Consider the following 257,810-nt stretch of genomic DNA (forward strand, 5'->3'; position numbering starts at 1 on the left):
AGCAGAGCAGTCAGCCACTAAAGTTCTTACCTCTCCGAATGCTCAGACTGGATAGGCAGATCCTGTCTCTATGAATCCTCAGATTGAATGCCCTGAGCTCCTGTCTCCAGCCACCTAATAGTCCTCTCTCAGTCCAGCCATATCCCTTCCTGTCTCCACTTTCCTAGTGCTGGAATTAAAGCCGTGTGATCCCAAGTGCTAGCATTACCTTTGTGTGGGCTCTGTTTCTCTTTTAGACATATTCAGCCTCATGTAGCCCAGGGTGGTCTTGAACTCTAAGAGATCCATCTGCCTCTGTCTTCCGAGTGCTGGGATTAAAAGTGTGTGTCACCACGGCCTGGCCTCTGTGGCTAGCTAGTATGGCTAGTTCCACACTCTGGTCTTAAACAAGCTTTATTTGTTACATACAGTGCAAACAAAATCTCCCCACAGGAAAGCCACCTGGGAAAGCATGAAGGATTCTAGCCAAGCTCAGGCTCTGGGTTGCACTGCCTGCTGGCAATCGCTAGCAAAACTTCAGAGCAGTTTGCAAAGCGAGCTGCTATAATAAACCCTATGATTTTTCTGCTAACCTTTTCTTACAGCCTTTCATTTTGTGCAGTTTTGTGACTCTTACATCTCCGCCGTGGCATATTTTTGACTACAAAGATGAGCAGAGAGACCTCTGAATGATCTGCTCTGCCGTAAGAGCACAAACAGATAAAGCATCTCATATTTGAAATGTGCAGGCCTGCAGCGTTTCCGAGTTCAGAAGTCTTCAGATTTGGGGATACCGGCATCTAGGTAATGAGACATCTTGGGGCTCCGTCCCAAGGGTAACTACTAGATACACTGGCGTTTCATGCATGCACTAACATAGCATCCAGAGAGCCTTAAAGAGTATTTTGCATAATTTTGTGCATGAAACAATGTTACGTGGGGTGGGATTTTCTATCTGTGGCATATTTCGGCATGCAAAAAGTTAGGATTTGAGGCAGTCAAGATTTCAGATTTGGGAATTATGGATCTATACATAAATTATCCCAGGTGTCCAGTCAGGGTTCTAACGTCTCAGTCTTGGTTAACAGCACGAACAGGACACTCAGCAGCAGTCTGAGAGATGAGGTCTTCAAGGTGGGAAGGGAACTGTGGGAGTTCATGACGGAGCCACTATTCTGTCTACTCAACATTGGGTACAGTGCCAAGTCACCTGAGGCAACACATCCTCTCTGCTGGCATTCACCTTGGGGAAAGGCCACAGGTGACAGGCATACCTCACAGCAGCATCCTGGGAGAACAGGGAAAGGACAATCCAGGAGACACTCCAGCACACCCCCCTCCACACACACACACACACACACACACACACACACACACACACACTTGCCCAGGGCTATTCTGGCTGCTCCAGAGCTGACTTGCTCCAACTCTGGTTTTGGAGAACATTCACCGGGAACTTCATAGGAGCCCGGGGTCCCGCACCCTGTAACCCTACGGCCCCTTCCCAACCAGAGCGTCCTGGCAGCTTTTCACATCATTGCCATGGCTTAGTGAAGCCTGGGCAAGGAGAGCATTCCGACAGCCTTGCCAGCTGGAGTCCCGAGCATGCGTCACTGCTGGCCACAGCTCGGGCCGGGCGAACCCTGCTTTCTGCAGAGGTGAAACAAAAGATGCTGTTCTGGGTAAACGTTTGGTGTTCTGCAGCAAATGGAAAGTCGTTGTGGTTCTAATTCAGACATGCTGAACCCTGGAACATGTTTGTGACTAAGGTCTTAAAACCCAAAAACATATGGCACTCTATCCCACACTAAGCGATTCCCATTTGGACACAAAGAGAATGACTTGAAGGGACAGGCGGTGTCACATTAGCTGAGAAGCTGTGGGTGTCAGGAAAGAAAACCAGACCAGCCATAGAAAAGGCCACTCTCCTCCGGCCAGCTCTGTGGCCTCAGACAGGTCCCTTTCCTTCTCCAGCGTATCTTACTGTTCATACACATATATACAATGTCTGATACACTAGTGCCAAGACATTTTATAGCCATGCCTCCCATGCTTTATTAACATGTTAGTAATGATTTTAGATAGCTTGTGTTTCGCATATTTTTAACATATATGCAGACGAGCCCAGAGAGGTATCTGTGCATAAAGGATACAGCCATAGTGAGTAGGGGTGACAGGCAGTCAATGGGGCTTCTAATCTGCATTGGGGGGCCTTTGTTACGGCCTCCTGACTGCCATGATGAAAGCCAGAGGAAGGAGCGCGCTGGTCCTCACTGCAGCTCCAGCAGACCTCCTGCTTTTAGAAATAAAAAGGGCAAACCCAGTAGGCACACACGTTCTTGTCCTGTGCCTGCCACAGAGGCTCCCAGCCCCGTGGGCTTCTCCTCTTCTCGGTGATACCCAAGAAATGTCCATTTCAAGAGAACCATGTTTAAAATATATTCTGGTCTAAAGAAACCAATTTTTTAAGTAACGATTTATAGAAGGCATATGTAGCATGGGTGGGATGGCTCCGTGGGTGAAGCCCTCGCTGTGGGAGGCAAGCATGAGGACCGAGCTCAGATTCCGAGCTCCCATACAGCCAGGTGGGCACTGTTGCCCATCTTACCTCCAGCAGTTAGAGGTGAAGAAAGGGAATCTCCGGCATGAACCTGTGCCCTCTTCCTCCCCAGTCTTGGAGAGCATCCTCACATTTTTCCTGCACCCAAATGATTGAAAGGACTTTATGGACCAGAAGGAGCAGAGTTCCATCCTGCTTGAACTCTCAAGCAAGAGCCTGACCTTAGGTCTATAGCGCTATCCGATGCTCCTTGACTCCAAACCCCGCAGGACCCCTAAACCCATCTGTGTGTCATCTGGCTTTGTACTGGGGTAGAGGCTGGAAACTGCCCCTGGTGGTAGCTACAGAAAGAACCCAATTGTTTCCCAGTAACAGTTCTCTATTAGGTTCTGAGACCAGATATGCCTCCTAAGTATGAAAATCATAGCTGGAAAAAAAGAGGGAAAATGGGGCCAGCAAGATGTCTCAGTGAGATAAAGACACCTGGCACACAACCCTGACAGCAGGAGTTCAGTCCCCGCACCCGCATAAAAGTGGAAAGAGAGCCAAGTCCACAAGGCTGCCCTCTGTTCCCTGTATGAGCATCACGGCCAGGGTGGTTTGAAAATGTCCCCCATAGTCTCAGGCATTTGAAAATTTGGTCCACGCTTGGTAGCACTGTCTTGGCAGTTTAGGAGGTGTGGCCCTGCTGGAGAAAGTTTGTCACTGGGGGGAGGTCTTTAAGTTTTGATGTTTGCATTCTCTGCTTTTATGCTTGCAATTGGAGATATGATCTGTCAGTTCTTGAATTCCGTCCCAGGCAACAAGTCTGCCACCTGTTGCCATGCTGTCCCCACCACAATGAACCCTAACTTTCTGGGTCCATAACCCCAAACAGACCCCTCCTTCTATATGCTGCTTGGGTCCTGATGCTTTATCACAGCAATGGAAAAGTAATTAATACAGTATCATTCACCCATTCACACACACATAGACAATAATAATAACAATAAATAATAAAAGGGGAAAGGGAGTAAAATGAGCAAAGGGGCTAGACGTGTCCAGAGCATAGGGCTGATGCAGCTAGCCAGTGCACATGCTGAGATCCTATGGCAGCAAAGGCAGGGATAGAGATATAGTCGCCTTAGCGTTGCAGCCCAGACAGAACTTTAGGGTTGGTAGAGCCCAGAGACTGGCTATGGCGAGAGTCTACATGTCTGTTGGGACAGTGAGACACTTTAGTATGGTTCTTTCATTAAACAAGCAGCCTACGGAAACCTCTAGGTGATTCAACAGACAATGAACACACAGCATGTGTGTAGAGACATGACATTAATTCATGTCAGAAAACCCAAGTATGTGTCCAGGATACCCAAGGGTGAGCTCAAAGCTCATCTTAACCACAAGAGACCAAAGGGGAGAGGCCCAGTCTTCCCATGAGCCCACGGAGACTTCCTCCAGGCACCATCCATCCCTGCCGTTGCCTGCCTCCTCCTCACACTGTCTAATGCGTTCAAACAACTCCTTGATAGGGGGACACAAAGACCTTAGGCTTGTATCATTCCCTGGATAGTGGAAAATGCTCAGGCAAAAGAGAACACAAAACATGTGTCAACTGAGAGGTCCAGGCTACTAGCTTCTAGTACTGCCCAAGCATGCGCAAGACGTCACATGCTGTGGGTACCCTGTATATGCCTGACCATCATAATATAACAAGTCGTTAAGATGACATGCTAACTCCACTCCCTACAGGCTTCCATTAAAGTGAAATCCAAACCCACATCACATGGTTGCACCTGTGCTTCCCCCCTCCCTCCACCAAGCAGTAGTTGTTAAATTTTTAAATTATAGTTATTGTATGTCACCGTGATGAAATACCCTGAGACAAGCAACTTACGGGAGAAATGTTTTGGTTAGAGCTGATCACACAGCAGGAGCCTGAGGAAGCTGTTGGCATCACACTCACAGTCGTGAGACGGAAAGCGATGATTGCTCCTGCTCAGTTCTCTTTCTCCACTTACACAGTCCCAGATCCAAGTCCAGAGAACTGTCCACTCACAGTGATCCGATCTTCTCACCTCTACTAACCCAATCAAGATACTGCCCATGAGCAAGCCTGTATCTCAGGTAATGCTAAATCTCACCTAGTTAGCAACTGAGATTCACCACACATGCACGCACGCATGCATGCACACACATGCACACACATGAGATGCAGCAGTTCCACTCCTGCGTGTATAGCCAAAAGAAGTGAAATAAGTCTCTCAGAGAAATATGTACCTATATTCACAGCAGTGTGATTCACAAGACCTATGGACAGAGAAATGTCTGAACCTACAAAGGGATATTGCTAGTCGGCACTTAACAGGTAGGGAATTCTGACACCTGCCATTACATGGGAGGTGGGGAGTCACGGAGAGGGGAGGGGCCTTAAGGACATTATGCCAAATGAAATAATGTAGCCATGAAAAGGCAAATGCTATATAATTCTAGTTACGTGAGTGAAATGCTGAGACTGGCCAGATTTGTGAAGGCGCAAATAAGAATGGTCTCTTCGTGAGCTGCTGGCTGGGAGCACAGAGCCGCTTGATAGGCACGCAGGACTGCCTGGCAGTGTGAGATCTGGATACGGGAGGCACATGGTTATACACCATGAATGTGCTGAATACCAGTTCACTGAATCCTAAAGTAAGATGGGAAACTTTATCTTATAAGTATTTTGCCACATTTTTTTTAAAGTGGCTAAATGGAGAAATGGTAAATAACCAGGAAAACAAGCAAGACTGAAACATCAGGAGTGTTTTAAGATGCTGATGACAGACAAGAAGGGCGGAGGGCAGGGAAAAGGGCCAAAGAGGGACACTAAGAGCAAGGCCACTTGTTTGAAATGTAGGCGGTCTCCGTAGGAAGGCACAATCCATCTCTGTCTAAAGACTCCGGGTGCTTATCACAAAGGGCTTTGTTTTTTTGGTGTTGTTGTTTTGTTTTGTTTTGGTTTGGTTTGGTTTTTCGAGACAGGGTTTCTCTGTGGTTTTGGAGCCTGTCCTGGAACTAGCTCTTGTAGATCAGGCTGGTCTCGAACTCACAGAGATCCGCCTGCCTCTGCCTCCCAAGTGCTGGGATTAAAGGCGTGCGCCACCACCGCCCGGCCACAAAGGGCTTTGTATCTCCTCCATTGGGACGTAAAGCAAATAGTCTCCCAAACGGCCACAGGACATTCGATACATCACACCTTTCTTGAGGAGAGACTGTGGCCATTCAATGCTTGGCATCTCTGCCAATAAATACTTTTATTTTCAACCATTTGGAAAACAGCAAATCATTTCGAAGCAAGCCATGAGGAGACCTTTTCAAAGGGAACAAAAGAAGATCCTCCTCATTCCCAAACTAAGAAGGCGATTTATGCTAACATCTCTTCCAGTAGGCTTGATTTTTGCATTTTCACAGCACACAGGTCAACCCAGGAAGGCCAGCTTCAGAGAAAGCATGGGGCTGGGCTCTCTAAGAATCAGAGAGGAGCTTGGTGAAGGCAGATTTCCACACCTGAACCCCAAAACTACAGCTTTACTTCCCACTTATCCCATAGAGGGTACTTTGGGGTCCTTCCATTTTAGGACAACAAGGCAAGGATTCAAAAACATAATGGTAGAAATTCAAATAAAAATCACAGTAACATCTTTTAGAACTGCTACCCAAAAACAGTGAAGTGCTGGTAAGAATGTGGAGATTAGGAGGGAAACAAAATGATTGTAGAAGAACGATGCTGGCACCCCAAAAACTATAAATTGAATTGTTAGTAACTGGCCACAGTACTTCTGTGAACATACCCGAAAGAATTCAAAGCAGAGCATCAAAGACACACTGAAGCCTACAGTAGTATTCATCGCAATGATCACAGCATGGAAGCAACCCCAACATCAGTGGCAGGTAGTCAATAAAGAAAACACGCTTTCTGTCCACTTAGAGTGGAATCATCCAGATTTTGAAACCAAAGAAATTCTGCCATTCAAAACATGAATGGGAATGGAGGAGACTACATAGGCAAATGGAGTCAGGGCAAATGCTTGCCTTGCAACCATGAAGCCCTGTGTTTGATCTTCAGCATCACAACAGGGAAAAGACAAACATGGTGTCTGTGTTTAGATGGTTTCACCCACCTAAGGTATCCAAACTACATGGAGACGGACAGCAGGATGGTGTTGTCAGGCCTGAAAAAGGCGGAAGCGGGGCCCTGATGCTCAGTGAGGATGGAGCTGCAGCTCTGCCAGATGGAAAGGCTCCAAAGACTGGCCACACAGGGTGGGCACACTTGCTAAGTCACTCATTTAAAGTGGCCAATTTTATTTTTGCATAGCTTTTTGAGCTACATCTTATTTGCGTGTGAATATGTGCACAGGGGAGTGCCATGTCTATGCATGTACACAGAGACGAGAAGAGGGCACAGATCCCTAGAGCGATAGTTACAGTCATTTACAAGACGACTGGCTTGTTACATAGGCACTGAGGTGTAGCATAAATTCTAATTGGTCTTAACAATAAAAACTAAGAGTCAGGGGGGCTGGAGAGATGGCTCAGAGGTTAAGAGCATTGCCTGTTCTTCCAAAGGTCCTGAGTTCAATTCCCAGCAACCACATGGTGGCTCACAACCATCTGTAATGGGGTCTGGTGTCCTCTTCTGACCTGCAGACATACATACAGACATAATATTGTATACATAATAAATAAATATTAAAAAAAAACTAAGAGTCAGCAATCAGGGTGAAAGCTGAAGGATCAGAGAAACAGAACGACAGCCACTAGAGAGTTCTTACCTCTACCAATGCTCAGACCAAAGGGGCGATTCTGTCCTCAGACTGCTTCTCAGACTGACTGCACTGAGCTCCCTTCTCCTCCTGCCTTATATTCCTCTCTCCCCCAGCCATATCCCTTCCCGTCTCCACCTCCTTAGTGCTGGGATTAAAGTCATATGACTCCCAAACACTGGGATTAAAGATGTGAGCCTCTACCTCTTAACTGTTTCTCTTTTAGACTGGATCAATTCTGTGTAACCCAGGGTGGTTTTGAACTAACAGGGATCTGTCTGCTTCTGTCTCCCAGGTGCTGGTATTAAAAGTATATGCCACTACTGCCTGGCCTCTATGACTAACTAGTGTGGCTCACTCTGCACTCTGATCTTCAGGCAAGCTTCATTTGTTAGATCACAAACAAAATATCAACACGCTTAGATGTGAACTCTAATCCTCAAGGTTGTATACCAAGCACTCTTAACCACTAAGCCATCTCTCCAGCTCCTGTTTATGTAAATCTTAATCACAAACACCACACATGCTCATACCTATCTGCCACACATGTAATAATTCCATAGAGAAGTGTTCCTTCTCATTGTCTGTCACCACAGGCCATCCATAGCTGCTCACACTTTATACAAGAGCATGACCAATAGCAATTTTTCTGCCTTGGACCCAGGTTCTGCAAACTCTTGAACTCTAAAAAATCAGGGAATTGCAAAGGCTTTCATGAAAACATCCCAGCTCCAGCAGAAAGAGGAAAGGGGGCCAGCACTGACCCAATTCTTCACCATTATGTATGTCTAAAGGCTTTGGGATGATAGCTAACTCTCTAGACAAGATTCAGAACCTGGTGAGCCCTTCAAATCCACACTGGTGGCTGAGGACGCAACTCAGTCAAAAGTGAATGTTTGTGGTACAAGCATCAGGAATTGAGTTCCAGTCCCAGGATCCAAGTGGGACACACAGCAGCAAAGGCTTGTGGTCCCACTACCCCTGAGGTAGGCACGAGAAAATCATCAGGGATCCCTGGCCGGATTACACAGCTCCATCAGTGTGCTCCAGACCAGTGAGAGGCCCTACCTCAAAGGAGATAAGTGGAATTTCTGAGGATGACACCTGAGATTGTACTCTGGTGTTCACATGCATGTGCACGTATGTGTGTGCATTTATACACATGCATGCACCTGTGCACCTATTAACAGGCACTGATATATGCACAGGCATACACAAATATACAGTCCAGACAGGGATGCTCGAGGGGGTTCAGAGTCATTGTCATCCTTGAAAGACATGACCATAGATATCCTGCTAGAAAGAAGAGCACCCGCCCTCCCTCCCACCACCTCCACCTTCAGGAGATTGGAAGTCCCGAGGCATTTTCAGAGTTCAGTTCCTGCCACTGGGATGTTTTCATTTGCAGCACAGCAAGATTAACCAGAAAAATATGTTAAGATTAAAATCATACTCAAAATAGCTTTTAATTCCCTGCATGTTTATTCATTTTCTGTAGCTAGTGTCCAAGCACACAGAAGGAAGAACCCGCTTGCTTTAAGGCTTGCACTATTCACTTCCCTTCTCCTGGGAACTAGAACCCCAGTCTTATTTTAGGTAGATGTGCGGTCTTTCCCAGGACTCCATAGCAGCAACTTGCAGCTCCATGACTAAACTCTGGTCAATCAGACAGAGGCAAGAGCGTTATGAGGAAACCTGCAGAATGTCTCTGGGGAAGACGGGAGAAGCTTTTCTTCAGCCTTCCCTCCATTGAGCTCAGGCCGCCATCCTACTCTGAAAGGATTTGCTAAAAGTGATAGACAGCAAGAGAGAAGGAAGCACAGCCCTGTGCCCCAAGCAACTCCAGCCTCGTCCTGGAGCAAAGCTACAGACTGACCATTTGATATCACAGGAAAGGGAACCCTGCCTCAAATTTTTGGGGAAGGAATATCTAAAGGGAAATTAAATTCTACATAATGACTGTTAAATTCTTTTAAAGACCATCGAGGAGAGAATTCTACAAAAATGGAAGCAGTGGTAACAACATATTTTTTCTGATTGCTCCAAAACATGGGGCTGGAGATATACTCAGGTGGTAAGTGCTTGCTGTACAAATGTGAGTTTGAATTCACAGAACCCCTTAAAGGCTGGGTTCAATAGCACACATCGTTAACCCCAGAGCTCTTGGGGCAAGACAGAGAAACAGGAAAAGGAGACTATCTAGAATCTAGAAACCTTCTGTCCAGCTAGCCTGGTAAAATGCAGCAGCAAACCAAGTAGAGACCCTGCCGCAAACAAGGTGGAAATGAGTACTGACACTCCCAAAGTCGTTCTCCGACCTCCACACATATGCAGTGGCACACATGTGAACACACACACACACACACACACACACACACACACACACTGAACAGGACCCTGTTTAAAACAGCAACACCAGCACCCACCAAGCTGACAGGCAACAGGCAGGAGGACCTCGGGACTGCTTCCTACAACCACCTCATGTGAGTCTAAAATAGTTTTTAAATTGCCAAAATCCACTTTTAACAAAGTAACCAGGCAGCAAAACAAATGCTCTGTCAAAAACATCTAAAGGAAAATAACAAACGTGAAAATACAGTGGGTGAGAACCCACTCCACACACACTGAAATTTAAGTGGGTGAGGACAAACCACCAATGGCCATAAGATACACATGAATTATCATCTGTCCAGTGAGATTGAAGGGAAGCAAGGAGGCATCTGGTCGACCTGAGACCACCATAACCCAAAATAGGCCAACTGGGGAACCACAGCTGAAACTGAGAAGGGGCACTGACCAACCATTAACCAGCTAGCCCTAGGCTCATGGATCAGACTGGAGGCTCCGGACAGTCTCACCTCCCCACGGCTTACTTTTAGAACAGAAAAAACTGCTGGGAGTTGAGAAAGGTAAGAACGATAACATGAGTGAGGGAAGGACAGGCAAGAATCTGAGAAGGCAGTCAGCCATGTGTCTGAACTTGTGTTTAGTGACAAGGATGGGCAAACAGCTCAACGAGAAACTAGGAACTCTGAGCTAAGCATTCTTTTTTTTTTTTAAGATTTTATTTATTAAGTATACAGTGTTCTACCAGAAGAGGCACCAGATCCCATTATAGATGGTTGTGAACCACCATGTGGTTGCTGGGAATTGAACTCAGGACCTCTGGAAGAGCAGCCAGTGCTCTTAACCTCTGAGCCATCTCTCCAGCTCCTGAGCTAAGCATTCTTCTGAAAGGTCAGGGGAATCCACTTTGTGTAAAAATGAGCAACACAGGCCAAGTATGAGGAACACGCCTATAGTCCCAGCACTGCAGAAGCTGAGGCAGGAGGATTGCTTTGAGTTGGGGACCAGCTTGGATACATAGTAAGTTCAAGGCTAAACTAGGCTATGGAATAGGACCTTGTCTCCTCCTCACACTTACCCCAAAAGAGTGCAACATAAAAGTTTTAAGGACAAATCACAAGCAGAGTCCTCACTGTAGGGAAAGGGAGAGTAACGAGGTAAGTAGTACAGACCCCACAGTCGATAAACGCACACTCAGAAGGCACATCTAAGTCAGCAGTCTGTTCCTAGTGTGATAAGTATGAGAGGAGCTTACCCGAAAAAGCAACATAAGTTAGAATTGGAAAAACAGATACATTAAATCATGGACAATTTGAATACAAAATAAAATAAATGATGAAATGAGAAGGAACACACAAGTGCATGAACAGATGACACTTTAAAGATACAGAAAGCCAAAGGCGGAGCTTCACCAGGTCAAATACAGTTAACAGTGCCAGGGGCCAGAGAAGATCAGGGGAGATGGAGGAGAAAACTGGGCAGGGGACAGATAAGAACAAAGCATAATGACATATCTGTATGAAAAGGGCCACAGTGACACCCACAACTTCAAAAGCTGACTAAAGAACCTCAATTTGGAAGGAAGGAAGAAAGGAAAGAAGGAGGGAGGGAGGGAGGGAGGGAAGGAAAAATGTGAGGAAGGGAGGGGTGATGGAAGGGAAGGAGGGAGGAAAGAAAGAAGAGAGGGAGGGAGGAAGAAAGGAAGGAACGAATGAATGAATGAATGAATGAACAAAGGAATGAAGGAACGAAGGAAGAAATGAAGGACGGGAAGGAAGGAGGTAAGGAGGGAGGGAGGAAGGAAGGAAGGAAGGAAGGAAATAAATGACAAAGCTGCCTTTCCCACTGAGCCATATGGCCAGCCCCACAAACTGCCCTTTGAATTAGCATGGCAGGGCGCTTGTTGCTCAGAGATGACCAAGGTCAAATCAAGGTAAGCACATGAGAGTCACAGTGCATACTGCAGAAGCGAGACTAGCCTGGGGAGAGAGTTCTGTGCTGGAAGACATCCACATAAAATACTGAGTGCAATTAACTCAAATGCATAAGGTATATTTAGACTCCTAAATTCACAATGAAATAAAAAAAATTAACTCAAAAATAATGGGGAAGAAAAAAATCAAGCCTTTATTATACTTAAGTTTTTTCACCATATAATTAACAAAAGCCCTACCTCTGAAGTACTTGTGTGCATGTGCATGCGTGCGTGTGTGTGTGCGTGCGTGTGCTCGTGTGTGTGTGTGTGATTGACATCTTCTAAAGCCATCCATCTTGTTCTGTTGTCACTGTTTGAGACAGGGTCTCTCACTGGCCTGGAACTCACCAAGCACGCTAGGCTGGGTGACCAATGAAGCCCCAGGGATCACCTCCTCTACCTCTCCAGTGCTGGGATTATAAGTGATGCAACTCACTAGGTGCTTTTAAGTGGTTCTAAGGATTGAGCTTGGGTCCTCATGCTTATATGGCAAGCACCTTTCTGGCAGAGTTTTCTCTCCAGCCCTAGATAACATCTCTTTATCAATTCATTCTAAGTCATCAGTTTTAAAACAGGTTAGGTTACCTTTTCAGCTTTCCTAACACTAATGTATCTATGGCTCATGTTATGTGGGGGACAGCAGAATCTGCAGATATTAGGTAACTGCAAGGGGGAAAAAAAACAGCGCTTGTGAAGCCTACCCAAGAAGGAACTGAGGGCTCTGAGGGCTCATCAAGTCTCCAGAATCAGTGGCCAATTTGGAAAAAAAAAAAAAAAAAAAAAAAAAGGACCTTCTGCAGGAAGAATGTTCCCAGATTCCAGATTCCTCAAAAGATACAGGAAGAGTATTATTGTTGTTGCTTTTTTTTTTTTACTTAAGGAAGGAGGCCTGATGAACAAGATTTAATTTTAAAGTTTCTTGTTTTATTTTTAATTTTCAGACTAGCTAATAAGATGGATCAGTGGATAAAGGACCTAAGTTTGAGCCTCAGGATTCACACAATAGAAAGACAGAGTCAATTTGTCCTCTGTGATGAATGCAGAGAGAGAGAGAGACAGAGAGACTTGTGTACACATACACACAAAAACATAATGGGGATTTTCTCGTTAAGAAATCATGCACATCCTTTGCACTCATTTCTCCTTCCCATTCTGATCCTCCCCTACTTGCCCCCATAGCTCTCTCCTGCTCCCTCCCTGCCAGCATCTGCCTGGATGCACAACCACCGTTCGCAGTACCATGAGTATCCCCACACTCATCCCCAACTCTCCCCTCCCAAAAGCCTCCTATACATCTTACCCAGCGACATGCCTTTTCCATATTCAACACGCCCAAAACTGAACTCAGCCAGCTCCCTTAAGTTGGCTGCCTGACCAGACCCTCAGCTTCTCAAAGATTTATAGTTAGTCCGTACCATGCTGGTTGAAAACCCTGAGGTTTCCTCTGCCTGGCTTTCTTCCTGTGCCAGCATAAATACTCTATAGAAAACTATCTTAGCTGCCTCCAGGCATCCATTCAGTTTGTGGAGCCTCTGAATCATCAGTCCACTACCATTGGATGGATTCGAGAGGACATGGCTCGAGGAATTCACTGCGTTATCACTGGGAACACCCTGCGATTATGTGTGTGTGTGTGTGTGTGTGTGTGTGTGTGTGTGTGTGTGTGTGTATAGCTGCCCCTTCCTAAACAGACCAACTTCAGAAACCAGCGACAGCAGGCAGCAGGCAGCAGGCAGCCAGGCCAGAGACAGGTGGCAGACTCTTGTGACTTGGTCCTTTCAGACTTTTTGTCTTCAAAGCAATGTCTTAAAAGAATTTGTTTCAAAATAACAAAATTAGTTTAATTGCAAATTCAAATCACTTTTCAATGTGAATTCTCATATATACACAGAGTGTGTTATTCTGGAAAACATCAAGTTATGTAAATAAAAATATTAAAAGACAGAACTGGCTTCCATTATCTCGTGGATCCCTTTTTTATGAACACCCCATGCAGAGGTTAGTAATATAAATCAGCTAGTAGAGTGTTTGCTTGGCATAAACCAAGTCCTGGGTGGGATACACAGAGGCTTCTAAGTCTGGTGTGCCTATACTCTCCGGACTTGGAATGTGGAAGCAGGAAGAGCAGAAGCCCAAGGTCATCTATGGCTACTGAATTACAGGTCAACCTGGGAAATAGGAGAGTCTATCCAATTTTTTATAATTCCAGCCTTTGACCTCTTGTCTCAGCTGACCACTCTCTAGGAAAGGCCATTAAGTTATGTTTCTATAAGAACACTTACCCTAGCCCATGGCAGATAAAGAAGGGCTATTGGATATGTGTATTTGTTCTTCTGTGTTCAGGTCTCTTTAAATTAAAGTGTGAGCTTGGTTGGCTGCAGAATTCAGCCTCCACGTGCTTCTGTGAGGCATATCTGTATCCTGTCATTGCTGACTCTGCTTCTCAGACCCCACAGAAGCCCAGACTCAGACTGCCACACACACTCCGTGGGCCCAGATGAGGCTCAGGAAGTTTGACGTCCACAGAGATGGTACACTGAGACCATGGAAACTTTAAAAGAGGCCTCCATCTTTCAGAAGTACACTATAAGAAAGGCCTATTTTTATGTGATCTTGAACTTGATTTGCAAGTGTTTTAATGAAAAATTTTGTGACCATGTTCATGAGAAATTTGTCTATAATAATTTTTTATTGCTGTATCTTTACCTGGCTTGGGCACGAGGGTAATGCTGGCTATGTAAAGGGAGTTTGGAAGCACCCTTTTCTGTTTTAAGGACGGTTTGTAAGGTATTAGTATCCGTTCTTCTTTGGAGAATTCTGCACTGAGCCCGCCCAGCCCTGGGCTGCTGTTGGGAATTTGTTTTACTGTTTCAATCTCATTGCTTGTCACAGGTGCATTCAGATCATTGGTGTCCTCTCAGTTAAATTTTGGCCCGTCATATGCATCTCGAAATTGATCCATTTCTTCTAGACTTTTCCAATTTAGTGAGACAGAGGTTTTAATGTATGCCTGTATGATTTGCCTGGCGTTCTGAGACCTTTATAATGTTTTCTTTTCAGCTCTGATCATATCAGTTTGGACCTTCTCTTCCTTTTGATTAATTTAGCGAAGGGATTGTCGTCTCCTTTTATCTTTCCAAAGGAACAGCTCTCTACCTCATAGATTCTTTGCATTTTCTTTGTTCCTATTCCATTAATGTATGCCCTACTCAAACAGCATGGCCATTCCTGAAAGACTAAAACTTTTAAAAGGCAATCCACAAATTCAGAAGAAAGACAGACCAACTTTAACAAGATTGGAGTGGGCTCTCAAAAAGCTATACTTCGAGAAATGTTCTGCATTTATATAATGATTTAACATTCAGCGCCTGCCTCCCCCACCCCCCAAAAAAGAATAAATCTACCTCATACATTCTAAGAAGATTCCCTCTCAAACACAAGAAATATTTGGTACAAAAGTCAGTGGTTTCCCTGGGCAACTCAGCTATCAGAAAACTTGTTGCTAATGATCGATGACCTGTGACTGATGGCTTACTCAAACATCTGGTCACAGTGTCTTCCTTCTTCTTAGTAAGGTCTTGTGATTGATATTCGTATATTTAATACACTGTCTTGGTTCGTCTTAACACCATGGAGCACTTTCTAGCATATCAAGGAGCAAGGAGTCTGGCTGTGGATGGCTAATCATGGATACTAAGACAACTCCTGCTTCCTCCCATCAAAGCCCCTCCTACCACATACCCTCCTATGCAGCTAGGCCATACCCCTGGCCTCCTACTTCTTTCTTTGGCTCCTTTTCATCCAATTCATCCCCAAAATACTCTTCCTTAAGTGATACTCCTATCAGACACTTCCCTCCTCGGACTCAACGGCCCCTTCTTCTCCATTTGGCACTGGGAGAATGTCATTGTCTGGTTATAACCGCTACACACAAAGACTTTCATAAGCAGCCTTCATTTAGGTACCTCTGTATTTTTGGGTTTTTTTTTGGGGGGGGGAGGTTATTTGTTTCACTTTTTTGAGAAAGGGTCTCACCATGTAGGGTTAGTTTTGAACCCACAATCCTCCTGCCTCATGTCCAAAATGCTGGGGTCACAAATGCATACTATTATATGTGACTTACACTGATATTTTATTTGTACTTAACAGAGAGCCTGTAAAGCAGAGAGTATCCTTCTCAGCCGACGGCAAGGAAATCCCAAATCTTCTGCATTCTGTTGGATTTCTTCCTCATGAACCCCACCCCGCTGCAGTGACCCCCTCCCATCTTGGTCCTGCTCATTTGTCGGGTTTATCTGGTTGTGTTCACACCTTCTCTTTCCTCCAGGTGCTCCCTTAGCCCTTTCGTGCTACGTTCATAAATTCAATTTCCTCAAGTTGCTTACCACCCAAGTTCCTTTCCAGCACGTTTTTCTAGTTCCCAGGCTTTGGGTACAAATGGAGTCACTCTGGACCTCATATAGAGGACCAAAACCTAGATTTCTCTGAAGTTTGGGACTTTAATATCAACGCTGGAATAGACTCCTTTGATGGCATTTAAAGTTAAACCTTCCAGCTCCAGTCAAAATGCTCATTTTCTTAAGTCACTTGAGAGTCAGGTCTCTTTCTTTGCTGTCTGTATTCTTTGACAGGTAAAGCACTCATCACCCAGCTGGAGTGCCAGGACTGAAGGTCTCCCTGCAGCGTCTCAGCTGAGAAGGTCTGCCATGACACTCAGTGCTGCTGTGAAGATGACAGTTTCTGAGCTCACCTCTGCGCGCTCCTGCAGACAGCTGGAGAGGGGATTCTCCACCACAGCGTCAAAGGACATTCAGCAGCATCTGGAGGCATCCACACTGGGCACTGTTCCTGGTATCCAGTGGGTGGGGGGCAGATGCTGTAGACACCCTGCAAGGCACAGACCAGGCTTCACGACAAAGCCTGGTCCTGTTGTCACGTGGTCTGTGGTGCCAATACGGAAAAACGCTGAAATACCAGGGGTGAAAAAACAAAAACAGAGAGGTACCCAAAGCTGTGGCCCCTAAGCCTGTGATGGAGGGGCTGTGAGGTGCTCAATGGTGCTCATGTCAGACAAACATGATCATCTGAGTTTGGTCCCTAGACCCCATATAAAGCCGGACACTCTAGCATGCATCTACAATCCCAGTGGTCCTCGTGTGGCAAGATGGAAGAAGGACACGAGAACGCTCCTGGAGCACAGGCTAGTCAGTCTGGCATATGCAGCAGTAAACAGGAAGAAACCCTTGGAAGGGAACAGATAACCGAGTCTCTGACCTCCACACTCACATCCTGTATGTATGTGCCCACACTTATACATGAACACGTGTGTGTGTGTGTGTGTGTGTGTGTGTGTGTGTGTGTGTGTGTGTGACACACAGAGAGACAATGGGGAAGAGGAGAAAAAAGTGATGGAAACATTACAACACCCATCACCAGTTCCAAACCCATCACAAATGGTTTCAATACTACATTCAATTATTTAACTCTGAAGTTAAGAGGCACAGCCTTCCACCCCACAGCCGTCCCAGACGCATGTGGCAGGCATGGCAGACGTTGCAGAATGACACATCACAAGCTTGGCTGCAGCATCTCTGCCTACTAATTTTAATCTCTTCCTCAAAGGTCATGAATATTTTCAGACCTCTTAGCCCAAGCACATTGTGGGCAGACTTGGGACATGTCGCTTCCAGTTGGCCAAAGTACTTCATCCACCAGTGCTCCACACCGACTTACAGGCTTAATGTTGTCCATGTCACTTTCCAGGAGACGTTTTGAATCCATTATCCTAATTGGCAAATGATATGTAAGCACCAGAAGGCTGTGTGTCAGCAATTATATTTATAATGAAAGCTTAATCTCCACAGGAAAACAGTAATTCATTAAAACCGCCCTTCCCATCTGCCATCGCGGGAGCCAGAAGGAAAAGAATCTGCTGGATGCCGAGGCATGAATCAGCTGTGAGCAGAAACCCAGACAAGCACAGAAAGTGCCATGAAAGGAGACACGGGCGCCCTGCCTGCTCTGCCCTCACACCACCTTGCTGGGTCCCTGTGGGACTAATAAGTAAAGAAAACAACAATGTAAGGGTCAGAGCCAGCCTTTCCTCCTTCTACATGGGGAGTCTACTCGTGGAGGCTAGTTTGAGTAGACAATGTTCACCTTTGGCCATTACATCTTATCAGCGTTTCGGGGAAACCTGAGAAGATTTCAGGAAGAAAGGGAAGAAAGATGACTCCTTCTGTGTTCTCGTGTTTCAGCTTGGCTCTCGCTCTAATCGCAAACTCTGCTGCTCCGTATTATTCGTGCGGATATATTAAAAGCTGTCGTGTGCTGAAGATTGTGCCAAGGAGCCAATAATAACTGCTGCGTACCCGGTGTTTATTGAACATCAGGTGCCATTGTAACTACCTGATAAGGATTCGTTCCTTCAACCCCTGTGATGGTCGATAGTATCAATTTGACAAGTTCTAGACCCATTGAGAAGACAAACCTCTGGGCATTTCAGTCAGGAGTTCCTTGATTGAGTTAAATAAGATGGGAAGACTCATGCCACCTCACCCCCAAGTTCCCAGTTTTTGCCCGGCAATCTTGTCTACTACCCATATCCCGGCGGATAACTATATGTTTTTCTTTGGGTTCACCTTCTTATTTAGCTTCTCTAGGATCAAAAATTATAAGCTCAATGTCCTTTATTTATGGCTAGAAACCAATTATGAGTGAGTACATCCCATGTTCATCTTTTTGGGTCTGGGATACCTCACTCAGGATAGTGTTTTCTATTTCCATCCGTTTGCAAGCAAAATTCACGAAGTCATTGTTTTTACTGCTGAGTAGTACTCTAAAACGTATATATTCCACACTTTCTTCATCCATTCTTCCATTGAAGGGCATCTAGGTTGTTTCCAGGTTCTGGCTATTACAAATAATGCTGTTATGAACATAGTTGAACAAATGCTTTTGTCATATGATAAGGCATCTCTTGGGTATATTCCCAAGAGTGGTATTACTGGATCTTGGGGTAGGTTGATCCTGAATTTCCTGAGAAATCGCCACACGGATTTCAAAAGTGGTTGCACAAGTCTGCATTCCCACCAGCAATGGATGAGCGTGCTCCTTACTCCACAACCTCTCCAGCAAAGGCTATCATTGGTGTTTTTGATTTTAGCCATTCTGACAGGAAATGGGGTGAGAAACGTGAGAAGGGGAGGATGGGGGGAGCTTGGGGAAATGGGATGGTTGGGATAAAGGAAGGGTGGATACAGAAGCAGAGAAATATATATGCTAATTAAGGGAGCCATCTTAGGGTTGGCAAGAGACTTGACCCTAGAGGGGCTCACAGGTGTCCAGGGAGATGTCCCCAGCTAGCACCTTGGGCAAATGAGGAGAGGGAACCTGAAATGACCCTATCCTATAGCCATACTCATGAATATCTTGCATATCACCTTAGAACCTTCATCTGGCGATGGATCAAGATAGAGACAGAGACCCAAATTGGAGCACTGGACTGAGCTCAAGATCCAAATGAGGAGCAAAAGGAGGGAAAACATGAGCAAGGAAGTCAGGACCACGAGGGGTGCACCCACTCACTGTGACAGTGGAACTGATCTATTGGGAGCTCACCAAGGCCAGCAGGACTGGGACTGAATAACCTTGGGATGAAACCGGACTTTCTGAACATGACGGACAATGAAAGCTGATGAGAAGCCAAGGATAATGGCACTAGGTTTCAATCCTAATACATGAACTGGCTTTGTGGGAGCCTAGCCTGTTTGGATTCTCACCTTCCTGGACCTGGATAGAAGTGGGAGGACCTTGGACTTCCCGCAGGGCAGGGAATATGGACTGCTCTTCATTCTCGAGAGGGAGGGGGAATGGGGTGAGGGGGAGGGAGAGAGGGGGAAGGGAATAGGGGGAGGGGGCAATGTGTGGGAGGAGGGGGAGGGAAATGAAAAACGGGGAGGAGGCAGAAATTTTTTTTTCTTTTCAACAACTAAAAAAAAAATTAAAAAATTAAAAAAAAAAAAAGATGGGAAGACTCAACCTAAATCAGAATGGCATCCTTCCATGGGTTGGGATCTTAGATAAATAAAGAGGAAAAAGCTAGTTGAGTACCAGCACTCATCCCCTTATGCTTCCTGGATGAGAACACTTCTACCTCCATGCACTCCCCACCATAAGGGACTCTACCTTCAGACTGCAATGCCAAATAAGTCAGTCCATCCTTACATAGCTTTTATCAGATATTTAGTCATAACAGTGAAAAATAAATGCTGAAACACCCCCCCCCCGACAACCCTGATTATATCATTTTATAGGCAAGGAAGCAGAGGCAGAGAGAAGTAGCTTGCTCAAGGCCACATAGCCTGAGTAACAGATCCAAGATAGAAACCAGACAGAACATCTCCAATCCTCCAGAGTTCACCCTTCTGTAAAGGGGGCCAGTGCCATAGGCAGGACAGCTAAAACGCCTATGCAATGAGCCCACACACACACACACACACACACACACGTATGCACACACACATACACGCAGCACACACACACAGACCTATGACAAGATTGCATGTGCCATCTCACCGGGGAAGAGATGACAAGTGAGGCCTGAAAGCCTGAGTCAATGAAGCAGACATCACACATACAAACCCACAGATCCATGTGGCCTATGAGACACAACAGGGGGTGAAGGGACAAGCAAGCGCCCTCATGTCCTTCGAGCTTCAGAACATATCCTTTAAGGCACACGGAACAACTCATCACCCACTTTGCAAAGGAGCTGCTGGAGGAGATACATTGACCTGCTGAAAAGTAAAAACCAGGGCGTAATGTAGTTGTGTCTGGTTGCAAAGCTCTGGCTTCCAAAGACCTTTTCTGAGATGTCACCCACTGTAGCTGAGGACTTTCAACCAGCCTAGTCTCTGAGACCTAAGCCTGTCTGCTATTGTCCACAGCATCCCCTATAGGATGCTCCTGAAACTGTGAAAGATGTTTCTATGGACAAGGATGACCTGATATGGACAGGGGTCACACATGGATTTTTAGGTACCCACAGGCACCCTTAAAGATGTAGGAACCCTGGCATTTGTCTAGAAATAGGCAAACTGTACCTAGTCCGTGACTGTTACCCAAAGTGAGAACACTTTGGATTCAAGTCTTGGGTAGCCCTGCTGTCTTTCCTCATGGTGCATCTCACCCTCAGGATATGATGGGTCTGCACCTGCTGGCCACAAGCACCCCTCCAGGTGACACCAGCATCCTATGAAACGTGTTCTTATGCTCAAGGGAGGACACACAACAGAACTATGTTGAGTACAATGTGAGTTCCCAACTCTCTGACCTTCAGCTCCTAACTTCCCATCACATACCTCCTGGTTAGTATTCATGGTCTATTTCTGGGTGAAGGGCAAAGAAGCCAAGGCAGTGTCCTGACCAGACAAATGGACTCCTTCTCTTCCCAAGATGGTTCCATTTGTGAGTTACCCATTGCGGATTCACATATTATTGTCCCCCAAAGTTTCTCATACATTTTTTTGGCCTGTCTTACTTTGTGGTTTCTCCAGGTCCCAGAGTTGGACAATAAACTAACTCATACTTCCCTCTCCAGATGTGGGCAATCCAGCAGCACACCATGGTGTGCGATCAATGTAAAATGTCCCTCTGTCGGCTCATGTGTTTGGACACTTGGTTCCCAGCTGGTGGCACTGTTTTAAAAGGTTGGGTCTGTCTGGGAAAAAAAAATGATTCACCAGGGCATAAGCCTCACGGTGTGGGAGGTCCTTCTGTTTGTGTGTTGCTTTTATTGGTTAATGAATAAAGAAACTATAGGAGAACAGAGCTAGTAGGCAGGGAAAACTAAGCTGAATGCTGGGAGAAAAGAAGGGCTAGCAGTTTGATGTCCCTGGTGCAGCAGCTGTGAACCACCCTGACTGACTCCACCCTCTCTGGTCACAAGCCAGAACAACCCTTCTCTCAATGCACTCTTTTCAGAAATTTTATCACAGCGACAGCGCTAACACAGTGTGATATGCACAGGCAGCTGCCAGCCGTCCAGGCAGGAAGCAGTCTGCTTGGCCTCTGAGATCAGCCGCAGGATCAGGTAGGACGCTCTTCTCAAGCAGGCTAGCTGCAACAGGCTTGTCTACAACAGTCTCTCTCCCATAGCTTGTTACTGCAGGAGCTTTCCTTACATCATTCAAAAAGCATTTGCTGGAAAAAAAAAATCGAGGTAAAGAATAGGTTTGCAAGACTAAGTTGCGCTTCCAGGTGGGAGCAGAAAGGGTACAAGCACACACTGTCTTCTCCAGAACAGCAAATGCCAAGCTGGTGTTGGACTATGCACACGGATGATATCACATTTTATTTAAAACTCACTCCCTCTCTCTGACCTTGAATATTCTGGCCTTGAAAAGAACAAAACTCAGGGTACCTCCAGTTTTAGCTCAACTAGATGAAGCAATACCTCTTCAATCAGAGTCACTGAGAGGGGAGGGGACCAGGAACAGCTGACTGCCCTGTTCACACACACACACAGAAAGAGAGAGAGAGAGAGAGAGAGAGAGAGAGAGAGAGAGAGAGAATGCTCATCCTTCCTTCCATCTGACAGGCCAGGCAGCCTCAGCCCCCCTGGAGCACAGCTGGTACTAAAATACCACATTCCCAAGTCCTATACCAGTCTGCCTGTGCCAGAGAAGCTCTGCATGGAGCCCTGGCAGCACAGGCAACACTGCTCTTCTTCCTCACGAGATCTGAACCACATGGGAAACCAGAGAGGCAGGTGGGGTCTTGCTTGAATTTCACTGAGAGGGCTTGCAAGAAGCATCGCTGGCTCCCCCACCGGAGCAGGTCACCAGCCCGTGGCAAAGCAGACTTTGAGCATCCTTGGAGTAGGACAGTCACTAAAGAAGTGCCCCTGCCTTCTCGCATGTTCACCGTCTTACATTAGGCAGGAGTAAAGAGAGAGGGTGCAGAGAGGCTCTTCCTAATGTCCTGAGAAGCTGGGGGAAGATCCTACTCTTGTCTTCACACAAGGACAGAGCTTATGATTCCAAAGAGAGGAGCCCACAGCAAAAGACAATGAAAGCCTATGCCACATCATCTATGGAGAGAGCGCATGTCTAAAACGCAGAACTCCGGGAAGGCACGGCAATCATGGTCGTACTCGCTGGGCATTTAATGGCTGTGCAATTATCCTGTCAGAAATGTAGGAACAGTAGCACAAATGATAATGATGGTTTGGGCTCCATACGGGAATGGAACTCAAGATTCTGTTAATGAAAATCCTTAGGGACTCAGAGAGGCCAGAGCTCTTCACCTGGTTCTTACACAGCCTTCCCTCTTGACTCCTCAGTCCCCAGTTTCTGGGGAAACTGCTACACTCCACATCTAGCCACAAGATGATGCTGGCTTGACAATCAGATCCTATTGCTCTCTCAATTACCCTCTCACCTTAGCTACAACATCCCTCCAGGGCACCTGACACCATCCACTACTGTCTGTCCCCAAGAAACAAGCAGCCCTTTGTTGTCATGATTGGCTGAGTCCTGGATCCTACACCATTTCTCCTAAAAAATAAAAATATGGATGGGAAGATGGCACAGTATGTGTCTGCCACTCAGGTATGAGAACCTGAATTAATCCCAGAACCCATACAGAGCCAGATGCGGTAGTCCTAGTGCTCTCACAAATGTGTGTTTGTGTCTGCTGCATATATATATATATATGTGTGTGTGTGTGTGTGTGTGTGTGTGTGTGTGTGTGTGTGTGTTCATGCATATGTGTACATCTATGGGTGTGTTTGGTGGATGTGTGTGTGTGTGTACAATAGCATGCATCTATAATCCCAGTGCTGTCAAGTGTGTGCAGATGTGTGGGGTGTGTATTTATGTATGTATGTGGGTACATTAGCAGGCATCTATAATCTCAGTACTTTCAAGTGTGTACAGATGTGTGTGTATATGTGGACACAGTAGCATGCATCTATAATCTTAGTACACTCACAGAAAAAGGGGAGGCAGAAACGAGGAATCTTAAGAGGCTTGCCATTCGAGACCAGCCTGGTCTACAGAGCTAGTTCCAGGACAGGCTCCAAAGCCACAGAGAAACCCTGTCTCGAAAAACAAAAAACAAAACAAAAAAAAAAGACAAAAAAAAAACAAAAAAAACAACCCTACAAACATATGGGAAGGTGAGGGCCAATACCCAAGATGTTCTCTAATATCCAAACAGGAGTCATAACAAGCCTGTATGCACACCCACCACACACAGAGAGAGAGACAGAGAGAGACAGAGAGAGAGACAGAGAGAGAGAGAGAGAGAGAGAGAGAGAGGCAGATATACACAGATGCACAAACGCACACACATATGCACACAGACACATACACATGTGCACATATGTGCATACACAAACACACACATACACATGAACATATACAAATTAAAAAGAAGAAAAAATACGTGGTTGCACATGCTTGTCATCTCAGTTATTCATGAGGCTAAGCAGGAGAATTCTAAGCCTAAACTATGGAGTGAGTTCAAGGCCAGCCTGGACAACTTAATGGGGTCTGTCTCAAAAAGTATAAAGAGGGGCTGGAGAGATGGCTCAGTGGTTAAGAGCACTCACTGCTCTTCCAGAGGTCCTGAGTTCAATTCCCAGCAACTACATGGTAACTCACAACCATCTGTAATGAGATCTGATGCCCTCTTCTGGCATGCGGGCATACATGGAGACAGAATGTTGTATACATAATAAATAAATAAATTTTTAAAAAAAAGTATAAAGAAGAATGAGGTTATAGTTCAAGATTGAGTACTTGCCTACCATGTGAGAGGCCCTGGTTTTGTCCTCAGCACAACCAATAAAAGTGAAAGAAAAATAAGAGGGAGGGAGGAAGGGAGGGAAGAAAGGAAGAATAAAAAAGTAGGAAGGAGAAAGGATGGAAGAAAAAAAGCCAAAGGAGGATTTTTAAAAAAAAACTAGCATGTTTTATTTTTGTCCATTGTATTAATTTTTTAGTTACCACTTCAATAATGAGTTTCACCGTGACACTTCACACATATTAATGCATATTTTTAAATTTTATTTTTATTTTTGGTTTTGACTATGGACATGTGTGTGGGTATGTGCATATGAGGTGCCCTCAGAGGCTAGGGGCATCAGATCTGAAGTTACAGGTGGCTGTGAGCCACCCGGAGTGAATGCTGGGTTCCTCTGCAAAGCAGCACCTATCTTACCCCTGAGCCAACACCTCAGCGCTCAAGTGCTCATTTGTCCACCACTGCCTCCCTTCACCACCTTTGCTGCTGATCCCCTCTCCCAAAAACAGATGCCTCTTCTGCTTCCACGCCAAGTGGCTCTCTGTATCCCCCCTCTTCTCTCTCTCTCTAGACCTCTTCAAAAACTGTTTTAAGTATTTAATATTGGATTGTGGAACAACTTCACCTGGGGTGGCATCAAAAGCACTTCCCCACAAGGCCTGTCTCAGGGTCTCTTGCCTGGCTTACTAACGTGCTGATCTGGAGACCCTCTGTTCCCTACCCATCCTATGCCAGACACCACAGCCTGAAGCTCCTACGAGTCCTGACAAGGGCCGGGCCTCAGTCAGGCCTTGAAAAGACTGACTTCCAAATCTTGGAGTTGAGCCAAGGAGAGGAAGAGCCACACCTACCACCGCAGCTCAGGCTGCACTCAGTACCAGTCCCAGGCTGGTGTACCTGGCAGCGTGGCCTGCAGAAGCCTGGTGTGAACAGCCGTGGGCATGCTCAGGCCATCTCATCTGACAAACCAGCCATGATTCCCTGTCTTCAAAATTCCTCTGATATACACAGCACACGTGTGCTGGACACACACACACACACACACACACACACACACACAAACACACAAACAAATAAACAAACAAAAAACAACCTTGAAATTCCTCAATAGGAAAGCTCCATGGAGCTTCTTTTCCAAGTCCCTAATGGTCTGGCTTCTTGATGAAGTACAAAGCACCACATGGCCCTTTCTGCTGCTTCTGAGCAGCGTCTGAGCCCAAGGTTCAGCAAGAGAAGTGCCCACCCAGCTCATCCCCCACAACCCTGCACCCACACCATACCTAGGGTACCAGGCTACTCTACTTTGTGCAAACGTAAGTTTTCAATTGGCCTTTATCAACCCATAGTCAAGGGAAGTTGATGAAGAAGAGAGAGTGTGAAGATGACCTCTACCACAGCAATGGGAAACACAGTGGCATGCCCCAGCTTTCCATTTCCTATCATCCTGAAGAGGGAGATGGGGTCCCTCAAGCATTAGAGGCTAGCCAAGCATCTCGTGAACACTGGTTCTGCCTCTGGGAAGAGACAAGATCCTCAGGCCGAGAGAGCAGCTGCACCACTGCCATTTGACCTTGCTCTAGCAATTGGTTGGTGGGTTTTGAGAATGTGTAGCTCAGGCTGCCCTTTAGCTTGCTATGTAGACCAGACTGCCCTCGAACTCATGGCACATCCTCCCGTCTGTCTCCCGGGTGCTAGCATTACAGGCATGGGCCATTACATTTTTCCAACAATGTGTAAAGCCACAGACCACAAGACTGCTTTGTGAGGCTGATGACACCGGCCGCACGTGCCCAGCACTTGGTGTATGACAGAAAGCAGTGCTTAGAGTGTATACACACTCTCTATGGTTGCAGCAGGAAGTGCCAGGTCCCTTGGTCCTTACTGCTAAGGATAAGCAGGTAGATCTGCCTGGGGTGAGAGAAACACACAGAGGCCTGGCACCTAAACTCTGCTCTGTCTCTTCTGACCACTCTCTGAACCTACAAATCAGTATTCAAGGTGAGCACTTTCATGGTTCTGTTGTCCATTAAATATTTATCGAATCCTCACAATTCTGAAACGAAATATCATTCCCTTTGACAAGCAAGGTCACCTGTCCATGGTCATGCAGTTTCTCAGGGGCAAGTCTGATATCAGAGCTGTACTCTCCCATCCTCCCAGAGCTGGGCCAGTCAAGGCTCAGAGGCCGGAAGCACGGATAGCTCTGGTCAAGGACGTGAGGAAGCAAGGCACAGAGGCCAATACAGCAGCACCATGCAGTCAGCAGACCTGGGCCCAGCTCTGCCTGAGAGGCCTTGGCTGAGTACCAGGACCAGTGAATGCCTAACTTCCTCAACCACTAAGTGGTAACTGTAATTCCTGTATTACATGAGGTGATATTTGCTGGGTGTGTTTTGCTCAGTGCCCATCAGGAAGCAGAAGCGTTAAGTGCTTGGTGGAAATTTATCGTTCTACTTCTGAGAAAAAGACAACCTGTTAAAAAGTAGTTTGCCTCTACCAAAACCAGGCTTTTCCCGTCAGCAGCTAGACAGACAGATGTGGACTTGAAAAAATATCCTCTGTCTCACTCGGGGTCCCTAAGTGCAACCGAACCTCCTTGAGTCCCTCTCCTTCCGCAAAGCGAAGATAATGTGTTAGAATAATAGAATAAACCTATACATAGCCCCTGCCCAATGATAGTAGCTCTGTATTGATTTTGATCTTGAGAAATGCCCTGGTCTTGGCCTCCCCAGAAAGTAGGGTATCAGGGCTCACCAAGATGCTAACTCTACTTTGATACAAGAACCTCAGACCTGTCTCCATGTTCATTCACATCATTTTCCCATGTGACATCACAGTACATAACCGATCTTCCCATGTGAAATCACAGGACAGACTTGATCTTCCTGCATAACACATGGGACAGAGTTGATCTTCGCATGTGACATCACAGGTCAGACTTGATCTTCCCACGTGACATCACAGGTCAGACTTGATCTTCCCATGTGACATCACAGGTCAGACTTGATTTTCCCACGTGACATCATAGAATAGACTTGATCTTCCCACGTGACATCACAGGACAGACTTGCCCACTCAGGGGGGAGTTCGAGTTCGAACTTTCACCCACTCATCCATATGTGATATCTCGGGCCACACAGCACACTGAGGCAGATGGAAGCTTGTCAAAGAACCCACAGGAACAAGAGAGTGAAAGGAGTCTCCAAAGGCACCCATTCCAGAACACATGGGTCACCTGCAGCGCTCGTCCACAAGGCCCTGGGTCAGCATTCCTACCACAATCTCTCTACTACAGCTAGGGAGAATGGAGAAATCCACAGACGAGCCTCAAGGGAACACGGGCCTGCCTTTTCACTTCATTTATAAGCACAAACTATAATTTATTTATAGGTCCTTCTCTAATTACAGTAATATGACAATTGATAAACACTTCACACTTCCTCCCTGGTTCTCCTATCACTGGGACTGTAGTTCTTGAACTTGAGATGACGGATAACAAATGTCCCAATGTTAATTGTCTTTTTCCACCCTTACATTAAATCCTGAATCAGTTCCCTGTTATACCTAGCTTTATCTGATTTTTCCTTGGTGGGGCAGTTAAACTACTTTCCATTAACTATTTCCAATCCATGAAAATGGGCACTCTGCTCCCACAATCTTGCAAAAACCCCTTTTCCTGAGTCTATGACCAAGACACGAATAATACACAAATAATCCTGAGAAGGTTACCTTGAAAAGCAAGGCACAGTGAAACACCCACCCACCCCTTCCCGCTTCTGTATTCCCACATCCTCTGAATATCAAATATCTCGAAAGGGAAAAAGCACTCTATTTCCCAACACCGACTCTGATTGTCCATGACAGAAATGACTCCATCCCTTCATGGAAACAGTCATGGGCACAGAAAGCTGGTGCCCAGAGCTTGCCCTGCACTGCGCAGTAGACAGACATGTGATGGGAAAAGTTCTAAGGCAACAGGAATCACTCCAGAGCACAGTGCTAACCTGATCAAGGGTTGCTTCCTGGGCATCACTGAAGGTTTTGTTGGCTGGCAGTGTTCTGCAGTCTAACTGCTAGCCCATGATATATACTATGAGCCAACCCCTTGTAATTCTAGACACAGGTATCCCTACCAAATTACTCAAGTCAGTTTTGTTTTGTTTTTTTTGTTTTGTTTTGTTTTGTTTTGTTTTTTGTTTGTTTGTTTTTTACCAAATTATATGTTCCTTTTTAAGTGGCTAAGTTAGACGCAGTCTCTCGACCGGGACAAAGCAAGTAAACTGGTAATGATTCCAACGTGAAGCTCCATCTCCAATATCCATCATCTTAAGATCTTTAGTAATAAGATGAAACTAAGTCCTAGGGATGTGGTAGATAGTTTAAGTAAATAGAGGAGCTGAGCACAACTTGGAACAAAACTGCCTAAGAGACCTTAATTCATGTGTGTTCACATCTGTATTTCCTTCCCTGGGGCCTCAAACCCCACAGCTGACACAACTATCCTGGAAGGGTCTCTGGCTCCATCCCTCACGTGCCTTTTGTCTTAATTGCACCCTGTATTCTGCAGAGGAGAGAGCCAAGCTTCAAGTGAATTCCTGAACTGCTGTTTTTATTTTTGTTGAGAACTCACTCATGATCTACCCATCACACAACATCGTCATCCGTGGATAGATGGGCAATAGCCTGGTCTGAGCCTGGCGGCAGGTGTGGATCACAGTCTCCCTGGGTCTCTTCACTCTTCCCTTTGGGAGAAGCTGGAATTATGGGTAACTGGGCAGATCTAGCCATCACAGCCTGACTCAGACACCTTAGAGAGGTGGCGACACTGCAGAGTGGGGAGACAGTGAGCCCCCTGAGAAACCCCTCCCCCACGTGGACATTCTGTGGGATCTGCCACCTAGGACCCGTGACAGACTGACAGAAAACAGATGGTGTGAGATACTTATCTGATTAACCCACAGAGAGCTTGTTTTAACATAGAAAGCAGAACCGCAGGCAAAACTAGGTCACAGGCTTGAAGGGGAATAAGAGGGAGGAGATTTCAAACAAGTCACTTACTGCAGTGGTGACTCTGGATTCCAAACCCGGCCCCCACTTTGTGCTGAAGCTGTGACTAGCAGGCAGATAAACATGGATGGGGAAATCAAAGGCTGAAGGATCCGAGTTTTCGGGGTAGCCTGGAATCCTGGCACCAAGCAGAAAGAGGGAATGTAGTCCTGTGTACCTAGAGATGCACACGGCTGGTCACTGTTGTATCCAGGAAGGAAGCTAGAAGGAGATGCCCTTCCAAGCCCCGGAGTTCAGTGCACAAGTGCCTCTGTGTGCAGGCAGAATATGGTTAGCTGCAAGTCGAAGGCCCAGACAGAGAAACCAATGGCAGTCAGAGAGTCAAAATGACCAAATGGCTCAGGGCATGGTGGACCTACTGGCCTGGGAACAGCCGGCTTGACCTTTCTCAGTCACATGTCAAGGACCAGCAGCACTTGCATGGGTTTGCTAGTACCCAAGGTGCCAGATGGCCGAGCTAACTTGCCCAGGCCTGGTATCTTGGCGCTCATGGCTGTACCTCATCCTCCTTAAGGAACACAGAAATGTCACTAAGGAGTTGGTTTTTCTGTTTCCTAATGAAAACCCCTAATCTGAAGGGAATTTCAAACCACACACAGAGTCAAGGCGTCCAGGTCACCTGTTTCAACTAACGTTCCAAAGCCCAGTGTCCCTGTCACCCACCAGAGGCAGTACTGGGAAAGGAAGCTGGGAGGGGAGCTGTCCCACAGGGCTAGTGGGGCTCTGTTGACAATCAGCAGGGAGTGCAGAGGGAAAGGTGGGAGAGGTGAGGGAGCTGTGCCAGCCTACTTAGAAAAACAGAGCAACTTAAGAAATGCTAACAGAGCTGCACAATGGGGGTCACACCTTTCCTCCCAGCACGCGGGGAGGCGGAGTTAAACGGAACTTGAGGCCAGCTTGGTCTATAAAGTGAACAGCCGGGGCTATCCAGAGAAATGCTGTCTCAAAACAAAACAAAAAAAAAGATTTAAGGTGAGCATCCGGTCCTTGGACTTCCCACAGGGCAGGGAACCCTGACTGCTCTTTGGGCTGACGAGGGAGGGGGACTTAATTGGGGGAGGGGGAGGAAAATGGGAGGTGGTGGTGGGGAAGAAACAGAAATCTTTAATAAATAAATAAATTTTAAAAAAAAAAGATTTAGCCGGGCGGTGGTGGCACACGCCTTTAATCCCAGCACTTGGGAGGCAGAGGCAGGCGGATCTCTGTGAGTTCGAGACCAGCCTGATCTACAAGAGCTAGTTCCAGGACAGGCTCCAAAACCACAGAGAAACCCTGTCTCGAAAAACCAAAATAAAAAAAAAAAAGAAAAAGAAAAAAGAAAAAAAATATTTAAATTTTAAAAAAAGATAGAAAAGAAAGGTGACCATGATTGTGAGCTAAGGCTGCAGACAGAGGGCCTAGTGGTCAAGCCTTACAGCTCTGCCCCACCCTCTAAGTCCAGGAACCCAAGGTCCTGTATATCACAGCTGTTCCGGAGGTTTCAGTACTGGACAAAGCCTGTGCCTTGCCTGAGTCCTGCTGCCACTCTGCATTGCACACTCAGGCCTCCTTTCAGCAATGGTCGCTAGTGCTGGTCTAGGCATTGAGAGTGCCTGGGGGCTGCGGGATAGCTCTACTCCTAAAGTGCTTGCCTTGTAAACGTGAGACCATGACTTAGATGCCCAAAACCCCTTTGTTAATATTTACTTGTGTGTGTGAGCGTTTTGTCTAGGTGTAGGCATGTATAACACAGAGACTAGAAGAGGGTGCTAGATCCCCTGGAACTGGAGTTACAGATGGTTGTGAATTGTCATGTCAGTGTTGGGAGTCAAACCCTGGTCATCTGTAAGAGCAACAAGTGCTGTTAACCACTAGGCCACCTCTCCAGCCCCCCAAAACTCATTTTGCAGAAGTGCTAGACCTGGTAGCACACACTTACTATCTTAACTCTGGGAGAGGCAGGCCCCTGGGGCTCACCAGCCAGCCAGCCTAATCCAGTGGGTAAATTCCAGGTCAGTGGAAACACACCCATCTCAAACCAAAGTAAAGAATAGCAGATGACACTTGAGGAACACAGAAGAGTGTTCTCTGATCTGTACACACACCTAAATAGACACAGACACATTCACACGTGCATGCACATACACACATCCCTTCAGCTCACTACTGCACACAGCTGCACGGCTCAGCCTGAAAAAGGAAATTCTTTGCACTCTATACACAGCCTCAACTGCAGGACACCAACTGCTTCTCTCCACCCGTGGGTGGAACGTTCTTCTCCTGAGTTCTTTTCTTTAAACGCTTTCTCTGATGTAGGATTTCCCCTCTGTATGCTCTGTATGCTGTGAATATGTTTTTATTGCCATTGGTTAATAAAGAAGCTGCTTTTGGCCAATGGCTTATCAGAATAAAGCCAGGTAGAAAATTCAGAGATGTAGAGAGAGAATAGGTGGAGTCGAAGAGACGCCATGTAGCTGCCAGAGGAGACAGATGCCCTGGAACCTTTACCAGTAGGCCACAGCCTCGTGGTGATTCACAGATGAATAGAAATGGGTTAATTTAAGGTGTAAGAGTTACCTAGTTAGTAATATGCATAAGCTATTGGCCAAATACTATTGTAATTAATACAGTTTCTGTGTGATCATTCACATCCGGGAGTCCGGGAAGCGAATGAGCAGTCTCTGCCTACATTTCCCTATGCCTCTGACGTGGCCTTCTGAGCAGTGTGACAAACCTCATGCAGATACTGCTTACTTCAGCCAGCTTGCCAGCTTCTATCCACCTCTCCATCTCCACGCCCTCACCTCACTGTCACAAAAACTGGGAACACGGCACTGATGACCTGGTGCCAAGCTGCTCTTCTGCAGCTATCAGCCCCGACAGTCTTTAGCGTCTTCAGTTTAATGCCACCCTTTTAATTCAGTGCTGGACACTTGTAAGCACGGGACTTCTGGCCACCCCAGGACTGATCAACTGGACTGACTTCTCTTAAAGGAAAGACAAGACAAGCTTCAGAAGAGTGAGAGAGAAAAAAAAAAAAGACTTAAAGCCAAGCGAAAAATGGCAGCTATTAGAAAACCCAGTCACGTCAACTTCAGGGTCTGTATCAGTTGTTGTTGTCAATGCTGTGACCAAATAAGAGGCAACTTAAAAGGAAAGTTTACTCGGCTCGTGGTTTGACAGAAATCAGTCCATCATGGCGTGGCTACAGGTAGCTCTGCCAATGCCGAATGGAGCAGCTGCTGGTTCACAGCTCAGTGGGGTAGGGAGCAGGAAGGGGAATCCTGGCACTCAGCTGACTTCTCACTCTGCTTTTATTCCACCCCTCCAAAGGGCCATGGGATGGTAGCACCCAGGTTTAAGGCAGCCTTTCCTCTTTAGTTAATGTTCTCTGGAAACATTTTTACAGACATGCTGGGTACATCTTCTAGGAGATTCTAAATTCAGCCACATTGGTGAATAAGATCGACCATCACAGGATCTCACAATTTCCACATGGTTTCTTGTTGGTTTTTTGAGAAATGGTCTTACTATGTAGCTATGGATGCCCTGGAATTCACTATGTTGACCAGGCTGGCCTTGAACTCACAGAGATCTACCAGCCTCTGCCTCTGCCTTCCAAGTGCTGGAATTAAAGGCATATACCATTGTGGCCAGCCACACTTTTTTCTCTTCCATCCTGGACTCCATCCTGACCCTGCACTTCCTTGGCTTCTTTCTGTTCCTCCTGTGGCTCTTCCATCAGAGCCAGTCCCTTGGAATACTTTTCTGGACTTGAAATAGGATCCTTGGCAGAATCAATTTTTTTTTCTGCTAACTTCATAAAATGCATACTTCTGCTGATCAGAGATTTCTTTTTTTAATTTAGATCTATAGTTTCACGCCTAAGATGGAAACAATGTTTTTATCTCTTTAGGGACCAAAGCTGAATTAAAACGGCAATATATGCATTGTTTTCTGTAATACATTATTACATCAGGCATTCATACTAAAAATATACAAAAGAAAAGTCATAGCAAGGAGGAGCATAAAGGTACAAAAGCCTGGGGCTTCTCTATACCAAATTCTTATTCCAGCTTCCTGCCAAACATGTCGCAACTCCTACGCTATCACGCAGACCTGTCTCAGAGATTAGCTAGGACCATCAAAGCAGAGCCCCTGTGTGGCCTTTGGTTCTTGTCAGGGTTGCAGAGTTGCTAACCTTAAAGGCTGTGCTCCACACTTATTCTTGTGGGTACAGGCTTCCAAAGTTAGTGCTGGACAATTCCAAACCCTTGTCACCTCTAATTCATCAGTGCTCACCCTGGACTGGAAGCGTTCCCCCACTCCAGACAAGCGGGAGTAAAGGGGAAGTGGGGTGAGGTGAGGAAAGCACTGGCTTGCTGGTATTGTAGACCCACGGGACAAAAGCTGATCGTGGGTCCTTTCCGTACGACCATGGGTGCAAAGCAAGGTTTTCAGGGTGCTTTCAGGGGGCTGCGTATCATGTTGAGCCTCTGGCGGCAGCTGCAGCCAGCACCTTCAGAGATGAGTCTGTTTCTCACATAAACATGAGTAGAAATGATCTTGAGAAGAAACCAGGACTTCACTGATATGAAAGGGTTTGCACCCTTGTCTTGTTTTCCTTTGTCATTTCAACTGGAGGCTGCTCCAGCTTTTGTTCATTGTTTTGCTTTGTTTCATGTTGTGCTGTCTTGTTACAACAAAGAAATGGCATGAAATGTAGCCCCTTGGAAAGGGGAAGATTATGTCCCAATGGGAAGGACACTTCAAGAGGAGATGTGTTCATTCCACTTTCCATACAAAACCAAACAGTATCACTCAAATGGTGTCTCGATTAAACTACTGCAGATCTCACAGAAGGAAGAAATGGACCCAACAGGACGGTTTTCAAGGCAGAGAAAACCTATTGTCTCGGCCATCAGTTTATCCATCCAAACCCTCTGGACCTGTAGCTACTGATGACGGAGACTAACGAAAAGAGAGAATCCGTTCAAAGCTGTGCCTGTGCACCTCGAGACCTTGTCTTCGTGTGCACTCTAGGGGTTGAGTACCATTTCTTACCTTTGCAGAGACACAGACATAGGTGTTCCACAAACTAGAATTTCCCATGAGTCTCCTGGCATGAAACATTCTGGCAGCATGGTCTATGGCTGCCCAATTCAGTTCCCTTGAAGTGAAGTAAGAGTTGAAACCATTTCTGAATACTGGAATCCAACTAAATGTTTCCAGCGTCCTTCACCTTTCATAGACAGCCGTGCTCACACTTGACTTAAATATTTTTGTAATGACTAATTTTGATTCTTTTCCAAAACAGTCAGTGAATTTTTAAAGCCATGACTTTTTATATCCACAATCAGTTGATCAAACATTTAGGTACTATTTCATCAAATTAGATGCTTGCAATAACCAGGGCAAATTGGCATAAGGAAGGTTGAGAGCACACACACACACACACACATCAGTAACTGATTAACCCCTCCAGGCATTATAGTGGAGATGTCCTAGTCACACCGCATGGGTTGAACTGGCTACTGGGGGTCAACATACTGTGGAGCAAAGCATGTGATCTCCATCAATTATAGAAGACCGAACAAGAAGTAGCCAACAACACAAAGGATGTTTAGAAAAGTTTTGTGGTTAAAATATTTCAGTATTTATATTGGTTTGGTTGTATTTATATTTGGTATAATTTGTATTGCATGATATGTTATGCCATTTGGTATAGTATTTATATGGCAGATGGGTGTATTGGTTTGTTTATAGGCAAAATCTTGTGTATCCCATACTGGCCTTGGACTTTCTAAGCTTCCAAAAACAACACTGAACTTCTGATGCCCCTGCCTCCACCTCCCAAGTGCTGGGAATAAAGGTGAGTATCACCCTATTTAGTTTAGATGTTGGTGGAGAGCAAACCAAAGGCCCTTTGGGTGCTAGACAGGCACATGACCAGTTGAGATGTATCCCTTGCCCACAAACACATTTTCTAAAAAGGATTTAGCACCTTCAAATTCGGAGCCAGACCACTGCAATAAAAGTCAACTTTCCATTGCCTTCCTGTCCCCAGGAAAGTCCATCCACACTTATGTCCCAAGTCTCTGGGAGTGGGGGAGGTGTCGGCTACTTTTCCATGTTGGGCTTCAGTGTTATTTCACACCTGGAATGTGCTTAAGCTTGTTCTTGATTTGGGGTAAAAGCTGGGAGAAATGTGTACAAAGTGATGGGTCAGAGGATTTTTCTTTAGACACACTTCATGCATGTAAAACAACTGATTGATGTAATAGAGTTAGTATTCATGTGTATGCCATACTCTCTTACAGCAGTTGCAGATGGTCAGTGATGCACATCCCACAGACCTTTCCAGGTTTCCAGAAACATTACAACCCACTCTACAATGGCCTTCAGCCCATCATTTCTGCTTTGGAGCAATACAAAGGTTGACACTTGCCACCACTCCTAGAATTTCACACCAAAGTAAAATGACATAAATTCCCCTTAGTGTCCATCTGCCCTCTCATCCATCAGGGATGAGAAGGGACCAGAAAGTGTTCCTTCCTTTCCATCCATGAATCCTTTATTTCTGGTACAGGCCAACATCAGTAGCATAACTGACATTCCCCTGATTGAAGGAAGCCTGAAGACCACAACAAACATCAAATAAAAGCAAACTTAAGCACATATGAGATCGTTAATGCATACAGTAAACTTTGTTTTCTTTCTTTTTATGATTTTAAATTCTTGCTTCCCCTGGTTTACTACTAGAAGGAATCTACCATTCCTGTGAGGTCATCCTCTTGGCATATAAAATCCATTTCTTCCTAGTGAACCCATGGCTGCAGTGGGAAAACCAGCGAGTGCAGGAATGACCCAGTGGTCCTCCAATGACCACAGGAAAGCCCTGTGGAACCACAAGTACCTTGCTTACTTAGTTCTGTGACAGCTAATCTTCACTCTCAAATTGACTAGTGAAATGTAAATCTGGGTATGTGTGCTCATGAAGCTGTTCCCAGAAAGACTTAAGGGGGAAGACCACCCTGCATGTGAGTGACACCATCCTGAAGGCTGGGGTCCAGGACTCAACACAAAGGAGAAAGCCAGTGGGTACCAGCACTCATCCCTCTGCATCCTGACTGCAAGCGCAGTGTGACAGCTGCCTCACACTCTTGCTCTTATGCTTTCCCTGCCATAAAGAACTATAGTCCCTCAAACTGTAAGCCAAAAACAAAAGCCTTTGCACCCGGAAGTTGCTTCCTGCCGGGTATTTGATTACAGCAGCATGAGAAGTAACTGATGCACCATGGCACTCTGCACCCCTACTCTCCAATGACCCAAGATTTCCTTCCAGTCACCTGACCACACCTGGAGTCTCAGGCTCCATTTCCCCAAATGCAACCTTCAAGGAGCCATATGAAGGATTGCTTCAGCTGGGTAGAGGTTCTCACTGGTGACAAACCAGGAAGAACCTCATGACTTCTAGAATGATCTCCATCAGTGACCTCAAGCTGTCCTCATATCCAGTCATAATCAAAAGAGCAAAGGAAGCCAGGAATAAACCGGGCTTCAAAACTGATTGCTAGAAGTAGCTTTTCCAAAATTCCAGAAACCCATGAGGGCTAGCCCAAGCAGATAACATGACAATTACGGTTTCTGTGTCATTTCCCATCACACATGATCATTGAGAGCAGACAGCATACATGCCTGCCACAGACGCCACTCACCAATGCAGGCGTGGACCCTCACAGATAGCTGTGTCCTCAGAATAATGCTGTTCTTCTTGCCCCGCCTAAGAGAGACAGGAAAGAAAACACAGGTGTCAGCAGAGGCAGCAGCACCCAACAACCTGAACACTGAGCATTGCCAGCACACCCTCCTAAAACAGATGCCCAGTGAGCAGGGACCTACTCTACACAGAATGTGACCTGAAATAACACATCACCAAAAAATGAGAACTTTGGCTTCTCTAGATTCATATACGTGTTTTATCACCAAGCCCAATTCCCCAGAGTCTATGGCGCCTGCTTGACCATGTTGGGAAGATTTTTAAATCTGAGCATATGAACTGAAATCCCTGGAATATAACAACACAATCTGCTCACCCAATACCATGGCTATTTTAACTTGTGTTTTGCAGATATAGGAAAGGGGAAAATATCCTACCATCTGGAATAGCGTGTCAATTCAAGGCTGTCATGGCTTCTCCCTGGGATTCTTACAAGAAGATGGAGTCCACCACAGATACTTGCAGGCTACTTATTATTGGCCCTGGCAACATGCACACTTGCTACTTCATCTCAAATCTTCCTCTCCTTAGTCTCTAGGAGGAAGAAATGGCCTGGGCCTCCCCAGCTCCACTCCTACCAGGCCTGTCCTAGGTAGGCCCTTGTATGCAGAGATAGAACAGCACTGATTTGGCATAAAATGTACAGTGTGAGAGATCACCGATCCTGGCTGCATGGAGGTAACAAGGGCCTTGAGACTAGGGAACTCTAGGAAGCCTGCCATTGAAGGTAAGCTGAGAGAGCAAACGGTCCAGAAACAGGAAGCATGGCAGGTCTTTCTGTGCTGAATCTCTTCCCATCCTCATCCCTTCTCTTGGAGCCTCACCTATAACAGAATCCAGCCATGCCTTCAGCATCCCAGTCTTAGGGTTGTGTGGGATGGAGACACAGAGCCTAAGTAGTGACTGCATCAATTATATATTTTATTTTTGATCCCAGAATAGAAGGGTATGCATGCTTTAAATTTATTATTAGAAAGGAAAGGGGGAAACCAGCCGCGTGGTCTTGGGAAGCTATGTGGTAGCTTCAGTCGCCTGTGCATGGCATAGTGTCATTTTTCTTCGCAGCAGAATTGAATTTCTTTCTCTAGCTTTTTGCTGCTAGACACCTAGGCTGGCTCCATTTCTTACTCATTATGAATCATGCAGCAATAAACAGATATACATGCATCTCCCTCATGTACTCAGAATCAAAAGTCTATTTAAAGGGTAATGTCATCACCTGCAGCTTGTTTCCGTGTTCACCTGGATCTTTACCTGACCATGTATACAAGGCCCTACAATGGCGGGCCCTGTATGCGTTGGGGAGGCACAGGCTGGAAGCATGTTGAGGGCGTGTTGAGGTGACTTGAGCTGCCATGGGGGTGCTAAGGACCAAGCCTGTGTCCTCAGTCAAAGTATTAAGTTCTCTTAACTCTGATTCATCCACCCAGACCTTCTTTTCTTTAACTTTACGACTACAGCTTTCGGAAGAAAGTAAATCCTAGTATCTTTCCCCAAGAAATGGGTAGTGTATCAGTCTGGGTTCAGAAGACAGCAGTTACAGGCCAGCAAGACGGTACAGTGAGCAAAGGCACTTGACGCCAAGTCTGAAGGCCAGAGTTTGATACCCAGGTCCACCCCACGTGCTATAATCAAATACCACAAGTTGTTCTTGACCTCCACATCCATATTGTGACATGTGCATGTGTACATGCGTACACACACCACACACACACACACACATACAAACTAGATAAATGTAAGTTTCAAACACACACAAAAAACGTCCCAGTAGTTCTTAATGTGCGTGAGACACATAGACTGTATGTTCTGAATGAAGCCCTGAGTACTTTACACAGGTTTTGTCTTCTAGTACTGTGCATTTTATAGATAAGTTGGATGCATCGCTGAAGTCTCCCAGGTAAGATAACTGAGCTTGGCCCCAACCTAACCAACGTGACCTGCACCTGTCCCCTCCCTCCAGCTGCCTCACAGGCAGGTGTCCCCTCTTTCTTTCTCTTACTGCAGAGCTGGTAACACAGTCTGACTAGAGCACGCACCACTGCCTGCTGCACTAAGGGAGCAACGTGGAATTCCCACGGGCAGCCACAAGCAGCTGGCCTGGTCTGCCGCCTTTCCACTCAATTCTCCAGTGGCAGCTCTCACCTGATCGGCCAGCCCTCTGACCCACCCACCAGTCTGAGTCCTGTCACAATGTCTTACAAAACAAGCCTCTCCGCTGGCAAGAGTGCAAGCAAGGGAAGCCTCACTGAGTGCTGGTGGAAATTTGAGTGCAGCCACTGTAAAAGCTCGGAAAGCCACAGTACAATGCCCATGTATCCAGCAGCGGCACTTCCGGGAATGTGCCCCAAAGAATCCAAGTCAGCTATCACAGAGAGACCTACACACCCATGTTCGTAGCTGTACTGTTCGCAGCAGCTAAGATACCAAAGAAGAGACCATGAACCTGCAGGCTGGGGATGTGGAGTGGGGAGGAAGAGGGGCTAAACACAAAGTGCAGTGAATGCGTCTGTGGAGATATGAAGAAGTACCAACTCTATACTATCTACAAATGCAAATAAAGCTAGCAGGGAGTAGCAAGTAGCTGATAAATGAGAAATAGGAGAGAGGTGAGATTCATTAGTTGTGCTTCTCTGAAGCACCTTAGTGCAAACTTCAGCATGTAACCTTACAGGCCTTCCATATTCCAAGATTCAAATCAACGGAAGGTTGGCACAGTCCCCCAGGAGCTCATGATGGTTCCTTGCTCCCTGCCACCCACATGTTGGAACACTGCCCAGCTGCCACACCTGTGGAACACTGCCCAGATGCTGAGTCAGATGGGCACGAACAAGTATGAGAACCTGGGACCCGGGGGGCAAAGACAGAGTGTGAGGCCTGTGGCTCCAGAAGCAATGGGCTTCCTCTCTTATCAGTGCGGCCTATGCCAAGGACCATCACCAGCTTCCGAATCCCAGTGTTCCCATCTGCAGGCCACACCCAAGGCCATCCCTTTCCAAGTGACAACAGGGAACCATCCGGAATAGACACGGGAATCAAAAAGACTCTATCAATGCCAGGGATGTGAAGATCAGAGCCCTAAGCTTCCAGCAAGTTCCTGGCCTCTCAGAAAACACTTGTAATACTTATCCCTTGGGGAAAGAACTCTCATTTGGGTCATTGAAACTCTCAAAAACCTGTGTTTACATTCCCAGCTCTCAAGAGAACAACTTCACAAGAAAAAAAAAAAAAACCAGAAAGGCCTTGTCATGGCTTACCAAGTCCCGCTTAATCAGGGACTTCCTTACTTCCTTTGCCTAACTATGAAAGGCCGGAGCCAGCCTTCAATAGTTTTCAGCCAACAGTAGAAACGACACCCACATTGGCCTCCAGGCATTTAAGAAAATATAAGCTATTATTTCAGTCGAGAGTCGAAGGAGGTGTGTAAACATTCTATAGAAGCAGGAGCAGGCCCCTCTGGAGGTCCTCAGGGAGAACAGCCCCAAACAAGCTTCCAACACTGTAAGACCCACTGGGCACCCTGGCTCAGAGACCGAAGGGGAATTTGAATGAGTTGTCTGCTGGCCATAGGATAAAGCTACCTAAGTCTGAGTTGTTCAGAAGCTCAAAGCTCAAGTCAGAGGTCCAACCATCACTGTGTTCACATCCAGACAGTCACTGTGTCCCCTAGGAGAGTGGGAAGCTAGAAGGATGCTAAACCTGGCTGGGTGAGCTACAAGGTGAGGTGCCTTAACCTCCCTGAGCCCAGCGTCCTCGTATGGAAAATGGGCCACTAACAAGTCAATTTTTTGCTGAGGGTGTGAAGATTGTTGGTGATGGTTGGATCTCAGGTCCTGTACAGAGGTCATTCCTGGCATATGACAAAGGCTTGCTGATGGGAGGTAGCATCCTTGTCATCAACAGTCACAGTATTCGTCTTTCCTCTTCCTCTTCTGCTCTAACGCCTGCCTGTCCCCTCCGTGTAGTCTGTTCCGTTCTCCTCTGCCATTCCTCATTCCTCCCACATCACGTCTTTCCTCTCTTCCTCTCTTCCATCTCCCACGTTACTGACTTCCCAAGAATCCACCATGACAGTGTGTCACTGACACACTCTTGGATTCAATTAAAGTTCAAAGGATTTAACACGGACAGTGATATGTACACCTGCTGTGTGCGGCCCTGAGTGTCCTGGGCTCTGACAATGGATGGGTCACCCACTTTACTGCATGGCATGAGGAGTCCCCAGATATAAAGACTTATCGGTAGATGCTCCATAGTACATGTCTGTGACCAAAACACCAAGCCTATGTGCTCGAGCAGAAGAGACCACCACCTTCAGAACCCTGGACACTGCTCAGGGAAACCCCAAGCAGCCCCTGCACCTCTCTTCACTACCCTCTTATTGCAATAGCTGTGCCCTCTCCCTGTACCCAGTGACCAGTGCAGTGTTTCTTCTATGATCCTGCATTAACATATTTTTAAGCTTTAATGAAGTACTTTTCAGGAATCATAAAATCTACCTGTTGCAAGCACATAATTCAAAAACATGGTGTCTGAATATACGGGGGTCTCCTCACCACCACAGCCTAACTTTTTAACTGTCACTGTTCCCCACATACCTCAAGAGAAACCTCATGCCTATCTGTGGCCATTCCTCACTCCCATGTCCAATTCCAGGAACTGCAAATGAACCCCCTTTGTGCCTACTAATTTACTGTCAACTTGACATAAGCTGGAGTTATCTGAAAGGAGGGAACCTCAATTGAGAAAATGCCTCCCTAAGATCCAGCTGTGAGAGCACTTCTTTTTAATGGAGACAAGGTTTCTTTTTAAGAATATTTTAATGCAATCTTTTATCTTTTTACATAGCTATCCCTGTTCCCACTCCCTTCCCACCCTTCCCTCCACCCCACTCCCCATCCCCTCCTCTGATGTGTATAAAGAAGCTGCTTTGGGCCTATTGCAGTGCAGAATAGGGCAAGGTGGGTTCGAAACAGAGAGAAAGAGTAGGTGAAGTTGAGGGGAAGCCATGTAGTGGCTGCAGGAGACAGACGCCAGACACTGGATGCTGGACAGAACCTTACCGGTAGGCCACAACCAAGCAGCAATACACAGATTAATAGAAATAGATATAAGAGCTAGCTAGCAACACACTTAAGCTATTGGCCAAAGAATACTGCAAATAATATAGTTTCTATGTGATTACTTCGGGTCTGGGAGGCCAGGAACAAATGAGCAGCCTCTGCCTATACTCCTCAGAAAGGGTAAGACTTCCATGGGGAATCAACAAAGTCAAACTTCACTTCAAGGCAAAACCAAGGCCCTCCCCACCTATATCTAGTCTGCCCAAGGTATCCCTCCAAAGAGAATGTGCTCCAAGACACCAGTTCAAGCAGCAGGGATAAATCCTGGTCCCACTGTCAGTGACCCCATAGACTGCCCAATCTCACAACTGTCCCCCACATTCAGAAGGCCTAGTTTGGTCCTATACAGGTTCACCCATTATCAGTTCAGAGTCAGTGAGCTTTCACTAGCTCAGGTCAGCTGCTTCTGTGGGTGTCCCCATCATGGTCTTGACCCCTTTGCTCATATTATTGCTTCTGCCTCTCTTGGACCAGTCTCCGGTAGCTCAGCCCAGTGCTTAGCTGTGGATCTCTGCATCTGCTTCCATTAGTTGCTGGATGAAGGCTCTTCAATGACAGTTAAGGTAGTCATCAATCTGATTAAAGGGGAAGGCCAATTTAAGCGTCCTCTCTACTGTTGCTTAGAGTCTTAGCTGGGGCCATCATTGTGGGTTCCTGGGAATTTCCCTAGTGCCATGTTTCTCACTAGCCCTTTAATGTCTCCCTCCATCAAGTTATCTCTTTCCTTTCTCTCCTTCTCTGTTCTTCCCCCTTCTTGAGCATCCCATTTCCTCATATTCTTCTTGTCCCTCCTTCTCCCCTCCCCTTCCACCCTCCCTTTTCCCCGCCATACTCCCAATATTTTCAGATCTTATCTGTTTTCCCTTCCCAGGGGGACCCATGTCTCTTAGGGTTATCTTATGTCTGTCATAGGGTTCTCCTTGTTACCTAGCTTCTCTGAGATTGTAAACTATAGGTTGGTTATCCTTTGCTTTACATCTAATATTCACTTATGAGTGAGTACATACATACCATGTTTGTTTATCTGGGTCTGGGTTACCTCACTTAGGATTTTTTTTTCTTGTTCCATTTATTTGCATGCAAATTTCAAGGTGTCATTGTTTTGGTTTTTTTTACCACTGAGTAGTACTCCATTGTATAAATGTACCACATTTTCTTTATCCATTCTTCGGTTGAGGGACACCTAGGTTGTTTCCAGGTTCTGGGTATTACAAATAGTGCTGCTATGAGTAAATGTCCTTGTGGTATGAGTGTTCATCCTTTGGGTATATGCTCAAGAGTGGTATTTCTAAGGTAGATTGATTCCCAATTTTCTGAGGAACAGCCATAGTGATTTCTTAAGTGGTTGTACAAGTTTGCACTCCTACCAGCAATGGAGAAGTAGTCTCCTTACTCTGCATCCTCTCTAGCATAAGATACCTTAGGTGTTTTATAAACCATTCTGACTGGTGTAAGTAGTATCTCAGAGTCATTTTGATTTGCATTTCCCTGATGGCTAAGATGTCGAGCAATTTCTTAAGTGTCTTTTGGCCATTTGCAATTCTTCTGTTGAAAATTCTCTGTTTAGATCTGTACCCCACTTTTTATTAGATTATTTGGTAATTTGATGTCTAGTTTCTTAAGTTCTTTATACATTTTTTGTGAAGTCTGTCCTGGAACTCACGCTGTAGACCAGGCTGGCCTTGAACTCACACAGATCCACCTGCCTCTGCCACCTGAGTGCTGAGATTAAAGGCATTCACCACCACCACGCGGCTTTGTAGAGCACTTTCTTAATTAATGATTGATGTGGAAGGGCCCAGCCCATTATGTGGGCCATCCGTGGCCCTGGGTTCTATAGGAAAGCAGGCTGAGCAAGCCTGTAATAAGCACCCTTCCATGGCCTCTGCATCAGCTCCTGCCTCTAGGTTCCTGTCCTGCTTGAGTTCCTGTCCTGCTTCCTTCAATGATAGACTACAAATGTGGAAGTATAAACCAAATAAACCCTCTCCTCCCCAATGCTTTTGACCATGGTGTTTCATCACAGCAACAGAAACTCTAACAAAGACCCTCTCTCTATAGACCTGCATTTCTGACATTTCATATAGATGGAACTGTGTAGTATGTCACCTGTGCATCTAATTTCTTTCACTCAGTCACATGTTCTTGATGCTTATCTAGAATGAGACATGTAGTGTTACTTTCTTCATTGCTGTGACCAAATGCCTGGCAAGACTTAGAACAAGGACCACCCCTAGCAATTTGCAGCAGGACAAACGTACTTGTGCCCATGACTTGATGAGACATAAGCAAGGTGGTGGGGGCAGCTGGTGACAGTGGCAGCAGGAATGGGAAGCTCTGCCAGGTCACAGCTTTATATACCAGGAAACAGAGAAGGAAGACTGGGGGATAAGTCCACAAGAATCCATTCCCCATCTAGGCAACCTCCAAAGGCTCCATGGCTGCCAAAAACAGAGCTACCAACTGGAGAGCCAGTGTTCACACACAGGAGCCTGTGGGGGACATTGCACACCCACAGACATCCAACCTCTTTCTTCTCATGCTGGCGTTGTCCCACCACACGCACAGACCACTTGCTTTGCAAATTCTTCAGCTAATGTGCATCGGGATCCTTCTACTTTGGGGCTATTATATATAAGAGCTCAGAAAGCATCTGTGTACAGACCTTTGCATGGACAAATGCTTCATCTCTCGGGGATATATCTAGAAGTAGAATTGCTGAGCTGTGTGGTCACTTATGTTTAACATTTTAAGAAACCATCAGGCTGTTGCTCAAAGAGTCTGCACCACTTTACATTCCCACAGCAGTGCACTGGGTGTCCAGTTTCACCACGTCCCCCTCAGTACATGCCACCATCTGTTACTATGATTTTAGTCATGCAGTAGGTGTACAGTAGGACCTCAGTGTACTTTGGGCTTGAATTTCCCTAGTGACTTAAAATGTTGAGCAGCTTTTTACATGCTTCTTGGCCATTTGTGCATCTTCTTAGCCATTTATGTATCTTTTTTTTTTTTTTTTGATTTTTTCGAGACAGGGTTTCTCCGTAGCTTTTGGTTCCTGTCCTGGAACTAGCTCTTGTAGACCAGGCTGGCCTCAAACTCCCAGAAATCCGCCTGCCTCTGCCTCCCGAGTGCTGGGATTAAAGGCATGCGCCACCACCGCCCGGCCCATTTATGTATCTTATTGGCCATTTATGTATCTTGTTGGAACAAATTCCTATTCGAACTTTTTCCCCTTTTATAATTAACACTTTGTTATTGAGTTGCAAGAGAGCTCTTTACATATTCTGATATATGACTTACAGATATATGATTTACAAATTTTCTTATTCCATGCCATCTATTAAATTTATTTTTAATGGAGAAATTGTTTTTAATTTAGATAAATCCAATTTGTTTTGTCACTTGTCTTCAATCATCTCTCACAGACGTTGGTTACCTCACAGGGGTCTCTGAGACTGTTGGTTACCTCACAGGGGTCATGGAGACTGTTGGTTACCTCACAGGGGTCTCTGAGACTGTTGGTTACCTCACAGGAGTCACAGAAACTGTTGGTCCCTCTCAGGGCTCTCTGTGGCTTCACTCATCTCATCTGTCTCCAGGCCCGTCCATCTCAGCCTTGCCTCCTCTTGTCTCACCTCACAGACTACCATGGGCACGCACTTCTCCCTCTGTCAAGTCACCCATACACCACAATTTCACCCCTTCTCGGCATAGCCACCCTCTTGGTACACTGCCCCCCTACTGTCACAGGTCAGCTGCATAATTCTGTTCACCTCTATGTAACATGAGTCTATCCATGGATGAGTCATGGCTTCCCACTCTTCTTCCACTGGTCCAGGCCCCGGTCCTCTGTTACCAGGTTTGGGTCGCTCATTCTCATCTCCATGGTGAGTTTCATCTCACTGGCATCTACTCCATATTCCTCCCAGGGCCTGCCTTGCCTTCCATCCACCCCAACCCCAAGCCTTCATAATCAGGCTTCTGAGAAGGCTCCTTCCACATAGGTCATTTGTTGGGATAGCTGAGCCTATCACACAGTCTACACCAGTGGTTCTCAGCATGTGGGTCACAACCCCTCACATGGGAAGCCTGAAACCATCAGAAAACACAGACATTTATATTATGATTCATAACAGTAGCAAAACTACAATTATAAAGTAGCAACGAAAATAATTTTTCAGTTGAAGGTCACCACAATATGAGAAACTGTATTAAAGGGTTGTAGTGTTAGGAAGGTTGAAAACCACTGATCTACACTACAGTTCGCCCAACTGGGGCTGCACATTGAACTCAGTTAAAGATAAAAATCACACTGCCTGGGCCCAGGCCTGAGGTGGGATATGCAAAGAGTACTGTTAAGGCACTGCAGGTGGTGACATCATCTCTGAGAGACTGAGAGCCTAGCCAGAGGGTCCCTAACCAAACATCCAATCACTGGAACAGCTCCTTCCAAAAACATGATTCCAGACTGTCCTGCAGAGCTCTGAGGCTGGGATGAGAACATGTGTGAGAAGCTCCCAGAGCTGGTGAGCAGGACTCTGGGCCACCCCACTTAGCCCTTACTAAACTGAGCAGGACTCTGGGCCACCCCACTTAGCCCTTACTAAACTGAGCAGGACTCTGGGCCACCCCACTTAGCCCTTACTAAACTGAGCAGGACTCTGGGCCACCCCACTTAGCCCTTACTAAACTGAGCAGGACTCTGGGCCACCCCACTTAGCCCTTACTAAACTCACCCCAGCCGTCCTTTTATTTGTGAGGCCACTTTCTCCCCTGTGCAGGCAGGCAGGTGACGATGGTCCACACAATTCTGCAGTCGTCATATAATCCTAGCATTGTTAAAGATGCACTGAGGTGCAGCACAGGCGAGCAATGCCAGAAACATCTTGAACTCATGGTCCATTTTGATTTTCAATCAATTTCATCACATTTAGAAATGTTTGCTGCTACCAAAATTTTCAAGACCTCCACATGCCATATATGTCCATATGGGATCACAGCCCACAGTTTAGGAGCTGTTCTGAGCGTTCCTACATGGCCATATCAGTGTGCCATGGCTCCAAATTCTGGCTATAGTTGCCCACAACTGTGAGTTCTAGGCATGGATAGGGAGAAACAGGCTAGCTCACTGTGTTATATACAACATCATATTTCACCTAGAAACAATACAAGGCCATATACTATCAATCTTTATAAAGTTCATAAGAGGTTCAGAGAGGTAAAGTTACATACCATGATTACACGGCAATGACATTAACCATAAAGTCACCTGTAAGAGGAGATTGTGCTTACGTTCCCAGCTGCCCCGACCCGAATAATCACACGGAAACTGTATTAACTACAACACTGTTTAGCAAATAGCTTAGGCATATTCCTAGCTAGCTCTTAAAACTTTAATTAACCCATTTCTAATAATCTGTGTATCAACACGAGGCTGCAGCCTACCAGTAAGGTTCCAGTGTCTGTCTTCTTTGGCAGCTACATAGCATCTCTCTAACTCCACATTCTCTCTCCTCTTTCTCTCTCTCTCTCTCTCTCTCTCTCTCTCTCTTTCTCTCTCTCTCTCTCCATATATATATGTTCAGATTTCCTGCCAGGCTTTATTCTGCCCTGCCACAGGCCAAAGCAGCGTCTTTATTAAGCAATGGTAATAAAACATATTCACCACATACAGAGGGGCATCCTTCAGCAGTCGTTACTATACAGAATGACTGAGATGGCCCTCACCGCCCAGCCAGATAACCTGAGACCCATGCCTGGGAGGCACATGGTGAGATACAAGAATTAACACCCTAACCACTTGTCTTAGTCTGCTCAGTCTGTTAACTCAGGAAGGAAAGGGTTTAGTTTAACTTACTCTTCCAGGTAACATCAAGGGAAGTCAGCGCAGGAACTGAAGTGGACCCCACGGAGAAGCACTGATTCCTGGGTTGCTTCTTCCAGGTTGCTCAGCTGCTTCTCCACATAGCCCAGCCCCACCTGCCAGGGAATGACACCACCCACCATGGGCTGGGCCCTCCTGTATCAATTAACAATTTAGAAAATGCCCTCACAGACCAATCTGATGGAGCCAGTTCCTCAACTGAGGGTCCCTCTTCCCAGATGACTGTAATTTGTGTCTAACTGAAAAGAACCAACCAACACAGCCACTACCCAATGCTGTTTTTCTGGGATTACATAAAACCCAGCAGAGTGCCTGGTAATCAAGGAGGAAAGTAGTATCAAATATCTTTACTCTGTAAGTACATTTTATAAATATCTTCATTTTGTGAACCTTTATCAGAAGAATGTTTGCCCAAGGTCACCCAATAGCAGAGTCAGGAACAATCTAGAGGCTCCCTGCCTGTTTCCACTGCACTGTGCCATGCTTGCTGATTTCCCTGGCCTTGGGAGGCCTGCTCGCTTTTGTTCATATAATAATTGCTTTGTCCTTCTGCTGTTGAAGGTCTTTCTCCTCTTCTCTGGTTAGCTAGGGTCAAGTGGTAATTCCCAACAAGTGAGTTAATTTTTAGTCTGGTGTAAAGGACCAAAAGCAATGAACAGGAACAAAGAAATGATTCCTCTAGCAAAGGAGCTCGCTCCAAACACACCACAGAAAACTGCCACAATTTCATACACTTTAATTTTTAGACCATCTTCCTATAACTTAGGCAAAAATAGTACTTCTGTGGCCATGGTCACACCTTGAAAGGTCAGGTCTTAACTAGGAAGCGTTAAATTGTAGCTCTTGATCATGGGACATAGGAGTCTCCAGTCACATAAACTTTGCCAGATGCCCGGAGAACCCGGGAGAGACTTGAGTGCAGGTGACAGGACGAAAGGACACAGGTACCTGCTACCTGCATAAGGGAGCATCTCTGCCAGAATCTGCCTGCTGCTCAGCAACTAGGGATTGGCCAGCACCTCAAGGCTCAGTGATAGCAATTATCCTGTTGGGGGAACAGTGTGGCCCAGACGTTCCAGGTCAGTATTCTGCTGGGCCTTCTGCTGCCCAGTCTCAGGACAAACAAGCCTCCCCCTAAGAGATCAGATGTGTTGTTCTTTTTAACACTCCATCTTGGGCATATTACAAAAGACAAGGGACAGACTGTTTCAAAGACATCCCAAGCCTATGGGGTGAATCTGGGACACATCTGTCAAGTGTGTTCCCACCCCCATCACCTTTGGGGCTATCTGCTTCAGTCTGAAGTTTCCGTGTCTTGAGCTCCTTTCTTGTTTCACTATCACCCATTCTCCCAGCATCCCTTGCTGTAAGGAAACAGAAATGGGATCCCATTTTATGTTGGTCAGAAGTCATCACTGTGACACCTGAGAAAACGTAATTAAGAGAAGAAGATGTGTACTGGCCCATGATTGCAGGGTTTCTATTCCATCGTGGTAGAGAGAACATGGCCAAGCAAAGCAGCTCTGATCATGGAGGACAAGCAGAGAGACATAATGTCTGTGCTAGCAGTATTTCTCTTCCTTCCCCTTTTATTTCATCTGACTCCCAGCCTGCACCCATGAGGGTCTTCGCCTTTAGTCAATTCTCTCTGTAAATTCACTCACAGACACAGCAAGATGTATGCCTTACTAATCTCCTAGGCAGCCCTCAGTCCAAGCAGCTTAATACATTAGCACTTTTTTTCTTGCACTGTAAAATCATTAAGGACATGATCTTTAAGCATCACTCTGGTACCAAGATGCAGTGTGGCTGAGCTCTTCCCACTGAGGGAGGTGGTGTAGACCAGTACCAGTATCACTGCATGAACCAACTTCATGTCAGCACAGCTGCAGATGCCATGCTGTGTAGGACCTGACGTGCCTTTGCCATAAGATCCTGGGGTAGCAGAGAAGTTCTGACTCTGAACTTAGTCCCACCGTGTGTATACCTGGCACACCACCTCCTCCTGGCTCTACTGCCTGGAACGTGTGACCTTCAGTTGTCTCTGATGAAAAATGGAGACAACCAAATCCCAACAACTACTAGATCCTCCAACTAGATTCAGAAGATCCTGTGAACAGGAGCCTCCATGTGTTCTTTTCCCCTGACCTTTATTTTATTTTTTTTTCGTTTTGTTTTGTTTTGTTTTTCGAGACAGGGTTTCCCTGTGTAACAGTCCTAGCTGTCCTGGAACTAGCTCTTGTAGACCAGGCTGGCCTCAGACTCACAGGGATCCACCTGCCTCTGCCTCCCGAGTGCTGGGATTTAAGGCGTGCGCCACCACCACCCAGCGGTTCCCCTCACTTTTATTCTAATATTGTCACCTAATACGTTAGCACTTTTTTTTTCTTGCACTGCTAAATCATTCTAGTTTTTGTTTAAAAAAAAAAAAAGTCAGGCAGGACATGGACTTTAAGCATTACTCCACTAGAGACATTTTTCAAGTCAACAATGATCTACTCATAACACTGCTGGGGTCTGTTTGATCAATGAGCCATGAAGGCATGCGATGAGACTGTCGTTCTAGCCAGTATTCTGAGGTCTACAATGGGATGTCACGGTCAGAAATAGGCAAAAATTATTTCAATGGAATTTTCCCTAAATATACTGGTCCCATAATCCTTTAATATCCATTTCTGAAATACAGGTGAAGGCTGGCAATGTGGCTCAGTTGGTGGAATGCTTGTCTGATATGCACAAAGCCCTAGGTTCAGTCTCCAGTGCTTGAGAGGTGAAGGCAGGAGCATGGAAGTTCAAGGTCATTCTCTGTTATACTGCAGGTTGGAGGTCCAGCCTGGGCTACAGGGAAGCCAATGAGTAGTTGTGTTGCTGGAGTGTAATGTGAGGCGCCTGGAGAGTTTGCTCATATGCTATTTGTGTGGCCCATCTGTGACTCTGATGACAACAGGATATCTTCAGAGAAGTTTGCTTGATCCTACAGAGTACATTGACCTTCAGGTATGTCGCATAGGAATTCATTCTGAGACTCTGCCATTCACCATCCTCCAGTGTTTAAACATGGCTACGGAGTACTGAGAAATGTCAGGTGCCAGGCATTTATTTAGACAGGCGAGTTCTGAAGTCATGGAGTTTAACCAGAAGCAAAGAGGGACAAGCAGAGGAATATTTATCTTTAACTATGAAGGCTACAAACGTGGCAGAAGCCCAGGAAGTCATCAGGGCACACCGGAGCCTGGGACCTATCTGAAAGTCACGCAAGAAAGGTTCCAATGTGTCCCCACTATTCACACTCTGCTTGAAAAATCAATACTCTCAGCCAGTATTCCCCTGGCTACATTCTTAGCTTGGCTAAGAGAGCATCAGATAGCTTTGGGGGGTCTCTGAACACCGGATCACATCAGCTGAGAAAAGCCTGGGAAGCATCAGAAACGCTGTGAAGGTCAAGAGGAGGAAGGTGATACAAACAGAGCTGTGTGGTGTGGGGCCATGGTTCAAGGTGGATAAGGAACAGGAAGAGACGCAGCCCCGTCAGATGGCTCTATCAGTGTCTCAGTGGACACAGGAAGGATGGCTATCTGCATGTGTAGTCCAACAGAGGCTTCACTTTCTATATATATCTCCTATTTCTCATGACTATTACCCTATCTTTCAGTATAGCAATCCTAAGTACTGTGCAATCCACATGTAGGCTAAGAAATAACTTATGCTAATTAACCTAATTAATAATTATTTTGCCCGCTGTAATGGGTAGAAAAAATTATATACCATAAAACTACCAGGATGCCTGCCAAAAAAATTAGATCATCAACTAAATTATTGGAAATAGTATTTAAAACAGCTGTTGATCCACCAAACATCTAGAGAATATTGATTTGTTTAACTTTGGTTAAAAATCCCTTGAAAGAGAATGTTGTGTGCTCTATTAACTCATCCCAGAAACTTCTTTTAAGCCGAGCTGACCCGCAAGTAGCCAAGTCCCTCAAGATAGACAAAGATCTACAGTCACCAATGAGGACTTGCAGGACGTTAAGTGGAGGTCAAGGTGATTTCTCTAAAGCATTTTAAGAGTTTAGTGTACCAGCCGGGCGGTGGTGGAGCACGCCTTTAATCCCAGCACTCGGGAGGCAGAGGCAGGCGAATCTCTGTGAGTTCGAGACCAGCCTGGTCTACAAGAGCTAGTTCCAGGACAGGCTCCAAATCCACAGAGAAACCCTGTCTCGAAAAACCAAAAAAAAAAAAAAAAAAAAAAGAGTTTAGTGTACCAATGCGGACAGTAAGGGGGACCAGCGTGCAGGGATAATGGTTGTGCTTACCCTGTGTCATCCTGGAAGCCTTCCAACTCATCGCGCTGTTCCGCCAGCGTGGCCTCCAGATCCAGGTAGGCACCATTGTGGGACAGCTGCAAGGTGCAGTCGTCGAGCTAGGAGAGAAGGAAGGGGTTAGTCCCAGTCATCTCCTCAGGTGGGGACCAGGTACCATCGAGGCACCTTAAGATGCCCTCAGGGGCTTTGTACAAACCAAGCGTGACTCTGAACTGTGATGCCTAGCTGAAGGAGGGCTGAGTGGAAGTGTAGTGGAAGCATGCTGGAGCGGAGCTGGTGCAAGTACACAGATGCATCCGTCACGGCTGGCAGTGGTCCACGTTGTTAAGATTTTGAAGTGGCAATTACCAGCATTTTGTTATATTTAGAATGATTACCTACACTTAAAAATTATTTTGACAAAGATTCAGACTAATATTGTGAGAAAACCAAGTATACCATGTCATGTTTGACTCCTTGAGTGGTCGGGATGGCTCTTACGGTTCATCGAGTTGGCGAGTCAAGACTCTAACTGAAAACATGCAGGCAAGCATGGCGGCTCCTGGCTGAAATCACAGTACAGTGGGGCGGAGAGGCAGGAGAAGAGGGAGGAGAAGTGAACTAACGGTCACAACTGTAGTCCAGGCCACTGGGACTCATCAGCTCCATTTGGAATGTCCAGCTTTATTCCCAGGAGTCTCAGTGAACACTGAACCTTCTTTCGTGGTCATCAAGGCCTTCCAGGGATCTGCCTCAACGTGCTCTGTGTCAAGCCCCAAATAACAACAGGAAACCCCACAGTTTTCCCAGCCTATGGCAACAGATCCTCAGCCCTCAGCCTAACTGCCTGACCCCGCCACCCCCCTCCTCGCATTCCAGCCACCACTAACTGCCACCATTTCAAAAATACCATCTTAACAAAATTATATATCTGCCACAGGCAGGGCACCAAGGAACACAGAACAGCTTCCTTCCCTCAGAGATACGGTGTCATTGAATGAGTGAGACGACAAACAGACTGTGGACGAGAGTAAGACACAGATAGACCAACTGCCAGGCAGTGGATGCTCTTCCTTAGCTTATTCTCCAGCAACTGCTTCAGCAGAGATGCCAAAACCCTCCACAATATTGCCCAAGTCCCCACCCAGAAGAAGACTATCATTGTTTCCTAGCCAAATGTCACCAACTTGATCCCCTAACTAAAGGGTAAACAAGCCCCTATGCATTTGTGCCAGTGAATCTCTCAACTGAAAAAGAAGAGGTGAGCATAGGCCTTTAGTCCTCTAAGAGGAACATGTGGGCATGTGCAGAACAACCAGGGGATGAGAAGCAAACTGGGATACTGACTATCCTGGGACAGATTGCCTTGGGGGCGTGGTGTGTGTAGCAGCTAAGATGCCAAGGGAGCCAACATACTGCCAAAGCGATGCAGCCTCCCCATTACACCCAAGACGCAAGATTAATATTTAAACTATCATCATGTGAGCCAAGGAGCATGAATAAAATGCACTGGGGCTCTAATGACGTAGATTTCTCCTAGACAGTTCAGAGATCGGAGGTCAGCTTTGGGTCTCGCTTTCACAAACTGGTAGAAGCCTGTATAAGTTACTTTGCTCACTGCTGTGACAAAAATACTCCAGGAAAGGTTTGTTTGGTCTGGTGGTTTATGAGGGAACACACTCCATTAGGTCCGGGGAGGTGTGGACACAGGAACAAGAAGCAGCCAATCACTGCGTTCAGCGAGGAAGCAGAGAGGTGAATGTACCAGCTCAATACACTTCCTCCTCCTTTTCGTTTGGTCCCAAGCCCCAGGGAAGGGACTATGCCCATTCAAGATGGGGCTCCCTTCCTCGGGTAAACCTTCCTGGAAACATCCTAGAGAACAAACGCAGAGGTGTGTCTCCCTGGTGATTCTAAATCAAGTTGCCCACAAAGATTAGCCATTTCAACCTCGGCAACGACTACAAAGTCACAGTTACAAAATTGTAAAGCAAACACCCAAAGCCAAGGTGTAGAGGCAACAGGGAAAGAAAGGCAAATTTCAAACTGGTTGTTCTAAATATGCCGGCAGAATATCCAAGCTTTCCTTACGGAAAGACTCAGACATTTCCCTGCCAGACCAAGTCCCTAGCCTCCATTACGGCTTAAGGGGAGCAACCTGATCTCTTGCCTTGGCCTCTCATGTCAAATGTCCTCCCGGATGACTTAAGGGTCCTGGAATTTCCTGACTCTGACAATTTTCATGTCAACCCTGATCCCCTGGCAGCATGTCCCCTGCACTCCTTCCTTGGCTGAAAGTTTGGTGGCCAGGACACTGTCGGGCACTTCAGGACATAAGACAAAGCAGGGAGCCATGTGGGAAGATAGCGTTACAGGGCTATTATTGAAGGGTGGCGATTAGGGAATTTAGGGGCAGTGACAGTGGCGTGGCTGAGAGACTTCAGATCAGGTTGCCTGCTGTCAACCTGTGGCCAGGGTTCTGGCAGGGATCAAGCTGCTCAGAGGGAGTCGATCCCAGACCCACAATAAAGGCCCTTCGATGACATCTCCTGAATGTGCCACTCCCCCCTGCTGCCCCAGTCAAAACACGCCATTTAAACAAGCAGCCTGGTGACATAGAAAACTCCCTCTGTTCCTTTTTACGGATGCCTCGCCAAGTGACTCTGGGGTTCTTTGGACTGTTCCTAACAAAGACAGTGCACTCCGAAAGGGCAAGCTCACCATTCCGGAAAAACCTCAACCATCTGAAGGAAGGCTGATGTCACGTCTCGATTTATATATTCGTTCCCTCTCCCCAAGCCGACAAAGTGGTGTGTTGCTGGGGTGGTTTAATGATTATCTGGCTTCTGGCAGCAAATCTTGAGTCTAGTCTAGGCAATAAAATTCCTGTGTAACCCTGAAATAGATCTGAACAGAACCCTCCTATAAATATGCACAAGGCTACCATTTACACCAATTCTGTAGCTGCATAGAAATGAGAAAATATGTAAGTTAACAATAGACTTCACCATTTAAAGAAAATCTCAAGTGCGAGACCCTCTCGTGCTCACATCCCCACTTTCCCCGCGTGATCTGGACAGCAACCTGGAACCCAGGCTGGCCTGTGTCTTGCTTCTCATGAGTGACATCTGATGTAGCCTAGCTGACAACTGCAGGCACTCACTCCTAGGAGCTGGCCTCCCTTCTGGTTATTGGAACCCCGCCACTGAGCGAGGCCAATCTAGATTGTCAAGCTCCAGATGATCCAACAGCTGATGACAGACACATGAGACAGCCCTACAGAAACAGGGAAACAACCTAAGCCAGCACTTCCCGGTAGATCATTGGGCTTCAGGGTAACTTCGTGGTTGTCAGTCTCCTATCTCCCTGATCTGTGAACACAGACCACCCGCAGCTGACAGGTAGGGCAAATCTGACCATCAGAGTTCCCAGAGTCTGGATAGGGGGTGGCGACGGGGGAGCACGCTAAATGTACTGTGGTATGACAAGCTCAAACAGGCCATCCTGAGATGGTACACAGAGCACACAAATCTAACTTTGGCCCTCCCTGTGCTAAAACTCCTGCTGGGGACAAAGGACAGCAGCAGGTACTGAGTACAAGGGACCTGGAGCACTAAGGAATTAGGGAGCAGTGATTCCTAAGCCCCTCCCCCCCAGAGAAGTGAGAGAAAGAAGGCATGCCAAGTCCCTGGGCCCCAGAGCTCACTCTACTGTTTCGCCTTACTCCTCTTGCAAACTTCAGAGTAAAAGATGACAATATTGTGGTTTGAATGCGAATCTTTAACAGGCTGTCATGACTAAACACTTGGTCTCCAGCTGGTAGCATTTTTGGGGGGGGGGTTGTGGATCCCTTAAGAGGTGGGGCATACAACACCAGGTATGAGAAGCCCTCTTTTTAGTTACTGATCGTGGTTTTCAAGAGACTCCTAGAACACACAGGCTGTGGCTATCACCCTTGGTTGCCACCCCCACCCCTAGAGATGGAAGTCAAGGCCCTATTGTTGAAATACTGTGCACTTCAGACACAGGGCTGGGAGACCCCTGAGCTGGAACTGACCTGAATGTCTCCTCCCTGAGCACTCGTTTTCATGGTACCCAGAGGGCACAATGCAAGCTTCCAGAGCACGGAAACAACCAAGAGTCCTACCTGCCTCTGAAGCTTATGAACCACAATAATGATCAGTAGGGCGTAATAGCACAAGAGGCACAGTAGTGGCATGCACACCTGAGTGGTAACCAACAAGTCTATAATTGGACTTAAGACCCACGGAGCAGGGGGAAATCACGCCTGGTTCAGGAAACCCAGCCAGCCACCAGGGCTAGTGAAGTCACGGCTCTTGGAGGAGAACCTACAACCACCACTTTACTAAACCAGCATAATCCCTAAGTACATTCTAAATATTTGTCCTTACACCCACAGATAAGTGTAGTCCTGACCCCACATCAAGGAAACTTCTCTTTGCAACATGCAGAGACTATTATGGAAAACCACAACCAATCAGAATGCAGGGTTATGAAGCCCAGTCCCAGTAAATACATCTACAAAGTAGTCTGGCACCTAGGAGAACACTGTAGAAGAGGGGTGGAAAGATTATGTTATGAATGTACTTTCTTTGAATATGGCTTGATTTTTCCTTCCTCAGAAGCCTAGGTAAGCTGGTGATCACTAAGCCGAGGACGCGTGCCCTGTCCTGAAGCTGACTCAAAGAGCTTCCAAATCAAGTCCTAGACTTACAGTTAAACTAAGATGAGCACACGACCCACCCACCAATAGCAAGAACCTCGACCAGATTCCTTGAGAAGACAAAGGAGCAAGTTTAGGGGAATGGTAACACATAGACAGGAAAGTAAATGACACTTTATCTTTAAATAGCTGGAAGTATTGTAGTAAGGAGGTCACTTGTTTGTTCCCGGCTGTTTAGCACCCCCAAAAAATCACACAGAATCCATATTATTTAAATCACTGCTTGACTCATTAGCTCTAGCTTCTTATTGGCTAACTCTTACATCTTAATTTAGCCCATTTCTATTAATCTGTGCACCACCACATGGCTGTGGCTTACCACCAAGGTTCAGCATCTGTCTCTGGCAGTGGCTCCATGGCTTCTCTCCCACTCCTCCTTCCCTCTCCCAGCATTCAATTTAGTTTTCCCCACCTAGCTCTACTCTGCCCTATCACACAGGCCAACCCAGCTTCTTTACTCATTAGCCAATAAAAGCAACACATAGACAGAAGGACCTGCCACACCAAAGTATGTTAGACTTTTTCGTTCAGAAAGCTAGAATACATTGGCTTACATAAATATGATGTCCTGTGGTCTACATTATTTTATTTAAATTGAAAAACAATTCTATCACTACTTCAGGAGAAAAGGGGAAGGAGGGCAACAATATGAGGGTTAAGGTAGGGAGGTGAGGGAGACTGAGTGACTGTTCCAATATGGAAGCATGATGTGGGAAGGTCATTTGTCTATCTGTTGCTTTCATTGGTTAATTAATAAAGAAACTGCTTGGCCTGATAGGTCAGAACATAGGTGGGTAGAGTAAACAGAACAGAATGCTGGGAAGAAGGGAAGTTAGGCAATCGCCATGCCTCTCCTCTCTGGGACAGACACCATGGATCCAGCCACCAGGTCAGACATGTTGAATCTTTCCTGTAAACCACCACCTCGTAGTGCTACACAGATTATTAGAAATGGGTTAATCAAGATGTGAGAATTACCCAGTAAGAGGCTAAAACTAATGGGCCAGGCAGTGTTTAAATGAATACAATTTGTGTGTTGTTATTTCTGGGGCTAAGCTAGGTGGCCAGGAGCTGGGCGGCAGGAACACAGCCCGCAGCTCTATCACTACAAATGGTGTCCAACATGGGGCTCGAACCCACGACCCTGAGATTAAGAGTCTCATGCTCTACCGACTGAGCTAGCCGGGCGAGAACACAGCCCACTGCTCCCACTACAGAAGTGTCCAACACAGAAGCAAAATCTTGAATTTCTTGCCCGAGCAAACTAATAAGTAGACATACTCACCAGCATGAAAAACACCAACTAAACAGTGTGTGGGACTGGGGTAGAGCTGGGATTTCTCTTTCTGACCTATTTTATCTATTATGTCCAAACAAATGGAGGCATTTGGGGTTATTTAAGAGAGACAAACATAAATTTTATTCATCTTTTCAAAGAACCAAATTTTAATTACACTATTTTTCTCTGTTGTAACTCACTTTGTGTGTGTGTGCACGAGTGTGCACATGTGGTATCTGAGGGAATTGTTTTTAAGATTTATTTATTTCTATTTTATGTGTATGTTTACCTGCATATGTTTATACATACCACATGTCTGCAGTGCCCACAGAGTCCAGATGAGGACATCAGAACCCCTAGAACTATAGTTTCAGATGGCTGTAAGCCACTATGTGGGTGCTTAAGTCAGCACACCCCATCTTTCCTTTCTCATTTACATCCCCCGCAAGCAGCTTCATGGTGGCATGCTGATGGCCCTGATATAGGACCTGTTTCACACTGATGCCTTTCCCAACTGACATGATGAAGAACAGGACTAGGAAAGGTTGTCACCAAGCACTGTCCCCTGTAATCTCTGCCTAGGCTGCATAATAAAGATCCCATGAGAAAAGGAAATGGAGGTAGAAAAGCAATGAGAGACTTAAATGCATCTGATAAAGGACTTGTATTAGAGCATTTAAGAGACTGTTACAAACCTAACAGCAAAAGAGCAAGTAACCCCATTTAAAAGTAGGCAAAGGATTTGAACAGTCATGGACTACCATTTACACAGCCTGTGGACTCTAGGCTGTGAGCCAGGGATAGCCAGCTGCAGAGGAGTTCCTCTGATCCCCTCACATGCCCTCATAATAAGGTTTGTAGAATATAGCCCAGAACCCCAAGACTCTTTAACATGGGGTGTCTACCATCCATTGTCAGTGGTTCTCAAACTCTAGTGCATTCAATAGCCTGCTGGAACACTGGATCACATTTGAACATTCAAATTATGTGGGTCAAGGCAGCTGGATCCTAGGGATCTATATAATTCAGTTCCCACCATTACTTGGTGAATAGATCCAGGAACCTAGGGCTCCACTCTGAGAAAACAGATGAGATAATACTGTTAGATTACTTGAGGAAAGAAGTAAGCCAAGAGGAAATGTTGAAGCCCTAATTGCTTTGGAACTTGTTCCTCTTCTCCCAGTCTTTGGCTCTCCTTCCACTGCCACCACGTAGCCTCACGGGTTCTTTCTAATGAGCAAGTACATCCCCGGGGTCCATCTGTGGGTATGGGGCTAACACCCAGAAAAGATGCACAGGGATCCTTGGAAACAGGCCAAGCCTCCAGCTCCACCTGGTACCCATGACCAGGCCCAGGAGCAGAAGCCACACCTCACGGAAAGTCCAGCTGGCTGCCCCTGTAAACTTCTAGGAAATGTTTTCAATAATTCTAGAGGGTGAGCTGTCTGTTAGCCAGGAAACCTGAACACACGAGCTTGTCAGAGCATCCCCAGAAGAAAAGGAAACCAGTCCAGTACTCATTACCATAGCTGTAAAACAACAGAGATGGGCAGAAGTCACAATGCTGGTGTGGCCACCTTGACCTTTTACAATAGGTATGGTTAGTTGCCAAAAGGTAAGAGTAAAGAGAATATACTCTGAACTCCAGGTTCGGCATACCCTGGAAGAACAGAGCAATGGAGAGCCCCTCAGATTCCTCACCACCACACTTCCTTTGGGGCGCACACTATCCGAGTCTCCAGGCCACCTGCCCACCGGGCCCGGGTGTGCCGTAAGTCTGGACCATGACTCAAGAGATGCAATAACTCCCTATCCTCAGACCCTGACTGCATGTCAAGTCTCTTTACTTCTTTTGAGCTGTCTGTGACACCATATGCTATGTACACTCAGCCCCACACCTTCTCAAAAAAATGAGCAAGTTCCAAATCAGCAGCAAGAAGTCAACCACGTCCTTACTCTATTCCTGTGGTAACTCATTAACTATATGACCAGACAGCCCAGCTCAGTGATGAGTGAAAATCCCGACAAAACAGCTCTGCAGAGCTCTGCAGAGGTTCCTGCATGTGTGCTGTCATGAGATACTCAAGAGCCCCAGTGCTTACGTCAGCATGAACCTCCTGCCCTCTCTCATCGACATCTCCACAGCCAGCAGCTTCACGGCAGCAGGCTGATCACGCTGTTTACAGGACTCTGCCTTCCACAGCAGATATCATGAAGTAAAGGACTAGGGATGGTTTTCCCCAAACCCTGCCCCCTGTAATCTCTGCCATAACTTTTTCAATACTCTTGAAACACCTATAGGCATCGTGTACCTATAAATGGCAAACCGTACATGTTTAACTGGGAGACAATAAAGGAAAGGGGAAGAGAAGGAAAAGAGAGTGAAAAGGGGAGGGGAGGGGATAGGAGGGGACGGGATGGGAGGAAGGAAGAGGCAGGAAGAGAGCAAACACTGCCTGCTTAAGAACAGAATGTCCATCTCTGAGAAAGAATTCTCCTCCAGCCCTCCATCCAAACAGGTACACAGAGGGGACAGCTAAAGTCCTCACAAAGCCTCTCCGCTCAATGCCATAACGCTCCCAAGTTAGTTACCTAATAAAAGAAAAGAAATACCCAAACACATAGTCATCTCTAAGCAGTGTCTCAGACAGGCTGGGGAGAAAATGTGGGCTCTCCTGGTGGGAGATTCGTGCTGTGTGGCAGCCGTGAGCAGGGTTATGCCCACAGCCACACTCACTAACCACTGGTGAAAGCTATTGGTCCATAACTCTAGACATGTTCCGAGTAAGAGCACTGCTGTCTGAGGAGTCTCACCACTGACATAAAATAAAACAATTGGACCTAAGATTGCTAAGAATTAAGTCTTGAGAATTTATGAAATTTTGTGACTTTTATGTAAGTATATGGCATGGGCAGGAAGCCTGTGACGGTCAGAGCACGGCTATGTGGAGGCTGTTCTCTCTTTCCACCTTTACGTGGCTCCATGAATGAACCCAGGTAGGCAGGTTTTTGGTTTATACGGTGTTTTCCTTTACCCACTGAACCATCTCGCCCACCGATAATCGAAGTTTTAAGCACAGTATATGTTTTCCTGTGAAATGTGAACTTGTAGATTATCCTCTGTGAGATTTAGAGTCTCAGTCATCGTATTACCACCCAGAGACACTTGACAGCTCAAACACATGCTACAGTGTCGGCTGGCTGCCTGCCTGGCTGCCTGGTGAGTTGGGTGTCATGTTTTTTTTGGTTTTGGTTTTTGTGTTTTATGAGACAGCTAGCTATGTAGACCAGGCTGGCCTGGAAATTACAGAAATCTTCCTCCCTCTGCCTTCCAGTCCTGACTTCTGAAAAGCCAGAGTCAAGGCTGAGAGTGGAGCTCAGGATTTCAGCCCTTGCCCTGCACAGGTGGGGCTCATGGTCGGACACCATTGCCCCCGCCCAGCACTGTTAAATCATTTTCTTTTAATAATAGTAAAGGAGCTGAGAGAAGAGATTTCAAAACCAGAAACCTTTTTCTCTCCGCAAGGGTGGTGGCTCACGCCTGCACACTCAGCCTTCAGGAGGCTCAGGCAGAGGACTTGGGGATTTGAGGCCAGCCTGGGCTAGATGGTGAGGCTTAGTGACTTGTTGCTGTGACAGAGCATCTACAAAACAACTTAAGGAAGGAAGGACTCGGCTTTGGCTCACCAGTTAGAGACATATTATGATAGTGGGGAGGTGGTAGCAGGAACGCAGGGCAGCTGGTCACACTGCAGTCGCACTCAGGAAGCAGAGGGAGTGACTGCTGGTGCTCAGCTGACTTTCTCCTTTTCATGCAGTGGGAAGCCCCGACCCAGGGAATGGTGCTGCCCACGGAGAGGGTAAGAGTCAGTGGACCAGTCTAGATACCCCCTCAAAGGCACATCCACAGGTGCTGTCTAGGTGACTCTAGACCTTGCCAAGTTGACAATATCAACTATCACAAACCTCATCTATGCAAATTGTTCAAAGCCTAAATCAGAATGTTCCTGAGGTCCCTCCCAGAAGCAGTTCAAATGGCTTTAGTCTCAGTCAGTGGGAGATTTGTGACAAGACAGAACTTGGTCCCTTTCTGATTCAAAACGAAGACAAAGGAAGTTGGCTGTGGAAAGCCCTTCAGACCTACGGTCTCCAAGGAAGAACATCTCCAGGGAGGGCCATCTCCAGGGAGGGCCACACACAAGCCAGCTGCCTGCTTGTCGCCCTCCTTCACCCAAGTGCGTTTCTTAAAGCTGCCCTACCACTGTGTTTTAGGCAGAGTATAATCATTCCCAGATGTAAAAGAAAAATGCTCTGACCAAGCAGGCATTGCAGCTCCGGATGTATGTGGTTGGTGGACATGTCCTGTGTCCTGTAAGGTTGCCACAATACTCAGGCTGTGCTTCCAGAGAGAAGCCTGAAGCAGCACAGTTTGATCACTCCACCCTCAGACAAAGCACCCACTAGGTCCCCATTCTGCCTAAAGCCATCCTGATGTAGTAACCCCAGGCTGCCAGAAACACAGACACACCCGAGGCCCTACAGCCCTGAAACTGGGAGCAGTGAGGTGATGACAAGATCCAGACGAGGTAAAGCTGGGCAGGTCTCTCCAAGGAGCTGCTCCTGCCTCTTACCGATGGGGAAACCCTCTAGCTGTGATATGCTGGACAGGTGTGAAACTCCAGCTTATGATGCCCCAAGATCAAAGCTGTTTCCACCAGGCGAGTTCCATGAGAATTGAGAGCCAGGTTTGGACCTTGCAGGATCAGGAAATATGAGGATAAGCCTCAGGGAAACCTTTGGAAAGCCAGATGCAGGGAGCCAGGGTGCTGGGCTGAAGGTGGCCATGGAAGACTTCAGAATGCCTTGCGTGTGCTGCTGGGCACAATGGCCAGCACCAGAAGCCTGTTCACTGTTCACTTATGGCTCAGACGCTGCTGCCTCTGCTCAACTCGGAAACTTTTCTTTCCAGGGCTCTTCTACACACACAGTCCAGTGTTGGAGGAGGCCACTAGTTAGCTCCCAGTGGCTTAGCCAAAAAAAAAAAAAAATCACACAGAAACTGTATTACTTAAATCATTGCTTGATCCATTAGCTCTAATTTCTTATTGGCTAACTCTTACATCTTAATTTAACCCATCTCCATTAATCTGTGCATTGCCACAAGGTCGTGGCCTACCAGCAAAGTTTCAGCTCGTCTGTCTCCCGCGACGGCTCCATAGCTTTTCCCTCACTCCATCTCCTTTCTCCCAGCATTCAGTTTAGTTTTCCTTGCCTGTATCTGTTCCCCTATAGCTCTGCTATAGGCCCAAAGCAGTTTCTTTATTAACCAGTGGTATTCATAGCATACAGAGGGGAATCCCACATCAGTCCAGTGAATAAATATTACTAAAAATGCGGTGGGGAGCAGGAAAGAGGGCTTGGTGAGGAAAGGTGGTTACCACCCAATCCTGGCAACCTGAGTTCAATGGCCAGAACCCATATGAACGTGAAACCAGCTTCACAAAGTTGTCTTCTGAATTCAGAGAGAGAGAGAGAGAGAATGTGCACACGTGCATGCATGTATCCATAAACATATATAAACATTTTAAACAACCAATTTTAATAAAAACAGAGAGGTTTGACCTTTACAGGGGGCAGGAATTACATTCAGATCCTGTGCAATGTTCACTCTGATCCAGCAGCAGGACAGGGTCAACACATTGGATTTGGGGAGTGTTGTTATCATAATCATCATTATTATTATTAATGTTTTGGTTATTATACTTTTGAGGTAGAGTTTTGCTGTGCAGCCTTGCCTGGTCTAGAACTTACTAAGTAGCTCAGGCTTTCTGCACCAGCCGCCTCCTCCCTAGCATAGCCATACCCCAACATGAGTCCCACAGGTATACCTTACACAGACTCTGGAATTCACTTCTGATTTGTCCAATGATCACAGACCAACCAACCTAGCAAGCTTTTCTGTCATGTGGAGCACTCAAGTACATCACCTTCTGGAACAAGGTCTGGGCTCTGTCCAGCCCCAGAAACCTTGGGTTCCCTCAACCCTAGGGAACCATAATGCATTTTCTTTGATCCCACCTGGGTTCTATCAGGTACAATCTCTCTATAGACATCAAGGTGACGAGGAAGTCGGGGCCTTGTACAATGAAGAAAATCACACTGTTAGCGTACTTTATGGCAATTGAACCACAAACCATGAATAAAGGCTCAAATCCTGCTCTGGAATATGCTGGGCTGGTTTTTATTTATATTTGTGAGAAAGGACCTCACTCTATAGCCCATGCTGGGCCTGGGAATTAATGTGTAGACCAGACTGACTTCAGATTTATCATCCTCCTGCTTCAGCCTGATGAGCACTAGGTGCAAGGCAAATCGCGCTGTGTCCCCTTTGAAGTTCCCCAACCATTTTTAATAGTTGCCAACAATGACTATTTCATCATATCTGCCTCTATAAAATACCAACATGGAAAATTATACATTATTTTTATAATGACTTACTTATTCTCTGAAAATAAAGGGGAATGTTTGGATGCCTATCTCGAGGAGGAACTTAGAAGCAAAAGAGATTAGCACACAGAGGAGCTGATGTCGGATATAACAGGGGATAACTTAGAATGGGAAGTGGAATGTGTGCTCTTAAACACAGGGCCAGCCAGCTCCAGAGGGGGTGCTCAGTTTCCAGCCTGCAGGGGCCCAGGCTGCTCAGCCCACATCGCCTCCCTCACTCATTTTCTAGCTGGGCCCTGAGCATCCAGGAGATAGACAGACAGCAAGCAAAAGAGATACTCACTCTGACGCTTTCTCATCAAGACCTTCCTGACCTTGATACAGTCCCAAGAGCCTGACGGGAGGGATATGGGCCATAAGGGCTCAACAGGCAATCATTTCCCTTCACGGTGGGCTGGCCTTCCCACATGAAGTCAATCCACATAGAAGCCTATACAGGAGGCAACAGCCAATCTGTCGGAGGTTGGACTCCTGTTGGACAAACAATAGATGCTCCACAGAGCAGGCCATATCGCCTCCCTCCAGCCAGGCCCTCCTACAAGGACTCATCTGGTTCAGTCAAAGGCATGTCAGAGTTTCCCATAGTGCTCCAGCTTAACTGCAGGGAAAACAATATGGCCAATGTGTTCTGTAACTGTGAGCCTATGCTTGGGTTGGTTTTCCTCAAGGAAAGCACAGAAATAAGTCCTTACAGTTCAACAGCACTCAAAATACCTTTACAAATACCGTTCCCTTGACAGGGGAAAGTTCTTGCTACTTTTGAAATTTTATTCCTCTCTGATATTTTATTCTGACTTCTCTAGAAGCTTCCTTTACATGTGATATGAAACATGAAAATGACATTACCAGGCATCACCTCCAAAAAACCTAAGAAAAAAATTGTGAAGCCGGGCGGTGGTGGCGCACGCCTTTAATCCCAGCACTCGGGAGGCAGAGGCAGGCAGATCTCTGTGAGTTCGAGGCCAGCCTGGTCTACAAGAGCTAGTTCCAGGGCAGGAACCAAAAGCTACAGAGAAACCCTGTCTTGAAAAATCCAAAAAAAAAAAATGTGATTTTTGTTTTATTCCATTTTTCAAAAACTAATCAATTATGGCTAGTCTGCAGTCCAGTTGATTAATTTCAAGCCAACTCTAACTTGGTAGGTATGTGGTTCATTCACATGGCCTAATTCCCTGTTGGGATGTGAGGGACACCAAGCTCTCCTGGACCTGGCAGGGACAGCTCTCAGACAGCTGGAAACACCCTACTAGACAAAAAATGAAGCCAGCGCCATACATTCTCTGGTTGACAGGACTAATCAATCCCCTTTCTTTCTCCCTGGAACGTAGGCATTATCAGTTGATCTGACTTGGCATGGGCAAGTGAAGCCTATGATTCCTTCCTACCTCCCAAGCTGAGAGAGGTGGCAGAGCGGGATCTCTTTCCAGGTGTGCATTGGCAGAGGCTTCAGAGATCTTCCCTGGGATTCTCTGCTGTGGGGGGGGGGGTGGTTCTTAGGGGTACACAAAATCTCCCAAGACATCCAGAGCACTACTGGGGACCTGCTCTCCTCTAGGCAGCGCCACAGTGCTGGCTTCCTCCCTTCCTCCATGCAGATAGCTCCACACATTCATTTCCTTTTTCTGCATCCTCCAAAGTCTCTCCATCATGTATTACCTCCCATGGGAGCGTGTTTCAAATGCTTACTCACCAGATAGTGTTACCATTTTAGGAGGTGGGGTTTCTGGGCAGGAGTAGGTTACTAGCGGTAAGACCCTGAAAGTCATAGAACAGCCCCTGGTTCAGCTCCACCTCTGCTTCCCGATCCACCATTGGGAAACTATTCTGCTGAGGTGGCCTAAAATCCCCTGAAACATGGGTGAAAATAAACATTTTGTTCTGGGTTCCATTCTCACTGCGATAAAAACACTCTGACAAAAAGCAGCTTAGGGGAGGGAAGGGTTGAGCTGGCTCACACTTCCAGGTGGCAGTCCAGCACTGAGAGAATTCAGAGCCGAAACTCCAAGAACTTAAAGTAGAAACCATGGAGGAACACTGTTGGCTAGTTTTCATGTTCACCAGGCTTATGCTAAGCTAGCTTTCTTAGACAGCCCAGGGCTATCTGCCTGGGGAATTGTGTCATCTACATCAGTTAATAAGACACACACATACATACACACACACACACACACACACACACACACCACCGCACACAAATACAACACACACCACAGGGGGGAGGGAGGGAGAAAGGGAGGGAGGGAGAGAAAGGGAAAGGGAGGGAGGGAGGGAGGGAGGGAGGAAGGGAAGGAGGGAGGGAGAGAGAGAAGAGGAAGGGAGGAAGGGAGGGAGAGAGGGAAGGAGGGAGGGAGGGAGGGAGGGAGGGAGGGAGGGAAAGAGAGAAAGAGAGACTTGCCTACAGACCGATCTGATCCCTCAACTGAGACTCTTCCCTTAGGTGACTATAGGCTGGGTCAGGTTGATAGTTAGAGCGAGGATGCCTCTCCTCCCTCCGACTGTTTCCTGTCAAGTGTTCTGTTCACAGTAATGCAAATCCACTAATATAACAACCCAACCAACACAGCAGCCACCACTCAGTGAGGGCCACAGCAGAACTTCAATTATGCAACTGACATTTTAGCATGAGGGAAAGTTCTAGATAGAGAGTAAGCCCTGCAGTGATTGTACAGCTCCAACCACTATGAACCAAGTCAACCCATCTATCAGACCATTCCTGCCATGGCGTACCCTACAAACCATCAGCCAATATAAACTCTTCCTCCTTTAGCTACATTGACAAGAAAAGTGACTCTTACCAATATGGAAAGCATGTAGCTCTGACTTTTTAGATATTTAAAAACTCGGGACTTCTCTGCCAGCACCTTACTCTCAAGGCTCTGGTTTCTCACCTCACTCACATTCAAATTTCTCTTCCCAGCAGCCTGAGATCCTTCCATGCGCTTCTCTCTTGCCTGAAATTCTCTTCACCCGGACAGATAAGGGTTTGCTCCTTCCTTCCCTCCAATTTAGAGTCCTTCTTGCACATCCCCCATGTAAAATAGCCCCACCCCTTTCCATCCATCCCCTTTCCCTATGCTTCTTACTCCTCACCATGACCTGACGTATGCCTGCTTGTCTCCCACCAGCATACCAGCTCCATGAAATCAAGAAGTTCATTCTAGCCATGACACTGCACCCAGGACCCAGCACACGAGTGGAATTTGGCTCTGATGGTGACTTCTCAGAGAGAGCAGAAAGCTTCCAAGAAGGTAGTGGGGCTTTGAGCCCAGAGAGGGTGGAGTCTGGCAAGAGAAGAAGGCAGCACAGACTAATGCAGGAACTAATGCAGCAGCAAACGCAGACTGAGAGCCAAAGCTCTATAAATAAAGTTTTATTGGCACATAAATGCACAATTATTTATGCATTGTCTATGGAGCTTTCAAATCACAACAGCAGAGTGAATAAGTCATTGCCACAGAGACTGTTTGGTCTACAAGGGCTAATAAATTTCCATCTACCCTTTACAGGAAATGTTTGTCAACTTGCGATGGAAGATAAATTTTTCTCAAATTGTAAACTCATAGACCAAACCCTCATTTCTGCCACCATGATGTCCACAGACTTTCCAGGAAGCAAGGACCCCAATTTGAGAAAGCACTATGGAAATAAGAAAAGGAGCAGGGAGAAGGGGGAGGAGAAAGAGGAGGTGGTGGTGGTGGTGGTACATAGTTTCAATCCTTAGCTCTGCCACACAGAAGCAGTGTGACCTTACACAAATCACTCAGCTTCTAAGACTTTTTCCTCATGGGGAAATGAGACTATGACCCACCACATGGCACCATTGCTGTGAGGAGCGCAATCTGGAAGGCAAAAAATCTTGCCGTGACTAGTTCACACTCTACCTACCAAACAAACCTTTTCTGTGTTTTTGAGAATTCATGGAGCTTCAAATGATTCTTTCAAAGAAAATTTGAAATTATCAAGTGTAAGTGTGTCCATCCAGTGGCCCTCAAACCTCATGCAACAAAGGACAGCTATGAACAGTCACATTGTCGCTTCTGTTTGGCTATGATAAGATACCACAACCAAAGGCAACTGAGAGGAGATGGGCTTATTTTAGCTCACAGTTCCAGGTGGTGCACAGCCCACCACAGTGAGGAAAGCACGTCAGCAGGGGCATGAGGCCAGCCTGGCAATCAGGAAGCAGAGAGACCACATTTGATCCTCACACAGGAAGCAGAGAGACCACATTTGATCCTCACACAGGAAGCAGAGAGACCACATTTGATCCTCACACAGCAAGCAGAGAGACCACATTTGATCCTCACACAGGAAGCAGAGAGACCACATTTGATCCTCACACAGGAAGCAGAGACCACATTTGATCCTGTCACAGAAAGCAGAGACTACATTTGATCCTCACACAGGAAGCAGCGAGACCACATTTGATTGTCACACAGGAAGCAGAGAGAAAGAACAGGAAGAATGGTCAGGATATACTACCTCAAAACCCACTCCCAATGATGTATTTCCTCCTGATAGGTGTCCCCTTGTAAAGGGTCCATAATCTTCCCAAAAGTGCCACCAACTGGGCCTTTGGTGCAGGTTTCACATTCAGATCACCACAGCAGCCCAACACAAAATATATAAACTTACCAAAAAATGTTAGAATATTAATAACTCATGCAGTTCTCCCTTAGTGAACTTTGTAGATGACAAGGACATGTCACAAGATCAAATAACTGAACACGCCTGGGGGCTACTAACACACTACTCATCCAATCGTCAAAGAAGCGCTACTGCTCGAGGGCTGTGCCAGCACTCAGTGCCTTTGATAAATACGATTTGTTAATCAAAATACATGGAATAAAGTTGATAATCTCCACACTACTAGGGGAAAGACTGACTCCGGGGGAGACAGAGCAGTATCACAGCTACTTGGAGCCTCCCGCACTGCTCTCCAACTTGGCAGAAAGCATTCCCAAGTCAGACAGACCTTGTGACACACTCTGAACTGATAACATGCAAAGGACTGATTCTGTGCCTATTTTTGGCTGGTTGGAAGATAAATGGCTCCTCCAAGGGCAAAACCCTGAATCTCCTAGTGATGCAGGAGTCGTCGTCCAGAAACTGGGCCTGCACAAGCAAGGCTCCCTTGGGTCTCTAGTTTCTCAGCTGTATGAGTTCTGAGGATCTCCAAGAACCAAGCCGATCAATCAACGAAGACACATAGCATCCAAAGTACTTTATTAACGAGAAAGAAGTGGGGGAATCAGCGTGTGGTCTGTTAAATCAACGACTAGAATACTCACCTCGTCTTTATGCACGAGCAGCAGCAGTTCTTAGGAACTAAGAGCAAACTCTTGAACTACCTACCGATGAAGTTTTTCACCCTGGGCGTGGGAGATCAACCCTGTAATTCCAACACTTGGGAAGCTAAGGCCAGAGGTCTGTATGAGTTCAATACCAGTTCAAGGGTTACATATCTATCCATTGTCTCAAAAAAAAAGTGTTATAAGCAAATGTTTAAACTTACCTACATAGAAAAATAGTTTATTCATGCCATTGGCAGACATCTCTGAGCTTTTCTCTTCCTATACAATCAAACACTTCTCACTTTCCTTGACTTTCCTACTACCAAAAGAGAGAATATCTACCACCTGCAATAGGCATTTGGGTTTTTGTTTATTTGCTTTATTTTGTTGTTTTGTTGAGTCAGGGTCTGATGATATGGCCCAGGCTGACCTGAAATTTCCTATATCACTAAGGCTGAACATAAACTCCTTACCTCCTACCGCTGTCTCCCAAGTGCTGGGATTACAGGTGTGCACCACCACACTTGAGCCAAAAGACATCTGTTACTTTGGCCTGATATCCATACTCACAAAAGATAAGACTGCTGAGCCATCCCAGTCAATACTGCTATACAGATGAACCCCTCCAGGAACGGCTTATCATGAAATAATCATGCGGTGAAACCTTTATTTTTGCATCAGGTTATTATTTTTTAATTTCCATGTGTGTGGAGGCACATATGTGTGCAGGTACACGCGTGTGTGTGTGTGTGTGTGTGTGTGTGTGTGTGTGCGCGCGTGCGCGCAGAAGAGCTCATTGAAATCAGAGGTTGATGTCAGGAGCCATCCTCGTTCAATCTTCCACCTAATTCATTGAGACAGGCTCTCTCAATCAAATCCAGATCTCGTCAATCTGGGGATCCCTTCTCTGCTTTCTCAGCCTTGAATTACAGGCAGGCTGCCCCACCCACTTGGCATTTACATGGATTCTGAGGGATCCAAACTCTAGTCCTGCTGGTTGCATGGCAAGCACTTAACCACTGAGCCATCTGTCCAACCCCTGAATCAAGTTACTGAAACATCTTTCATTCAGCCTCGGAAAGAGTGGACTTCGTCCCTGCCAACGCCGCCTTCTGCGCTGCCCACTGTGTCTGGGTTCTCCCGCTCAGCAAGAGGCTCTGTCCATAAAATGCTAATTTGTATCTGTCCTTTCAAAAGAGGCATTTTTCTTTTTTTGCTCTGTGGGTGTAGGCTCCTTCGCAAGAATTCTGACCCTTTGCAGCAGGGTAGAAAAGCTGAGTGGAGAGTGGGAGAGGGGAACAGAATCGTTGCTTTCGTTCCTTGAGGCTGTGGTGCTCTGCACACCACCAGGACCTTCTCTTGGGGCTGAGGTTCTTCCTGAGGACACAACAGAAATAGTTCTCTCATGACTTCCTGATCTACTGCCATCTGAGATGAGGACAAATCAGTCACTATGTAATTCGGAAGTACCTGAAAAGCCTCTTGAATTTCGTCGCCATCTTCTTCTTTCTTACATTTCTGGTTCCCAGCTGGGAAAATACAAGAGGCCCCATGCCAACAACACCCATCTCCTGTACTTTTAATACATAAGCACAACACAAAAGTGCCGGTAAATGGGTTTTTCAATGAACACATCCATGTCACCAGCGTTCAGACAAAAGAATAGAAAAAGGGGCTGGAGAGATGGCTCAGCAGTTAAGAGCACTGACTGCTCTTCCAAAGGGCTCATGTTTGATCCAAGTACCCACATGGTAGCTCACAATTGTCTGTAACCCCAGTTCCAGGGGATCCTACACCCTCATGCAGAGAAATATGCAGATAAAAGCCAACCCACAAAAATAATAATAATAAAAATGATGATGATAATAATAATGATGATGGTGAAGAATAGAAAAAGTCACTTGTGGTCCAGAGATCTTCACCAGCCCCTACTCACTAACACTCCCTCCTCCCACAGATAGAGCTCCAAGACTCTGAACCAGAGCTCCTGCCTTAAACTTGATATAAATAGATAACTTCCTACACTTGATCATATGTCTGAGATTTGTCTGTTGTATTACACGAATGTAATAGTACCTCCATTTTCAGCACTATACGTTTTTGTGTGAATACATATGATTAATCACTGTTGATGAAAACTGTTACTAGCATGAACACTTTTATGTCTTTGGGGCATATATGCTGCATACATGTCGCTTAAGTCTACAGCAGTCATAGAATCACGAGGTAAGTCCTAGGACATGCATCTGTGTCTGTTTCAAAACTGTCGAGAATTTTGAAAATTCAACATATGACTCTCCCCTTTGTTCCCTTTGGCCAAGCCTTGGTATTAGCACACTTTTTGACTTTAACTACTCTGGCGGTGCATGGTAGTCACGCTATAGTTGTGGCTTGCCTTTCTATGGCAACAGTCTGGCCCTGTATAAAAAAAGTTGGCTAACCTCTGCTCAAGAATAAGCAAGAGCAATGTGTGACACACAGCTATGAATCCAAGTGTTCTTATAAAGAGTTGGTACAGCCACTTGAAACAATGTGATCCCGTGCCCTTGCACCTCCCTTCTCTGTGGATACAGCTTTAGAGAACAGACTGGGTGGGATGTAACATCCGAGCATCAGCTTCCCTGTTTACTGTCTGGAATGATGTGGGATTCCCCTCTATATGCTGTGAATACCATTAGCTAATAAAGAAACTTGCTTGGCCTGATAGTGTAGAACAGAGCTAGGTATTGGGGGAGGGGGGCGGAAGACTAAACTGAATGCTGGGAGAAAGGAGGCAGAGTCAGGGAAAAGCCATGGAGCCTTCACCAGAGACAGACGTGCTGAAACTTTGCTGGTAGGCCACAACATTGTGGTGATGCACAGATTAATGGAGATGGGTTAAATTAAAATCTAAGAGTCAGCCAATAAGAAGCTAGAGCTGATGGGCCAAGCAGTGATTTAATTAATACAGTTTCTGTGTGGTTATTTTGGGAGTCTGGGCAGCCGGGAACAAACAAGAGGCCTCCAACTACACTGGAGAAATGTGGACTTAAAGCAAAGACATTGGAGAGGGATATTTGGTTGGGGGGGAGGGGGGCGCTCAGCATTTGGGGAAGAGACAGTAAAGAAGCCTGGAAGATCAGGCAGAACAATATGAAGAACAATGCTTAAGGTGGACCTGACTTTCAAAGAATTAGTATTTGGGACACTTTCTAAGCATATACCAGAAACTCAGAACCAAGATGAAAAACTCTGGGCTGGGATTTCATATTTTTTGTTACAGCAGCACCAGACAGACCAGGAGTCAGAGCAAAGCTCTACTATCCTTCACGCCTGACCTCAGGACCTTGGCACCTGCTCACAATCTCCCCTCCATCAAATCCCCATCGCCACTCTAGAAGACCCCTCCTCTACCACAATAGCCTAATGCCCAGGCTGTCAGTAACATAGGGAGCTGGAGGAACCTACACACACTGGGTTCCATCCACAAAACACGAACTCACATACAGAAAGCTAACAAACTCATTCTCAAATGCCATCAAGAGACAGTGTTCTGGGGGCAAGTGGCTCTGCCACTGGCTTTGTTGTCATCTCCTGGGCGCTCTAGTAGCGGGGAGTGGTGAGAGCTCACACATGCCCTACCCTATGGATGCACATCCAGCCAGTGGCAGAGTCCACGATAGGTAAGACACAGCCCCTCTCCTCTGTGCTTGGATAGCTGCCCCTCATACCCAAACCCTGGCTCTCTGGTTGCTGCGTCCCTCTAGACTAGAAGCTCCCTAAGGTCAGGATCCCTGTCTATTCTGTTCACTGCTGTTTCTGCAGAGCTCTGACAAGTTAGGAGCATGGCACGTGGTCCATGGGAGCTACACCACCAGCCACCAATCTCCAAAGAAACCAGGACACAGCCTAAAAAACAAAGCACAAACCCTAAAAGAAACAGGTCCATGGAATGACAAGATCCCAAGGTGGACTGCTCGGCTTGGTCTTGTTGGTTTCAACTCCAAGTCACTAATTATTCTGAGCTCTAATCAGAGACTCCAAACACTAAAGACACATGTGACCAACCACGCTTCCGGATGTATGCATACAACTTCATGACCCCTGTGCCGTCAGAGGGACTTTTGACGTTAGTGACTCAGTCGCAAAGGAGCCTCAGTTGTACCTTCTACCCTGGACCCATTCTGGAGTTCAACTGTGGCTCTCAGCACCTTGTGAGTCCAGTCAGAACCCCTCAGGTCCTCCAGCTTTGGCAAACTCTGGTCCCCAGATAAACACTGTGCTGAATAATGAATTTAAACTGTTCAGACTTTACAGAGCTGTATCTGTTCACTTAATGAGACCAGCACACTCTTCTGCAGGGACCAGGCAGGCTGAGGAAGTTGGTTTGTTGTTTTGTTTTGTTTATTTAATGAGAGAAATGACCCTCTGAGAGTGTGAAGGAACCAAATAGGCTTAAAGTCACCAGAGCCCTGAGACACAAAGAAACCTAAGGCTTGGGGTCAGCCCCTCCCTCCCCTTTGTAATAAGCCTGCAGGATTAGCTGAGGCCTTACTCTGGCTGGCTGGGCCTATAGGATGCATGCAGAAGCAGCAATGGTGGGAAAACAGCTGCCACTTCAGGGCTCCCATCACTTACAGGAGGAGGATGGAGCAGGAGGTTCCCAAGGTGATGCAGGAACACTCACCAAGCCCAGTTTCTAAAGTCTGGGCTATCATGGTGTGACTTAAGTTATCCAGATTGAGCAGAAAGCATTCCTGGGACCTGCTGGGACACAAATGTGGGGAAGGAGCAGGGATTTGCACATGCTCCCAGGCCACCAGAAGGACGCATGAGACGGGCTGGGCATTTGAGCAGAGAGGTTCTGGGTTTTATCTAAGTCCTCCCCCGTGGCTGCTGTGAGAAGTGTGCGGTCTTTAACTAAAGGGCTGCACACAAACTCTAATGATCCAAGCAAGGTTCAGGCAAGCTAGGATTCACTGTCTCCCCAAATCTCCTCTGCTAAAGTCCCTCGCTTCCACCCATAAAGAAAACGTGCTCGTGCCTACACACTGTACAAACAAGACAGCCAACAGGCTTAGGACGAGGGTGACCCGGGACGGTAAAGTCTGGTCCCGAATGGCAGACTCAGAACTCTTAGGTGGCCAAGGAAGGAGGCCAAGAGCCACATGCAGCAAGGCACACGCCCCCATTAACTTCTCATTTCATCTTGGTGCACAATCTAATAATCTCCAGCGTTCTGGATGCTTTAGTTAATGCCAGCTCCGTCCCTTGGTGTCTGTGGCGGCTGGCTCCAGGATCCCCACCACAGACACCAGAGTCTCTGCCATAGGCAGCATAGCGTTTGCATACAAGTCACGTAAGCATCCTTTCGTCCACTGGAAGCCATCTCTGTCATGCATACACTGCCTCGTACACAAATAGTCATTCTGCTGCACCGATGAGGGGATGACCACAAATCGTCTGCTCAGTAGAGCACAGAGGTGAGTCTTTTTCTAATGTTCTGGATCCACACTTGGTTGAACCCTCACGTACGACACCTGCAATACAGAGGGCTGACTGTATTTTGATGAGTGATGAAATTCTGGGGGCCTCTATGTACTCTGGGATTTGAGAAATGGTACTCGTCAAAGCACAGTCGTGACTATCATCCCTCTGGAGAGCTACAGGGTGAGTAGACACAGCAAGGGCTGGGTAACACAGACACCAGAACCTTATCTCATGATTCATCCACACGGGGGCCTCAGAAGATTTAATGAAAAGAAGACTCAAGCAGCTATGAGCAATGATTTCTAGGCAGAGTTTCAAAAGGTCCGTAAGACACTGAAGTCCAAAGACACAGTTGACAATTTCTCCTAACGGTATCTGCTAACAAAAAGAAAAAAAAAGAAAAAAAAACAGGCAATGCCAAAGCATAGGAAAACAATAAAAACTTGTGTTCACACAAATATTCTTCAATGAGCAAATTGATAAACAGACTATGGTAGGCCCATACATGGACTTGGTGATAAAAGGAATGGATTATTAATGCATCCAACAACTGACAAGGATCTTAAGTACATTATAGAGAGTAAAGACATCATTTTCAAAAGATCACATACAGAATGACTCTACGCACATGGAGTTCTGAGAAACCTCTCAGGAGAGATCCGTGCCCACCAGGGATATGGTGGTAAGAAGAAGAGCTCATGACCACAAATGAACACACCTTCTGGAAATGTCTCATATCTTGTCCGTTACAGAGGCCTCTGGTATGTACAGAGCTATATACCAAAACACAACTGAACTTCACAGTGTTTACATGGTTTCAATTGACTTCAGCATCCTTCCTGTGAAGCAGTGATGTCCTGTCCTCTGTCCCAGAGTGAGAGTCAGCCTTAGGGATGTACATCTAAGGAGTGGTACCGAGAAAAAGGCGGCGCAGACTTCTGGCACTCCTCTGGCTCTGGCGGCCTTTGAAACCTCAAACTGCTGTAGAAGTCCAGCCCCAGAAGCGAGAGAGACTCAGTAGAGAGACCATGGAGTCAGGGACTGTCAACTATTCACATCTTCTCAGGCACGGCCTCGGGGCAATGGATAAGACACCCTCTGAGAGGAACCCAGGCCAGGTACCACCTGGAAGCAAACCCCTGAGAGACCCTGAGTCAGAGCACCAGTGAGCCCCTCCCAGATCCCTAACCCAAGGAAAGAGTGTGAGAAAACAGAAACAGTTGTCTGGAGGGAGGTTTTTCCACTGATTTGTATCCACAGCAGAACAAGCATAGGTGCCCATATGGTTTGAGCCATCCCCTATGATTTAATCTTTCTTGAGAAAATTTGAATAGTATTTCATCCCTAGTCACCTAATAAACACTGAGCTCTTTCTCCACAGGCACAACCCCACATAGAATGGAGAGAAGGGTCCCAAGACACAGCGGGAGCAGCAGAGCGTGAGGACAGGTAGAGGCGGAACCAGAGAGAGACTCTTGGACTGGACACCTTGCTGATGCTCTTCACGGAGGCAGCACACGTCTACGGGAGAGGAAGGTCTGATTTGGACACGCTGGATCGTCAGTATCTGCAGTATGTCCGAGAGGAATCGCCCAAGGAACAGCTGCGTATTGGTTTTCAGGCCCAGAAAGAGAAATGGACCAGAGATAAGAACTCTGTGGTCATCAGAGCCCTTGAAGCTTCCTAGAAAGGAGAGTACTGTGCAGAGAAGGGGTGTCCTGACAGGCAGCATTCAGAGGGCATGAGGAGCAGAAAGATAAAGAAGAAATAGATGGCACTGACCAAAACGGGCAAGTGTTGCTAAGACTAGTTCAAGACAGGAAACTATCCATTGGGCTGAAAGGCAACTACATTAGGAAAAGGAAATACACTACAATGAGTACAGAAGCTGGGATGGGACAAGAAGGGTCATGAGAGAAGAAAGCAGAGCTTAAATAAGGAGAGCCTAAGATAGAAGAAAGATGGAAACCTAGGCCTACGGGCCAAGGAGAAGGACCCGTCTGAATGAAGGTGGCTGTAGGCCATATAAATGCCAGAGAAAGGACCCCAGAGCGAAGTGGAGAGTAAGGTCAGCAGAGAGTGGCTAGGTTCTCCATGAGAAGAGAAGCAGGGAAAAGCTTGGGAGGACAGACCAACAGGCGTAAGGGGTGGGGCTGCATCCCTGCATTCTCAGTCAGGACTTGTGCTGGCAGTGGGAACACTATGGGGGAGCAGGGGCCGGTAGGGGAGAATAGATGCGCTGGGATTGTTGTGAACACAGGATAACACTCGGGGAAATGGGCACAGCCTACGGGGCCCATGCAGCTGACATGTGACATGCAATGAAGGGGAGAGCCTGTTTTGATTCTTCTGCTCAACGGCCTTCCAAGGGAGATTATCCTCCTAAAACTTTGAACAGCAGTAACAAAGAGGAGCGGGGCTGCTGCTCAACCATAGAGCACTAGCCTAAACACGTCTGAGGCCCTAGGTTCAATCCCCAGAGCCCACCCAAGTAGGTGGAGTGAGTAGGCGTGGACATGGGGCATGCAGGCCTATCAAATATAGAGAAGTAGCCATCCTTTTACTGCCCTGCCATGTTGCTCTTTGCTGCTCTCCAGAGACTCTGACACCAGACCAATACCTGCGAACACCTCTGAGAAGGAAAAAGGAAAGAAGCCCTCAGATGAGGGTCCTCACTAGCTAATACCTGAATAATCAGCTTACCAGGGAGAATAGCAGAGTCCCAACCCACAGGCAGCAAGATCCCTGCCTTCCCCGCACACGTCTGAGGCGTGAGCCTGTGTCTTTCCCTCCTCTCATGTTGTCTTGGCGTGTGGTCTTTCAGTGGCTGTCTCTCCATACACCGTCCCCTTCAGTCTTCTTCACTTGTTCTTCGAATAATTCTCTTCCTGTCTTGCTGTCTTCTCCTCCCTTCCATTTCTCACGTGTCTATTGGATAGGATGGAAATAACATCGTCCATTTTCCGCTGTGTCCATTGGGCAGGATGGAAGTAACATCCGGGAACTGATTTGTGCTGACATGGCATATAACATCAGTAAACTCAGCTTAAAGGGTCTCCCACTGTCTTCCCTCTGCATGCTTCTCTGGGTGTCAATTTCCTTCACCCTGATCTCTGACAGATTGCGATGGAATTCTCTCACCAGAGAGACACAAAGGTAAGAACACTCCAAGTTCAAGTTTCACTGCCTCGTGGGGGTCGTTTCCTACAGCGATTGCTTCCTTAGAGATACTGTTCCTCATAATGGGCCATTTCCGTGAGGGACTGTTTCCTGTGAGGGGCCATTTCCTGTGAGAAACTGTTCCCTGTGGAAGGCTGTTTCCTGTGAAAGACCATTTCCTATAAGGGACTATTTCCTGTGAGAAGCTGTTCCTGTGAGGGGCCATTTCCTGTGAGAAACTGTTTCCTGCGGAAGGCTGTTTCCTGTGAGGGAATATTTCCTGTGAGAAGCTGTTTCCTGTGAGAGGCTGATTCCTATAAGGGGCTGTTTCCTGTGAGGGAATATTTCCTGTGAGAAGCTGTTTCCTGTGAGAGGCTGATTCCTGTGAGGGAAGCTGTTTCCTGTGAGGGGCCATTTCCTGTGAGGGAATATTTCCTGAGAAGCTGTTTCCTGTGAGAGGCTGATTCCTATAAGGGGCTGTTTCCTGTGAGGGGCCATTTCCTGTGAGAAACTGTTTCCTGTGAAAGACCATTTCCTGTGTGAGAAGCTGTTCCTGTGAGGGGCCATTTCCTATGAGGGTCTGTTTGAGTGCATCTGTTACAAATGTTGCTGACCTGTAACTCTCTTATCTTTGTAATGGGGGCCTTTGTGCCACATCACCCCTTTCAATAGCTGCACCACATTGCCCCTTGCAATGGCTGCACAGAGACCAGCCAGGGCAATCCATGCCCCAGTGCCTTTTGCAGACATGCCATGGTTCTATTACTGGCATACTCCGTGGTGAATCACTGTCCACAAAAATGCACCCAGTTCTGGGAACAAAAAAAAAGAAAGAAAAGAAAAGAAAAGACAAAGCCACTCACATCTCTATTGTTCTGGAGAGTTCTGCCCAGCGGCTCTCCTCTCCCACTCCTTGACACATTTGTGGATGACTTGGAGGATGTACAGGAAGACGGGCCACGCTATTCAAACTGCAGGCCCTGGCTGCCCACAGACACACACCCGGGTATCGCTGCATTCTGGAAGGTTTACAGGAGCTGTTCTCACAAGTCAGCCTGAGTATGTCTGCAGCTTGCTGCTAAGATCTCACAAAGAAAGAAATCCCCCCAAAGATTGCCTCCTCCCCCCCCCATGACTGCTACCACTGGTAACAAAATCCGACCTGGCACTTCCGAGGTTGACAAAGTCAGAGTATCCAGTGTGAGAACTGGACACGGGGCACATGCCTATAATCCCAGCACTTACGAAGTAGAGGCAGGGAGACCAGGGAGTTAAAAGCCATCTTTGCTACATAGTGAGTTCAAGGTCAGCCTTAGCCACATGAGACCCCATCTTAACAAGCAAACAAAACAAAGAAAGAAATAAAACATTGAAATATACAGATAATGAAAGAAGAGTTAGGCTCCATGGCCACAACCCTTGCCTCCCCAAACCCGCTAATCATGGCTGCTACAGCCACAATGGCCTTAGGGGTCCCTTATCCCTTACATAAGCACACCGCAGCTCTCCCCCTCCTTAGCACTCAGCATAGGCAGCAATATGACTCAGTGTTCGGTACCGAAGAAGCGATGCTGCCAGCCCACAGAATCCACTAAGCTGGGCTCGTGGAGGCTCACAGAAGTGAAGCGATGCTAGCTGAGCCAGAACGGATCTCTGCTAGGTCCTCTGCATTATGCTATGGCTGTTGGCTTGCTGTTTTGAGGGGACTCCTGGCAGTGGGGATATCTCTGACTCTTTGGCCTGCTTTTGGGATACTTTTGCTCCTACTGGGTCGCCTCACCCAGCCTTAATGTGAGGGTTTGTTCCTGGTCTTATTGCGTCTTGTACCATGTTCAGTTAATGTCCCTAAGAGACCTGCTCTTCTCTGGGGGAAGATGGGGGAGGGGGAGAGTGAATCTGGGGAGGGGGAGCAGTGTTCAGGATGTATTGTATGAGAGAAGAATAAAGAAAATTTAAAAAATAAAGAAGTGGTGCTTCTCCATTTTGGACAGTGGGTTTCAAGTCTAGCCTGATGTCCTCCCCCACCGAAGGACTCCTGACCCAGGCCATCTCCCAAGTGTCCCCCACACAAACTCGTCTGCACATGTGCCGGAGAGAAAGAGGAGAGCCACTGGGCAATTCCATCGTCATGATTCAAGTATGGATTATTATGCTATCACTAAAAATCACACACCCAAGAATGTCTGATGACTGAGATTCTGTCATTTTATATTCATGGACAGTGGAGTTCCGGTGAGACACACAGAGTTGAATGGTTCTCTATGGTGGTGAGAACACCAACCCAAATGCAACAGAAAATGGCACCCATGGGATCGTGTGGCCCTGCCCTGTCAACCCGACCCTTCTGTATAAGTTAGACTTTCTCGTCTGAGGACTTGGCATAGGTCCAGTGTGGAGAGGACACAAAGCATAGAGCGGTTGATCCTGCCACACTCACCTTCGGCTTGAGAAGGTAGAACGTGTCGTAATCCTGTTGGTAGATTATAGATGGGACGAAGGCCTGAAAACATAAGCTCTTGAGGATCACACATCCACCGTAGGTTCATTTGGCATATATAATTGTTCCCACTTAATATCATTCTTTCAAATATTAAAAATATTTACTACAGTCAGTTACATATCAGGTCCTCGGCACTCTAAACAGAGGGAGTTCAGGTGTGTGTCATTCTCCTGGGCTTTGACCCTTACTGGGAGACACAGACACTAACCACAGTAAGAACTAGTCTCCTTGACAGAGAGTGCTCAGTACACAGATGAGAAGACCACCTGGCACATGGTGCCCTTTGAGCAGCGGGGAGCAGTGGGGTACAAACACATCACTTATTCAGGCTTCTGTCAGTGATCTCTGTGTCGCTCTCAAAGGGAACACAACGACAGAAAGCAAAGAAAGCCGTCTAGCCCTGGGCTCCAGGACTTGCCCGTCTCTCTAACACCTCTACCCTAACTTAGATACCACTTTCCAACCACCACTATTGTCCATAACACAGAAACGTCTTCCCTCAAAGATGAGATCTTGACCTTTCAACTCAGCAGTTAAACGTCTAGGAATTTAATTAAGGAATTAAGCAGGTTTGGGCACAAAGACTTGTTTTTTTTCCTATAAGTAAATGTATTATAGAATTACCTGTTACTTCTTTATTGTCAACTACCTAAATATCCAATGGTTCATTCATGCATGCATGAGTTTGGGGCAAGTTAAACATTACAGGAGTGCTTTCCCTCATGGACTGGAAGCAATGGAAACACGGATCGTGGTCCAGGAACAGACTGGATTACCATGCTGTCTTTAAAGACTGTGTACCTGGAAAATATCTGGTTTTTTTTTTTTGTTTTGTTTTGTTTTTTGTTTTGTTGTTGTTGGGTTATTTTGGTTTTTTTTGTTTTTTTTTTTTTTTTTTTTTTTTGGTTTTTCAAGACAGGGTTTCTTTGTGGTTTTGGAGCCTGTCCTGGAACTAGCTCTTGTAGACCAGGCTGGTCTCGAACTCACAAAGATCCGCCTGCCTCTGCCTCCCAAGTGCTGGGATTAAAGGCATGCGCCACCACCGCCCGGCTCCTGGAAAATATCTGGTGACTTAGAACATGCTCAGATATATTCTTATGCTTTGTGTTCTAGTTATGGTGAGATGTGGAAGTGTTAGGACCAGTATCTTCCGGTGATAACAACAGTGGTTGGCATGTGTTCGGTATAGTTTGCTACTGTCCCAAACCCAGACATGTTCGGTCCCTGTCTTATTTATCGTATAAGGGATGAATCCTCCCTTGGTTCTTCTCTCAAGAACTGAACTTGACCAGTATAGCCTCTCTCCAAAAGCATCACCCTGAGTTCACAAACGCAGTTCAGATTCACAGCTACAGGAGAGCTGGCTGTACTTTTTCACCTTCTGCAGGAAGAATGTTCCAGATTCTTCAACAGACACAGTAACAGTTTTGTTGTTGCTGACTATTTATTTAGGGAGAGAGGCCTGGTGAACTGAGACTTATTTTTAAAGTTCTGTTATAGCTGTGAACATGGACTGTTTAGCTTGCCCCATGCTTGTGTAAGGGAGAAGGAGAAGTTTACTTGTGTCTATCATAGTAGGGACAGCAGGGTAGCAGGATCGCGCACCATCAGCGGCAGCAGGAGTCTAAGACTGCTGGTCCTCATCTTGGCAGATCAGAAAACAGAGACCTGGATGCTGCTTCTCCTCTGGATTTCTCTGTCTAGTCTGTCTAGTCTAAGACCCCTGCCATGGGATGCTGCTCCCCACATCCCCTGACAGTTAATTCTCTCTGGACATGCCCTCACCAGTATGAGTCACTAGTCCCTCAGGTGTTTCATAATCCAATCAATTGGACAATCTAAGTTAACCATCACACCCCTCAGACTGTTTCCCTACAGTACCTATCCCCTACCCTTCAAACTGCCATGCAGCAATGACACCCTCCAAGCAGTCCGTCGCCATTCCAGGGAACGAAACTTAGACTGTTCTGGGTGTAGGACTGTTAGTTATACAAAATTTTGCTTTCATTTAAGAACAGTGAAGTAATAGGAGAGAAGGAAAATGGGTCAGTTGTCTCAAAGCCAACGCTGCTGAGTGCTCTTGCGTATGAGTCACGGGTTGTTCGCACTGTCACTGGGCTCGGGACTGGAAAAGATGACCTGAGTCCCGGCTGGAGCAAGTGCTCAGGTGAGTACAGGACAGCAGGGATGTGCACGACCCTAGCTGGGCCAGAAGGACCGCCCTGCTCATTCTGTCCTCTAAGAACACACCTCTCAGGGGGTCCTGCTTTAACCTTGTCAGCTCCAGCCGGAGCATCTGGCCACTGTGGTGTGAGCTAACTTGATTGGATTAAGAATGTCTAGGGCACTGGCACCGAGCACCTCGGGAGTGTGGGCATCCCCTAGATTAACCAAGAAAGACCCACCCTGGATGTGGGCAGCAGCTTTCCATGGGTAGAAGAATCCTGGACCACACGAAAAGAAGAGAAACCAGAGAAACCCGGCTGAGCACCCATGTTCCCCTCTCTGAGCATCCTTTCACCAGCCACAGACAGAGGCTGCCTCTGTTACACACCTTTACTGTGATAGACGGTAAAGTCTGAACCATAAGCCAAAACAACCTCTTCCTCCTGTAATTTGCCCCTTTTTTTATTTAGTCACGGCAGCAATAACAGTATCGAATACATCCATCAATCATTTGCTATAAACCCCTTTGGAAGATGCCTCAGTGGCGCCAGAGACATAGCTCAGTGGTTGGGAGTGCTTGCCCATCCTGAGTTCAGTTCCCAGCACCTACATGGAGTGACTCACAACCACCTAGAACTCCAGCTCTGAGAGATCGGACACCATCTTCTGGCCTCCACACGTATCCACATACATGTCTCCACATACACACGCGTGTGCATACACACACACACACAATTTTTTAATTAAACAAGTTGTTTAAAAACACCTTGGGCTTATCCTAGAACATCCTTTTTTTACCCCACCCTTTCATTCCCGTCTTCAGAATATATCAGAGTGTGGCGAAGCAGAGTAACCCTGTGAACTCTAAGTAAGCCTCCTTCTTGGTTATTTCTGTATCAAAAAGGCAAAAAAAAAAAGTATTTGATGAGGCATTTGAGAAACTAATTTGCTTCCTTCCTGACAAACCTAGGGAAACTGTTCTTTATTGAGCCCTCAATGTTCTTTTTTTTTTTTCTTCTATTTGTTCAAAAAGTTTAAGATGTTTTCTTAACATTAGTCCTTAAACATTACCCCTTGGAATCTAACAGTTTAATTTCTAAGTTACAAAACTAACTGGTGAAAAGGCGGTGTGGATGCCTTGCTTTGTGGGCACATATGCAGCCCCAGCCCTGAGACGGGAGTGAGAGTGCGGTCCACAGTGGGTTAAGCCAGAGGAAGTGAGGAGCCCCACTTTGTGAACAGATACAATGTAGATCCCGTTTGTTACAGTCTCTAAAATCCTGAAACTTCTGAGAATGTGTTCTTTCTGGCTGGTAATCAGTTGGAATTGTTTTTCCTTCCCAAGGATTCATCTTATCCCCTCTTTGATAGCCCACAAATGTTTTAGTCTGCCCATAAAAAGTTGAAGGTAATGGTAGAAATGCCAACATACATTTTCGCTTGTTAAAACGCCCCTGCCATTTGTTACAGCCCAAGGTGCTCTTTGGAGCGGAAATGAAGTGGCAGGGTTGGTTCCCTGGAAATCAAGCCCCCCTGTGGCCAGGAGGCACGCCACAGGCTTCAACAGAAGTAGGAAACTGGCTGCCTTTACATAAGGTGTCATTTATTTCAGCTGTAACCACATCTTAGTGGTTAAAGTGCAGGTGCCTGTACTAGAGCCAGGTGCAGCCCTCCCTGAGCATTCCCTTCACCAGGACAGCAGGAGATAGAACAGGTACCCATAGCATCAATCGACCTGGTGATCAGCTGAGCCCGGGAAGATACTCTGAACACAAACAAAAACGATGCCTTTCTAAAATCCTAAGGTGACTACAACCGAGTGGGAAGAGAAAATATCAACAGAGGCTAAGCATGATGGCCCAGGCCAGAAATCTCAGCATCAGCAGAAGAGGTGAAGACAGTGTGTTTAAGGCCAGCTAGGGATATACAGTGAGACATAATTGTGGCAAGATAAAACCCCCTCACTTGGCCATAGCGACCATGCTCGGGGAACTGTAAGGCTCAATGACAGAGTTCTGATACCAGAGGGATCCTTTCTTTACTAAAAGAAAGAAGAGGAGGAGGAAGAAAAAGAGGAGGAGGAGGAAAATCCCAATATGCAAAAGTATAAGAAACACTATCAGTCCCTTCTCCACATTCCACAGTCCAGTTTAACTACGATCTACCTAAGCTATCTGGACACTGACCCACCTGCCTGCCTCTCTATCTTAGATCACCCAAAAGCAAGTTCCAGTCATCTACACCCTGGACTATAAATATTTCATTACATATCTCCTAACAACACAAATTCTTATTTCAAAACAGCAGCATGGCTTTATCTCACTTTAAAGCCAGTCATGCGGGGCTGGAAAAGATGCTACTGACGAGTCTGCCAACCTGAGTTCAGTTTAGGGACCCGTGTGGTTGAAGGAGAGAGCAACTCTTGAAAGCTGACCTCTGACCTCCATACTTACACGCCATGTCACACGCACGCACACAGGTACTCACCACACAAAATAAGTTAATAAATGTGTAATTTTACAAGTTAATCGTGTACACTACCAACTAGCCAGTCCCATCTGATTTTCCCCACCAATCTCAAATATCTATTTACAGTGTGTTTGTTTGACTCGGCCTTCAACTTGAGCCTCATGCTGGGTTGGTACATCTCTAAAGCTTCTTCTCATTTTGTTTTTTCTAGTCTTCTCTTTTTCTTCACAATCTGTTTGGTAGCGAAACTGCAATGTCCTCCAATCAGGCTCTTGCTGATGCCATTCCTATGGGGAGGCTTAACGTTTTTGTTGTGACTTACTATTCCTCTCCCACTTCACTCTCAAACCCAACACTGCAAACGGAGCAAGAAGAAGGGATTGTTTGCAGACAGGGCATTCCGAAGGAGCAGTAGCTGCCTCTGCCCGAAGGAAGCAAAGTCCCACGGGGGCTGGAAAGTTTCACCACTAGCGAGAACCCGAGGGAAAGAAAAGCGGGTGGGGGAAGGGTGCTCCTGAGTGGACCTGGCATGGTAATGAGTTTGAAGCTGCACCAGCAAGAACTAACATTTCACGGTACCATGGGGGAGGGAAGGTGAAGACAGGCCAGTTGTTTTGCTGAGGGACCCAGGCTGGACTCCGAGGATAAAAGGCACAGGCCCACAGAGCATCCACCAAGGGAGGACGCACCAGAGCAGAGCGATGTAAGTCACAGCCCCTCGGCAGGCAGCCGTGCCCCACCCTCGTGGGGAGCAGCAGCCCGTGCTCTGCCGGTTTTCTAATAATGGGACACAGTTGGCTACAGGCTTCAGAGTAAAAAAAGACTTGACCTTCAATCCCAGCTCCTTCACTTAAAGCAGCATGGCCTTATGGCCTTTAGCAACCTGCTTAATGTACCTATGACTCAGTTTCCTTCTGTGTTCGCTGGCATTTCCTTGTCTGTCGACTTGCCACAGTTGCTGGGGACAGCGAGAAATGAAATTTGACATTTCTATATCAAATGAAATCTGAAAGTCTATAGGACAGTCTCCACACGAGCTGGTTCCAGAAAAGCCCTGCCCTACCGCACACCCAAGTCCGCTCTCATGCTGTCCCAACTCAGATACTTGCAAGGAGCCATGGGAGCACCTGCTGGATGTCTGGCTGGGTTACTGACATGGTCTGTAGCCATGCATGAAGCAAAGCCAGCTGACCCATAAAGGGTTCAATCCCATGATCCCGATCTCAATAGCAAGGTTCCAACCAAGTGAGCTAATTACAGTGGAGCTAGATTCAACACTGCTTAGACTCATAGCCATTCATAGAACATTCTTAAACAGCATTGTCCTAAGATACCGAGGCATAGCCCACTTGCCAAGTTTACTAATGATCTCATCTTTGAAAAATCTCAATGTAATGTAACAAACAGATGTGTCCCTTAAGAGGATTAAGGTGGAAATTCATTAGGGCAATAATACGGGTGGATTTGTGTTCTAAAACTAACACCTGTCAGTCAGCGTGGTGCACGCCCTGTCTTAGTGCTACTTAGCTTCTAGGTACAACTTAGAGAAAGGGGCCACCAGGGCGTCACCTTCAGGAAGTTATCTAAAGAGAGAGAAGATAATAAGAACCCCACATACTAACAGCCTGATATACTTCACCTGTAACCTGTGCACTTGGGCAGTAATTGGTACTGAAATTACCCAAGCGCCATGGTAAGATACATGTTCTGAATCAGTAGATCAGGGGAGGCCGGAGTGTTCAGTTCAAGTAGAAGCCCAGATGATGTCCACCTTGTGCCTGTAGCAATGATCTAACTCTTGGTGCAACTGGCTGTTTTATGGATAGGATAGCCTCGGCCCTGCAGGTAGCCACAAAGACAAAGGTGGTGAGAAGGGATTAAACAGGGGACATTCGAGGTGAGCCCTGGAAGATGTGTTCTGAGAATGGACAGACTTCCTGGAAGGAGAACAGGCCAGACACTAACATGGAGCCATTGAACTCCACTGAGCCAGATCAGTGTCAGAAGCTAACTCTGGGATTTAAACTCACGTGACCAGGGGACTCCCATAGTTAGTCTCTCTTTCTATGACTCGCTATAGCATCAGTCCCTGGCCTGAGCAGTCATGTGCGTGGTGAGCTGGTATGGGTCTGATGAGACAGGTACCTGGAGCAGAGCGGCTATCACAGCTCTAGTCTCTCTAGCACTTAGTACATGGCGAAAATGATTCCAAATCAAACTACCTACATCACTAAAAATTACAGATGTGGGGCTGGAGAGATGGCCCAGTGGTCAAGAACACTTCTTGTTCTTGCAGAGGACCTGGGTTCGATTCCTAGCACTCATACAGCAGCTCACAGTTCTAGAATGTGCATAATGTACAGACATATGTGCAAGCAAACTACTCATACCTATAAAATAAATATTTTTGAAAGTTTAATCGCAAAGTCATAATTGCTATTTTGACATACACGTTAGTCATGACTCTTTTTTATACACACAGTCTGCAGTTCCTGTTTTGTCTACCAAATGAGGAAAACTGCCCTTAGATTGCTGTTCTGGTTGTTGTTGTTGTTGTTGTGTGTATGGTGTGTTGTTTGTATGGGGACAGGGAGGGTCATGTGTGTATGGAGAGACCAGAGGCTGACACCAGGTGTCTTCATCAATCGTTCCCCATTTTATTTTTTGAGACAGAGTCTCTCATATTGAACCTGAGACTTACTGATTCAACTACACTGAGTGACCAACAAGTCCCGGGATCCTTTTGTCCCCACCATCCCACACTCCTCCCCTTACCCCATCCCCATACATAGTGCCTGGATTTCAGGCTTGCACCACCACACTTAACTTTTTTTTTTTTTTTTTTTTTGAGGTTCTGGGATATTGAGCTCAGGTTGTCACACTTCCGTGAAAAGCAGTTTAGATGAGCCATTTCCCCAGTACAAGACTGAGGACATCGGGAGTGTGTATATGTGAGTCTACCCGGGTGCTTCCCCTTTCTACCTCCAGAGCCCCCCGCCCCACTCCCAGGAGAAGTGTTCCCTAAGCCCTGGGAAGACTCACTGGTGGCCTGGAACATCCAGCCACTAACTGTATGTTCTTACCTCTAAGAACTCTACCAGGCCAGGAATTCTTTAAGCCCTTATGCTTGTAACATCACCTGCCCCCAGGCCAAAAGGTGCTTGGCACACAAAAGTGGTTGTGTTAGGCGAACTTGCCAAGGTAACGGATGAGAGGACCCAGGAAGTATAGCCTCTGTCTTCACCCACACAGCTAGCTGCTCAGGGGGCTGCACTGAGGTGTCCAGTCATTCAGGCCTATTTAGGCTCTCAGCTCCCTCCTCCCGGCAGAGAAATCGGGTTACTTAATTGCTCTCCACCTCTGTTTCTTTGTCCCTAAAACAGGGATAATATAAGCACTATATCATGGAGCTGTATGATGTTAAGTGAGATCACGCATGCACTAGTGCTCCCGGGGAGCACAGGCTACAGGCTGAGTGCTCCAAGATGACTCGCTTTCTGTCATAGGTGGATTATCCGCTGGAGGGGCTGGAGATTGCGGTTCAGGTGGCAGAGCACACACCTAATACACACAAAGCCCCACACCGCACAATGTGTTTGTGGTGATGCATGGCTATGAGGTTCGGTCAGGAGGATCAAACTTCAAGGGTAACCTCAGGATCATAGCAAGTTCAAGGTTAGCTTGGGACACGGAAGACTACTCCAATTTTTTTAATTGCTGGAAACTAACATCTTAAAGATGTTAGTTACTTAACTAACTTAAACACACGGATGCCCTGAATTCTGCTTGAAGAAACTCTGGTTACCAGTCAGCCGTCTGCGCTGTCCCTAAGTGCAAAAACTTAAATACAGTGTATAAAAGCAAGTGAAAATACTGCTGGGGTCCTTAGCCAAAAAAGTCTAAGATTAGTCTTGGGTGGTTAAAGGTTTTCTCTAAATCCTTTTCTTGTGTTTGCTTCACAAAGGATACCTTAGAAAGTTCTGGGAGCCAGTGTGCCTGTTGTACTGTGGCTTCTGGTGGGGGCCCAGGAGAGGGAAGGGGGGAGCATCAGGATTTCCTGCCCCACCAGGAATACTGGATTAAGACTATGGAAACCTAAAAACATACTTGAGTTCGGAGCCTGAAAGGTCAACCCATGTATATAGGGTTTGAGACCCAAGGAGACCACTTCAAGGTCACAAGGCCACAATTATGAGGCTTCTGTGGCTTCAACAAAAGCTCACTGTAATCTGAGACCATGGTGAATGGAAGAACCATGAAGTGGGAGACACTGAGAAAACTTTTACTGAATCTGCTGCTGGAGAAGCGGTAAGAACTTACTAAAGCGACTCCCAAGGTAAGGCGCTCTGTGGTCAGAAAGAATGCAAGTACGGTGATATATAACCACCCAGAGCCAGTACAGAAGGAATGAGAGGATCTGCCCACTCTCCGTTTAAAAAAAGAAAAGAAAAAGAAAATAAAAGTGGTTACTAGGTAGTCCATCCTCAGGGATGGAGGGAGCCCTGAGAAACTCTGAGCAGGGGGAGAGGATTTCTAAATCCCTCAGGTACAAGCACAGCCTCCTCTTTTACTTTCAAAACCAGTGGGCATCTAACAGAAAGCCGGAGGATTTTCCGAAATCACTTTTGCCCTTGGAATTAAGGGTTCTCTTTCCCAAATGTTTGTCCATGTTGATCCTCACAAAACTAATTATCTCTAAACTTTGATGTGGACCTAAGCAGAAAATACAGCAAGGAAGTAAACCCTTCAAGGTGCAGTCCATCTGTGTAAGTGGGAGGAAGGCTTTCCCGAGAGCTAAATGATTAGCTTTCGATGCCCGGCTCTTTACAATCACTTTGCAAGACCCCTGGCCTCCTTCAAAGGGTTAAAAAAAAAAAGAAAGGAAGAAAGAAAAGACATGAAAAGAAAAGAAAACTCTAACGGGTGGACTGAGACGCCATTCTTCCCAGGGGACACTCATTTGGGGCTCCTGGGCCGAGGCTTTGTGAGCCTCTTGCCCGCGCCCCCGCCCTTCCTCCCACAGGGGCTGCTCCTCCAAGGTTCCTGAGGCCACCTGCTCCTCGGAAGAAAAACGGGATAGTGTGAACACTATCGCAGTGCGCGCCCCTTGCCAGAGGGAGGAGGGGGAGGTGTTCCCGGAAAGCGTGCTTTGTCGCGAGGGTCGCCCAGCCGCCCGCAGTGCCAGGGAGGCCCTACAGAGCTTCTGTCCCCGGCATCACTCAGGGCTCTCTTCCAGGAAACCGAATCCCGCAGCTCACAGAGCTCTCTCCGTGCCCGGCTCGGGGCCAAGCGGGATATCGGAGCCGATAGCCCCGGCGTCTGAGCTGCACCCCGCCCACCAGGCCGAGCTAACGGAGAGGCCACGGAGATCCCAACACATCCCGCCTCCAGCCGGTGTGGCACCTGCTGGGCCCCACTCGTCCAAAGATCTGGACTAGGACGTGGAGCTATCCTTCCCGCCAGCCAGAGAGTCATGCGCCAGCCTCTGGGTGCTCGGGGCCCCTCTGCCTAACCCTCAGTGGTATCTGCCCTTGGGCGCGTGTCCCCGGGGCCTCTGCCAGTCCAGTCCGTCTGCAGCGCCCCCCCCCCCCCTGACAGGCACGGCTGCAGGGGTTGCGTCCCCAGCTCGCCACCCACCCCGCCGGATCTTACCTTGTGCGGCGCCCGCAGCAGCCGATGGACCCCGGCCAGCTGGGTGCCCAGAGCCAGGTCCTCGCGGAATGTGAACAGCGGTGGCCGGCTGGGCTCTGGGAAGTTGGTACTGTTAAAAGGATCGGTGTCGTCCAAGAATTGCACGCGACAAGCCAGCGTGGCCATGATGCATCCCTGCCCCGTGGGGCGCGAGCCCCAGGGTCAGCGGGCCGCGAGGGCTGGGACGCCTGGTCTGCGCGAAGGGAAGCCGCCGCTAGCAGGCTCGCGGGCTGGCAGGCTACGGCGCGCCGGCTGAAGCCCGGACTCCGGCCACGGGGGGCGGGGCGGGGGCGGGGCTGCGCCCCCTCCCACCCCTCCCGCTCGGGCTCCTCCCCCCCCACTCGGTTTCCCCGGCACCAGGACGGGTTTCCCCGACCTACGCGACCGCTGCAGAGACAGGGAATGCGAGAGCCACTTGCGCAGCGTCCGCAGCCCTGCGCCTAGCAGGGATCAGCTTGCAGGAACGCCCCTACGCAGAGCCGGCTGCACGTGCACCAGCAGCCCAGGTCCCTGCAGCACCAGCCTCGGAGCGCGGGCACTGGATTGGGGACAAGACTGTTCTCTGACTACGTTACCCCTGGGACAGAACACAGCACAACCCTTTGCAGATGAAGACGATAGGACCGGCCTTTCTGCTAGGCACACAGAGGCGAGGAACCAGCTCTCTGCAACCCTGTGGTTAGGAGACCGCAATCCTGAGCCCGGGTGTGGAGGACTCCAGGGAGGTTTGCGTCAGAAGAGAAAAGGAGCTGAGGAGTAGGAGCCTAGAAATCCCAGCAGCTTTTCTTGAGCCCAAGGGCGCCCGGAATGAGAGCCGATAGGCTGCAAGGCGAGGCTCCACGACCCCAAAGCCGGGCCCCAAGAGCACCCTAAGAATTATGGTTGAACCTGTCCATCATCACCACCCCTCTCCTCGGTTAGGTCTCCGGAAATTCTAACTGGACCATCTGCAGCAGAGGAGGAGGGGTGCTTCTGGACAGATCTCAGAACAATGAAAATGCGGGAAAGAATCGGAGGATTCCACTCGAAACCCCGGGAATTTGAGTGAAGCTTGACAGTCCCCCTGCTTCTTCCAGCCTGGAGCCGCAATACTCCACACAGCATATCCCAGCTCTCTTTGCTGCTCACAGGCGACCCCTATCGTTTCCAAAAAGAACTGACCGCCTTTTCCATTCCCAGGCTGCATTGCTGATTCCTAATCCCTGTCTCCTTAAAAGCAGCATTCTTCACAACCAAGAGGGCTCCTAATTCGTCCCTCTCCCTTCTCTCTAGTTTCAAGAGAATAGAAATCCTTGTCCATCAGTTAGTAGCTTCACTCGCATCTTTCGCGGTGCCGTTTCTGTCGACTCTTTACTAGTATGTACACCCTCCTGGAGATTTCTCTGGCCTCTCTTTTACACAGCCTCTGATTCCTTTATCAGTTGTCCTAGTCTGTTTTGATTGGTAGGGAGACTAGTTTTTGAGACAAAATTTGAGCTGGGCGTGGTGGGGCATGCCTTTTGATCCCAGCATTCAGGAGGCAGAGGCACGCAGATCTGTGAGTTCGAGGCCATCCTGTTCTACAGCACTGGTTCCAGGAAAACCAAGTCTACGTAATTGAGACCCAGTCTCAAAAGCGGGGGAGGCGTTGATGAAGCCCACATTGACTCAAACTCACGATCCTCCTGCCTCAGCCTCTCTAATGACACGATGCACCCTATTTGACTCATTTCTGCCTTCTCAGATTTTTGATGCTTAGTCTTTATCCACAACTTGACTGCAATTAGACTCACCATGAAAACATGCCTCTTAAGGGTGTCTTTAATGATGTTTCCAGAAAAGTTTGAATGAGGACTAGAAGACTCACCCTGACTAGTGGAGGAACCATCCCGTGGGCTAGCACTAAAGGAGAAAGCTGAGCAGCACAGTCACCTCACGCTCCAGCTGCGTGCCTTCCCAGACACGATGGCGAGTCTTAGAATCTGCGTCAGCCTGCAGAGTTCAGGGGATGAATACTGATCCAGCCTTCCATGAGAAACCACATGGAATAGAGATGCACCATCTCACAGAGGTCCTCACATCAGCCAGCTGACAGCAGACACCCCTCATCCAAATCCCCCAAATTTCACCACACCCCTCATATTTCCATTTATCCAAAACCCCTTATTTCCCCCAAATTTCCCTCACATTCATCATCCCCCCCATCTCCCCACACTCCTCATGTCCCCCCATTTTCTCTCTCCCTTCATATTTTCATAACTTGGTCACTTCCCCCATTAACAGGTGAACCCTGTTTCTCCATTCTTTGATATTTTTTTTTTGACAGAGTCTTACCAGGCAGTCCTGACTGTCCTGGAACTCATAGTGATCAGCCTGCCTCTGCCTTCTGAGCGCTGGAATCAAAGGCGTGTACCACCATACCCGCTCCCCATTTTTTTAATTGGGATGGCTTCATTACTTGCTCCCACGAAAAGAGTGTGTAGAAATAACAGTGTGTGACTTCTGAGAACAGATCTGAAGAGACTCTGCAGTGCCTCCTCTCACCCAACCTCAGGGAGCTCTGGCCTGAGGCTACAGATCTCATCTGGGGAAAATGCTTCCCAAGACTTCTGAAGATTAGAAAAATGGTTTCTATGCAATAGAACAATGAAACATTGGGCAAGATGATTGCCTACAATCATCTGGAATGAATAAAGCATATGGCCTGAAGCTAAGGAGTTATCTAGGGAGATCTCTAAAATTGTTTAAAGTACCTGTTGGGTGTTTCCAGCTGCACATATAATGAATTTTATTTGCAGGAAGGGAAGAAATCTGGAATCCCTAAACTTAGAATTGCAAAATAAAGCAGTTTCTCATCCCCAGACTTCCAGACAGCAAAAGATTTAATATTTGTATGTATAGGTTTTTGCCTATGCACCATATGCATGCAATGCCTGTGGAGGCCAGAAGAGGGTGTTCAATCCCCTAAGCCTTAGGGCCTAAGAGATGAACTTAGTAAAATACATTTTAGAATGGGATTGTTGGAAGGCTGAGAGATGAATCAGCAGTGTAGAGCAGTTGCTCTTTGCAGAGGACCAGGGTTTGGAAAAATGGAGGCTTGCACCAGAGCTTGGAGCTAAGAGCCATAGAGAAGGGTGAATGTAACCATACCCAAGGGCACACGTACAGGGCTGCCATGACAGATGGTCACGTGTGTCTCCGGCTCGCTCCCTAAGTGGAAGTGTGTGCTGATGGGATTCTGCCTCAGGCTCAGCGCTGACCACTGGGTACGAATGGTCAGGTAACCTGCCGTTTTTTATTATTGGTTTTTCGAGACAGGGTTTCTCTGTAGCTTTGGAGCCTGTCCTGGAACTAGCTCTTGTAGTTCAGGCTGACCTCAAACTCACAGAGATCCGTCTGCCTCTGCCTCCCGAGTGCTGGGATTAAAGGTATGCACCACCATCACCACCGGGCGTAACCTGCCTTTTTAAGTCAAGGGTTCTGGATGTGCTCCACCTAGAAGGTCTCCTCGCCTGCATGCACACACTCAGTGGCTTCTTGGCCACTTTCCCGGCCTCAGGGTGCTGCCTGCTTCTCAAATCTGTATCACTCAGTGTATGGTGACTTTCTGTTGCTGCAATGAAACACCATGACCAAAAGTGACTTCAGGAAAGATGAGTTTATTTTGGCACAAGGTTCCAGAGGGAGCGTGAGCAAGAGAGCCATGGCAACAGTCAGCAGGAGCAGGAAGCTAAGTGATCACCTTTAATTTTATAAGAACCGTGATTTTCCTCACTGTGGAAAATTCCCCCCATGAATTTCCATGCACAGGAAAAATGAGAGGGAAGTGGAGTGGGGCTGTAAACTCTCAAAGCCCACTCTCGGCACCATGTATCCTGCAGCAAGGCACCTGCTAAGGGCTGTGGAACACCTTCAAGCAGCACTAACTGGGGCCAAGCACTCAAATACATGAACCTTGAGGCAACAGTTCTCATTCAAGCACCATGCTTAGCTTGGCTTTTGATTGTGGCAGTTCTGTACTTCCAAGATACAAATGTTTCAAGTTGAAGGGTGTCAAGTAATAAACCCTTGGTTATATAGGTCATTTCAGCTGGGCTCGGCGGTGTCCCTCCTGCTGCGGCTGTCATCTGAGTGCATCACTGGAATGAAGCAATTAAAATCGTCTCCCACCACGTCTAGGGGTGTCTGCCGGCTGTCAGCCGGTTGAGGTGGAGGACTTCTGTGAACAGCGCACCTCTATTCCATGTGGTTTGTCATGGAAGGCTAGATCAGTGTTCCTCGCATGAACTCCACAGACTGAGGCAGATGCTAAGAACCAAGAGCAGGCGCTGTTCAGTCTCTTGATCCCTGGGCTCAGATTTTGAGTTGCAGCTAATGATACAGCTCAGCAGGTAAAGTTGTTCACCAAGCCTTACCACCTGAGTTCTTTCCCTATAACCCACACAGTGTCAGAAGAGAATCACCTCCCACAAGTTGTCCTGAGTTCCACACACTCAGGCACACACAAAAATAAATGAATGTATGTAATAACAAAATCAGTGTCCATTTGACAGCTTTTGAAGGGGTTGGACACAAAGTCAGTCAGGACCACCCTGACTCAGAAACTGAGTACTAGATTCTGCCCCTGCAGAGGTAAAAGCGAAGGCATAAATTTGCAGAGAGCCCCGAGGACCCCAAGATGAGGAACTGCTTCAGTCTTCGCTTCAGCAGTCAAATATATGACATACAGTCCTGGTCGCACAGAGCTCTCTGTATAGACACATGTTTGAGCACATGTGTGGAGGTACACGTGCATACACAGGAAGGGAAGCAGGAGAGAGGAGCAGGCTATACAAAACAAAGCTACATCCCTGAAGGAAAAACAAAGCACAAATCTAAGAAAAATAGACCCCAGAAGACTGGTTTGTGCTAAGCAGCCTGAAGAGTAAGGTGGTGAAGCAGTCATCAGGACGTCCCTTCTGAAGGACCCCACCACCAGTGATGCAGTTTTCCTCGGAATCCAAAAACCCTCACCGACACTCAGCTGTTGAGAAATGCTGACCTGATAGCAACTAGTGCTCAGAATCCTGAAAGAAAAAACTGTGCTTACCTAATGCTGCCACCGGGTGGTAGACATGGCTCAACTTAGGCATTTCAAGATACTGTCCTGTACCACAGTAAGAACTGTGGTTTTCCTCAGTTTTCAGGTGAGATTTAGAGGTCTTCTGTCACTTATTCAGAGAGAGTATTATTTGCCATGATTTTAATTTAGGGTTTTGTAAAGGGAAATACGGAGATGTTAATTCTGCTAGCACAAGAGAGAGGAGGAAAGAGCCTGTAAGAGGCTGTGGGTGGGCCTAGCTTCCATGCACTCCCTGAGCTGGCCCGTGATGGCCTTTCTCAGAAATCCCAGGTGCTTGAAACAATACATACCAAAGGAGGTTTGGGTTGCCGCCAGGTCCCTATGGATCCTCAAAAGTCCCAACCAAGATCTTAATCCCCATCAGGTCCTCTAGATGCCTAAAGCCTATATTTTCTCTTCCTGGTGACCCCCCACCTCTCCTTTAGCTACTTGTAGGTAGAATTTTTCATCAGGGACCACAAAAATGCTCTTGATTGGCTGACAGGAACCCACTCCCAGATAACCACACGGAGACTCTGAATTATGAAAGTTCTTATAACTTAAATGAACCCCTTTCTAGTAACCTATGTGCCACCCCAAGGCTCATCTAAGTACTTACCTCATCTAAGTACTGTCCATCCTGCTTCTTCTGAGTCTGCCTGGCGACCCTCAGATTCAACCTTCATCTTCCCAGCATTCTCTCTGCCCCCAAAATCCTGCCTCACTACTGGCTGTTTAGCTTTTTTTTTTTTTAATTAAACTAATCAGAGTGGCATGTACTCACACAGTGTAAAAGAATATTCCACAGGTACTTGTCTTATTGCTGAGACAAAATACATGACAAAGGCAGTCTAAGAAGAGCATTTCTTTGGAACATGGTGGCAGGAGCGTGAGGCAGCTGATCACAGTGCATCCAATCAGGAGGCAGAGATGAATGTTGGTGCTCAGTTTGCTTTCTCCTTTCTGTTTAGTCCAGGACTCCAGCCTCTAGGGTGGTGCTGCCAATATTTGAGATGGATACATGCCCATTAACCTTGACGTGTCCCGAGTTGTCTCCAAGGCGATCCTAGGTCCTGTCAAGTGGACAACTTAAACCATAACCACTTCCCCACGAATAAAGGAAAGGAGGGCAAAGAGGGCAAAATTGGTCTTGATAGCATCATCTAAAGCTATCACTCCACTCACTGTCACTCCAAACAGCAAATGCCACTTTGGGACATGCTTGAATACCGCACACCGCGCCCCCGTGTCTGCATTCGGTGCGATTTTACCCAGTTCGCGAGCTTCGGGCAAGGGGGCTGGAGGTTAAAATACACAAGACACACACAGACAGAGAGACAGCGACACGGGTCATCCTTGAATTCACCAAGATTGGCCCCGCTTTGTGTTCAGGGGCAGATTATATAGAGATAGCCACAACCCAGCCAAACCCACCAGAAACCACTCTCCTGCCATCAGGAACTCCTGAAGGTCTCGTGCTCAGAGCAGCTGTAGGCACTCAGATCAGGGGATTACAAGAAATTCAGGATCTGGGGTCTCACTGCTCCCAACATCTCCCCCCTAAATTTTTTATAAAACGGAAAACCCTCCTGACCACACAGCCTTTTGGTCTCTACTGCACCTAGATTCACTTTGGCCAGCACTCTATTGAACCTGTACTCAGGAGAGAGTGACAGCATCTCCTCAGGAGAATACTGGCTTTTAGGGAACACAGAGAGTAACTTGAGCCTGTAAGACAGGTAGATTCAAGTATCCCAGAGACTGCTGGTTCCTCATACTATTTCCCACACACCCTCTTCCCCTCAAGTGAACAGAGGTGTGTGACCATATCAAACTCGGGACTTTTAGGAGTGGTTTTGCCATGACTCCAGGAGCAGTCAGAAACCACTGTTCCTTCAGCAGTCCCCTAAATAACATACCCCAGCTGCCATATCCCCGTGGCCATTCATTCTTGTCAGCTGAGTGCATGGAGGACACCTTCTTGCTCATGCACCTGTTTGGCTTCCCTAGCAGCCCAGCTGATCCTGCTTCTGCTAAGTGACCATATGCTGTACTCTGATCTTACACAGGATTCAAAGATGAATGCCCATGGCAACAGGCGTTAAGATTGCCAGCAGTAGGATCCCCAGTCACCACTGGACCCAACCTCCCATTTGAGCTATGGTATCCAACCATCCCTTTGGCTAAACAGTTACAATCTGGTGTGCTAATTGTAACATTTCAAGGGCTATTCAAGTAACCATTGAGTTGTTTCACCACATAAGAGGCATTCGCAATATTAATAGACGTCATACAAATGGAATAATGAACAAGACATTTGTTGTTCTAGCCATAGGTCCACCTGCTCCTACAATAGGGCAGTCTCTTGATTTAAATTCGCTCCGCTGCAGACTCTTCGCCGTGCAGAGCCTGGAACTGCCACTGCCTTCTCCTTGTCCCACTGCTGCGTTCTCGGGCTACCCAGTGAGGTCTGTGCTCCAGCTTGTCTCAGCTCCAGCACTTGTTGCATTTGCTGATACTCCTGGCACTGCTGTGGCATCCGCCAGGCTAGGCACAGACTGGGCAGAGGCAATGTGCCTTCCACCACAGCCACCTAGCAAAGCTCTGCTCCAGCTGCCTTCTAGCCCCAGCTGCATTCGTTCTGGGTCCATACTGGTGCATGGAGTGGAGCGAAACTCAGGGAAGCAGGCCTGCTGCTCTGCAACCACTGAAGGGGCCCAACTTAGGGAATTTGGGCATTGTCAATCTGTCTGGCTACTTCCTGCTGAGTGGGGACGCTGTATTCTTGGGGGTATTTGCTGCAATTTACTGCCATTTTCCAGCCGAGCTCGGACGCGGGTTGCGGCCATGGGAAAGAGGCAGGTGGGTGAGAGCGTGGCCCGGCCGGCCCTGCAGGGCGGTTGCCGCCATGATGGCGACTGCCGCCGCTTCCACTCCGCTGCAACATTTCTGGAGGTCTGGAGGTCTCGGTGAATCAAGCCACATGCTAGCCTCGCATTTCATTTAAATCTCGAATAAATCCTCAGGTTCTCATCCTCTGTGGAGACAAAAGCAGAACCTCTTTTCCAAAACATCAAATCCTTAAGCCCATATTTTAAAGTCAAAATACCTTTCTTAGCAGTTCCTAGAATCAAATGTCTTTCTCCAGTCCAGAACACAAAAGACAACACAACCAACATCATACATCCGTACACATTTATCTTTTTAAGCGCTTCGGTGAAGACAGGATTTCTCTGTGAAACATTCCTGGCTTGACCATGAATTCATTTTGTAGACCAGGACAGCCTTGAAATCACAGCAGTCCATCTACCTCGAACTTCCAAGTTATGTTAATAAAGGTGCGCTTTTACCCAGTTCGCGAGCTTCGGGCAAGGGGGCTGGAGGTTAAAATACACAGACACACACAGACAGAGAGACAGCGACATGGGTCATCCTTGAACTCACCAAGAATGCCCCCTTTATTGTGTTCAGGGGCAGATTATATAGAGATAGCCACAACCCAGCCAAACCCACCAGAAACCACTCTCCTGCCATCAGGAACTCCTGAAGGTCTCGTGCTCAGAGCAGCTGTAGGCACTCAGATCAGGGGATTACAAGAAATTCAGGATCTGGGGGTCTCACTGCTCTCAACACCTGAAGGCCCTTGAGACCAGAGGCAGTTGTAGGTAAAAGAGGGCAGGTGATGGCCCTGTCCTGTCCATCTCTACAGGACTTCCCTTGGCTTCCCCCAGACTAATCTCGCATCTCATCGATGTACCCCTGTCCTTGGACTGCTAATCAAAGCAGTATCGTGTTGTGATTGGCTGACACAAACCGCCAGACCCTCTGAACTTGTTCTGTTAACGCAATGGGAAGTGCAACTGGGGAGAAAACCACACTGGGTATTTGTTCTTATCATGCTTCCTGTACCTCTGAAGCAAAGCCCCTTGCTAGTAAACAACAGTGATCAGAACGACCAGAGAGTAAACTCTAGACCTCAGCCCCTCAGATCTCAGCCCCTCAGGCCTCAGTCCCTCAGACACCTCAGACCTCAGCCCCTCAGATCTCAGTCCCTCAGACACCTCAGACCTCAGCCCCTCAGATCTCAGTCCCTCAGACACCTCAGACCTCAGCCCCTCAGATCTCAGTCCCTCAGACACCTCAGACCTCAGCCCCTCAGATCTCAGTCCCTCAGACACCTCAGACCTCAGCCCCTCAGACCTCAGTCCCTCAGACACCTCAGACCTCAGCCCCTCAGATCTCAGTCCCTCAGACATCTCAGACCTCAGTCCCTCAGATCTCAGCCCCTCAGGCCTCAGCTCCTCAGATCTCAGCCCCTCAGGCCTCAGCCCCTCAGACTTCAGCCCCTCAGATCTCAGGTCTATCACTTACCAGTTGGAAAACCTAGATCAAGCAAATGACCTTGGCCTCCGTTTTTTCATCTATAGAGGTGAGACTAGTAAACTCACAATAGTCTTCAAGAGGATCACACTGTTCTCTCCACCTGAAGTGCTTAGACTGCTGCCCACAATCATGAGTCAGCAGTTTAGGACCCAGCTCCAGTTTGATCTCCGCTAGGTTCTACTCCCATCTTCACTGGGTCCTTTCGCCTCTCTGCTTATCTCCACGGGGTGTTTGGGATCTGTGAGGCATGCGGCAGAGTGGCACTGTGGGGAAGAGAGCTTGAGATGTGCAGAGGCACACTCTCTAGCTGGGCAGGCTTGTGTAACGTGTACACCTACTCCATTTTATAAAATTCAAACACCATTGTGCACCTGAAATAAATCCAACACAGTTTGTTACTCTTTCAAGAATTTCAAGATTTATATTTATTCATGAGAGGAGGCTCATAATTCTCATAGATAGCTGAGAAATATCAGCATGACATATTAGACAGCTGAAAAATATACTCAGGACAAAAAAATAGTATAAATAAAAAGATTCAGTCCATCAGAAATATGTAGAAGTCGGTACATAATCCCAGTATGCGAAAAGCAGAGGCAGGCAGATGCCCATGAGTTCAGAACCAGATAAGTTCTAGGCCAGCCAGACATACACAGTGAAACCCTATCTAAAAACAAAATTTTTTTAAACTAAGAAAAAAAACAGAAATTTTAAGTGTGAACACACATACATAAGTAAATAAATAGATAGATAACTAAATACCTTCAAAATATAGAAATCAAGCTGAATATGGTATGGTGGTTCATTCTCTTGGGAGGTGAGGACAGGAAAATCAAGCCAGCCTGAGAGATGGAAGCCCTGTCTCAACCCCTGCCTCCAGAAATATATAGAATGAAAGCCAGGCAGATGCTCTAGTTGCTGCCAGCCTGCTGACCTTTTGCAGTGTTGAAATGTACCCAATAAACTTTGTGGTTTGGGTTTTTCAAGACAGGGTTCCTCTGTGTGGCCTTGACTGGCCTGGAACTTGCTCTGTAGACCAGGCTGACCTCAAACTCACAGAGATCTGCCTGCTCTACCTCCCGAGTGCTGGGATTAAAGGCGTGCACCACCATCATCTGGCCCAGTAAAACTATTTTAAAAAATGGGGCCACGAAAATGCCTCAGCCAATAAAGGCACTAGCCACCAAGCCTGACACCTGAGTTTGATCTCCAGAACCCACAAGGTAGAGAGAACCAACTCCCACACAAATAAAAAACAAAAACAAACAAACAAACAAACAAAAACTTCATCTCCTGAGTATCATGAAAAAATTTCAGCCGGGCAGTGGTGGCCCACGCCTTTAATCCCAGCACTCGGGAGGCAGAGGCAGGCGGATCTCTGTGAGTTCGAGACCAGCCTGGTCTACAAGAGCTAGTTCCAGGACATGCTCCAAAACCACAGAGAAACCCTGTCTCAAAAAACCAAAAAAAGAAAAGAAAAGAAAAAATTTCATTGTCTGCGACTGCTCAATGTTTAAACGTGAGATGTGAGGATGTCTTTTTAGGTGTGGGCAGCCCTGATAAGCCTTATCTGCAGCCCTGATAAGCCTGGTCAGTGCGCCTGAGCAGAGGTCAGGGGGCACGGGTTAAGAGTGGGTTGGGTCTCCAAAGGCAATGAGCGGTACTCATTCTAAGACTAAGTTCTTTCTACTGGATCAAGTCACAGGTCTCAATAACGTAGACAACAATGTGAAGAGAAACTTTAATGCTCTCTGGGAAAGAAATGTTAAACGATAACGCCCGGGGTATTTCTGGGAAGCAGGTGAGTCAGGACACTCCATGCTCTTTCAACACGGGCAGCACCTCAGATCCCACCGACAGGAAACAGGGAGAGGATAAATCCAAGGATGCATGCATCAGGTACACACCAAAGTTCACCTGTGAGAGAGGCGATAGTCACAAGACAAGCCATATTATTTTGAAAGTTGATAAAAATCATTTGCAGCTTGCTTTTAATCCCAGCGTTCCGGAATGCAGAGGCATGCTCATGTGTGTAGAGGTGCACATGTGTGCATATGGAGGCCAGAGGACAACCCTGGCTACTGTTTCTCAGGTGCCATCCACATCGCTTATTGAGACGGGGTCTCTCATAGTCTGTTACTCACCAGGCAGGACAGGCTGGCTGAAGAGCCCCTGGAGTTTCTACCTTCCCAGTCTGGGATTACAAGCATGTATCAAAGTGTCCAGTTCAGCTCGTGTGTGTGTGTGTGTGTGTGTGTGTGAGAGAGAGAGAGAGAGAGAGAGAGAGAGAGAGAGAGAGAGCGAGCTAGCTCTTCAGCTTGCAAGGCATGCACTCTACAGGTTGAGCTATCTCCCCAGCCTATAAATTTATTATTTATTTGAGACAGGGCCTCACTGTAATCTAGGGCAACTACAAACTCTCTATGTAACCATGGATGTCCTTGAGCTCCTTTAGGGATCTAGGAGTTATCACCATACCCTGCTTCAAGAATGCTTTAATGGCTGGAACTCTTCACAAAGTCCTAACAGAAGATACAAAGCTAAGCATAAATGTTTCTAGTGAATCAGTATATCAGACACTCAGCTTTTATAATCAAGACTCTACAACCGCAACCCTGAGTCTTTTATCCCCAAGAAGATGAACTGCTGGGCTAGGTATCATGAACTTCACCGAGCCCTCTCAGGAGATCCTCTACCCACGGAGCCATCTGACCTTCTAATGAGATCTCTGTGGTGAACAAAATAGTTATCAGGATAGTAGGATTAATGTTTTCATGTGGTGGTAGGGATGGAAGCCAGATCCCGGTGTGTGCTAGGTGAGTGATCTCTCTACCACTGAGCCACATCCCCAGCCTTGTTATTTTTATATTCCTTCTACATTCAATAAGATTTAAGAACATTAAAATGCTTATAATAAAACAGCAACCAACACAGGATGAGACATTGGATGGCAAGGAAAACAACAGGGAACCAGGAACAAGCTAGGGACGTTGACTAGAGCATTGGGAGGGTACAGCAGCAAACCCTCCACTGCTGAAAACTACTCAGCACTCCTGTCAGAATAATTATGTGCCAATGGCATGCCAAGATCTTAAAATGGGGTTTCCAAGTTGGGCATGCATACCTACCTTTCTCCCCCGACTCTCAGAAAGCTTCTGGAAAACATCTTGGTTCCGCTGCCCTGTTTGCTGGTCAATACATATCATTTGACACCTGTGACAAGGCCCCAGGACCTGGCAGGGGAGAAGGGAAATGCAATGAGGCCATCACGCTTTGCATGGTGGAATCACAAACATACGACCAACCTCTGAGCACAAACGCAGCCCCTCTTTGCAGCATTTCCTGGGAATGGACCATCTGAGGTTGCGGGCTAAAAGGCACAAGAACAGCGGACACAAAGAAAGGAGCAAAAGACAATCTTGATGGTTCCTAGAGGTGGGAAGAATCTGAAGGACGGAAAACAGTCAGAACTGCAAAGACAAACAGAAACCACCACTGACCCAAGCTCAGGGCACCAACTATGCACACAGAGATTTAACCTACAAAGGAAGTAGAAGTATAAGCACAGAATCACAAGCAGGGATTTGTCCACATAATGCTGACAGTGTGGAAAACTTGTATCTTAGACATCACACGGTACTGAAGATAACACATCTATGTGATGCTTACCACAAGAATTAAAATTAATTTACAAGAAGCTGGGGGCGTGGCTCTATGAGCTAGGTGCTTGCCCACATGTATGAAGCCCTGGGTTCCAACCCCAGCCCTGCATAAAACAGGTGTGACAATCCACGCCTGTAATCCCAGCATTCAGAAGGTGGAGGCAGAAGATCGGAAATTCAAGTTCATCTTCAGCATGACAACGTTTGCCTGAGCTACATAAGACTTTTTTTAAAAAAAAAATCATAAAGGCCTTGAAATAGAACGGGGGTGGGGGGTACTCGTATTCTGTAATTGAAGAAGCAAGCAAAGTCTATGTGTATTTTCTATGTGTCTACAGATACACACGCCTACATACCCAATACAAAAATAAATAAAATCCCCTCCAGCTGCTTGGCATAGGTCATATGGTATGAGAGGACTCAGCAGTCATTGGCCAGAGCCTTTACCACTTTCATAACAAGAGGGGAAAGACATCAATATTAACAGCAAGTTTACATCTTGGCAGTGATGAGATTGCTCTTTTACTACACATGCAAGATGCAAAAGGGCTTTTTTAAAAAGACAGAATCTCAGTACATGAACTGAACTCAAGAGATCCTCTTGCTTTAGCTACCTGAACAGCTAGGATCACTGTGTCAGTGACTGGATTTTCCCCATGGCTGCTTGTGCCTCTGCTTATTCGTGGGTCAGTATGGTTCGCCGAGGTTAGAAGCACTCGCTGATGCAGCTGAGCCCTGGCCTGTGCTATAGTCTGCACTCTAGCTGATGGGCATCCATCTGCTGGGAAATGGTGTCCGTGTGGTTCGGAGCTCCACGTTCCCAGGCCCTGTGAGTGGTAGAGGGTGCTGGAAAGAATAGCAGGTGCTCACAACATCAGTTAAGATACATTTCCTCATCCAGCAGCTTATCTGGATATGTCCGGGAGTCCAGACACTACTAGAGGGACGCCAAGCCCAAGCCCCGCACACCTTCATGCTCAAGTGGGAGCACCCACTGCTGGGGATGGGGATCCTGAGACAGGGGCCAGTTCAGCTCATATGGAGACACTCTCAGCTACCCTGGAAAACAGTGTCTCCCAAGAGCTGGCAGAGGGATGCCAGGGACCAACAGCAGCCACCAGACCCAGGTCCAGACAGCTTCTCCTCACAGACAACACTTTGCATCAAAATCTCATCATTTTGTTGAAAAGATCCTCAGAAAAGTTTCTCAGGTGGCAGGAGACATTTGCCAGATATTCTTTTATAAATACATATGCATCCATACACAGTTCCTTTTTAAGCCTTCCTTAGTTTTCTTTTAATATGTATCTTTAAAAAGCATTTACTGTCATAAATGCCTGTTGAGAAACAAGCCAAAATACAAGCCCGTGCAGAGTCAAAAAGGGGAAAGTCACAGTCTTCATCTCCCCTGTGGTAAACAGACAGCAGCTTGGGGAGATCTAGGCTCCTCTGAGAGACTCTCCTGCACACTCTTCTGTGAGAGACTTTCTAGATTGGGCTAGTGGGTGTGTGCTGACCCACCCTAAATGTAGTCATCACCATCCCATGGGCTGTGGTCCCAGACTGAACAAAAGCCACCGCTGATCTCCAGCATACACACTCTCCACTTCCTGCCTGTGGACTCTGCATGACCAGCTGCCTCACTCCTGTTGCCGTCTTTCTCACCATGACAGACTGCACCCTCAAGCTGTGAGCTGAAATTAAGTCTTCCTTGCTTGAGTTGCTTTTTCAGTGACTACAGCAATCAGAAAAGGAACCCATCCAACCTCCCCATTCTCAGAGACAAGGGCTGCTACATGGCTGATGATCACCCCAAACTAAGTTCTACACCCAACCCTGCCTCTGCCACTTTGTGGGAAGCACACTGACATCTGAGAAGCCACCTGGGTCCCCTTCCATGTCAATACAGGAAGAACTTCCTCTTCCTCCTCCTCCTCACACTTCACAGTTCTCAGGGCGAAAGCTTGGTCTGTCTGAGTTGATGTTCTTAGCTCTTTGAAGCCATGAAACAGTTCCTAATGACTCAGCCTCTGTTGTGCTATGAATGTAAAATCCCTCACCTGGGGTACTATTTTGGCACATTGTGGTCTCTTTACAATGTGGAGCTGCTCTCAGGAAGTAGTCACTTGGGGGCAGGGCCTAGAGCTGGCCCTAGCTTTTTGTTCACTGTTTCTTGATTGGCCCAGATATGAGCAAGCACCCTCACTGTTGCACCACATCTGAGAGCCATTCCCATCCCCCCGCCCAGCGCCTTCCCTCCATGGAGGACTGTAGCTACCCTGAAGCCATGAGCCCAAATAAACCTTTCCTCCCCCAAGCTGCTTCTTATCAGGTATTCAGTCACAAGAAAAACAGCCAGTATGGTCTCGATAATTTTTAGTGACGGTCTTGATGCATATGAGTCACCTACTTGGATTTATTCTTTTTTTTTTAAGATGGGAACCAAACCTGAGCCATCTGAGAGGGCAGTCAGTGCTCTTAACTACTTAAGCGGTGTAGGAGGTCCTTCTGTTTGTGTGTTGCTTTCATTGGTTAATGAATAAAGAAACTACCTTGGCCTAGTTGATAGGGCAGAACTTAGGTAAGCGGGGAAGACAGAACTGAATGCTGGGAGGAAGAGAAGCAGAGTAGGAGAGAGCCGCCATGGAACCGCCAGAGTCAGACATGCTGAATCTTTGTCAGTAAGCTGCTGTCATGTGGTGATATACAGATTAATAGAAATGGGTTGAATTAATATAGAAGTTAGCCAGTAAGAAGTTAGAGCTAATGGGCCAAGCTGTGATTTAATTAATACAATTTCTGTGTGGTTATTTCAGGGCTAAGTCAGCAGGTGGCCAGGATGAACAAGTGGGCCCTCACTGCAACACTTAAGCTATCACTCGAGTCCCTATTTGGAATTTTTTTATTTATTTATTTATATATTTATTTATTTATTATTTATTTATTTAGGATTTCTGCCTCCTCCCCGCAACCGCTTCCCATTTCCCTCCCCCTCCCCCGATCAAGTCCCCCTCCCTCTTCTGCTCGAAGAGCAATAAGGGTTCCCTGACCTGTGGGAAGCCCAAGGACCGCCCACCTCTATCCAGGTCTCTGGAAGGTGAGCATCCAAACTGATCGGTTTCTCTGAGTGAGGTTGAGCTAACGTGTATAAAGTAGTGATGGCTTAGTGACATCCAGTTAAAAGCTGCTTTCTCAAAGAGATGCACCAGTCCCTTAGCAACTGCCGTAGCACCCACTGCCATCCACAGACGTGTCTTTATTTTTGAAAGGCACAGAATTAACTGTGTCTTGTAAATTTTCTGTTTACTGACTACACTGTACAGATGTGGCATAATTTATTTAGCCTTGTTAATAGCTCTGTACAAGCATAGTCAGGATGTTCCCTAATTTTTTTTATGATATAATCATACTTTAGTAAGTAACCTGACCACACCTCTTTGCACGCTTGACTCAGGGTTGCTGTTAACAGTGGTGGTTTTGCCCCACTGGGGAACTGAACCTAGGGTTTTGCTCACATTGGGCTAGTGCTCTCTACCACTGAGCTACCTCCCCAGCCAGTGCACCGGCTTTTCTATGCAATAGCTTTCTTCAGAATGAAATCACTGGGCCAAAGAGCATGCATAGTTTAATTTCAGTTTGTTTCCATACATTAGAAATGTTGACTATAGAAGGCAAAGCATGCTGAGATATCACTCAGGAAGGTTCTTCACACCTTTTCTATGTGTGGCCCCCAGGCCCCGGGGGAGACACGGATGCTGCTCTTGTCAGGTGGGCTTCTGATAGTGAGCCCTGGCACAGTTTACTTATCCCTCCCTCGTTCCTCCTTCCTCCCTCTGGTCCTCCCTCCCTCTCTACAAATATCCCACGAGGTATATTTAGCACCTACCTTGGTGCCCAGCAGACTGAGTCAGAGCAGATGTTTCTAAAACAGCAGAGATTCAGTGATGGAGAAAAGGAATAGAAGAGGAGGCCAGCAGACAGGACAATGACAGGAGAGACACTGCCAGAACCAGGCTTACAGGAAAGAAAGGAGAATGGCTTTCGAGTTGGTAACTGCTCAGTAGGAACTTCCAGAGTTCATGGGTAAGAAGGATCACCAGGCCTTTTGTGTATCCCCCGCCCCAGGCCTGAGGTCCACTGATGGTGATGGCGATCTTTTTACTGTTTTTCTGGGTGTCGGACTGGTGTTGCATTGAAGCACAAGCCTGGAGACACAGGTAGTCGTGAGACAGTCCGGTTACACCCCCTGCAATTAGTAGGATCAATTCGTACCCACTGAAGAGCTGAGCGCATTGCCCACCAGTGAGCCATCCTCTGCAGCCCCCAGCTAGCCCTTGTCGCTCCTGTCTGAATTCCCAACAATGGCTCACTGGACACTGACTCCACCAGGATGCTTTAGGTCCCTTTTTTGGGAAAAAAGCAGACATGATCTACACCCTGGTCGCTCAGGTGTTGCAGGCAGCATGCTGAGGAGAATCATATTGCTGAGGTGACCTCTAAGCCAATGTTCAGTTGCAATACAACAAGTAGAAGGGGCAACAGGGCAAAGGCCTGAGGCAGGAGATTGGAGGGAAGGCCAAGCTTACAGGCAGAGAGATGAGCGGGCTCAGAGGCAGAGCTCATGAGTTTGTCAGTCATGTGAGGATGAAGATGCAGGACGCGGTTTCCCTTCCATCTCTCATGCATTTAAGACTCCTGCAAAGGCTTGGGAGCTGAGAGCAGATGACAATGGGTCTGCCTCTAACTATAATCTCTTCCCCAGCTGCCATTAAGGGCAGAAGCCAGAAGGGAAAAGAAATGGGAGGGAGTGGGGGTGAGGCGGGAGAGGAGAGGGGGGAGGAAGGAAGAGAGAAGGGGAGCGTAGAAAGGGGAAGGAAAAGAGGAGGAAGGAGAAGGAAGGAGAGGGGAGAAAAAGTAGACTAAGAAAGGAAAGGAGGGTGATGAGGAGAGAGAGGAGATAACAGAGAGAGGAAGGGAAGGGAGAGGCAACAGCAACAGAAAGCATTAAGGGGTCACTAAGCTTCTGGGTCCCCCCTACAAGCTCTACGGCACTGGGAAGCCCAGCATCTTTAAAGAGGACACAACATTCCCAGAAAACAGACTTAAGCCCAAACACGACACACAGAAGATGGTTAAGTGGAGAGAGGGGTACCTGCCACCATCCAGCTCTGGAGTTGAGATCAACAGTCACTGCAACCTTCGAGGAAGGAGAACCACCTCCTAAAACTTACCTGGAAACGCAAGGAGCCAACGGAAACCTCATCCCATTGCTCTTCTTCAAAGGCCCTTGCTCCCTTGGTGATGATGTTGGCACGGAAGCGGGAGACGAGATCTTTCACTGAGAATGGCACCTCTTTTCTATGCTCGTCACTGTAAAAACAGACCAAGAAGGGTAAGCGGAGGGAGATGCCGGGTGCCCACACTGTTGTGACAGTTCTACACACTTCACGCTCCAGCTCTTACTATGCCTGAGGCCTAAATGGTCACAAAAAACTTCTCTCATGAGTGTAAAAGCAAGACACACCCATCTGTTATCTGTTAGACACATCCACAGCCCTTCCCTAGGATATGGTCCCACCCCCAGGGAGAAGCCCATAGGAAGCAAATGGAAGACAAGTTTAGCTGAAGAAACCCGATGAACAGAATAAAAGTTAAGCCTCCAGAAAACACCAGTTCTATAACATGGGACAAGACATAGACAGACAAAGATCTTCTTAGCACAGAGACCACACTCTCTAACACAGGCCAGAACATAAGAAAAAAAATATAAAAGATCATAGAGGAAAATATCCTTTGTTTAATGAGACAGGATCTCCCTCTGTTACCCAGTTTGGCCTCCACTATGCCTTGGCATCCCAAGTACCATGATTTTAGCCTATACCACTGTAGTAATTGGAGGCGGCGGGGCTGCGTCCCTGGCACCCCAGCCGCCTGCTCGGCTAGCTTATGCCCCAAAATAACAACACACAAACTGTATTCATTTAAACACTGCTTGGCCCTTTAAGCTCTAGCCCTTACAGGCTAATTCTCACATCCCGATCAACCCATCTCTAATAATCTGTGAGCACTGGTCTTACCGGGAAAGGTTCTAGCCTAGTCCATCCTGGGTCGGAGCTTCATGGCGTGTGTCTGCCCTGGAGCGGGGCATGGCATCTCTCTCAGGCGTTTGCTCCTAAGAGGAGAGCTGTGGAGTCTGAGCTCACTTCCTCTTCCTCCCAGCGTTCTGTTCTGTTTACACCTCCCACCTATCTTCTAACCAATGAGAGCCAAGCAGTTTCTTTTTATTTAACCAATGACCTTCCTCCATCATACCACCAGGCCAACTCATATCATTCCTGATTGAAAGTTTTGTTTATTGCCATGAGCATCTACAAAATGACCTTCTGGGTTCCCATACACCCAGTCCATTCAGAGGAATACACTGAAGACAGTTCTTAGGACTTCTCCGACACAGGAGCACACACTGTGTTAAATCAAAGGATGAGCAAGACTGTCTACAGTGAAAGAAATCTAAATAAGGATGGCTTCAGTCGGGTGTGGTCCCTACCTGATCTAGGGGTCACTCGGGGTGCACGCATCTGTAAACTTCTCTGTGCTGTGGGCTTGGGGTTTTTCTGCACTTTGTATACTTCAACAAATTCCTAGAATTTCTAAATTGGAATATGCTGGGACGTAGCAGGAGACAGTCACTGAACATGGTAGAATGTGCTCTGGGGATAGAGCTGAAAGGCTGTGGGGTTGGCGTGAAAGAATTGTGACATCCCTTCTGAATGGCAGGGGTCGCATATGGAGCCTGGGACCGGGAGATCTAAGCCTAGCTTCACTGCAAGCTGTGAGTAGCTCCAGCACCGGAGAGGACTACAGTTGGATTTACTTTCAAAGTTGGTACAAACTCCTTTGGGCTTTGTGGAAGGGGAGGTTTCTTCTCTGAAAGCTATTGTGTTACCATTCAAATGGAGGATCAATCTGCATACATACACTGAGAAACACTGAGGCCTGGCTCAGTCTCTGACCTATGACATCCTTCGGGGCCAGCCAGCCTTGCTCTACTCCAGCTGGTGGGAAGCATATGCCCTGCTGGTAGGAACTAGGGCCACAGCAAGCCTGTCTTCTAACCTTCCACATTAAGGACCGGCTCTCTCCTGTTCTGGATGTCTGAAAGAAGGGTTCCCTGGTTCTGAGAAAATTCAGAACACCAGAAAAGCTAAAGCTAAGTCATAATTCTGCACCTGAGGAAACTTGGTCCATGGCCAAGGAACCCTATTGTGTATTCTCTCAAAAGACTAGAAACTCCAATAGCCAATCTTGAGGGAAGGTCAAGGAGAGTCCCATGGCCCCTTTCAGCTGTACGTGTAGGTGTTCAAGGTGTGAACATGTGTGCACAAGACCACACGTTCCATGATGTGCCGGGAGTACACACCTACCTCCCTGGCCTGAGGACTACGAATGAGAAGCCTGATTCCACCGAGGCCTGACAGACAGCTGGATGACTTTCCCTGGCTACCAGGCCTGCGTTTCCTCTAAGGGAGAATCCCAAGAGTTGGGATGGTATCCTAAAAGTATCTGAGCCCTCGGGGGAACACTGGGGGGAGTGAGCCGCCAGGGACATTGTGTCTGAAGGTGTATCTTACAAACAAAAACCTGCTTGTGATCACACTCAGAATGCTTTTATAATCACTCCTGTGTGAAGTAGGGCGGGAATCCTAAGAGACAGGGGCAAGAGGAAGATGGGCGATGAAATCAGGTCGAGCTGGTAACAAATTAAAACAAGGTGTAGAAATAGAATAATTAAAACCAGAGCTGGGGGTTCTCCATGTTTCATGAGAGTATCAAGAGAGAGGCCATGCAGATGCTATAGTCTTGACCTTAAATATCCTCCAAAGCCCACAGTGGAAGCTGGATCCCCATCATTGTCCCACCAGAAATGGTGAAAGCTTTAAGAGGCCCAAACTGGGAGGTGTTTGGGTCACTGGAGACGTGTCCTCAAACGGAACCGTGGGTGTCCCCAGCTCTTCTCCATTCTCTCACCATGTCCTCCTGCTGAGATTTGCCACAATAGGGCCCAAGCCACGGGGCCGCCAACATGACTGACACCCCAGAAGACACACATTCTCTTGACAAGTTGGTATGACAACGGTAGGCTGATCAGCACAGGCAGTAAATGAGAGCTCTCAGAATTATTAACAGGGACTGGGGCTGAGAAAATGGCTTAGCTGGTCAAATGCTGTGCATCTGAGTTGATCCCTGGCAGGCACACACACACATAGAAAGTCTTGCTTGGCAGCCCCCACTTGTAATCTCAGTGCTGGAGAGGAAGAGACAGGGGGATCTCTGGGGCTTGGTAGTTGGCTGGTCTGGCCTAATCAACCTGTGAGCAAGGTGGAGAGTGACTGAGAAAGCAGCCTAAGAGTGATCTCTACCCTCCACACCCAATTGAATACATGTATACCCTTGTACTAATATGCACACGTGTGTACACACACACACTCAATTTAGAAAGGTAGGGATGGATGGATGGACAGAGGGAGGAATGAAAGAAGGAAGGAAAGGAAGAATAGAGGAAGGGAGGGAGGGAGGAAGGAAGGCACACAAACGAGAATTTCCCCAAGTGTTCGCTGACTTCACCAGGCCTCATTTCTCACCTGTAACTGAAGGGTCTGAACTCACCAACTCCCAGATCTTTCCTTCCCAGGCGGGTACCAGGCCCCCCAAGGGCAAATAGTTATACATGTCTCTCCTGTCCCCAGAGAAAGGGTCTAACCTGGCATTCAGCTGTTGCTGAAGCTCCAGAACACTCGATGTGTTCACCAGCAGATACTGTGCCTCGTTCACCAGGGACAGGGTGGCGGCAGTGCCAGGAGACTGCCCTGAAAGGGAAGCAGGGAAGAAAGGTTGCTTTCCAGGCAATGCTGGTGCCTCGCATCCTCAAGGCCTGTGGTTTATAAAGGCAGATGCCTTCCACAAGGGAAAACATCAGCACCGGGGAAAGCGAGACTGTTCTAAGCATGGTTCAAACCTTTCCAAAGACAGAACAAAGAAAAGTCATGCGGTTCATGCATGAGGACCTAAGTTGATGCCCAGCACTCATGTAAAAAGCCTCCCTCAGTGGCACCCGCTTGTAATCCCAGGGATAGCCATCCCAGAATATGCTAGCTCTCTGCTTCAAATGATCCAGAGAAGATAATAATAAAATGTGGAAGTGAATTTATTCTGACCAAGAGTTTTGTTTTTGCAGCAGAATCTTGTTACACAGTCCGACCGGCCCCAGGTTCCCAATCCTCCTGCCTCTACCTCCCCAGGTTACAGGCATGTGCCACCACACTCAGATTCAGAGACAAATCTTGGAAGCAACAGTGTAGGGCTGGAGTGAGTCCTGCCTGTACTGGTTAAAACAAAGAGGCTTGCAATGTATACAGGCTTACAACTTCCATCAGTTATATTCATATGTGTGTGTGTGTATGTGTGCGTGTGTATGTGGGGTATGTATGTGTGTATGTGGTGTGTGTGTGTGTGTGTGTGTGTGTTAATTCATATGGGTATGTGCCTACACATTCATGGAGGCCAGAAGAGGGCATTGGATCACCTGAGACTGGAGTGGCAGATGGTTGTGAGTCACCACGTGAGCACTAGAAATCAAACCTGAGTACTCTGGAAGAGCAGCCAGTGCCTTTTTAAAAATTCTTCTATTATATATTTCATACCAACCGCAGTCCCCACCTCAATCCACTCCTCTTCTCTTTCCCTTCAAAAAAAAGCAGGCCTCCCAGGGATATCAACCAAACATGGCATATCAAGTTGCAATAAGACCAGGCACCTCTCCTCATATTAAGGCTGGGCAAGGTAACCCATTAGGAGGAAAAGGGTCCCAAAAGCAGGCAAACGAGTCAGAGACAGCACCTCCATTCCCACTGTTCGGAGTCCCACAAGAAGACCAAACTACACACCCATAACATATATGCTGAGGGCCTAGGTCAGACCATGCAGGCTCCCTGGTTGCCAGTTCTGTCTCTATGAGTCCAAGTTAGTTGATTTTGTGGGTTTTCTTGTGGTATCCTTGACCTCTCTACAGCCAGTATGTCTAACCGCTGAGTCATCTCTCCAACCCCACAAAGGCCTTAAAGGGAGAGAGAGAGAGAGAGAGAGAGAGAGAGAGAGAGAGAGAGAGAACGAACAGACAGTCTTTGGCAATCAGCAGGTTTGCATATTGTATTTATGCAGAAATAACCAGAAGATTCAAAGCTACTGAAAAGGAAGAAACTAAAAATCTTCTACTTTTATCCAAGTTGGTGATAAAAGGGCTGGCTGGGTCTTCAAGCAGGGACTGTGGTCTCCAGAGTATGTGGTCTACTCGCTCTGTCCTCTTTGGTCTGCCTAAGGAAGGTGCCATGTCATCATCTACAAAGGGCCGGCTCCCCTGTCACAGAGGAAAGGCACACTGCCCCGGGGATGACCACCTCCTGCATGACAAACAAAAGTCCCATTCAAACCCTGGAGTCACAGCTGGAGGCTCCACAGCCTGGGCAAAAGATCCTCCCAGAGGTCAGGCATAGTCCAGGCCTTTACTGGCTATGGAACTGCAGGGCCTAATTGAGCTGTCAAGTGACAGACATGAAAGGCATTTCACATTAGAGCCCTGTGCTCCGCTCACCGACCTCGGAAGACAGGCCCGAGTGGCAGTGTGCTAACCAAGATCCAGCTCTTCTTGCTTGATGAGATTCCCAGAAGTGGGTGGTGCTGAGCACCCCAGGTCTGTCTGTAAATGACAGCCACTCCCAAATGTGGGGACCAAACGAGAGCCCAGCTACCCAATAACAGAGTTCCAAGATTTGTTCTCTATGTTCAATAATTATTTTTCAAAATATATTATAGATTTATGATATTTTGATTGACTAGACACTGTTAGAACTATAAGAACTTAATCTAGAAATTTCCTAACCCTTAGACCCAGATGGTCTAAGCAAACTTCAAAGTCTTTGCATATGTTTCTATTAATATTCCTTTTTTAGTTTTATAGAGATTTGAGGTGGCCAATAAGAGATTTCTATGCATAGAATAACTCTAAGACAAGATTCCACTGAAGAAAAGAGATGAAATCCAAGTTTGAAAAGGAAAAAAAAAAGAATTAAAATGTCAAGCATGGAGATACAACTATAATCCCAGTATCCGGGGGACAGAGGCAGGCAAATCCCTGATCTACAGAGCTAGTCCTAGAATAGCCAGGTCTACACAGAGAAACCCTGTCTCTGGGGCGATGGCGCAGCCAATAAAGCATGCATGAAAACAGAAGTTCAGATCGTCAGGACCCATGCAATGCTAGATGCAGTGGTATGCATTCGTGATTCCTACACACCTAAGGTGAGATGGGAGGCAAGACCAGAATTTCTAGGAGCTTAAGGTCCATCATGCAGCGGTAAGCCAGAAACTCTGCCTCAAGCAAGATACAAATGTGCGCGTGCGCACACACACACACACCATACATACATACACACTATTTACAACACACTATACACATACCCATGCACGCACCCCATACATACACACAAACACACACACATGCACACACATACCATATACACATTAAGAAGACATGTATATGAGCTATATACATACATATACGTACATATAGACACAAACAGATACGTTTACATACTCACATATTTTAATGAATACTCATGACATCTAAATAGCTATGGCATTAAGAAGATTATCACAGTACTGAATTAGCTATGGCCATGGTGGAAAAAATCCTGTACAAGTTTCAGCTCAAAATAACACTAAGTAAGATGTGTGGCAGGACTGGAGAGATGCTCAGCTGTTCTTCCAGAGAGCCCAGGGGCAGGTCCCAAAACTCACACAGTGGCTAACAACTGTCTTCAATTCCATTTCCAGGGCATCTGACTCCCACTCTGGCCTCTAAGGGCACTGCACACACATGATACACAGACATGCAAGCACATAAAACAAAAAATAAATGAAACGTTCTACATATACCATCTTTTGCAGCTGTTTAAACTACCTTCGAAACTTTAGGTGAAAATGTAAGAATACTCTGGGGAATAAATAATGAAACTTAATTATTTTCCTAAATTCTCCAAACACAAAACTGGTGGAAGGCCAGCTAGACCCAGGGAGCTTTGCACCGGGAGTGGCATCCTGGAAGCAGGCATAAGTGCCACGACCCGGCTCGGGCTCCACATTGTGCAGGCCTCTCCTCTCCTCTGTGCCCACACCGTTGTTACACCCAGGCTTGCTTCTTCTCCAAGTGCCAGCTATGGTTCTATGCTCCCGTGTCTCCTACTGCAATGAAGCTGAGCTCCAAGCCTCAAAGGAGGCCACAAAACTCCCAGGTTAGAACTCTGCAGTGTGTCTTACAGCCCCAAGATGATGTCAGGAGCCCATTGCCCAGTGAATCCACTTTCTGGGCTGAGCATGCCCCATGCAGAATAACTAGGGCTCCAGCCCTTTAATACCCCATCCCAATGTGATACCTTTTTCAGGTGTCTTCCTTGCATTTCGCTGGAAGTCAGGACTTTGCTTGATTAAATGACATGGACGGCCAAAAAACTTTGACAGCCATCTTGAAACATTTTCTCCACAGTCATAAGTATTTACCCTGGCCAAAAAAAAAAAAAAAAACCAAAGACAGTAAATTTTTGTCGCAATTCTTTGAATGATTATTCAAATAGAAAACAGTCAAATTAAAATAAGAACACAAAATAAAACATTTCAATGTCCCTACTAGCAGACAGCCGGAAGCAGCAAACATCTTGGAAAGCTACCTGGATATCTCCCAGGCCCAAGACGACTGTGAGGTGGAACTCATGGGGTGGGGGGGGGCTTTTGGAGTTGTTCAAAGCTTTGCGGGCACTCCCGAAGATCTTCTTCATGCTAAATACAAACCTGGGAGCACAAAGCTCAGGGGTTGAGATTTCCGGAGTGATATTTTGCCATAATAAGGTCTTCCACCCAGAATCATGTCCTGCTTTTTACAATGGGCTGATGGAACGGTTTCTCTGACACTCAGATCACATAGGCTGATGTGTTTCATTCACAGCCTTCAAAGCTGTTCACACAAGGTACTGATGTGTAAGCAAACCTGCTGATCTGTGTTTTAAATTGTGGAATCCGGAGCTGAAGAAGCAGCTCGATTGTTAGGTGCACTTGCTGCTCTTCCAGAGAATTCGAGTTCAGCTCCCAGAGCTCACAAGACACCTCACAACTGTCTATAGCTTCAGTTCAGGGGCTCTGGTGCCCTCATGGAGACCACTCATGCACATGAAATAAAGCAAAACTCTAGACTACTCTAGAGCCTTTAAAACCGTATATCACAAGATTTAAGGTCACATCTTACCTTGGGATCACAGTATCTTAGGGTTACAAAGCAGATACTGTTAAAAACTTAAATTTCATGGGAGAAAATAGCTAGTTCCTTTTCCAGGAAGACCAGGGACCAAGAAACCAGTTTGTAGCGCTTGTCCTCCCTCCTACCCTGTGCTTTCAGAGACCACACCAAAATCACAGTCATCACGATGGCTCTCTGAGCCCAAGTGCCTCCAACCTCCAGATGTCTGAAAAGCATTATTAACCAAAACATGGTGTTCATCTCAGCTGCAGCCAAGTGAAATTGATGACCTAGTTAAAAAAAAAAAACTGCACATATTCTAGACAGGCAAGACTTCTCGGTGGGCTAAGGCACTCGCTGCCAATCCCGATGACCTGAGTCAATCCCCAGAATCTACATGGTAGAGGAAGAAAACCAACTCCCACAAGTTTTCCTCATACCATGGCACATGCATACACACACACACACAACAAATAATGAAAATAATTGCACATATCCCATGTAAATGTAGCTCTTCCTGTCAGAAGATTGGTGTGTAGTAATGTGGGGAAAAATGTCTGCCTGAGATTCATTGTCCTGATGAATGTTCCGGGATGAATATTTAAATTGTCAAAAGTGCTCAAACAGTACAAACACTACGTCGCCTGTGCTCAACACTTCAGCTGCCAAGAGAGAGACAAGCAATTGGCCATCAACACCACGTTAGCGCCTTTCTCTTCTTTCACAGTGGTGTAGTACTCCAAGTCCTAGAGGGAGCCCTGCCTGTCACGCTCTGTGGCTAAGGCTGGCTGGCGTATTGATTGGGATAAAAACGCCGGGACATCAGTGAGTTGCCGCGTTAGGCATGCCTGTGAGGGCGTTTCCATGAGGGAGCTTCCACAGCGATCAACTGAGGGAAGGAAGACACACCCTGAGTGTGTCGACCCCAGGGGCTGGTGTCCCTACCTGTAACAGGCAGATAGGAGAAAACCACCGCAACAGCTACACTCTCTTCTTCGCTTTCCACCTGTCAAGTTCTGACTGAGCACCCTTGAACTCTGGCTGCCACTGCCAGCAGACATTTCTGACACCATTCCTTCCCAATCAGAAGGGACCAAACCTTCAAACCAAGAGCCAAAATAAACCCTGCTCCACTCTGTGGCTCTTCCCAATGATTTGGTCACAGCCCTAAAAAGGAGACTGATACAGTCACCTGAGCTCACTCTGGATGGAACTTTAGCAAATCCCATGATGTCTTGGGGGACTGAATTCACAGCCGTTACAGGGGAAACACGTTTGCTATCTGTATTTCTTTCCATCAGAAAGTTTGCAATAATTAATAGATAATTCATAGTCTAGACGTTATGGGGTGGGGGATGGGTGGGTAGGATGCATGCTTGCCTCTAGGGGTGCACATATGTGTGCATATGTGTGTCAGTGTGGACGCCAGAGGTCAAACTTGGGTACTTTCCTCGGGAGCTGTTCACCTTTATTTCCTTAAAAACTTCAACTTGTTAACTATATGTCTCTTTTTAAGATTTATTTATTTTCAGGCAGTGATAGCACATGCCTTTAATCCCAGCACTTGGGAGGCAGAAACAGGTGAGTCTCTGTGAGTTTGAGGCCAGTCTAGTCTACAAAGGGAGTTCCAAGACAGGCTCCAAAGCTACAGAGAAACCTTGTCTCGAAAAACACACACACTACACACACACACACACACACACACATATTTTATTTTATTTTATTTTATGAACATGAACCTGTGTGCATGTATGTACACCACCTATATGCCTTGTGTCTGCTGACCTCAGAAGAGGACGTCAGGCCCCTGGAACTGGAGTTACAGATGCTTGTAAACTATCATGTGGGTGCTGGGAGCCAAAGCCAGGTCCTCTGAAGAGCAGCACATGATCTTAACCACTAAGCCCTCCTCCAGCCCATGGTTTTTGTAAGAGTCTCTCCTGGAACCTGGGACTCATCAGTTTGGCTAGGTGGGCTGGCCAGCATATGTCGGGGTCACCTGCCTCCTCCTCCTCCCCATGCTGGGGTTACAAGGGTTCCATTACCCCTAGCTTGATCCTCATGATAGAATGGCTAGCACTTTATTGACCTAGCTGTCTCCCCATCTCCTGCCTATTACACATAAGTCTCTAGTGAACTGCCTATGGTTGCATATTTTATTGACAGAGGTTGGGTGGTATTAGCTTAGACAGGTTTTTCTTTTTCTTCTTTCTTTTTTTTTTAGGTTTTTTGAGACAGGGTTTCTCTGTGTAGCCCTGGCTGTCCTGGAACTCACTCCGTAGACCAGTTTGGCCTCGAATTCACAGAGATCCGCCTGCCTCTGCCTCCCAGGTGCTGGGATTAAAGATGTGCCCCCCCCCCCCACCACCCACCTTCTAATAGGATTTTCATGACTGGAAAGTTTGTTATTCCATGTTCTTAGGTGTAGGTCATATTTAGGTCACAAGGGATGCAGATGCTCTAGAACCCAAACTTTCCTGCTGGAAGTGAGACTGGTGGGGCAGGAAATTCTCCTTAGGAGTCATAGGTAGAGCATGACAGGCAGAGAGAGCAGCAAATACAGAATGAAATGGAGCCTGCTGGTTGGGTGTAAAGGATACAAAGAAGCAGTGTGACTGGGGAGGAGTGAGGCAGACAGAATGGGAGATTGTCGTTGTCGTATCGTATAAGGCAAAGCTCTGTCCTCCCTCTGGCCTCTGTGTCCACAGAGCCATGCGTGTTACCTGCTCCAGAGCCTCACCTGTCTGCACACACTCTGCTCTGGCAAATCTGCATCCGTTTGCTGTCTTCCTCAAGCGGCACCTCTATAGGCTCCATCCCTAGTGAACAGAAGGTAGAAGCAAATTCAGCACCTCACCAAATGAATGGTTGTGCAAGTGAACGCTCATTGTTAGGAGATATATTACTTTTAATAATGGGCTTTGGTTAGATGAGGAAACACATCCATTTTAATGACTCTGGGCTTTGGTTAGATGAGGAACGTGTCTGGCTCTTAGAAACGAATAGCACAGATTTTCTTCTTCACTATCAGTACCGTAGTGTATGCTTCAAGAACTTCCCTGGTGGAACATCAACACTGGACCATCACACCCACAGTCCCCAGGACCTCTGCAAACTGCTCTGATCGATTTCTCTGCTCTGTGAGTCTCCACCTTCTGAGGTCATTGTTCTCTAAGCTACCCTAAGTCATTTGAAAACAGACAGCCAATATATGGCCATACTGCCCCAAATGCATCTGCTCTCATCTGATCTCAGAAGCTCAGCAGGGTCAGGTGTGGTTGGTACTAAGATGGGAGAAATAGACAGGCAGGATGATACTGTAAAGATACTGGCAGATGGGGCTGGAGAGATGGTTCAGAGGTTAAGAGCACTGACTATTCTTCCAGAGCTCCTGAGTTCAATTCCCAGCAACCACATGGTGGCTCACAACCATCATGTAATGAGATCTGGTGCCCTCTTCTGGTTTGTAGACACACATGCAGACAGAACACTATATACATAATAAATAAATAAATAAATAAATAAATCTTTAAAAAAAGAAAAAAAGATACTGGCAGAGAGTGTACATTTCCAGAATCAGACTAGATTCAAGCATAAACAATCATTACTGCTTTAGAAAGCTGCATTCATGGGATTGGAGAGGGAATCCAATGTTCCTCAATTGTTATATACACCACACATATACAGGATTAACATACATGTGTAATAGGTTAAATAATAGCGTATTAATATCCTGGGTACAAGAATTTGAACAAGAAGTGTATAAGAAAAACAGGTTTCAACATCACTAATTTAAAAAAAAAAAAGACAACATGATACTATCTAGTTGAACCTAGCAAAGTAATCTGGAGAGACTGGGAAGACATGGGAAACATGAGGCTCAAGCAAGAGGGACTTGTTTTGAGTTAGTTTGTTTTGGTTTTGATTTTTCTGGTTTGGGAGTTTTGGGGGACAGGGGAGTTCCAGACAGGGTTTCTCTGTGTAGCCCTTGTTGTTCTGGAACTCCTGGAGACGAGGCTGGCCTCGAACTCACAAAGATCCACCTGCTTCTGCCTCCTGAGTGTTGGGATTAAAGGCGTGAGCCACTACCATCTGGCAAGATTTGTTTTTAAAATGTGTCATTCTTCTACTCAAAAATATTAAATTAATAATTAAGTATTAAAATTTAAAATTGCCTCCAAATCAGCACCAACTCAGATATCCTTCAGTAAACAATACACAAACACACTGTATTACATCCACACTCGGAGACACTGCTCAGTAAACAATACACAAACACACTGTATTACATCCACACTCGGAGACACTGCTCAGTGACATGCGGTTCCGTGCTGTGTTACATGTAGAACTCAGGTAGATCTCAAAACTATCTTGCTGAGTGAAAGAAACTGTTTCTTTATAAAGTTCACATACTACAAGATACCACAGTCTTTTTGTTCATCAGACATTAAGGTTGGGTAAAGAGAAACTACAAGGGGTAGAACCATGAACTTCTCCTGGATGGCGGGCTCTTCTGTACTTGTACTGTGGGGTGGCTGCCCAAATATATACATGTACAAAGGGTCAATATCAGTATTTGCTTTGGAACTCTAAAATATTGACCTATTGGCTTAAGGAAAACTCAACCACAGAATCAGGAAAAAAAGGCAAGAAACAAAGTCATAAAGACATAGATGTAGCCGGGCAGTGGTGGCGCACGCCTTTAATCCCAGCACTCGGGAGGCAGAGTCAGGCGGATCTCTGTGAGTTTAAGGCCAGCCTGGTCTACAAGAGCTAGTTCCAGGACAGGAACCAAAAGCTACAGAGAAACCCTGCCTCGAAAAATCAAAAAAAAAAAAAAAAGACATAGATGTAGAACATCATGAAAGTTCAGCCACAGTTGAGTGGAAAGTCATGATATTCTATAAGTGGGGAAGGGCAAGATGCAGGAGAGGGATAGAGAATTATATATGTTTAGATATACACATACATATATGTGTATATGTATATATAGATAAATATACAGATATATTATATACATATATGTGCATAATATCTAATATGCATATATGTGTGTGTGTATATATGTATTATTTTTATCATTACCATTGGCTTAGTGGGTAAAAGTGCCTAATACCCAAGTCTAATGGCCTGAGTCTGATCCCAAAAGCACATAAAAGGCCAGATAGGTGGCCTGCCTGTGTATTCTCAACACACTTTCAATGAGAAGAAACTCAAGGACCAGCTCGCCTGGGGTACCCAGCACAACAGCAGAAACCAGAGAGACCTTGCCTCTAAAACAAAGTAGAAGGAAAGAACTGACTCCCTAAAAGTGGTTCTGTGATGTCCACATACATGTCATAGCACATGGGCAGTCACACTCACACACACATACTGTGCTTTTTAAAAGGAAAAAAAAAGAAATATAGGAAAGAGAGAATCTTAAGAAATTAAACCAAGTATTAAATTTGTTAAAATTGAATGGCAGAGTTGTGTTAAATACTATTTTCTGTCTCTATGGTGGTGAACACTGTAGCCGTAAGCCACGTGTAGCTATTTAGATGAATTAAAATTTAACACATTTTGATCCAGGTGGTGGCGCACGCCTTTAATCCCAGCACTCGGGAGGCAGAGGCAGACAGATCTCTGTGAGTTCGAGGGCAGCCTGGTCTACAAGGGCTAGTGCCAGGACAGGCTCCAAAGCTACAGAGAAACCCTGTCTCACAAAACAAAACAAAACAAAACAAAAAATTAATACATTTTGAAATTTAGATCTGTTGTCTTCTAACCACATTTTGAGGATTCAGTGGCCACATATGGCCAGTGGTTGCCAGACTCTACAGTGTAGATGCTGAACCCTTCCATCATCATAGAAAGTGTACTGCACAGAACTGACTGCACCTCTTCTGCGTATGCATGGCAAGGAAAGCACCAAAGCCTAAAAGGTTAAAAAAAAAAAAAAAACAATTCAAGTGTTGAGAGCCCTAAGATCCCAGGTTTATATCCCCTTACCTCTGACAAACTTCTCAAAATAAGAAGAGCACAGCTTTTGTTTTCTTTCCTAGACATCATTTCATTTACTAGAAAATGATGCTAACATTTGGTAGAAAAGAGACATTGAGCCTTTTGGTTCGGTTTGATTTTTAACTAGGGGATGAAATCTGTCCCTAGAGGTGACCCTGCAGAGAGGAACCCTTTTCATACCTTTAGCTTTGATGACCATGGTCTTCCGCTGCAGGTTGATGACAGGCTGGATCAGGCAGAGCCGTGGCTCCTGCTTCTGACTCAGGCAAATGCCATTGTGATTCACAACCATCCAGTTCCGGTCATACAGCAGCCCTTTGCTCCCCACAGGCCACTTGGTCACCTACGCAGAAGTGGGGGATTTAGGCCAGGGCTCCCCAAAGTCATTCACATCATTACCCAAACACAGATGACCTTCGTGAATTCAGCGCACGCTCTTAGAGGAGGAAAATGCACGACAGAGAGAGTCTGGCAAAGGAGATGCTGTGGACTTTCCTGTCCATCTCCAGAACCAGTCTCCATCCTTCTCCACTGACCAGGCAAGGCATGTGCATGCAAGGCATGCGGAGTGCAGGGTCTGCAGTAGCAATTCTCTTCTAACCCTGAGGCTAGCATCACTCCCCATAGGTGTCCGCAGATCCCACTTTCTGTATAGCCTTCCACTGCAGGGGATGCTGGACCGGGTGTCTCTCAACACTGCAGACATGTGAGTATACTAAAAAGGTCACTGAACTGGCTTGTTTCAAATGTGTAAGTTTTCTTGCTGTCCTAGTTTCAATTGCTGGGACAAACACCCTAGCCAAAAGCAACTTTAGGGAGGAAAGGGTTTATTTGGCTTACGATTCCATGTCACAGCTCATCATTGCCGGGACGTCCCAGAGGGAGGGGCTCGAGGAGGTTACGTCATGTCCACTCAGAGCAGAGAGAAACAAATGCACCCATGCCGCCTGTTTGTCTTCTGATTAAGCTCAGATAGCTTTTCTCTTACACAGTCCAGGGTCCAGCCCAGGAAACAGTTCTGCCCATATTCAGAGTAGATCTTCCCACCTCAATTGACAATCAAGGAAACACTCCACATCTAGATAATTCCTCACTGATATTTCCTCTCCCCAGGTAAATCTGGTTCACATCAAGCTGGTAATAAAAGTAAACCATCAAACCTACATTGTTCATATTTGTACAGAATTTAAACATAAAGCATATCCAGATGCCCAGGTCTTATATCCCAACACCAATTACAACCTAAAGGATTGAGACTTCTTCAAAAATGGATTGAAGGGAAAAAAAATCAACCCTTATTGAGGCCTAGAATCCTGTGCTTGACCTGTGGACACACCCATCTGTAAAAGCAAAAGGGAAAGCAGGAAGCAGCTTAAAAGAGAAATAGTTTGGACTCAGGGTTTGTGGGCACAACCCATCATGGTGGGGACAGCTTGAGCCTATGGTGGGACAAGTTTGCTCACATCTCGACAGACCAGGAGGCTATGGAGGGACAGAAGCGAGTTAAGCTGTGGACCTTGAGAACCACTTCCTCCAGCTTGAATCCACCTCCTAAAGATCCTAGAGTGTCCTAAAACAGCACCACCAGTGGGGACGAAGTGCTCAGACACATGAACCTGTGAGAGACATTTTCTACATCCAGTCTCCCATAGAACCACCAGGAGACTGTGCCATCCCAGAGACTGTGCCATCCCAGAGACTGTGTCACCACAGAGACTGTGCCATCCCAGAGACTGTGTCACCACAGAGACTGTGCCATCCCAGAGACTGTGCCATCCCTGAGATTGTGTCATCCCAGAGACTGTGCCATCCCAGAGACTGTGCCATCCCAGAGACTGTGTCACCCCAGAGACTGTGCCATCCCAGAGACTGTGCCATCCCTGAGATTGTGTCACCACAGAGACTGTGCCATCCCAGAGACTGTGTCACCACAGAGACTGTGCCATCCCAGAGATTGTGCCATCCCTGAGATTGTGTCATCCCAGAGACTGTGCCATCCCAGAGATTGTGCCATCCCAGAGACTGTGCCATCCCAGAGACTGTGCCATCCATCCCAGAGACTGTGCCATCCCAGAGACTGTGCCATCCCTGAGATTGTGTCATCCCAGAGTAAGATTAGGAGTCTTGGATCTTTGCAGCCTCAAGTTGGCTATAACAAGGAAGATCATCTTTTAGGTAACTAAAGTTGGCTGGCAGCCAAAGCATGCCACCTGTCCCGCAATGCAAGGATCACCACAACATGTTTGTGGGGGTGTGGAATAATTCATTATCTGCAAAAGATTACTTCCAGGATCCCCTAAATAGCCCCGGTCTATGGAAGTTCAAATCATTCTTCTTAAACCACAAGGTTTGTATATAACCTGTGTGTATCTCCCTGGAAGATGCTCCATCTCTAAGTTACCTCCATTATCTGACATGAGGCAAGTGCTCCGTGAATAGCGGTCATGTTGCTTAGGGAGTAGCGTTACAACTGCAGTTTTTCCTAATATTTGGGGGTCATCATTGGTTGACTCCTTTGATACAAAACTCGTGGGTCACAATGACCCACAGCAGTTTATTTCCACAGGGTGGGCAGAGGAATCACGGGAGAATATGAGCCTGAGCCTGGATCAGCAGACCCAAGAACCAGTTCTTGCAGGTGGTCTAGACACGGTGTTTGACCTTGGTCCTCTCGGGTTCCATGATGATGACCTAGCGATATTGTTACTATGCCTCTCACGTAACCATTTTATGGGTCAAATGAAACATGGCATGTCACCTGCTTCAGCAAAAAGCCCGAATATCCACCCAGCTACAGTCGCAGGCAGTTAGGCCTTGGCTGGAGAGGCAGCTCAGCTGGTGAAGATTTGCTATGCAAGCAAACTGAGTCAGGTCCCTAGGAAATCACTGGGTAAGAACTTAGGTGGGGTGGCATGTACTTGTAACCCCAGCACTGGGAAGGTGGAGACAGGAAAATGACCGAGTCCAGCTGATCACTCACTAAGCCTGCGAAGAGAGGTCCAGGCCAGTGAGAGGCTTGGTCTCCAAAATCAAGGTGAGGGTGGGGTGGTGTAAGAGTTCCTTCTGTTTGTGTATTGCTTTCATTGGTTAATGAATAAAGAAACTGCCTTGGCCTAGTTGAAAGGCCAGAACTTAGGTAGGTGGAGAAGACAGAACTGAATTTTGGGAAGAAGAAAGCAGAGTCAGGGAGAGCCACCATGGAGCCACCAGAATCAGACATGCTGAATCTTTCCCGGTAAGCCACTGCCACGTGGCGATATACAGATTAATAGAAATGGGTTAAATCAAGATGTGAGAGTTAGTCAATAAGAGGCTAGAGATAGTGATTTAATTAATACAGTTTCTGTGGGGTTATTTCAGGGATAAGCTAGCCGGGCAGCCAGGCCCTCACCATGCAACATGAGGGCACCCAAGAAATGGCAGCCAACATCGTCCTCTGACCTCCACATGCGTGCACACACATGTACACACACTTCCATACACATATGAACCCATATGCACACAAACCCAGGGTCCTTTGAAGGTCCCCGCAAGCAGTGTCAGATTTAAAAACTCGACCCTATCAAGACACTCAGGAGGAAAATGTCTCTTCCAAGGACAACCTTCTGTCTTGAGTTTTGCCTGCTTTTCTTCACTTGCTCTTTCACTTCTTGTCAAAAAGAGGGGGAAAGAGCTGTACACAGCCTCCCAAAAGTGGGGGCAGTGCGGGAAACAGTGCTCAGGGAAAGGAACAAGGCAGCCATTTCTGTGAAGCCCTTACCTCAAATGCAGCGCAGGATTTGATGGGGTAGAGGTAAATGTTGGTGACAACGTGGGCCCCAAGGTCCCCATTCGGGATACCTGCAGCTTCCTCTGGAAGGGTCTGCTGGATGCTGCTGGCTTTGCTCAGAGACATGTCCAGGTCCACGGTATTTGCAGCAGGACAGGAGTCATTGCAAACTGTAGCGTCTGTGCAGGCATCTTCCAGAGGTGAGTGACAGTCACCCTCTGAGGATAAGGCTCCAGCATCATCGGTGCTAGCTTGAGGAACAGACTGGTCACCAGGAGAATGAAGGCACATAGCTCTGATGAACCTGAGAAAGGCCTGGGCATCTTCTAGTGTGGACATGTATCCAAAGGAAACCCTCACAGAGCCCGTGGGCCGTCCGTCTATGATGTCAACATCATCTCCACAGACATGGCCAGCCTGGAATTAGCCAGATAAGTCAGTCAGCCGGAGAAACTCGTGCTTCGTGGATAAATTGGAAAATAATACAAAAAAAATAAATTTTATTTATTTTAAAATAAACCCAGGAAGGCAGAATTGCTGTGTGCCTGAGAAACTGTTTCTACTCTGTAGACACAGGGACACATTGCCTGGGCCACACCTGAATCAGCTATGAACTGGAGCTGATGCCAATGTGAAGGAACTTTAAAGAGACTAGCAGCAGGGCTTCATGAAGAACATTCTCCCCAAGGGCTCAACAGACAGACTGAAGTTTCAGAAGCACCAAGGGCTCTACTTCACAGTCTTCCCAGGCCAAGGCCGAATACCACTGGCTACTCCCAGACAGCCTCTCTAGGTGGGAGGCTGGCATCCCTGATAGCAGGCCCTTGGAGGAGAAAGACAAAGGCCACAATACCAGCCCACAGACCCTTGAAGGCCCAGGTCAGCTTAGCTGCTCCTGCCAGAACAGGGAAGGTGGAACACTCCGTGCCCACCCAGCTGCCTGGTGCTGGTCATGAGAAGTATGTACAGTAGATGCCCAGGACACCTCCCTAGTACAGGCCAGTCACCCACAGAGACGTGACGCAGCCTTCCACCCCATCCGGAGCCATAGCCAGAGATGCATGCAGTTCTGCCTTCTCTCTCTCTCTCTCTCTCTCCTTTTCTCCATCTCCCCAATCTCCCTCCATCTCTTTCTCCCCCCCCCCACCTTTTTTTCTCAGATGGAGATCAACTTTTTCCTCATATTAATTCTTTGAGAATTTCATGCAATATATGTTGAAAATAATCACACCTCTCTCCCAACTCCTCTCAGACCTCCCCTCCCCTACCCAACTATGTGTCCCCCTTGTGTTAAACCCTTAACAAGAACAGTTTGTGCATGCCCACATGTGACTTCCGCTGGAGCAGGTTCCACCTACCAAGGATCACACCCTTTAGTTGGCCCGTTCTCTTTTTTAGAGTAAAATCTAGTTCAGAGGCTAGAGAGACCGTTTGGTGATTACGGAGGCTTGCTGCACAACCCTAGTGACCTGAGTTTGAGCCCCGGGATCTATGCACAGATGGAAGGAAAGAACTAACTCTACAGTGCTATCCTCAAGCCTCCACATGTGTAATGTGCCGTCTGTGTCCACACATATGTCATGCATATACACACAATAATAATAATAATAATAATAATAATAATAATAACAATAAATAGTTAACTGGGACCTAGCACATGCATATTCTCTGGCAAGAAAAAAACCCTCAAATTAGCAACTATTGCAAGACACATAAGACTCTTTGCCACTTGCTGTGGTATAAAACTGGAATGTCCCTTCCTCCCCCCATAAACTCATGTTTGAGACTTGGTTCCCAGATGGCAGCACTATTTTGGGAACTTGTGGAATCACTGAGAAGTGGGCCCAGCTGGAGGAAGCAGGTCACTACAGCAAGAGCTTTGATCCTTTCTTGTTAGATGTTTTCTGCTGCCCAGTCAGTTCCCAAGTGGGCTTCTCTCCTCTCTCTCACTCCACTGCCATGATGCTCGGCCTAAGCATGGGGCCAAGTGACTGTTGACTGAACCCCCGAGATCATGAGTACCTCCTCCCAGATGAGCCAATGCCACTGGATCCTTTATCACAATAATGAGAAACTATTCTTGTAAAATGGTTCAAAATAGGCTATATGCTCCCAGAGTGAAAAACCTCCACCGCAGGACAAACAGGGAAGGTGAGGATTCTGGGAGACAGGACCCCTAAAGTCATGGACAAGTTCCACCCACACCTAGCCTGGAGGGAGGCTAACTTCAGTTAGGAAGCTGTACCCATGAAGGAGTAAAGAAGGAAGGCAAGGGTGTGAAGCTGAATGTCCCCCACTAACAGCCCTCTGCAGCTGCATTTTTAACCTCTGGCCAGTGAGACAATTCATTGGGTAAAGGTACTTGGCACCAAGCCTGAAAACCTAGGTTTGATCTCCAGGACCTACATGGTAGAAAAGAGATAACCAGCTTCAACAAGTTGTCTTCTAACCGCTACACACATGCTGCAGCACATGTACACACACACACACACACACACACACACACACACACACAAACACACACACTCACACAAATAGAGCAATTTTATAAATTACTCTCAATGTAAGAAATTCATCAGGAGGGCTGGAGAGATGGCTCAGCAGTTAAGAGCACTGCCTGCTCTTCCAAAGGTCCTGAGTTCAATTCCCAGCAACCACATGGTGGCTCACAACCATCTGTAATGAGATCTGGAGCCCTCTTCTGGCCTTCAGGCATACACACAGACAGAATATTGTATACATAATTAATAAATAAATAAATATTTTTTAAAAATTAATCAAGAAATACTGCCACGGAGCTAATAAATTAAAGTGTTTTCTATTTTATCAGCCCCTCTTCTCTTTGGCCGCCCACAGAATGGGCCTGGCTGGCAAGATGAGCCTGAAGCAGCAGCCTCCACCGGCCCCAGTGACCAGCCACCACAGCCTTGCCGACTGCACTCTGTGTGGGCTACAGGGTCTTGTACTGACCTGAAAATGCTTCTTAACCATCTCATCACTTAGCCCCAGGTGCCTCTGGCAGGCACCCAAGTTACAGAAGCAACCAGTCCTCAGGTGGATGTTGTACAGGCTGGCCATTTTGTCTACCTGGGGATAAAGGGAACATGGGGTCAATGTCAGAAGTGTCTAGTTCTGCTATGATTGTCTGGAACAGCATTGAACCTCTCTTTCTTAACAAAAGATGGTAGGCGATCTGAGTCTGGGCCTTGCTCTAAAATTCACGGTTGTTATGTGGCAGATGTAAAAATACCCCCAGGGCCTCACATGCTTAAGCACTTGATCCCCAGATATTGATGGTGTTTTGGGAAGTTGTGGGACCCTGGGTCGGTGGGGTCTTACTGGAAGAAGTAAGCCGCTAATTTGTGGGTCTTTGGAGTTATAATTTAGCCCTTCCTTCCTCTGCTGAGCAGTGAGGAGGTGAGGTACCCAGTTACATCCCCCTGCCACCGTGGAGCTGCCAGCCACCACACACTCGTCCCAGCGATGGACCATGTCACTTCATCTGTGAGTAAAAGTCACCCCTTCCCTGAATTGGCTTTATCAGGTATCTATCACCGTGGTGAGAGAAACAACCGATGTCAGGATCTACAGGTTTATTCAACATTCTATTAAAGTGAATTACAGAAGTGTGCTTGAGAAAATGTCAAATCCAGACCAAAGTCTAAGTGAGGAACCTGTGTATTCCCAGGGAGCCTCAGAGGAATCTCTGAGTTGGGCTGGGGCCATTGCCAGCTCCTTCACATCCGCCACCACAGGGTCTGACCACAGAGCAGGCCCCAGGGAGGCCTGGGCAGCACCAGCTCGGCTCACAGCCCGTGTCACAAGCATCATGTTGGATGCTTTATGACATCTATGTCCAGTTTCTAATTTCTCCAACTTTAGGTTCAATCAAGCTTGCTGCTCAGTCCAGGTGTCATGACACTCTCTGCTGCCCCCTGGAGGCTATGGGGTGTGTGCTGACTGGTCCTAAACCCGGCTCAAACAATTCTCCAGCCCCAGCCTCCAGAGTAGCATTGTGCCACTGTGCATAGCTAGGAAATAGAATCTGTTGTAGTGTAACAAAGCTGCATGTGTTCTAGCGCGTTCAGGAAGAATGAGCAGCATCTTCCAGCTTTAACTGATTGCTGAGTCTGTTCAAAGTCATCCAAGGCTATCTAGTGAGTTCTCCACCAACCCTGCCTACAGGAGACTCTGTGTATAAACAAACAGAGGAACAAATAAGTGTGTTTGAGCCTGGGCTTCCTCACAGCTCCTTCTGGGGACTTTTAAGGAAATGTCAAGAGTAAGAAAGCTTAGACAAGAACATTCCTGGTATAAAAGGATGAGTGTGATGAATTTAGGAAGAGCTGGACCTTGTGACTTGAGTCAGGTATGGTGGCTAACATCTGTAATTTCAGTACTTGGGAAGTATACACAGGAGGATTGCTGTGAGTGCAAGGTCAGTCTGGGCTGGAGTGAGACCCTCCCTCAAAAAAAAAAAAAAGGATGACTCAAATCCCACCTGGGAGTAGCCAATGATGCTCCCACGGTCATCCAATACATTAAAATTGATGATTGGACCCTGCATGTCAGGGCTGCTGAACTCGGAATCACTGTAAATTCGCACCACAGGGGCTCCATTGGGATAGCAGAGAGAAGACAGGGCAGAGTGGGTGTACTGTGCCAGAGCGAAGGTGTGCCTCTGGATGTTCTCCATGCCACCTAGGGACAAAAGCAGAGATACGGACTTCACACGCAAGTCACCCACTCCTGGCTAAGACATGCTTATTACAACCGCTCAACCCAGACCCCAGATAGTGGCTTTAACTATAGCTGTCTTTACAACAAAGTTGATTATTTTTGTTTTGCCTGTGTGGCTTGTGTGTAGTACCTGCTGGGTCCAGAAGAGGGAGTCTGATTTCCTGGAACTGGAGTTATAAGACAGCTTTGAGTCAATATGGGATTGAACCTGGGTCCTCTGAAAGAGAAGCCAGTCTCTTAACTACTGAGCCATCTCTTCAGCCCCAAAGTTGACACTGGATAAGTTTGTCTTTGTTGTTCTTATGGAATATTTCCAGAGGAATTCTTGCTACATTCTCTTAAATATATAATTATACACATTGTATACATATAAGCATGTAGATATATTCATATACATATATATTTGTAGTTACATGCATATAGTTAAACAACATTCCATTATTTAGTTAGACCTTTGTTAGCCAGTGGCAAAAAGTATGCAATATTTTTATCATTTTTGCCCTTAATGATTAAGTTCATTTTTTGTTCTTAATGGTTAAATTGTTTTAACATAATGCATAGCAATTAAAGCTACCTGCTGCCAAATGAATTAACACATGCTAAGTGTTTAAAGTGAGTAATATTGTATTATCATGCCTTTTATATCTAAAAAAAAGTGACTGAAACAGGCAACTCACATAGACAGAAAGTAGGTTACTTGGGGGTAGAGAGAAGGGAGAATCTGTTTAATGACAAGAGCTTCAGTTGAGATAATAAAAAATGTTTTGGATGTGACCTGTGGTGACCACAGTACAGATTGGGAGGAGAATCAGGATGGCCCAATGGGTGAAAGCACTTGCTGAGCACACACGAGCTTGCTGGTCTGAATTTGATGCCTGGAACCCAGGTGAAAAGTCATGAATGTTGCAAAAAGTGGCACAAATCTGTAATCCCAGCACTGCTGCAGTGCAATGGGAGACGGAGATGGGGGAATCCGCAGAAGGTTGCAGGCTAGCCCCAGCACTGTTGCAGTGCGACAGGAGGCGGAAATGGGGGAATCCGCAGAAGGTTGTAGGCTAGCCCCAGCACTTCTGCAGTGCGACAGGAGGCAGAGGCTGGGAATCTGCACAAGGTTACAGGCTAGCCCCAGCACTGTTGCAGTGCGACGGGAGGCGGAGACTGGGGACCCTGCAGAAGGTTGCAGGCTAGCCCCAGGACTGCTGCAGTCTGACGGGAGGCGGAGACTGGGGACCCTGCAGAAGGTTGCAGGCTAGCCCCAGGACTGCTGCAGTCTGATGGGAGGCGGAGACTGGGGACCCTGTAGAAGGTTGCAGGCTAGCCCCTGTACTGCTGACGTGCAATGGGAGGCAGAGACGGGAGAATCTGCAGAAGGGTGCAGGCTAGCTACCCTGAAATGCACAGCACAGCAACAGAAAGGACACAAGAGATGCTGAGGGAGAGAGGGAGAACACACCTAAAACTCTCTCTCTCTCTCTCTCTCTCTCTCTCACACACACACACACACACACACACACACACAATGAATGGTAACACTCGTGTCACATAGTTCTAAAAGCTCTGGAAAGAATTCCCAGGAGCATAGCACACCAGGTGATGCCCGGCTCGCCGGATGTAATCTACTCCAGTCATATGCTTTCACGACCATCCCCGTAGGAAGAGGAGTGGCATCTGCCTGTGTCTTGGCTTCTATAGCTCTTGTCAGGAAAGAGCATGCATCATACAAAAGCTGGTGGAAGAGTGTCCAGGAGCTTGAGGTCAGGCATTATAATAATAACAACTCCTGGGTTTAAATTCTAGCCCTTTTGGGTACCCACGTGCCAGACTGAGAAGGCATTCAATATTTCTGTGATGGCTATTCTTAGCTGTCAACTCGACTATATCTGGAATTACCTAAAAATGGAGGGCATGCCAGTGAGGGATTTCTGCTTAATTTGAAGTAGAACGATCCACTTCTAACCCAGATCTTGAGATTCTGCTGGAACCCATGTAAGGACACGGAAGAAGGAAGCTGTTGCTCTTTGCCTGTTTGCAGTCCATTCCTTCACTAGCATGAGAGCCTACTTCTCTGGAATCCCAGCATCTACTAAAGACCAGTTGAGACATCAGGCCTCATGGACTGAGCGAGTACTGGATTCTCGGACTTTCCATTCACAGCCAGCCATTGTTGGATTAGCTGGAGCACAGCCTAAAACTCATTCTAACAAATCCCTTTCTATACATAGAGAGCGATTCATCCTGTAGGTTCTGTTATTCTAAAGAACCCTGAAGAATACACTTGCTGAGCATACTCTCCATCTGGGGGCAACATGGGTTTGCCAGCAGCTCCCCTGTGGGGCTGTAGAGAAAATCCAGGCAGGCAAGAGCTGATAAGACCTCACCCGGCCCAGGGACCCAGGACCATGCCCCCACCACGCACAGCTATTAATCTTTGGTTCTGGGCATGACCTCTGTTAAAATGTGGTTGTGCCTGGAAAAGCAAAAAAAAAAAAAATCAGCCCTCCCAAGCTCTCCTGAGTACCCTGAAGACATTTAGAATCTGGCTTCACTGCACGGAGAGTCTAGCTACTTAGTGTGTGCCGCTTGTCTCCTCCACACCTATGCGATCTCTTAAGGATACGGCAACGAAAGCTAAGCCCACTTGGGTATGTCCTCTGACCTGTGAGGTGCTCCAGAGCGTCAAATCCATGTTTCAGCGCTATTATAGCAAGGAATGATATGGTGCCATCTTCGAACCTGTAGGGAACAAGCTGTCAATCCACATGCATTCTGTGTTAGGTGAGGGCATTTGGGCATATTAATAGCTCCCTTCTGTGGCTTATAAAACTGGCTCTCCCCACCATGGGAGGAGTTTTGCATGCCAAACCCACCTGGCTGCCTCTGGCCCTAACTAGCTCTGCAGCCTTTACAACTTCTTCACGGTGGGCTGCAGGTGACAGAGGACACTAAAATACAGTCGCTGCCTTGAAATACATCTCGGGAAGAACTTGGACAAACTCTTGAAATACTAAACTCTGACCACCAGAGGGCACCACTGACAGACATTAAGTCAAGCGAGTCCCTGTGAGGCACTTGACAAAGGAGTCTCTAGTTCCAAAGTGTCTGGAAGCACAGGTTTGGGTTAAATACGAAGGTCTCATTAATAACAATGATTGTAACCTTCTTTATTGACAAAGCGTTTGTTATGTTTGCACTTCATAATCATTAACTTCATCAACACTTTCATTAACTCATCTCTGACAGGTCACTGTGCCCCAGGCGTTGTTCCGGGTGCTAAGCACACAGCAGTGAACTGATAAGCAGGCTCCTTTCCCACAGCATCACGGCCTATAAAACAGGGAACAAGGCTCAGCAAACAGAGGCAGAGAAAACAAGCTGCAGTCATGAGGCAGGTTAAACGCAAACACAGAGACGGTGTGGGCAAGCTGAGTCTTTGCTAATGAAAGTCTAAGTGGAGGCTAAGTAAAAGTCAGAAGGAGTCTAACTTCAGAAGATGTCAGCCTGAGAATTTCCACGGGAAAAGGCCTTCTACAGAGAAAGGGAACCTGCATGGTCCTTCACAGAAGCCCAGCGCAGCACCAGGAGGGTCAGGACAGCAGCAGGACAGTGGCAGGAGAAAGGGAATCTGCACGGTCCTTCACAGAAGCCCGGCGCAGTACCAGGAGGGGCAGGACATCAGCAGGACAGAGGCAGGAGATGTTCGATGAGAGATGCTGGACAGCTCTAAGGTGACTTCAGCAAAATCTACACGACCAGGGTGTGGTCAAGAGGATAAAGACTTCAAGGTCACCCTCAGTTGCTGAGTAATGTGGACACTAATCTGGGTTTTGTGATCCAATTGAGAGAGGGGGGGGGGGACCACCTAAGGAGGACAGGCTACAGGGTGATGAGGGAAAGCTTTCACAAACATCCAGATGATAGAAAGCAGGCAGCAGCAGCCATGCACTGAACTGTAAGGTCTAGAAGGTGGAAACATGGTCCGTTCACCCCTTGATACACCTGTGTATTGAGCTTTTCATTTCCAGCTCACTCTAGGGCGTGCAGAGGTGGGCTTAAAAAGGCAAGCAATACTGTCTGTTCTCTGCACATCTAGGTGTGCTCTGGCTAAAAGAGCTCCATCTGAAGCAAAGGAGTGTGGTCTGATGCAGCCCAGCACTCCCATATCTACCCCCTTGAGCTGTTGTCCAAGCCAACAGGTCCCCTAGTTAGCCAGCAGTGTGATGTGAATAAAAATGACCCCAATAGGCCCATAAGGAGTAGCGCTATTAGGAGGTGTGGCCTTGTTGGACTAGGTATGGCTTTCTTGGAGGAGGTGTGTCACTAGAAGGTGGGCTTTGAGGTCTCAGAAGCCCAAACCTGGCCAGTGTGTCACTGACACTTCCTGCTGCCTATGGATCAGGATGTAGAACTCTCAACTCCTTCCCCAGCACCATGTCAGCCTGCATGCGCCCAAGCTTCCCACCATGACTACAATGGACTAAACCTCTGAACTGGAAGGCAAGCTGCAGCCTGCCTTCAGTATTTTGGGTAACTTCTCAGCCTGGCTTGCAGAGGTTGCCACCAACACTGCTTCCCAGGTTTGGGCTTTGGGTTTAGTTAATTCTTGCCGAGGAGCGGAGCAGAGTTCACTCTAGCCACTGGGAAACTGAGTTTGCTGTGAACTGCTTGTGCATGCGTCCAGAGCCGCATCTTTTACGATCCCTGTTTCTCACTATCATCTCTCACCAGTGCCGAGACCAAAGTCCGGCACCCATGGCTTTTCACTCCTTCTTCTTGCAGCTCTCGTCTGCAGATCTGCTCCTCCACCCCGGCGAAGAAGCTACCCACAGGGCAGAGTTCACCCAGCCACCCATGGCACACTCCAGCTGGTCTCTGCCTCCCAAATCTGAGCCCCGCCCCCGACTGTCCTATGGTGACATCGAACTCCCTTGACCTGTGTTCCAGACCTGGGCTCGGCTTGCACAATCTTACCGGTCATTCATGCCAGCTTGCCTTTGTTAAGGACACAGAATATGCCATGGCAAAGTTACCTTTCTGCCACCGACGGCCTGGGGATGTAAAAGTCCTCTCCTGCCAGGTAGGCGGCTGCGGTTCCTCCTCCGAAGTAGCCTTTCCTCAGCAGGGGAGCCACGCGCTTACTGACTAGCAGAGCGCCCAGGCCTGTGGGAAGCCCAAAGATCTTGTAGAAGGAGATGGGGACAAAGTCAGGCTGGTGAGCCGACAGATCCAAGGGGGAGGTGCTGACGTAGGAGGCTGCATCGAGCAGCACAAACCACCTCCCAGGCACACTCACGGGGCTCCTCCGCCCAGACTTGACCTCTTCTATCCATGACAGTGGGTATCTGGTGCCTGAGAAGTTGCTCTGAGCTGGGTAACAGAAGAGGTGTGGGAGCTGACAGTCAGGATCGCAGGCTGCGGCACCCCTTTCCTCCAGTGACCACATGTCCTCTGGCTTGACTGGGGTGGACGTGACATTCATGGCTGAAGCCACCTTCCTCATTCCCACCACAGAGGTATGGTTGTCCGTGAGGTAACAGAAGTGGCTGCCACTGTTCTCTGGGGTCCGGGACACCCACGGAAATGCCTCTGCCACTAGCCTGAGAGCGGCTGTGCTCCCGGCTGTGAAGATCACAGTGTAGTCCTCCGGGGTGGTGTGGAAGTGGGACAGGATCCTGGGAAGAACCACAGTGTCACAGCGGGGCCCCTGCTCCAAACCGAATATTTCCAAGTGTTTTAGGTCTACTCTACAGGGCGTCTCTACCTCCAGGATGCCTAGCCACAGGTGTAGTTGAGGCAGGACAGAGAAAGTCACACCCTAGAGGCTGGCCTTGAACTTTCTATTTGGCTAAGGATAACCTTGAGTTCTTACAAAGATCAAATTTAAACCTCTTGCCTCTGGAGTCCCATCTCTGCTTAGACACAGCAGAATTTACAACACAGGGTTGAAGCTGAAGCTTGCCTAAAACCCAAGAGTTCTGGGTTCACTCACAAGTATTTCATAAACCCACGGTGGTACTGTATCCTGCCAATACCAAAATTCAGGAGGTAGAGGCAGGAAGATGATAAATTCAAGGACATCTTCAGCAACCTAGTTAGTTCAGAGCTAGTCCAAGATACATGAGATCCTGTCTCAAAAAAAAAACAAAACCAAAACCAAAACAACAAAAAAAAAATCTCCAGAGCAGACTCAGGTACAAGATCAGACCTTCTTAATAAATGAATTCCAATTTTTTTAAAATCTGTAAGGGAACTGGAAAGATGACTCAGCATTTTAAAGCTTTTTTTTTTTTTTTTTTTTTTTTTTTTTGGTTTTTCGAGACAGGGTTTCTCTGTGGTTTTGGAGCCTGCCCTGGAACTAGCTCTTGTAGACCAGGCTGGTCTCGAACTCACAGAGATCCGTTTGCCTCTGCCTCCCGAGTGCTGGGATTAAAGGCGTGCGCCACCACCGCCCGGCCTTTAAAGCATTTATTGTTTCTGCAAAACACCCGAGTTTATTCCCAGGCACCCACCTGGCAGCTCATAACCATCTACAACCCCAGTCCCAAGGGTCCTAACACCTTCTTCTGACCTGTGCATGAGGCATGAGCATAGAGCACATACATATACATGTGCTGATATTTTGTTTGTGCTCTAACAAATAAAAACTTGCCTGAAGATCAGAGGGCAGAGATAGGCACCAGTTAGCCACAGAGACCAGACAGTGGCAGCACACACCTTTAATTCCAGCACTCTGGAGGTGGAAGCAGGAAGATCAGGAGTTCAAGACCACCCTGGGCTACAAGAGATTTAACCAGTCTAAAAGAAAAACAGAGCTCATACCTTTGATCCTAGCATTAGGGAAGTGGACAGGAAGTAATACAGCTGGGCAGGGAGGGGAATATAAGGCGGGAGGAGACAGAAGTTTAGCCCCTTTGAGGATTTGATAGAGGTAAGAGCCCTAGTGACTGGCCGCTCTGCTTCTCTGATCTTTCTGCTTTCACACTCTAATAGCTGACTCTGGGTTTTTATTACTAAAAGCAATTAGAATTCATCTACATGTATATATAGGCAAAACACTCATACACATCAAATAAAATAAATAATTCTAAACAAAGTTTTATATCTACAATAACCTGAATATTTTGTACTTTGCCTTCATCTTTGTACTTCTGCCTATTCTATCACCATGAATTTTTAAAATATACTTATTCATTATTTTCTCATGTGTGGGTCTGAATATATGTATGTGCACCATGCATGTGCAGAAGCCCGTGGAACACAGAAGAATAAGATCCCCAGGAATTCATGATGGGCAGTTAAGAGCACCTTGTGGGTGCTGGGAACAAACCTGGGTCCTCTGCAAGAGTAGTAAGCACTCTAACCTCTGGGCCGCCTCTCCAGCCTCTAACACAGTGAACTTTAGTTCAGCAGTCTGTTTTACATTGCTTTTACTACTGCTGCCCTGATCCAAAACGAGCATCACTTTCAAATTTGAAATAATTTGAATTCTGTTGATTTAAGTAACATACCTTGTAGATATTATTTACCAGAAACCAGTTATTATGCGTGGGGAACAATGAAAGATCTCTCTAGATGCAAAACCTAGTGAAAATAATGGGAGAGTTGAGCATAGCGGTGCACGCCTGCAGTTCCAGCGCTTGGACATCGGAGGCAGGAGGACCAGGAGTTCATGGCCAGCATTGCTACAAGGGAGCTAGAGGCAAGCTACCAGATAGCCTGTCTCAAGATGATAATGGGATTATGAAGACATAAACCTGACTTATAAAACAGAAAGAGAAAGGAAAACCAGAAAATGGTGCTTCTTCCTGAAGACACAGCTGGAGCCTGGGCCACTCCTGTCACTCCAGCCCCCACTCAGAGCCGCCATCCCTGCTGTACTTAGGCATACCCTCTGTCTTCTGGACTCCTCTCTATTGCCATTCATATGTTGCTTTTGAACCCCCTCAGAAGGTCTGTGGGACACAGGCCTCTGCTAGAAGGCCCGTCCACCTAGGTAGCATCTTAGGCAGACATCCCTGGGGCTCACCTGTAGCGGACCTGCTCCACGGTGTCATGGGTGAGTTTGCTGGTGATGTTCTGGCTGTGAGGATTGCCTGGCAGGTTACAGAGACAAAGCTTTAATTATCTTTAATTGAAAGTCATAATGAGATGGTCTCTCCCTGTCTTCCTTCAGAGCCCTCTCCCTCCACTTCTCAAGAACTTAAACCGTAAAAGTCACATATGGTCCAACAATTCCACTCCTGGTCCATACTCAAAAGGAAGAAATGCTTATATCCATATAGACTACACAAGTGTTCATACCAGCTCCATTCATAAAGCCAAATTCTGGAAGGAGAAGAAATGGCCAGTGATTGTGAACAGACAGACAAAGTACAATAATCCCCACACAGTGGGCAACTATTTAACAACAAAAGAAAAAGAAAAAAAAAACACTGACTATGACAGGAATGAACATCAAAAACATACTAAGCTTTTTTTATAGTACAGAAGGTACTGTGCTGGTTGTTGGGAGAAAAATTATGCCCACCACTGCAATAGTGGTGTAACTACAATGAAGGCAGCCAGCTGCTTTCTGATCAAGGCCGTGGGATCACATCTGGAACTGTAAACCTGACCAAAAGCCTGTGGCTAGGGATGCCATAGGCCCTGGTAGGGCACCTATAATTGTTACTCTAATAAACAGACACCATGTGTCTTTCAAGCTGCCTTCTAAATATTAGAATTCATGTCCATTCTTTCTACCGCAGCTAGCAGCCTGAGGGACTTGGCAGACATTCCCATTGCTTTTTCCCTCAGGTCAGTTTTTAACCCTGTGTCTTTAGGACCACCTGGACCACCTGGATCTTGAAGCTGCCATTTCTCAGGCTAACCATTCTCCCACAGCTATGGCTTTTGTCAAGGTTGCAGGATGATTTCATGTCTCTTTGCAAATCATAAATGAAAATCAAGATAAAATCCCTTAGGGGCCCCTTCTCTGGGGACTTCCTCAGATTTAAAGAGCTCCTGACTGTCCAGAGTAAAGACTCAAACCCCTGTGTGTACCTGTAGCATAACAGGACTGTCGTGAACAAGGGCATCTTGGGGTGGGAAGACCAAATCCCCTAGAGATAAATAGCTCCTGTGGCCCTGTTCCCTCAACTCCAGAACTTTGAGAATGTATAGCATTAGGTTAGTTACTTGCCCTTTCTGGGGCTCCGTTTGTTCACATGTAAATCAAGATATTGGGAGACTATTCCTGGGGAGACATCAAACATCAGAGGCAGCATTGAGGCAAAAGAAAAATTCCACCCAAGACCAGATTGGAGAACCAGTGAGTTTCCTGAGGTCACTCACAAAAGTGTGGGTCACTCAACGGTAGATACACATCCCCTGGGCAAGTTACAGGCAACTTTACCAACTACAGAATGGTCCCAACACAACCAGTTGTTTTTCTTTTGTATAAACCCTGGGGATCTTGAGAATGCTACTGAATCCTGTGAGCCCGTCCATTAGCCTTCCCCAAGGGACCATCAGTGGGTCCCATCCTGTGAGGAACTCTTACAGGTGACCAGAGGTCCTCTGATTCAAGATGGAGGCCATGTCCTACCTGGAGGAGACAGCTCACAGCTACACTACATAAACTTAATAGCACAACCCATGGCTCTTGGGGTGTCATACAGATGCATGACAATATACATTGCCACATAGTTAGGCAGCACCTGATATGACAAGTGCTCAGTGAGCGGTGTATTGATCAACTGATATCAGCGTCATTTGTCTCTTTCGGTTTATCTTCTGAGCACACTATGCTGATGCTTCCTAGAATAATGGCCAGCACAGCATCACCTACAGAGGCCTGAGTGGCCCTACCCCATCAGCCTATCCATTCAGACTTTCATTCTCCTCCCCTCTGTGGTCCTAGATCCTGGTTTTTGCTGCTACAGCTTCCTGCGTGGTGTCTCCTGTTGTCCCAGTGAATTCTGGCTCATCAGCCAACATCAGCTCCCCTCCCAACCCCCCTAACATGCACACTGCAAACCCTACTGTCTTTCTGCAAACTCAGGTGACCATGATGCCAGCCTCCTTTGTGCATTGCCTTTTGAACAGTTGCTAAGCACATGTAGGGGAGATCGTTTGATGAAGGTCTTGTCCTCCAGGTCTGGACCAGAGTCTCCACCAAGAAAGGAACTATGTTTTCTTCTGATTTCATAGCACAAACCACACACCATAGTGACTCAAGGAATGTATAGCATGAGTGAATGAATGTTCTTCATGCTCCCCTACCCTCTGCTCCCCTACCCTCTGCACCAGACAGTGTTAAACTACCCCAAACATGGCACTTTCTTTTTTTTAATCATCTTTTTTTAAGATTTATTTATTTATTATGTATACAACATTACCCCAAACATGGCACCTTCTTTTTTTATCATCTTTTTTTAAAGATTTATTTATTTATTATGTATACAACATTCCTTCCATGTATTCTTGCATGCCAGAAGAGAGCACCAGATCTCATTATAGATGGCTGTGAGCCACCATGTGGTTGCTGGGAATTGAACTCAGGACCTCTGGAAGAGCAGTCATTGCTCTTAACCTCTGAGCCATCTCTCCAGCCCCCAACATGGCACTTGCAAACTTAAGATTCTCTTCCTGACACCAACCCATTCTGGAAGTGGTCTGTGTATCCCTGAGCTGGAACTTTCTACCTCAAGTACATGTATATGTGCATAGTGACCCAGGGTGCTGGCCTGACCCTTTATCTGACATGGGTCTGATTTGTTCCATGTACCCCTATGTACTCCATGAATCCAACATAACTAAACACAGATTAATTGATTAATCAGCTGTGTGCAGTTGTCTAAAATCTGTGCGTGTGTGTGATATTCCTTACCATAGACATTTTCCATGAGATCCTTAGTAAAGTTTGTGAGCTGGCTCTGGGGAAACAAGGTGGCTCCTGCATGGTCAAGGTAGACAGTTCCTGAAAAATATTAATTACAAATAAAGCTGCAGGTGCTTCTCCACACTTTATGTAAATTTGACCCGTGTGAATACACCAGTACCCATTCTTTTATTTCATTTTGTCTCCATTTGTTTCTTAGTTTGTTTTTGAGACAGGACTTCACATATCTCATGCTGGCCTCAAATTCTCTATGTGGTCAACGAATGCCTTTGAATTCTTAATCCTCCTGCCTCCACCTCCCCAGAGCTGGGACTCCAGATGTGTAGACCACAGACACCTTTCAACACAGCTGGTATCCCTGAATTTCTTGGTGTGTGTTTCTTAATATACACTCGCAGCACTGAGGAGCCTACCTGATAAACAGCCCTCTCACAGCCAGGAAGTGCCCAGCAGACCTTGAGTTTCATGGTCATTCTGGAAGCTGAGTGTTTCCAGGGAAAGGGGAGCTCTGACCTTTCAAATGCATACAATAGGAATAAATCTATTTGTTTTTTAATTCACTTACCAGTTTTTTTGTTTTATTTTTTGGTGGGGTTTTTTTTTGTTTGTTTGTTTGTTTTTTGTTGTTGTTGTTTTTCGAGACAGGGTTTCTCTGTAGCTTTGGTGCCTGTCCTGGAACTAGTTCTTGTAGATCAGAGATCACAGAGATGGGCCTGCCCCTGCCTCCCAAGTGCTGGGCTTAAAGGCGTGCACTGCCACCACCTGGCTTTTTTTTTTTAAGATTTATTTATTTATTTATTATGTATACAGTATTCTGTCTGCATGTATGCTGCAGGCCAGAAGAGGGCACTAGATCTCATTACAGATGGTTGAACTCAGGACCTCTGGAAGAGCAGTCGGTGTTCTTAACCTCTGAGCCATCTCTCCAGCCCTAGTTTTGTTTTGTTTTTTGGTTTTTTGTTTTGTTTTGTTTTTTTGGATAATGCAGGGTCCATTTTTGTTTGCAACAACTTCATCAAGATATAACCCACATACCACACAAAAAAAAAAATCCATCCTCTGTAAGCGGACAGCTTAGTCGCTATAGTGTGTGTATATTACCTAATTCTGGAACATTTTATTCACCGCCCCCCACCATCACCATTATTAGTCATATCTCCACATCCTCACGTAAGTAGTGTCTGAAAATGAGAATGTTATGGTTCCCCTTCATAGGAAGAGGGGGCACATATGTATTAACACAGACAACTGCTGGAGAAGCACACGGGTGATAGCCACTGGCCCTGGGGTGGCACTGCAATGGCAGTGGAGCCCAACGGCAGTGCCTTGGCCGTTCTTCTATCTCATTTGTCATCTTTTGAATTTGATGCCACCAAAATGCATCATCTAATCTCCCCAATGTATTTAAAGTGCTTTCTTGGACAACCATGTTCCAGATGGTCCCATACCCACAAGTATGTTGTGGTCAACACAAATTGAATTTAGTGGATATTAATAATAATAATAATAATAATAATAATAATAATAGACAACACAGAGTTTGGAGGATGTTAAAAGGTGGAAATTAAGTCTGGGAGGAGCTGGGGGAGAAGTGGAGGATGAATATAATCAAAATACATTATATAGAATTCTCAAAGAATTAAAAACATCTTTTTAAAAATAACTCTTTTATTATTCACTGAAGACTGTGAAATACAAATTCACCAGACTGAAAGAAAAGCTTTGGACATCTGATAGTCAATGTACTAAGATGTTCACGTGAGAGCATTGGCTCCTCTTCAATTCCCAGCACCCACACGGTGGCTCACAATTCCAGTCTGAGGGAATCTGATGCCCTCTTGTGGCCTCCACAGGCACCAGCCATGCATGTAATACAGAGATGTATGCCAGACAACATGCCCATCCACGCAAATACATCCTTAAATTTTAATTATAACCCTTAGAAAGATCTTCAGGCGAAGATCAAGGTGAGACCCCGACTCTGAGGAGCACTGTTCATCTTGCTCAGAATCTTCCAAGAAACTAGGAAGTCATTCAGGAAGATCCTGCTTTGTTTGGCTGGGGTTCAATGGTTAATCTTGCAAAAGAAGGCAACTGAGTTAGGTGAACCAGAGATCTGATCTTAGGAGGCCAACAGGGTAAATCCAAGTTAACCAGCCAGAGAGAATCTTGGCTCACCCCCCCCCCCAGGCCTTTCTGGACCCCTGTTGTGACATCTGCAAGAGGAATGATGGTTTAGTAGGTAGTTGACAGTACCCGGCTGGATGCCTGGAACACAGTAAACACAGTTTTCAGAGTGAAGAAAAGCAGGCAACTGATCCGAAAGCCAACTAGCTTTAGATCTGTTTAAAAAGAGAAGTCAAACAACTTTTAGTTTCTTTGATATACTTGGCTATTTCATTAGCTATCTGGTTCTAAGAAATTAATATTCAGAGATAGATAGAGAAGAGGTGGGGGGAAGGGGGAAAGAGAAAGAGGGAAGGAACTGGGAGAGGAGGAAGGAGAGAGAGAGGCCAGGATTTCTTCTGGGCCATGCACCTTTAATCGCCAGTCAGCACCTGATGCTGGACGACCTGCTCCAGTCACAGCTGGATACTCAGTATACCCCCTTCATTAGGGCCAGGAAACCCCTAGCCAACTAATCAACCAAAACATTTCGGCTCCTACAGTGTACACATTTAATTGCTCACAGTCACCAATTAAGCAGGTACATTTTCAACCCCACAGAAAATCTTCAAGGCGGGAAAGAAGGTGTGGGGGCTAGACCATTCTAGCTCGTTGGGTTGGTGGTTACTCCCCGGACCTCTCTCCAGCTTATTTCTATGGAGAAAAAGGTGAATAAGCACCAGTGTTTTCAGAGGTAGGAAAAAGCACCTGTTTAGTTCACAGACTTCTACTTCAGGGATGGAAAGGTTTCTCAGTGGGTAGAGCAAGCACAGCTCAAGCCTGAAGTCAGAGTTCCATCCCTGAGGTGGGCAGAAGAAAGCTGGGCATGGCAGTGCACACCTGCAGGGAGGTGGAGGCGGGGTTCACTGGCCATCCAGCCTAGACAGTCAGCAGACTCCATACCAGTGAGACCCTGGATAGTGGTATATTATTTGTATTTTGATAAATAAGTCTTGCCTGAAGACCAGAGGCAAAGATAAAGCCACTAGAGGTCAGGCAATGGTGACACACATCTTTAATCCCAGGATTTGGGAGATAGAAGCAGGTGGATCTCTGTGAGTTCAAGGCCACCATGGGCTGCACAATAACAATGCAGAAATAAATCCAGGTCGTGGTGGCCTACATCTTTAATTCCAGTACTAAGGAGTCATTTGCCTTAATCCCAGCACTAGAGGGAATATACAATGGGAGGAGAGAGAGGCTGTTTTAGTTTGCAGCCGCCCAGCCTTAGTAAAGGGAAGATTTCTCTAGTGGCTTGGCTGCTTTGCTTTTCTGGTTTTTTGGGTTGAACCCCAATTTCTGTCTCTGGGTTTTTATTAATCATGCTAAACCCTGCCTCAAGAAATAAGGTAGAGTGATAGGGGAAGACACTTGCCACGTTCTTTTGTCTCCATACACACCAGTGCACACACAAAGTGTATTTCAAGCCAGGGTGGTGGTACACATCTTTAATCCCAACACCCAAGAGACAGAGGCAGATGATCTCTGTGATTAAAGGCTAGCCTCGCCTACATAGAAATTTCCAGGCCAGCACAATAAACAGATCTCTCTCTCTTCCTTCCCACCCCCTCTCTCGGGGGGGGGGGCGTGTCTACCTCAACCACAATGCATTCAGGGAATTCTCTAAATAAATAAAAAGGATCCATCTGGGTATAGTGACTCTCACCTGCAATCCTACCACTTGAGAGGCTGAGTCAGGAAGTCGTCACAAGATTGAGGCCAACCTGGGCTACAAAGTGAGTTCCAGGACTGAGTGCAGAGTGAGACTATCGGAGGAGGAGGAGGAGGAGGAGGAGGAGGAGGAGGAGGAGTAGGAAGAGGAGGAGGAGGAGGAGGAGGAAGAGGAGGAGGAGGAGGAGGAAGAGGAGGAGGAGGAGGAGGAGGAGGAGGAAGAGGAGGAGGAGGAGGAGGAGGAGGAAGAAGAAGAAGAGAGAAAGAAAGTTAAACAACCTATATACCATCACCATGGATGTTAAAAGGCTTCAAATGCCAACCTGGAGGAGTGGCTACTACCAGCTAATGTCAAGTTTGGGTGCAGCTAGCTGAGGGAAAGGAGCCAGAGGGACGTGTACATACCTTTATGAAGCGCTGAGGGTGTGAGAGATCAGGGTCGGAGAGGATTTGAGAAGACTAGGGATCCATGTCACAGAAATAATTACTCCCTAGGCTCTGGAATTTGCTTCAGAAAATGAGGGGCCTGCTGCCCTCTGCACCTGCGGGTATTCATATCAGACTACTTCTGATTGGTAGGCAATTTCCCTAGTAAGTGCAGGGGAGGGAGGGAAGGACAGAGGTAGCAAAGAAGCTTGTCTGTCTCCAGGCAGTGAGGAAGCACGGGAAGAAGGGGAAGAAATAAGTTGGAAGGCTCCGGCTACAGAGTAGAGAGGAGGTCTCAGCTCCCCCACGCCCCCAAAGAATAATTAGTTACTATTCCAAGACTAGTAAAAGGCTGTTCTGCCACACACAGCGGGGACAGGCACCCCGAGGGATCAAACAAGCCGGTGTACCCTGGCCCGTGACCTTCCTGCTCCACCGTAGGTTCTAAAGTTTGCTGAAGCACCCCCCTTCCCAGTCAAGTTCCAGGACTAGTGGTGAGTTCTCAGTCTGCAGCAGTAGGCCGGGCTACACCTGCAGTTAATCTGAGCTTAATTCCCGACTCAGTCAACAGGTTCCACCTGTGATCCTAAAGTGTGTGACCCGGTCCTACCCGTGAAAGCTCAAATTGCATGCTTCTCGAATTCCTCCAGTTTCCCAGCAAGCCAGAGCTCATGTAGAGCATTGCTCTGGCAACAGAAGAGAGAAAAGTGAGGCTTGGTGCCAGGCGAGCTTGGGGCACGCCTTTAAGTCCAGAGCATCAGGAGCAGAGGAAAGAGGATCAAAAGTTCAAGGCAAACCTCGACTACGAAACGAATTCAAGGCCAACCTGGACTACGTGACTACACAGAACCCTGTTTTTTTCTTTCTTCCTTCCTTCTTTTCTTTCTTTCTTCTTCTTCTTCTTCTTCTTCATCATCATCATCATCATCATCATCATCATCATCATTATTATTATTATTATTATTATTATTATTATTATTATATTTGGTTTCTCTGTAGCTTTTGGAGCCTGTCCTGGAACTAGCTCTTGTAGACCAGGCTGGCCTTGAACTCACAGAGATCCGCCTGCCTCTGCCTCCCGAGTGCTGGAATTAAGGGTGTGCGCCACCACCTCCCAGCAGAACCCAGCCTAAAATATCAACAGTAATAGTAATAATGTTTCAAAAAGAATACAGAGAAGACATCCCTATAGAGAGAGGGTCGTGGCCTTGAGAGACCTGTCTGCTGATCGCTGTCTCGGCAATCGCTGGTCACCACCACAGAATCACTTTTCCAAACTGAATATAGTGGCCTTCCGCGCACCCCTGGCATGTATGGGACATCCGAGAAACACCTCTGCTCAATATTATGAATTGTGTGACCTTGGCTGAGACGGGGTCTTTAGGATGGGGTATTCTCCCAGCAATAGAGGCGGGCAAAGGCTCTATTTGAAGTGTGTGGCGGGACCTAATGAAAGGCCAGGCTGGTCTCGTACCACGGAGCAGTTGTACAATTGTAGCAAGAAGTTTGTTGCTGCTGAACGGACAGCGCGGAGCCGGCTACACCCACACAATCTCTCCCAGACTTTCGATTCCAGAGGAGTCCATCTCTCCTTGGCCTTTTAGCTAAGATCACGTGCAAAGGGCACCCCCAAATGAGATAGCGCCCCCCGCACGCTGGTTCCAGCCCCGCATGCCCCCATGTATTCCCGCCCCCACCCCTCACCTGCTAAGCGGCCGAACTCCAGGTCCCGCAACTCTCTGCGCAGCCCGTAGCCGTGGGCCAGGCGCGATGCGATGGCTTCTGGATGGCGCTGGAAGGCCGGGGACTCAGGTCCCCTCTCTGTAGCTCCGCAGGACATGATCCGCGCCTGCCGTCTGAAGGGTTCAGGCCACCCAGCCCGGGAAGTGCGCGAGGCCAGCGACTCAAACCCGGCCGGCAGAGAGTGACTGGGGTCCCCACCCAGGGGCGGCGCCTCCCGGGCCAGCCTCCTCTCAGCGCGCTGAGTCACCGAGCTCTTTCATTCCTAAGCGGCCTTTGACCGCCTGGGACAGGACCCAGCTACGCTCTTCGCGGTCTCGCTACTCAGGTGACATCCAAGACACCTGGGCGTGAGTCCTGGCATATCCCCGCGCCACTGAGGCAAGTGGAAGGAACAGCGGAGTGCATGCCTTCTCACTAAGCAGATGTGACCCCGGTTCTCCTGGCCCAGAACCGGGGACCCTCGCCCCTTGAGCTCCAGACTCGCAAGGGAAGGACACTTGAACTGCTGTGGTCGCCAGCGCCCCGCGTTTCAGAGCAAAACCACTGGGCTGCTTGATAAACTCCCAGCGATTGTGCAACCTCGGAGCCCGGAAGCTCTAGTGTGACCCAGTCCAGCGCTGCTAGTGGGATGGGCTCTCCCTCCTGCACCCCGACGGCTCAGAGCACAGCGACTGTGTGCCAGGGCACTGCTGAGAGAGTCAGGCAAACCAACCAGCGCAGAGTAGGGACCAAGGACAAGGAGGAGACAGGTGTGCCGCGTGCCACCAAGATCTGAAAAGGACTGGGATGGGAAGGTGATTAGTTATGCAATCCCTGATGGCACGGGAAGTGTGCTCAGACAAGGCGTGGTGAGGAACTAAATTAGGAGGGCTTCACTAGGACACGGTTCTCAGGACTTCCATGTACTGAGGGATTAGGAAAAAGGCTCATATCCCTGCACAACGGAGAACCCAAACTGAGGCCAGAAGCCAACAGCTGGGAGACCAGAGGGGGAGCCACCACGCCCAAGTTTGAAGCCTGGGTCAAGGTCAACCACTCCCAACCCAATGTTCTGGGTTAGAACCAAAAAATGCAGTGGGATGGGTGCTGGTGGCAGAGAAGCCCAGTGTTAAGTGCGCCTTCTTGCTTGGTGCTGCTTAACATTTGGACAGGAGTGTCCTGGCCGGAGCAGTGAGGTTATGAAGTCCAGAGAGTGCAAAAGTAATGGAATTCAGGGACAGTGAGGTCCCCAACACTGGCTCAGGGATTGGGAGACCGGGAGCTCAGGCACAGAGAAGCAAAGTGGGGCTCTATCCAAGCCATTTAAGTGGAGATTGTCAGTCAGTACTAAAAATGATAACGTCAGGCTGGAGAAACAAGACTCATGGAAGGCTTGAGTGGGTGCCTCAGGGACACAGAAAAGAGGTCAGAGTGGTGACAGTGGGACAGAGAAAGTACAGGGAGGAGAACCAGAGGTCATAGCAGCCCATGAGGGCTAGCATAACGTGCTCTACTGTGACCTAGTGAGGTCAGTTCTGTCAGAGCTGCCTTGCAAGGGCCAGCTCAGATGGAGAAGCAGCTCACGCATGGGCAATCTCCGGAAGACCCTCGCCTATTGATCTTGGAGGAAGTCGGGGGTCCAGGCCTATCTATCATCATGAATCAAATCTCCAAACAAGTGAGCATGAGGTTGGGGTGGGTGTTTCCTAAAAAGCGAATTTGGTTTAGATCATGCATATAATTCTGTACATCCACCTAAGTAGCATGGGCCTTCTCCCTAAAAGAGAAGCTGCAGGTCTAACTATTGGGGTGGTTTGGAAATCAGAAGAGGGCCAGTTGAGCAATGGTGTAGCTTTCTTTCCAAAGCATTGCAGTTTAGTGCAGTAGAACGAATGTTGACAGCAATGGAAAGAAAAACACAGGAAGCTCCCTCCCCAGAGGGACTGGAGATCCAGACCTTTTCTGTGGGTAGAAGCTGGAAAGGCAGCTTGGAATCATGAAGCGATTGGGAACAAGGGTCCATTATATTTATATTCATAATGTACCCAAGAATACTAGCAGAACATAACTCTCAGAGTGGGCACACCCAAGTGGGCTCCTCCTAGAGCTGTTTTCCTGGAGTTTGATTTCTCCTGCATTCACTCAGAAGCCACCCCTCCTCTCTTCCTTCTGTGCTGGGACACCTCACCTCCCTCCGACTCTTTGCCTCTCAACTCTATACAACCAAGAAGAGGAAATGATATTAGTCATTCTACATAGCAAATGACAGGTAACAGATTTGAGGATGCTCCCTGTGGGCTTATTTGCCTTAGCAAATCAATGATACACTCCCTAATTCTGTAACTGGGTGACAATGAACCCTGCTAGGTGTTGTGAACAAATGAAAGCCATTCTGGGGTTAGGGGTGTGGCTCTGTGGTAGTGTTTTCTGGCATGGGAAACCCTGGATTAGAACTTCAAAGCAGCAAGTGGGGAGGGAAAGAGGAGGGAGAGTGGAGGGAGATGGGGGGAAGGAAGCAGAGAGAAGAAAGACTAAGACGCGGTGGAAACTGTGACTCCAAACCCAAAGGGCCTGGGGGCGGGGGGGATTCATTTTCCAGCTTCTCATTATACTGAATATAGGCACAATCCTAAATTCCAGCCAAGGATATTGGACAGAACTGTGTGGGACTTCAAGAAACTCCCTTAGTTAGGGAAAGGTCTTTCTCCTCTTTCTTAGCTGGAATGCAGAGATCATGGCAGGGGGCCAAGCAGCTGGCAGGTGGAGGAGGACTGGGGCAAGTTAAAAGCCTGGGAGTCTGATGTTGTTAATTCCCTATCCATTCTGGGCTGCCTAATTTGACTCATTTTATTTGAGAAATAGTCTATCTTGTATAAAGGAGAAAGGTAATTTTGCATTTTCTTTCATACACAGTTGAAGTGGAAACCAAATTAATACTTTAATATTCTTTTCCACTCACAGAGATCAAGGGAAAGTTTGCCCACGGTGAGAGCCAGAAAGAGCCCAGATGCAAAGCTTCATCCACAGATCCCTCAAGTGGAGGTTCTGAGCAGCAAGTGGTGGCCTTCAAGAATATACAGAACTCAGTCAAGCCAATCAGTTGGATGATCAGTGGCTACTTGCTGCAGGGAGCCCTTGAGAGAGCTGGCAGAGCTAACATCAGATGGCAGGAGGATGCCTTCCGACTTGGTTCCATAACAAAGGGTCCACCTATAAGTTCCAGAGAGGTCTGAGTGGGTCCAGGGTTCTTCAAACCTTCCAAACCAAAGCAGGACCATCCATTCTTTCTCTCCCTTTCCTCCAGCCTCATGATCCCTGCTATCTAGGTTTCTTGCTTGTGATGTCAGGAGCCTCCAACTAAGCCACCTGCTATTTGTTAGAAGGGGAAGAAGTAGCCAGGCGGTGGTGGCGCACGCCTTTAATTCCACCACTTGGTAGGCAGATCTCTGTGAGTTCGAGGCCAGCTCTGGTCTCCAGGACAGGCTTGAAAGCCACAGAGAAACCTTGTCTCGGGCTGGAGAGATGGCTCAGAGGTTAAGAGCACTGACTGCTCTTCCAGAGGTCCTGAGTTCAATACAGACAGAACACTACATATTTTATTTATTTTTTTAATATTTATATATTTATTATGTATACGATATTCTGTCTGTGTGTAGGTCTGCAGGTCAGAAGAAGACACCAGACCTTATTACAGATGGTTGTGAGCCACCACATGGTTGCCGGGAATTGAACTCAGGACCTTTGAAAGAGCAGGCAATGCTCTTAACCACTGAGCCATCTCTCCAGCCCCGAGCCATCTCTCCAGCCCCGAGCCATCTCTCCAGCCCCGAGCCATCTCTCCAGCCCCTCATCCTTGTCTCACGCTTTGGAGACACCGCTGTCCCCTCTCACCGCTTGCTGCAGCCATGGTCAACCCCACCGTGTTCTTCGACATCGCAGCCGATGGCGAGCCCGTGTCTCCTTCGACAAAGTTCCAAAGACAGCAGAAAACTTTCGTGCTCTGAGCACTGGAGAGAAAGGATTTGGTTCTTCCTTTCACAGGATTATCCCAGGATTCATGTGCCAGGGTGGTGACTTCACATGCCATAATGGCACTGGCGGCAGATGATCCATCTATAGAGAAAAATTGAGGATGAGAATTTCATCCTGAAGCATACAGGTCCTGGCATCTTGTCCATGGCAAATGCTTGACCAAACACAAACGGTTCCCAGTTTTTTATCTGCACCACCAAGACTGAGTGACTGGATGGCAAACACGGGGTCTTTGGGAAGGTGAAAGAAGGCATGAACATTGTGGAAGCCATGGAGCGTTTTGGGTCCAGGAATGGCAAGACCAGCAAGAAGATCACCACTTCCGACTATGGACAACTCTAATTCTTTTGACTTGCGGGCTTCTTACCCACCAGACCATTCCTTCTGTAGCTCAGGAGAGCACCCCAGCCCCATCTGCTCGCAGTACCCTGTAATGTCTGCTCTCACTGAAGTTTGGGTTCCATATTTTCCTCATTCCCCTTCAAGTCTAGCTGGATTGCAGAGTTAAGTTTATGATTATGAATAAAAACTAAGTAAAAAGAAAAAGAAACCTTGTCTCAAAAAACCACATAAATACAGACAGACAGACAGACAGAACGGGAAGGAGTAACAAAACGCATCCTTTGGTATTCCGTCTACAGATTTGCCTGTTCATACCTTTTCCCATTTAGAGAGCATACAGGGAATTTTGAAACATATAAAAAGAGAGTACAATGACCCCAATGCCCAGAGTGAAGTCATCTCATGGAACTTTATCCAAAATTGACCATATACTTGAACACAAAGCAAGTCCCAATAGATACAAGTAAATTAAAATAACACCCTGCATCCTATCTGACCACCACAGATTAGAGCTGGATATCAGGAACAGAAAGTAAACAAACTCATGGAAACTGAACAACTCATTATTGAATAAATATTGGGTCAAGACAAGCTAAAAATGAAAGTAAAAACATTTTAGAACTAAATGAAAACCAAAATAAAACGTATCTTAAACCTTTGACACAGTGAAGTTCTAAAACGTTCATAGAACACAGTGCCTACATGAAAACAAATGGAGAGATCTCATATTAGTAACTCAACAGCACACCTAGGAGCACTAAAATAAGAAGCCGTACCACCCCAAATGAGCCAAGGGCAGGAAATAATCAATAAAATAAAAAATAGAAAAACAATACAAAGAATTAATGAAGTGAAGAGTTGGTGCCTTGAGAAAATCATTAAGACTGATAAATTCTTAGCCAGACTAACTGAAAGATGGAGAGAAGACACAATGAAATCAGAGATGAAAGGAGTAACACCACAACAGACACTGAGGAACTCCAGAGACTCTTAGGAACATACGCCACCAAACTGAAAACCTAAAAGAAATGGATACAATTGATATATACCACCTACCAAAGTTAAGTCAAGATCAGATAATCAATTGAAATAGACCCAAAGCTCCCAGTTAAGTAGAAGGCAGTCATTAAAAGTCTAACCCGCCCCCCTCACAAAAAAAAGCCCAGGGCCAAATGGCTTCAGTGCACAATTCTACCAGACCTTCAGTGAAAAATTAACACCAATACTCTCAAATTATTCTTCAAAATAAAAACTTTAGGAACACTGCCTAATTATTTTTACAAGAGGGAAATTATTGATACCTGAACCACACAAAGATCTAACAAAGAAAATTACAGACCAATATCCCTTCTGAACAAAGGCAAAAAATCTCAATAAAATACTTACAAGCCAAATCCAAGAACACATAAAAAAGATTAAAAATGATCAAATAGGATTCATCCCAGAGATACTGTGATAGTTCAGGATTGGTAAATCAATAAACATAATCCACTACATAAACAAAATGAAAGACAAAAACCACATGATCGTCTCATTAGATGTAGAAAAAACTTAAAAAAAAAATCCAACATCCCTTCATGATAAAAGTGCCAGAGAGATAAGGCATGGTGGTGTATGCCTTAATCCCAGCACTCAGGAGACAGAGGCAGGCGGACCTTTGTGAGTTTGAAGCCAGCCTGGTTTACAGAGCTAATTCCAGGACAGGCTCTAAAACTATACAGAGAAACTCTGTCTTGAAAAAACAAAAATAAAAAAATGAAGGAAGGGAGAGAGGGGGCGGACAGAGAAAGAGAAAGAAAGTTAGTTGCTGTGGTCATGGTGTCTCTTCACAGCAATAGAACACTGACTAGGATACCAAGGAAAAAGTCTTCCAGACACAACTGTGATGTGGGAGTCCCCTCTGTGTGTTGCTTATATTAGTTAAAGAATAAAGAAACTGTGTTGGCCTGATAGGGCAAAACTTAGGTAGGTGGAGAAGACAGAACTGAATTTAGGGAGAAAGAAAGCAGAGAGAGACATCATGGTGCCTCTGTCTGAGACAAACATCGGTTAGAATCTTTGCCTGTAAACCACTGCCATGTGGCAATACACAGATTACTAGAAATGGGTTAAATTAATATATAAAAGTTATCCAATAAGAAGTTAGAGATAATGGGCCAAGCAGTAATTTAATTAACACAATTCCTGTGCGGTTATTTCAGGTGTAAGCTAGCCAGGCGGCTGGGAACTGGGCAGCAGGAAGAACAAAAGGCCCCCTCCTTCCTACACAATTGGACTGATGCACATACAAACTCACAGACTATGACAGCATGCACAGGGCCTGGAGAGGTTCCAGCCAGTTGTGGTTCCATTGCTGAAAGGGGAGGTGGACACTAGTTTCCATCTCTAATCAATAAGCTGTTCATCTCCAATTGGAATCTGCTTGCAATGGAAAAAATAGCTTTCTCCAAGGAAGCCTCAAACTTGAGAACAGGCCCATGCCCAGCATGAGATGCCAACACAAATGAACTTAATGGTAGGTATTGGCAGACTTTTTGTCTCATATTGCTTTGTTGTGTCAGGCTTTTTTGTTTTTGTTTTTTGTTTGTTTTTGTTTTTTTGAGATAAGGTTTCTTTGTAGCTTTGGTGTCTGTCCTGGAACAAGGTCTTGTAGACCAGGCTGTCCTCGAACTCACAAAGATCTGCCCACCTCAACCTCCCGAGTGCTGGGATTAAAGGCATGTGCCAACACTGCCTAGCCTTGTCAGTTGTTTGTTAATGGCCTTTTGTTTATATATTATAATTTACAATTTTGTGTCTCTGGATTTTATTTTTGTGTGTATTTTTTTTTTATTTTTTGTGTGCCTTTTCTTTCTTTCCTTTCAAAAAATTTCTGATGTTTGTTTTCTAAAGAGAAAGTGTAGAGCTGGGTAGGAGGGAAGGTTGGGAGGACCTGGGAAAGGGAACAATGTTCAGAATATATTACAAGGAAAGAAACATTTTTAATTAAGAGAGAGGGAGTGAGAATTGAGAATTGGCTGTTTTTGCAGAGGACCTGGGCTCTATTACAGTTATCCACATGGTGCTTAACAGCCATATGTAGCCCCAGTTCCAGGGAATCGAACATCCTCTTCCAGCCTTTCTGGACACCAGGCATGCAAATGGTAGGTACACAGATATGCATGCAAGCAAAACATAAACACACATACCATTCAAGAAATCTTTCTATTAATATTTATTGAGCTCTACATTTTTCTCTGCTCACCTCCCTGCCTCTTCCCTCCCCGCTTCAATCCTCCCCCAAGGTCCCCATGCTCCCAATTTACTCAGGAGATCTTCTCATTTTATACTTTCTACTTCCCATGTAGATTATATCTATGTAAGTCTCTCTTAGTGTCTGCATTGTTGTCTAAATTCTCTGAGATTGTGCTTTGTAGGCTGGCTTTCTTTGCTTTATGTTTAAAAACCACCCACCTATGAGTGAGTACATATGATAATTGTCTTTCTGGATCTGGGTTACCTCACTCAAAATAACGTTTTCTAGTTCTATCCATTTGCCCGCAAAATTCAAGATGTTCTTATTTTTTTCTGCTGTGTAGTACGCCATTGTGTAAATGTACCACATTTTTCTTATCCATTCTTTGATAGAGAGGCATTTAGGTTGTTTCCAGGTTCTGGCTATGACAAACAAAACTGCTATGAACATAGTTGAGCACATGTTCTTGTGGCACAATTGAGCATCATTTGGATATATACCCAAAAGTGGTATTACTGGGTCTTGAGGAAGGTTGTTTCCTAATTTTCTAAGAAATTGCCACACTGACATCCAAAGGGGTTGTACCAGCTTGCATTTTCACCAGCAATGCAAAAGTGTTCCCTTTTCCCCACAACCTCTCCAACATAAGTTGTCATCAGTGTTTTTGATCTTGGCCATTCTTACAGGTGTAAGATTGAATCTCAGAGTTGTTTTGATTTGCATTTCTCTGATGACTAAGGATGTTGAGCATTTCCTTAAGTGTCTTTCAGTCATTTTAGATTCCTCTGTTGAGAGTTCTCTGTTTAGGTCTGTACTCCATTGTTTTTTTATTGAATTATGTGATCTTTTGGTATCCAATTTCTTTTTTTTTAATTTTTTTGTTTTTGTTTTTCAAGACAGGGTTTCTCTGTGGCTTTGGAGCCTGTCCTGGAACTAGCTCTGTAGACCAGGCTGGCCTCGAACTCACAGTGACCCACCTGTCTCTGCCTCCCAAGTGCTGGGATTAAAGGCATGCGCCACCACCGCCCGGCGGTATCCAATTTCTTGAGTTCTTTGCATATTTTGAAGATCAGACCTCTGTCTGATGTGGGGGTCAGTGAAGATCTTTTCCCATTCTGTAGACTGTCGTTTTGTCTTGTTGATCATGTCCTTTGTTTTACAGAAGCTTTTCAGTTTCAGGAGGTCCCATTTATTAACTGTTTCTCTCAGTGTCTGTGCTGCTGGGGTTATATTTAGGAAGTTGTCTCCTGTGCCAATGCGTTCAAGTGTACTTCCCACTTTCTCTTCTATAAGGTTCAGTGTGGCTGACTTTATGTTGAGGTCTTTGATCCATTTGGACTTGAGTTTTGTGCATGGTGATAGATATGGGTCTATTTTCATTCTTCTACATCTTGATATCCAGTTATGCCAGCACCATTTGTTAAATATGCTTTCTTTTTTTATTTGATATTTTTTGCTTTTTTTTTATCAAAGATCAGGTGTTTGAAGATGTGTGGATTGATATCTGGGTCTTCTATTCAGTTCCCATTGGTCCTCCTGTCTGTTCTTACGCCAGTACCAGGCTGTTTTCAGTACTGTAGCTATTTAGTAGAGTTTGAAGTCAGGGATTATGATGCCTCCAGAAGTTCTTTTATTGTTTTGGCTATCCTGGGTTTTTTTTTGCCTTTCCATATTAAGTTGAATACCGTTATTTCAAGGTCTTTGAAGAATTTTGCTGGGATTTTGATGGGCATTGCGTTGAATCTGTAGATTGCTTTCTGTAAGATTGTCATTTTTACTATATTACCTTCAAAGGATTTTTTTTAAATATTTATTTATTATGTATACAATAGTCCAGAAGAGGGCACCAGACCTTATTACAGATGGTTGTGAGCCACCATGTGGTTGCTGGGAATTGAACTCAGGACCTTTGGAAGAGCAGACAATGCTCTTAACCACTGAGCCATCTCTCCAGCCCTTCCTTCAAAGATTTTAAGTTCTTGTCATACAGGTCTTCCACTTGTTTGGTTAGAGTTACTCCGAGATATTTTATGCTATTTGTGAATATTGCAAAGGGTGATGTTTCTCTGATTTCTTTCTCATTTATCATCTGTGTAAAGAAGGGTTACTGATTTTTTTTTTTTTAGTTAATCTTGTATCCTGCTACATTACTAAGAGTGCTTATGAGTTGTAGAAGTTCCTTGGTAGAATTTTTGGGATCGCTTATGTAAACTATCATATCATCAGCAAACAGTGAGAGTTTGACTTCTTTTCTGATTTGTATCCCTTTGATCTCCTTTTTTGTCTTATTGCTCTAGCTAGGACCTCAAGAACTATATTGAATAGATATGGAGAAAGTGGACAACCTTGTCTTGTTCCTGATTTCAGTGGGATTGCTGTGAGTTTCTCTCCATTTAGTTTGATGTTGGCTGTTGTCTTGCTGTATATTGCCTTTATTATGTTTAGCTGTGTTCTTTGTCTCCCTGCTCTCTCCAAGACCTATATCATGAAGGGATGTTGTATTTTGTCGAAAGATTTTCAGCATCTAATGAGATGATCATGTGGTGTTTACTTTTCAGTTTATTTATATGGTGGATTACGTTGACAGATTTTCATATGTTGAACTATCCCTGCATCTCTGGGATGAAGCCTATCTGATCATGGTGGATGATGGTTCTGATGTGTTCTTGGATTCGATTTGCCAGTGTTTTATTTAGTATTTTTGTATCAATGTTCATGAGTGAAATTGGTCTGTAATTCTTTCTTAGTATTGTCTTTCTGTGGTTTGGGTATCAGGGTAATTGTAGCCTCATAAAAAGAGTTTGGCAATGTTCCCTCTGTTTCTATTGTGTGGAATAATTTGAGGAGTATTGGTATTAGTTCCTCTTTGAAAGTTTTGTAGAATTCTGAGCTGAAACCATCTGGCCCTGGGCTTTTTTTGGTTGGGAGACTTTTGATGACTGTTTCTAGTTCTTCAGCAGTTATACATCAGTTTAATTTGCTTATCTGGTCTTGATTTAATTTTGGTGATATTTATCCAGAAAGTTGTCCATTTCCTTTAAGTTTTCCAATTTTGTGGACTATAGGTTTTTAAAATATGACCTGATGATCCTCTGTATTCCTCTGTGTCTGTTGTTATGTCCCCCTTTTCATTTCTGAATTTGTTAATTTGGATATTCTCTCTCTGCCTTTTGGTTAGTTTGGATAAAGGTTTGTCTATTTTGTTGATTTTCTTGAAGAACCAACTTTTTGTCTCATTGATTCTTTGTGTTGTTTTCCTTGTTTCTATTTTGTTCATTTCAGCTCTCAATTTGATTTCCTGCCCTCTAGTTTCTTAGGTAAGTTTGCTTTTTTTTTGTTCTAAAGTTTTCAAATGTTCTGTTAATTCACTGGTGTGGGATTTTTCCAGCTTCTTCATGTAGGCGTTTAGTGCTATGAACTTTCCTCTTAATACTGCTTTCATTGTGTCCCATAAATTTGGGTATGTTGTGTGGTCATTTTCATTGAATTTTAGGAAATCTTTAATTTCCCCCTTTATTTCTTCCTTGACCCATTGATGATTCACATGAGCATTGTTTAATTTTCATGTGTTAGTGGGTTTTCTGGAATTGGTATTGCTGTTAACTTCTAGTTTTAAAGCATGGTGATCTGATAAGGTACATTGGGTTATTCCAATTTTTTTGTATTTGTTGAGGTTTGTTTTGTTACCGAGTATGTGGGCAATTTTTAAGAAGGTTCCATGAAGTGCTGAGAAGAAGGTATATTCTTTTCTGTTTGGACGGAATATTCTATAGATGTCTGTTAAGTCCATTTGAGTCATAACATCTGTTAGTTCCCTTATTTCTCTGTTCATTTTTTTTTTGTCTGATTAACCTGTCCAGTGGTGAGAGGGGAGTGTTGAAGTCTCCCACTACTAGTGTGTGAGGTTTAATATATGATTTAAGCTTTAAAAGTGTTTCTTTGACAAATGAGGGTGCCCTTGTATTTGGGGCATAGATGTTCATTATTGAAATTTCCTCTTGATGGATTTTTCCTGTGATTAATATGAAATGTCCTTCTTTGTCGTTTTTGACTGATTTTAGCTTGAAGTCTATTTTGTTAGATATTAGGAAGCTACACCCGCTTGTTTCTTAGGTCTATTTGATTGGTATATTTTTTTCCCAACCTTTTACTCTGAGCCGATGTCTGTCTTTGAGGTTGAGATGCGTTCATTCAAGAAATCTTAAAGGTGCCAGTTGTGGTGGCACACACTGGTAGGATTTGCCGAAGGAAGCAGAAGCAGGAGGATCACGAGTTTGAGGCCAGCCTGAGCTATATATTAAAAAAAAAAAAATTCTTAAAGGTGCTGGGCGGTGGTGGGGCACACCTTTAATCCCAGCACTCGGGAGGCAGAGGCAGGCAGATCTCTGTGCATTTGAGGCCAGCCTGGTCTACAAGAGCTAGTTCCAGGACAGGCTCCAAAGCTACAGAGAAACCCTGTCTTAAAAAAAAAAAAAGAAAGAAATCTTAAAGGCACATGTAGGGCGTATGTTCACTACAGAAAACCTTTTCTAGGGGGACATAAGAGAGGGCAGTTTGGTTAGGTCTCTTGGTTTTCACCCAATTTCATTGCTTGGCATAACCAGGACTACATAATAGATTTTTACTTCTGTACTTCTGTAAAGCTGGACCACACCTCTCTGCCATCTGATGGCTGGGGTCTTAGCAAGCCTCTACTACTTTTCTGTAAGCATCTCATTGAGATCAGCTCTCCATGATAGCCATTTGGCTTCTGCTAGTTTTGTCTCTGTTCTTTTGGGATTTTTTGAGAGTCTGTGTAACCCTGACTGGCCTGGAACTCAGTATGTAAACCAGACAGACCTTGAACTCAAAAAGATCCATCTGCCTCTGCTTCTGTCTCAGAAGTGCTCGGATTAAAGGATTCAATACCACCACCGGCTTAATATCTGTTCTTTATCCTGATTTTAGTGCTGAGTTTGCCTCTTGCAGCTCCTGGGACTAGCTGCCCCGGTGACAGCAGCAGGTGACCTGGAAGCTGACCCCACAGCAGCAAGGATCCTATCAGAAAGTCAGTACATGACTTGAAGAGTCTGACTTTATAGACGTGGTCCTCCTGAGTGTAGCACATTAGTCCACATTCGGTGTGTTTCATCATTATGAAGATGGGCTAGATTCAACGAACCAGAAAACCTGTACGATTAATAAGACCCCCTCCCATGTGATCAGGACACTACCAGAAACAGACCCTGCGCCAACCACTGTGTGTACATGAGGTCTTTTGCCGCGTGGACTTTAAGGTCAGTTATAAGTACAGGACTAAAAAGCTGGGATTATAGTTGTGGCTCACCATGCCCTCTTATGTGTGCTTTTGGGGACACACTATCCACTCCATGGGCTTTTCAAAATGACACTGAAAAATCAAAAACTGAACTCTCACCGTTCTGCATGAAGCCAGCCCAGAAAGACACTTCAGAGTTTAGACGCCGAGAAAGCATCAATACAAAACATGTCATTGATGGTATTGCATCTGTGTGCTCAAACAAATGTTCAGCTGTGCCACAGGGCTTCTGAAGCTTGAGTGTGTTTCAGTCACCTGGAGATGGCTGTAGCAGATTCCACCTCTGGGTCTAACATCCCTGAAACTGAGACCAGTGGGTGTGGATGTATGGTGCAGAGGTGGAAGTGGGAGAGCTGAGAGCTGAGGCTACAATGTGACAGGTGTGCCATCAAGACTGAGACTTGTGTTCCTTAGAGTTTGTTTCAAAGATAGTCTCGGCTTCCAGCTTCACACAAATGCAAAACTCCAGGGTCAGGGCCAGTTAGCAACCAGTTGGTAAGCAGCTGGAGAGGTGATGCTGACACGAAAGAGCAGTGTCTTGTCTTCCCCTCTCAGCTCAGCAGGGGCTGAGAACAGCTCAACAGCAGCCCACCCAGGACTTGCCAACACTGCCAAGACTTAGTGCTCCCTGTGCAAAGTCTTCAGTTCTCACTCTCTCCCTTTGGAATGAATAGCAGGTCCACTTTCCTCTGCTGAGACCAAAGAGACACCGGGGACAGGTATGACTCCTGGTGTTCAAGGCAAACGTGTACTTGGAAGAATCCTATCGTCTCTCCTCTGCTTAGGAAAAACGTCAAGACAGAAACAATCCATTTCCTTCACTGGGCTGTCTGAAATTCCGTGCTGTGAGCTGAGTGGTTAAGATAAGGGGGAAGGATAACCTCACCTTGACAATGGCATCTGCTCCCACTACAGAAACGCTCATTTTCCTTCCTTCTACACACTCAATTTGCCAGATGACCATTTTCCAGGAGAGCTGTTGAGTCCCAGCCTTGCAGCAGCCCAAACCTCTCCCAAGCTCCATTACCGGCCTTCCTCATCCCAACGTCTCCAGCCCATGCCACACATCCTTCATTCTTAGGACATCAGCTGTCATCTAAACTCAGATCGCTCACTGTCCAGCCCCTAATTTATTGCTTTACATCTGGAAATGATACTTGAAGCTTTATAAAGAATCTCAAAGTCTTTCTTTAAATAAAGGAAGGGAGAATAGCTACAGCTCAAGCTTAAAAGCGCCTGCCAAGTTTCAGAATACTTGGTAGCTAGTAGGAAGAGGTCAAGACAGCACACAGTGTGATGTGCTGATTTAGAGGGAGTGGAAAAGTAAAACTCGAACACGCTGGGCTCCTCTGTTACTTCCTCTCTCCAGTAAGAGCATCCCAAAGAAGGTTCTTTGGACGTGGTGTGAGTGTAGATTCTGCACTCCACACACTGGAAGCGTACTGTCTAGTGTGGTGGCACTGACAGGTAGGGGAACCTGGAAGAGGCAGGTCTAGTGTCTGGTGATCCAGCATTCTTGTGAGAGGGTTTTAAGCAGATGTGGTACCTCCTGCAATTTCTTTTATTTTCTGTCCTGTAGTGGCATTATACAAATAAAGCTTGCCTGAAGATCAGAGTAAAACAGCCCCAGCCCTACTGGTCAGTCTTACTATCAGCCAGTGGTAACACACACCTTTAATCCCAGTAGCCAAACTAGTTGATATAGAAACCAGGCGGTACGTGCCTTTAATCCCAGAACTAGAGAGGATTATAAAACAGGAGGAGACAGTTCTCAGACACAGTCTGATTCTGAGATTCCTGAAGGTGGGATCACCATTTTGGACTGAGGTAGAGGTAAGACCCAGTGACTGGTTGTTTTGCTTTCTGTATCTTGAGGTTGAACCATTTCTCTGAGTTTTTATTAATTGTGCTTCATTTGTAAATTGAGACAGTGCTTACATTTTCTGGCTGCCCAGACCTGAAAAACCACACAGAAACTATATTAATCACAACACTGTTTGGCCTATTAGCTCAGGCTTCTAATTAACTAATAATGCTTACATCTTAAGTTAACCCATTTCTATTCATCTGCATATTGCCACAAGTCTGTGGCTTATAGGTAAGGTTCTGGCGTCTTTTCTTCTTCAGCAGCTACATGGTATGTACTTGACTCCATCTTCTATTCATTCAGTTTAGTTTTTCCATCTCTCTATATTCTGCCCTGCCCACAGGCCAAACAGCTTCTTTATTAACCAATGGTCATAAAACATTCGCAGCATACAGAGAGGAATTCCACATCACTGTCCCATCATGTGATCTCCCTAATCCAGACACATTTCTCATTAGTCATCCCACCCACAAGGCCCTCTCCAGAACCAAGCAGATTTCAGGGCCAGGCTCTTAAATCCCAGAACTCTTAGCTACACAAACCTTTTTCTTTACCGAGTACCCATGCTCTAGCATTTGTCACAACACAAAACAGACACAGAGCTAAAGACTCCACATAATGCAAAATCAAACAAATTTGGCCATGAAGAACAAATGTTCTTAATCTGGACTGCACAAAGGTAGATCCAACCATCTCTGACAGCACAGAGAAGGTTCTGGATGGGTATGTGTGTGTACTACGTAACAAGGGAAAGCGTCCACGGCCTTCAATGGAGAGTGGAAGGACTAAGGCCCAGATAGGGAAACTCATTCAATCACAAAGGTAAAGAAAGGGGACCTATTTACATAGCACACACTTTAAGACATATCAGGACTAGCAGGGTGTGATTAAGTCAATCAGTGCATATCTGTTAACCCTGTAAATCTTCACGGTATGATCTTCGCCACAGCTTGCAAAGTGCAGCCAGTCAGCGTCTGCGTCATTCCGCCTCGCGTTTCTACTACAGTTCTTCCAGGATAACCTTCTGATACCAAGCGTGTGACCTTCACTGCAAGCAAGACAGAAATCATTAGGTCAAAACAAGCAATGCCTGCAAAATTCCCCACTGGAAACTCACCTGCAGGGTTGTAACCAGGGCACCCTTACAGCCCTTACTTGTTTACAGAAAATGATGTGGGATTTTTTATGTTTCATTTCTTCCTTAAATCATAACACACATTTAAAAGATATGGAGGGACCTGGAGAAATGGCTCGGTGTGCAAACAGGATCACATGAATTTAAATCCCTAGGACCCATGTAAAAAGCCAGACTAGCGCCGGGCGGTGGTGGCGTACGCCTTTAATCCCAGCACTCGGGAGGCAGAGGCAGGCGGATCTCTGTGAGTTCGAGACCAACCTGGTCTACAAGAGCTAGTTCCAGGACAGGCTCCAAAGCCACAGAGAAACCCTGTCTTGAAAAACCAAAAAAAAAAAAAAAAAAAAAAAAAAAGCCAGACTAGCTACATACTCCTGTAACCTCAGGGCTGTGTGGAGAGTAGACAGGAAGACTGCTGGCCACCAGCCTAGCTCCAGATTGACAAGAGAGTCTATCACAAGTGAATATGGCAGAGAAAAATATAACAGCAGACCTGAGAACCTTTTCAGGCCTCTGTACACGTACAAGGAGACGAGCATAGACTAATAAAACAGACAGACACACGCGTGCGCGCACACACACACACACGCGCTCTCCCCCCCCCCCCCCCATAGTCACAGAAATGTATGACGTTGAGGGCCAGGAAAGTATTCATCTCAATCAACACTTGGGAATCAGAGGCAGGAAGATGGCTGCAAGTTCAAGTCCAGGATGGGCTATACATCAAGTTCTAGGCCAAGCAGACGTATACAGTAAGACTCTCATAAAAAAGACAAAAAGACAGACAGACAGACAGACCACATGAAGAGCAGGGGGAGGAGGGAAGCAAAGAGGGAAGAAGAAAGAATCTGGGGGGGGGGGCTGGGGTGCAGCTCAGTGGTAGAGTATTTTCCTAATATGTTTAAGGCTCTCGTTGAATCCCTAGCAACACAAAATTCACCAGTTAATTATAAGACATGGTCCTTAAGAAGCCAATCTGAAAGTCCTGCTTGTATTTCTGGAAATGCATTACCAGCAGAAAGTTAAAATTTAGTAATCAGAGTAGCAGCTATCCAAATAACACAATGTATTGAATCCAGAACTACTTTCAAGTCACAAACCTTATCATTACAATAACAAAGAAAGAAACTGCCAAACGAAAACCCTGAGCTCTGCACATCTTCCCATGCTAACTGGCTTCCCACACCAGGGCCACAGTAGCAGTCTGAATACCAATCCAGGGGCAGAAGGAAGTAAAGGAAAGGGGAGGGTAAGAGCAAGAATGTCAGGGGAAGACGACTGTCACGGCTGCCCCTGTTATAGCAAGCTGAACACTAATAGCATACATGCATTTTAACAGTTCAATGAGCACTGACAGAGACAAGCTCCTCTAGAGGACAAGGCTGAGTGAGACCTGCTCTCTCTAATCTCTCACCCTCACCATGACACTGTCACTTTAAAAAGTATTTGAAACTATGTGTAAACAGTACAGACTGGAAAGACTGAAAAGTTCAGAAAGCTATCAATGAGCCGGGAGGTGGTGGCGCACGCCTTTAATCCCAGCAGAGGCAGAGGCAGGCGGATCTCTGTGAGTTTGAGGCCAGCCTGGTCTACAGAGCTAGTTCCAGGACAGGAACCAAAAAGCTACAGAGAAACCCTGTCTCGAAAATCCAAAAAAAAAAAAAAAGAGAAAGCTATCAATGACTTACTGAAAGCTTAGGCATTGATTAAAAACAATTAACACTGGCAACTAACATGTACTAAAAGGCAGATTAAAATAACCTCTGCTAGGATTGGGGATATAGTTTAGCTGGCAGAAAGCTTGCCTCACATGCATGAAGCCCTGGACTCATCCCAGCACATTAAACAATGGGTGTGACGGCGCAGACCTGTGATCCAGAATGTAGGAGATGGAAGAGGACCAGGCCCAAAAGATCACGTCTTAGACAGCAAAGAAGAGGAGAGAGGAGAGGTAAGGTGAGGCAGCCATGGATAAAGTCTGTAAAAGCAATATGACAAAACCCAGCAACCTACTGAGCAAACTAAACGCTGAGTCCAACATAGCAGCAAACATCATGTTAGGAGGTACTATTTAGATCTAAGTAAAGACAGAGTTCTGTCGCTCTCCATGAAAATGACCACAAAACATGCCACCAAAGACCGCCCCGTTTCTATTTAATCAGATGGAAGCAGAGTAGGAAGAAAATACCTCGGATTTGTCTCTATAAACCGGGTCCAGTCATTGACTTCTTGGCTGGTCTTTTTCCAGGAGAATAAACAAATCTTCCCGTTCTCTAATCCGATTGCAACCACGTATCTGAAAGGAGGGAGATGACAGGCTGGTTCAGTATGAATTTCTCTCATCTCTACCTGCCCGAGTCCTTCTTCGGTGTCATCCACCTACACTGCTTCTGCTGTATCCCCAGCCTCCCCTCTGCAGAGGATGCATGAAGGTCCTGTCCTTAGCTTCCAAAGTCCCCACGCTAGAGTTTTCCCAGTGGCTGCACCGACGCCTGCTCTCCTAGGCTGCTTGTGAGAAGGAAAGGTGGTCACATCTGAAACAAGAACCTCATTCCTGTTCCCATCTGACCACTAATCGCAAAATTCTAAGATTCAGAAAAAATCTTTTTAGTTTTTGAAGACAGAGTTTCTCTGTGTAGTCCTGGCTAGCCTGGAACTTGCTTTGTAGACCAGGCTGACCTCAAACTCACAGAGATCCACCTGCCTCTGCCTCCCAAGTGCTGGGATTAAGGGATTAAAGGCGTGCACCACCTCCCGGCTGATTTAAAAATTCTTATCAGAAGAATAAGCACTTTGAAAGCAGCAGCAACGCTGCAGGGAGGTCCACAAACCAAAACAAAAACTGAGATACGACTGAACAACCAAATCTGAAGAAACTGACCTGTGGGGTAGGCTCAGCACAGGGCAGACACTGACAGCTGTCACAGAACTGCCCATATCCAGGACAGAAGAGCAGGGACCAATGTTGTGCTCCGTGCGGTCACTGTTGGAATTACACTCGCCCCAGACGACCACCTAGAACAGATTACATTGTGAAGCTTTCTCTAGTGGTGCATTTAAACCCCAAAAGATGATGAAAACTATCTGCTCTAGTTTTTATGTATCACAGAGAAGTCACGGTGTGGCAGACACAGGTTCAGACCTCAGCTACAGAAGTGTACCCTGAGAGCAGAGTGTTATCTGGTATGTTCTATAATACACAACATGGTTCCAATGCAGTGAAATCCTGGCCATCATGTCCTGGCTACAGATGCCACCCTTGGAACTTGGAACACATTTATTGGAGAGGAAACCAGTCTCCTATACTACCTAAAGCTCAGGCAGTCAATTTGGCTATTACGAGGACAGAACTTTGACAATACTCTGCATAAAAAATGAGACTTCCCCAAGAGCCCAGGGCTCAAGGGTGTCTGGCCACAAAGAAATGGAAAAAGAAGCAAAAGGACAAGCTGCAAATGCAGGACTAAAGCATGATTCTGAGCACAGGCCTTGAGACGCACACATTTCTGAAACTGCAGCAAGTATAACTGGTCTGTTTTAGTCACTCAATCCCTGAGAGCTAGGCAGACAGCACCTGCTTCCCTGCACACCCAGCAAGGGATGCATTCTCAACACGGGGATGGGAACAGTCAGTCCGGGAGAACGACTGCGGCAAGCCCACACTGACTTTTAACCTGGGTGTCGCCAGGCCTTTCAGTTATCACTAGAAAGAGAAGGGTGACGGAAAAAAACACTACACCATTCTACCTGCCCTGGACTAGGAAACTCAGAAAAGACAGTCTTTTATTTTATTTGAAAGATCTATTTATCAGGTACACAGTGCTCTGTCTGCATGTGTCCCTGCAGGCCAGAAGAGGGCGCCAGACCTCATCACAGATGGCTGTGAGCCACCATGTGGTTGCCAGGAATTGAACTCAGGATATCTGGAAGACCAGCCAGTGCTCTTAACTGCTGAGCCATCTCTCCAGCCCCTAAGACAATATTTTAAAGCACAAAACTAGAGGGACAAGCAGGAGCTAAGGGCAGTTGTCAAACAAGGAAAAGGGTGGATCCAAACACAGAGGGCTACCTAACTTATCCTGAGTTTTCCAAGCTTCGGCCATATTCTGCCCCTCTTCCATCACTGCATTAAAAGGTCATAACCTTTAATACTGGAAAATGGGAGCTGGGGAGACAGCTCAGTCTCTGAAGGCTTGCCACACAGATATGAGAACCCATGTTTGATTCCCAGTGCATGTATTAAAAATAAAATCCAAACAAAAAGGCGCTGTATCTGAACCCAGCACTGATGAGGTAGAGAGCATTGCTGGAGCTGTCTCAACAGCCACAAAAAAAGCTCATTCTTATAAAAGCATTGATCAGAAAATGAGAAATGGTGTCTTCAGCAAATGTCTCCCCACCCCATTCTCCCGGTTCCCACTCTTAACCAAGAGCTGATCCATCCCTTCTTTTGTGCTGGGGCTATCTGATGAAACAAACTGACCGAAAGGTCTTCTCTTCATGTTTCAGAGAAATATACTTGTAGAGTTTAGCAAGGAAAACCCTTTCAATGTACATATATAATGGGGAAGTCATGAACTAATCTGTAAACATATCAGAAAGGCAGAATAATGTGCTTTTAAGCATAACTGTAGATCACAGAGATCCACCTGCCTCTTCCTCCCAAGTGCTAGGATTAAAGGCGTACAGCACCAGCACCTAGCTTGTGGGTGAGGGTGGGGATGGAAGGGGAGAAGGGAGAAAGAAAGGGGAGTGGGGAAAAACATACAGCTCTCTCACACACTCACACACACACACACACACACACACACACACACATCAGTCAATGCCAAAAAAACCCTGCAAAAATATTTAAAAAGTATTTTATCTTTTATTGAAAAAAAAATACCTTTTTATCTCGACTTCCAGTGAAGAAATACTTGCTATCGGGACTCCAATCACAAGACCAGATGATTCTACTATGCACAGAAGTGATTTTGTTGGTGAATGCAAAGAGACTGAAAAATGGGTCTGAAAAAAAAGGAAAAACCCACATACATTACACCCAATCAGGACAAGCAGCTCCTCTTCTAACCTGCGGCAAGGTCTGTCTGGGTGCCAACACCAACTCCACCAATATCAACTCCGGGGCCACTTCACCCACACTGCGCTCACCCACAATGCACTTCACCCAAGCTACACTCACTCTGCAGCAGAGGCCAGGAACCCACCCCTAAAGAAAGGCTATGTGCACGAGGCTTATGTCTCCTTCCTCTCTGGTGATTGACAACAAAAATCTTTCAGGCATTTAACTGAAGGCTAATTTATGATGCTAAAAAGAAATCTGGGGTGATTTAACTGTACACATGAAGTAGCCAGATTTTCATATTAAGGGGAAAATACTGTAAAGAGAGGAGGGAAGACATATTTTTTTCATTACTATTTAAGCAAAAGGCCTAATGGCAACCTTGATTGGTGTAGGAGGTCCTTCTTTCTATGTGTTGCTTGTACTGGTTAATGAATAAAAAAACTGTCTTGGCCTGATAGGCCAGAACTTAGGTAGGTGGAAAAGACAGAACTGAATTCTTGGAGGAAGAAAGCAGAGTGAGGGAGAAGCCATGGATCCTCCGCCTGAGAAGGTCACTGGTTAGAATCTTTCCCGGTAAACCACTGCCATGTGGAGATATACAGATTAATAAAAATGGGTTAAATCAAGATGTGAGAGCTAGCCAATAAGAGGCTAGAGCTAATGGGCCAAGCAGTAATTTAATTAATACAGTTTCTGTGTGGTTATTTCAAGCTGGGTGGCCGGGACAAAAACGCGGCCCCTCCATACAACACTTTATATGGAATATGTAACAGCTTATGAAAAGAATAAATTTATCAATTCATAATCCAAGACGATATAACAAATTAACACCTGCATCACCTACAGCACTTGAACATTTTTTTGTGCTTCTTTTTAACATTTGTTATTTATTTAGTGGGTGTGTATAGTCATGTGTGTACAAGCATACACGAGTGCATGTCAGAACAGCTTGTAGTGCTCGGCTCTCTCTTCCACATGTTCATTCCAGTGACTGAACTTGGTCCTCAGGCTTGGTGCCTTTACCTGCTGAGCCATCTCAGTGGTCTAGCAGTTCAACTTTTAAAATGAAGTGCTGCAAGTTAGGAAATCACTAGTGATGTCAAAGAAAAACAAATGCGCTGGACTTACAGTGGCTTTGCACCCTGACAATCAATCATGAATGAAAATACTGTTAAGTCAAAAATGCATCTAATACATTAGTCCATTGCACATCACAGCTCACACAAGGCGGCTGTGGAGTAGTGGCTTTCATCACGACAGCTGTGGGTCCACACTACATCACATGCTCAGAAGATCTAGATTCAAAATCTGCAATACAGTCTGTACCTTGGGCCTATCACTTTCACATTATCATGAGGAATGGTCTGTCTGCCCCCCACCTCACACACACACACACAAATAAATTATAAAGAAATAAATCTTAAAAGGGAAAAAAAGGCTTAAATAGAATCTGACAAGGAAAGCCGAGTGCTCCCCAGTTGTCCAAGAGCATTGAGCCCTCCCAGTTAGGAGACTGTCTCCGCCCTGTTACCTTTCTGTTGATCTCACAGCTGCTAAATGTGGACAAAATGGACGTGACAGTCTTAGTGATACCCTTGCCACACAGGCTGTTTTACCGAACTCAGGTGAAGCCACATCCTGCCTCTTCCACAATGACCAGGTTCGATCTCTGGAAACAGCCAGTAAGAACTTGTCATCAGGTGAGAAGGCCATCTGCGTGACAGTCAGCGTGTGGTAAGCAAGACTCTGCACTTGTTTCCAAGACGCTGTGCTCCAAAGAATGATAACTGCATGTTCCTTCTGAGCTGCCTGCAGGACAGAGATTAGAAAGTAACAACATGGAAGCCGAAACAAACCAAAACAACACATCAAAAATAGTATGGTGTTTCTGTGGCTCTATTTTAATGTATTATCTATGTGTCTCCACAAAAGCCTCCAAGGACCCTGCGTAATGAGAATGTTAGAACTTTTAATAACAACAAGACACGTGTGTACTACGTGCGTGGTTAACAATTTAGAAGTCTCTCGGCAGTCTGGTGAACAAGGAGTCAGTTTACGGGAAAGAGGGTCACCCCACAATAAAAAGTAAGACAAATGAAGAGGAAGTCACTGTTAACTATTTACAAACAAATCAATCAATGGAGCTTCAAAACCCAAAGTATGAACTGAAAGAAAAAGGCAAATACCCTAAGTATAGTCAGAGACCTCAAATCCTACATAAGAAAGCTGAGAGCATGACGATCACAATGCCGTCCTCAATTAGCCAGTGACTAAGAGTCACCAAGATGCTATCAATAGACCACTCTTTTCAACTGAGAGTTTACCCAGATCAGAAAAAATACCTAGAAAATACTTTGTTTATGGAAACTTTAGAATACATTTAAAAATAGCCAAGAGGTCAAAGCTTGCAAAATTTCTTTTTTTTTCTTTTTTTTTTTTTTTGGTTTTTCGAGACAGGGTTTCTCTGTGGCTTTGGAGCCTGTCCTGGAATTAGCTCTGTAGACCAGGCTGGTCTCGAACTCACAGAGATCCGCCTGCCTCTGCCTCCCGAGTGCTGGGATTAAAGGCGTGCGCCACCATCGCCCGGCTGCAGAATTTCTTGGTTTGGGTTTTTTTTTTTTTTTTTTAATTTTTTTGAGACAGTGTCACTCTATATAGACCTGGCTGCCCTGGAATTCACTCCGTAGACCAGGCTGGCCTTGAACTCAGAGATCCCCTGCCTCTGCCTGCCTCTGCCTGTATTTTTTTTTGCCAATGCAAAAGTATTTTTTTAAAAGATTTATTTATTTATTTATTTATTTATTTATTTATTATATATACAGTGTTCTGTCTGTCTGTATGCTTGCTGGCCAGAAGAGGGCACCAGATCTCATTACAGATGGCTGTGAGCCACCATGTGGTTGCTGGGAATTGAACTCAGGACCTCTGGAAGAGCAGTCAGTGCTCTTAACATCTAAGCCATCTCTCCAGCCCCTGCAAAAGTATTTTTTTTTAAATATTTTTTATGGTTTTATTTAACTTTATTTTATGTGCATTGGTGTGAAGGTGTCAGATCCCCTGCAACTGGATCTTCAGACAGTTGTGAGTTGCCATGTGGGTGCTGGGAATTGAACCCGGGTCCTCTGGAAGAGCAGTCAGTGCTCTTAACCAATGAGTCATTTCTCCAGCCCCTGCAAAAGTATTTTTAACTGAATAAAAATACAAGATATTAAAATCTGTGGAATGAATGCCTTATTTTGGAAATCTAGTTTCTAGGTTATGAGGACTGGCCACAGTGCTGTGAGACAGAAGAAAGATGCAGACAAATCTAGGTGCACTTTGTTGTACTTCGAGAAGTTACACACAGACACAGACACAAAGGGATTGGGGAAGGAAAGGTATTGCCAGTAGAAAGAATAAAAAGATGGCATGGTGGTTTGCATGAGATGTCCCTTATAGTCTGGACATTTGACTACTTGGTCTTCAGTGACTAGGGAGGCAAGGAAGGTTCTGAGGTTTCAAAAGACTATATTGCCAGTAGAAAGAATAAAAAGTTGGCATGGTGGTTTGCATGAGATGCCCCTTATAGTCTGGACATTTGACTACTTGGTCTTCAGTGACTAGGGAGGCAAGGAAGGTTCTGAGGTTTCAAAAGACTCTCCCCATTTCTCTGCTTCCGACTCATGGCCTGATATGTGAACTCTCAGCTCTTAGCTGTTTGACCACCATGCCTACCTGCTGACACACTTATCCACTATGATAGTGATGGACTCTTACCCTCTGGAACTGTAAGCTTACATAAACCCTTCCTTCTAGAATAGCCTTGGTCATGGTTTTTATCACAACAATAGAAAAAACAGTATCACTGGTGATTCTGTGCTACTGAAAAGATCCTAAGGGATAACTGTATAACTTAAACAGCCTTACTTAGCACCCATTAAAGAATTCACACATAGTGTGCTGGTTTGAATGAGAATGACCCCCATAGGCTCACAAATTTGAATGGGTCACCAGGAAATGGCACTATCTGAAAGAAATTAGGAGGCGAGGCCTTGTCAGGGGAACAGTATTACTGGGCTGAGCTTCCTTGTCAGGGGGAACAGTATTACTGGGCTGAGCTTTGAGGTTTCAGGGACCCTTGCCAGTCCCAGTGTCTTCTTTTACTACTACTTATGGATCCGGATGCAGAACTCCAAGATTCTCCACCAACAGCAAGTCTGTCTATATGCCGCCAAGCTCCTTGCTAGTATGAAAATGGCCTGACTGACCAAACTGTAAGCTAGCTTCTATCTTACTGATGGACCCTGCCCCCATCCTACAGAACATGAAACCCCACCAATCTCCACCCTGAAAAGTTCCACCCCTTCCCAAGAAACTCTGTATAAGTTCTGTATCCTGTTCAGTTTGCTGCTGTTTCTCACCCAAATTGAGGCAGCCACCCTCCTGTTTTTTCCCAATAAATCTCTGTGTGACATTTGCTGTGTCGTATTCCTTTGCTCCCGGCTGCCAGGATGCCTTTCCATTCAAGCTGTAATGATTACAAAGATCATCTGCACTAAACTTGGGGAAGCCTCAGTTCTTTGGAACCTGAACTGGCCCTGCACAGGGCCTCAATCTCATGTTCTTTATTCTACAGCTTGGTGTAGACGTGATGCCCTGGCCAATATGAGCCCTGACCACTGTTCTGGAGGTTCTCCAAGGCACCCTTCATACACTGCAGGAGCCCAGACTGAGGACAGCACGAGATCTGAAACATGCAAACAGATACTAGAGAACTGTCTCCAAAGTTCCTTATGACAACACAAGGAGCATGCTGTTGCAGTCACTGCATACTCCCGTGAGGAAAAGACCTGGCCTGCTTAACTGGCTGCTGAGGACATTTTCTTCAGTGGTTAATCACTGGTCAGGTCATATGCATTTTTTTTAGTGTGAGCATAGGGATCAGCACCCCAAGACCCAAACTGTTCAAGGATCAACTCTAAGAATAAATGAGTAGCTAAAATAGATTTAAAATCTATTTAATCACATGTTTTTAAAGAGAGAAGAGGAAAAGAGAACATAAGAAAAAAGGTTCAGGCAATGGCACCTGGAAGGCTCATTTCATGTGGACTATTGCCTATATCTGCCATATTTACAAAAAGTTCAATGACCCAAAATACCCATGACCGAGTAAAACATACACAGACACCATAAATGTCCTACCTTACAAGCAGAGGCAAGCAGAGTCTTAGAATTGTTACAAGTAACACAAACTATCTCAAAGCCGTGTCCATACCTGTAATTTAAGGAGAAAACATGGCTTCTGAATTAGCAATGTATTTATTCTTACATTGCAAAAAATTTCAAAGTGAAAAGGACCATTCCCTTGACCTAACACACAACTCCTTAAAGAACATCACGTTTTACCTAGGCAACTATTTAGGGGAAAAGTAAGAAACCAAAGAAAAACCTTAGCTTCCAAAGGTAATGTAACTCATCAAAATGATCAGATTAACACATAGGTTTTCATGTCTAATGTCCGCCAGTCCAACAAACAACCATGAAAAGATGCTGATGGGAACCAACAAAGAAAAAACCAACTGGTTGAATAACAAACAAAAGCACATATATATTACACTTCTCTACCTGGGAAATTAACACCAACCAACTAATAAACATAATAAAAACCAACATAAAGAAGAAAAACAAATCCATGTGAGATTTGATTCTCACCCCATGAAACTCTATTGGGAAGGAGGTAAATGTAGGTAGGAGGAAGGGGAAGAGAAAGTCAAGTCCTAAAGGGACCCTCAAGCTATGACTCTAAAACCACAGCTTCACTTACAGTTTCTGAACTTCAGGCCACAAGGTGTTCTGCAGAAGGTGATCCTCAGTGGGAGGCTCTGCAATACAATTTTAATTCTACAATAAATTTTTAATACAATTGTCTTTTTCCAAATTTAGCCAAATAGAAAATAAAAGCACAAGAAAATAAAATAGGCACACAGCGACAGAGTACAGACTGTGCGTAGCTTGTCTGCTCGTCATGTCTTACCAGAAAGGATAGCAGGCTGAAAAATCACTTCAGGATACCCAAAGGCAGGGCTAGTTAAGAGCTCCTCCTCATCAGAATTCTGAGTGACCAAGTCTCCTAGTTTAGAGAAACACAGACAAAATGAATGGAGTTGTCATGACAATGTCTCAAAGCCACATATCAGAGAGGAGCCGCCCTTCCAAATAGTGTATTTCAGAGCTCTGTCCATGAGACTGCAAAGGCTTTTCTACTTCAGTATTTTCCTAACTAGCTCTTAAAGCAGGAATGAATTCCATAAGGATTCTGTCCATTTGCTTTTACCTAGGTATTTCCAAGTTTTCTGGCATATATAACTGACCCTTCAAATTGCTTACAATCTTGGAGTGCTCTGTGAAGTCCTGGTGAAAACTGCACCTGTGCCAGTGGGCCACATGTGAACAGAGCAGTTACTACAAAATGTTAGAACAGGCCTAAAGGAGCAATGGGTGCATGGAAATCTGTAACTAAATCTTAAGTAAATTCAATAATTTTCGAGACTAAATCCTTACCCTCAAAGACAGCTTTGTTTGACAGCCCCAAAGCAGGAACAGTGGCTCCTTCTGGAAGTTCATTGTTTTCCTAGAATGAAAAGCACAATATGTACATTACAGACACTAAAAGTTACTGATACCTCAAGTACCACAAAAAAAGTGATGTTCATAAATGCTGAGAATGTTTCGAGCCTGATTTGTGTGGCTGTCTGCCATCTTTCCAACTCCTGAACTGGCAGGTGCCACTTCCAACAACCCCTCTCCAACAGACAGGCTCTACCCACCATCCCACCTCTACCAGGTAAGCCACCCAGCCACCTGGCTGAAATGCAAGGTCAAACTCCACCCACCAAGAAAGCCTCAAGGGATGTCCCTGAAACAAGGATGTTGCTCAAAAAAGCAAGGTCATGTCATTTTTATTAGACATATGTACATAACTTAAAGCTACTTTATAACTTTGTGAAGTATGATCTGAAGAAACAATACTCTGCCTAGATCCTGCACTCACATGTGAGCCATACTCTAACTATCAAAAATGGTATTCAACCATATGCTGAGTGCTTACCAATTCAACTTTAACACACAGGCTGGAACTAGACTCATGAATGATAGGAATTTAAAATAGCAAATGTCTGAGAATGGCTACCTGGGAGTGAGGTGCTGCATGATACTCTACACTGTAGAGAAGGGCAGTGAGAAGCAAGCCTGATGCTTACCCAACAACAGTTAATATCAAATACCAAGTAGTCAAAATCAGTGAGAACCACTGGAAGCCACAGGGCACCTGTGCTCTAGCACACAGGATCAAATGTGTCTGGAGCTAAACTTTTCCTGGAATCCCAGAAAACCCCACTTCGTTCCTTTCCTAGAGCTGGTCAGATCCTGGACCTGCTCTAGTCTGAGCTCCCTCTGGATCTTGTTCCAACTGCTCAGCAATAGCAGGAGCAAGCAGAAAGAAACAACTGCCTTCAGCGACTGAGAAAGCTGAGCCATGAGGTGCTGCCAAATAAAGCTGAACTTCATTTCCCACCACTCTGCTCTCTCCTGCCCTTCCCACACTGCTCCTGGCTTCCCCCCCTTAATCTCTGGGCTCCCACACAATACTCTTGGTTACAAAATGCTTTTCATCACATTCTTTCAACAGCACAATATGAACTGTACCTGCCACCTAAAGCCCTGCACACTTGCCTTCAACTCTCATTCCCTCTTCACTTGAGCCCCAACAGCTCTGGCCTTCCCTTGCTTGCTGGTTCTCCTTCTCTTCTACCTTTTACCTGTGACCCAACTCTTAGTAATAAAGTATACACAGACACTATGTGCAAGAGAACCATTCTCTATAGTCAACTGTCTTCCCACTTCATTTCCAGTACTTTATTATTTATTACTCACTATTTATTTGAATTTTTAAGACAGTTATGCAGCCTTGGCTGATCTAGAACTCACTATAAAGACCAGGCTAGCCTTGAACTCATACACACTGCCAGCCTCTGACTTCCAAGTGCTGAGATTAAAGGCATACATCACCTACTTTATCATCTTATAATCCATGCTATTTGTTTTCTTCAATGCTAGAACCATGGGCCATATACATGCTAAGAAATACAATCTGTATTCTAGAACAAAATTCACAGGTATTTGCAAGTAGCCCAAATCTTATGCAAAAAGCAGGTATAAATAAACAAAAATAAAAATGTACTTGTAATATAAATGAAGTCCTATCAAAACATTTTCATTAAGGCTAGATGGTGTGGGAAGTCCTTCTGTCTATGTGTTGCTTTTATTGGTTAATGAATAAATCTGTTTTGGCCAGTGGCTTAGCAGAATAGAGCTAGGAGGGAAAACTAAACTGAATGTTGGGAGAAAAAAGGCGGAGTCAGTGAGAAGCCATGTAACCCCTGCCGGAGACAAACACTGGATGGAACTTAACCCCATAAGCCACAGCCACGTGACGATACACTGGTTAATAGAAATGGGTTAATTTAAGATATGAGTAAGCCAGGAATATGCTTAAGCTATTGTGGGTGCTGAAAACCAAACTCAGGTCCTCTGCAAGAACAGCAAATGCTCTTAACTGCTGAGCCATCTCTCTAGCCTGTGTTTAATATTTACATCATTACATGCGACAATTCATGTAAGTCTATCAAACCAGACACATGTGATATGACTTCTTTCCTACCTGTATGCTACATCTACAGCCTGAAGCAAACTTTTTTAAATTTGAAAGAAAAAGATCGAAATAAAAGATTTAGAGGAATACTCACATCGCAAAGCATATAATTCAGTGACTGCCCTGAAATGGTACAAAAATTTTCCACAAAATTCCGAGGAGCAGAAAAAACACGAAGAACTTTTTCATCTGCTCCAGACACAAACTGAAACCGATCAATCATCGCTAAACATTTCAGGTCATAACCATGTATCTGAGGCCTTGCAATCTCATGCCAAGTCTCCTGAAGTTAAAACACAATAGATAAAATAAAAATGATTCAAAATCAGTCCTTTTCAAGAGCTGAGGAGACTGTTCCATATGAGATTTCAAATGGAAAGAAGGTCTTGAGTTAAGCAGGAAAGTATCTTACCTGATAGCCTCGTCTCTTCCATGGAGCAAAAAGGCGAGTTGTTTGATCAGTACTAGTGGTGATAATGAATTCTCCCTCTGGATCCCATATTAGGTCTTGGACACCACTAAAGTGTCCTGAAATGACAATGCCTGGAACCCACTGTCTCTGCAATAAAAATGATAACATATACCAAGATAAACAAGGACCATCAAGAGGAAAGCTGTAAAACTAAATATTCAAGACAAGATCATAAAATAAAAGGAGCTGATTGTTTCCCAATCAACCACATCCTTTGAAACAGTGTTTATGGCAAATTTCCCAGCAGTCAAGACAGCCTGATACTACCTGTCTATCAACTCTCCTGCAAAACAGGTAAATAAAAGTGACCACCACACAAATGTATTAGAATTGAGTTTATACTCATGAAGTATGCAGTGATAGCACATGCTACATGATTGCTGAGTATTTATTAAACTCCATAATGAAGAAAGAATATTGAGTAAAATGAGACTAAATTTGAGTGTGGACCTAAAGGGTTTCTATATTAAGTTAAAAAACTGAATCAGGTGTGGTACCAAACACCCTAAAACCAGCACTAGGGAAGCAAAGGCAGTCAGAGCTCTGTGACATCAGCCTAGTCTATATGTGAGCTCCAGGACAGCCAGAGCTACATAGAGAGACCCTGTCTGAAAACAAAACAAGACAAAGCAAAGCAAAACAAAAGTTAAAGGATTTATGGATATAAAGGACAGAAAAATGAACGACATCAAATTGGTCCACCTATTCAGCTCACAACAGCAACCATGTATACAGGTAATAATAGGGTGTGCCATGTACCTGTCCCCAGAGCCTTTCTTAATAAACTAAACAGGGAATAAAACTAAGAGAGGAAATGAAATTGATTATGCAACTAGCAGGTCGTTTAAAGCCAAGCCTAACGATATAGTCAATAATACTTTTTCTTCTATTATATTGAAACAGGGTCTCATGTAACACAGACTGGTCCCAAACTCTGCTCTGCACACCAGAGGCTGGCAAGGAATTCTTGTTATTTTTATATCTGTCTCCAAGTGCTGGAATTATAGGCATGAACTACCATACTTGTTCTATAAATAATTAAACTAAGTTATACAGGTTCTAAAGCTAAGCTCTAAGGAGTGATTACAACAAGCTGCAGTTCACAGACAGCACTTTGGGATTACTAGTACAGTCTCCTGTAGCAACTCTCTACTTGCTCATAAAAAACAGCCCTGGGCTGGAGAGACGGCTCGGTGGTTAAGAGTGCTTGCTGAAGAATCATGAAGACTAGAGTTCAGATCTCAGCACCCATGGAGCAAGCCAAGCATCCTGCAAATGCCTACAACTCCAGCTCTCAAAGAATCTGACCCTCTCCTGGCTTCTGTGCACAGGCAAGTGTGAGCACTTGCACAAACACTGAGCATATGTTCATTCACACATACAAAATAAATCTTTGAAAAATAAATAAAAATCAATCTTGAAGGGTTAGGAAGACGGCTAGTGGTTAGGAGCGTGCACTGCTCTTCCAGACTACCCAAATTCGGTTCCCAGCCCATGCCAATCAATTCTCATCTGCCTACAGCTCCAGTTCCAAGGAATCTAGCACCCTCTTCTGGTCTCTATTCTGGGCACCTGTATTCACATGCACATACCCACACACAAACACCTAAAAAATAAATCTTTAAATAATTAATCCTGATTGTAAATAAATGGAGCACTCTGGTGTGGGCTGCTGATAGTCAGTGAAGCCCATGAGCACTGGGTCTGGGGTATGCAGGCACTCTGCTTCAGGCTCAGTTTGTGGTCAATCTACCACTGTTCTAAAAAAAAAAAAAAGCCCACTTGAAAAAAATCAACTCTCGCCGGGCGATGGTGGCGCACGCCTTTAATCCCAGCACTCGGGAGGCGGATCTCTGTGAGTTCGAGACCAGCCTGGTCTACAGAGCTAGTTCCAGGACAGGCTCCAAAGCCGCAGAGAAACCCTGTCTCGAAAAACCAAAAAAAAAAAAAAAAAAAAAAGAAAAAGAAAAAATCAACTCTCTACCCCACACATGGTAAATCCTATGCATAAGCACAGTGAAATTGTTTTCAGATTTGGGGGCCTTCTCCCTCATCTAGTGTTTTCCTTCTGCAAACACCCTCAAAGAGTCTGAGTTAAGGAAACAGAATTCACCTTAAAAAAATAGTTCTAAACTAACATTGTCATAGATTTATTGGTTGTTTTAACTGTGGAAATAATCTTAAAGGCTAAGTTCAAATGAAGGCTGTAAGACTAAGTCTTCAATAAAACAAGAAGCTAAAACCTCAGAGGTGATTATTTCAAAGGCCATAAACTAAAAGTGATGCAAATCCATGAATATGTACTTTAGAAAGGAAGCTACTAGGTTAGTGAGATGACTCAACAAATAGGGACACTGGTCACAAAGCCTGATGACCTAAACTTCATCCCCAAGACCCACATGGTATAAGGAGAAAGTTGTGTCTATGTTGTCTTCTACCCTTTACACTTATACACCAACACATACACAAAAAAATATGTAAAATATATTTTTAAAAGGAAGCTATCTGATACACACTCAAAATATCCAAGTCACATTTCACTCAATACTCTTATTTAATTTACTTATTAAATTTAAAACTTAGCTAGCATTCAGACTGACTTTCATCTGTACACAATGGGAGGTAAGGGCAGACAACCCAGGGTCTCACATAAACTAGACTAATGCCACAGAGCCACATTTCAGTCCCACATGAATAACATTTGGGCATCATTCAGTACTGTCACACTACTGGACAACTCTGCATTTTCCTTCCTAGAAAAGCCCAAACTTCTAACTTGGTTTAAATACCACAACCTATCTTTAGAAAGGAAAGTCATCTCTGCTTAAATGTGTCTACTGGGAAAGCACAAGTCAGCAAGGAGTCCATATGCTCGTACTGGGTTTACTGTACTCTGCTTCCAAAGGTGCAGTGCTCCATGGAATGCATGCGCGATGATCATGGTCCCATTCTCTCCAAACTGGCAATCATAAAACCCCAGGGTATTTCCACCTACTTCACCTACTCGAACCTACACAAGAACAGAAAAACAGTTATCAATCAACAGGTCCAATTCTCACACTAGAGAAGCAGTCCAGAGACGAAGTTATAGCTCATTTAATGTATACAAAGAGAGAAAATTTACAGCTCTAGGAATATAGATTTGGGGTGGATATACTGACTTTAAAAAGCTCCATTTTGTATTGCTTAAATATCCACACCTTACCTGTTCTAGCCAAATCCCTGACTCTTCATCTGGAGCCCAGAGAATCATGGTCTTGTCCATGGAGGCAGACAGCAGTCTCACTGGCTGCTGCAGAATACCATCTACAGAGAAAAAACCGTATTTTTAAACCATCAACAAGCGGAGTCTGAGTCTGACTGAACAAAACAGAAAGGCGCATAGCACTGATGGCAACAGCAAAGGTGTGCAAATCCAGATGTGAGAACCCACACCTATAACCTCAGCACTTAAAGCACAACTGCTTTAAGGTCAAGACCAGCCCAGGAACCAGTCTCCAAAACTGTACAAACAGCCATAAGATCTACCTTTAACATAAACAAGTTGTGATAGATTCAGACAATGGAGTATTATAGAGTAATAAGCTAGCAACATGAACCAACATATTTCTATGTCTAAATATGTACATGTATAATGAAAAATGGTGTGTACATATTAGTACCAAGTTTTGTCAATGACAACAATGTTGTCCATCACTACATAAACATGAAATTCAAGTTCAATAAACATGCCTAGGTCTGACAGGCATTGAACTTAGCACTGCGTCTCTACAGAAGAATGGAGGAAAGCTTCAAAGTTCTTGAACTACAGAAAAGCTGGAGGTTTTCTAATACAAAAATTTTAAGTAATATATATTTTTAAACATAAATTTGTTTTACTATTTTGAATTATGTCTGTATTTACATCTCTATGTGAGTATGTACAGTGGTGTCTGATCCCTCTATAGTTGGGAGTTAACAGCTGATAGTGAACTGACATGGGTGCTGGGGACTGTCTGGGTCCTCTGCAAAAGCCATCTCTCCAGGCCCTTTCTGAACATTTTAACTATGTATTATAGATGTATGTGTGAGGGCATCTGCTCACCTGTATGGGATTTATGCTGTGCATGCAGAGGTCATTAAAGAGCATTAGATTCCCCGGAATTACAAGTCTTTATGAACTGCCTGACATGGGTCCTGGGAACCAGCTCGGGTCTCTGTAAGAGCAGGGGGTACTCTAAGAACTGATCCATCCCTCCAGCCTCTGATACCGACTCCCCACCTCTTTCTTTGAAGGCCAAACAAAGAGCTTCATTCGAGCATGGAAATGTGAAATTAGTGATTCCACTTTGACTTTCTCTATCTTTGACTTGGTCTTGGTGTAAGTGCTCAGTCAAAAAAACAGCTTCCTCTTCTTTACTTACTTAAAGATTTTTAATTATGTGTCTATGTGTGTAAGTGCAAGCACCCTTAAAATCCAAAGAAGGTGTCAAATAGCTCTCTCAAGTCCCTCTTTTTCTTATTTTTACTGGTAGAAACACAGCTTCAAATTAGCAAAAATGAGTGTATAGTCTTTCTTCCTTTTTATTTTGTGTATACATGTGTGTATTTGAAATAAGGTGTTGTTATTCAAGATGGATTAGCCTTGATCTTGTAATCCTCCTATCTCAGACTCCTGACGGCTAGAATTATCACTATATATTACCATGCTCACCTCTTTCTTTTCTACTGAAATGGGACTTTACTATGTAGTTCAGCCTGGTTACAAACTCACAATCCCCTTTCCCCAGCCTCTCTAGTGGTGAGATTACATGTGTGTACCATCATACTCACCAATATTTTTTTTTTAGTTTTGAACTAAACTTGAGCTGCTAGAAAGGAAACAGTAAATCGCACAGCTTGTTTGCCCTCAGCTACAGAGCTGGGAGAAAGCAGGTACAGGCATCTGTTAATGACAACAGAGCACATGGGTCAGGAGATGGAGAGGGGATGGGCTGGGAAGAGAGAAATCACTAGACAAGGCTAGATGGCATACACTGGAGCTGGCTACAAAAGATAAAATGATGAAGACACTGTGGCAAATGTGTTCAACCCAAGAGCTGAGCGGTGGTCGGTGGTCATCTGCGCATCAATGACTCCTGTTCCTAAGGACAAGAACTAGCCGTATACTAGCAGCAGTCTGAGGGTAACCCTGCCCGTCCAGAGACAGAGGTTAAAGGCAAAAGAAACAAGGGAAAGGTGTTTCTCACAAATACTATCTCCCATTATCACCACTTCCACACTTCCAAGAGTGAGGGTCCAGTATGGAATCACATAGGAACTTTAAAGAAACACAACTGGTCAGCCTGCCTGAGTACAAGTTTCAGTGGAGCTGCTGTCGGTACGGTAATTACACAGGCCAGCTTACAAACGCCTCACGTTTATGAACTTCAGGTATACCCAAAGCAATCCTCCAGTCAGCTGTAATACTGTTTATATGTAAAACACGGTTACATTTAATCCTGGAAGCAAGAGCTCTCTACTTCCCTCCTACCTTTGTAAAATGGAGGCTGCCAATGAACTGCGTTTACCCAGTTCTCATGTCCAGCCAGCAGGGTCTCCAGGGCCATTGCACACGTGATGCTAGTATCTACAACAGAAGCGACAGACACCCTTTCCTCACAGCTCTTTTAAAAGGAACACTTGCAGAATCAAATCTGTTGTGTAATTATGGCAAGAAATTAGAACAAAACATAATAATCCAGATTCACAGCAAAAAGAACAAGAATTCTAAACTTCATTAACCTCACCCACTAAAAAAAGAGCTAAAAATGAATTTTCCCCTACATTTTTCTCTATGTGGGCATGAGTAAATATTAAAGAATATATTTTACTATTTGAAATATTCCTGAAAAGGCTGTTACATAGCGATTAAAAAGCAAAACCACACATTTACATTTTGAAACATCACACATACAATTTATATCAGCTCAAAAATCAGGCCTGCGAGTGTAGTTCAGTCACTATTGCCTAGCACACGCAAACCCTGAGTTAATTTCCAGCACAACTGAAAATACATACACCCTCCCCGCCCCCGCAAAAAAAAAAAAAAAAGTAGTATTAAAGCAAAACCAAGGGCTGGGGCTTTAACTCAGTTGAGAGAATGAGTGTGTCCAGCACAGCCAGTTTGACATTAACAGGACAATGTGGTGCAGTTCTCCAATACAACAACATCTAGAAGGTATAAGGAGGAGGAGGTTCAAGAGTCAAGGAGGCCAACCTGGAATACATGATACCCTGTGTTAAGTAAACAGAAAAACAAAAAACCAAACAAATAAGTAACACAAGCAGGAGAGTCAGCCTCCTTGTTTATTTACTTGATAACTATCAACTTTTTAAAAAATTTAGCATAAATGAATAAAGAAAGCTAAATTCATATTACAGGCTTTAAAAACAAAGAAATGAAAACTTTCATATTTTGGCCTAGCTATATCTCCAATAGGATCTATGAGTGGCAAGCCAGTCTATTACAACATTATAAGAAAATCTGGATTACATATGACACTCAAATGTAAAGAAAGAATTTAGCTTGTCTCTTATGAACGTACTCCACAGGACCAGAATCCACACTAGGCTTTTAGGTCTTCCGAGGCTATGCTTGCAACATCTCACAGATTAAGTCACTGGTAAACAGTAGGCATAACGTTCAACAGTTAAAAAGACCTGACTAACACAGTTTATAGAAGGGTTTCAAACATGAAAAATAATAGATCTCACATAAAAATAAAAGACTAACCTTCACACAGATGTGTGGAGACCCAGACAAATAAAACAGCTAGCAGAGCTGAGTATGTCACAACAAACACGTCACTGTTACCCACCTCCATGTCGTACAGTGAAAGTACTTTCCTTCATTCTCACAGTTCTTAAGTTTCCTTCATTTTTCAAAAGCGGTGGTTTCCTATACAGTCTCCATATTCTTATCATGCAATCCTGTGAACAGCTCGCTAGGAAAAGGTCACTACCTATTTAGAAAATACATTACTTTTTAAAACAGTGTTATGTAGTAAATTTAGGTATAAGACTTTTTCATCTATGATGTGTATATTTCTAGATCCAAAAATATTAGACTTTGCTTCCTTATCCTTCATTTATTTGGCTGGAATTCATTTTTAATGGCATTAGCAAAAATATATACACAATGTTAATAAATATGTATATAACAACAGGTGGTTCTCTATAGCAAGGCCACAAAGTTCTAGAAAGAATTCTTCAAGAACATCTACATACAAATAAGACAAGTACTGTCATCTTGTAAATATCAGTTTACTCCATTCTTCACCACCCAATCAATAGCTAACAAGAGTTAAGAATCCCCTTTTCTGAGCCAGAGAAATGATGGCTCAGTGGGCAATGGTACCTGCCACCGAGCCTCAGTGAGTGTGATCTTGGGATTTGAAAGGAAACCCTGTTCCTGCTCCCCAGTGCTGTCTTCTAATCTCCAGATGCATGCTTAGCAACTTAAGTCTCTTTTCTGACTGGGACAGTAGACAATGTAACACAAAGAAAACAAATCTGTCCCTGCCATGCACACTTCTAGTAAAATCTCATACTGACCAAAGGTTGCCCACTCTGCTCCTCTTATCCAGTCATCATGTCCAATGAGAGAAAGCACTTTCTGAAACTAGGAAGAAGAGGGTCAGTGAGGTATGTGATACCTCAGTGACTAGTTGGCCTAGTCACTATCTTCAAGCAGTTTAAACGTTCACAAGATAGAACAGCACTGAAAACACTGAACAGCTGGAATTTTGCAACTATTTTAAAATTTCTACATTAAGATGCATTGCTAAGCAAAACACAATTCTAGTTTCTTAATAAAAAACATTAGTTACCTGGCCATCCCGTTGAACAGCTATGTGAACTTTGCAGTCATCAGCACCACACGACAACACCGGGACTGGGAAGGAAAACAGGCATGGCTGTGAGTACTGCAGCTATGATCACTGGGTGAAGAAACTAACTTCTGCTCCCCACACCATCACACAAATCAGCTGAAAGGGTCCAACCTGTCCCCAGGAATAAAGGGACACTCTACACAGTTCTAATCAGCGGTTATGGCAAGTACTGAGACAGTGCGCCCAATCTGAGCACTATGACAGAAGGAGAGTGAAAGACAGTGCAAGTGAAGAGCAAGGAGACTGAGGAGAAGGCTTCAATCCCTAGGACCCACATAAAAAAAGCCAGATGTGGTGTTGTGCATCTGTAATCCCAGCACTTCCTCGGCAAGATAAGAGGCAGACAGAAGAACTAGCAGAAAGTTGCAGGCCACCTACCCTAGAATACATGAAGTATATAAACAAGAGAGCCCTTGCCTCAGAGTGCACAGACAAAAGCACTCCCAAAAGTTGTCCCCTAACCAAAATAAATTTCAAGAAAAAACAAGTAAGGTGCATTTCTGCAATACTAGCCAGTGGACCAAGGGGAAAAAACCGTTAGCCTAGCTGAATACTGAAGACCCTCTAAGCCCAGCATCAGCTGCTACCTAAGTATCTTTACAGGTGTTTTCTGACTTCAAGGATTTTACATTTGGCTTAAGAATGAATTAAATGTTAAAATAAAAGAGCACATAATCAAATATAGGAACTTTGAGATAACTGAAAGGTATGTGTTGCAAAACTAACCTCACTTCCCAGCCCCCTTTGCATAACATGGAACCAGAGCTCCAGCTCTTGCCATAGAGGACAGAGAGCAGGAGAGGCTAGAGTTTCCTGGCTATGCCTCTAGCAGCAGGGCCTGTCCCCCAGGTAAAGGAGGAGGTAAAGAGAATCACTGACCCATCAACTGTCATTTCTGTGGCTAAAGAAAACGGGAAGCCAAACTAAACTCACCATGCAGGACATGAAGAGTTCTCATCTTGAGAAGCTCACACAGTTAAGTACCTTTCAACTTAGCCCAATCAAAGAACTACTTTCTCCAAATTGTATTTATATACATCCATGAAAAATTCAATGAGCAGCAATAGCAATTTTGCAATGTATTACATCAATAAAATCTCAGCTACCAAAATTTCTAATAGTTGCCCTAATTTTATGAGCTAGACTTTGTTTTTTTTTAATATTTATTTACTTATTATATATACAATATTCAGTTTGTGTGTATGCCTGCAGGCCAGAAGAGGGCACCAGACCTCATTACAGATGGTTGTGAGCCACCATGTGGTTGCTGGGAATTGAACTCAGGACCCTTGGAAGAGCAGGCAGTGCTCTTAACTGCTGAGCCATCTCTCCAGCCCCTAGACTTTGTTTTTGAATACTGTAATAAATGTTACATTACCAACACCTCAGTTTATCTGCTGTAGTTCTGTTTCTGAAACAGAGTCTCAAGTAGTCCAGGCTAGCCTTGAACTCCTGATCCTTCTGCCTTTATCTCCCTTTATCTCAATGCCCAATTTGCTTATTTCGTAAGAGCATTTAGATACAGGGCTTGTGAGTACAGTTCGGTGGTCGAGGGATGTTGAGCATGTGTGAGGTCATCCGCTGGATCACCAATACAAGAGAGACAAATGTAACAGATGCAAAATCAAGGTCCCAAACATTTCTTATGCTGTTCTTTTAATAAATGGGAGGACACTCACCAGTAGTTCCAGGCAAAAGAGAAAGGGAGACAGTCAGAATAGTTGAATCCCCGAAGGTCAAGGTCTGAAGGTATTTTACTAAAAAACAAAAACTCACCATGAACAATCACCCCTGAGCTTATCGACCTAAAGAAGCTGCATGGCATCACTAGTCTAGGGTGTCAGCAAAGAGATGGAGAAGTCAACCCCAGGTCTCGGTGCCTTTGACTAATTAAATGTTGAATTTCAACAAGATCAGAGAAAAAAAAATAGCTCATTTAAAAAGGCTTAGTTGGAATTTACTTAGGCAAATAGTTTTGATAAGGGATATTTTTGAAAAATCAGAAAAGAAACATTCATATTAGAGTAACACTTCAAAGTTGCTTGAAATGTTGGCACTTACAAGTGCTCTTGTAAGCTGTTAGTCTTTCACAGCTTCTACTTCTTTTACCTAGATTACAAAGCCTCCAAACGTACCTTCTGAGCCCTTTTTAGACCACAGTCGAACTGTGGAATCTGCAGCTGCAGAAGCTATCAGAGAATGCACCACATCAGGTGGCTCACTCACGTAAACAGCGTGCACGGAATAAACAGGTCCTTCATGGCCTTGGAGACGGAATGCTTTTAAAACCTGAATCAGGAAGAATGACACACGTGTTACAAGAACAGAAGAATTATACAGCTGGGCATGGCAGCTCATGCCTGTAATCCTGGAATGCAGGAGCTGATCCAGAGGATCACTGTGAGTGTGAGAACAGCCTGGACTATCAATGAAACTGTCTCCAACTCATGGAATTATAAAAAAAAAAAAAAAAAGAAAAAAAAAGAAACTGTCTCGAAGAAGGAAGGTGAGGCTGTAGATAGAACATGATGGCTGTATATTTGTAATCCCAGCACTTGGGAGGCGGAGACAAGAGGGCATTCTCAGCTACGCCATGTTAGAGGCTCTTTCTTTGGTCAGCAGTCCAGGTGCACTGCACACAGAAACACAAGATGGGTACCCAATCCCTAAGATGCTCAGCCTTTTCTCCTGAATCCCCATTCCTTTCATCCTTCTTTCATACCCCGCCTCAGACTGGCCTCATTCTCCCCTCAGTTTGACTGTCCTGCCACTAAGAACTTAGGGAGGCACTGAGGAAGAATCTGGCAAGTCTCTCACTTCAGGTCTCAAAAATTAGAGCTTGCTGACTGAGCTTTCTGTCCCGCCTGGTCCCACAGTCATTCAGTCCCCAAAAAACACAGAAGTCTACATTAACTATAAACTGATTGGCTTATTAGCTCAGGCTTCTTATTAACTCTTTTTTTTTTTTTTTTGATTTTCGAGACAGGGTTTCTCCATAGCTTTTTGGTTCATGTTCTGGAACTAGCTCTTGTATACCAGGCTGGCCTCGAACTCACAGAGATCCGCCTGCCTCTGCCTCCCGAGTGCTGGGATTAAAGGCGTGCGCCACCACCGCCCCGCTTCTTACTAACTCTTATATCTTACATCTGAACCCATAATTCTAGTCTGTGTTAGCTATGTGGCTTGGTACCTTTTTTGGTGAGGAAGTCACAGGTTGCTTCCTCTGTGTCTAGATGATGACTGCAGTCTGAAACTTTACTCTTCCCAGAATTCCCCTGTTCTCCTTGCCCCACCTATACTTCCTGTCTGGCTACTGGCCAATCAGCATTTTATTAAAATACAATTGACAGGGTACAGAACATTGTCCCACAGCACTTGCCCCCCCCCTTTTGTTTTCAAAACAAGAACTCTAAATCAAATCTCCCTTATTTAGCATTCTTCCTGATCATTATCAGTAACAGCTTGTAACCAACATTCTAAACAAAGGCAAACATTCATAATCTATTTTTTGGGAATGTGGGCGTAGTTTTCTAGGCTACTTCCTGCTGATTGGGGATGTTGATAATCTTATGGGGTCCTAAAGAAATTTTTTCTTTGTTGTTGTTGTTTCGAGACAGGGTTTCTCTGTAGCTTTGGAGCCTGTCCTGGAACTCCCTTTGTAGACCTCTGCCTCCCAACTGTTGGGATTAAAGGTATGCGCCACTACACCCAACCACTCTCGTTTTTTCTTTTTTAAGGACTTTATCCTTTTTCTTTTCTCTCCCAAACTTACACATATTTTTAAACACACTATAAATCACTTAGAGGTTTTCTTCATCTGAATTATCTTTACTATACATCTCTCTTTTTCTGACCGCATTAGTCTTTAATTTGCTAAGCAATATGGCTAGGATTAAAGTCATGACTTTGACGGCTGGATCCAACCCATTTTTTAGCTTTCTGAGAGTCTAGCTTTATGGCAAAGGTACCATGTTTATTTCCACACTTCTATGGCGTTTCAAGGTCCATGCCACCACCAAGAAGAATGCTGTAGGCTATTCAAAAATATCATTTAAGTGTTTTGTGGCAGAAACTCTTAAAAGGGCTGTGAAGTTTTTGCAGCTAAAGTTGAGTCAGGAAGCTTCTCTTAAATGAGACACACTTGCCTCTAGCAAACAGAGCCCACCTGAGAAAATGCTGCTATCAATAAGCCGTGTTTAACTCTATTCTTTTCTGTCTAGAATTACTTCCCAAGCTCTCAGGCTTTATGTGGATGCAGCTGTCCACGTGGTCGCCAATTGTTGACTGATGTTTATGCTCCACCAAGTCACACATCCTGAGCTCATTTAGCCTCCCTGGAATCTTCTGCTAAGACTGGGCCCAGTAGGGGTGTCATTCTGTTCATTCAAATGCAGGTGGTTCCAAAATCCCTTCTCCACATGGCCCTCTAATTCCTGTAGCAGCCAGTAGCTCACATGACATGGTTCCATATCTTACCCATTTCTTTTTTCTGCAGAAGCACCTTTTTCCCAGGGCCCTAAGAAAGAATCCAATTTTCATTTACTCTTTCCCTCTCCATTGTATCCCCAATCTATTTTAACTAACCTATCAATGCCAAAAGCATTTTCTTACACACACTCTCCTTTTCTTCCTGTTTTCCCTATGCTGAGTTAGCAGTGCTATCACATTACTCTTGACATACTGCTTTCCTTAGCAAACTGACTTTCAAATGTTTGCTGAATAAGAACCCCTCCCCTGAAAGCTAAGGACCTCATCCACACTAGGCAGGTGCTCTGCTACGGATCTGTATCCCAGCCCAAACACAACAACAAAAACTTTGAGATAGTGTTTTGCTGTATAGCCTATACTGACCTTAAATTCATACTTCTGCCTCAGCCTGTTGAGTGCTGACAGTACAGGCCTACACCATAAGATCAGCCTAAGAATGAACTCCTAAAGCTAGTACTCAAATACGATCTTCCCTTATTCTCCACTATTTTTGTACATATATACTATCTAGTAACATTTCCTAAACTGTCTCCTCTGAATTCAACGGGATGCTAAGATTTTAAATGGGAATGGCAGGCTCATTTGTGTACTATTTTTCTTACTTTGAATCCTCACCCTTTAAATTTTTCCCAAGACAATCACCCTCCACCTTACAACTCAAAGGCCATCTGTTTGCTGTGGAGGTACAGTAAGTTCACACACCTGGGTATGGAGCACTTTGACTTTTCATTATTCAAGCCCACTAAGCTTTCAAGATAATGTCCTTGACTCATGACCAAGAGGGTCCTGACTTATCTACTTCTGTAGGGTAATGTTCAAAACCAGCACAATAACTTGCTTTACTTTTCTTAATCTTTGCCCAAAACTAGGAACAACTCAACTGTCCATTCAAGAGGCCCATGAACATCACACACTGTGGGGAATATTGCTTACAATTTGAGATCTATATTCACCTGGCAGTAGCTGCCCATTTAATAAACCAAAATGTCTGTCATTATCCAAAACAGAACAGCTCACATAAGATCAGTCTGAATGAGAGATTCACAAAGACAAGTGACAGCACAAGAACATGGAGACAGAAATTAGAATAAGGATACAGGGCCCTGACATGCCGAAGATAAACAATCTCAACTCAGTATGACACCTGTAATTCCAGCCTTCCAGGGGATCATGCCTTTAAGCCAGATTAGGACATACAGTGACACTGTCTCAGGTAATGTGTATGCATATGCATTTATGTATGTTTGTGTAAATGTATGGCAGCATGTGGGGCTGAAGGACAAACTTAGTCCTCATCTTCCACCTGATTTGAGCCTGGGTATCCCTTAGTTGTCTGCCATGATATAGCACAGGCTAGCTGTCCCAGAGCTTCTGGGCGCTCTCCTGTTTCCATCTTCACTCCACAATAGAAGCTTTGTGATTCCAGGTGAATGCTACCACGCCCAGCCACTATGTGGGTTCTTGAGACTGAAACTCAGGTCCTCCAGCCTGTGTAGCAAGCATTTTACCCACTGCATCTCTGCAGCCCATGTCTCAGAAATATCTTTTTATTAAAAAAGCATATATATAACCTTGGCTACTGTGATGGTTTGAACAGGAATGGCCCCCAAAGTTTGGTCATTAAGAAGTGGCACTACTTGACACAGATTAAAGGATGTGGCTTTGTTGGAGGAAGTGTCAGTAAGGGTGGGCTTTGCTCAAATTAGGCCCAGTGTTTCTCTCTTACTGCTCCTTCTCCAGCACCACGTCAGTCTGTGTACCACCACACTCCCTGCCATGAAGATAGTGGACAAACCTCTGAAACTGTAAGAAGCTCCAATTAAATGCTTTCCTTTATAAGAGTTGCTGTGGTCATGGTGTCTCTTCACAGCAATAAACACTAGTTAAAAGAGCTATATAGTTGACCTAAAAAAAAGATAAAGTATTTGGGCTTCAGATAGTTTTTTCCTAATGTTCTTTTGGAAATTTATCTTACAGTAGATCCAATTTACTTCAAATATTGAGTTTGTAGCATATGCGACCATTTACTTTCCTGTATAACAATTCGATTATGCCCAGTTATTTTCTTTTTTCTTCATATTCTCTCTCTCTCCCCATCCAACTCCTCAAGATTCTTTCCCCCTACCCATCCAACTTCATGTTCTCATTTGTGCAAACCAAAACTGTAAAGCAAAACAAACAAAAAAAACTCAAAACTGTTAAAAAAAAAAAAAAAGAAAAAAAAATGAGAGGAAGTTCCGAGTGACTAATCCACATGGAATCATGCAGAAGCCCAAGCAACCGACCTGCCTGGGAGAAGCAAGCAACCAGACCAGACATGTGACATGTGCACAGCCTCGACCTCAAGGAGTGGGCCTTGGGTCCACACGAACCTAGAGGAGAGATCACTGGAGGCTCTGCTCTGCCTGCACCTGAAGGAGCGCCCAATGGAGTCACAAACCCCCAACTATACCAATTAGAGGAAGAGGGACCACCAATACTGACTGGAGGAATTGGTGGTAGATAACAAGGTAAGAATACACTCAACAACATAAAGAGCAATACGATACCACCAGAAACTAGTGGCTCTACAACAGCAAGATCTGAACACCCCAACGCAGATGAAGAAGAAAATGACCTTAAAACCAACTTTATGAAAATGATTGAGGTGGTTAAAGAGGAAACAAAAAATTCCCTTAAAAAAGTGGAGGAAAAGACAAACAAAAAATTGGAAGTAATCAACAAATCCCTTAGAGAAAACCGAGAAAAAGCAGTTAAATGAATAAAAATAACTCAAGACTTGAAAACTGAAATAGAGACAATAAAGAAAACACAAACTGAAACTGAGGAAATTCTGGAAAGGAAATTTGGGTAAATCATCAGGAACCACAAATGTAAACATAAACAACAGAATACAAGAGATGGAAGAGAGGATCTAAGGCACTGCTGAAGATACAATAGAGGAAATATATTCACGGGTCAAAGAAAATGTTAAATACAACAAAAGCTTAACACAAAATACCCAAGAAATATGGGACTCTATGAAAAGACCAAACCTAAGAATAATAGGGATAGCTGAGAAGTGGTGGCCCGCGCCTTTAATCCCAGCACTTGAGAGACAGAGACAGGTGTATCTCTGTGAGTTTGATGCCAGCCTTCTACAGAGCAAGTTCTGGAAGCCGGGCGGTGGTGGCGCACACCTTTAATCCCAGCACTCGGGAGGCAGAGGCAGGCGGATCTCTGTGAGTTCGAGACCAGCCTGGTCTACAAGAGCTAGTTCCGGGACAGTCTCCAAAAGCTACAGAAGAAACCCTGTCTCAAAAAGCCAAAAAAAAAAAAAAAAAAAAAGAAAAAAAAAGAAACCCTGTCTCGAAAAACAAAAACAAACAAAAAATACAGAGCAAGTTCCAGGACAGGCTCCAAAGCTACACAGAGAAACCCTGTCTCAAAAAACCAAAAAGAATAACAGGGTTAGAAGAAGAAGAAATCCAACTCAAAGGCACAGAAAATATATTCAACAAAATCATAGAAGAAAACTTTCCCAACTTAAAGAAGTACATGCCTATGAAAATACAAGAAGCTTACAGAACGCCAAATAGACTGGACAAAAAGTCCCCTCACCACATAATAATCAAAACATACAGAATAAAGAAAAAATATTAAGTGCTACAAAGGAAAAAGGCGAAATAACATATAAAGGCAGACCTATCAGAATTACACCCAACTTCTCAATGGAAACAATGAAAGTCAGAAGGTCCTGAACAGGCCTACAGACACTAAGAGACCACAGATGCCAGCCCAGACTACAATACCCACAGCAAAACTTTCAATTACCATATATGGAGAAAACAAGATATTCTGTGACAAAACCAGATTTAAACAATATCTATCCAGCCCTACAGAAAGTACTAGAAGGGCTGGGCGGTGGTGCGCACGCCTTTAATCCCAGCACTCGGGAGGCAGAGGCAGGCAGATCTCTGTGAGTTCGAGACCAGCCTGGTCTACAAGAGCTAGTTCCAGGACAGGCTCCAAAACCAAAAAAAAAAAAAAAAAAAAAAAAAGAAAGTACTAGAAGGAAAACTCCAATCCAAGTTACATGTACTAAAACACAGGCAATAGACAGTCTCGCAGCAGCAAATCCCCAAAAGGGAAACAAACGCAATACCACCACCAACAACAAAAACAAAAATAACAGGAACTTGCAATCACTGGTCATTAGTGTTCATTAGTATCAATGGACTCAATTCGTCTATAAAATGACACAGGTTAACAAATTGGATACTAAAATAGAATCCATTCTCTGCTGTATACAAGAAACACACCTTGACCTCAAAGGCATTACCTCAGAATAAAGGGTTGGGAAAAAATTTCCCAATCAAGTGGATCTAAAACAGAAGCGGGTGTAGCTATCCTAATATCTAACAAAATAGACATCAAACTAAAATTGATCAAAAAAGACAAAGAAGGACATTTCATATTAGTCACAGGAAGAAAAATCCATCAAGAGGAAATCTCAATTCTGAACATCTATGCCCCAAATACAAGGGAACCCACATTTGTAAAAGAAACATTACTAAAGCTTAAATCTCACATTAAGCCCCCCACACTAATAATGGGAGACTTCAACACCCCACTCTCACCATTGGACCGGTCTGCCAGACAGAAACTTAACAGAGAAATAAGGGAACTAACAGATGTTATGACTCATATAGACTTAACTGACATCTATAGAACATTCCACTGAAACATGAAAGAATATACCATCTTCTCAGCACCTCATAGAACCTTCTCAAAAATTGATCACATACTTGGTAAAAAAGCAAACCTCAGTAGATACAAAAGAAATGGGAGTAACTACCTGTATCTTACTGGATCACCATGGCTTACAGGTAGAATTCAACAACACTAATTTCAGAAAGTTCACAAACACAATGGAAATTGAACAATGCCCAACTGAATCACCAATGGGTGAAGGAAGAAATAAAGACAATAAGGACTCCCTAAAATTCGATGAAAATGACCACACAACATATGTCCCAAACTTATGGGACACAATGACAGCAGTCCTAAGAGGAAAGTTCACAGCACTAGATGCCTACATAAAGAAGCTGGAAAAACCCCATGCTAGTGAATTAACAGAACACCTGAAAGATCTAGAACAAAAAGAAGCAAACTCACCCAGAAGGAGTAGACAGCATGAAATAATAAATTGAGGGATGGAATCAATAAAACAGAAACAAAGAAAACAATACAAATAATCAGTAAAATAAGGGGTTAGGTCTTTGAGAAAAATCAACAAGATTGACAAACCTTTATCCAAACTGACCGAAAGGCAGAGGGAAAATATTCAAATTAACAAAATAAGGAATGAAAAGGGGAACGTAACAACAGACACTGAGGAAATTCAGAGAATCATAAGGTCATACTTCAAAAACCTGTACTCTACAAAATTGAAAAATTTAATGAAATGGACAACTTTCTGGCTAAGTACCACATACCAAAATTAAATCAATTAAAAGATAAACAAATTAAATAGATCTATAACCCATAAGGAATTAGAAAGTCATCAAAAATCTCCCAACGAAAATAAGCCCAGGACCAGATAGCTTCAGTGCAGAATTGTACCAGAATTTCAAAGAGCTAATACCAATACTCTTCAAATTGTACCAAACAACAGAAGAAGGAACACTGTCAAACCCTTTTTATAAGGCTACAATTACCCCAATACCCAAATCACACAAATATGCAACTAAGAAAGAGAATTACAAACCAATCTCCCTCAGGAACATTGATGCAAAAATACTCAATAAAATACTGGCAAACTGAATCCAAGAACACATCAGAAATGTCATCCCCCACGATCAAGTAGGCTTCATCCCAGAGATGCAGGAATGGTTCAACATACAAAAATCCATCAACATAATCCACCATATAAACAAGCTGGGAAAAAAAAAAAAACCATGATCATCTCATTAGATGCAGAAAGTCTTCGACAAAATATAACACCCCTTCATGATAAAGGTCTTGGAGAGATCAAGGATACAAGGAACATTCCTAAACATAATAAAAATAATAATAATAATACAGCAAGCCAACAACCATCATCAAACTAAATGAAGAGAAATTCAAAGCGATCCCCCTATAATCAGAAACAAGAAGGCTGTCCATTCTCTCCATATCTATTCTATTAGTATAGCACTCAAAGTCTTTGCTAGAGCAATTAAGACAACAAAAGTAGATCAAGGGGATACAAACTAGAAAGGAAGAAATCAAACTTTCCCTATTTGCTGATAATATGATAGTAAACATAAGTGACCCCAAAAATTCTACTAGGGAACTCCAAAAGCTGATAAATATCTTCAGTAATGTGGCAGGATACAAGTTTAACTCAAAAAAAATGGGTAGCACTTCTATATACAGATGATAAGCAAGCTGAGAAAGAAACCAGAGAAACCTCACCCTTCACAATAGACACAAACAACATAAAATATCTTGGGGTAACTATAACCAAACAAGTGAAAGACCTGTATGACAAGAACTTTAAGTCTTTGCAGAACGAAATTGAAGATTATCTCCCATGCTGATGGATAGGCAGTATTAAAACAGTAAAAATGGCAATCTACAGACTCAATGCAATCCCCATCAAAACCCCAGCACAATTCTTCACAGACCTTAAAAGAACAATACTAAATTTCATATGGAGAAACAAAAAGCCCAGGATAGCCAGAGCAACCCTGTACAATAAAGGAACTTCTAGAGGCATCACCATCCCTGTCATCAAGCTCTATTACTGAGCTACAGTGATGAAAACAGATTGGTAATGGCATAAAAACAGACAGGAGGACCAAAGAAATCAAATCGAAGATCCTGACATTAATCCACACACCTATGAACACCTGATTTTTGACAAAGAAGCTAAAACTATAAAATGGAAAAGAGAAAGCATCTTCAACAAATGGTGTTGGTGTAACTGGAAGTTGACATGCAGAAGAATGCAAATAGATCCATATCTATCACCATACATAAAACTCAAGTCCAAATGGATCAAAGACCTCAACATATATCTATCCACACTAAACCTCATAGAAAAGAAAGTGGGATGTACACTTGAATGCACTCTCACAGGAGACCATTTCCTAAATATAACCCAACTGGCAAAGACACTGAGAGCAACAATTAATAAATGGGACCTCCTGAAACTAACAAGTTTTTGTAAAGAACACAGTCAACAAGACAAAACAGCTGCCTTCAGAACCCCACATCTGACAGAGGGCTGATCTCCAAAATATACAAAGAACACAAGAAACTAGACATCAAACTATCAAGTAATCAAATTCTAAAATTGAGAACAGATCTAAACAGAGAATACTCAACAGAAGACTCTCAAATGGCCAAAAGACATTTAGTAATCAGGGAAATGCAAATCAAAACAACTCTTGAGATACCATCTTACACCAATCAGAATGGTTAAGATAAAAAACAAAACAACAATGACAGTTTATGCTGGAGAGGATATCGGGTAAGGGGAACACTCCTCCATTGCTGGTGGGAAGTACAACTGTACGGCCATTGTGGAAATCAGTATGGCGATTTCTCAGAAAATTAGAAATCAACCTACCTTAAGACCCAGCAATACCATAACTTTTGGGTTTACACCCAAAAGGAGCACAATCACACCCCAAGAACATTTGCTCAACTATGTACATAGCAGCATTATTCGTAATAGCCAGAACCTGGAAACAACCTAGATGCCCCTCAACGGAAACGGATAAAGAAAACATGGTACATTTACACAATGGAGTACTACTCAGCAGTTAAAAAAAAAAAAAGACATCTTTAAATTTGCAGGCAAATGGATGGAACCGGAGACAAATATAGCACATATTCATTCACTCATAAGTGGATACCAGACATAAAGTAAAGAATAACCAGCCTACAGTCCACAACCCCAAAAAAGCTAGAATTCTCTTCCAGAAACAGATGAAAGCAGATGGAGAGATCCACAACTAACATCTGGGCCAGGCTCCAGGTGAAGAAAGGGACGAGTGATAATATGAACAAAGAAAGGAGTCAAGACCATGATATGATGTGGAAACCCACAGCATCAGCTGACCCGAACTAGCTGAAGATCATAGCAGAGGATCACTAACTTCAGACTGACAACTGGGGAACCTGCATAGGTCCAAACTAGGACCCCTGAATACAGGACAATAGGGTGATTTGGACAGTACATGGGGCCACTGGCAGTGGAACCAGGATCTAATGCTAATGCCTGAACCAACTTTGTGGAACCCATTCTCTATGGAGATACCTTGCTCAGCCTGGGGGGTGGGGGCTCGGTTCTGTCTCAATGAGGTGATGGAACAGACTTAGTTAAATTCCCAGGAGAGGCCTTAACCTCTCTGAGGAGCAAATGGGAGGTGGGGTGGGGGGAAGGGGAAAGTGAAAGGAGAGGAGAGAGGGGGAACTAGGATTAGTATGTAAAAACTAACTAACTAACTAACTAAAGCCAAAATGAAGAAAAAAAAAAACACAACCCAACAACAACAAAACAAAAATATAAAAACATGGAACCAGTTTTGTGTTGGCCAGCTACTTCTGGACATGGGGCTTGACCTAGATTATGTTTGATACATCCAGTGACACTCAATGGCAGAAAATATATTTTTTCTTTCCCAGTAGGTATAAAATGCAAACACCTGCTTGGCTGGGGACTTTGTGTCCACTTTCTCAGTGCTGGGGTTTCTTCTTCAGATTTTACAAAACAATAAAGTATATAGGTTACAGATAAACAAATAAAGTAAGTTCATAGATGAGAAAAAAACGAGGGCACTCATAAATCAGAAAACAAAAAGAAGAGCTAAAACTTGAAAAGTAAATATAGTCATTTCTTAGAGTTAGAAACAGCTACTGACCTTATTATTCTCTAATTCCCAGTGAATCACTCGACTGTCGGATCCTCCAGACACCAATTCTGAGGAAGAGGCTGAAAAAGTTGTTTTGGTAAATATTTGCATTCATCTCATTCCTTCCCCTAGTTATTTTCTCATCACCTTCTTAGGGAATCTAAATCACACGGTGACAGACCTTAGTAGAGGGGCACTAATTACAGTGATAACACATGTAATTCATTTCATGTGACCTTACTTTTAAATAAAGCAAAATTCATGCTTCACAACAAAGTCCTATGGTGTGATTCCTGTGGTCTCTGATGTCAAGGGGTGGCAAGTAATATATTTACAACTAACTGTGTTTCTGCACATACATGAAGAGCCAGTCTTTGTATTATATAATGGCTTTTACTGATACACAACTTACTCTGATCTACTACTTGAGATAAGTGGTGTACAAAGTTTATTTTTTTTTTTAAATATTACACACAAAACCACAGGAGAGTCTCACTAGCGCAAGAACATTCTGCACTTGCACCTAGATTATAATGCAGAATGAAAAGAAACTTAACTCAGAGTTAGACAACAGCACAGCCGGCACAGAAGGACAACTAAGAGAATTTCACTGGACTGAGAGTTACAGCAATCAACAGGTCCATTAGAAACTCTGGAGTCAGAGTCTCACAATAAAGAGAAATAATTCACTGCATTCCAGTGATTTTCAAAATTTTTGTCCCACTTCACATTCTTTAAGAATTTGAAGAACCAGCTGGGCGATAGTGACAGCACATGCCTTTAATCCCAGCACGTGGCAGAGGCACGTGGATCTCTGTGAGTTCGAGGCCAGCCTGGTCTACAAGAGCTAGTTCCAGGACAGGCTCTAGAACTACAGTGAAACCCTATCTCAAAAAAAACCCAAAAAAACAGATTTCGAAGAACCCCTAAGAAGCTTTTAATGTGGGCTATATATATCAGTATTAAAATTTTTTAAAAGTATTTTTTTAATAGTTTATTTAAGAACTACAATGATGTTGGGCTTGGAAACACATGCCTTTAGCCCCAGCACTCCAGAGGAAGAGGCAGGGGCACCTCTGTGGATTTGAGGCCAGTCTGGTCTACATAGTGAGTTCTAGGCCAGCCAGGACACAGTGAGACCTAGTCTTAAAAAAACAAACAAGCAAAGACACAGTTAAGATGGTTCATTACATCTTAGGCACCTGCTGTACAAACCCAGAGACCTGAGTTTGATTCTCAAACCCACAAAAAGGTAGGTGGAAAAATCAACTCTACACATGCACTGTGGTATGTACCCAACCCCACCAACAAACACTGGCAATAGTAATTTAATTATAATGATATACAAAATATGTTAATGCAAATTTTCATGGAAGCTGAAGAATTCTAATATTAGAACCACAAAAACTTAAAAAGAACAGAAGCACAATTTTATATGTCTACAAGGTTCTTTAATGTCTGACTGTATTAGAAAACAGCTGACGTTTCATATTTGCTTCTCTATTTAGTCTATTACAGCGTCACACATCATGTGGCTAATAGAAAAACCACAAAGCACACTCATGACAGCTGTGAATGAATACACTTCCTAGTATTATGAAAACATCATGGACCTCACACATCTTGAGATCACCAAGGGTCCTCTGATCCATTACCACCCCTTACTTTCCAGACTATACTATCAAGTGCAACAGGCATACAAGATCTTAACTAAGCAACAGTCCATCTTCAGCTGAAACAGACTGGGTCAACTGTCATTCTCCACCTATGCCCTGCTCAAAGGTTTTCCAACCAAAGGTTATGGGCATAGGTGTATCCATGCTTCAACTGCTATCAAGTAAAAACACTAGTCAGCTACCTAGTCACTGGATAGACCAGTTACCATTTTTTCCATAAGCTTGCTAAGAGTACTTTCTATAATGTTCACCCCAAACTGACATCAATCAAGGAAATGATAAATTAAGAGATAACAATGAAAAAAATTACTAACTGTAATTTTTCAAAAAGCATGAGATCAGCCTTCTTGGCTTTCTACTTACAGCCATCCCGTCTACGTATCCACTCCAGGCAATTGACTCGGGCGGTGTGACCATTCAGATTGTTGACAACTACCCTTCTCTTTAGAGGAAAAAAATATCAATTAGTACATTAGAATGTAGTACACAAAGGGATTGATAAATAAGTAAAAATCAGCTGTCAGTATTTTGATGCAATAAAAAAGAACAGAATTCCAGCTCAAGAGCGGTGACACACACCTTTAATCCCAGTACTCAGGAGGCAGAGGCAGGTGGATCTCTGTGAGTTCAAGGCCAGCCTGGTCTATAAGAGCTAGTTCCAGGACAGTAGGACTATTGACACTGAGAAACCCTGCCTCAAAAAACCAAAAAGAAAAAAAGAACAGAATTCCATCAACAGAGTTGCCTTTCAAGCCATCAACCTCTAACTGTGGCTTGAGTTACCCATTTGAGGGTCATAGTCCTCGGCAAAATACTACTAAGCTGCATTAAGAGAAGGTTTAATTTTTTTTCCCATATGCATTGGTGTTTTGTCTGTATGTGTGTCTGGGTGTTGGATCGCCTGGAACTGGAATTACAGACAGCTGTGAGCTGCCACTGTGAGGATCAAATTTGAACTAAACTAAGACCACCCCTCTTATGCCCTCTCCATGACCCCAAGTTCCTGAAAATGGGAGTTGAACTCCACCCTGGGTATAACTGATAAGGATAGATTGATGACACTAACCACATGGCTAACTACATGCTTCAACCATGAACATGTATTTTTAACTGCTTTACTCTTCAGTTCTGTACTTCCCCTCACCATAACCAATCAGGTTAAATGTCAGCTACCCCAAGACCCTCTGACCAGGCTGTGACCCACTTGTGGTTTTCCCTTATATAAACCCTAACCTGTAAATATTCAAGACCACTCTCCTCCACCTGCTGCACCGGAGTGATGGACAGTGGCCTAAGCTTGGGGTTCTAATCAATTAAACCCCTTTGTGTTTGCACTGAATACTGGCTCTGTGGTGTTCTTGCCACACGGGCATAACACGATGTGGGTACTGAGAACTGAACCAGGGTCCTCTGGAAGAGGAGCCAATGCTCCTAACCACTGAACCATCTCTCCAGCCCAAGTTGATGGTTAAAAAGAAAAAAAAAATCTGTAGTTAATGTACATAAATTCATGGTTAATCAAATGGTAGGTTCTTTAGCCCCAGTGACAGTGGCACGGGTCATGAGGCCACAACTGCTAAAAACCTTCTTCTAAATCAGATCCCTGCAAGTTTTACAGTCAGATCCTCCGCTACCCCTGGGCAGCATGACTTCACACACAGCTAAAGATCTCCTCATAGGATGTCTCATTACAGCCCTTTCCAAGTTTGTTACCAGTAGCACTGACTTGACGCCTGCTTGTATGCCAAACAGAATTTCTCACGGCTGGGAAAAAGGAACGGGTAAATGTGCATAAACAAATGTATTTAACAAATGAGCTCTCTGAGGTTGGAAAGCACTTAAATGCAGTTCCTTGTCTTCCCACTAGAATGAAAAGTAATTACTCATTATCTTTGTAGCGTCACAACGCCTACAGCAAGCCTAGACCGGGATCTCAAAAAATGCCAAGAGAACATCATCCTCAAAACTGTACTGTAGCAGTGTGTGTCTGTGTGAAGGCCATAAGCTGACATCAGAATGTCTTTCTCAATCAATTCTCCACCTTTTCTGAACCCGAGATTACTGTTTTGCTAGACTAGGTAGCCAGTGAGCTCTGGAGTGAGCCCTGGAGTGAGCCCTGGAGTGAGATGCACATAGACACGCCTGGTTTTGACATGGGTGCTGGGGGATCTGAATTTAGGTCCTCATGCTGGCTTGGGAAGCACTTTACCCACTAGGAGCCATCTCTTCAGACCCGTATTTCAAGTGTTCTTATTCCTTAAATTAAGTACCCAACCAGAAAATATTTGACAAAGTATTGACAAAGTATTTTGGGTGTTCAACATATGGTATGTTAAAAATCTTCTAACATGCCGGGTGGTGGTGGCATGCACCTTTAAGCCCAGCACTCAGGATGCAGAAGCAGGTGGATCTTTGTGAGTTCAAAGCCAGCCTGGTCTACAGAGCTAGTTCCAGGATAGCCAGGGTTACACATAGAAACCCTATCTCAAAAAAACAAAACAACAAAAAAACTTGGTACTATCAGGTTATCATTAAAAAAATGTGACAGAGGTGGAAATGGTGGCTCAGGTCTGTGGTCTCAACGCCTGGGAGGCTAAGGCAAGAGCATGGTAAGCTTGAAGGCAACCTCAACCAAGTGGCTTCAGAGGCAATGCAGCCTAGGCTACAAAGTGAAACAAACAGCAACAAAAAGTCATGGAAGACATGGGAACAAATCCACTGCCTTCGCCCAAAGGTGGGCTTCTACTGGCCTAGTTCGCCACTGGCTGATGGGCAGTGTATAAAGTACACCTTTGGTTTGATATGCTTCTTCTTACCCATCAAGAATGTATGATAAAGGGATAACGGTGAGAAAAGCTAAGAGCACGCTAAAGGGAAGAGGAGGCAACTAAAATTTTTTTCATATAGAATCTTGTATCTGCAAAAGTTGAGGGAGATGAAATTCCAAATCAAATGTTAACAATGCAGCACTGTAGGAAACAGAGACAAGCATCTGCACTGCATTTTGGTTTCCAGCCTTTCAACTGTGACGCAGGACCCATGCAACTCTAACTTTTACCACCATAGAGTAAACGGTGGCGAGGCTTCATAACTCCGGTAAAATACATTAATTACTCACTTGAGAAGCTGAATAGGAAAACTGACAAAAAAATAAACAATTAGCTGATCTTCAAGAAATGGGTTAAGTTCTGCCTTATAACCAGGGCTTAGGACTCCCATCCGCTATTTTTCCCATAGTTCTTTAAAAGCTGCATTCACAACCGGGCGGCGGTGGCGCACGCCTTTAATCCCAGCACTTGGGAGGCAGAGGCAGGAGGATCTCTGTGAGTTCGAGGCCAGCCTGGTGTACAAGAACTAGTTGCAGGACTTGCTCCAAAGCTACAGAGAAACCCTGCCTCGAAAAACTCAAATAAATAAATAAATAAATAAATGTTGCATTCACATATCTAAAATATCCGTAGCATTTCTTTGCAATTCAGGACAGGCTCCAAAGCTACAGAGAACCCTGCCTCGAAAAATCTAAATAAATAAATAAATAAATAAATAAATAAATGCTGCATCCACGTATCTAAAATATCCGTAACATTTCTTTGCAATTCAGCGTAAGCTCGTTTAAAGTATAGTGGGGAAACAAAGAACTCAGATGCCGCGTGTGGCTTTAACCCACGCCTAAATTTTAATTTTTCTAAGGGTTCTGAGAAAGATGCCGTCCTTGGGGTTTCAGTTCGGGGGTCACGGGCCACGGTCACCCTAGGTAGAGGCAGCGCCACGCAGGAGAGGACAGAGTCCAGGCCCCTCGGGAGGCTCTCCTAGACCCCTTAACTGTAGTCGGCCTGCAAGCTAGGCCCGTCGTGTGCGCGCCTAATCCCTCGTACCTGAGGGTCGTAGAGAACCACGGAGCAGGATGTGCCGAAGGCCAGGAGTCCTCCATGCCCGCAATTCCAACTCAAAGTTCCTCGAACCCCGTTCGGGCAGCAAAAAGCGTGAGCCACTTCCAGCAAAGGAGGCACCATGATGCCAGCTGGTCAGCGGCCGAGACACTCCCGCGCACTTCCGCTCCAGAGCGGAACTACTCTTGAAAGCAGCGGCTTCTCCAGCGGACGCCAGCCGGTCCGCATTTCCGAGGGGCCGGGGCGGGGCTAAGACGGCCCGGCCCCGCAGGCCACGCCTCCCGGCCACGCCCCCGCCTGCTGGCGTGGTTCTACCCCGTAGCCTCTGCTCGCCTCGCGCATCTTTCCGACCACTTCTTCTTGCGCGAGCCAGGCCCGAGCGCTGGACGCGGGGCCCTCTCGGAGGAGCTCGTGGTCGGGGGCGGTTCCATCCAACTCAGCTGTCCACAGCGGACCCGGCTGGGCCGCGGTCCTGGCTGTGGAGAGGAAGGGCTCGAGGAAAGGACCCGCGCCCACCCCTCCATCGCGACGAGCCCGTGGCGTCTGAGAACACGCGGAAAAGCGGATCGGTCTTTGCAGACCGGCTCCGGAGTTGCACTGCGCGTGCGCCACGGTGCTAGCAGCGGGCGGCGGCGGTAATTACCGATTGTCCTGCTTGGAGGAGGCGCGGCAACCTGGGGCCGAGGGGTGGACGGGCTCATGATTCCGCCGCTGCTCAGTGCCCTGTAAAGGCTTCTCGGAGACCGGAGCCGAGCCGGTTTCCAGCCCCCTTGGACCGCCCTCGGGGAACCTGCGCACGGGACCCGGCGGCGGGACACCGGGAGAGGTGAGTTCCTCACGACTGCAGCGGGACGGCAGAAAGGAGCCCCGCAGGCCCGGGTCCGCAGAGAAGGGCTGCTGGGACCAAGAGGGGCAACGGAGAGTGGATGCTGCGAGGGCCCCACCTCGAACCCCATTCGCCCTGGATAGCTGCCCCTCCCAACTTGGGGTCCCCATGTGGGCTTGGGGACCCAAAACTAGGGACTTTCTGTGTTAACTTTTCCCTTGCATTCAAAGAAGCTACTAACGTGTTTCCTTACAGGAACCCTCCCAAGCAAGCTTTGTGCGCTTTTCCTTTTTCTCCACTGTCCCTTTTTTCAAAGCCTCTTGTGGCTTGTTTCTTTCTTTCTTTCTCTCTCTCTCTCTCTCTCTCTCTCTCTCTCTCTCTCTCTCTCTCAGACTTGGCCTAAAAGGAGATCCGGGGACCGGGCTGCGGGCCCTCAGCATCTTCCTCTGGCTCAAGGCCAGGTCTGCCCCACCCATCTAGTGATGCGCCTCTCCCCTTGGGAATGATTTCTTCTCGGGTCGTCTTTGCCTATCACGGGAATTCTCAAAATGCGAGGCCCTGACGATTGTTTGCTGGAGTCTGGTTCTATCTGCTTGTATGCGCCTCCATTTACCTGGGTGTCTGGTATGATAATCAGCACTTGGGCAACAGGGGAGTTTAACAAGCACTTCCACTGTGTGTTCTTTCTTGCACATAGATATTACCGGCTTTTCAGATGAGGTCATGAGAACCTGCCAAGGAACAGGCAGAAAAATGGTAGTCTGTTGCCCTCTATAGCTCAAAATCCCTCAGAGTCATTTGCTAGAGACATAGGTTTAACATCCATCCAAAGATCTGACTCTACTGTACTGCTTCTGCTTAACTGAACTCTGCTTTTCAAGCTCCACTTCCACTTGGAAAGGGATGGGGACTCCTCCTTCAGGCAGAGGCCTTGAATCCCAACATTATGTGATAAAACATTCTCTAGCTAATGTGTAGCAACCGAAGAACAATGTAGTGTGTTTTCACTAAGCTTAAGTCACTTTCAACCGAAGAACAATGTAGTGTGTTTTCACTAAGCTTAAGTCACTTTTTCAAAGAACTATTATTATGCAGTCGTTCAGAAGACTTGGGAAATCTCAATGCACTGATGTGAAATCAGGTCTGATTCATTGCTGAGTCGGGGTGCGGAGATCGCTTTGTGTGTGTGTGTGTGTGTGTGCTCCAATCTGAAGATGGATAGAAAATAACTCGATTGACACAACTTGGTAAAATCATGTAGGATGGAAATAAAGAGCATGAATGTGTGTCCAAAGAAAATGAAACCATTTTTAAAAATTCCCAAGTGTCAGTTGAGGCTGTTAGCTCTAGTTTTTCCAACTTTTTGCCTTTTCTATTTATGGTGGTAGAAGCCCTTAGGTTTGGTTTTGAGCTGTAGTCCTCAGCTTAGTGAGAAGTGGAGACATGTCTGTGAGCACGTGGATCTTTTCCTCCTGCTGCTGCTTTTGCAGAACTAATTATTGTCTCTTTTCATATGACTGTCCTGCCTTTGCTCCAGGTGTGTGGGCCTGCAGGGGGAGACTCAGGCTCCTGGTTCTCTGTGTCTCCACACGACCTCGTCCTTTCCTGGTCAGAACAAACAGTGCCGTGTGAACGTTGACGGTGTAATTTGGCATCAGTTTTTAGCATGAAGTTTCTTAAATTGTTTTAGAAGTGTGGTAAAGAATTTTTCCCCTTATCTTTTCTAGGAAGGTGCAATGGCCAGGAATTTATCTGTAATCATGGTTCTGACCTTCTCCCTTTGGGTCACGAATCCCCTTCATGATCTACAATCAACAGTTGCTCTCTCTCAGACCACTGAGAAAATTAATTTAAATTGGGAGTCTGGCATTAATGTGGACCTGGCGGTTACCATGCAGCGACATTATCTGCAACAGCTTTTCTACCGCTATGGAGAGAATGACTCCTTGTCAGTTGAAGGGTTCAGAAAATTGCTTCAGAATATAGGCATAGATAAGATTAAAAGAGTCCACATACATCATGAGCATGAGCACCATGCCGACCACGAGCACCACCCCGACCATGAGCACCACGCTGACCACGAGCATCACACTGACCACGAACACCACGCCGACCACGAGCATCACACTGACCACGAGCACCACGTCGACCACGAGCACCACGCTGACCATGAGCGCCATTCCCGCCGCAGTCACGCTGCTGGTGGTAAAAACAATCGGAAAGCCTTTTGCCCAGATCATGACTCTGATAGTTCAGGTAAAACTAGAACCAACCAGGGGAAAGGCTCTCACCCACCAGAACGTGTGAATGGTAGAAGGAACGCCAAAGAGGGTGTGAGCACAAGCGAAGTAACCTCAGCCGTGTACAACTCTGTCTCTGAAGGAACTCACTTCCTAGAGACTGTAGAGACTCCGAAACGTGGCAAACGCCCCAAAGATGTAAACCCTTCTACCCCACCCAGCATCACAGAGAAGAGCCGAGTGGGCCGACTGGGCCGGCTAGCTAGTAGGAAAAGCAACGAGTCTGGGAGTGAGCCCAGAAAGAGCTTTATGTATTCACGGAACACAAATGACAATATTCAGGAGGTAAGATAAATGCTGTACAATATTTAATGCACCTGTTTGTCCCCTCCAGGGATGAGTGTGAAATAAAATAAAACAGTTATGAAAGGGGGAGCTTTTCTTCTCAGCTGGGCTCACAGTGTGCAGAATGTTGTGAACGTGCTTGAGGACTGGCTATCCAGGAGAATGAGTTTATTATAACTATAAAAAGATGCCAAGGTTAGTTGTGGAGAAAGTTAATATTAATATATAGACAGCGGGGGATCTGAGGAAGCAGGACTTAGACTCCGTGTTTTAGGGAAAGGCAAGGTTACAGTGCTGCAAACACAAATGCACCTGTGTGTCTCCCAACAGTGGCTTGTGGAGGGATTGAAGTTAGAGCAAGTTGACGGGGGATGTCAGGTAGTGCAGTTCCCAGGTTATGTGACTTTTCTAGAATAAACTCTTCCTGTGCTACACAATTTACTTTGGCTAAATGAGTATGGGGTGGGGGGAGCATTAGTTGTCAGTCTCTAATGACCGGAATGTAGGTGCTTCATTCAAGCCAGTACATGACCGAAGTTTGGGGTAACCATAGGAATGGGCCATAGCAGCACTGGTAATGAAGTTGTTCTGAGTAGTGTTGGTGAAGAGTTCCTTGTGAGTCTGAAATATCTTTGTAGAAGATGAGCAACAGATACTATAACCAGATAAGCTTTTTTTGGGGGGGGGGTGCTAAATTGCATAGAGGAGTTTCTCTTCAAACTAAGCTCGTCATCCAATTAAACTGTTGAATGCATCTGCCTGCTGGGACAGGTTTGCTTTATTAACCAGCATTGCCCTCTGCAAGAGTCATCTGTATAATTTAAAAATCTCTCATTGCGGAGAATCACTCTGCCAGGCACGTACACAGAACTGAGCTGAGTTTTTGCAAGGGGTGTCATAGCAGGAGGAGCAACATGTCTTGGGCGTGTTTGGGCCAAGTCGGAGAGCGGAGAGCGTTAGTCTCCGAACCTATTTCTCAATCTGTAATGAACCCCATTTCGAAATTAAAGCTCGTTTCCTTAATAGCTGTATACAATGAGTTAACAGGCTTGTGAATCTCCACTCATCCCCAAGCTCTTCCACAGGAGGTTTGCTCCCTTGGTGACTTGTGATGTGGTCAGGGGAGAATGACACACATAATTGTGACATAGTATCTTCTTCAGGCTACTGGAGGCAAATTCCAAAGTGCTGAAAGCAAAGCGGATTTTAACTTGCATTAATTTTATCAACAAAGTAGCTTTAGTAGAGCTTCAGGGTGATGAGTCAGACTACATTTTGGAGTCTCCTAGTGGGAATTTCTTTCTATGACTTTTTTACTGTCTTGTCCTTCAGTGTTTCAATGCAACAAAGCTGCTGACATCCCATGGCATGAACATCCATGTTATGTTGAATGCAACAGAGTTTAACTATCTCTGCCCGGCCATCATCAACCAAATTGATGCTCGGTCCTGTCTGATTCATACAGCAAGTGAGAAGAAGGCGGAAATCCCTCAAAAGACCTATTCTTTACAAATAGGTAAATCTACTTTTGTGACATAAGAACAGTTTTTAGTAGATCTACTTACTTGTACTCCTCTTTATATTCAAGACTATTTTTCACTGTAGCTCTAGATACAAAATCTTAGTTGTTCTGTGCCCTGAATGTTCTGAATATAAATTTTAAAAGTACATTTGGCTCCTTTAAAAAGACACGGCGGTGGGGATGGCTCAGTGGTTACGAGCACTGACTTCTCTTGCAGAGGACCTGGTTCAGTTCCTAGTACCCACCTGGTGGCTCACACCCATCTGTAACTCCAGTTCCAGGGAATCCAGTGCCCTCTTCAGACTTGTGAAGGCTCCTGCAAGCGTGTGGTACACAGACATACGTAAAGCATACACACATACAGACATATGTAAAGCCCAAACAAATTCACAAAATAAAAGTGTGTTTTTAAACAAATAAAGCCTCGTATGCTAACAGCTGTAATCTCAGTATTGAAGAAGCTGAGAAAGGGGGATCATGCATTCAAAGCCACCATGGTCTACATAGAGACTACAAAGTAAGGAAGGGAAGGGAACGGGGAGGAACAGTATTATACTGAGGAAGAAACGAATGTTTTGTTTGCTGAGGAAATTAGTGAGTTCCCACTTTGCCTCCCTCTCCTGTTTCATAGCTTAGCTGTTCTAGCAATGAAAGTCCCACTTGGTTCCCAAGTAAGGCAGAGTTCATCCTTGTAACTTTTTCTTTTCCTTTAATCCCCATTTAAAGGTTTTTCCACTAATGCCAAGCATGGTAGGACACACTTGTAATCCCAGCACTCTGGAGGCAGAGGCAGGTGGAGCTCTATGAATTCCAGGCCAGCCAAGGCCACATAGTAAGATCCTGTATCAAAAAAAAAAAAAAAAATTTCCACTAGGTTTACCTTCCCTATCTTGAAGTATCTTTATTTGTGTGTAAGGTTCTCTGTCAGGGCCTGCAGCAAGATTACAGTGGGGATGCCTGAATGCAGCTGCTTTGTGCTCACCTGCTGTTTAATGCCCTGGTAGGAAACCTCAGTTTACAAATCACATGACTTCCTTCTGTTCTGATTGGTTTGCCAGCCTGGCTTGGTGGCTTCATAGCCATTTCCATCATCAGTTTCCTGTCTCTGCTGGGGGTCATCTTGGTGCCACTCATGAACCGGGTGTTTTTCAAGTTCCTGCTGAGCTTCCTCGTGGCGCTGGCGGTCGGGACTCTGAGTGGAGACGCTCTGTTACATCTTCTCCCACATGTAAGTTCTGTGGTGTGTCCGTCCCCTGCCGCGTTTTAGCCTCACACATTAAAAGTACAAGCGCTGGGTTTGCACTCGGACTCGCTGTGTTGGTATTTTCAGAAGTTAGAATTTTTGTTTTGAAAAGTTGGTCTTAAAGTGTATTTGGTAACTTATGCAAGATTTTAGTACATGGTGGTGAGACTTTTGTTTGGCTGGTTTTTGTTTCTGTCTGATAGAGACTGCCAAATCAGGCTAAGCTTTTTGAACTCACTAATTAAAGGAGAGAAATCCTGCTCGGATCTGAAGCACTGGGACTCCTGCCACAGGGGGAGCCGCTTGCTTCCTGTTGTTGCCACAGATTAAAGTGTGTGCCCATTCTCACGGCCACAAAACTGAGAGGTCTTCCTCAGGGTTGGATTTGTGTGTTTGAAGATTGATACTCCTTGACCTGAATGAATTTTGGGGGCCGTGGGGGGTGGAGGTGGTCCAGACAGGGTTTATCTCTGTGTATTCCTGAATGTACTGGAACTCGATCACTAGACAAGGCTGACCTTGATCTCAGAGATCCAAGTACAGGGATTAAAGACATGTACCACTACCACCTGGCATGAATTTTTCAACATACAGGCCTGATAAAGTGACTTTACCTTTAATTAAGTATTTGGGATAATTCACAAGCAGGAAATACGTGGAGGTCACTTTTTTCATTTATAGGCTGAGAATGTGCCTTAGTGGTAGAGCACCTGCCTGAAATAAAGCAAGCCCTGGCTTCAATCACAGCCCTGAAAAAAGAAAAATTGACAGAGATTTTCAGTTTGGTAGAAAGGGAAAGTTACTCCTTCAAAGAACACTGGCAATCTCATATTGGATTCAAAATGAAAGTTGTTCCGAGTGGCTGTCTCTCTGACTACCAAGTGGCAGGTGTTTAGGCATACCAACTCTGGAAGTGCATAGCAGAGACCCCGTGGCTCTGATTAGGATGCTGCACACCCAATTGGTTTCCTATCATAAGTAGCATCAGCTAGTTACTGCTCTACTCTGCCACAGGCGGCAGATGCAGTGCCCAGGTTCTCAGATATGTGCGGGGCTCACCCCTCCATCCTGACTAGGCTTCTCACAGGGCTGATCTGATGAACCTGTGTGAACCTATAAGTGGTACCTGTAAGTAATAGATACTGCATGATATGAAGTCTTTGTTAATTGGGCCATGGTAACACATCAGACATTGAGAAAATTCTAAGTTATGATGGTCACTTTGGAATGTCTCTGCCTTTATTGCACACAGACCCACTCTGTTAAGTGCGTAGCAGGTAGCGTCCACGAAGCTCCGAGTAGCTAGCGCTCTTCATCCTCTTTATTTTTTAGTGTCTCCTCAACTCAAAAGTGTTCCATTAATTGCTTAATGATTTCATATTTGGCGGTTCTTCTGACATATGAACTGTGTTATTTCACTTCAGTCTCATGCGAGTCACCACCACAGCCATAGCCACGAAGAGCCAGCGATGGAGAGGAAAAGAGGCCCGCTGTTCAGTCACCTGTCGGCTGAGAACATGGAAGAAAGCACCTATTTTGATTCCACGTGGAAAGGTCTGACCGCTCTAGGAGGCTTGTATTTCATGTTTCTTGTGGAGCACGTCCTCACACTGATCAAGCAGTTTAAAGATAAGAAAAAGAAGGTAAGGCTGCAGGTACTGAAGGCTCGCTGTACATCAGGCACGCGCTTAGAGTGGCATCCTGGCTGTCGGTAGCCTAGCCTGCCCAGAATCTGTGGTCTTTGTGTGAGAGGCTTTCAGTACCCTTAAGGATGGGATGCTTTTGTTCGCACAGGTGTTCGGATAGAAGCTCTGTGTCTTGATAACCTGGAGGGAGCAGCTGGCCTGCCCGCCTTCTGAGCACATGTGTTAGAATAGAGCCCAGAGGTTAACATCAGTGTCTTCCTCGCTCTCTCTCCACCTTATTATTTGAGACAGGTCTCTGCCAAGCCTGGAGCTTGCCTACTAGGCTAGGAAGCTGGGAGCCTCGTGTCTCTGTCTCCTCAGCGTTAGGATAACAGGCACACACCATCACATGCAGTTTTGGGGTTCTGATTATCTAAACTCAGGTCCTTGTGGTTGCGTAGCAATCAGTTTACCGACTGAGCCATCTCCTAGCCCAACCCTGAGTTTCTGTTCTTCTTTATTCCTTGTATCTCTTGGGGAATAAGAAGGAAAAGGCTAAAGGTGTGTATGTATGTGACCGAACCCAAAGCAGAGGCCTGGTGTTATGGATATATTGTCAGTATGTGGGACGCTATGATTAAATGGTCTTTGGTTTTAAATTAATTGCACTCTAGCTGTGGTTCTGTTGTGTTTCAAAGGATACATGACTTACAAGTGTAGCCTTTGCAAACTGGATCATAAATTATCCCAAAGTCAAGTAGAGGTTGTTTCCGATAATGATACTTTCAGTCATAAGGTGTTCTGCCCCTAATCTGATGTGATCAGGCAGCCCAGTCAGAAGGCTGGCAGGGGAGCTCTCACAGTGATGAGTACAGCAAGCCTGGCGCTGATGTGATCCCAGCAGACCAGACGAGAGCTCGTCAACTGAGTCAGAACTTCTTTAGGTCACGTGAGTCTCATGTCTTTTTTTTTTTTTTTTTTTTTTTTTATACCTGTGCCGTAGCTCATCTACAATATCCAACTTCGTTTTCTCTAAGATTGAGCAAGAGGTTATATACTTAAAGAGCTATTCTGAACATACACGTTAGATTTTGAAAGTATTGTATTTTAAACCGTGGACACTTTACATTAATTAGACTCTTTGTGAGAACTTACCTTTGAATCTTTTTAAAATGCATTCAGCTTCTGTTTTCACAGAAGTTCCTATTCTCACTGTCATTTCAGAGTTTGAGCAACATGTAATTAAGTTGTGCAATTATACAACCAGCAGAGCTGGCATGAAAAAGTCTGAAAATTAAGTGTAGCTGGCCCTGACTGCGCATCAGGCCCACTGTGGGAAACTCGCGCTCTGTGAACAGAAGTGCTGCCGCCTCCATCCTGTTTACCCTTAGGGATCTTACACTCGAAACCTTCCTATGCTGAGCTGGGAAGGGCAGGGCAACATACATCTGTGATCCACATGCTCAGGTGTTGGAGGGTGGAGTGTCTTGAGTTTAATGCCAACCTGAACTACATAATTGAATTTCATGACATTCTGGACTATATAGTGAGACTCTTGCTTTATTTTTTTAAAAATATTTATTTATTTATTATGTACACAATATTCCGTCAGTGTGTATGCCTGCAAGCCAGAAGAGGGCACCAGATCCCATTACAGATGATTGTGAGCCACCATGTGGTTGCTGGGAATTGAACTCAGGACCTTTGGAAGAGCAGGCAATGCTCTTAACTGCTGAGCCATCTCTCCAGCCCCGACTCTTGCTTTAAAAAGAGATTTTCAGCTGGTGATGCACTCCTTTAATCCCAGCACTCAGGAGTCAGAGGCAGGCAGGTCTCTGTGAGTTCAAGACCACCCTGGTCTATGGAGCTAGTTCCAGGACAGCTAGGGCCCTTACACAGAGAAACCCTGTTTCAGGGGGGGAAAAGAGTAATAAAAATAGCAGATTTTTAAAAAATCATATATTACAAATATGAACCCTCTGTTTAATGGACTGACGTTTGCAGGAAGAAGTAAACAGAAATAGCTTCTTCTGAGCTGGGCATGATGTCACATGCTCATAATCACAGCACCTACAAGGTGGGGGCAGAAGGATTAAAATCTCAGGGTCATCCTCATTTTCATATCAAGTTTGAGGCCAGCCTGGGCTATGTGACACCCTGTCTCAAAAGACAGAACAAATGAAAGAATAGTTTCGTCATTCTTTTCTTTTTTATTGAATTTTAAAAAAGATTTTATTATTTTATATGTGTGAATACTTTGCCTGCATGTATGTATGTGTGCCATATGTGTTCTTGGTGGCTGTAGAAATCAGAAGAAGGCATCAGATTCCCTGGGACTGGAGCTACAGGTGGTTGTGAGCCACCATGTGGGTGTTGGGAGTTGAACCCAGTTCCTCTGCAAAGGTAACACATGCTTTTAACCTCCGAGCCAATTTTCCAGCTCAACCACTTCATTTTAATGACTGGAATTATGTTCCCTGTGGCTGTTTCCATTGCTGCACTTAGACTGGTTAAAAGACATGCTCTGTTTCTTTTTTTCTTTTTTTTTTTTTTTGGTATAAAGTTTATTTAATGTGTTATGGAGGGGAAGGGGAAGGAGATTGAGAGAGAGAGAGAGAGAGAGAGGAGAGAGTGCTCTGTTTCTTTATATCCTTTTGAATTATTCTTAGCTTTAAAAATATGGTCATGGGGCCAGGCAGTGGTGGTGCATGCCTTTAATCCTACCGCTTGGGAAGTGGAGGCAGGTAGATCTCTGAGATCAAGGACAGCCAGGGATACACAGAGAAACTGTCTGGAAAAGCCAATATATATGTTTATATATATGAGATCGTGGCGTTAGAGAGCACATTAAGAGTGTAGGCTGTCTTAGGGAAAGCCCAAGTGTGTTGTCCAGCGTCCATGTAGGGCAGCTTCCAGCACCTGTAGCTCCAGCTCCAGCGAATCCAATGCCATCTTTTGGCCTCCACAGGACCTGCATTCATGTGCATATAACCCCCCACGCACATAATTAGAAATAGTAAAAGTAAAAATACTTGTTTACTTTTCACTTACGGGATACTTAGAATTTGTCTTATGGGGTTTTGGTTAATTTTTATTATTTTATTTATTTATTGAGACAGGATTTCTCTGTGTAGCCCTTGGCTGTCTACTCCCTCCGTAAACCAATCTGACCTTGAACTCAGAGGAGTTCTGCCTGCCTCTGCTCCCCAGAGGCTGGCTTTAAAGGTGTGTGACACCATCTTTGGCTGTGAATTTCTTTTTCAAAACACCCTGATTTGTTTATATCTTTATTTTAATTAGTTTCAATTTTTAAAATTGCATTTATGTGGGGGAGGGCATGTGCATGCCATGACACACATGTGGAGGCAAGAGGATGACTTACACCCATGTAGGTCCCGGGGTAGAGTGCAGGTCATCAAGCTTGGGAGCAGGTGCCTCTTATCCACTTTGCTAGCCCATCAGCCCTAGTTTCCAATTTGTACCCAAATGTTTTCTAACTGCCCTTTATCCTGGCACTCTATAACAAGATTCTAAAGGATAGGCTACTATGGAAAATACATCCGGCCGGGCGATGGTGGCGCACGCCTTTAATCCCAGCACTCGGGAGGCAGAGGCAAGCGGATCTCTGTGAGTTCGAGACCAGCCTGGTCTACAGAGCTAGTTCCAGGACAGGCTCCAAAGCCACAGAGAAACCCTGTCTCGAAAAAAAAAAAAAGAAAAAAAAAAAGAAAGAAAGAAAATACATCCGTTTCCTTCCCAACTGGAGCAGGTCACTAGTGAGCTAGATATGAGCCATGTGCTGTGCCGGTATCTTTAAGTGCAACAGCAATGTGATGTTCATATTGCTGAGGATCTCTGCCACAGGGAGGTTGAGTTATCTATCTCTGTGTTAAGACATCCAGTAAAATACAAACGTGAAGATCTGGGATGCCTGTGTCCTGTGCGCTTCTCTCTGCCCACCTTGAGTCTGGCGTGTAGTTGGTGATGACGAATGCTAGTGGAACGGAGGAAACAACAGAAGGTACTCCAGATAGTCCTCACCAAGTTTTGCAAACATTACCTGTCCTTATTCCATCATAGAAAATGTTGGGTAGGGGGCTGGAGAGATGGCTCAGTGGTTAAGAGCATTGCCTGCTCTTCCAAAGGTCCTGAGTTCAATTCCCAGCAACCACATGGTGGCTCACAACCATCCATAATGGGGTCTGGTGGTGCCCTCTTCTGGCCTGCAGGCATACACACAGACAGAACACTGTATACATAATAAATAAATAAATAGCCGGGCGATGGTGGCGCATGCCTTTAATCCCAGCACTTGGGAGGCAGAGGCAGGCGGATCTCTGTGAGTTCGAGACCAGCCTGGTCTACAGAGCTAGTTCCAGGACAAGCTCCAAAACCACAGAGAAACCCTGTCTCGAAAAACCAAAAATAAATAAATAAATAAATAAATAAATAAATAAATAAATAAAATATTAAAAAAAAAAAGAAAATGTTGGGTATTCAGGTCTTAGTATTACTTAATTTATTTTCCCCCCTCATAAGGATAAATAAAATAAAAATACTTGACTGTGTGCTGAGTGTCGGAAGCAAGAGTGTGTTTTCCCTGAGGAGTCAAAGCTGTGTCCTGGAGTCAGATGTAGTCAATCACCTGGCATCATGTCTGTGGGAAATCTGCATTTCATCGAGACTTGCTGCTCATGCTCACTCTGTATAGTTAGACCTTTACCACAGTTCGACCTCGCATGTCCTTGCGGCTGGTGAAAGCTCTGAGAAGCACAGCATCGTAGCACCCACCTCCCCATCCAGACCCAGCTTTATTCAATATGTCCGCAGTCTTTCTCTTTCCCCAGCTGTTTTTGCTGTCCTTCTTGTCCAGGCCTAAGTTGTCTCCTCTTCCCACCCAGCCTGCCCACAGTTTCCGTTTCTCCCACCTGCTGTATTTACACAGAACAGGCTGTGCTCTACACCTCTGCTCAGAATCCTCCACGGACTTCCCATTGCCCTGTAGACAGAGGCCACTCCCAGCATGCTCTGTGCTACCTGGCCTCCTGCAGTTACTGAAGCGTGCACTCTAAACCAGCCACCTTCCAGAGAGAGCCCTCTCGTATTATCATGAATGTCATTTAGTTCCAGAAAAGAGCCAGATCGTTGCTGTTTGGGGGCCCTCCCTCTATTTCAAAAACTACCTAGAACACTGCCTCACCGTCCTTCACTCCAAAGTCCTGCTCGCCCTTACATTTTGGTTGAACTGCTGCATTTTTGAAGAGCCCATCCTGAAACTTTTCAGGTCTTGTTGTTATGCATTCTGATAGTACCCTGTGGTTTTCAAATGTATCAGTGTTTATCAAATGATTGTAAGCAAAGAATTGCATATTCATCATCTGCCTTAAAGCTCCTGTCCTTTGGGGAGCAGCTGCAGGATAGTAGTGACTAGGTCTGTCTTGCTCATTTAAATGTAATGCAAATAATAAATATTATTCATTTGATAATTTCTGTAATTAAGAATACTGTCTTCAACATAAATAAATAGCTAACGCACAGGCTTGATTGTTCAGTGAGAACTCTGCAAAATAAACGTTGCTCAGACCCACACAGGGAGCCTAGCTCAGTAGTAGCCAGCTCCTGTGGCCCACACCCAATCTGAGTGCCAGCCTTAGCTCATATGGAAACCTGTCAGAGAGAGAGAGAGAACTCTGATGAACTAGCTCAGAGGTAGTACTTGTCTAGCTCTAGCATGCATGAGGACCTGGGTTCCACCCCCATTACCACACAAAATGTACAAGAAAGGATCGAGGTTTTTGAAAAAGCCCACTGGTAATTTCAAGGCTAAACCATAAATACTTGAGAAAACACCCGGTCTAGGGACGTGGCCCAGTGGTTAGAGCACTTGTTGCTCTTGTAGATGACGGGAGTTTGGGTCTCAGACCCCACCTCTAGCTCCAGTGCCCTTACCTGACTTCTCTCCACACATGCACACAGACATATAAATGAAAACTAAATTTTTAATGTTAAAGGTGTTTTATTAAGGAAAAGTACTTCAATCTGCATAACAAAATATGAAAAATGTAGGTTTCAATGCCCAGAGGTTACCACGCCAGAAGGAAGTGGTTGTGACTATCCCTAAATGCATAACACAGGTCAAGTTTGTTGGTTTAACATATGGATGAATCACCAGGATCTGGTTAGCATTAACGTCCACATTGTGCGTCATCTTGAGTCCTCCTGTGCCCCAGGAGGGTGCGTTTCTAACACTGACTGTGTGAGCCCACACTACAGTGGCTGGTGCAGGCCACACAGGAAGATTAACGGTGGTTTTTCTCTCTACTCAGACTTTTTTGCCTTTTTAAAAGTTTTTACAGCCAGAAGTTTATACTGGATGCTAAACAAGCAAATTTAAGGCCCTGTTCTTGGAAGGCTTTTGTTTCCTGGAGGTGTGCCAGTGCTGTTGCTTTCTCTGCCTTTTGCTTCCCTGGCTCTTGATTGGTGGGAGCCAGGGTCCCACCTGTGTTAGGCAAGTTCTCTAGCGCTGAGCCCTAGCTGTATTGAGAGCTGTCCACATATGCAGAGCAGATGTTTCAGAACATTGCTCTTCCTGTTTCAGAACCAAAAGAAACCTGAAAGCGATGAAGATGTGGAGATTAAGAAGCAGCTGTCGAAATACGAGTCTCAGCTCTCCACAAATGAGGAGAAGGTGGACTCCGGTGAACGTAAGTCTTCCGGCTGCGTGTGTCATTTCCTCCTCTCCCCTCTTCACTGCTGCAGCGAGTTCTCAGGGACCTCTCCACCACACACTGTACTCAAGACTGAGGTAGCCCAGGCCATGAGTGCTTTTCAGGATGAAGCAGGGTAGTCTCCTGAGGATAGCTCAGGTGACCTCAGACTAACAGAAACCCTGGTTATTTGTTCTGAGATACAGAACTGAGCTCAGGTGAGCAGTGTGTCGAAGGCCTTCCTCCACGCTTCTCCTTGAGTCCTCCGGAACTGCCACAGGCAGTCACTGCTGGGGGGGCCATGTGTGAAGGTCTGTTTTATGAATTCTTTCCCTGGGGAAATAGAAACAAATGCCGAAGACGGTGCCAATGACAAACCCAAGTTTGGGTTTACCAGAGCCTAACTTGGGGAATAAATGGGCGTATTCGACTTATGGGAACATGGGTGGCCCCAAAGTAGCCCTGCCACCCAAAAATCTCACCCAGTGTGGCTGACAGTTCCCTGTGGCTGCATAGATGGAGTCTCCCTTCAGTTAACACTCCACTCTCCATATACTCTACCCCTTCCAGAGATCCTAAGGCGATGTGCAGACATTCCATACAGCTGGCCAGAATCTCAGGCAAGAGGCCAACACCCCTCCAGTGCCTCCTGCTGTGAGGGACCATCAACCTTGGGGGTCTTAGTTCCAAGCCTCAGTTGTGTGCCCCCCACACTATGCCTCCAGGGGCTTAGTGTGAACACGGTGACACCACACGGTGCTGGCGCCCTCTCCCTTCTGAAGTAAGAACTGAACTGAAATGAGGCCGTATGAGACCGTGGTGAGGGCTGCTTAGCATCACGTTGGGTTCCAGGATATCTAAATGTGTCATGAGTCTTTGGAAAGGGAAGTACCCTTCTTACAGACAGACAAGTGAACTTCCTCTTGGTTGATGAAAGAGACGTCTAGTCTTTCCTTCTACTCATTTAAAATGAGTCACAGTTTGTTTTTTTTTTAAGGGGGCTCCATAGTTTTAGGGATTTTCACAAATGTATACTTGTATCACTAGAGTCAACTAACTTCTTTTTTTTTTTTTTTGGTTTTTCGAGACAGGGTTTCTCTGTGGCTTTGGAGCCTGTCCTGTAACTAGCTCTGTAGACCAGGCTGGTCTCGAACTAACAGAGATCTGCCTACCTCTGCCTCCCGAGTGCTGGGATTAAAGGCGTGCGCCACCATCGCCCGGCTCAACTAACTTCTTAAAGGTAGATGTGTCCTAATGTTTCCCTGTATCTCCGTAAGGCCGCCAGAACAGCCGAAATGGCAATAATCCCAGCATTTAGGTGTTTGAGACTGGAGGATTAGGAGTATGGGACCACCCTGGGCTACATAGCAGAACTCTAAGACAAATAAACAATCCAGAATACTTAACCACAGAATACTTACCACAGGATAGGAGCTCAACAGATAGCCACTGACTAAGAGGAAAGAAAACACTGATCTTGCGGGTAAGCTTTTTAGGTCACCCTGAATTTTCCAGCATGCTCTTTTTCTCAAAAGAGCAACTGCAACACGTTGGCTCTTCTCTGGAACTGGTCCGTCTTCAGTGTTCTGATTGGAATCCAGTGACATTTGTAATCATAGGATCAGAAAGAAGGTCAGGGATGCTCCCCACAAATTGGTAACAGTGTACAAGAGGAAAAGTAGCCTTACTGTTGGTTTCCTTTCCTTTGTCCAAGCGGATAATCAGTGTGGACTGAAGGCAAGAGCCACTAAGCCCAGCCAATAAATGTTTCTTGGTAATGATGATAAAGTTATTAAGGTTATTTTGTTGTTTTCCTTGAATTTTGTCACGTAATAAATAGGAAGCCAGCTGATAGATCTATACTTTCTTTTGTTTGTTGTTAATTTTGGTTTTTGCAAGACAGGCTTTCTCTGTGTAACAGCCCTGACTGTGTTGGAACTCAATCCATTCCATCTTGAACTCACAGAGACCCGCCTGCCTCTGCCTCCCAGCTGCCGGAATTAGAGGTGTGTGCCACCACCTTCCAGCAGCATATGATTTTTTTTTAAAATGAAAAGAAAAACTCATCTTTTCAAATACAAGGAAGCAGAAGATATTAAGGGATAATCAGGAGGGCAGTTGTGGAGTACTGATGTTTGAAGCCTTTTACTCAGGGGGAGGATGTAGCTGCATTGGTAGTTCCTGCCTAGCATTCATGAAGCCCTGGGTTCCATTCCCAGCGCCACGTAAAGCCAGGTGGTGGTGGCAGCTGTGGCGGTACACTCAGGAAGTGCATCTTTGAGCTCAAGGCCATCTTGGTCAACGGAGAGAGTTCCAGGACAACCAGGGCTACACAGAAAAACCCAGTCTCAAAAAATAAAAACAACAACAAAAAAGAATTTATGCAAGCCTATAATCCCAGCACTTGAGAAGTGTTGACAGGCATCAGGAGTTCAAGATCATCCTCAACTACTTAATAGTTAATTCAAGGCTATCCTGGGCCACAGGGAGCCTCTTCTCAAACAACCAAAGGAAAAAAAATAACTTCTGTGCCTGGCTGTTGGTGAAACTGGACCCTTCTCTTCCAAAGCCTTGGCCACTCCCCCATGAATCCTCTGCCCTAGATGGCTAGGAAAGGGACCTTTCCTTCCAGGAGAGCTGAGAGCTGCGCCTGCCCCATGGCTGCTGGTCTGCAGAATGACTTTGTTGGGATTGAAAACTTTAATATTACCAGCTTCAAAATCATATAGGAACTGCAAGAAGGAGTTTAAAAATGTGTTGGAGAGGATTGGCTGGAGCAATGGTTCGGTGGTTAAGTGGTTCAGCTCAGTGTCTGCTCTTCTAGAGGACCCGGGCTCAACTCCCAGCACCTACATGGCAGCTCACAACTATCTGTAACTCCAGTTCCAGGGGACCTGAAGCCCAGTACCAAAACACTAATGCACATTTAAAAAAAAAACAAAAACTGGGTGGCGCACACCTTTAATCCCAACACTCGGGAGGCAGAGGCAGCTGGATTTCTGTGAGTTCAAAGCCATGTCTCAAAGGAAAAAAAAAACGGAATGGAATGAAAATGTCCACCATACACATCCCTTTCTCTTACCCAGAGGACTGTGTTCAGTCACTGTCACGGATCACAGGCAGGCCACCCAGGCACTGCAGATAATTTTAGAAGCTGAAATTCTGTGTTTTATGTCTTGACTTTAGAGCTTGGATGAGTTAAGATGAGATCCCCTTCTCTCTCGCCTTTCAGTTTATGACAGTTGCAAATCCTGACTCACTGACACAAAGGAAGAGCAGAGCAGAGCCCATCTGAAGTGGACTAAGTTTCAAATGGGCTGTGGATAATTTGACAGAGATTTTTAATTTTTATTTTCAGTTTCTAATTTGTGATAGTATTATCCATTCTCTTTAGTCGTAATCATAACAGATGCATAATTGGACAGAAAAGTCAGAGAAAGTGAATAAATGGACAAAAAAAAGCAGTAGCTTTTTACCATTTTGAGAACAAGCATACTCTAACCAGTTGTAAATCAACATGCATTTACAGTTTTGAAATTTTACCTGTAATTAAAAATAAGCATTAAGCCAGGCAGTGGTGATGCACGCCCATTAATCCCAGTACTCAGAAGGCAGAGACAGTCAGATATCTGTGAATTTGAGGTCAGCCTGATCTACAAAGCCAGTTTCAGGACAGCCAAATCTGTTACACAGATAAACCCTCTCTGGAAAAACAAAACAAAAAAGTCATTAATATACTAATAGGAAAAATGAGATAGAAAGAGGAACCAAGAGGAAGTAGGGCCAGTGAGATGGACGGCTTAGCTGACAAGGTGCTGATGTCAAGTGTGGTCATCGAGTTCAGTCCTCAGTCTGTGACACACTTGATGAAAGACAACTCCAGACAGTTGTCTTCCAACCTCCACACACATGCCATGGCCATGTGCCAACCCCCATGCAAGCTAAAATAAAGAAATAAGTGTAATTAAAAATTAAACTTAATAATAAACCCTTTTATGAAATAGGATCTCAATCTCGCTGTGAGGGTAGCCCCCCTCAGATGCTTTCTTGCTAGAACTATGCACTGAAACCCCTTCTTAACATGTGGTATGTTTCCTTTGAAGAATTCCGTCAAGTCTGTTGGCGTTCCTCATCAACAGAGCTCTGTTGCGTTATCCTGAAGGTCTGAGGGCTACAGGGCCCTGAGATGATGATCAGCCATCAGTGGAACATCAACAAAGCCCCCAACGTTCTTTGTGTTTATCCCTAGGACCTGAAAGCTATCTACAAGCAGACTCCCAGGAGCCCTCCCCCTTTGATTCCCAGCAGCCAACAATGTTGGAAGAAGAAGAGGTTATGATAGCCCACGCACACCCACAAGAAGTCTACAATGAGTACGTGCCCAGGGGCTGCAAGAACAAGTGCCATTCACACTTCCATGATACACTGGGCCAGTCAGATGACCTCATTCACCACCATCACGACTACCATCATATTCTACACCACCACCACCACCAGAACCACCATCCCCACAGCCACAGCCAGCGCTACTCGCGAGAGGAGCTGAAGGATGCCGGCATTGCCACATTGGCCTGGATGGTGATCATGGGCGACGGGCTGCACAATTTCAGTGACGGCCTTGCAATTGGTATGCTGCTGCATTGCTGGTCCTTGCTGGTTGGCCTGGAAATAGCTCATTAAATGTTCATTCAAGTTTAAAATAGGTTAGTTTAGGTGAGGATGTTGACTTCCAAAATTATCAAAAAGTTTTTTGGTTTACTCTTTGACAATGAAGTATTTAGTAAAGTGTGCTACAAGACAGTCTAGGATCTGTACCTCACCTATGGCCTAAGTTGTCCTTACCAATGGTTGCTCTTAGCTGGGGCTCTAGCTCAGTGGTGCTGGAGCAGTTACACAGTGTGCATGAGCCCTGGTCCCAGCCCTTGCATCACAAACACAAAACAGTGTTTTATCCTTTAAACATGAAGTGTGTGGGAGGCATCTTGTGTATATGCATGTCCCCTCTGAGGTTGGGTCTTTTCCGTGATGAAGGAATTTACTTGGACAAAGGAAAGGACAAAGTTAAATCCTTGTACCGTAATTGAGAGTTCTACTGGGAATTAGGCCATGCACAGCTGGTAGGTAACCGGTCAGCAGGAAGAATTAGCTTTTTGAAGGGGAGGGGCTGTGTCTTAGGTCTCCTTATGGAAGAGAAAAAGGATGCATATGCACAAGTCTAGTGACCGCATAAACTCCTCTGAGGCCGGTGAAGAGCTTGTGCACTCTGGCTGAAGAGGGCTTTCCTCTAATCTAGTTTATATGCTCAGACCAGTGTTTTCTATGAGAGCATTCCCTTCTCCAGTTTGTAGATACCTGTTCGTTGCTGGACAATTGAACCTCTGCTTCCCCATCACATATGCTGTGCTTCCCAGGGAAATCTAGGCCCAGTGAGATGTGCTGTGAGATTCTTAGAAGATAGAGGTTGGGGCCAGTGAGATGGCACAGAGGTAAAAGCATTTGCTGCCAAACCTGCCACCTGAGTGCCATCCCCAGCATCCATGTGAGGAAAGGAGAGCTCCTTTCCCACAAGTTGTCCTCAGACCTCACAAGTGGCATAGTCGCACACAAAATAAATACATGTTTATATAATAATGCAGGGTCTCTCTCAGCTCTGGCTGACTTGGAGGTCCCAGTGTAGACCAGGCTGGCTTCAAACTCACAGAGATCCTCATGCCTCTTCCTCTGAGTCCTACAATTAAAGATATGTGCCACCACGCTCAGCTTGTAGCTGTTTTATTTTAGTAAGAATATAGAGGTTGAGCTAGGAAGATGGTGTTTATGCACAGCCAAAATTTAGCACCATTGTTTTTCCATTATTTTTATACGCTGCAAGATTTCAAAATGCCCAGCCCAGCTATTCTTGACTTTACTTACACAGGTGCCGCTTTCACTGAGGGCCTGTCCAGTGGGCTAAGCACCTCTGTTGCTGTGTTCTGTCATGAACTGCCTCATGAACTAGGTAAGAGAAGCCTGTGAACTGCCTTGGCTGTGAGGATGAGCTGTGCTTCTCTCAGTGGCTCGGCTGTAGCACATTGGAGCTGACGTCCTCCTGCTCTCAGTGCTCGGGTGCAGAGCGCTGGAGCTGACGTCCTCCTGCTCACAGTGGCTCGGCTGTCGAGCAGAGCGCTGGAGCTGACGTCCTCCTAACCTGAGCCTTCCCGCTGTCTGCTCATCTGACTGCCTTTCTTTCTCACTGGACACACATTTCTTTCCAGCTGGATTTTGGACCCTACGAGTACACCATGCCTGCGAGGGTTTGTTCAGTGGTACCTGGGCCCCTTCTTCCTTTACCAAGTCTCTTTCTGTGCTGGCACACTGGGAACATGAGTGATTGTGTATGCTTGACTCATCCCAGCACTGGGGAGGTAAAGGCAGCAGGATCAGGAGTTCGAGGTCATCCTCAGCCATATGGTTTGAGGCCAGCCTGGGCTACATGACCCTGTCTCCCACCACCAGCATCACTACCCCCAAAAGTGAACTACAGCACATAGAGGAACACTTCTTAAGCTAAGAAAGTCAGCTTTTGTGGTAGGTAACTCTCGGTAGAACACTTACCTAGAATGCGTGACAGCCTAGGTATTTAGTCCCAATACCTAAAAACAGGCTCTTGATTGATGGGTCAGTGGGTCAGAGCACTGGCTGGCAAGCATGAGGACCTGAGCTCAGACCCAGCAAGCGGTGTGTTTCTGTAACCTAGTGGAGCATGGAGACAGGAGGCTTACTGGGGCTGGGGCTCACTGACCGCCAACCTGGCTCAAGGTTCAGTGAGAGACTGCCTCCACGGAATAAAGTAGAAACTGATAGAGACAGGAAAGCTGGCCCTCTCTTCTGACCTTGAGTCCCTATGCAGGTGCTCGAGCGCCTGCATGCACGCATGCACACATACACAAACACACACACACAAACACACAGACGATGCGATGTCTTAGAGCTGAAGGAGAGGAGTTGATAAGTTGTACTTGAGTTGTACTACAATTTGAGAACTTCCTCCCTTGTGTGGATTCCAGTTCGTGTCCGGGTATGTCTCATGGACGGGCGTATGTTCACTCACAAACACTGACACTATTTTCACTTTTGTTCCTGCCGTGTCTCCAGCCATTCAGAAGGCCTCCCATACCCAGCACATGCTTACGTAAGCCTGTCTCCCCCTCATTCCCCTCTCTCAGTCCTGCCCTGTGAAGTTTCTTAGCCATTTCTATCTCCAGGCGCTCTTAGTTAGGTGTTTCCTTTATCAGTTGCCAACCGTGTGAGTTCTACACTGCCCTCCTCTCTATTGCCAGTTGTTTTCTTATTGTTGTTTGTTTTAGTGTTTTTGAGATTGGGTCTCATGTAGCCCAAGTTAGCCTTAAGCTGGGGATAACTGGACTCCTGCTGCTCCTGCCTGCACCTCCAGGGTCAGCTCCCTTGAAGACAGTACAAGAACACAGCAGTAGACTTGTTCGTCATCCCTGACATAGAAGAAGCCTTCAGAAGATGTGGGATAAAATAATTGTTTAGTTTGTAGAACTGTTGAGGTGACTACACTCACTAATTCTGTTCTAGCCCTGGGTATTTTCTTTCTTTTTATTCCCCTGGAGAAAAATCAAATTTTTTTATGTAATCTGAGAAATCTCAGATGTGTGTTAAAATGATTTTCAATAACTTTGCCCTCATTTTTGTTTTCTGGTACAGGTGACTTTGCTGTTTTGCTCAAGGCCGGCATGACCGTCAAGCAGGCTGTGCTCTATAACGCCCTGTCGGCCATGCTGGCGTATCTTGGGATGGCAACAGGGATATTCATCGGGCACTATGCGGAAAATGTGTCTATGTGGGTATTTGCGCTCACCGCTGGCTTGTTCATGTACGTCGCTCTGGTTGACATGGTGAGTTTCCAGAAGTCAGAGGGCACTGACTAAGTAAAACAGGATTGTGTTCTGTAAAAATTATTGCAGGGTCTGGAGGGATGGCTGAGCTGCTATTCTTCCCAGAGGACTGGGGTTGGGTACCCACATCCTACAGGTCAGCTCCAGGGGAACTGACCCCCTCTTCCGGCCTCTGCAGGCAGTGTACAAGCACAAACCCACATATACATAAATAAAAATAAATCTTTTTTTTTTTAATTAAAAAATTTCATTGCAAAAATGGTGTTAGATTCCAGTGGTGCAGAGGAATCTTGGATCCCCAAACACGCGAAAACTCATCCCCTTGTTTTACTTTTTTTTTTTTTTTTTGGTTTTTCGCAGCAGTGTTTTTCTGTAGCTTTGGAGCCTGTCCTGGAATTAGGTCTTGTAGACCAGGCTGGCCTCGAACTCACAGAGATCCGCCTGCCTTTGCCTCCCAAGTACTGGGATTAAAGATGTGCGCCACCACTGCCCAGCTTTGTTTTACCTTTTTAAAATAGAATTGGGGGGCTTGAGAGATGGCTCAGTGGTTAAGAGCATTGGCAGCTCTTCCAGAGGTCCTGAGTTCAATTCCCAGCAAGTATATAGTGGCTCACAACCATCTATGGTGGGATCTGCTACCCTCTTCTGGCATAAAGGTGTACATGCAGATAGTACCATAAACATAAAATAAATACATCTAAAAAAGGGGATGGGGGGTGGAGAGATGGCTCAGAGGTTAAGAGCACTGACTGCTCTTCCAAAAGTACTTAGTTCAATTCCCAGCAACCACATTGTGGCTCACAACCATCTGTAATGAGATCTGGTGCCCTCTTTTGGCATGCGAGCATACGTGGAAGGAATGTTGTATACATGATAAATAAATAAATCTTTTAAAAAAAGTAGAATTAGGCTCTGAATTGTCTATAAATTTGAAGTAAACCCAGCCCAAACCAATGTTGTCCACAGGCTGTATATAACATTTCCTTATTGGCAAAATAAAATTCTTTTGTCACCAAGTTTGCATAAGAAGAAATTTCGTTGCTAAACTTGTGTTTCAAGTAGTGCAAGAGCTCCCCTCTCTGCATTAGCCTTAAACCTTAAGTCAGTGATGACACATGCCTTTAATCCCAGCACTTGGGAGGCAGAGGCAGGTGGATTTCTGAGTTCGAGGCCAGCCTGGTCTACAGAGTGAATTCCGGGACAGCCAGGGCTACACAGAGAAACTGTCTTGGGGAAAAACAAACAAAAACATCCTAGAATTGAACCTTAGCTGTGCAGCAGTACCTGAAGCGGGGAAGTCAGCATCACTTTTCACTTAACAGTGGGGTGAATGTTTACCCGCTCAGAATTCCACAGTAGTTACTGAACTAACTAGTCAGCCACTAGGACAAGAGACTCTGTGTGCATGGAACAGTTGAGTTCTAGGGGCGACCCCTATTTCACCCAGCTCTGAGCAACACCGACCTACAGATTACTTGGGAAAGCTGAACTGTTATGTTTGCCTCTTTCAGGTGCCTGAGATGCTCCACAACGATGCTAGCGATCATGGATGCAGCCGTTGGGGGTATTTCTTCCTACAGAATGCTGGGATCCTTCTGGGTTTCGGGATTATGTTGCTCATTTCCATATTTGAACATAAAATTGTGTTTCGTATCAATTTCTAATTAGGTTCTGAACCCTCGAGTAGCTTGAAGAAGCATTGCTGTCTGTAGTTGGAGTAGATGATCGAGATGTTCACATGCTGTGATACACAGCATTTAAAACTAGTGGATTTTGTGGGTTTTTTTGTATCAAATTTTGCCATTTGTTATGCTTATAAAGTCAGTTACATTGGGTAATATAAAGGTACGTTTTAATATTTAAGTTATTCTATTTTGGAAGTGTAAATTCTATGTGCGATCCACCAGTATTACCAGTTTATTGTATGTTTTGGCATGACATGTTCTGTATATCTTAGAAAGTGTCTTTAATACTCTTTTGTACAACTTTAGCATTAGTTGCCTGCTGGAGTTAGACCCCTGCAGACCTGCCAGTGGTGCGACAGGATGGGCACAGAGCCACAGATGCCAACGCTGGACTGAATATAGCCAGGAAATAGGAAAGCAGAGAACTGAAGGGCTGGGGAGGTGTCCATTGCTTAGAAAAGTCACAACAGTGACTATACTGTAGAGGGGGGATTTTAGATGTGTAAAGGGACATATTTAGTGCAGAGTACACTCTGAACATCTGTCAGATTGTTAATGTTCCTGTAAAAAACAGTGAGCACTTTGATAGACTTAATTTGGTTGTGTATTTGTATAATAGAGAAGTCTATTCCTTAATCCAAGCAATGTGTCAGTTGACAGAAACTAGGATTTTAAATCTGTGTATGGAGACAGGCTAAATGAGTTAACAAGTGTGTGTCACCAGAAGACTTGGTTTTCACTGAGGGATGACACACTCACAGTTACGTGATTGGGTGTTTTGTCTAGGTTCCCAAACAGCAAGTATTAAAACCTTAATCCATATAAGGACGTTATAACCCATTCTGAATTTATTTTGACCTCTTGGATTCAGAAAGCACTTCGCTCTCTTCCAGTGCTTTAAAATGTCACTGTGAGCATCCGTCCTTTTATGTATGGTACTGTACATTCACTAGGGTTGTCTATAGCACTGTCTAGATGTTTCTTAAGAAAATAAAAGTGTCAGCTCAACGTCAGGCGTCATGCTTTCTTTCATCTTACCGTGTTACTCAGCGTGGAGTACTGAGTCTGTTCACACTGTCTTCAGAACTTGTTCATCTCGCTAAGTTAAAACTAAGCCCATTAAAAACTTCCAGCCGGCATAGTGGCACAGGCCATTAATCTCAGCACTTGGGAGGCAGAGGCAGGTGGATTCTGTAAACACGGGGCTAACCAGGAGTACATAGTAAGACCCTGTCTCAAAACAAAACTCCCCTTTGTTTCCTTAAAGTTAAGATGTCTGAGGGCTAGAGACTTGGATCTGTGGGTAGGAGCCCTTACTACACAGCAGGAGGAACGGAGTCCCCAGCCCTAGCACACATATGAAAAGCTAGACATGGCATTGTACTCTCGTGTACCCCCAGTGGTGGAAGGGCCGGAGAGAGCAAGGTTACTGGGTTCTGCTGGCCACCAGCCTAGCCAAAACACAAGTTCTGTAAGAGAGACTCTTGTCTCAAAGGAACAATGCAGTGTTAGAGATCCGAACACCTAGTGCTCTGGCCTCCATGTGCACATGGGTGTGCATGCTCATACATGTGTGCAGACACACCTGAAGTTAGAATGTCCAATGGTTGCAGTTTAAATGGGAAATGTCCCCCTGCACTCATGCTTGAACATATGATCCCTAGCTGGTGGTGCTTTGGGGGAGTGTGAACCTGTAGGAGGTACAACCCTGCTGGAGAAGTGAACCCCACTTCCTGTTTGCTTACTGCTTCCCCAGTGCAGATGCAGTGTGACCACCCAGCCCCCAGCTTCTGTCATGACACCCCCCCCCCCACTTCCTTCCATGTCCCCCATCCCAGTCCCCATGATAGACTCCATCCCTCTGGAGCTAAGCCAAAAATAAGTCATTCCTCCCTCCATTAAGTTGCTTTTTTTAAAAGGTTATTTATTTTGCACCTTTAATCCTAGCACTTGGGAGGCAGTGGCAGGTGGATCTCTGTGAACTCAAGGCCAGCCTGGTCTACAGAGCGAGTTCCAGGACAGTCAGGACTAAACCTGTCTTAAAAAAAGAAAGGTTGTTTATTTTATCACAGCAGCAGAAAAAAAGACATTCCTTTATGCTATAATCTAGATTAAAATATGCCAGCCAATTAGTTCATTTATATATTACTCATTTCTGAACTCTTGATTTTAAAGGATATTTTTTAAAAAAATATTTATTACATATACAGTGTTCTTCCTGCATATTTGCTTGCAGGCCAGAAGAGGGTACCAAATCTCATTATGGATGGTTGTTAGCTACCACCATGTGGTTGCTGGGAATTGAACTCAGGGCCTCTGGAAGAGTGGCCAGTGCTCTTAATCTCTCAGTCATCTCTCCAGCCCCCTTCAAAGGACATTTTAAAGAACAATGCTCTATAGTTTGATCCCAGTTTTTTCTAGCTTTGGAGGGGAAGGTGTGTACCTGTGCGTGTGGTTACACGTGCATGTGCATATATATGTGGGGACCAGGAGGTCCACCAGTGTGGCCTCCACAATCTCTCTCCACCTTGTTTTGGAGACAGGTTCTCTGAGTCTGGGACTCCTGGATTCAGCTAACTGGCTGCTGAACTCCAGGCATCTGCTTCTGTGCCCTGCTAGCACTAGGATTTCAGGTGAGGATCGCCATGCCCGCTTCTCACGTGGTTGCTGAACTTCCCAACTCAGGTCCTCATGTACTTTATACCTACTGAGCCATGCCCAGCCCAGCTGTCCCTAAATTTAAAATAAACAAACAAAAAGAAACAGTGCCTAAAGATGGAGGAGTGTTCAAAGTATTATTAGCTACATTCTAAATAGAACCAGAAACAAGTGAGTAATACCCCACCTCCTACTTAGGGCTTGTTGGGAGACGTTGGAACCATCATTTCTTTTCCCTAATGCAAAGGGTTATGTGTAACAGAGCGCCTGCCAGGATGAGAAAATCATCTTCCTTGGGGCTAAATGACCTTTCTGATCCAGCAAGCCATACCTGTGCTGTGCTGCTCCCACTGCAGCTGAGCTGTGCTGCTCCTACTGCAGCTGAGCTGTGCTGCTCCTACTGCAGCTGTGCTGCTCCCACTGCAGCTGAGCTGTGCTGCTCTTAACTGCAGCTGTGCTGTGCTGCTCCTACTGCAGCTATGCTGCTCCTACTGCAGCTGAGCTGTGCTGCTCTTACTGCAGCTGAGCTGTGCTGCTCCTACTGCAACTGTGCAGCTCCCAATGCAGCTGTGCTGTGCTGCTCCCACTGCAGCTGAGCTGTGCTGCTCCCACTGCAGCTGTTCTGCGCTGCTCCTACTGTAGCCGTGTGGTGCTGCTCTTACTGCAGATGCACTGCTCCTACTGCAGCTGTGCTGCACTGCTCCTACTGCAGCTGTGCTGCTCCTACTGCAGCTGTGCAGCTCCCAATGCAGCTGTGCTGTGCAGCTCCCAATGCAGCTGTGCTGTGCTGCTCCTACTGCAGCTGTGCAAGGTGGGGAGGGTCTTATACTAACTGGAAATGTCCCTCAAGGAGTTTGGGGAATACAGAAGCTTGTCCCTTGTCTATTATGAGACTGGAGATGAGAGCAGAGAATGCTATTTTGGTCAAAGGAAACAATAGGACCCTTTTGTAGTTCCCATTCCAGTCTGAACGTGTGTGTGTGTGTGTGTGTGTGTGTGTGTGTGTGTGTGTGTGTGTAATTCTGAAGCAATTAGTTCCTGTGATTCTGTGGAAAACCCAGGAACTGAGGAACTGTAGAACAGGCCAAAGTCAATGTCCAATTGACTGAATAATCTACCAGTCACTAGACCACTGAAGGAAATGACTCCCTCCGATACAATTTAATAGTATGGTTTCCTCTTCTGTTGTGACCCCACATTGGGGTGATATCTGTCAGGGCCCACATTGGGGCAACATCTGTTGGGGTCCAGCCTTGATGGGGTTTGCACATTCCACGGTAGGGGTAGATGGATCAGAAATATTAGATAGGAGAAACAGAGATACTAAAGAAAAAGGAATGGAGACACAGAGTAGAACCAGGAGGGTAATCCAGTGAATACTGAATTTGCTCATGTTATTTTTCATGTTTATATATCCCAATCCAAAAGGAGGGGAAGAAGGCAAAAGACTGCTTTAATGTATCACAAAGAACAAACAGCAATTACCTGTTTCAATGCCTGAAACATCAAGCAACTATATCCTGAGGTAAGCATTCTGTTGTTTAGGCAGGACATGCAGCAACCACACCTTAGACCATCCCGTAGACAGCCACTCCCTGGGTCAAATCTCCTGTCATATCCATGAAGAAGCAGATGTAGGCTTGAATTCTCTGACCTTTGGTCAAGGTGGAATAGACATACTCCTGTGGCCCCTCACATATTCCTCTATTTTTAATTTATTTAATAAAGCCTGTGCTTCTGCTACAGGACAGATGACTGTGCATGGCTTAGGCCATTTTCCACTTTCCAGACTTACCTGTTATCAGTAAATACAGTCCATCATGTATGTTCTGACTTAGGTTTCCTAGAGGGAATAAGATCTTACCCATCATTGACTATCCGCCTCTGTTAGTAAAGGGTTAAGGGAGAGTGTGCAGCTAGGTTCTGTGTACCTGAGCCAACTTTCCATCCAGAGAGTTCACAGACAACTAGATAATCATATGCAAGCAGATAACGCTTTGCAATATACATGCTCCTGTGACCACAATATCTCCTAATAAAGGAGTGAAGGATGACCATGATGGGGTGGCCTTTTAAAATTGGTCCAGGGTGTCTTTAACAGTTTTTCACTGAATCAAAATTCAAATTTGTTTTGTTAAACATCAAATCTAAGGACTCATTAGCATCATGTCATTAGACAAGCTCTAACCTTTTTCTGATCGGTAACATCTTCATAGTGAACTAAAGTAGGTACAAACATTAACAGGTCAATACCATAATTCTAGTATGGAAATTAACAATAAACACACAATTTGTCAAATTACATTTCTCTTAAATTATTTGAAACAACAAAAAAAGAGGTTTCTGTGATGGGTGAGCTATGAATCTTTTTCCTCTTCTTTTTTTTTTTTTTTTTTTTTTTTTTTTTTGGTTTTTCGAGACAGGGTTTCGCTGTAGCTTTGGAGCCTGTCCTGGAACTAGCTCTTGTAGACCAGGCTGGCCTCGAACTCACAGAGATCCGCCTGCCTCTGCCTCCTGAGTGCTGGGATTAAAGGCGTGCGCCACCACCGCCCGGCTCTTTTTCCTCTTCTATAGTTCAATTGCATTGCTGCTTCTAACTTTCAAAGATAAGTTCGAACTGTCCCAGTCTCTGAGTAGCAGCAAAAACTTCTGTGCCATTCCTCTTCATTCTTTGCCTGAATAATAGTGTTCCACTGTCTTTGCAAGTCTTTTTCCCACAGAGGGGAAGTCTCTAGGGCACCTATTTTCCAGGCTTTCCATCTCAGCAGCAGACAAGTAGTGTACTTGCAAAAATGAGTTCTGTGCCCCAAAATATAGTATGGATAAACTGCCAAACGTTCAGTCATCATTCTTGGGCTAGTTCCAAAGTAAATAAAACTCACTAAGATCTGGAAGTTTGAAGCTGGGAATCACCAACCATCACCACAACCTTCCTTTCTCAGACTTCAGCATGATGACATAAAAGAGTCAGGAACACAGGTTCATCAGTCTCACTCCGACTCTTTTGTGGGGACACCAGCATGTATGATGTCACCAGGGCTGGCATCCTTCTCCTTTACACACCAGACCAGACATTCCAGAATCCATTGAGCCTCATTCCCCTCCTGTGAAAAAAAACACAGACATGCCCTCAACCACATATTAAAACAGGGTCAAGTCCTTTCCTTAATCCAATGCAAGCGTCTTTCCATTTTGCTTTAGCAAAGGTTGCTCTGGTGCCATCATGCCAGAATCTATCCATGGCTCATGGGTATCCACGTTCAAGAAATTCAGAGTAAAAAGGTCATGACTTAAGGCATTATGTGGCAACGGAGAATATAATTCCTTCATTTTTTTATCTTTTGAAGTTGTGTTTTCAAGGAGCCATGGGCATGCTCCCCAATTCCTTGTCCTTGAGGACTATAAGGAATGCCTATTTCATGATCAATATTTCATTGGGAACTAAATTGTTAAAATGTTTCACTAACATATCTGGACCCATTTTCTGTATTTATAATTCTAGGGATTTCCATATATAAAAAACACTTTAAGCAATGAGTTATCACATGTTTGTTTGGGTGGAAACATCACCCCAGCCACTGGCATGCATATACCCAAAGAGTCTGTAATGTTCTAGAAAGTTCCATCCCAAACTCCCGCCCCTGGGAGTTGCCTCAGTCCAGACTCCAACCCCAAGAAAGCACACCAAATCATGACCCCTTCCCAGAGAGGCTCAAGACCACTCCCACAGGGTATTTAAACTGCCCCTCAGAGAACAAACACGTGGTTTTCCGGTCTTCCTTCCCCTTCTTATCTCTGGGGAGCTGAAAAGTCATCCAGGAGCATTGGTATCCATTAAACCTGGGCTTTTTCTAATTTGTTTGATTTGGTCTGATTTGGATTATTGCATCGGCAGAGATTTTTATCGAGGTTCAGAAAGTTTTCAATGTTTAGTGACTTTTTCAGTCTGTGCTGAGGTTATTAAGAAACCTGAATATGTATCGACAGTCACATGCACACATCTTAATTTGCCAAATTCTGCAATATGAGTAACATCCATTTTCTGTAAATGATTAGGAAGCAGGCCTCGAGGACTTACTCCCAGATGAGGTACAGGTAAATATTGTGGGAATATATGATATTGCTTAACAATCTGATGAGCAATTTCTCTTAATCCAAATTGTTTTCTTAAACTTTTACTTGTTTTTAATGATGTAAAGCATGTGATCACTGAGCAAGCTCAACTTGAGATGAGGTGATCAATTGAATAAGCTTATCAGCTAAAGCATTACCTTCAGACAATGGACCAGGGAGATTTGAATGTGCTCTAATATAACCCACAAAGCATGGCAATTTTCTTGGATGAATGGCATCTTGGATTTGCAGAAACAGCATTTTTACTCGATTATTACCAGTCCTAATACATGGAACTGTTTCTATTACCTGAAGAGCTTTAAAAATGTAGTGACTGTCAATATTGCCCAAGTATCATTATTTTGAAATAACCAATCGATCTGTTGCTTAGTATAAGGAACATTGATCACATTAGGTTCCCTACCAAAATATCACCTAGGATCCATCTGACTTCTCTGTACTGAACAAGCTACTGTTTCAAAGTAAGAATTTAATTTAATACCTTGACTGGCAAAACAGGAAGGTATGGCCATAAAAGAGGACCGTTTTGCCATAATACTGCTGTGGGAGTAACTTTTGTAGGTAATATACATGCTTGCTAAGGTTGATTGTAGAAGGAGCTAGCAAATGCCCCAAAATAACAACACACAAACTGTATTCATATAAACACTGCTTGGCCCATTTCTATTAATGTGTGTAGCACCACGAGGTGGTGACTTACCAGGGAGATTCTAGCCTATGTCCATCTTGGGTCGGAGCTTCATCGCATCTGCCTCAGGCTCGTTGCTTTTCCAAATAATTAGGTCTGCGTGGAGTGCAGGCTTTTCAGTGACCTCTTCTAAAAATGCCCTAATCCTGCCCTGTGAGGCCTTTTGCTAGGTATCATAGGATCAACCCTTCCCTCATTCGCTTTGCCCAGCCCTTGATTGGATAACAACCCTTGCTTGGAAGATTTGACTTCCTTTGGCTCGTGTTTTCCATCTGTGACTGCTTGCTCAGTGAAATAGATAGCATCCTGGCAGCAGGAGAGTGAGGCAGAGGGCAGCTGTGCACCTCAGGGCTGACTGGGAATCAGAGAGAAAGAGAGGAATGCTGGCTTTAGCTGTTTGCTCCTTCTGCTGTGTCATGCTGATGGGGATGACACAGCTTTGCATTCATGGTAAGTCTCACTCCATAATTCATCAGGAAATACCCTCACAGACGCACCCAGAAGTGTTTTCAACCTCCTAGGAATTCTACACCTGTCTATTACCCAGGCTACAATGCTCACACACACACACACACACACACACACACACACACACACACACACGCACACAAATTATCAGATGTATACTATCTGACAAGGGGCAGTTGGAAGCTGAAATTTAAAATAAAGTTTGAGGGGCTGGAGTGATGGCTCAGAGGTTAAGAGCATTGCCTGCTCTTCCAGAGGTCCTGAGTTCAATTCCCAGCAACCACATGGTGACTCACAACCATCTGTAATGAGAACTGGTGCCCTCTGCTGGTGTATAGGCACACATGCAGGCGGAACATTGATACATAATAAATATATATATTAAAATAAAATAAAGTTTGACTTGCAACAGCTCCTACCAAAACGTCATTCCTGAGAATAACCCCAACAAAATATGTATAAGACAGTCATACTGAAAACTAAAAACTAAATTTTATGTTTTCAAGCAAAATTAAATATATGTCTCATTGTCTCAATAAACATACCCTTTTTAATCAAAATCCCAGCAGGAATTTCTTAGCTAGAGACTTAGCAAGGGTGTGGATCAACTAAACTTTTCAGCCGGCTGCTGGGAATGCCCATGGTTTAACTGGGATGAAAAGCAATTTGGCACATTCTAGCAAACAAACAGTTACTGATATGATAACCCAGCAATTCCCCTCCTGTGTATTTACCTGGAGTAATTAAAATTTACATTTATACAAAGCCTGTTCTGCTCATAACCACCATAAACTGGAAAGAACCTGTATGTCTGTCAACTGCTTTGAGTAAACCGTACTGTGTTCGTGTAGCACAATGCAATGCTCTGTGAAAAAATAAGTATCGATGCATAAAACAGCCTGTGGGGATGTCACTCGGGAGGATGTGTTTTACAGGTTCCTAGTCACGTAATACTCTAGATGCATGATTGGGAGGACAAATCAGAGGTTTCCAGAGTTAGTGTGAAATCGTTTGAAGCTGTGAGTTGGCAGTGTAAGTATTAGGGAGTGATGGGGCCATTAAGATAACTCTGGTGATAATTACACAAATCTACATGTGTATTAAAATTTGTAATAATTCATTGCAAAATGTTCCTGTAATTTTTTTTCTATAAGCATAGAGAGACAAGGGCTGGAGAGATGGCTCAGCAATTAAGAGTACTGGCTGCTTTTCCAGAGGACCTGGGTTCAATTCCCAGCATCCACATGTCAGCTCACAACTGTCTGTAGCTCCACTTTCAGGGACCTGACACCTTCACACAGACATACACATCACTGCAATATAATAAAAATAAATAAATTATTAAAAAAGAGAGAGAGACAAGGAGCCAGAGAAGGGGAGTGAAGCAGGGGAGTAAGGGAGAAAGAGATGGTTCTGGGGTTAACAATGCTCAGTGGTACTTGTAGGACTGGAGTTTAGTTCCCCTTACCTTTGTCAAAGAGCTCGTGACTGTCTGTAACCGTAGTTCCAGGGGATTTGGCCTCTGTGGGCACCCGGACACAAGTGTGTACACATGCGCACACATAAACGTTTTTAGTAAGAGGATAAGGAGCTACAGAGATGACTTAGTGGTTAAGAGCACTTCCTGCTCTCGCAGAGGACCCAGGTTTGGTTCCCAGAACCCACATGGTGGCTCACAACTATCTGTAACTTCAGTTCTCTGAAGATTCCTTATCAGGTTTTGACATCTTGGTAACGTTCTTGTGAAATTAATTTATAAGTATTTTTGTCTTGTTTTTAATATTTTCGCTATATTTTTGTTGCATCCAACACCCTTTTCTGAACTCTACAGTCCCTGCATGTAGGAGGTGGACATAAACTCACATAGATGCATAGATACACAAAATGATTTTAAAATATTTTTTTTTTTTTAAAAAAAGGATGTGGCTGGGCAGGAAGGAAAGGCAGGCGGGCCTCTGAGTTTGAGGCCAGCTTGTTCTACAGAGTGAGTTACAGGACAGCCAGGCTACATAGAGAAACCCTATTTCAAAAATTAAAAACAAAACAAAATTTTTAAAGAATGTGGTACCAAGGCATGATGGTTCACACCTTAATCCCAGCACTCGGGAGGAGGAGGCAAGCAGATGTCTGTGAGTCTGAGGCCAGCTTGGATTAAATAGTGAAACCCTGTCTCAGAAAACAAAACAAAATGATGGGGTATACTTGTCTCTTTTGATTTAATTATATTATTTATAACAGTAATTTATGCATGAATCTAAGTGTGTCCCTGTAGAGGTTTTGAAGACATATTTTAATTAAACTTTAAATTTAATAAATTTACAAGATGACTAATTTAAAAATGATGCATATAGTTCAATTATTAGCCTTTTTTGAGTAACTAATTTGGATTTTGTAACCTCTTCCCTCACCCATGCTGGGATTCTGGCTGCCTTAATCTTGTAGGGGTCTTGTGGATATAGTAACAGCCTCCTCTATGATCTCATGTGTGCAACAGCTTTGTCAATCAGTAAACAGTGTTTGGATTCAGTCATCCACTACCTCTGGCTCTTAGTTGTCTGCCCTCTCTCACTCATGGTACTAAGTGGCTTCAGTGGCTTTTGGAAGAAGAAAAAAAGGTCACATGAAATTGGGAGGTGTAACGGCGTAAACGAAAGCAGACAAATTGTAAAAATATATATACAGCTTTAATGGAGAAATAGACTTACAGAACCACCGTTCCCGCGGAGACCAGGAAAGCAGAAGCAAGCACTGCGAACATGCTCGCCATATTTATAGGTAAACATTAGCCCGAGGTGAACACGCCCCCTAGGGGGCGGGACTTATCCCTACATCTCCCCCTTTTGTCTAAATAAGACAGAACTAAACCAAATACAACTATATACAATAATAACAAATAATAAATATGACAAACAATATTGAGAACAAAAGTTTTGCTAAACATTCTATCTCAAGGAGTCTAAATACTGTAGAGAGTAACTACAATTATATAATCTTCAACTCCGTCAAAGATCTGAGAAGGGAATAAATATTACTTAACAAACGAGATATATCCAAAATGTGCAACAATTGACAGAGACAACTGACTACCTGGGCAATCACCCAAAGTCTCGTTTGCAATGTTGAGTCAACCTACTTAGGCTAAGGCCTAGCATAACTGACATACCATTATTAAAGGCAAGAAACTTTTCAAAACTATCTTACCCTGTCTTGGCAGGATATGACAGTCCTGTTTTATCCATTGATGCACGCTCTGTATCTCCGTCAGTGGTTGAGGTATGGGCATTTCTTTGCCCAAAGGCCAGTTCTGCCAAAAACAAAGGCTCCAGGTGGAGTGTCTTTGGTGCTCAACATTCTCTCAGGAATAGAGCGGTGTTGCCAGGAGCAACTGTGTCTCCCTATCACAAAACTCTGAGTTAGATTAAAGGCCATTTTCTACAGCTCTTTGAAGAGGTTGAAGATTATCTACCTATACTGAGTATAATTTCTATATATCTAGAGAACCTGATTAGTCTAATTATAAATGACAAACTTAGATGACTATTGATCTATATAATTCTCAATATCTATCTAACTTAAAGACTAAGGCAATAAACAACTGTGTAACAAATGAGGATAATGACCTCCAAATATAAACACTGTACAAATATACATTGCAATATGGTAAATATATATCAATACACAAACATTATATAAGTATCTTAATCAGAGGTAGAAATGTACACTGCAATATGGTAAATATATACAATATATATATATCAATACAATATATGTCAATACATAAAAAATGTTTTAAACAGAGGTAGAAACATACATGCATACAAATCAATATAATTTAACTTTGTATTAATATACAAGAATCGATACCAATATATTTGTCTAAAAGCAGTAACTCACAATTATAAATCTATTTCCCATCATTCCTTTTTTTTTTTTGTAAAAATATATATACAGCTTTAATGGAGAAATAGACTTACAGAACCACCGTTCTGCGGAGACCAGGAAAGCAGAAGCAAGCACTGCACTGCCAGCAAGCTTGCCAGATTTATAGGTAAACATTAGCCCGAGGCGAACACGCCCCCTAAGGGGCGGGACTTATCCCTATAGGGAGGGAATAGTGGAGCAGGCGAGGACGTGTGTGTGTGTGTGTGTGTGTGTGTGTGTGTGTGTGTGTGTGTAGGAGAATGAAAGGTAAATCTGAAAATTGACTTTTAAAATTATTGAATAAAAATTTTTAAAAATGAACCTGGGTGGTGGTGGTGCACACCTTTAATCCCAGCACTCGGGAGGCAGAGACAGGCAGATCTCTGTGAGTTCGAGGCCAGCCTAGTCTACAGAGTGAGGTCCAAGACAGGCTCCAAAGCTACAGAGAAACCCTGCCTCAAAAAAACATGGAGAGAGAGAAAGAGAGAGAGGGAGAGAGAGAGAGAGAACATGCAAGTTATGATGTTAAATTACCAGGCAAGATGTGTCCACTAGTTCGACAGTGGCACAGCTGTTATGGGGTAGCCAGCTGCTTTCCGTGTCTGAGGCCCGAGGCAAAGGATGGAATTCACACCTGATACTGTAAACAGAAGGTTTTGCTTAAATGGCCTTCTTAATGTTTATGCCCACAGGTTAGTCCTGCTTGACCCTCAGAGGAACTTCTTCTCTTTGCAATGAATGGTGGCTAATGTAGAGGCTCACACTTGGCCAGCCAAAGTGCTGAGAATAAGTGAGTGTTGTGTGTTCAACCCCAAGTGAGACATCTATAACACACCCCGCAAGGGCCAGGGAAGGTCATGAAGAAGGGTGGTGAGGAGTTGAAGGATGAGGAGGATGCTCTGAAATGTCATATCTGGACATGGCGTGGCTGTTGTGCTCATGAACTCAAAGTGGTGGCCACAGGAAGACTGTCAATTACTTTTCTTTTCTTTTTAATATTTATTTATTTATTTATTTAATGTATACAATATTCTTTCTGTGTGTATGCCTGAAGGCCAGAAGAGGGCACCAGACCTCATTACAGATGGTTGTGAGCCACCATGTGGTTGCTGGGAATTGAACTCAGGACCTTTGGAAGAGCAGGCAATACTCTTAACCGCTGAGCATCTCTCCAGCCCCTGTCAATTACTTTTCTATCGCTGCCATAAGACACCATAGCCAGGACACAATTGCTCCTGGCAGCACCAATCTATTCCCAAGAGAATGCTGAGCACTGAAGACACTTCACTTGGAGCTTGTTTTCTTCTTGGAAAAACTGGGCTTTGGGCAAGGAAATGCCCAGGCATCGACCACTGACAAAATGCACGATGTCTGAACAGGACAAGCAGGATACAAGAAAAAAGACTGTCAAATCTTGCCAAGACATGGTAAGACAGTTTTGCAAAATTTCCTGTCTCTGAAAATGGTCAGTTACTCTAGGCCTTAGCCAAAGTTGGTTGCTCCAATGTTGCAAATGAGACTTTTTGGTGACCGCCCAGGTAGTCAGTTGTCTCTGGCATTTGTTGCACATTTTGGAAGTTGCTTGATTCACTTTCTGTTTACTCAGGTAATATTATTTACCTTCTCAGGTCTTTGATGGGGTTGAAGACCAGATAGTCATAGTTAAATTCTTCTCACCCAAGCTATTTCTTTTTTTTCTTTTCTTTTTTTTTTTTTGGTTTTGGTTTTTCGAGACAGGGTTTCTCTGTGGCTTTGGAGCCTGTCCTGGAACTAGCTCTTGTAGACCAGGCTGGTCTCGAACTCACAGAGATCCGCCTGCCTCTGCCTCCCGAGTGCTGGGATTAAAGGCGTGCGCCACCACCGCCCGGCACCCAAGCTATTTCTAATACAAGACTTAAACTCCTTAGGATAGTTATTATAACATTTATCGTATGTTTCTTGCTTGATATTGTTTATGCTGGTTGTAATTCTAATTTCTATATTTGATATATGTTCTTATTGTATATAATTTTGTATTAGGCTTAGAACTCTTATTTAAACGAAAGGGGAGGTGCTGTAGGACCTCCTTTAATTACCAGCCCACTTGGGTGTGGCCTCTTATACTATAAATGCCCATGTAAAGCACATTCCGCTCTCTTTCTTCCAGCTGCTGGATTTGGTTCCTCTTCCCTGTTTGTGCAGAGGACTGTGATCTGTGAGTCTATCCCTAAATAAATAACCCTTTATTATACTCAGTTCTAAGCTAGTGTGAGTTTTCTTTTTAGCGTCCATCTTCATTCTGGGGATGGCAAGAGCCCTTCGGAACCTCAAAGCCCACCCCCAATGACATACTTCCTCAAACAAGGCCACACCTACTACACACAATAACTACCCAAAGTTATTGGTAGCTATTGACTTCTGGGCAAAGGGGAGCCATGTTCTTCAGTGGAATTCCCCATGCTCATACTCATGGGAGTAACCCTAACTACACTCGATGTCACACACTTACACACACACACACATACACACATACACACACACACACACACACACACACACACAAAGATGAAACAAATCCCTAGGAGAAAGGATTTTTTAGGGAAAATGAGGTTAAGTGGAAGGCTAAGATATATACATGCATGAAATTTTAAAAGAATAATGATTTTTTTTTGGCAAGAACAGAAAATATCTTGCAGGAGTCTGCACTCTCCTTATACCTTGTGGGTCCCCAATATTCAGGTTGTCACACTTGGCAGTAGCAACTTTACACTGACCCTCATTTATTTTCTTAACAAAAACAAATGAAAGAGGCAAATTGGATGTAGGATAGGATAATGAAGTGAAAAAGAACGTATGTGACATATATGTATGTATACACATATAATTTATGAAAGTCTACTGCAGTCCTCTATGTAATTCCTCAGCTCTCCAAACAGCCAACAATATTGACCTTACTGTTCTATATTGCACTTGAATGAAGCTTTTTTAGTCCAGTAGCTTTCATGAAATTCCCAGAGTTTATTAAAGCCACAGATGGGGCTCAAATTCCTGCCTACCGATCTCCAAGGCTGAAAACCTTGGGAATTTAGATCAGGCATCTTTATCTTAAGTGAGATTTCCTACTTTGAAGCCTGATTACCTTCTTCTACTTTATTTCTTTAGAGGGGTGAGATCCCCCATTGGAGCCGAGTGTATATCCTGAGCTGTGAGGGTCCAACAGATCAGAGATTTTGTTTTCTTTTCAGTTCCCAGGAAGCTGTGTAGTTCTGGCATGGTGTGGTTATGAGGTGCACCTGTCAAACAGGCTGGACTAGCTGGATTGCACCATAAAATGCCAGGCTTTGAGCAGAGAGGAGCCTGCCTAGTATCCCTGGACTTAGCTGAGTGCACAACCTGACCATTGTAGATCATTTAGGAACACTGTCATAAGAACGAACTACCATTGCAATGAATTTGCAGAATGAATCCTTCTTGAGCTCCTACTGGGACCAGAAGCCTTGTATGTTGGTGGTGTTTTGTTTTATTTTGTAGAAACATTTTAATAACAGTTTAGAAAAGTGTGCCAATAACCCGGTATCCCATGGGTTTTTAATGATGAAGAAGGTTGTTTGTGCCAAATCAGAATCGGATAACAGTTAAATGATGACAGTGTCACAAATAAACAAGAGCACTCTCTTCCCTGGTGGGGACATTGTTCCAATATGTTACCCAGGCTAGCCTTGAACTATGGAGTCCAGGCTGGCCTCAAACCTGCAGCAACCTTCCTGCTTCAGCCTTCCAAGTGCTAGGATTATAGGCATCTCATTGGACTTACTGTTGTGTTAATTAGCAAAACAGACCCAAATCTCTGCCCTCATGAAGCTTTAATTTAATGTAATATCAGGTAGACAAGAGAGAAGATAAATGGGTAAGTTATACAACATGCTAGATAGTGATACTTTATTTTTAAAAATTGTTAAGGAAAGGCTGGAGAGATGACTCTCTCCAGGGGTACAGTGGTCAAGAATATTTGCTGCTCTTGCAGGGGACCCAAGTTTGATTCCCAGTACCTCCACTGGGCAGCTCTCACAACTGCCTGTTACTCCATCCCAGGACATCTAGCACCCTCTTCTAGCACCCAAGACTCCCAGATGCATACGCACGCACACACACACACACACACACACACACACACACACGGGCACACACACACGGGCACACACACACGGGCACACACACACACAAAACAATTAAAATAATGCTAAGAAACCAGGTGTTTCTCCTGAATGGCCCAGACAGGGCACTGGTAATTGTAACAGTGGAGTCTCAGACCTCATCCTACCATCTCCCAACAGAACTCAATAGCTGACTATTAGTGTCTTCCAAAGCATTTCCCCAGGTTCCAAGATTCCATACTGCTGTTTCCCCTGATGCTGGTGGCTATTATTTTGAATATGTGTAGTTTTATTTCTTCTCCCTTCCCAACCTCTGAACATTTGGGGCATTAGCCTGAATTTACCTGTTGACGTCCATCTGTCTGCACGTCCTTCTTGGTGACCTCATCCAGTCTCAATTGTAGATCCAACTGTCTATACCCGTGCTCCCCAAATTACAGCTATAGTGCAGACTGCTCTGAATTTGCCTACCCAACATTGCCACTTATTGCTTAAAATTTAATATGAATTCCTGTTGTTTTTTCCCTCAAATCTGTGGCTTCCTACTGTCTTCTCTGTCTCAGCTAATGATAACTCCAGTCTTCTGGTTTTAGCTCAGCTGAAAACCTTAACATCTTTGACCTCTCTGTCTCTCATCTCCATCCCCGTCTGTCAGCCTGGTCTGTTCTACCTTCTCAACTCACCCAGAGCCTGCCTGCTCCTCTCTTCTTATGCTAACAGTAATTGGTCTCTGGAGATCGGGTGTCCCACCTCTTCTGGGTTCTTTGTGTCAGAACAGGCAAGAGTGCTTTTGTTTTTTAATTAAAATGCCAAACCATGCTGTTCTCCTGTTCAAATGCCTTCCAACAACTTGCTATGTCTCTCAGAGTAAAAGTCAAAGCCCTTGCAGGTCCTGCCTATGAACTGCTTTCTTCCTCATGTTCTTTTCCTCTCTGGTCACCGTGCTAGGCCCCAAGCCTTCCTTGTGCTTGCACATCCTTTATTAAGTATGAGTTCCTGCTTTCCTCCTTCACATTTTGAAATGTCATCTCAGCAAGGCTTTTCCTGCCAAACCAGTTGGAAAATTCCAGAACCCAAACACCCATTTCCTGCCTCAATTTGCCTTAAGCCACTAGGCATAAACTGATGCCGTGTTTTACACTTCCACGTAAGGTCTGAGAAATTTTTGTCCGTTTTAGCCACTGTTATATTCCCAGTGTCTGGCCCATATTAATTGTTGAGAAGGCTCTTGTTCTCTAACAAGGACTGCCAGGTACAAACACATCCCTGCAGCTGAGTAAGTGGGTTTTGACTTTCTTCAGTGAGAAAAGCATGTACAGCAGGGGGCGCCATAGAGAAGGGACTACGAAGGGCATGCATGCATGGTGCATGGATACTCAGTAGACAGGATTCCTGTGGGGCATTCTAGGAAGCCGGCCTTTGTTATTTACATACTGACCCATCCTGCATGTTTTTTTACTTAGATGAGACCTAATAAAATTACCATCTTTTTTTTAATATTTATTTATTTATTTATTTATTATGTATACAATATTCTGTCTGCATATGCCTGCAGGCCAGAAGAGGGCACCAGACCCCATTACAGATGGTTGTGAGCCACCATGTGGTTGCTGGGAATTGAACTCAGGACCTTTGGAAGAGCAGGCAATGCTCTTAACCTCTGAGCCATCTCTCCAGCCCTAAAATTACCATCTTAAAAATATTTATTTACGGGCTGAAGGGATGGCTCAGCAATTAAGAGTATTTGTTGCTCTTGCAGAAGATCCCATTCAGTTTCCCAGCATTCACATGGTGGCTCACAGCTGTCTTGAGCTCCAGTTCCAGTGGGCCTGATGCCTTCTTCTGGCCTCCAGGGGCGCTGTACTAATGTAAAACCCATATATTCAGGCAAAACACACATATGCATAAAGTAAATAATTTATGCATGTATTTTGCCTGCATGTACATTGGTATATCAGGTGTGTGCCTGGTGCCGGGAATTGAGCAACAAGGGTTCTTTGCAGCTGAGCTATCTCTGAAGGCCTTATAATTCGTTTTTGTATCACTTTTTGAAGATCACAGTGTGGTCTTACCTGATGTAGATGTTGTATGATAGTGTTTTCATCAGAATACCTGGTCCCTCTGAGCACAAGGCCAGCCTCTCCTACAGCGGAGATGGAGCCCTTACTCTTTCAACCCTGTGAGTAAACACCTGCCAAGCTCCTTAAGAGAGGAGGAATTTCATTTTGACTCACAGTTGGGAGGGATGCTGTCCATTGTGGTGGAGAATGCCAGCCAGGGCACCACAGTCTGTGGGGGCCAAGCAGAAGGGATGCCAGAGGCCCAACAACTTTCTCTTTTTTAGTCTAGTTTTTTCTTTGTAGTGACGTCATAGATTCTTTGAGATAGAATCTCCTGTAGTCCAGGCCATCCTTAAACTCCCTATGTAGCCAAGGATAGCCTTAGACCCTAAGCTTCCTGCACGTCCCAAGTGCTGAGATTACAGGAATGCACTGCCATATGCTTGCCTTCCTTCCTTCCTTCCTTCCTTCCTTCCTTCCTTCCTTTTTTTCATTCAGTCTAGGATTCCAGCCATTGAAATGGTGCTGTCTGTATTCAAGGCAGGTCTTCTCATCTCGGTTAAACACTTCAGGAACATCCAGAGGTCACGCAGAAGTCAAGATGGGCTCGTTATGTACGTGCTGGGGCAATGCATGAATAAGCAAGCTTCTCGCCTGCATCAGAACTGTAACAAAATAAACCCCCGTGGGGAGATGAATCTCAATGACTTGCTCATTGGAGAAAATGATGGCTGGGCTACTGTAGAAATGACTAACATTTCGGGAAGACTGGACCATAAGGCCTCAGCTTTCTGCGAAGTTCTTAAAAGATCTGCCAAAGCTTATCTGACCTTCCAAAAGCTTCCTGGGGAGGTCCCAGTAAGAATTAACCACTGGCTACAATAAAATAAAGCCATCCCAGCCCTTGAATATTATATGTTCTACTTGGCAGCGGGGGTGCACACCTAATCCCAGTACTCTGGATCTCTGAGTTCAAGGCCAGCCTGGTGTACAGAGCAAGTTTCAGTACAGCCAAGGCTACACAGAAACCCTGTCTTCAACAACAACAACAAAATTTAAACACTCATATCCCAGAGTGGTGGTGAGCCCTTTAATCCCAGTACTTGGGAAGCAAAGGTAGGTGGATTTCTGTGAGTTCAAAGTCAGCCTGATCTACAAATCAAGGTCCAAGACAGCCAGGGATATTACACAGAGATACCCTGTCTTGGGGTGGGGAGAAAGGAAAAAGAAAAAGAATTATATACTCATGAAGCAAAGGGGGATCGAGAAGCAATTCAGTGAAGTTCATCAGGGCAGCTTTGAAGGAGTGGTACCCCGTCGCATGCCAGCCAGAGCACCTCAGACTGCGGTGGCCCTCTCACAATGTCACAAGGTCAAGAGCTGTACTTTGTGATTTACATCAGCCACCATGCTGCTGATCCATAGTACCACTTCTGACTTTGTTTGCTTCTGTTATGGTAACAAAACTTCTGAGGTTGGATAATTTATATTTAAGCAAGTAATTTATTGGCTCCAGACTCAGGATCATGGTGATGGTGTCCACTTAGCCTATTAAGGGCCTTATTGCTGCATGCTAACATGGGAGGGAGCATCAAACGGCAAAACAAAACAGGCATGGAAGCTGAGTTTTGACTTTCTCTTCTCGGAAAGTAACCAATGGTGTCATAGGGGAACACACCCTCATGACCTCACCTCCTAGTAATCACTTCCAAAGGCTGCACCTCTGAACACCGTTAACCTTTGGGTATGACATCTCAGCTCGCATAGGAACACCAGGCATAGGGATCAGGAGTTCAAGGCCAGTCTTGGCTATATAGTGAGTTTAAACCCTGCCTGGACTGCATGAGACCATGTTTCAAACAACTACAGTCAAGTTTGTACCAATGAGCTTCGGAAGGACACATTTAAACTGTAGCAAACACGGAAGGATTACCTATCTCAAAGTATCAACCCTACCAGTGTTTGATATATAGTGTATCAGAGTCAGGCAGCCATAGACACACTGAAGAAGAGATGTGTTGTGCTCACTCTGAGACAACGAGGAAAAATCTGACAGAAGGTGTTTGGGGGTTTTGTTGTTGCTGTTTGACAGCTTCTTTGGTTACTCTTAGACTCATTCTTAGGCAAGGATGACCTTGTGAAAACAGAGGCTTTCCTGTCCCGCCTGGCCAAACAGCCGCTTTTAAAATAATCACTCAGAGGCATAATAGTAATTATAAACTGTTTGGCCTATTGCTCAGCCTTATTGCTAACTAGTTATTACATTGAAATTAACCCATTTCTATTAATCTATATATTGCCAAGTGGCCCATGACTTACCAGTTCTCTGACATCTTGTTCCTCCAGTGGCTGGCTGGTATCTCCCCTGTATCTCCCTGACTCTGCCCTTTTTCTCCCTTGGATTTCCCACCTGGCTCTATCTGCCTTGCTATAAGACAAAGCAGCTGCTTTATTGGTCAATGATATTACAACATATTCACAGCATACAAAAGGGTTGTCCCACAGCAAAGTGAACTTCTGATTCAATTGCTTCCACCTCCTGAGTGCTGGAATTGCAGGTGTGTGCTTGTGTGGTCTAAAGAACGGAACCGAGAGCTTTGTCTATATTCTACTAACCCCAACCTGAGTTATTTTTCTTTTGTTTTGTTTTTTGCCTGCATGTATGTCTGAGAAGTTGTCAGACCCCTGGAACTAGAGTTACAGGCAGTTGTGAGCTGCCATGTGGGTGTTGGAAATCGAACCTGGGTTCGCTGGAAGAACAGTCAGTGCTCTTAACTGCTGAGCCATCTCTCCAGCCACCCACTCCCACCCAGAGCCAGATCTCAGTTCTTAATGAGATATACAAATTTACTGGTAAGGAAACCATTTATTGTGGAGAAGCATTTTGAAATAAAGACATATGCAGCAATGGAAAGTGTGAGGCTTGCGGTTGTGTGGTCCAGGATGGACTTAGTGTGTAAAGGATTAGGAAGGAATTGATAATTACTTGATTTTTGGCATACTGAGATTAAGGGTCTATGCCAGCAGGTTCATTATACTTTTAACTTTGTATATTCTTGGAGTTTTTCATAATAAAAATTCAACCTAGATTTTTCTTTTGCATTTCGGTAATTATGGCTAACATAACATTTGCCATTTAGTCCTTTTGAGTGTGGAACTCTGGCAGTAACTACACTTCAGTGTGGCACAGCCACCAGCACTGTTTACGGGGGAGCTCTTTTGTCATCCCAAACAGAACACTGCACCTGTTAATAGTCCTTCTTTCCCTCCCACGCTTTCTGTCTCTGTTACAAGATACCTGGCTTATTTCCCTTCGAGTAATGTTTTCAAGGTTCACCCGTGCTGTAACATCAAGCAGTTTTCTTTTGTGTGTACGTTCTTCATTTAGTTTATTCTCTCTTGTGCTGGCCCCAACCAATAGGGCTCTTTTAATGACATTTCTTTTATTATTTCGTGTAGGTGTGCCTGCATGGCACAGCTTGTTGGACAGTCAGTCAGTCCTCTGCTTCCACCATGTAGAGCAGGGATTGAACTCAGGACCTCGAGCTTGGCATCAGGAGCCTTTCCCACTGATCCATCTCACCCACCCCGAATAAATATTTAAAAAGAAATTCTCTTGGAATGGAAGAGGTGGCTCCGTGGGTTAATGTCCACTGTGAAAATGTAAGGATCTGAGTTCAGATCTCCAAACCTGTGTAAACTGAGACACAGTGGAGAACCTCTGTAATCACATCACTGCTGTGGTGAGAGGAGAGAGGAGACCGGGGAGTCTCTGGAGACTGGAGGGCCAGTTAAACTGGAGTATGCCGAGCAAAGGAGACCCATCTCACGGTGGAAGGTGAGGAGTGGCACTTGAGGATGTCCCCTGAGCTCCACATGTATGCACAGCTCCGGTGCATACACAGAGAAGCACACACCCACTCACACACACATCCACACTCTCGCATACACTCTCATATACACACTCAAATGCACATTCACACACTCATACACATACCGTCACATACACTCTCTCTCACACACACCCTTTTTCCTCACACACACACACACCCTCACATACACACTCAAACCCACATTCATAGTCTCACACAACTCTTTTTCTCTCACACACACCCTCACACACACACACTCTCTCTCACACACATATACATTCCACATTCACACACTTATACACACACACAACTATTCTAAAAAGGAAACTCCCAGTATGTGTGCTATATCAACATTATTAGAATAATCGTGTTAGTCTTTACATGTTCTTCGTTCCTCTGTTTTGATAAATGATATTAATATAATACATCAGGGAAACCAATTTAGTGTGGCCAAGGTAGATATGAACTACCGCTGTACTTATGAGTCACCTCGTTAGGTTCGCCAGATCTCAGCCTTGGAACTTTTAAGGTCTAGAGATAAGAGAAGGGTCTTCATATATGTTGTTTGGATATTTTATGGATGGAAGAGGTGGAAAATGGATTTGGGAAATGGAACAATTTGTCACTGCTAGAGGCTCAGGGATGGCTTACGGGGCTGTGGGCTGCAGAGCTGTGAGAATTGCCCTACCATGTTTTTAGGGACAACAGCATCAGTTCTTCAGAAGCAGGGGCAGGTCACTGGGGAGAGGACTGGTCACTTTTGTGCACAAAGCTAGAAGGTAAAAGTTGGCGTAAGGATGTCCAGGAAAAGGAGCTGTAGCTATCCCTACTCGTTTTGGGATGATGTTAGCGGCTTCCTTTTTGAGTTCAGGATAGTTGCAGAACAAACTTGCCTACTGTTTATATCCTTCGAGGATACATTTTGTTAGGGTACTCCAGCCTCGGTGGGATAACCAATGCTATCTTTGTACTCCCTCGGTCCAACCGTCAGAAGGTTCTGTAGAAAACATGTTTCTCAACTAAAGTCAGCATGTCATGGTGCTTCTGTCGGAAGATGGACTGTCAGTCACCTGGTGTCACCCGGGGTGTGCCACAGCATTTGTGTGAACAGGGGATTTAATCAAAGCACCTCATTTCCATTTCCTGTTTCCTGGGATTGACTTAGTAATACTGAAGATTCTGGAGACGTGAGGATGGAAGCACAACAGATTGCTTCCTTTCTTTTCTTTTTTATTTTTGGGGAAGGGGTGGTTTTTTTGTTTGTTTTGTTTTTTGAGATGGAGTTTCTTTTCATAGCCTTGGCTGTCCTTGAACATGCTCTGTAGACCACGTTGGCCTTGAACTCAGAGATCCATCTGCCTCTGCTTCCTGAGTACTGGTGTTAAAGTTGTGTGCCACCAATGCCCGGCCAGATTTCTTTTTTTAAGATGGCATGTGTTTTATCTTTTTTAAAAGAAGATTTATTTTTAATTTTTACTAGTTTTAAGTATGTGTAAGTATGTGTGTGGACATGTGATATATATACAAGGTGCCTGAGAAGGCCTGAAGAAGGCATCAGACCCCCAGGAGCTAAAAGTAGAAGTTGGTTGTGAGCTTGCTGCTGTGGGTGCTGCAAATTGAACTCGTCTTCTGCAGGAACAGTAAGCACTCTCAACTCGTCAGTCATTCCTCCAGCCTCACACACAAATTCCATCTGTAGACACCAATATTTTGTCAGCACCCTGGGATCTTCTATCATGTGGGTGTTTAACAACATGTGCTGAAGTCCTTTCCCCTCTAGAGGCTCCTGGTTCAGGGGGCCTGATGAACCTGATTGCCTGACTGGTGAGGACCATGACAGTTCACGTCTGCTGATGCCCAGGCTAAATTGCTTTTTCCGACTTATTGTATCAGCACATTACCAAAACAGGGGAGAGCCAAAGACTTAACTAAAGACCAATTTATTCTAGGAATACTGCTATATTGTAGATAGCAAGATTATTTTTTTCTCATTCCAAGTGTTTTAATTTAGTTCATAAAAGATACAGCATATGATATCAATTGAGAAGGATATTTAAACCTGGAAACCTGGAATTTTATCTTCTGTGGGTTTTTACTTGCAGTGTTTGTAAATGAGCATTTGTGTGAATCTTTAACTCTGGGAAGAACAGAAACATTTGTTGTTGATTTTAATGAAAAGAAACATTTAGTGTGTGAAAGAGTGTGTGAGTGTAAGTGTAGCATATGTGAGAGAGAGGGAGAGAGAAAGAGGAGAGAAAGGGAAATGGGGGCACATGCAAAGATCAGAAGATCCTGGTGCTGGGATTACAAGCATGTACCACAATGCCCAGTGTATATGGGCTGAGGATTGAACCCCGGGCTTCCTGCATGCCAGACAAACTTCCTTGTGGTGATTTGAATGAAAATGATCTTCATGGGATCATAGGGAATGGCATATTAGAAGATGTGGCCCTGTTGGAGGAAATGTGTCACTAGGGCTGGGTTTTGAAGTTTTAGAATCACAAGCCAGGCCCAATGGCTCTTTCTCCCAGTTGCCTGCTGATCCAGATGTAGAACTTTTGACTCCTTCTCCAGCTCCATGTCTTCCTGAATTCTGTCATGCTTACTGCCATATCAGTAATAGACTAAACCTTTGAACTGTAAGCCAGCCCTGATTAATGTTTTCTTTTATTTTTTAAAATTATTATTATTTGATTTTTCGAGACAGGGTTTCTCTGTGTAGCCCTGGCTGTCCTGGAACTCACTTTGTAGACCAGGCTGGCCTCGAACTCACAGAGATCCACCTGCCTCTGCCTCCTGAGTGCTGGGGATTAAAGGTGTGCATCACCACTGCCTAGCTGTTTTCTTTAATAAGAGTTGCCATGGTCATGGTGTCTCTTCACAGCAATAGAAACCCTAAGATATACCTCTTTTCTTTTTTCTCTAAATTGGTAAACCCAAGATCTCGTATAATAATTTTGGGTTAATTGAAATTTGAGGAATGCGGCTGGAGATATAGCTCAGTGGTCTATCCTTAGCATGCATGAAGCCCTGGGTTCACTACCCAGCACCCAATAAATAAACAAGTATAATTGATAAAATTGGAAATAAACTTACTTTTCCTATTACCTTCTCCCTCCTTTTTATACGGAGGCAAAATTCACATAATGTGGAACTAATCATTTTACTTTAATTTTTAATTTACAAATTGACTGCCTTTAAGCATACAAGCCACTGCTGTTTAGTACATCAATACTTCAGTGCAGTCATCAACGCTATCTAGTTTTAGAATATTTTCATCACTCCAAAAGGAAGCTTCCATTGACTAGTCACCCATTTCCCCAATCCCTATGGCAACCTCTATTTCTGGGCTAGCTTATTCTGAATATTTCATATAAATGGAGTCACAAAATATATAGTCTTTTGTATCTGCCTTCTTTTATTTAGAATTGTGTTTCTTGTTTTGAATCAAGATCTCACTGTATACCCCTGCTGGCCTTGAACTTGTAGAGATCCACTTGCCTTTGCCTCCCAAGTGCTGGGGTTAAAGGTATGTGCCAATACTCCCTGCTTATGTTTTTGTTTTGTTTTTTTATTTTTTCTAAGACAGTGTCTTACTTTGTAGTCTCGCTTGACCTACAATTTATTATGTAGCCCAGACTGTCCTTAAATTTATGATTATCTCACCCCAGCAACCCAAATACTTGGAATACAGTCTTGTCCCATGGTAACAGGCCCTCAGGTCTTAGCATAACTGAATCCATGATGGAAGTGCCATTTGGGCCATAAAACTCAGCACAAAGACAGCATCATCTTCCAAAATGAAAACAAACACCTAATCCATCAAAGTCCATGGTTCTGGGAGAGTCTCTAAATGTACTAAGCTTGTTTATTTGGCTTTTGTAGTTCTGCTTCTGGCTAACTGCTCTTGTTAACTTAAGTATGTCAACCCAGGATATAGGTTTTTTTAAAAAAGATTTATTTTTTTATATTTATTATGCATACCATATTCTGTCTCTGTCCACAACGGCTTTGAACTCTGATCCTCCTGATTTCATTTCCCAAGTGTGAGCAACTACATCTAGCTTTGCTAGAGTTCTTGAGCCGCTGTGATTCTCAAAGGATGCTTTAGGAATGCCTGTGTTCTTATGTATCTTTTTGGAAACTGCCTTTGAACTCATAGAGATCTGTCTGCCTTAGCATCTCAAGCACTGAGATTACAGAACAGCGCCAATATGGTTGGTCATGAAAATTTCTTTCTTTCTTTTTTTCCTTTCCTTTTTCCTTTTTTTTTTTTTTTGAGATAGAATTTCTCTGTGTAATAGCTCTGGAACTCACTCTGGAGACTGGGTTGGCCTCGAAACTCACAGAGATCCACCTGTCTCTGCATCCCGAGTGCTGGGATTACAGGCTCACACTAAAAGGCACCCAGCTGGAAGTTTCTTACATTAATATTCAGAACATGGCAATGCCCTCTTTTGCATCCTATGGTATTAAATGTGCTGGACTGATTCTGAGATCACTAAAGTAAAGTGAGCAAAATTGAAGCTCTGGAGATTGAACTCAGAGTCTATTTCATTACAAAGCGTACCTGGGGCTGGGGATGTAGTTTAGCTGGTAGAGTGTTTGCCTAGTTTGTGCAAAGCCCTTGGGTTCAATCCCAAGCACTAGATCCACAAGTCTGATCCCAACCTAAGAGACGAGAGACTCTGTGTCTTAACTAGGGTTTCTATTGCTGTGAAGAGACACCCTGACCACAGCAACTCTTATAAAGGAAAACATTGGATTGGGGCAGCTAACGTACAGTTCAGAGGTTTAGTTCATTATCATCATCATAGAAAGGAGGCAGCATGCAGGCAGACATGATGTTTGTGGTGATATTTTGTTCATGTTTTAACAAATAAAGCTTGCTTGAAGATCAGAGTGCAAAGCTAAGCCACTAGAGGCCAAGCGGTGGTGGCTCACACCTTTAACTTCAGTACTAGGAAGGTGGAGACAGAGTGGTATGGCTGGGTGGAGAGAGGAATATAAGGCGGGAGGAGACAGGAGCTCAGATGCAGTCTGAATTGCAGTCTGAGTTGCAGT

General features: G+C 45.3%; 4 protein-coding genes and 1 long non-coding RNA gene across 6 annotated transcripts; 2 read left to right on the forward strand and 3 right to left on the reverse strand.

Annotated features, from left to right (window-relative positions):
* Positions 1-37,215: 37,215 nt before the first annotated feature.
* LOC121441894 (FH1/FH2 domain-containing protein 3-like) lies at positions 37,216-92,724 on the reverse strand (the record flags this gene model as incomplete). The annotated part of the gene is made up of 3 exons (XM_041643262.1): positions 91,828-92,724; positions 52,601-52,707; positions 37,216-37,280 (listed from the first exon to the last, which is right to left on the reverse strand). Coding segments are annotated over exons 1-3 (337 nt in total), but the record flags the coding sequence as incomplete, so codon positions are not given.
* A 10,322-nt stretch (positions 92,725-103,046) lies between these two features.
* LOC121441869 (molybdenum cofactor sulfurase) lies at positions 103,047-149,910 on the reverse strand. The gene is made up of 15 exons (XM_041643199.1): positions 149,692-149,910; positions 143,713-143,802; positions 140,869-140,935; positions 137,873-138,514; positions 135,502-135,578; positions 132,607-132,806; positions 131,076-131,192; positions 128,097-128,522; positions 124,517-124,679; positions 121,074-121,152; positions 117,480-117,604; positions 113,753-113,858; positions 110,223-110,361; positions 104,458-104,562; positions 103,047-103,246 (listed from the first exon to the last, which is right to left on the reverse strand). Exons 1-15 carry the CDS (start codon positions 149,825-149,827, stop codon positions 103,136-103,138), a joined length of 2,583 nt encoding a protein of 860 aa, XP_041499133.1. The 5' UTR covers positions 149,828-149,910; the 3' UTR covers positions 103,047-103,135.
* LOC121441870 lies at positions 135,350-154,179 on the forward strand. The gene is made up of 4 exons (XR_005973513.1): positions 135,350-135,359; positions 136,101-136,102; positions 141,325-141,332; positions 154,032-154,179. It is a non-coding gene; the product is annotated as an uncharacterized LOC121441870 (long non-coding RNA).
* Positions 154,180-164,616: 10,437 nt separating this feature from the next.
* On the reverse strand, positions 164,617-206,892 carry LOC121441854 (elongator complex protein 2-like). Its single transcript, XM_041643173.1, has 22 exons — positions 206,704-206,892; positions 203,192-203,270; positions 201,162-201,232; positions 189,915-190,068; positions 189,459-189,536; positions 187,717-187,781; positions 187,442-187,508; positions 186,706-186,849; positions 185,379-185,474; positions 183,072-183,172; positions 182,745-182,876; positions 179,807-179,953; positions 179,489-179,677; positions 177,246-177,315; positions 176,719-176,814; positions 176,509-176,566; positions 175,887-175,959; positions 172,322-172,514; positions 170,526-170,647; positions 168,519-168,652; positions 167,826-167,933; positions 164,617-165,550 (listed from the first exon to the last, which is right to left on the reverse strand). The coding sequence occupies exons 1-22, from the start codon at positions 206,839-206,841 to the stop codon at positions 165,376-165,378; spliced, it is 2,490 nt and encodes an 829-aa protein (XP_041499107.1). The 5' UTR covers positions 206,842-206,892; the 3' UTR covers positions 164,617-165,375.
* A 114-nt stretch (positions 206,893-207,006) lies between these two features.
* Positions 207,007-231,811, forward strand: LOC121441855 (zinc transporter ZIP6-like). Of its 2 annotated transcripts, XM_041643174.1 has the most exons (10): positions 207,007-207,544; positions 209,272-210,129; positions 211,462-211,645; positions 212,710-212,879; positions 214,319-214,537; positions 221,118-221,223; positions 225,476-225,853; positions 227,144-227,224; positions 228,937-229,127; positions 230,639-231,811. In XM_041643174.1, exons 2-10 carry the CDS (start codon positions 209,281-209,283, stop codon positions 230,789-230,791), a joined length of 2,331 nt encoding a protein of 776 aa, XP_041499108.1. In that variant the 5' UTR covers positions 207,007-207,544; positions 209,272-209,280; the 3' UTR covers positions 230,792-231,811. The 2 variants fall into 2 exon arrangements, with proteins under 2 accessions (XP_041499108.1, XP_041499110.1); XM_041643176.1 differs by lacking the exon at positions 227,144-227,224.
* The last annotated feature ends 25,999 nt before the right edge of the window (positions 231,812-257,810 follow it).

Source organism: Microtus oregoni, unplaced genomic scaffold (genome assembly GCF_018167655.1).
Source record: "Microtus oregoni isolate MIOR12 unplaced genomic scaffold, Mior012 000082F_ref0000272, whole genome shotgun sequence".
NCBI lineage: Eukaryota > Metazoa > Chordata > Mammalia > Rodentia > Cricetidae > Microtus > Microtus oregoni.

What these genes read in the sequence shown, in the direction of transcription:
- LOC121441854 (XM_041643173.1), bottom strand. Translation starts at nt 206,841, where the DNA reads ATGGTGCCTCCTTTGCTGGAAGTGGCTCACGCTTTTTGCTGCCCGAAC. An exon ending in TCTTTTGCCTGGAACTACTG is followed by an intron (nt 187,782 to 189,458) that starts GTGAGTGTCCTC and finishes TTTCCTTCCCAG; the next exon opens with TCCCGGTGTTGTCGTGTGGT. An exon ending in TTTATAGAGACAAATCCGAG is followed by an intron (nt 165,551 to 167,825) that starts GTATTTTCTTCC and finishes TCTTGCTTGCAG; the next exon opens with TGAAGGTCACACGCTTGGTA.
- LOC121441869 (XM_041643199.1), bottom strand. Translation starts at nt 149,827, where the DNA reads ATGTCCTGCGGAGCTACAGAGAGGGGACCTGAGTCCCCGGCCTTCCAG. An exon ending in TCTCATGGAAAATGTCTATG is followed by an intron (nt 140,936 to 143,712) that starts GTAAGGAATATC and finishes GTAACCTGCCAG; the next exon opens with GCAATCCTCACAGCCAGAAC. An exon ending in GCATCATTGGCTACTCCCAG is followed by an intron (nt 131,193 to 132,606) that starts GTGGGATTTGAG and finishes CTTTATCCCCAG; the next exon opens with GTAGACAAAATGGCCAGCCT.
- LOC121441855 (XM_041643174.1), top strand. Translation starts at nt 209,281, where the DNA reads ATGGCCAGGAATTTATCTGTAATCATGGTTCTGACCTTCTCCCTTTGG. An exon ending in TGTTACATCTTCTCCCACAT is followed by an intron (nt 212,880 to 214,318) that starts GTAAGTTCTGTG and finishes ATTTCACTTCAG; the next exon opens with TCTCATGCGAGTCACCACCA. An exon ending in TGAACTGCCTCATGAACTAG is followed by an intron (nt 227,225 to 228,936) that starts GTAAGAGAAGCC and finishes TTTCTGGTACAG; the next exon opens with GTGACTTTGCTGTTTTGCTC.